This window comes from Dipodomys merriami, unplaced genomic scaffold (genome assembly GCF_024711535.1).
Source record: "Dipodomys merriami isolate MVZ:Mamm:240054 unplaced genomic scaffold, mDipMer1.0.p SCAF_4, whole genome shotgun sequence".
NCBI lineage: Eukaryota > Metazoa > Chordata > Mammalia > Rodentia > Heteromyidae > Dipodomys > Dipodomys merriami.
In genome coordinates, this window is record NW_027205603.1 from 10,979,813 (window position 1) to 11,268,170 (window position 288,358).

The following is a 288,358-nucleotide window of genomic DNA, read 5'->3' on the forward strand; positions in this document are numbered from 1 at the left end:
CATGAATGCGCAGGTACAATTTCACCCATGTTTGAAGTTATACATGGAACACATTTCTATCAGTGGAATTGCTGGGCCAAAGAATAGGTTCCACATACCGTCCTTTGCAGTAGAGGTACATGGTGTGTGCCATGTGGTCTTGTATATATAAAGCCTCTGCCTTATATCCAAGGCTTAGGAAGCCACTCTGAAAGTGCTCTGCTGCTCAAACCTCTTAATCTAGGATTTATTTTTTTTTTTTTTGTCAAGACAGTCCTTTCTTATTAGCCATCTCACCCCTGCTTTGGCACACAATCCTTCTGATCGTGAGCTAGATGACATCACTTCCTTTTTGACTATGCAACATCTGGAGGGATCAACCAGAAAGGCAAAAGCAGGGGGATATGTTAGTTTATTGCCAGTCATTGGCTTTATGATTTGGGAGCTCAGCCCAATTCCAAGTCCACAGAACAGGCTCAACCACACTTGCACAGGGTGAAGCTACTGCCCACTGGGGAGACTTCTTCTAGGAAACTTCAATTTTGCTCGGAAGGCCTTTCGACTGATTGGATTTGGCCTACCAGATTTCTGACAGTAATCTTTCCTAGTTAAATTGACTAGGCACTTAGAAGACAACTGCAACGTACCTTCAGAGCTACACCTAGACTAGTATTTGGTTGAATAATTTCATCTGGTTTCTGGAGAGGTCAGAAGCTCACTAGTTGCTATCCAAGCTAGAAACAAGGAAAACAAACTAGAAATATCCAAATCAGATGAGATGCAGATGCAAGGTAGTTCAGTGTGAATCTATGAGTGTTCAATGAGGGAGGGAGCCTGGGAAGGAGGGGACGTGGGAACAAGCGGCATTGGGAGGACTTGAAAGTAGAGATGGCATGGTGAACACAGTTGGGGCTTACCTTCAACTGTGAAAGAGAAATAGTTAAAGCATGAGGCTGCGATTTCAGTGGGAGAATGTGAAGGGCTTTGTAAACTATGAAGCACAAGTCAGGCATTGGTAGCTCACCTATAATCTTAGCTACTCAGGAGGCTGAGATCTGAGGATCACGATTTGAAGCCAGCATGGGTAGGAAAGTCCATGAGACTCTTAACTCCAATTAACTACCAGAAAACCAGAAGTGGTGCTGTGGCTCCAGTGGTAGAGTGTTAACTTTGAGCAAAAAAGTTTAGGGACAGCTCCTGAGTCTGGAGCTCAAGCCCCAGGGATGGCACACACACACAAATAAAAATGTGAAACACAATCCACATGTGTGAGTAAATGAAAAGACTTTGGTCAATTGTATGACACAAGTGATAGTTTAAAAAAAAACAAAACCAAAACATTGGGCCACACCCCATTAGGAATAACCCAAAGACTGAATTAAGTCGGGAACATGTACATATCTTCTATACATCCAAAAATGTGTTTTTGACTTTAAGTATCACTATTCCACAATACTGTGAAATATGTGGAATTTATGTAATCACCTAATCTCAATTTTATTTTATTTATTTTTATTTTTATTTTTTTTTGGGTCCGGTCGTGGGCCTGAACTCTGGGCCTGGGCGCTGTCCCCAGCTCTTCAGCTCAAGGCTAGCGCTCTACCACTTGAGCCACAGTGCCACTTCTGGCTTTTTTCTTTTTGCTTATGTGGTGCTGAGGCAAGCGCTCTACCACTGAGCCACCTTCCCAGCCCCCTAATCTCAATTTTAAAAAAAAGAAAAAAAGAAAAGTGAGAGAAGGGATGGGTTAGGAGTGATGGGTGACAATGTTATCAGACACTTTGTACTCATATAGAGTTTTATAGAATGGGAACCTCTTTGTACAACTTCTTAAAGATAATAAAAATTTTAAAAAATGAATGGCTTCACAGGTGAACAGCTAGTGTTGGGTTGAAGCCTTCTTTTTGACAATGGGAAGATACTTCTTCATTCACTGAAATAACCTTTTCTATTTACGGTGTGGCTATCTATTTATTAATAGAAACTTGGAAAGCCTGCCGATTTTTTTTCTAAATCAACTCTACAATCTGGAACTTAAAAAAAATGGAATGGGAAAAGAATGGGTCTGTGCTCAGAAAACTCTCGTCTTCTGTTTGGTCAAACCCTAGTTTTAAAATGTAGAAGTACAGCCAAAGCAGGAAGAAACTGCCTTCTGGAAATATTTTTTGGGAAAACAAAACCAAACAAAACCTCAGACCATCTGGGTCTGAAAGGCATGAATGGACTGGATAGCCATTGACTCCCAAATTACTAGGAGGCTCCAAAGGGGAAATGCTAGGTAAACACAGTCCATACAAATTCTTATGCTTTCAGAACAATCATCTTGGCAAAATTAAGTCAAAATGGTTTACATTAGTTATTACAAAAGCCTTAACCAGAACTCCATGAGGCCAAAAGTTTTTCAAAGTGTGTGAGGGTATAATTCAGTGGTAAAGCACTTGCTTGGCAAGCATGCACAAGACCTCAGGACAAAAGAAAAAAGAAAAAAAGAGAGAATAAAAGCACGTATAGAGATATTAAAGTGTTTTTTTTTCACGCAAACCAATGAGATGTCACATATGCTGAAGAGCTCAACCATCTGTTTTTGTAGGACTTTAACAAAGGGACCGAATGACAAATTTATTACCCTTTAAATGGTTTCCGTGGATAGACAACTCTGTCCAGAACTGCTATGTTAATTTACGATAACCCTAGCAAATTTCCTAAAACACAAATTCCAAAGGAGATATAACTTCCATACACACACAAAAAAATCATGGAGTTGCAAGGGACAGCTTTCATGAAAGAATGAGAGGAGGCTCGTCTCCAGATGGAAGGTCCACATTCTCTGTGGATGACAGATGTGACAATGTGGGGACAGCACAGCGGTACAGTGTATGACCAGAAAATCATGGAACTTGACAGGAAGATGAGACAAACACTCAATATAGAGTTTTATTATTGCTACTCTGAATATTCTGAAGACAAGGAATCTAATTAGAATGGACACACAGGCTAGAATCAGTATGAGGGTTAGGAGAGGCAAAGAAAGCTGATCTGGTCTCCAGGTTTCCAAACTTCAAGGATTCTTTTCTTTTTCTCTCTTGAACGCTTCAAACCTCCAAAATCTCTCTGCCTGATTTAAAAACCAGAGGCCTTCAAAACTAGTGGCTCATCAAAGTCAATTGCATAATGACCCAATCCTAAAACATGCCAAACTTTTATTATAAAATTCTGCTGCCAAGTTTTGATATAATGTTCCTTTATAGCACATCACAGATAAGTAAAAATATGAAGGAGTTGTAGGCAAAGCTGTTTTGCAGAAACTACTTGGTAATATTAAAAGGAGCTCTACTTTAGTGGTCAGCAAACGTCCTATGAAGGGCTAGGTAGTCATAGACATAAAAGTCTCTATTAACTGCCCGTGTAGCCTGAAAGTAGCCATAGAAAGCACTAAATGAATGTGTGTGATGTATGTTCCAACAAAACTTTATTCACAAATGAAAATGCAGTGGCTCATGCCTATAATCCCAGCTGCTCAGGAAGCTGAGATCTGAGGATCGTGATTCAAATCCAGCCCTGGCTAGAAAAGTCCATGAGACTCTTTTCTCCAATTTACCACCTGAAAACTGGAAGTGGCATTGTGGCTCAAAGTGCTAGCCATGAGTGAAAAAGCTCAGGGACAGTACCAGGCCCTGAGTTCAAGCCCCATGACCACCACCACCACCAACGACAACGTGTTTAAAATTAGTGACCAATGAGAAAGATTAGCCATTGAAGACAATGGCTAGTTATTTGTGAGAAGCACTTAGAAAGTATATTTTAAGAATAGATTTCCAAATTTCACATTCAGAGATTACCACTCACTAGGTTTATGAATATCTTTATTTTCCTCAGGGAGACTCCTTGATTAAACAATAACAATCACAACAAAACTGGGATGTTGTTAGAAAAAGATAGGTAAATGAAATAACTCTCATTAGGGTGACAGGGAGGTTCTGGAATCCAGGATTCCAGATGTATTTTACTTCTGTGGAGACTTCTGATCAGACATTGCCTGTTCATTTTTTTTGTTTTTGTTTTTGTTTGTTTTTATGGGTCCGGTCGTGGGGCCTGAATCTGGGCCTGGGCTCTGTCTCTCAGCTCTTCAGCTCAAGGCTAGCACTCTACCACTTGAGCCACTGCACCACTCCTGGCTTTTTTCTTTTTGCTTATGTGGTGCTGAGGAATCGAACCCAGGGCCTCAGGCATGCAAGGCAAGCACTCTACCACTGAGCCACCTTCTCAGCCCAAGACACTGCCTTTCAGACACAGAACAGCAGAAACTTTGTTACTGATCCTTTCAGTCCACAGTAAGTTTTCCAACATATTGTACAAAACCTTCCTCATTTTACCTTTAAAAGCCTTGTCCTTCTTTGCTTACTTGAATGAAGCCATGAATTTGCCACATAGAAATCTTGTGCATAATTTGTAAATCTTTGAGAGCCAGTCTTGGTAGTTATTTTGTCTAACAGTTTCCTTATCTGTAACAACTCTTTCAGTAACAAATGTGGGATTTTACAAAACATAATCTGTTGCAGCACATTCTGGGAAACTATGATCTTTTGTCCCCTCTCTTGTAGAAAGTATTCAAGAGTGAGAGGAAATTACAGATTATGGATGTTTAACTGCCCTTTGGCAGGATTTTCATAGAACTAAAAAAATAGAACTAGGATAAACTTCTGAAAGGCATTCTGTTTTGATAAAAATGCACCTACTGTATTCTTTAGTTTCCTTTTATGAAAGAATTTTCAATAATTACTCTAGGTTAAGTCATGAACTCTAATTTCCCCAATATATGTCAATGGTCAGGCCACTTTACTATGTGTGTTTCTTCAATATGCTGATACTGTAAAGATACAAGTTCAGGAAAAAGAAAAGGGAACCAAAAGGAAGACTGGCCAGAGGATGAACAAAGTTTTATAGGTGTGTTAGTCAGCTTTCCATTCCCTAAGGCTATTAAAAGGGTTCAGAGGTTTCAATCTAAGGTCATTTGGTCCTGTTGCTAGTACACCATGGTGTAAGCGTATGTCAGAGGATGGTTGCTCACTTTATGGTGGCCAGGATGTTAAAAAAAAAAAGACAGGAAAGGGCTAGCAATACCTCTTAAACAACATGTGCCCAATGATCTAACTCCCTCCCATTAGGACCTGCCTCCTAAAAGGTTCTATGACTTTGAATAGTAACACCGATTGAAGAACATGCTGTCAGCCTTGGATGGGTGTTCAAACCATAACAGCAGGTGATTCCTGAGCAAAGGAATTTAAAAAGCATAGCAGTTTCTGCTCTTCATAGAGAACAAATTTTACGGTTTTAACAGAGTAATCTCCACATTTTATGCATGAGTCTGAATAAAATGCTATTTAAGAAAACAGGAATAAATGAAGACATGGGGGCCAATTACTTTGAGAGCTCAAAGGGTATATACATGTGCAATCATTGCTATGATCACTGATTTCATGCCAGTTAAACATTTCTAGAAAGGCTGTGTGAAGTGGGGCTGGTAGGCTCAAGAGCCCACTGATATTAAGAGTTTCAGAGTTTAATTCCACGCTTGACCTCTGGGCCCCTTTATAGACACAAACACACCAGCCACATTAGCACTTTATTTCATATTGCTTCTTATTTCTTGACACTTTTTTTTTTTTTTTTGTCAGTTGTGGAGCCTGAACTCTGGGCCTGGGCCCTGTCCTTCAGCTCTTCAGTTCAAGGCTAGTGCTCTACCACTTGAGCTATAGCACCACTTCCGGCTTTTTCTGCTTATGTGGTGCTGAGGAATGGAACCCAGGGCCTCATGCATGCAAGGCAAACACTCTCCCACTGAGCCACCTTCCCAGCCCCTGCCATTCCTTTTTTTAATCTTTATTCTCAAGACAAAGTCTTGTTATGTTGCCCATGATTGTACTACCTCAGCTTCCCAAATGCTGAGACAATAGGTAAACACTATTGCACTCAGACACTTAAACTCTTAACCATTGGTTTCCAAAGTGCTACATTAAAAGGTTAACTTTATACCAATCTTTGTTTTATTTTGAATTAAAATAAATTGATTTTCCTGGGATGAGGAAAAATTTCAATCCTAGGAATTAAATAACCCAAATGAAAGGAAAATGCATCCACATTCAAATTATCCACAAAGAATACAGGATTAAAGTTTCCTGCTGACCAGTCAGTTCTGTAATGAGCCATCTATATCTGGAAATCCCAAAAGCATGTAGAAAGAAATCATGGAACTTCTAGTGAAAATGTCTCCATGCTTTACCAGTGAAGTAAGTCTTTTTATTTTTTTATTTTTAGAAGTCAATCAAACACTAATACATTTTCCAACGTGCTACATGGCTAGGAGATAGAACGTAAACAATGCAGGTGACCTTGCCAAAGGCCTACTGGTAGCTTTCAGGAGGTTTGCAGCTCTGAGTAACTACAAAGGGGACGAAGGTGATCTGATGTTAGGCAGAAAGCTGTAACTCCACAGATGCTGGTGATGCATTATACTACACTGATCAGAGGTTCTGGCAGGTGTTTGCAGTGTGTGTATGCGTGTAAACGCATGTGTTATCTCCTTTGTGGCTCAGTACAACTGAGAACATTTTTCTGTGTTGACCTAAGGTTCCTCGTATACCCAATTGTATACTCCCAACTTGCAATGTGTATTTGTTATTTCCTAACAGATGAATCATATTAGAATACACATTTTCAACTATGCACTGGTGGCTTATGCCTGTAATCCTAGTTACTCAGGAGGCTGAGATCTGAGGATCATGGTTCAATGCTAGCCCAGGTAGGAAAATCTGTGAGACTCTTATCTCTAATGAACCACCAGAAAATGAAAGTGGAGCTGTGGTTCAAAGTAATAGAATGCTAGCCTTGAACAGAAAAGCTCAAGGACAGTGCCCAGACTCTGAGTTCAGGCCCCATGATTTACCAAAAAAAAAAAAAAGAATACATTTTCAACAAACAGCAGAACTGTTTGCTCCCTGAGTACCTGTGATGGTAAATGCCTTCAAGCAATCCTTTCTTTATCACTGGGACCCTGGCACTGAACTAAGGTTGATCACTACATGATTTTTCTTCCTTGCTATCTGTCCATCTTTCACTGAACCCACTGTGGCATAGAAGTCTCAGTGATTTTGATAGTTTGTAGAGAGAGGACAAGGCTGTAGAAACTGAAAAGAGGCCATGTGACTTTTTTCCCCCTTTTTATGGACTGGCTAAAGATACTCTCAATGGTAGTGACATTTTGTCTGTAGCAGAAAGAGATGCAATGGAGACAGAGGAGCAAAGATCGGTCTTGAGAGTCCTCAAAGTGCTTTATTTTGTAAAGCCTGGCTCATGGCTGGAGTGTATTGTTAGCACTAGGAGATACAAGACAAACTTCCTTATCCTGTCCAAACAGCTTCTCACCCGAAATGAACAACAGAGATGGTTACAGACAAAAATAATGCATTTTGTCAAATTCTAAAAGCAAACACAGATTGGCCACAAAGGAAACAAGTTACTCCATTTTGGTATATGTACCTTATCTTTAATTCAGGGCTTCACATTTGTATGTCTTGGGTCAAAAGAACCACAGCAGAACTTCAGAACAACAAAACAGATGTAGGCCAGAATTAACTATTGGTAGGGATGGTGATCAAATCATAGCACTGATGAACTTAAAATACATAAAATACAGAGGGGTATGACTATGTTACAGGGGAGTTATCTTCCTGGGAGAATGAATTCCCAGTCAGTAGAGAATGGTTGCATGGCATTACTGCTGGCTTCAAAGGCTGCCTGCATATGCTGGGTACAATGAAACTTGCAGAACCCAGAAGTAAAGATGACTGGAAAAGGCAGCCTACAGGAAGACTCGTTGAGTTTTAAGTCATTATTACAGAGTGAATTATTTTTCCCCGTGTTTTTGGAATTGCCTACAAAAATCTTCTTACATTTTAAACAAGGAGTTTTAAAGGCACAGCTTTAACACAGCGTGTAAGTTGAGTACCTACTCTAAGCAAGTCTAATAACCTTATAACTTGATGCCTTCTAGAAAAATGAAGGAAAGTTGGCAGATACATGATCAATGTGGGCAATGTTTAACTTGATTAAACACAATCAGCACAGTTTAGGGCAATGAATTTACAAAACCAGAGTTGGGTTAAATTTGTTTAAAAAATGAGGTTGATAAATGTTCATTTGAAAGAATGGAAGAATCCTTTCTCTTTCTTTCTTTCTTTCTTTCTTTCTTTCTTTCTTTCTTTCTTTCTTTCTTTCTTTCTTTCTTTCTTTCTTTCTTTCTTTCATTCTAAGACCATCTACCATGTACTTTGAACAAAACATTCACTCATGAAACATTACTGAAGGACACATCTGTAAATGTGACAATCATTTTCACCAGCACTGTAAAATGTCTTTACATGTAAACTTCAAAAATCACATGCTGTTTATTAAATTTTTAGATTCAAAAATATCCCTGTTTTCCTAATAATGTAAACAGTTAAACTGAGGGTTTCAGTTAAAGAGATCATAATTGGTAACAAAATACCATCCTTTAAACAATGGCCAAACAGAAACCTTTTGCAACTCAGATTTGCATTCAGTGACAGGAGAAATTGAATATTAATTCTGTTCATCTTCCTACAGGGAGATGTAGCTACTATTGCCCCAAACTATGCACCTTCCAGGTAAGCTTTGTTTTTATTTTGTAGCATGAATACCTACAACATACTGGTGTAACAATGAAGAGTCTCCAGGCAAGAAAGAAAAGCAAGCAGTTTTCCTAGACATCTTTATAGAGGTGGAAATGTGGACAGAGTCCTGTGGTGGAAAAGAGGGTGGTTGTTCTGGGGGTACTGGGGGTCCCAACACTCCAGGGACAGAACCCATGGCCATGAAGATGCCAGCCAGCATTCTTCCACCCAGGGATGGGGGCTCTGGTGGCAATTATTAAGGAGAGAGAGAGAGAAAAAGAGAGAGAGAGAGAGAGAGAGAGAGAGAGAGAGTGTATGCATGTTTTGTAGAAGTATTACCTTTGCATTAAAGTGTTTGCTTTTGTTTTCGTTTTAATCAGCATCATTATTATCCTCATCATTATCCTCATCATTATTATTATGAATACTGTCTCCCATCTTTCAATTCAAAGATAAACTGATCCACAGTTTATTGCATGATGCCAACAGGTGCTCTGATGTGCATTTCCCTTCCCCTCCCCCCATTGTGTCCATCCATCCATCCATTCATCCATCCATCCATCCATCCACCCACCCACCTACCCACAGCTGGAATCGGAGGGTTTTTCTTGTAACATTCTGATTCAAGCCGATTGGTTTTGATTAATTATTTAAAAAATGTGCACAAGAGCATGTGCGTGTATGCACACGCGCGCCCACACAGAGTGGAAGTAGCTAGAATGAGGCTGGGGAATATCAGGTAGCTGTTAAAGCGAGTAGCCCCCCAAATCGGTCATCTTAGCCTGAAGATGTAAACAGAGGAGGTCTGCTTCCTGCAAGATGAGTGCTTCATTGAGTTTGGTTTTCTTTTGTCCTACACCAAAACCGGTCCTTCCCATGCTCATATCCGTCCAAGGCTGCGCAGGAGGTTACGTCAAGATGTGGCCAATAAAGTCCAAAAAGCGCTTTGAATACTGCTCTGGGTTCACGGTAGAGATCTCTGCACCAGCCTGGGCAATGTCAAAGGAAAGGAATGCTGATATAATATTAATGGTTTTCCCAAAATTACTACTTAGTATCAATTGTAGTAAAAAATAAAGATTTCCTTTTTTTCTTTCTTTCTTTAAGTGGTGGGGACAGAACCCAGGGCCTTGAGCATGCTAGGCAAGTCATCTACCACTGAGCCATACCCTAGCTAGGAAGCTAGTAATTAATATTCACTCCTATGCAGCCTCTGCTCTCAAAATACATCAAAGTTCTTATGAATCTATGTCTGAACATCAGGCCAAGACTGGCCACAGCACAATAAATTCCCATCACTTATCTAGGGCAGTCGCATCTTAAAAAACAAAAACAAAAACAAAACCCAACAAATCACTTAGGACATTCCCAACACACAGTGGCATCTGTGTGGTTTATATCCAGAGGTGCACAAGTCAAGAAGGCAGGCTTTGAACATGAGAAAAATATAAGCATCTGGAGAAAAGGGGAGCCTTTATGACACAAACATTGCCTTGTGTTTCAAGACTGTCTTATTTAAGACAGAGGGAAACGTTCAATCCTCCAAACCAGGACGGCAGAAGTGATCCTGGGATCCTGGGATCTGCCCAGGTTTGCCCTGACCTTATAGCCAGTGAAATCTATGTTCCTGGCTGCATCTCCTGCAAGACCTGCTCAGACAAGGAAGCTGGGCCCTTGGCAGAAGTCCAGTGAGAGATCTTCTATTGTTAGATACCCAGCACTGGCCAACACACACAAGGCAGAGCCTGGCCAGTTTCCTGAGCTGCCTGCAAAGGGCAGGAGCAGAGGTCAACTAAATCACCAGGACTATTTTTAGACAGTCAAGTTCATGGGCAAACTTGTAACTTCCTGGCCTGGACTGTTTGGGTTTTCACTGAAGAGGCAAGTCTTGAAAACAGAACATGGCTGTCAACAGTAGTAGGCCAGTTCAATACTTCTCTGCTAAAAGTAACATCTGGGTTTTGTAAACTGCCCATGATTTTAGGCCATGTAGTAGGTAAGTAAGTGATAGAAGTAAATTGGTAACTAAGAGGACTGATGGGGCCACAGTGTACTTCGATTTCATAAGATGCATACTATGGAACACTTATAAAACATCTACCCAGTGGCTGGCTCCAACAGACAAGGCGTCAGGACCGCTTATTTGGTGTTTCATTTAGGTATACAGAGAGAAAGTGCAGGTTCTGTCCAGTTTTGGCTTTGCAGTGTATGTGTGTTTTCAGCCAGAGCTGTGCATCAGAGAATGGCCAGAGGCACCTCTGGAGCCCCTCCCTCAGCTTCTGAACTAGACTGAGACTCAAGAGCTACTCAGAAGGCTCGGACGGGAGGGAGCACTGTCCACCTCTCTCCCTGTGCTCTCTGGGCTTGGGACGGGGGAGGCTTTGGTTTGGGTTCCGTTATGGCAGGACCATTGTTGAGGATGGGATTGAAATATTTCTTTGGCAAATGGAATTTGGTTTTAAGCTACTTCCAGTTCTGGGATGACAGCCTTTAGTTGCGTGCTGATTCTGGCACGTCTGAACTGACTCCATGAGACAACGGGAGACACCTCCCAGGCCTGTGTGAACAAACAGCCTGACTGATCTGTACTCTTTAGGACCCAGAAGGTCAGATGGGTTCCTACAATACATGCATAAAATAGACACACCACCATATATGAAGTTCAGCCAGACAGGTGGGGATTCTAGTCAAGGACCCAGACCTGAGCACAGTGCTGGCCCAGGCTGGAACCCCATTTCTATCACTGCCTAGTAATGGACTTTGGCAAGTCACTCCTGATTGAGGCTGTCTTCCTCAGTTTCTCCAGTTGACAAAAGGGGGCACACTAGTGTTTTACTCTGGCTTGTCATGGGGATGAAGGAAGTTAATATGCCTAGAATAGTGATTCTGAACAAGCACCACAGAAATAAGGAACTAATATCATGAAACGCTGATCTTATTATAAACAAAGGATTTCTCTATTAGGAAAAACCCCACTCACTATGAGAAAAGCAGAATTCTGCATGTGAGAATGGACTAGAACAGAACAGAACAGAATTCTGAGAATGCTCCTTCAGTGTGAAACCTTGCAGCACCAAATTGTCTCCAGCACTTCAATCTGTGTTTCTCAACAGAGGAATCTATAGAATATTCTAGAATGCAGGTGGCTATTAATATCCCTGTGTGGAAATCCCAGTCTAGGTGATTCACACCCGGGTCCAGGAGAGGGGGTAAGAGTGGGGACAGGGGATTGGCTGAGAAGCCCCTAACCTCTGCAGAAAAAAAAAAAAAAGCATTATGGGAGGACTCAGAATAGCTTGGCAGAAAGGAGCATAATAGAGAGCTATACTCACGCCATGTTTAACAGTTTTTGCAGCATGGGCAGCTTTCTTTTTTGCATCATAATGAGTAAGAATATCAATAATGGCCATGAAATACACCTCTTTCCTGGGTGAGTCTGTAAAGCGAAGAGAGCACAATCACTTTCGGAAAAGCATGAGGTACCCAGGGAGTGAGGACTGAGGTTCGGGTGAAGGAGAGTCAGCCGCGTCAGGAGTGAGAGAGCTCAAAAAGAAGCTCAACTCCTGCCCAGCCTGCTTGGCTCCTTGTACCCAGTGCTCATCAGTTTAAAAAGTTAAAACCAACCAACCAACCAAAGGAACATCCTAACAGTGTAGGCGATTGTCAGCGAAGGTCCAAATGAGAACAAGTGTTTTATATTGGGGGGTTGGTCCTGGGGCTTGAACTCAGGACCTCATACAGTTGCTTGACTTTTTGACTCAAGGCTGCTACTCTGCCACTCAAGGCAACTCTCCACTTCTGGCTTTCTGCTGGTTCATTGGAGATGAACAGTGTTTCTGAGTTGTCTGCTCAGGCTGGTTTTAAACCTAGATCCTCACTCAGCTTCCTGAGAAGCTAGGATTACAGGCATGAACTACCAATACCAGGTAGGAACAAATGTTTCTGTTTGCCAACTCTTTAATGACAGCTTTCTGGTGTATACAAAAAAAATGGGCTTTATAAAAATAAAAATGCTTTATAAAGCCAGCACAACCATTATGCTATTGATCCTTTCCTACCATAAGATGCACACTTCACAGCTCTGTTGTCTCATTGCATATGAAATTAGAACTACATAAAGGCTTTTGTCATCTTCATTACCTACTTTCTACATATTCTCAAAACTGTTTTTCAATTATGGATGGTAAGAAATGGATATCCCATGATATCTAATTTTCTAAGTTGCAAAAAGCAATGTTGGTGAGTAAAAGAGAGCAAAACTCAACTCAGGCCCACTTGGTTGGTGTGTCATTGGAGATTAAAAAAAATTAATGAACCACATGTTTTTTTTTTTTTAGAAAACAAGAGGCTATTTTTATTATACCACTATTTTTTTTTCCTTCATGGATACATAGCTAAGATAGAAGTAATATTTCTTTAGATGCCCAATCACTTAGACTTCCAAGATTATGCTGGGTCCTACTCTAGAAAAGAGGGTCATAGACCTCTTTCCAGGGGAGGATTGTAGAGGACAGATGGGGGCAGATCAGATTCTCACTCACATGCAAGTGTGGCTGTTGGCCACGGTATGGCTGCTCCACTGGACAGCCCCCTGAGGGTCACAGTGCATAATGCAGAAATGATTTGTGATACTACTGACTTAGAAAACAGATAAAGGCTGAGTGCCAGTGGCTTACTCCTAGAAGCCTAGTTATTCTGGAGGCTGAAATCTGAGGATCATGGTGTGAATCCAGTCTGTACAGAAAAGTCTGTGAGACTCTCATCTCCAATCACAAAAACTCAGGTGTAGTTCAAGTAGTACATTGCCAGTCTTGAGTGAAAAAGCTAAGGGACAGTGCCCAGGCCCTGAGTTCAAGCCCCAGTACCAGCTAGCAAGAAAAAAAAAAAAAAGAAAAGAAAAAAAAGAGAGAAAGAAAATAGTTTAAAATAAGACTTAAAGTATTATTTTGTTTTGTTTTGTTTTCTTTTTTTTGCCAGTTCTGGGGCTTGAACTCAGGGCCTGGGCACTGTCCCTGAGCTTCTTTTGCTCAAGGCTAGCACTCTACCACTTGAGCCACAGTGCCATTTCTAGCCTCTTCTGTTTATGAGTTACTAAGGAATCGAACCCAGGGCTTCATGCATGCTAGGCAAGCACTCTACCACTCAGCCACCTTCCCAGCCCATCATTTCTTTTATATGTTATCTATAAACATAGGTAAGTGATTATATGCATACATACACACATACAAACACATACAAACATAGGTAGATAGGTAGTAGAAGACTGTGTGACAGTTTCATTTCATCACTTAACATCACAGAATTCAATAGCAGAGATTTCCATTCCTTCTTCACACTCCAGTCCCCAAATCAATGCACCTGTACACTGCAGGACTGGTCCCGCAGAGAAGCATTCTTGTAATTGGGGTTGTAATGACCGAGAGATCACACTGCAAAGATCAAACCACTCACACATATGCAAAAGAATTGCTAGTCACGAAGCTTACTCTCATGGCATTTAATTCCATAGACATCAATACTTGGATCGAACTCGCCGGGAGCCAAGGGTGGTGAGCTGTTGAGAGTGTTTCCAGGACTGTCTGGTGGGGTCCCGATGGGGTGTGTGCCATCGCTTTCCCCCTCCTCCTCGCCTTCGTTGTCCTCACACTCCACCTCTTCTTGCTCCGCTCTTTCCACATCATGAATTCCCACCAGAAGACTGTAATCCATGAGCTTTAACTGGGCAAGAAACTGGGGGTTTAGAGGTGGGGGAGAGGCATCAAGTCAGTCATTTGTACCTTTGTTACCATCCAGATTTAAAGAACATGAACTCAAAGCCCAATGCCAGTGGCTCACACCTGTAATCCTAGCTGGTCCAGAGCCTGAGATCTACGGATTGTGTTCAAAACCAGTTGGGACAGAAAAGCCTGGGAGACTCTTACTCCACTAACACACCAAAAATCTGGATGTGGAGCTGTGGCTCAAGGGGTTGAGGGCTAGCCTTGAGCAAAACAGCCAGGGACAGCACCCAGGCATTAAGTTCAAGCCCCAGGCCTGGCACACACACACACAAAAGACTATAAACTTAGTTAACATGCATGGGAGACAACCGTGGAGGGGGAGGTACAAGGGTGTCATGGAGGTCCCCATTAAGATCCTCTTCCATGATGCTCCCAAAATCCCAGGCAGTTACTTCTTCCACTAAAACCCAGCCTCACACTTCCAGCTGGTTCTGAGCTCAGATTATTTGCCCTGAAATGCAAAGCTGGAGGTGGAGGCTTGCACTAATCACTGAGGCTGGGTTACACTGGAGAGCAGAGAGCATGCCCAGCATGAACAAGCCCAGGAGGGAGGGAAGGGCAAGTTTCTCCCAACAATGAAGCCAGCGATTGGGAAATAGCAGGGGCCTCCCAAGTAGCTCCGGCAGAGCCCCAGAGTAGTTTGGAAAGCACTTTGAAATTCTGTACACTGGCCAGGAAGGGTTCTTGTGCTCCATCACAAATAAGTAAAAGCCCAAATGTTTCAGCCATTTGCTTCAGTGGGCAATGAAGCCCCTCTGTCCTTAGCTCCCTTCCCTCTGAGGGAAGGGAGGAGAGGACAGAAGATGAAGGTACTTTGCTACCTTCGAAGAGCCACACACCAAAGTTCCTCTCGTTCTGTGCCGGTCCAGCCACAGCTGGAATGTAAAGCCCTGTGAGTCTGGCTACCTAGGCCTGCCAAGTTCTTGGTTTCCTTCTTTCCTTCTTTCCTTGTTTTCTTCCTTCCTTCTTTCCTCCCTCCCCCTTCTCCTTTCCTTTCCTTTCTTTCTTTTAAATTTTAATGTGATGTTCTGACTCCTGAAGTGTAGAGTGTAAAGAGTTCACACCGCGCACCTGCTGGCTACAGCTGGCTCCTCCCATGGCACCATCCTGTACCCAACTAGGGTTTGGGGTTGGAAAGGGTGCCCTGCCCTGCCTCTCACAGCATGTGGCTGCACTGTCCTTGGTTCGTTGGCGCAGAGCAGTAGATGAGGCCTCTGAACTAGCCTCCAAACACAAAGAGTAAATATAGAAAATTATGGGTCTTGATGTTCTGGTGGAAAATGAACTGAAATCAGTTTGCAAAGACCTGCAGGGCCATTTTGTCTTTGTTCTGAGCCCTGTGGGAAGCAGCTCTGTCTCTGTGAGTTGAGTGAAGAGCCAAGATTCCTTATAGGAAAGCAAAAGGCCTGCTTGCCAGCACCAACCTCTTCCTATTGACCATCCCCTGACCCAATGGCCTGCCTGCCTGTCTTCCTTCCTTCCTTCTTTCCTTCCTTCCTTCCTTCCTTCCTTCCTTCCTTCCTTCCTTCCTTCCTTTCTTTCTTTCTTTCTTTCTTTCTTCTTCTTTTCTTTCTCTCTCTTCCCCCCTCCCTCTCTCAATTTTGGTGCCAGTACTGGGCTTGAACTCAGGGTCTGGATGTTATCCCTCAGCTTTTATGCTCAAGCACTCTGTCAAGTGAGCCACAACTCCAGTTGCAGCTTTTTGGTGGTTAACTGGAGATAAAATTTCACAGAAGCTGAGTGCTGGTGGCTCATGCCTGCAATCCTAGCTACTCAGGAGGCTGAGATCTGAGGATCATGGTTCAAAGCCAGCCCAAGCAGGAAAGTCCGTGAGACTCTTATCTCCAAGAAACCACTCAGAAATCTAGAAGTGGTGCTGTGTGGCTCAAGTGGTAGAGCTCTAGCCTTGAGCTGAAGAGCTGAGGGACAGCATTCAGGCCCAGAGTTCAAGCTCAACGACCAACCAAAAAAAAAAAAAAAAAGAAAAGTTTCAAAATTTCCTGCCTGGCCTGGCTTTGAACTGTAACCTTCAAATCTCAGCTTCCTGAGCAGCTAGGATCACAGGCATGAGTCACCAGCTCTTTGCTTTAGGTTAGGCTTCAGATAGGGTCTGGCTTTAGACCTTGATTTTTTTTTGGGGGGGGGTCCGGTCATGGGGCCTGAACTCTGGGCCTGGGCGCTGTCCCTCAGCTCTTCAGCTCAAGGCTAGCACTCTACCACTTGAGCCACAGCGTCACTTCTGGCTTTTTTCTTTTTGCTTATGTGGTGCTGAGGAATAGAACCCAGGGCCTCGAGCATGCAAGACATGCGCTCTACCACTGAGCCACCTTCCCAGCCCCTAGACCTTGATATTCTTACTCACACTTCCTATGTAGGTGAGATTATAATGTGAACTCTCATATCTGGCTTCTTCATTGAGATGGGAATCACACTAGAGTTTCTTTTTTTCTTTTTTCTTTTTTTTTTTTTTTACCTTGATCCATCCTCCTAATCTGTGTTTCTGAATAGCTGTGTGAAAGCCCAATTTTTAGGCTTTGAAAGGGGCAGAACAGAGAAACCTTACACAAGTTTGATATTCAGATACTGTAGTAAGGTAGGAAAAATGGGCTTATTTAAAAGCAGAGGCAATACCAGTGCTGGATTCATGTTTAATCCATGTGGTTGAAGAAGCAGCTGCTCTTCCCTGTCCCTTCCTTCTTCTAGTGATGGCAAGAATGGACTTTCTACTGTCTCTACCGTCCCCAGGCTCCCTTCTTAGTGCCAGACTGCCATCCTTCCGGGGTGTCCTGACAGCATTAGGTTTCAGGGACATCTGGCTAGGAATATGTGTGGACAGCCATCCTCACGAATCCCCACACCATGGCTGATTGGGTGAGCAATGTATAAAGTGCTTGAATCTTTTACCAACACAGGACCTGTCTGTAACCATGGTCAGTGACCTGCTCTGCTTTCCCTGGGGCCCAGGATATGGATAAGAACTGAATGCTATGGACTCTGGGGACAGCTGACCAGTCTCAAGGCCAGGCTCTGGGCACTCACTGAGATGGTAGACAGGCTTGGGAAGGTGGGGACAAGTCCACAGACTCCAAGTGAGGGAGTGGGTTCAGGAGTCACGCTACTGCTGGAGGTTTTGTTAAAGCAGCTTTCTCCAAAGCTCATGCTGGAAGAGAAAGAGTTAAAGTCCACGGTTCCTGAAACCTGTCCATGTCGATAAGGGATGCTGCTCCCCCTCAGAATACCCGGGGCCTCCTATCTTGGAAGCATATTTGGAAATCATAACCAAGAGCATCTAGTTATATTCGCTGGCCCTCAGGAAGTGTGACTGGCAAAGTGCACACTGTGAGCCATTTCTGCCCTATTTGTGGGTCCAAGGCTCCGGAGAGACTGAACTCAGCCTCTGGGCTCCTGGAGAGGCAGGTCAGTCAGGGTCTTTTTTGTCTCGTTCACTGCCCCTGCTCCACCTAGTATGTACCTGGCTTTGAGCCCTGCACTTAGGGCCTCTGACCACCTTCATCCTGAAGGCCTCTCCAGGGGCTGAGGCAGTGCTGGGTGACCAGATGACAAATGTATGCCTCAGAGTGCTGGGCTAGGGGACAGAAAGGGAGGATGGAGACTTCACCTCGCTGCCTCAGCTTTGCTGTGTGGCAGGGAAAAGTCCCCTTCTCCTCATCCCTGCTCTCTCTGGACACTTGCGAGGTCCCTGAGAGATGGAAAAGAACTAGGGGCACCCTGAACTTCCCCTTCTAGCCTCCTGGAAAGGGAAGGTGTGTTCAAGATGCAAATCTGGTTTAGCCCCATTTACCAGAGTAGAAACAATACTCCCCCACGGGGACCTTGGCTCTACTGTCCCCTCTCCTATCCTCTCTGATCTCATCTGAACACAGGTGCTTCCGTCGGGACCTTCCTTTGGGGTATCCTTCCCCTCCATACCTGGGGCTCAGCTCATTTTGTAGGGGTATCTGAGTTAGTCCTCTCGTCAACCAAGAGCTCTGGCTGTTCTTTCTCCCTTGTATTTCTGACCCCTGGCAGGTGCTGGGCTCCCCACAAGCCAATAAATGAGTGAATGTAATTTCTGCTTCTTTTCTATCCATCCACTTCCCCCACTACACTACCAACATCAAACAAAAACAAACAGCAAAGCAGTAACAAAATCCCTTTGCAGCAGCAAGTGGCAACAGCGTCGTGAAGTACAATGAGATTGATCACAGCACAGCTGGCTTGTCTGCAGTGCACTTTCTACTTAGACCTTCACGTGGTTGACCTCCAAGTAAAATTCTGACCTTCACATGGCTAACCTCCAAATATACTTTGACCTTCACATGGCTTACCAAATACATTTTCAACTTTCCCATGGCTGGCTTTTAAATAACACCGTTAAGCTGCACAGGGCTGACCTTCAAAAACATGTTTCACCTTCACATGGCTGACCTCCAAATACACTTTGAGTGTGCCTTTGGTATAAGAGTCAGGGGCTTGCCTGTGACTAACCTGACAGGACAAGCAAGGATGGTGACAGGGCTGGCTGGACTCATTAAGCCATGTGTGTCTGGGCAGAGTTGTCCTTCCTGAGGGTGGTCTCCTATGTCAGGATGCCCTGAGCAGCCTCCCCTAGTCTCCAACCTGTGGTCAGACCCTGATTTGGCTTCTCTTCCAGTAAGGAAGAAATAAAGGGAAATGAGTTCCTATATGATGTCCCTGAAGCCCTGGGTGAATTAAACACATTGCTTCAGGGAAACGCGTGCCATCTCACCGAGTCTTATGTTTTCAAGTCTACAGGACTGGGCAGAAATAGAAGAAAACCTAGCATGGGGCCTATAACTCAGATGTGGGGTCAGTTTCTGGTGAATATTGGCAACTCGAGATATAACCACCTTTATGTTTTATTGCTCATCCATTATTTATTTTTTAAGTACAGAAGAATTCAAAGTATGAAGACTTAAATTTTAGGCTCCCCTGGTTTTCTTTTTTTTTTTTTTTTTTTTTTTGGGTCCGGTCGTGGGCCTGAACTCTGGGCCTGGGTGCTGTCTTTCAGCTCTTCAGCTCAAGGCTAGAGCTCTACCACTTGAGCCACAACGCCACTTCCGTTTTTTTTTTCTTTTTGCTTATGTGGTGCTGGGGAATCGAACCCAGGGCCTCATGCATGCAAGGCAAGCGCTCTACCACTGAGCCACCTTCCCAGCCTCCCCTGGTTTTCTTTGTTTTTAAGGTCTTCATAATTGTCTGTGCCAGGCTGAGGATCTATCTCTTTTATACTTACAGTATCTCATCTAATTGGATCCATCAATAATTAATTCATCATTAGGCCAATTATGTTTTGTTTCCCCCTTTTGTTCTTTTTGGTGCCAGAGCGTCAAGTGGATTAAATGTACTTTCTACCATTGAGCTATACACCCAGCCTGTGCCAAATCTCTGAGCCAGTGTCTTCCTCACTATCTTTATGAACCCTGTCACCACCTCCTCTACCAAATGGTGTGGCCAAGATGCAGTGAATCAACTATTTTCACAACAGATTTCAATGATGTCAACTTGTTAACTTTCTTAACACACTTGTTCTACTAGAACTGCTACCCCCAACACATCTGGTTGTTAAACCAGAATTCCCATCAGCCCTGTGTAGTGTTTGACCACTTGTTTAAACTTACTGCCTTCCTCCTTTGGAGCTTGCTTTCAGAGAGCAAAGTAGCTACTGCGTTATCATTAACATCTTTAACTTGTATAATTTTATGCCAATGTTATGTTTTATGTCAGTGTAGTTAGGAGTATGTCCTCAAGTCCTGGTCTGAATATAGTATTCTCTTCTTCTTCCTCCTTCTCCTCCTTTTCCTCCTCTTCTTCTTCTCCTCTCTCAGAAAGGGTTTATATGTTTATTTTGTGCAAAGCTCTCTGGACAATTCTTTTCTTGAGAAAAAAAATCATTTATTGAGCCATAATAAACTCAAATACTCTATTAAGCCTTATGAAAATAACTACCCCCCCAAAGCCACCGCGAACAACAACAACAAAACCAAAACTGAAAAAAAAACCAACATAGTGCAACTTTAACCGTTAGACCAGTCAGCTAAATTAGAAAGCCTGGAGCTCATGGAAAAATAAAACTCGATTAAATTCTAGTCTCACTGTCAGGATCAGATGTCAAGCTATTTCACCACAATTACCTGCTTAAAAATTTAATGATGCTCCTCTCCTGCATGAATTTTGAAACTAAAGACACTGTTATCAGCCATTGAGAAAAATTTTTAATGAAAGAACACTTTATGCCCGGCCTGCCTCTCAACAAAACAGCCGAGTGTGAGAGCCATGTACGGGGATTAAACTATCCAATCCTTTAATCAACAACATTATTAGAGACAACAAAAGGCTTAAGTTTGAACTGCTTGAATTACATTCTTTCTGGAGGCTACATGTAATTTGTGATACAAAGTCAAAAAGAAGAAAAGCGAAAAAAGATTTTTTTTTTTGGGGCAGGGGCAAGTCATAGATAACTGGAAGGGTTATTTACTATAATTGCTAAACCAATATTACTTCTCAAGACCAAAGATTTGTTGATTAATCAGCAAAAACTCAAAGGAGAATATTTTTCTTCTGGCACAGTGCTTAATTATCAATTGGGATCAAATTTGACCCCAATGTAAATAGGAAATACTTAACTAATATACATTTAAATAATCACCCTGACAACTGAGAAAAAATGCTTATTAATAAGAGACCGAAGAGTAGATGTTACATGGTAAAAAGAAATACTTGTATTTAGTTTTGTTTTAAAACTAGAAATTTGTATTCCCTCCCCCCAAATACAATACTAATGTTTAAATCCAAGCATATACATCATGGCAATTAAAATGATGTAGAAAAGTTTATTAAATAATTGAACAATAACTAGGAATAATCAGGGTGCTGGTAGCTTATGCCTGTAATCACAGCTACTCAATGAGCTGAGATCTGAGGATCCTAATTCAAAGCCAGCCTGGATAGGAAAGACTTTGAGACTCTTAATCTTCAATCAAACACCAAAAAGCTGGAAGTGGAGCTGTAGCTCAAGTTATAGAGTACAAACCTTGAGGGAAAAAAAAAAAAAACAACAACTCAGAGATTGCACCCAGACCCTGAGTTCAAGCCCCAGGATAGGCACCAAAAAGAAAAAAAAAAAAAAAAAAAGGAATGAACTCGGTAAGCTCTAGTGTTTTGCAATGAAAAGAGCTGGTAGATGATTAAAAAGTAAATTAAAACACTACTTGTCCCTTGGTGAAGAATCAAATGCATGGCATTCATTCCTTGGCTCTAGTCATTTTAATTGATTTTGTTTAATGACATGGACAAGAAAATCTTTCCACAAAGTTCCCTCTAAGGGGCAGACCTAACTGTGTGGGAACAGGATTTCAAAGTAAAAAAAGAAAAAGCACATACCTATAAACAAAAGTTGCGGGCAAGAGAACCCTAGTTCAGTGATTGCCTGAATTAGAATTCTTTTTGCATTTTAACTCTATAACATCCATATCTGAGTTTAGTTCTCAAAGAATTAAATAAGGAAGCCCAATAGGAGAGCTGCAGTGCCTTTACACTAAGCAAAATGACAGGAAGAGGAGGATTAAAAACAATTCCTAAAACAAAACAGTACTTAAAGAGGAATCTCGTTCATGATACACTAAGCCCTTTAGAACACTGGGTCTTATTTCAAATTAACCTCTCCATAACTCTGTGCCACAGTGCTCCATGCTAAGTCCTGTGGTGGAGCAAGCCTGGCTCTCTGACCCCAGGACCCTGTTTATGATGACTGGTAGGAATATTAAAACATGAGCTTATTAGCTTATTATCCCTGAGTGGTATGCTGGTCCTCTCACACTCTGCATAGATGCTGTGTGCAGGCAGGGGACCCCAAGGATGTCCCCACCCAGCAGATGACAACTGGTGTTTCTGATCCTTATCATCCGGGACTCTGGTATACTACATTTTAAAACCGATATAAGGTAATGTCTATCTGTTTGTATGTGAGCTGGAATGTGTGTGTGTGTGTGTGTGTGTGTGTGTGTGTGTGTGTGTGTGTGTGTGTGTGTGTGTGTGTGTGTGTATGGTTTGCTGTGATGGCAGATTTAAATAGATGGATTAAACAGCTCCTAAAAGTGAACAGAGGTGACCTTGATGCCATGGAGCTGTCCTTCTTGTTGATTTTTCTTACCTCAACATCCTTTTTCAGTTTTTCCAGGAACACTTTTTTGTTGCTGTCATCAATGTAAATCTTTTGGCCTTCGTTAATGAAATCATTATCTTTTAAAGTTGGCAGTTCTTTGGCCTAAAGCAAATGAAAAAAAAAAGATTGAGAAAGAAACTTGAATAAGATCTAAAAATCATGTACATACCCAACCCTGGAAATGGAGGTTTGCCCTGTCCAGAGGTTTGACCCAAGGCAATAAAGTGTGAGATGCCCAGACACCGCCAGGGGGCATCGGTGAGCTACAGTCACTGGAAGCATACCCACTGGGAATGGGGGTTAAACATGCTCCATATTAAAAGGCTCCCTGTGACACAGTTCAGGTATTTCCCACGAGGGAACCCAATTTCATCCTTACATGAAGCCCTCCAAGTACAGAAGTTGTATTCTTGGTACTTTATTGAGAACCTTCAATTTTCTTACTGGTTCAACCCAAACTCTACCATTCCCTCCACTTCTGGGTGGGCCTTGCTGGGCTCTGGTTACAAATAATATGTGCTCTCATGGCATAATCACATCTTCATTCTGAGTCAGGGGGAACTGCAGCCAGAGGCTAACCATCTGCCCTTCTAAACCCTTCTGTTCTTCACGCCACCAGGGAAATTCTGTTCTTGCCTGGACAATGGCAAACCCCCCCCCATTTCTTCTCAACACAGTGCTATTGGAATCATGTTTCCTTTTACTCTTTGTAAATAAACAAGAAGTTGAGCTAACAAGGAGAACCACACTCCTACCAACTGATAATGAGCAACTTAAAATGTAGATTATGGAAAAAATACAAAATTAAGACCCAACCACCTTGTGCTGCAGTAAATTGGCATCTGGTTTTACAACAGTGTTTATTTGCTGAAACAAGGACACAGGATGACCCATTGCAACAATGATCCCCATAGGACAGTATATTGGAAACAAACTTTACAACTTTGGGAGGGGGTGGGGTGGAATGGGGTGGGGTGGGGAGGAGTGTAGAAGGTGGGGGAGGGAATGGGTAGTGGGACAACAAGGGAAGGGGTAACAATGATCAACAAGTAATGTTCTCATTGCCTTACTCATGTAATTGTAACCCCTCTGTACAGCATCTCTACAATAAAAATTAAATTAAAAAAATCAGTGTTTATTATTCAGTTTTACTTTGAACAACCTGCATTCTGGGAGAGCTCAAAAAACAAAACAAAACATGACAATCGAACCTCCATCTTCAATTCCATCCAGTCAACCTTAACTTATTTTGTTCTCTTGAAAGGAATGCAATGTAATATACTGCCTTTCTTTGGGTAATATGATAATGAAGCCAGAATGGTCCAAGAAAACAATCTATTCTTTCTGGCTCCACATTGCTCCCTGCTTAAGGTAAACTCATGGATATATCTATTGAACCATCTTTTAGATGCTTGAACTAAACATGTTCCTCCCTCTCATTTTTATAAAGCATACACATATAGGTAAACATAGTCATTGATTTATGTACACATACAGATGTGTATACTTATGCAGTTCTAAGTTGGTCCTTTTGGGTTGCTTTGACTTTGAAACGAAAGTTTTATCTGTTTTGCAATTTTGACTTAGAGTTCCTATGAAAACAATTATACTTATAAAAGAGGTGTAGTAAATCTTAGAAATTCACTTCAATAAAATCAAGACTCTAGGGGGAGATGGATCTTTTTAAAAATGTTTGAGTAATAGTCATGAAGAAATAAAAATGCGGTATCATTCTTCCTAAAAAAAATTGAGAGTGGACTGTCTAAATCTGTCATTAATAATTTAAAAATAATGTAATAAATATAAACCATAAAAACCCAGAATGTCTTTCTTCAGAAGGCAGCCGTTCATGTTTCATGGTTGTGTCATGCACGTAGGACTTTCTGAAGGTACTAAGAAGATGAGCATTACCCCAAATATGACATTAGGGGCAGCTGAAAGTGAAGGGTGGTAGCCAGACCTACACCCCAAAACAAAGGAGCCACAGATAAGACTGAGATGGTCCAGGCAGACATTTTGGATATTTCTATATAACTGTTTTGGAACTGGGTGGGTAAGGATTAAAGAGTTGCCTCAGGCTGAGTGTGGAGGTACTAGCCTTGTAATCTCAGCTACTCGACAGAAGGAGATTGGGAGGATTGAAGTTTGTAGCCAGCCGGTTACTGACACTCCATTTCAATCAACAAGCCAGGATGGTTGTTCGTGCCTATGGGCCAAGCTACGTGTGAAGGATAACTAAGAGAATCACAATCTGAGGTCAGCACCAGGCAAAAACGTGCGACCAAAGTAAAAAAAAAAAAAAAGGCTGGGAGTATGGCTCAAGGAGTAGAGTGCTTGTGTAGCAAACAGAAGGCCCTGAGTTTAACCCTCAACACCACCACCACCAAATCAACAAATATAAATTCATTTTGTACATGGAAGAAAAGATGAGAGAGAAATTTTTTGTTGTTATTTTGGGTGAATTTGAGAAACATGAAGACGGAGATGACAGACCACAGACACATTAATAGTGTTTGCAATGAAGGTCACGTTAATGAAGATGAAGATCATTTCAGGTTCGCCCCAGCAGAATCATCTCACATGACAGGAAAAGTCTAATCCGCCTCATAAAACTCTGAACACCCCGTACTGTGTTGTAAGCCTACTTGCAAGTTTCATAGGCACTAGGGATGTATTTAGATTGGATCAAGTTCAGAAAAGGGAAAGCGGATTGGTTAAAAGACTTAAGGGCTTATTGAAAAGCTCAAGAGGCAAAGATAGGTCCTTCCCAGGGCAGCTGTGGGAGAGCAATCTGACAGATACCCACCTCCCACATGTTTGCCCTAAGACTGGGCTTACAGCCTCAGAGCTGGGGGCCATGAATCTCCAGTTCCAGCCCCACATCTACCTCTTACTTGCCAGGGACCTGGGACCAGTTCTAGATCTCTCTTGGATGTCTCCTAAGTGAACTGGGGAAAATACCCACCACCACCGTAGCGGCTGTAGTTCAAGTACTTATAATGTTAAGTACCGCATGAGTCATTTGTACCCATCATTCCCTTAACTCTTCGAAACAATGCTAACCATCACCCTTTCCCACATCTCATAGCACATGGAATGAAAATAATTCAGCCTAACTACAGCCCCACAGACTGACAACTGAGGAGCCAGACTCTTAGTCCTTCTGTCAAAGGGAGATGTATGCTGATAATTCAACCACCACTACTACCACCATCACCACCGTTAATTCATTCCATTCAACACTACCACAATCACCATCACCTCACAGTTATAAATACAACCATCACTATAACTACCACCATTTCCACCACCATTATCACCACCACTATCACCACCACCACCACCATTAGCTGGACACCACCACAATAATCACAGTCACCATTAGTTACTACCACCATCATCATTATCACTAGCATCACCATCAATAAATACCACAAGCTCGATCAGCATTATTGCTGATGTAAGGATTCCATTGGATTCAAGACTGGTATGGCATCTTGAGAAACTTGACTGCATTCGAAATATTTTCTTAAAAAAACTATTCATTCCCCTCACCCCCCAAGAACTAGATGATCAAGATTAAGTTACATGACACAGATTCATACCCAGGAAAACCTTACTACTTCTAAGTTAATGGCTTTAAACTGTCAATGTAAAACTGCCCACAAAGACCAGGCATGGTGGCTCAAGCCTGTAATCCTAATTACATGGGAGACAGAGACTCAGGACTGAGATTGAAGATTTATGGCCAGGCTGGCCATAAAAGTTCCAGGGAATCGATCTCACTCAATGACTGGGTATGGTGACACACACCTGTCACCCACAGCGATGCAAGGAAACACAAGTAGGAGGATCACAGCTCACGGTTGGCCTGGGTAGAAAGCAAGACCCGACCTTCAAAATAACCAGTGCACAGAGGTTTGCGGCATGGCTCATTGGTAGAGTGCCTGTCTAGCAAGTGGGAGGCCTGAGTTCAATTTTTAGTATTGCCAAAAAGGAATTATCAGCCCACAAAGGTGAGAGTAACACAAAACTAACTGCGGGCAGTGACACCTTAATGAAGCAATGGCTTTTACTCTTTTTTAAAGTCTGGACTGTTTGCTCACAGAAAAGTTAACACCCTTATTAAGAATAAAATATGGGGGCTGGGAAGGTGGCTCAGTGGTAGAGTGCTTGCGTTGCATGCATGAGATCTTGGGTTCGATTCCTCAGTACCACATAAGCAGTAAAAGCCAGAAGTGGCACTGTGGCTCAAGTGGTAGAGTGCTAGCCTTGAGCTGAAGAGCTGAGGGACAGCACCCAGGCTCAGAGTTCAGGCCCCACAACCGACAAAAAAAAAAAAAAAAAAAAAAAAGATGAAAATATGGTTGTATAATAAAAATAGGACATGTAAACTTCTTGGAGTAATAAAGTATGTAAAATTTGGTATTTATTAAATACATGGAATCAAATTTAATCACACACACACACACACACACACACACACACACACACACACACACACACACACACACACACACACACACACACACACACACACACACACACACACACACGGCCGAAATAGAAATTTGTTGACTTTTGTCTTATCTTAATTTTCTTAGTTTTTCTCAGTGAGTACATTATAGTAGTGGGTAATTTAGTGTTATTTTGCTGACCTAAAGCAAAAATCTGTGAACTGGAATCTTAGAAAAAATAACTGAGACATAGGAGGAGTCATGAATTCAGTCTCAGTGAGCAGAAAACTCCCTAACTTTTAACTTACTATGAGCTGTAAGGGAAAACTAATTTTGTTATAAGAGAGAGAGAGAGAGAGAGAGAGAGAGAGAGAGAGAGAGAGAGAGAGAGAGAGAGAGAGAGAGAGAGAGAGAGAGAGAGAGAGAGAGAGAGAGAGAGAGAGAGTGTGTGTGTGTGTGTGTATGCATGCTGATACTAGGGCTTAAATTCAGGACCTACGCACTGTCCCTTAGTTTTGCTCAAAGCTGATGTTCTACCACTTGAGTCACAGCTCTATTTTCAGATTTTGGGTGCTTAATTGGAGAGAAGAGTCTTAATAGCATTTCCTGCCTAGACTAGCTTTGAACTGTGTGGTCCTAGGTCTCAGCCTCCTGAATAGTTAGGCTTACAGGTGTGAGCCATTGGTGCCTAGTTGTAAATATTTCTGACAAGTTTTTGGCTTCAGTTAAAGAAGACAAAATTCCTTAAAAAATTACAAACTGTCTCTAAGTAAGTATATATTCTTCAGTGCAAGAAACATGCAATATATAACAATATTATTCCTGGTCAGAAAGGTCTGAAAGACAAACAGCTTGAAGAAACAGCACATGGATAATCCTTTAACTGTATGAAAGCCCCTGCTTATGCAGTTACTGGTAATTCCCCATGGATCAATAAAAGTTATACATGTTCCCCAAGGACAGATTTGGTCAGCAGTTTAAGATGTACAAATATTCAAAGCAGTGACAAAGGCTAGTGTTCTCATTTTTAGATGTGACCACAGGTCTCCATGGACAGCTCAGTAGACAAAGACCCATGGGATGGTGATGTACCAGAGAGAAATTTCAGAATTGCCTGGAAGCAGACACGAGGCTGCTTGCTGCTCAGAAAAGCTGCAAGGAAAGAAGATAAAAAGCCAGAATTCACCAATTTCTGTTTAAATGTTAAAATAGTTATTGCTTTGCCCTTTTGTACTTAGAATTTTCTAGCTACTATACATTTTTTGCAATCTCTACCAATAAACAATAAACAAATATGGTTAGTGAAATGGTCTGAATGCATTTCTTTTAAATAGGAGTGTGATTATATGCTTATTTCTGTGATTAGCTATAAAAACAGCTATCATTTGTATGAAATTTAGGGTGTAAGGCTACTTTAGTAATAAAACCTGAAATCATACAGATATCTGGCAAGATTTAAAAATTGAATTATCTTTTAGACCACAAAAAAATTAAAAATCATTTAACAAAGCTTAAATCTGTATCTACAGTCAGAAACCTTTACTTTAAATACACAGAACTCAAACCAAAAATGGCACTGAATTTTACTATCATTCTATACACCCAAAGGGACAACTGTGTTCTTCTAAATGACCATTAACTCTGGGAAAGCAAAACAAAAACAAAAACAAAACAAAACAAAAAACTTCTCTTTCCACATGGAGAGCCCACATGGGTGGAATTCAGAGCCAACTTCTGTTTTTGCAAGGAAGCCTCACTGGGAAGATGAAATGAACCCGGTCACACTTGAGTGTTTAATACAAACAGGATTTTGGCACCAGAAGGTTTCAATGCCAAGGATAATACATATCAGAGCACTCTGTGATTAAAGGACTTACATGGCAGAACTAAATGAATTTTTCTTCGATGTGCTCATTTGGCAACCCCCCCTTTTTTTTTTTTAATAAATCTAATTGTAATCCTTGATGTCAAAGACTGCTGTCCAGCATCCCTTTGATGGGCTCTTTCTGTGACACAACAAGTTGACACACTTGAAAAATAAAGACTATTGTCTTATGGCAGGGACTACCCGGGTCCCCATTTTGTTTGTTAATCCAAGTTCACCTAAATAAAAGGACTTGGTGAGACAGGATAAAATTCCTCTCAGTATGCCTGCCAAAAGAACTTCATAAAAGTCATAGTGGATAAAATTGGAAATATATACGTTAGAAGTATTTCTGGGAGGGAGAGAATTTTAGGTCATCCTTATATATGTGTGTTATCAATTTGGGTGTAATAAGAGACGCTAGGGATTTATAATAGAATCGGTTCTGCTTTCCCAAAGCAGCTAAGCCACAAATTCGATACATGGAAAGGCAAATTAGTGAACGTGGATAAAGTTGACAAAGAAGTAGCAAGGATAACAGGTGTCTGTTGGCAAAAGAACATAGAATATACGCGATGACCGTCCCAGTTCTTGGCTTGGGAAATGACCCATTACCAACTTCTAACTTCCACAATAAAAGCCATGAGAATGCAGGCATTTGGGGCCAGCACTGGATCCAAAAGTTGCATCATTTTAATTTCAAATCTGGCAGAAAGAAAATATTCTACTGAACCTACTACTGACATAGAGCCACAACACACTGGATAAGCTCTCAGTTTTCCATTTAGAGTTGTTAAGGGTGCTGAGGGCCAGCTGTTAGTTGTTTTCTCTAAAATTCCTTAGCCAGTATGTAAAAAAAAAAAGAATTTTAGTTTTTTCCCCTAATAGTCATACCTTTATGAGTATAACTCTAAGTGGCTATGTCAAAAAGAACAGTTTGGCCTTCTTCCACAAGCTGTGATGGTCATAGTTTGAGCGTCTGCCAGGCCTACAAAATTGCCCCTTCAAAATTGGTTTGTTCCAACCCAATCAGAAGATTCTGCTGCCTGGATGTCTATCTACAGTAATCATCAAAATGGAAAAAGCTGAAAATTCAAGAAGTTTGCTGAGTCCTGTTGTTTTTGGTTTAAGACTTAACAAACATGATTATTTTACAAGAATTATCTGCCTGCATAAAGTTGGCTTAAATTCAGGCCATATTCTAAGCTTTAAATGTCTTCTCTTGATCCTATTTTTTTTCCTAGAATTATATGAGCTCTTAGTTTAAAAAAAAAAAAAACACAAATTCCCACATGTCTAGTAGCTCTCTTCCCAGCCTCCGGCCACCTCCCAGGTATGCTTGTGAAAGTCTGAGTTCATTCCAGTGAAATAAAAATTAAGGAGATTGAGTTTCTGCATGACTCTGAGGCAGTAAGTTGAAGAAGCTTGAGGACTTTAAGGCTCTCATCTGAGGGAGAATTTGGAAAATAATCACAAGAATCATTGCATGAGATCTTCTCTTTTTCTCTCATGCCAGGCTTACCAGCCAGGAAAAAAATTTCAAAGGGATTAAAGCAAAAAGACAAAATAAAACAAACCCTCCCACTTCTGGGCTTTGTAGCAGAGTGCTTGTGTGCTTATACAGCATGCACGAGACTGGGTTTGATCCCCAGTACCGCCAAAAGCAGAACCATAAACAAAAAGATCACTTCCCAGAATACCTTAGTGGTTTACATATAGCGTTCCTTCCACTTGCTTAGACACTGCTGCCAGAATGGCTCAGGATGCTTTTCTATCAGTAGCAGCACCCCTACCCCACCCTTACCTATCCACAGAACAGATAAAATTTTAATGATTGTCCAGTCCAGGACTTCTCTAAGTGAGGTCAACTTCTGAAAAGAATTTCTGGAGTCCAGGCATGATCGGAACAAGATTCTCACAAACACTAAGGTGTAAGAACCAAGGAAACAAACAAGTCCATTAGCCTTACAAATGATTGAACTCCAGCCCCTTTACTTCCAATAATGGCATTCCCCTTTCTTCTGATTCCTTGACTCCAGTACCTACCTGCCTCCCCCTCCCCCCGCCCCCCCCCCCACGCCCCCAACCTCCGCTCCTTTCATAAAACATCTCTGGTCTATAAAGCAGGAGTTACTGTTGCTGCCTTTAAGAACTGGGGCTGAAGTTGGGGATGTGGATCAGTGATATAGTTTTTTCAGCGATAACAGCCCTCCCTCTCTCTCTCTCTCTCATTTTGGCATTGGGGCTTGAACTTAGGGCCCATGGCTTCTTGCTCCTAGTCTGATACTTTCTCACTTGAATCACATCTCCACTTCTGGCTCTTTGCTGGTTAATTGGAAAGAAGAATCTTGTGTGCTTTTCTCTCCAGTGGCTTTGAACTGCACTTCTTAGATCCTAACCTCCAGATAGCTACGATTATAGGTATGAACCACCACCACCTGGCTTGGAAGGCCCTTTCTAAGGAAGGGCTGGAGATTTTAGGAAAACATGGATGTGTTTTTGCAATCCAAAGGACCACCTAGAGGTGGTCATTCATTAGAATTCACGACAATTTAAAGATCATGAAATAAATGCAGAAAACTGCTTTAGGAAAGCATTAAAAAAAAAAAAAGATACAAAGGTGATATTAGTGATGGATTTTCTCGAACCTTCAGTAATAGGTAAAATGTCTGCAGACAAGCCAGCCTCTTAATTGCCAGTACAATTCACAATGCCTAAGAATCTACAAGACAGCTTTTTGTAGCCCATCGTCAAAGTGTCAATGGTGATTATTGCCAATATAGTTACACAAATGCCAATTGCAGGGCAGCTGTTTTCTTTCATGGGTCCTAGAGAGAACTCATGGCTGTATTCCTTATTTCCTTATTGTGACCCTACGACTCCATTATACAGACTTTCTTTTACCTAATAAAATCAGACATGCGTTTGGAGAAGAACTGTGCAGAATGATGTACAAAATGCATATTTGTGTAAATCCCCAGGACACACACACTCTTTCTCTCTCTCTTTTTTTTAGAGTCAGGTCAAATCCCCCAGAGATCAAGTGAGTGCAGTTATGTTTTCTTTTACTTGCCCTGATTCCCTGCTGAGTAGCTTGCTAGCTGGCGGCATGCTAAGACTGTCATTTGTAAAAAGCAGTCCGCTCAGCTATAATTACTAATTTGATGTCACACTGGAATTGCTGTGCAGCTGTGAAAAGATCGACCACCAGGGAGATTCGCATTTCTCTGTCTCATTTAGAGAAGCCGAAACTGCTGGAGCCATGAATGGAAGATGCCCTTCCATTAAAAAAGCAAAGAATTAAGGAATAAAACAAGTCATAGCAGCTGTCAGCATTTGACAATGGTTTAAAAAAAAAAAAAAGGAAAGCACTCTTCTGCTCTTTTTTTTAAAAAAAAATTTCAAGACATCTGTACATGCATGTTCTGATACTTGTTGCCATGAAAGCGATTCCATTATTGTTAGGATATTATGCTAATGCAAATCATGCTAATTATGTGTCAAGAATGAAATCTGGGGGATGGGACCTGTCTGCACCTATATCACTAAATATTTGAAATGACAGTTTCAAAACTTGTCATCAACAAGTTAAATGTATGGAGAATTAAATAATGGCTCCAATGAAAGAAAATCAAAGAAGAGAAAGCATGGAGGTGAATAGTTAAGCCGTGTCAGTGGCAATTCTTCCTGAAATGTGTCTTACACTGTGATTGAAATGGAAATACTTTTCTTGCACATCACTTGCCGTATTTCTAAAAGGCTAAAATGGAGGAGGATGATTATCTTTAGTGTTCTCCAAGCATTTCAAAGTAGAGGTAGCAGTCATCCTTCTGATAGCATTTATAGCTTTCTTTGTGGAGACAAAGAATGCTCTGCTCTTTTGGAAGAGTCAAAACTGGTCATGAAAAAGTTGGCAGGAAAAGGAAAGCAAAGAAACCTGGTAGCTTAAAACTCAATGTGTTTCAAGAGCTCTGCTTCATGAATCCAATTTATTTAATCTATTCCAGTTTATAAGTGTTTACAGATGATACACAAGCTCTCCTGCAGGAGAGAGCAGATATTACATCCTCTCTTCATTGATAATTAGTTTTTTTTATTACTTATACATTTCATACCTGATAGTTATTTTCTCCCCCTTCACAGGGGTGGCTTTTAGCTCTTCTAAAAGATGAGCTTTCAAAATCTCCAAGTCCTCAGGTAAGAACCAAGCCCTGGGCCCTCCCTTAGGGTAACAGTGATGACAATTTTAATGTTTTCACAGTGTAATACACAGAGGCAAAGACTGTGTGTACGAAATGTGCCAAAACATACCCTTGAAATGTAGAAAATGCTCAGACAGCTCAAATGGAAGAAATACAAATGGGTCATTTTGCCCACATGATATGAAACGAAATAGTTTAAGTGCTTTTTAAAAACTCAACACAGCATTTCTGTGACTGTAGTAAATGTTCCCTCATTTTCATGATTAATGAATTAAATGATTAAAAAAAAACTTGTTCTTGTTTTTGAGACAAGATTGTGCTAAGGCCTAGAACCTAGCCTCAAATTCAGGATCTTCCTGTCTCCACCTCCTGAGTGCTGAACTTGCAGGAATGTACTACCATCCAAGCCTCAATATGAACTTTTTATATGTCCTTAAAAGAAAGTAGAAAGGGAGTAGGAAAGAAAAGGAGGACGTGGTGGGGAGAAAGAGCACCAAGCATCTGGAAGGCAGTACAGCACAGTGGTTAGAAATGAAGCCTCTGGTGCTGGAGCACCTGGCTTTGACCTTTAGCCCCATCATTTCCTAACTCTGGGACTGTAGACAAGTTACTGATCCATCTGTGAAAGAACTCCATCTACACAAAGGAAGTAACCATTGCCTCCATATCCTCTGATGGTTTTAAGTGCTATGTGTCCACAGTCACAGACAATTGAAGAGTGTCTGGCATATAGTTTGTGCTCAACAAATATCAGTTATTATTACCTAGCTTGATAGTTCCCAGCACATTCACACTAACGATACATAAAACCCAGGTCAAGGTAAGGTTTTCTCCTCTGCCACCTGCTCTGTGAGGTTTCTGGGAAAACTGCAGCTGAATTTTTGATGTGGGAAGGCAGTCCTGTTAGATGTGGGAGAAAGCAGCTTCACAGACTTCAGGAGAGTGTCTGTTTAAACAAATTCTATATTTGTATCTTACAGAAACCTATACCAAGGTAGAGCATGTACAAGAGCTGAATGTGTTTGGCAAGGACGGCAGTAGAACTATTAAGGGAGGGAGGGGTTAAGAGGGTTTGTTCTAGAAAGCACGTGATGCTATGGATGGATCACCCATAGGATGAACTGTGCCTACTGCTTCAAAAGACACATCGCAGCTACAGCTTGTCAATGTATTTGTGAGTAGCACTCTTATACATCCTTGTTAGATCATTCAGGCTCTGACAGCCACCATGCCAATAGTCACAACTGTCACTGGAGTGTGGATTAAACCTGAAGAAATCCAAACCAAGTGAGGAAAAGGATGTTGCTGGCAGTAGTCCAATGAGAAACAAAGAAAAAAACAGCAATCATGTGGAGTAGGTGCATCTATCTCCCTACTGGGTCTCACTCTGGGACTGTGGAGGAGCGCACATGAGGCTCTTTAAAGGTATTTTCTCTTGGGAAGAAAAGTTTACTGGAAATGGGCAGTCATTGTCACTGCTTCTCAGGGCTAATGCTGGAATGTCAGGTGGCTTACACAGAGGCTGAAGTGTAAAAATATACATTCGCTAATACACGGTCAAAAAAAAAGTAACTGTTTTGTTAAGTGGCCCGAAGCTGAAAGACGAAACACACACACACACACACACACACACACACACACACACACACACACACACACACACACACACACACACACACACACACACACACACACACACACACACACACACACACACACACACACACACACGGTCAGAGAAAGACTTGTGGTTTCTTTTTTCTCGTCTTTCTTTACCCACTCCCATATGGCTTCGGTCCTCCTTGTCCTCAGGGACCAGGTTCCCAGGGATTTCCCTGTTGTTAACTCCACAGGACAATAGTCCTCAGCCTACTTGGCCTTGAGACAGTACTGGCTCCTGGTGTCTAGCATTGGTATGCTCTACAGACAGTGTTGGTCTTGTTCCCCAGGTGTTTCCTACAATGCTTGGCAAAATGCTCCCTTTCTGTGGATGTCCCAAGAAATACTGGAGCAAAGAGTCCAGATTGTCATGCTCAGCACTTAGCTCTGGCTAACCTGCTGCAGGACACTGTCTGACCTCTCCTCCCACAGTGACGCTCTTCCGGCCTGTGCTGCTGGACATGCTTCTCCGCTCTCTCCCTGGGTCACATCATACACTGCTCTGCCCGCTGATCATCATTCTAGAAGGTGTGTGTGTGTGTGTTGGGGGGTGATGTCTAAACATATTTTTTCCAGAACCCTCTGTGTTCAACAACTGATGTCTCCAGGACGCTTCTGTCACCACACTGGTGTGGTCACACCTGCAACCCAAACTACTTTTTCCATTGTTTCCTATGTTGCTGAGTGCAATGAACCCCTAGCCAACCGCCCAAGAGATGTAGCTGTCATTCAGAACCTTCCATCTACACGACCTGGCTCTAGTGACTTCCTGCTTCCCATCTCTGAGTTCTGTCCATTCTCCTCCTCAAGTCTCTTTGTATCTATTCACATTCTCGAGCCATGTCAGCAATCTGAGGCAGGAAACTGAAAGAGCATTCCTTGGCTCAAAAATGCACTTCTCACTGGGGCCAGTGATAGGGCAAGGAAAAGTCACCGTACTGTGCCAGCCTAGAGTTCAATGAGGGCATTCCAGGGTGCTTACCTTTTCTTTGTCACTAGCTTCTCTAGCCACTGTCGAGCCCTGAAATGCAAAGAAATCGTAATTAAAAAAAAATACACACAAATGCCATTGTTTATCATATGTCTGGTTGAGCAGACTGCACTCACTTGTCCTGTCTTTGGCCAATTTCTAGCCATCTGCTAGAAATCAGAAAACTTGGCACCACTTGAGTAATAAGCTTACTAATCCTGAATCAAAATTACATCAGTTGCCAGAAACGGGGGAAAGCGAGTCATAGCTGGCTGTGGGGATCAAATGTCCCTTTCTTCATGTCATCTCTCCAGATGTGAGCCTGCCCCGGTCCTTAGACTGTGCCTTCTCTCTATCCCTGTCTCTCTCCTCCCTGTGAGACGTAGTGAGGGGCAGTTTCTCCTCTGATACTCTAGGCAAGTCCCCTGTGAGCACTCTCTGACCCCCTTTACTTCGGAGACTCCTTCAAAGACACGCACGGACCTGCACCTCTTTTGTGCCAAGCCCTATGCTGAGCACAGGGAAAACACAGCCCTTGATCTCAGCAGGGAGCCATCTACTGCAGAGGTTTTCAAAACCAACCTCATTCTGGGTTGTGCAAGACGGAATCTACCTCCAATGCTGAAAGGGGAGGTAGAGGAGACTCGTTTCAAGCAGAGAAAATTTCCTTTGTGGGGAGGATTTTATTTTACTTTTATCAAATGATCTATAAGTAGCTGTACAAAGGGGTTCCAATCCCACGTGTCAGTTTATGAGTATAATGCATCTCGATCAACACCTCTATCGCTCTCCATCTCTCCCAAGCCCATTCTTCCCCTCAAGTTACCTGGCTCCATTTTCACATACATACATTGAATATTATGATTATATTTGCCTTACTCTTCCTCTCTCCATTTGTCTGTCTTTCCCTCAACCATCTCCCCCCTCCTACACCTTGATAACACACCTTCTTGATATTTATTTTGTTAAACTTTAAGTTAGTTATTCAGAAGAGTTACATCATTGGAATCCTCCCCTGCATCTCCCATACTTTAGTTAATATATTTGTGCCTCTATGCAATGAGCCTGTATATGGGTTTTGTTTTATTTTTGTCAGTTGTGGTACTTGAACTCAGGGCCTGGGCTTTTCATTCAAGTTTAGCATTCTACCACTTTGGGCCACAGCACCACTTCTGGTTTTCTAGCGGTTCACTGGAGACAAGGGTTTCACAGACTTTCCTGTCTGTGATTCCCAGATCTCAGCCTCCTGAGCAGCTAGGATTACAGGTGTGAGCCACCAGAGCTTGGCTCTGTATGTTTTCATACATGTTCATAATTTAGATCTAACTTTTTGTGGAAGATTTTAATTCAAAAGAAACAGTGGAAAACAAATTGGTCCAGAAGATTCTGAAATATGTTAAAATAACAGTCATTGTTTATTCTTTATGTTCCAGCACAAAGTCATATCCCCAGCAGATGCTTGGTATGTACCAAAGTGCTTGGAAAAGGATCACAGCCCAGTTCCTAGTCCCCCTGCCCCAGCAGAAGGAGGAGGTCTAAGCTACGCTGAAGCCAGTGAAGGTAGGTATTTGTTAACCTGGCCACCTCTCAAAGACACAACTACTTAAATCAACCAATCATTAAGGCACTTAAGATTTGACTTGGAAATGAAAATGGAAGTAGATCCTAGCATAGCCAATCGCAGAGAGCCACGTTTTCACACCATTGCCAGTATTCACTAAGCAGCTATGGTGTTGGTAAAGATCCATGTGGCTCAACATGCACAGATAGCAAAACATCAGCCTCAAGAATCTTCTCATATTAGAGAAACGGACAAGAGAAGGGTAGAATCCCACAGTTCTCCCCAACCCTTGTGCTTGGGGGGATGGTGAGGGGTATGTGGGGGTCCTGGTGGCCCAGTGAACATGCTCAGAATTTCCTGGGAACAAGCCCGAGGAGCCCAAAGCTGACCTGCCAAATGAAGATAGCAGCCACTCCAAGGCAATGGGCCACTTTGCTCCCTTCTGGGATTCCTGAATGTTGACCATGAATGCCTTTCTTTATGCAGTGATTACTAACAATATCCCCAAAGTTAGGAGGGGAAAAAAAGGGTGATGGGACCCATTTGATAAATTTGATCACTGTGCTGCTGTGTATACTCAACCAAATTGTTGGGTTTTGTGTGTTTTCCTTTCTTCAATAAAAGCCACCCTATCACTGGTTCTCAGGAACGTTTCAAATCAATGTAAATGTGGATCACTTGCCTAGAGTAAAAAAAAAAGAGACTTACCCAAGTTTACGTTAATGTAAAATGAAAAAATTACAATAAACATAGAAAAGTAAGATTACTTAAAGCTAGGAGTTGGAGCCACGAAATGAGGCCAAGTGTATGTCTCAACGAAAGCTTTGGCAAGAACATAGTCAATTATTATTATTTAAACCTACAAGCTAAAAAGGGAGATGAAATTATAAAATGCAAGGCAAATTAAAACAATAACTTCTAATCTGCAAGTATAGTTTACATCTAAACAGTTTTTTGGGGGGTGGTGTTGGTACTAGGGCTTAGAATCAGTGCCATCTGCTCTGGCTTAGCTGGTGCTTTACCATTTGAGTCACATCTCCACTTACGGTCTTTGATAACTGCAGATAAAGAGTTTCTTGGATTGGTCTACCTGGGCTGGCTTTGAACCATGATCCTCAGATCTCAGCCTCCTGAGTAGCTACAGGGGTGAGCCACTAGCATCTGGCTAGATATGTTTATCAGACACCCACTAGTAGGATAAAAATGCTTGCCTTTTAGTAAAGAGGATCCCATATGCCTTATGCTAGATGGGACCTGAGTTGCTTTCATTGAATCCTTCCAGCAATCCTACAAACTCAGGTAAAATGATCCCTGTTTTAACAGATGAGGAAACGGAGACTCACAAAGCGTTAGCAGAATCACACAGCTAACAAGTTCACAAAAGCAGCACATGTCACTCTGGCTCTCTGCTGTGGGACAGTCAGAGCAGATGGTGCCAAAGTACTCCACGGTGTGTGCTGAGAACCGCCACAGAGAGTTCAGGAAAGAGCCGTTGAGTAGGGCTGGGATTTCCTCAGGGACAATTCCAGAACAGGTTGGCTTGATCTATGTTATGGAGGCAGGGAGGTCAAGGCCTGGAGATCAGCCCAGATCACATCATCCCTGAGACCAGCATTTCTCTGAACTTGATTCAGAATCCTGAGGGCTCTTCCAGAGCTCTGCAGTCAACACTACTTTTATAATAGGACTCCTCCTTTGTCATCTCACTGTGTTGCTATTAACAGCCATATTGTAAAAATAATTATGGTAAACCTGCTGGAAGTTCAGCTCTAATTGAGTAGTATTTGTCACTAAAAACAATAACATAAAGTAACTTCCCTAACATGATTTGAGCATATCTTTGAGGAAGCGATTAGAGTTAATTTAATTAAATTTTGACCTTGGAGCATGCATCTTCAGTATTCTGTACAGAAAGTATACATGAAACATTTCTGCTTGATTTTTATAAAGAAAGAATTTTTTTCTTAAGAACCACTTCTGCAGCTGCCATGGTGGTTATTCTATTCAGGAGGCTAAGGAAGAGGACTGAGCGTTTGAGGTCTGTCTGGCTACATAAAGAGACCCTGTCTCAAATAATAATTATGAAGAAGATGATGGTGGCCACCAAAAAGAAAAAGAAGAAGCCAGGTACCAATAGATCCTGTTATTATATGGGAGGCTGAGAACAGGAGGATTGAGGTTCAAAGCCAACCTGAGCAAAACATTTACAAGACCCCCACCTCAACTAACAGCTGAGCGTGATGGCATGCACCTCTATTCTAAGCTATGTGGAAGGCTGAGATTGTTCTAGGAGGACCAAAGAGTTCCAGGCCAGCCAGAGCATAAAAATCCACAGGGCTCCATCCCAACAGAAAGAAGCTGGGCAGGGCTGGGAAGGTGGCTCAGTGGTAGAGTGCTTGCCTTGCAAGCATGAGGCCCTGGGTTCGATTCCTCAGCACCACATAAGCAAAAAGAAAAAAGCCGGAAGTGGTGCTGTGGCTCAAGTGGTAGAGCGCTAGCCTTGAGCTGAAGAGCTGAGGCTCAGAGTTCAGGCCCCAGGACCAACAAAAGATGACATGCACCTGTCATCTTAGTTATGCATTAAAACTTTAAAAAGGCAACCCACAGTCCAGGTACAAGCCCAGGCAGGAAACAAGACCTTATCTCAAAAAAATAATCAGAAATGGAGGTGTGGCTCAGTGGTAAAGCACCTACCTAATAATTATGCATAAGGTCCTGAGTTCAAACAGCACTGCCAAAAAGAGAACAAAGCGACAGTTGCAGTTATGAGCCAAAATAGCCATCTTTTTCACGGACCAACTTTTTTACTTGAAAGAACAACAGACAACTTATAGTTGTTCAGATCTGAGAAATTGGCAAATACTTCTTCAAGAATGAGCACAGCCACGTGCTTGAGAGCTCTGTGTACTGTCATTTCACAAAAGAACTGATAGGATTTGTTGCCAGTGAATGATAAAAAGCTTTTAAGTACAAGCAGAATTGGGAGCTTGTCAGTTTCCCAATCCATAAGAGACTTTCCTGATGAGACTGGTGGTGATACTAATGTGATGTTTTGATACTACATAATGCAATGTGCCAATATCTGGAAGAGTTACAAACCTAAGGAAAGCACTATGCCCCTAATGAGAAGCAGAAGAGTGGAAAATCACACCCTCAGACCAGTGCATCAACAGAGCAACAGACCAATAAAAACACTAAAAGGTAGCTGGGTGCTGGTGGTTCAGACCTGTAATCCTACCTACTCAGGAGACTAGATTCTGAGGATCATAGTTCAAAGCTAGCCTGGGCAGGAAAGATCACGAGACTCTTATTTCCAATTAACCACCAAAAAGCTGGAAGTGGAGTTGTGGCCAAGGTGGTAGAGTACTAGCCTTGAGCAAAAAAGCTCAAAGATACCTCCCAGGCTCTGAGTTCAAGCCCCCAAGACTGACATAAAAACAAAACAAAAACTACCCCCCCCTCCACTAAAATACTGATATAGATTCCACAATGTAACCAACTGAAGTCTGAGAATTACCAATGGTCACATTTTAGTGTAGTCTCAAAGGTAGATATGTACAACAATCTGAAAAAACTATTCAAACACCTTTCTCCCTTTCCAACTACCTCATCTGTGTGAGGTCAGATTTTCAATCAAATGACATCATGACTGACAGCAGAATCAGAACTTTCAACCCTCTCATGTTCATTCAGCCATTACAGAGAGTTGCAAAAATGTAAAACAGTGTCATTTGTCTCACTAATTTTTTTGCTTTTGACAGTTACTTTTATATAAAAATATGTTGACACATTATGGTTTTTCTAGGCAGATAGTTTACAAGTCCCCTACACAATGGTTTTTTTATTATCTTAAATAAAATAAATATTAATTTCTAATATTGTAAATATCCATAAATGTGAGGGAAAGCTTTTTAGGGTGCTCTTTTCATTTCTTCTCCCTCTCCCTCTTTCCTTTCTTTTTCATGTGATAATCCTGGGTCTTGAACTCAAGATCTAGGTGCTATTCCTAAGTATTTTTGCTCAAGGCTAGCACTCTGATCACTTGAGCCACAGCTCCATTTCAACTTTTTGTTGGCTAAATGGACATAAGAGTCTCACAAACTTTCCTGTCCAGGCTGACTTCAAAGTACAATGCTCAGATCTCAGCCTCCTGAGTAGCTAGGATTATAGGTATGAGCCCCTGGCACCAGGTAAGATCCTGTTTTTACGAGGGTGAAAGAATTCTGTGAATAAAAAAAAAACTACACAATGATCTGCCATAGACCAGAGGTGCATCTATTTTTTCAGGGGTCAGAGAATATTTTAAGTATACTAGTTTTTGTGCTCCATAAAAAAGTCTCTAAGGTTTCTACTCAACTTGGCCATTTAGTTCAAAAGCAGCACTGGACAATGTAGAAAGAATGACCATATCAGTATTCCAATAGCACTGTAGGTCTTCAATGGATTTGCTTTGGAGGCAGATCATATTGTTTGCAACTCTCTAACTTGGACATTCTGCTCTTGAGTCAGAGATGCTGGAATTCAGAATATGCTGGTTTTCTTTCAGAACTGTCTGAGGTGGATTTTGCACTCCAAAGTCTTTGACATGGATGGTTTCAGGGTCTCATGTACTTACTCCTCTTCTGCTCCTCATCATCTTCTTCAAGTCAGGTCTGCTCTAATGTCATCTCAGATAAATATTGCTTGATACCTAAACTATATTTCCCCCTCCCCCTTGTATTTCCATCTATAGGATATATCATTTCCCTGACTTACTAGAGGACTTATTTATTACCCTATTTACTGTCTGTCTTTACCCAGTGGAATGTCAGCCCCTGTGCAAGTACAGGTTTAGTCAGTCTATTTTGTTCATTACAGTCACCAGCACCCACAACAGAGATGGGTAAAAAACAGACACGCTATCTCTGATGTATAAAGGTGTCTTGATAAATCCAGCATTAATTGTTTAACCAGAAGAGGTATGCACTAGCTTCCTGGTACTTTTAAGCTCTGGGACCCACTATTTGAAGCATTTCATACGATCAATTACATCATTTATGTGGATGAGTAAGCTTGAGTCACTTGGTGAAAATTAATAAAACTGATCTCACCTTTAAGTCATATTTCCTATATACAGATAAACGGTGGCTGAACACATTTCTTGTAACAATCACATAAATTTCAACTCCATCGACATTAAGCCGGTACATTCCCAAGAACTGGGGAAGAAGTGTGATCCCATGACATTCCACTATATACTGCATAGAAGAGAAAGAGAAAAAGCATCAATCAAAAGGCATTCCTTTACATGAAAAACAAACTCCTTCCCACTTGTTTACTATATTCAGCAAAAAACTTCCAGGTATTGGGAGGTTATTTACAGAAAATAACCATATTTGGACTGTTAACCTATCAGATCTGCGTCCACTGTGGATAGATTAGAAAATTCAATTCTAATTAAGTAATCACTTAATCACGATCAAAAAAAAAAAAAAAAAAGAACCTTGGGGAAGGGAGGGAGGGAGGGGATGGTAGGGGGAAAACAATGGAGGGGGTAACAATGTTCAAGAGGAAGTGGAAGTGTACTCATTACCTCACTCATGTAACTGTAACCCTCTGTATAGTATCTCTACAATAAAAAAAATTAAAAAAAAAAAATAAAAATAAAAAAAAAAAAAAAAAAAAAAGAAAATTCAATTCTATCGCCAGAGCTGTTATCTAACATTTCAAACTTATCTGTAAAAGTAAAAAATACGTTGGCTTCCATTCAGTTCACTGGACAAATGCCAAGGCTGACATCATTGGCAAAGTCAGTTGCAAAAACACAACATGATCCCAAGTCTTTAATAACCATACTCCACAGTGCCACAAGAGGGAGCTACTTCTCCTTGAAAATTGATCTTTATAAGACAAGGGTTCCCAAACAGGGGTCTTTAAAATGGGAGACTAGAAGACTCCATGACCATGTTACGTATGTGAAATCTCCAGAAGAATGATCTCAATAAATGTCGTAATACTGTATTTACAAGAAATGCCAACAATAATACTTACCAAGTGGCAATGGTTGCATTTTGGGTCATTTTGACCCTTAAAAAATTACATGGCTTGATTTTTTTCCCTTTAAATTATGAACATTTAATAAAAATAACCAGAATGTCCAATTAACCTCTATAGTGATGTCACTATAATAATTAGTTAGGTTGGGCAATATTTAATTATTTTGAATTAGAAAGCCTTTCTTCTTGTCTGTCTTGTTTGAGCCATGAGCACTTTCATTTGTTGGTTAATTCATTTACTTTTAGCATCAATTAGTGTGCAAAAGCAATTCATTTTAGCCTGTCCATTCATGGAAACAGTACATCGTCATGGCCCCTTCTATCCTTCTCCCTCCTCTTCTTCCCCAACCAGTCTCATCAAGTGTCCCTATTCTGTTTTGACCCATGTACCTAGGTTATTTTGACCATATTCACTTTCCTTCTGTGTATCCATTGCCTGCCCTTTCCAACTACCTGCCCCCCACGCCCCAGTTCAGACATTTCTTAATGCTCTTCTTGTGAACTGTCCAAAGAGATTTCACCATGGCACCTCACATCTGCAAATGCCATGTTTTAATTAGTTGTGATCTATATATGCATATGATCCTAAATGTTGCTTACATATATGTTTATATTTTAGGTCTTATATCCACATATGGGAGAGAACATGAAACATGTCCATTTGAACTTGGCTTACTTTGCATAATACGATGTTTTCCAGGCCCATCCCTGGAGAATGACTTAAGAGTGTCATAGTTCCATTCTTTTCTATGGCTGAATAATATTTTTATTATGTGTGTGTGTGTGTGTGTGTGTGTGTGTGTATTCACATATATGTCACATTCTTGATCCACTCATTGGTTGTATGGAATCTTGGTTATTTTCATAGCTTAAAGCCTTTAGGTTTTTTTGTTTTAACCATTACAGAAAAGACCAACAGAATCAATGTCTGAATTTGATTTTAAGAGTTTGGACACATTTGTACATACATATACACATACATACATATATTTGATTGTGTATGTTAGTACTGAGGCTTGAAATCAGGGCCTGGACATTGTTCCTTACCTTTTTCTCTTAAGGCTGATGCACTACCACTTGAGTCACAGCTCCATTTGTTGTTGTTGTTTTTGTTTTTTGTTTTCTTTTTGCTGGTAATTGGAGCTAAAAGTCTCATAGACTTTCCTATCTGAGCTGGCTTTGTGTGATCCTCAGATCTCAGCCTCCTGGGTAGGTAGGATTATAGGCATGAGACACTGGCACCTATCATTAACAATATTTGAGCTACATTATTTTAATTTCCTCTATTTTCTCAGCTTGTTATATAAAATCGGATGAGTGGAACACTTTCTAATTTTCAAAGTGTAATACACTGACGAGTTTTGCTAGCACAAAATAGCTGGCTGTTGTCCTTGATGGAAGAGAAAATGTCTCTCCCATGAGCTAAGGAATAAATAAATTTGATGTTTCCCCCTGAGGGGAAAGGTGGCCCAGTGGGTCCTAACACAGGCTCCTGGCATCAGTATTATGTCAGTAAGGTAGAGCGGGGCGGGGGCGGGGGGGAAGGAGGGGAAGTGTATGAACCATGACAATATATGCAAGTGTCCTGGGCTGCCATTTACCTGCTATGGAATTTTGGGCAAGGTACAAATCACTCTAAAATCTTTCTAAAAACTCAAGCATCATAATCCCCACCTCAAAGGTGGCTCTGATGATAAAGAAGAGTAAATCAAAATCTTCCATGCAGCGAGTACCATGTTCCCAGCCACACTTCCTCCACCTACACAGCATGAGAATTTCCATTCAAAACTCTGTTGCGACATTGTAATGGTACACCTGTGCCTGTTTTATGCTCCAAACCAGCCCAGAGCCCCATCTTGGGGCCTGCACTGAGGGAGGGTCTCGGAGTGGTAGGTACGTGTTTCTATATGTATGGAAAATATCTGAGGCCCACAGACAGGCTGTTCAACTCCTCTGTGTGATGTTTGACTCAAAGTATTCTCATTTCTAGGAGCTCCTGCCTGTAGAAAATATCTGGTCACAATTTCTACAGAGCCGCACATAGCCTGGCTAACTATCGATACTGACCATGATTATGTTGACAAATGTCTCAGAGTACTGCACAGGAAATCAGACAAGTGCTTTTCTCTTTTTTTTCTTTTTCTCTTTCTTCTCTCTCTTCTCCTCTCCCCTCCTTCCTTCCTTCCTTCCTTTTTCTTTTTTCTTTTGGGGGGGGGAGTCAGGAAAATATCTATAATGTAGAACTACAGATGTCCCACCTTTAAGATTAGATAAATCATTTTAAAAAATGCTAGGTGCCAATGGCTCACAGCTGTAATCCTGGTTATTCAAGAGGCTGAGTTCTGACCATCAAGGTTTGAAGCCAGCTCAGGCTAGAAAGTTTGTGAGACTCTTATCTCCAAATTAACCATCAACAAGCTGGAATTGGAGCTGTAGCTCAAGTGGTAGAGTGCTAGCGTTGTGTGAAGAAGCTAAGGGAGAATGCCCAGGCCCTTCGTCAAGCTCCAGCACAGACATAAAAAACAAAACAACAAAACAAAACAACAAAACCAAACCAAAAATAAAAACCAAAACCAAAATTGATCTCCATTGATTCCATCAGAACATTTCCACATGCACTTATTTTTGAAGGTTTGACTCACCTTATGGGTTCTTTACTGAACATTAGAGAAATATACATTAAATCACCTTCAGATTCCTGAATATATAAATCTATACAATACTACAAATCACATCAAAGCATAATTATCAGATTATTTTAGTACTGCCAAGTCACAGTTGGCATCAAAGGTTTAGAAAGCATTCAGGAGTCACGATTTTTAACAGAAGAGAAACTTCTACCCATTGGCTAGGTTTCTGGTTTGGGGCACTGGGAAAAGGACACAGCATTCCTTTTTTGGCAGAGAACACTGCATTGGGTTGGTGAGTATCACGATTTGGGAGCATTGCGTTTTATTAGCAGGAGATACTACACTATGCACATACTGAAGCAAAGAGGAAGGTAGATTCTTCCCTGGCTGGCCCACCCAGATAATGTTGTACACCAATTCTCAACATCAAGATTGTAAATTGGTGGCGATCACTTTAACTGGGTTCTTGGCAAGGCCTAGTCTCATTACGCTGCTGGGAACCCTTTGGGCTGTCTCTGTTCACTAGTTGCACAATCTTGGGTGAGTTATTCAAGACTTTTGTGTTTTTCTGCATTTTGAAAAGTAGAGGAATAACAATACTGAATGCACAGAGCTTCTGTGATGGTTAGATTAATTGTAAGATTCTTAGAGCGTGAACATAAAAAGTATGCTAGAAGTGTTAGATTCATTTAAGAAATGCTTTTTGGGCATCTTATTATATGCCTAGCACTATGAACAATGTCAACAAACCAACTTGGAAATTTCCCAATTCCCCTAAGTGGATATAAACTTGCAAAACTGTCAACAATTATTTTATTTTATTTGAATTAATTAGTGTGTGTGTGTGTGTGTGTGTGTGTGTGTGTGTGTATGTGCGCGCATACACGCGCGCTAGTACTGAAGCTTAAACACAGAGCCTATGTGCTGTTCTTTAGCTTTTATGCTCAAGGCTGGTACTCTACCACTTCAGCCATAGTTCCACTTACAACCTTTGGATGATTAACTGGAGATAAAAGTCTTAACTTTTCTGGCCTGAGCTGGCTTCCAACCTTGATCCTTAGATCTCAGCCTCCTGAGTAGCTAGAATTATAGTTGTGAACCACTGGTACCTGGTTAATTTTTGCACTTAGAACAAGTGTGTGTGTGTGTGTGTGTGTGTGTGTGTGTGTGTGTGTGTGTGTGTGTGTGTGTGTGTGCGCCAGTCCTGGGGCTTGAACTCAGGACTTGGGCTGAGTTCAAGCTGTCCCTGAGCTTTTTGGCTCAAGGCTAGCATTTTAATCACTGGAGCCACAGTTCCACTTCCGGCTTTTTGGTGGTGATCCTCAGATCTCGGCCTCCTGAGTAAGCTAGGTTTACAGGTGTGAGCTCTGGTGCCTGGCCTTCCTTCCTTCCTTCCTTCCTTCCTTCCTTCCTTCCTTCCTTCCTTCCTTCCTTCCTTCCTTCCTTCTTTCCTTCCTTCTTCCTTCCTTCCTTCCTTCCTTCCTTCCTTCCTTTTCTGTTAAGCACAGTTCACTCTTGTTTTTCACAGCTGGGCTCCACAGGTCACCTTCCTGGATTATTTATCATGTAGTCACTTCTGGTTTTTTTTCTGAGTGCTTTCAGAAACGTACATGTACTGATAACATCTGATCTGTACCTAGTGTTTCCAACACTAATAGTTGTTACTGTTTTCTGTCTTCTTTTCAAAAAAACAAAAATCTATACACAAATGACACCACAGCAACAATGAAGGCAATTTTTTCTCTCTTCCTTTGTTTCTCTTTTTCTGGAATAACTACAGGCTTGTTAGAACCATGATGCACTGATAAGGTGACATCCTGGAAACAGACTTTGAAAAATATATAAAATATAACATCCACAGGCTCTGGGTTCCCTTTGCTCTAAGGCAGTCACCAAGAATAACAAGCATTATGAATCCCCCATTTGTTGTTCTTCTCATGCAAAATGAAATGCCATTAAGAGATTCACAGCTGACTGGAGGGTTAGGCAGTCAGGTTCTAAGTGAGGCACAGAACAGATAAATATTTATATCTCCGCGTGGTAGTGTGAACCTGGGCCTGGCTTTCGGAAATTGCTGTGATTATCATGTTTCACTCATAGTTGGTTTTTTTTTTTATAGCCTTGAAGTGACAATTTAATATAGCATCAAATTAATGCTTCCATGTAAGTCTTGTTTTATTTAATGTTTTTGAAAGGTTAAATTATCTGTAATCTGTATTTTGCCTTGGGCTATGTTTTGAGATCACCTCAGTAACAGACAAAGAAGTGGGGGAGGAGGAAAGGAGGTCAGGATCTTTCAGAAAGAAATCAAGTCAGCCTAAAAGGATGGATTTTTCTTTTCTTTTTTCCCTCCCTCCCTCCCTCCCTCCCTCCCTCCCTCCCTCCCTCCCTCCCTCCCTCCCTCCTTTCCTTCCTTCCTTCCTTCTTTTTCCTCCCTTCCTTCTTTCTTTCTTTCCCTTCCCTCCCTCCCTCCTTTCCTTCCTTTTTTTTTTTTTTTAAATTCAGTTGTGGGGCTTGAACTGAGGTCCTGGTCACTTTCCCTGAACTAGCACTCTACCAATTGAGCCACAGCTCCACTTCCAGTTTTTTAGGCAGTTAATTGAAAACAAAAGTCTCACAGGGACTTTTCTGCTAGGGCTAACTTTGAATTGCGATCCTCAGATCTCAGCCTCCTGAGTAGCTAGGATTACAGGCATGAGCCACCTGCACCCGCATTGGATTACTTTTCTTTCTCTCTTTTTTTTTTTTTTTGTCGGTCATGGGGCCTGAACTCTGGGCCTGGGCGCTGTTCCTCAGCTCTTCAGCTCAAGGCTAGCGACTACCATTTGAGCTACAGCACCACTTCTGGCTTTTTTTCTGCTTATGTGGTGCTGAGGAATTGAACCCAGGGCCTCATACATGCAAGGCAAGTATTCTACCACTGAGCCACCTTCCCAGCTGCTTTTCTTTTAACCAAATAAATAATCATTTTTTCCTTTCCTGTTGTGGTTACGTTTTAGGATACTGGTCTATGAGTGTCAGTTAATAAAACACTTTTTTTTTTTGTATGTGTGCTGACACTGGGGCTTGAACTCAGGGGTTGAGAGCGATCCTCTAACTTTCTCTGTGCAAGGTTGGCCCTCTATCTTTTGAGCTACAGCTCCACTGCTAGCTCTTTTGTGGTTAATTGGAGATAAAGAGTCTCAGAGATTTTCCTGCCCAGGCTGGTTTTGAACTATAATCCATAGATCTTAGCCTCCTGAATATCTAGGATTACAGATGTGAGCTAACAGTGTCCAGCTTTATAATTTACTTGGATCTAAAATAGCTCTGAAGTAAAAGCAACAACAATAACTAAGAACAACTTAGTTATGACTACATTTATGCAAACAAAAGTGCTTTTTCTTAGTTTCAGAAAATCAGGGTTAAAAGGAACAAACATCCTTCTGTAGTATTTACAGGAATTTCTACACTGAGATAACGTATATACATGCAAAGATGGATGTTCTTATTTCCATTTGTTTCACACTACAGTAAAGATCTGCAAATAACATTGAAAGCAAAATAACTTGGGTTGGGGGCAGATAGCTTGCTTAGCACATATAAGGTTCTGGGTTCAATTCTTAGCACCAAACAAAGAAGACAAACAAGAACCAACCCCCCTCCCTGCCGCCCCCCCCCACCCGCAAACCAACTCTGTATAACACCCATGAAGTACTCTACCTAAATATTGAAGGGCTCTTATTAGAAGCAGAGTGGCCACACTGGCACCTGCATTGGTATGCTAGGTCCAAATTCTTGCTCTTAACCCGCAAAACACTTAGGGCAATGACTTCTCTGGGTACAAAATGTTTCCAAAAGAAAATACTATCTAAAGGATGGAGATCTGTGTTTAAGGGAACATCTAAAAGAGTCCATCTTTTGTGCCAAGTGATGCTTAGTTATCTGTGCTAGCATAACCCACATTTAAAGAGTAGACCTTGAAATCTCTGGGCCAAATGGATCACACAATGTAACAGGAAAAATGATTAAGTCTATTAGGTGTCCAATCGAAGGGCAGTACTTTCTTTAAGGTAAATTTGGAACAACTGCCCTAATCTACTTTTTACCTTGCGGGCCTGTGATATCAGCACTCACAGCCCTGTTACCAGGTGGGCCTGCAAATGGATTGTTTGTCTTTCTTTTGCTGTTCTTCAATAATGAACTGTTTTGCTCTCTACCTTGTTGTGTCCTCACATTCTTTTTTTGGCAACAACATCACAAACTCAGTACCCAAGGGCTGGGTGGGGCCTCCTTCCTTTTCCTCCCTGGAGTCTCACTTGTTCCATTAAGTTTATCAGAAAATTAATCCCAGGAAGAATTTAGTCAAACAGCAAGAACCCTCTCCAGAGGTGAGGCTCCTGGTAGTTTTAGCCCTGCAGAATATAGCTGTAACAGGGAATGCATTTCATTAAAACAAAACAACAATGACAAAGGAAAAGGAAAGAGGGCTGTGGGTTGACGAGGCTGTCGGAAAGCCTATCTACAGAGAAGCATCACGGGAGACCAGCTTTTCTATGGATATGCAATTTCAATAAGGCTTACTACTCGTCCAGAGTTGGGCAATTCAGAAGCACAGCTAATGGGAAGGTAAATATACAATAGCAGCAACAACAAAACAAAACAAAAAGAAACAGAAGAATTGACCATTAGCTGAGAGGAGAGAGAAACTTGTGAGACTAGACACAAATCCTAACGGGAATGTAAATCTCTGTTAAGTAAAAATAAAGACATTCTAGTTACCCCTAACCATGAGCCTCTGAGCATCTCAGAATAGAATGGGAGGTATTAGATGGGTCTGTGTGCATGGAATTATGTGAGGACGTAAAGGCTGAGTTCTCCACCTGTAAAATTTCAGCTCAGCCTGTCTGGAAGTGGTGCATGTACAGGGTCAGGTGGCCAGGGTGTATCTGCCCTTCCCCTTACCTGCACAAAGATATTCACTGAATGTAAGATAAAACAGATGAAAAAGAAAATGTAAAAGATGGGAAAAGGGCACAAATTGGAATCGGAAATGAGCCTAAAACTTCCTAATTAATCTTAGCAGCATTTATTTTTGTCAGAGGCTAGGACTTGAACTCAGTATCTGATGCTTTTGCTCCATGGCAGGCATCTACCACCTAAGCCATACCTCTAACCTCCTTAGCAACATTTTATAAGCATACTTGTTACTCTGAGCTTCCTGGCAGCCAAAGTCGAAAGGGCCACCTGAGTAAATTGCATAACTCTTTTGCCTGAAGGTACATTGAATTTATTGTTAAGGAAAACCAAAACTGGTTTGATACAATATTGGACAGGGTTTTCTCTAAGGAATTCCACCCCCCCCAAATAAGACTTGGGAGACCCCATAAACAGCAATTTCAACAAGCTGTGGAACACACAAGAACATTGAGTGCTGTAATCCTAGCTCCTTTGGATCAGGAGGCTGAAATCTGAGGATCACTATTCAAAGCCAACCTGGAGAGTCTATGAGATTCTTATCTTCTCAACCAGCAAAAAGCTGGAAGTGGAGCTGTGGCTCAAATGGGAGAGTGCCAACCTTGAGTAAAAAAGCTAAGAAAGAGGGCCTAGGCCCTGAGTTCAAGCCTCAGTAACTGCCCCCTACACACACACAGTGGATAAACGAACTGCATATCCATTTTATTCGAATGGCATCACAGCCACTTCTCAGAATAGTATGTTATCAGCCGGGAGAAAACTCTTTTCTTTGGATATTCCAAGACAATCAAGAGGAAATTACAAATATATACACACGGGTACGACATTAAATTCTGGAGAGGGAAGCCAGAAAATGCCAGAGGAGAAGGTAAGGTGTTAAGAGATATAATCTGTGACTCAGTTCACTAAGGTGGGCCCTTCATGTCTTTACACTGGCAGGTATTATCTGGACACTTTTAAGATTCCCTTTATAATAGACAATAGAGTAAGCATGGTAGAACAAATTTCCAAAGCGATAGCTGCTATAAAAGATTTATTAGATTTTCAATGAACTTCAAGGCTGACTAATGCTTTTAGAAAACAAATTAGAGGCAGTACCAAGTTTCTGGAAGCAGAATGCAGCACAAAGGTATTTTTATTTTTTGAATAGACTCCGCTATAAGCAAAATGCAAATGATCACATTTGCAAAGATCGTTAGAATAGCAACTGCCAAGCAATAATGTACAATAGTAGAGCCTACAGCCTGACCAAATGTAATGCTTTTAAACAATCATCTCAGAACATACAAGTGCACATGAGAGCTGCCTTCAAAGCAGACATTCTGAGAGGCTGATACTTAATGAATGCGAGTGTTTAAACTCTGAGACTCTTTCTCTTAATGCAATCAGAGCTCACAGTACTTTGAATGCTGTCTGTCTTTCTTTACCTTTGATGAAAATTTGGAGCTAGTGAGATTACAAGCAAAGTATGACTTTGTAATGGTTTCAGTGTGAATAATGTCCTAAAATTCACTGCTGATATCCTCATCTTTGGGAGGTGATAAGGTCATGGTCTGGGAGGGGGGTGGTGTCCTTAGGATGGAAATAGTGCCTTTATTGTAGTAGGTGGCAGAGAGCTCTTGTGTTTTCTCCTTTGCCCAGAGTGAGCACACAGGAGAAAGTGAATGTCTATTCGCAAGCCAGGAAGAAGGCCCTCACGGGAACTCAACCCTGTATTCGCACCTTGATTATGCTGACCTGAAACTTCCAGTGTCCAGAGTTGTTAGGAGCAAATTCCTGCTGTTTAAGCTATCTGGTCTAGACTGGATACTGTGTGCGCATGGTACATGCACATGTGTATGGGTGAGCATGTTCCAAATACCAATATTGAGGATAGTATTGATTCAGTATCAGTGCCCTCAATGTAATGGTTGGAACAATAGTCACACTCATACTCTAAGACTGTAATTTCTCCAGATGACTTATTGCTGTTAGCTACTGTTATATGGTAGACCTTGTTATTATTACTTTGATTTGTGTGTGTGTGTGTGTGTGTGTGTGTGTGTGTGTGTGTGTGTGTATGTGCACATGCACATGTGCATGCATATGTGCCAGTACTTGGTCTGGGCACTTTCTCTTAGCTATTTGAGCACAACTCTACTTCTGGCTTTTTGCTGGTTAAATGGAGCTAATAGTCTCACAGACTTTTTGCCCAGGCTGGTTTTGAACTGTAATCTCGATCTCAGCCTCCTGAGTAGCTAGGGTTTTAGGTTCGAGCCACCAGTGCCCAGTTGGTAGACATTGTTTTAATGGTAACAATACCACCTCTACCACCACCCGTATCACATAATAAGTACCTAGTGTGTGTCAGACACTATGCTGAGAACTTGACATATATTTTCTCATTTATTTTTCAGGAGGACATAGTTAGGTGTTAACTATGATGCTATATTATATGTGTTATGTTAACTAGGGGTGGGGAACTTCCTTATCATTTGGTACAAGACAGGATAGACACATACGCGCTTCATGGACTCCTCTTGGTCATCTACCTGTTCTGATGATTTTGCATGGCTTAAGAATGACGTTATACATTTCCAGATGACTCTTGGCAGAAAAAAAAAAGGCTCCCACCCCTGAAGAAACTAAAATTTAAAAGTCTAGACATCACACGGTTAGTGACAGGGTTGGGATTTGAACCCAGGACTGTCTGCTTCTGAACCTTCTATGTTTACGGTTCCACACTGAGTGAGGCCTCTTCCAGATCAGTCTGGGACTTGAGAACTTGTGCTCAGCTTGCAGATCTGTTATTCCACAAGAGGGAGAACACTGCCCTCAAGGGTTAGCTAACTGTCCCCACAGGAATTTACAAAGGGATCATCCTTGGGGATGAAGACCCATATACCTTCTCAAATCAGCTAATCTTCTCCATTGTAGAATGAGGGTTGAGGATGGGCCTCTCTGGGCCAGGTCAAGAAGGACCAGTAAGAGCAGGATATTTAATGCATAAATGGATAAAGACCTAGGAATTCAACACTTGACTCAGGACATGAGCAGAATCTTCTTAAACAGTGATTTTTAACATCAGGGTGGTAACTCACTGAAACTATCACACACAGAAAGTATTCCAAGTAAGACTATTATGTAAGTAACCAATGACCTTCATAGCATCAGCGTTCTTAAATTTTAAGGGCCAGTAATCTTGTTGCAGTAATTTTCAGATAGCAGGCCAGAGGAGATCTTAATGTCAAATAGGTTGTGAACATTTCTTAACTCTACATTGAGACCTTTGGTCTACTATTAGACATGATTGTTCTGAGATTCAAATAAAGAGAAAGAAAAGTTACCTGGTGATATTTCTTTAGGATGTTGTGCATTTCGGCCACATCCTCACTGGTAATGGTCTTGATGATGTATCTTTTGTCGTAGGATGTGTGAAATCGAGCGCCACTGCGGGCCTGGGAGTCGTTGGGAAGGGGTGCACTTCTGGTCAAGGAATTCTTCCCGGAGGAAGCAGAGGGAAGTAAGGAAGAGAGCTGGTTAGAGGTATGACTTCTGATTCCCAGATAATTTGTTGTTATAGTGCAATTATTTGTGTTTAGCAAAAGTTGCAAAGTGGCTGACAGTGTCTTATGATTTCTCATAACTCAAATTGCAAAGCTTTCAAATGAAATGAAAACAGCTTGGCCAAGTATATGATTCTAGTGTCCTTAAAGTAGATGAGTATCCAGAATGATAATCACACTTGATTTACCTTTTTAATTCTTCATAGGGTTGGGGAAAGGCTCAAAGCTGTGTGTTTATTTTGTTTTGGTGTTACTGATGGTTGAACTCAGGGCCACATGCTGTGGGACAAGTGCTCTTCCACTTGAGCCATACATACCTTCTCTTTTTCCTTAAAAAAAAATGGTTTTGGTTTAGTTTGTTTTTCAGATGGGGTTTTTTTACTTTGCCAGGCTGTCCTTGCACCAAGATCACCCTATCTCTGTCTTCTGAGTAACTGGGATTACAGGCCTATACCTCGCATACCTAGTCAAGAGCTGACATTTTCTTCTGAATAAAATTAAGTTCAAGACACAAAAGGAAATGGAACAGCAACTGAATCGTCCCTCAGATGACAGGGAAGGCACGTGCAGTTTACACAGAGTAATTCTCATTCTGATAGGAGCTATCCAATAGTTACCATGACTACCACCAGCCACTGCGTAGATAAAGAGATGGGGATGAGGGAGCTTTAGTAACTGGACAAAGGTCATACAGCTAGTAAAGGAAAAGCTAAAATCCCAACTCAGGGTACCTGGCTTAGAACCCAAATTCTCAACAAAGTCAACTAGCAAACTACTTAACTAACATATAGGTGCTGCCCATGGAAGATACAGGAACCTGGGAAAGAATATTCTACAACTGTTCCTCAGAAGATTCTGGCTTGGACCATCTTCTACCCTTCTTCAGCCATTTTTGAGCACTATCAATCCTCTAGAAGGCAGACAGGAAGAGGGGCTCTCATGGAATCCATTCAATTCTAGGGTCTGATGCTCACTGGGAAGCTTTAGTTAGGGATGTCTACTTTTTCTTTTGCCTCTTACTTATGAGTCATTAGGAAATCTCACCTGCCTATCCCAGGCTTGACCCCTACCCGCCCCCTTCCACCTCGCCCCGGGTCATGAGACTCTTGGGAAGAGCAAACCTCAGGCAAATGAGGGAAGTCTGGCTTTTATTGCTGTTAACTGTGCTTTTGAGCAATGACCTCATCATCTGCCCAGGCCCACAGGCCTGTGCGTACAGAATTCAAAGGTGAAAATGCTTCTCCCTTCAGCTTCTTCTATAAGGGGCATTCAAAGGCCTAGTGGATCAAACAGGGTCTAGTTTCGGGAACATCAAGGCTTTTGGAGAGGCAGGTACCTCATGGATTTTCCATGAAAGGGTCCCTTTCTGCCTGGCATTTTGCAATCTTCTTATCCTTTCCTTCCTTTTAAAATGAAATCCAGCAGGTCAGAGCCATCCCAGGTAGAGTTGACTTGCAGGGATGTAGAAGCTCATGGAAGCCCTGGGCTTGAAAGGGCATGGCCTACAAGCTCATCCTCGTTTCTCAAGGTAGACCTGGCATTACTGCAGCAGAAAGATCCATCCCAAGACAGTGCATTTCAGATCCAACGCAAGCTGGCACACCTGCCAAGAGCAGGGCCCAGACGGTCAATTAACTGAATCTGCTTTCCTTTGCTTATTAAAAAAAAAAAATCAGTGTAACTCCCAATGACTTTAACCAGCAGGACTTGGCAGTGTTAAATTATTCCTAAGCAAACTGAAATTCATTAGATTGGGAATGATGAAAAAGATTTTCAGGATGAAAATAGCTATACTGCAAAAGCTCAAGTTTCATTTATATCACTTTTTTTCCTTAATTTTTTTCCTTTTCCTTTACACCACATCCTACTTGGAGGAAAATCAAAACCAATGTTTCCTTTTGTGGATAAAGGCTAGCAAAAAGAAAAAAGAAGGAGAAGGAAGAGGAAGTGGAGGAGGAGGAGGAGGAAGAGGAAGAAGAAGAGGAGGAGGAAGAAGAAGAAGAGAAGGAGGAGGAGAAGGAGGAGAAGAAGAAAGAGAAGGAGAAGAAGCGAGGGGGAATAAGAGAAGGAGGAGAAGAAAAGGAAGAGGAGGAGGAATAATAATAATAATAGTTTACTAGTTCTGCTAGACAAGTAGAAAATCAAAAGAGTTAATGGCTTACATCAATTGTTTGTTCCCTGGAATGATTCTAGAGTCTGGCAAAATCCAGCTCATGTTATTTTATTCCCAAAATCCCTGTGGGGAAGGAAAAGCCTGATGTACTTTCCCATATGAAGGTATGAAACTGCTTAACAATGGAATCAAACCATACATATAAGGTTCCTGCCTCAGGCAAATGAAAAGAGCAACTTGCAAAATCAGGACCAAACTTTGGCAATTATGGAACATCATAACCATAGGTCTTTTTTTTTTTTTTTGAAGCATTTAAAATAAGGTTAAGTCATTTGGATATTTTAGACTCAGGGTAATGCAATGTCAGGACACTGGTCTAGGATCTAGAATATGCTTTCCTGTCTATTCCATCTGCCATTCATCAGCCTCACATACGTCTTTGAACCCCAATTTCTGGTCTCAAGTGAGGAAGAGCTGAATTAGGAGTTCCACTTGAAACCTTTTATAATAGGAAACCCACAGTGACTCCGAGACATGGCTCACTGATCTAGAGATCACTGGTCTATACAGGCCTTTGAAAGTGACTCGTACTTATTTCCCAAGAAGAGTCTGCTCAGAAGACAGTATGCCAACATCTCAGCAGCAGCAAATGATGCTTCAGGACTTCTGGGATGAGATTTAAGAGATGACAAGAGCACATGGAGCCCCATGAAAATGACATGTCATGCCAGCTGCATTCAGGACAACTTTATTTACAGAGAGGAAAACAGAGACCTAGAGAACAGAAAGGAGTTGCTCACCTTTCTTGAGAATGTATCTAGTTGGGACAATAGACGTGGTAGACTTAAGCTCTAGAGCGCGACAGGCACTTCCATGGAATAGTTAATATGGATTTCTCCATGGTGACAAACACCTTCTAATACCAATTTAGAGTGTGAGTCAGCTGGCACAAAAAAAATCGAGCTTGTCTGTATGTTTTCAATTTTGCCAAGGAAAGTGCGCAGAAAACACCATCAGAAACAGCTACAGTGCTAATGCAGCCCAGAGCCCTTTATTAACCAGCTTGCAAAAGCTGTCTAGGCTCATACTAAGAGTGTCCATTGCTTGACTACAACTGAAGGGACAGGGGAAGGGGCTGTCTCTCTCCAAGCAAGAAGAACAAGATGGGTGTTTGTGGATCCATCGAGGCTTGAGGACCGGCAGGCTTGGAGTCTGACAATTCACGCAGTGTAAAGAAAGGGCTGAAAGATACCTAGCACTTCACATTTTCTACAAGTCCTGCAAACTGTAGTGAACCACATCAACCCCTGAATTCAAGTCCCAAGACCGGCAAAGAAAATAAAAGGGAACTTAAAACATCTGAAGTTTCAAGTTGAAAAGTTGCAGCCAGTGGTTTTCCTTCTCACTTTGGTGTCTGCTTACTGCCTGGCCCCTTCCGCCCAGGCCAGTGGGGAGGGGTAAGGGGATAGATAGAAGTTGATGCCAAAAAATAACAATCTTGCAGCAATGGGTTAAGGTTTGGGGGTTCTGAAGTCCCCTACTAGCTCCTCTCTTCCTATTGCCCTTTCTCTGTCATCTGATGATCTACAGAAGAAACAGCTGGACTGAATGGTCTCTAATTCCCCTACTTGCTCTTATTAATCAGTATTAACACTGCTGTCAGTTCAAACACTTAACAGACAGCAACTTACTTCTAGTTCATAGGGGAGAATACTAATGATAGTTGTAAACAAACCGCAAGAAAGACCTACTCATTGGCTACTCCTTTTCCTCTACACACTTGATCATTTTGTATTATAAGCCATATACTTTCTTAAATTCACTTAATTCTCAATGGAAATAGGGTTATTATAACCTGCCTCAAGAAACTGGCAGTCAAAAATAGGTGTTGGGAAGAGTCTTTTATTGAATCTCAGCTTTGCTGAGATAAGGCATACATATTATATCACTCATCCATTTAAAGCACTCAACACAATAGCACTTGTGTTGTGTCATAAAGTCACACAACAATCCCCTGCCAAAATTTCCATCACTCTAAAGAGAAGCTCCACACTCCTTGTGGTCATTCCTACTCCTTTCTTCAACCCACGGAGATTAATTTGCTTCTTGCCTTTCTAGATTTGTCTATTCTGGACATTTCATATAATCAGAAAATACACAAAGGCATTTGTGACTGACCTGAACATTCTCCTTACATGGCCCCTAAACACACTGAGCAGCCCACAGAGAGGTCTGTAGGCTGCAGACCCAGGCTGATTCTGGGAGAATGGAGGTGGCACTCAATTCAGTGCTTAGATGTGATTGCAGTGGACATGTCATGGTCACATCCCAGGTGGTTGCTGGGCACTGGGCAATGGGCTGCTGGGCAGCTGGCTGGGGAGACTAAGCTAAAATGAGCTATTAAAAGTTCCAGTTCTGATTTTCATTTCCTTTATGGTAGGATGGTGAACATTTCCTCCTGTGTTTCTTTGCCATTCTTACCTCTTCAGAACTTCTGAAAAGTCTCTCCTTAGCTTCCTTGCCCATTTAGTGATTGGTTTATTAGGTTTGGGGGGGGGTTAGTTTCTTGAGTTTCTTGCATATTTTGGATATTAAGTCTTTGTCTCAAGTTCTGGTTTTATGCTGAGTGCAGGAGGTTAAGATCTGAGGATCAGGACAAAGCCAGCCTGGGCAGGAAAAGTTCATGAGATTCATATCCAATTAACCAGCAAAAACCCAAAAGTGGAGCTGTAGCTCAAGTGGTAGAGAGATAGCCTTAAGTAGAAAAGCTAAGGGACAGTACCTAGGCCTTGAGTTCAAGCCTCAGGATGGGACTGGACCGGAACACAACACTCACCACACACACACACACACACACACACACACACACACACACACACACACACACACACACACACACACACACACACACACACACACAGTTCTGGTTCTAGGTGATGTGCTGATAAGAATATAAAACACTTGAGTCCATTTTTGCCTGACTATCTTACAATGTGGTGAGCCTATTTTACATAGTCAGATACATTTCTGATTTTATGGTATTTCATATCCTGTCTCTAACTTTCCACAGCTCTGTTTCAAGCTCTGGTACCATGTGGGACCTCAACAGGAAATAAAGCAAGATAAACAACAGCCAAGGTTCCCTCTTCAGTGTTCTTCTTCCATTTATAACTAGACATTTATTGTCTTTTCCCTTAAGAAAAGGATTAGTGGTGCTGCCCCCCCCCCAATCGTCTGCATTGAAGATGTTTATTTCCACAGTGGGGGTCCAGGATTAGTGGAGCCTCCAGAAGCGTGGAGGAAACATAAAGGTCAATTTAATTAGCTCCTATCTACCACCCGTCTTTTATACCGCTCATAAAAAGGTCCTGATTTAGCCACTGTTACTTTCCTCCATACTTCTCCTTCAAAGTAAGACATTAAGCATTTATTTATACATCTAATTTTCTGGAATGAATCACATAATTGCAGAAAATTTTGTTGCTTTTAAAATTTTCATTCTAGTTTGTACTTCTTGCTAAAATCACACACGAAAAGTTTTCATTGTTCATCAAAGGAAAGCCCACTTAGAATTAATGTGGCCAGGCTCAAAGGTAGAAAAGCTGCCATGTTACCAGGAGAGCATGACCATGTCCACAGCGTATATAAGAACCTCAGACTCCAAGTCTTGAAGACAACAGACTCAGAGATCTGATAGCTTTATCTTGAGAGGGTTGTAGGGAACAGGATGGTTTTTCCTCCTCATTTTATCGATGAGGAAACTGAACTTCATCAGGGCTGCGAGAATGGCTTATAGCCATTCCATCAGTCACAGAAAATATGAGATCAGGTCAGGCCTCCCAGATCCCAGGAAATGTTCTTTGCCTAACTCTAGCGATTGGTTTCACAGACTTGAAACCTGGAAGCAAATCTCTGTCCTGCTGACAACTCAGAATTACGATTACATGCCTCAAGTCACTTGGCCCAGGAGACATAAGCGACAGTCCAGAGAAGACATGCTTTCTGGGCTAATATGCAACTTATCTGAGCGGCCACATATGGTCCTCTGACCTCGTCAGGGAGTTAAAGACCAACGTGCTAACTTGAACATCATCATCAAGGATTTATTAAAGGCATACGGTGTTCAAAGCCCAATGTTAAGCTCTTGGGGAATTTCAAAGAAAGTCTGAGCTATGATCCCGGGTACAGAATAGCTTTCATTATAGAAGGACGCAAGACACAGTGCAATTTAATGCTTATCAATAATGAAACAACTTACCAGAAAAGTAGGACATAGAAAAGAAAGGTAACAAGCAACAAAGAGAGAGAAAGAGACCAGCAGAGCTGTAGGAACTCCACAGAGCACCTTTTAAATGTTACTGGCTCTACTTGACTATGGAGATGAAAATACCAGAGACCGGTCCTCAAGGCTCACAAAAAGCAAAGATTAGTATTGAGCTTTCTAGAAACACCCAGTGGCAAGGACAGCTGACTGACAGCTTTTGGTAACACATTGTGAGTGAGATACAACCCCAAGCAGGTTCAGGGCAGGAAATACAGGCAGGCAGGAAGCTTGGGCTCAAAGTGGGCGCAGGTTGTGGTGAGGAATAGCCATTTTCTCAGCTTATGAAGAGGAGAAGAAGCACTAGAAAAATCTGCTGCTGAAGGGCTGTGAAGGGCATCCAAGTCTCACATGAGGCTGGTTGTCTGAGAAAGAACTCCTTCAGCCCAGGAGAGTCTGGACAGGATGGATCCTTCTTGGACTGAGGGTAAAGAAGAGGCAGGGTAGCTAATTTGAGAAGACAAGCTGTGAAAGAGTCAAATGAAGCCTGGTGCGGATGGCTTATTTCTGTAATCCTAGCTACTCAAGAGGCTGAGATCTGAGGATCACGGTTCCAAGCTATCCCAGACTTTGGGACTCTTAGCTCATTTCTTTGAGCTGTGGCTCAGAGTGGTAGAGCATTAGCCTTGAGTAAAAGAAACCCAGGGATGGCGCCCAGGCCCAGAGTTCAAGTCCCAGGACTAGCAGGCAGAAAGAAAGAAAGAAAGAAAGAAAGAAAGAAAGAAAAAAAGAAAGAAAGAAAGAAAGAAAGAAAGAAAGAAAGAAAGAAAGAAAGAAAGAAAGAAAGAAAGAAAGGAATGAAGGAAGGAAGGAAGGAAGGAAGGAAGGAAGGAAGGAAGGAAGAAAGGAAGGAAGAAAGGAAGAAAGAAAGAAAGAAAGAAAGGAGGAAAGAAAGAAAGAAAGGAAGGAAGGAAGGAAGAAAGAAAGGAAGGAAGAAAGGAAGGAAAAAAGAGATTCAAATTAAGAAACATAAGCAATTATAAGGGACTGAAGTACTTAGACAGTGCTAGGAGCAAATACACATAAGACAATGACACTATCTGGTGATGACTCTCAGGAGCTGAGATCACAGAGGATTCCCTACAACCAAGTTGGTGCCCATCCCTTCCAGAGCCAGGCCTCTGCTCCTGATCCTATCCAGAGATTTCCCTAGGCTGCCCAGGTGGGCATGGACATCTCACAGTCACCTAGGGGGCCAGAGCTCAAATGCATCCCCCCCCCCCCACTTCACTCCATCACTCAGCGGCTCTGGCCCAGAACCTCTTTGGATCCTATCTTTTGCTCCAGTGGGTCTTCAGCCCCCCAACGGGTCATTTATCTCCTCAAACCCTTGTGAAGCTGCTCCCTGCTTTAGAGTGTCAGTGATGAGTGTCCCGGCTCAAGCTTCCTCTCACTAGGACATCTAGCTTCCTCATTTCCATATCTCCCTTTTATATACTCTATGTAGAACCCTACCATTATCTTCAGAAAACAGACTTTCATGACACTGCTCCCCTCCATAAAATTCCAGGGCTGTCGGCTGCAGGAGGGATTTGAAATCTTCAGCTCTGTTTCCAGGTTCTCTATTTGTCCCTCGCTATGGGTAACCCTTATACATCTTCTACATGTCAGCCACCATGGTAGATCTCCTGTCTTGCCCTCTCCCTCCCTCCCCTACAAGTTGTTTAAAGATCTGCTTAGGTGCTAACTACCGGGAGATCTATATCTGAAAAATCCCTTCTAGCCAGCTGCCAGTGGCTCCTGCCTGCAATCCTAGCTATTCAGGAGGCTGAAACCTGGGATAAACCTAGCCTGGGCATGGATTTGTCTAAATCCATGAAACTCTTATCTCCAATTAACTAGCAAAAAGATGGAAACAGAGTTGTGGCTCAAGTGGTAGAGTGCTAGCTTTGAGCAAAACACCCATGCTTTGAGTACTATCAAGGTACTAAGCACAAATAAATATTTTTTCATTCTATAGCTTTGATATTTCAGCTATACTGACAGAATTGTCTTTCCCCCAACTTAGTGTACTCCGTACGTCTTAAGACTTTAGGATTCGAAACTTGAAAGGGAAACATCAAAAGTTTAAAATGTTAGCCTTTAAAATGAATCATTTTAAAATTAGACTTGTCTGTTGTTCCACATACAAAGAAGAAAGGCATCAAATGTGAATAATGAGAGATTCTAATTCAGGAGGCGCAGTAGGGGAAAGTAAACCTGATATTATCCAACACAATGAACACGAGGGTTTAGTTTCAAATTATGTAGTGTGTTTAGGTTTCACAGCATTGGCTTCATCCTGTGCAACTTTTTGGTTTCTGATGCACAATTCTGTCTAGGAGCTTAGAAGCAAACTAAAACCTCCATCTGACTTCCTAAGTCTGTTAAAAGGGCCCCTAACATCTCACAAGACTGGAAATAGAGGTGCAAGCTTCTCTTTAGCATTGTCCTTTTCTACCACATTCTCTAGCATGTATAAGTGTTTATTAAAACAGAGCTTGATATGTAGGCAAATAAAGACACACTGAGTTGATAATCTTGAGTGAATTCATGACTGAAAGGACCAAGACTTTAGGTGGCACTCATACAAACAGAAGTTCAGAAGAAGCAGTGGTGAAGGCTGCTAAGGCAACATTCTTTTTAAGGGCATCCAAGAAGAAAGAGGGGCCAGGGGAGTGAAGGGTCAAAACCAATCAGAAGAGCATGCTCCAGTCTGATATGATTACAAGCCAATCATACAATTGAAAAACAAAAGCAAGGCGCCAGCTCACACCTGTAATCCTAGCTACTCAGGAGGCTGAGATCTGAGGATTGTGGTTCAAAGCCAGGCCAGGCAGGAAAGTTCATGAGACTCTTATCTCCAATTAACTACCAGAAAAGCAGAAGTGGCCATTGTGGCGCTGTGGCTCAAGTGGTAGATAGAGCGCTTGCCTTGAGCTAAAGAGCTCAGGGACAGCACTCAGGCCCAGAGTTCAAGCCTCACGACCGACAAAAAGCAGACAAAAAACAAAACACTCATAACATATTGGAGCAAGTTCTAAGTCTTCTAAATCTGGAATTAGTAGGTAGATACACACACATGCATACACTCAGGTTTATAGATTTAGGTTAAATGGTGTTGTGGTTTGAATAGGAAATGTCCCCAGATGGTGGCGCTATTGAGAGGCGAGTGGACCATGAGGACTTTGAATCCACTGAGTTGAGTAATAAATCTGATCACATTACTGTGAGGTGGGTGGACATTAAAGTGGATCCTGGTCGAAGGAAGAAGGTCACTAGGGATGGGTCTTTGAAGGGGGCGTCACATGTGAGACCTTGTTTTCAGTTGAAACTCTAGGATCCTGCCCCTGCTGAGAAATTATTATTATTGTTGTTGTTGTTATTATTTTCTTGCTATGGATGGAACCCAGGGGTCTTCTCTCATACATGCTAGGCAAACATCTCCTTACTGAGCCATCCTTCTCAGGCTGTTGAAAAGTTGTTTGTTTGTTTTTAAAAGCAAGCATAGACCCTGGGAAAGGAATGGAGGGCTGGGAGGGAAGCAAAGCATGTCTCAGGTTTACTGAAGTGATTCTGAACACCCACTTTTTCTTTTTTCTTTTTAAATAGAAATACAGTTGCCAAAGAGAAAGCAGCAATTTAAAATGCCAAAAACCCAGGCAGAATGAGAAAAGGAACGGTATTCAGATGATTAATTATACTCACGTCGACACTCCAGGGCACTACTCTCTCAAGCTCAGAGTCCAACAGACTTGCCAATTACTCATGAATCACACACACCCCTCCCCCACCTCGTCTACCCTCAACATTGTGCTTAGCAATTTGCACTTCGATATCAACTTAGATGGTTTTGTTTTTAGGGGGAAGGTGGTGTTTAAGTCTTTCAGCAACCAATTCGGTCATTTTAGGGAAGTATAAAAACCACTTTTCTCTGCTATGGGGCAGAGTTCAGAATGTGATGGGATCATCAATGAACTCTTTAAACTGATGAGAAAAAATTAGGGAGCCTTAGAAGATAGAATAGTAGAGCCATAAAGTCAGTTTCTGCCAGACATTGGTGACTCATGCCTGTAATCCTAGCTACTCAGGAGGCTGAAATCTAAAGATCTCTGTTTGAAACCAACACGGGAAGAAAAGCTCCTGAGACTCTTATTTCCATGTAGCCAGTAAGAAGCCAGAAGTGCAGGTGTGGCTCAAGTGGTAGGGAGCCAGCAAGCCAAATTTAAGCAAACAAGCCAAATGAGAGCTCAAGGTCCTGAGTTTAAGCCCCAGTACCAGTGTATGTGTGTGCACCCAAACACACACACACACACACACACACACACACACACTCACACACACACATACCAGCTCTATGAAATGCCAATAGCTATTTTATTAAAATAAAAAAAACATAAAACAAAACAAAAACGATGACTACGGAGGAGGAACATACTTGTGCTTTGTCCCAGAACCAGGCAGGAGAAGATTTCCTTAAGATGTGAAAGTAATCTGCTAGCATTTTCTTTTAAAGTACCCACTTGTTTTTCATATCCCTTGCTCAAATCGAGTACAGGCCTTAAAGGTATTATCCCTTTAACTTCCATACAAATCCTTTTTACTATTCCAATTATTCTTTAAAAGTTACTTTTCCAGTAGTGAATGTCAAGCCCATAATTATGATCTAAGTTCTTTCTTAACTAAGTCCCGCAGTGAATGTTGGCAGATGAAGAATGGAGTGCCCATATCCTACCTGGATCACTCACTAGCGATCAGCCTTCCCTGAGTGCTCAGGACGCTCAGTTCAGAACCCCACAACCCTGGTCCACAGCTAGGATGACATTGCCTGGATACCAAGGCCTAGCAATAGCTCATGTGAGAAATTCTTGGAAACTTCTAACATGGGAGTGAGTACAAATACTGACCTTTAGGAACGCGTACTAACCAAGTGTGCTTTGCCTTGGGGGGGCTGATTATTATTATTTTTAATAAGAAAACATAAGCTGTGCCAATTTGTAAAGTTAACCAAGGTGGCACTGTAGTACTGAATGCAAGATGAATTAGGATTGTAGATTTAGGGCCAATGAGACAAAGTATTTGCTGGATTTGAAAAAGTTTAAAATAAGTCAATCACTACCACGATTTCTGCTTTTAAAAAATATCCTAGGTGTTTATGAATATAGAAACTCAGATTACCATGGTCAGACTCTTTCTTAGGAAAATGCTCGTGGATTGGCAGATATTTTAAAAGTTAAAACATATTTTATGGTAAAAATGGACACTAGGCAAGTATGAGGAAAAGAGTGCTCTGTTTATAGAGGACAGTGTCCCCAGGATTGTGCCTAGCACTGGTGAGCTCTTGGTGACAACAAGGCCATGGTCACTCTACAATCTAGCATTGTGGTACACAAAATGTGGCCTTTGACAAAAATGCTGGGGCAAGCAACCAGCTTGCCAACTTGTAAAGCAGTAAATCAGCAAGATAATGTTTTCTGAGATTCCAAAAGAGCCTTTGCAACAGTAGAAAAGGTGACTCCAAACACACACATATACATACCAGTGACACGCGTACCACCAGAAATGAGAGCGTTCAAGAAACCTTCAAAGCTTGTCTCCTTCCAGAGGGGCCCAGTTTCTTCCCTAGCGACTAGTACACCAAAGTCCTACTTCAGTCTCCACACTGGAGCCACAGCTCCTCTTCCAGCTTTTGGTGATTAATTGGAGATAAGACTTTCATGGGATTTGTCTGTCCTGGCTGGCTTTGAACCTTGATCTCGGATCTCAACCTTCTGAGTAACTAGGATTACAGGTGTGAGTCACTGGTGCCTGGCCTTAAGGGAACTCTTGATTTCACAAAACCTTGGAAAACTTCCTACATGAAATGGACTTGCAATGACCCAAAAACATATTTTAAAGAGAACAAAAGTACAATGAAACCAATTTCCTCTTTGAAGCAAGATATAAAGGTAACTCACCTGGAAATCTTGATCATCAATTCCAAATCGCTCCCGAAGATTCCGGAAAACCATCGGGCAATATTCCTTAAACTTGAAGTGGCTGGGCATGTTTTCTCTGCAACAGTCACATTGGAATAAAGCTCAGGCAGAGCAAGAGCTCAGCAGACTCTGCTCTGCCCCCATTGAGCCCTAGCTGGAGCAGGAAGGGCCTGGTATTCATTGTTCACTGCAGGCTTCAATCACAACCCAGTAACATCCAGAAGGCAGAAGGGGACAGATCAATAATATAATATAGTCTCCCTTGTTACAGGCACACTAGAACTGGGCAGCCCTTTAATACTGGCCACACATGTAGGCATTTCCCCAGTGAGGAGATGGGAGGGGAAGGGGTCAGATGGAGGAAAACAGGAAGGAAAAGTGAAGAAGCTGGAGACGGGCTGATGATGAGGGAAAGGGCAGCAGAGCAAGCCCAGCAGTGGGCCTGTGTTCTTCTGTCAGTGTGCAGCGGAGCTGAGAAAACAGGGTGGTACACTCATGTCCCCAGTGACTGGTTTTGTATAAATGCCGCATTCTAAATTCACGCTGAGAAAAGGCCTGTGAAGAATCAGCCTCTACACAGTGGGGATGTAGTTCAGAGGTAGAGTCCTTGTTTGGCATGTACGATGAGGCCATGCGTTCACTCTCTGGCAGAGAGAGACCGTGAGAGAGCTGGGAGGCAGAGTAAGAGAGACAGAGGCGGAGAGAGAGGGAGAGAGACCAAGACAGGGACATAGAGACACATGCCTAGACACAAAGGAGCAGAAACAGGGAGAAAGAGAACAAGCTTCATCCTTGATCTTTACATGGCAAGGACATCTTAGAGGCTCATCATCCCACTCACACAGAACTGGCCCCTCCTTTGTGTTCCCACGGAACCACAGATATAAATTATGCACATGTCTACACCCCTCTGTCATCATGATTCACACCTGAATTACAGTAATTTGTGTGCCTGTGTGTTAGTTTCTAACAACAGCCTGACTGTGAGTTCCAGCTCTCTCAATGGACTACCTCCTATCTAACAGGTGCCCCATCATGACATCTAAAATGACATTCAAGGAATAGTCTTCATGTCCAATGTGGCATCCAATTATGTTTTAGAAAAATGTACCTTAATTCTTTATTGTTCTACAACATAGTCATTTCGGTTCCTAAAGTCATTTCAAAGCTCGGTATAAGAGAGCAGAGGTATATAACTGCTCAAAAATTCAAGCAATGTACAGTTTCAAGAGTTTGAATTGTTCTGAGAACATCTCTGCTAATGTATAAGATATTCATAGAGAACAATATGCCATATGGCAAAAGGATATTACCCCAGAGGGCCTGCTGTTACTTCTCTGAATATGACAGATGGTTATGTTTATCACAGGATTAACTTCATCAGCAAAACTTTACTCCCACCCATTGAAAAATTATGTGATTACAGAAATTCACAACAGTACTTTCAACAGCCACCACAGTCCTCTGAAAAGTTGGACTTGTACTTACTTGTTAAAAAGGTGATTGTCCACCTTTATCTTTGAATAGGCTTTGAAGTCATCTGGCATCAACATGACAGGGATTTGAACATGGCTCAGTTCATTGATCTAGGAAGATAGAAAATAAATAGCACCAGTTATTACCACTTGACTTGAATGTGTGCTTGCCAAAAAAAAACCTGGTGGACACAGAAACTTCCTTGCCTGCTGATTCCCTTCCCTCCTTCCCAATATCTATTGTAAGCCCTCTCTGTTTTCCTCACTCCCTCATCAGACTTTAACCATGGTTTCCTAGCTCTCACCTCACCCCTTCTGTTTGATGGCCTCTGGATGGCAGTGGCAAGGGTAGATCATAGGAGGAGGCCAGTCCTCAGGGCCACTTGTCTCAGTTCCTCCTGCTTCTTACCTTTACACATCCCCTCCAGACCTTCAACCTGGCATCTTAGATGATTACATCTCCAGACAATATCTGTCTATAAAGAAAATTGAGTCAGGTACAAGGGTTCACACCTTTAATTCTAGCTGCTTGGGAAGATCAAGGTTTGAGGCCAGCCAGGACAGAAAAAAACTGTGAGAACCCCATCTCAACCAATAAAAGCTGGGCATGTGGTACTTGTGCCATCCTAGCTATAGAGCAAGTATAAATAGGAGATCCAGGTCCAGGCTAGCAGAACCAAGTTTAAAAATAAATACTAGAGTGGGGCATGAATTTGCCAACAGAGGAATCTTTCCTGAGGGAAAGAGAATGGGTTATGAACAAAACCTGAGCTAGGTGAGGTATACCCCAACACTTGGGAGGTGAAGACAGGAAGATATATAGAGTTCAAGGCCAGCCTGAGCTGCACAGTAGGACCCTGTCTCAAAACAAAACAGAAAAAAATTTCCCAATACAAAAAAGGCAAAGATGGTATTCCAGAGGACAAAAGGTGGAGTCCAGTTCCATTTACTTGCTGGTGAGCAGCAGGTAGGCTTCTGACATATGAGTTTGAAAACCTGTCTGGGTTAGTTGTTTTTGCATTTTGGGTCCCAAGCTATATTGCTTGCTTGTTGCTAGCAATGAAAATCACTTCAAAGGTTTATACCTCCAGCAGAATGAAAGACATTCTGAAATACACTCGATTCCAAAAAACAAGAACAAGACCAGCAAAAAATAATTTCCCAAACAAAAACGAGTTCCTCGAAAGAGCCCAGTTTTCAACACATTGCTATGTTCACAGTAAGCAAAGGAAATCTCCAGGACACTTTCCTTCCCTGCTGATTCAAATCCACAGTGATTAAATCATGCTAGGGTGATTCTTAAGCAAGTCTGAAGACAAATGCCAATTTCAACATTTTCTTGGGTCAAAGCTGGAAGTAGAGGAGAGAGATTTAAAGGGAACACGAAGAGAGAAATGGGATTGGTCTTTCCAGAGAAAAAGAATCCACTTGTAGTTTAGTGATAGTTATGGGGAACAGCAAACCTATAGAACTCACAAGAGCTGGGAATCTTCAGAAGTTAAGTATTTTGCTGTCAAAGTGTGATATGAAGATAAAGGAGCAAAGGAGTTCCAGGATCATTCCTTGGAAAGAGAAAATTAGTACTAAAAACAATCCAATAAACTTTGTTTATTGGCTTGGCATTCTACCCAGACCAATCATTCCAGATGGCCCACCCCCAAACTGATTTATTACCAGTGTTTGTTTGTTTTGTGGTGCCAAGGGTAGACCTCAGGCATATATTAGTCAAGAGTTCTGCCAGGTTTTTTTTGCTGTTGTTGTTGTTTTTGGTGTGTGTGTGTGTGTGTGTGTGTGTGTGTGTGTTGTTGTTGTTGTTGGTGGTGTGTGTGTGTGTGTGTGTGTGTGTGTGTGTGTGTGTGTGTGTGTGTGTCCTAGGGCTTGACCTTGAGGCCTGGGTGCTGTCCCTGAGTCCCTGAGCTTTTTTGCTCAAGACTAGTGCTCTACAACTTGAGCCCCAGCTTTACTTCTGGATTTTTTTAGTAGTGAATTGGAGATAAGAGTCTCAAAGAGTTTTCTATCCAGGCTGGCTTTGAACAGTGATCCTCAGATTGCAGCCTTCTGAATAGTTAGGATTAACAGGCATGAGATACTGGCTCCTGGGTTTTTGTTTTGTTTTGTTTTTTAGACGAAAGCATTTACTTTCTGATTGTCTTGTAGATACTTAAATTGGGTGCATGTATCTATTTATGTAGGTTATATAATATTCATGAAAGGACACAAAAAGATTTGTATTAACCATTGATACTATGAAGGAATGAATAATATACCTCTATGCCTTTGGAATAAGTATATATTATAAAATCCAAATTGTTTTTAATTTATGAAGATAAGAATGGTTTCACAGTTTATTAAACTTTTATTAGGTTAGCAAAATAAATGGAAATCACTAGTTATATTATTCAGGGCACATTTATAGTTCTTTCAGGTTGCAAATATTTAATGATCTTTTACAAGGAAAGGGCAATATGACTTTACACTTGTAAAGCAGTTAATGGTTGTCAAACTAAAACGTTTTAATCCTGTTTGTGCTGACAGGCATATTTATGATCATACTTTTGTACGTGTATTACAAATACTTCCATGCAGAGGAACCACAAGCTAGATCTCCTTGGATCACAACTACCTTTTGGCCTAGCTGCTGACCATACTGCTGACAATAAAGCAGCCTTGTGGTCAACATCAACAGAAACAAAAGTCTAGAGTTCAAGCACCAGTACTAGAGCTTATACACACACATACAGACAAGAAAACAAAACAAAAGAACAACAACAAAAAAACCACAACTCCATTCTGGAAAAGATGTCTTTCCTGATAGCCAATAGGATTAGATACTACCATTCCCCTCATTCTTAAGATAAGGAAATCAAAAGTAGGTAAGATATGAGCAACTCAATGGTACCTGGAATCCAGCCTAAGCTTTATTCCTTAGTCAAGGCAGCTCGTTAGAGTTATCTCAGATTAAAAAATTCAGGGAGTCTGACAGGCTGAGCCTCAGATTCCTTCAAATGCCTGCTTTCCCAGAGGGTTACGGTTCCCAGCAAGTTCATAAAACGATCTGAAATTTATGTCCTCATTTTGCTAAAAATTCCTAAAGGATTTCTTTTTGTAGGTAGTGACTGAATAGCATAAACACATGCTTAATGGGATATGCACTGTGGCCTACAGTTACAGGAGCTGTCATTTCAATGGTACAATTCAAACCTGGGAAGGCCTGTGTCATGATAGTTAACATTCCTTAGCATGTTTTGTCACTTCCATAAAGGGGAAATAAATATTCCTCAATGCTATTTAGATCTGTATCAATCAAAAAGATTAACCTTAAAAATCCAACATCAAGTTCCAAAGCAATTATTTATTAGAGATTCTTCCTTTATTCAAGTTATGATTAACATAAAGGAGAGCAAGTTTTTGAGAGCACTTCCTTTAAAAATACTACACAGACCACAAGACACTCAAATGTATCTTATATACAAGTTATGTCCAACACTGTAAAACATAGATTTGTTTTTATTGGGGGTTAGATCTGTTAATTAAAGTGAATATCACTCCTTTAGATGTAAGACTGAAGCAGGATTGTGGGATCAAAGCTAGCCCGAGTTAAATATTGAGACCCTGTCTCAAAATAAATTCGTAAACTTATCAACTTACAAGGCTTTTCAGGTCAAGGAAAAGAATATGTTCATAAAAACGGAGGCATTATTAAGGACAGTTAATTCAGATGCATTGACTCTACATGGCAAGTTCTCAGATTAATACATAATTAGCAATTGATTTTCATTCAATCAAGAATGCATAAAAAAGCTCCCATCCAAAAATATTTTTAAAATCCTCATACCAAAAAAAAAACAAACCCTCCTCACATATAGGAGACACTGACATACTTAATCCAATTATAGTAAAGACAGTTCCCCACAAATTATGAGAAAGTATGAGCAGGGAGAGTCTGGTGTGGGCAGCTGGAGGTTACACCGCTGGGTATAGACTATCAGAGGGCAGGGCAGGGCTGTTTCTGGGCAGTGAGTCTACCTGAGATTGGGACAAGAAGGGAGGTGGAAACAAAGGAGGAAGGATGATCTTCTAAGCCCATCCTCCCATCTAAAACACACTTTGAAGCTGCATGCATGGGATAGCACATGCATGAAACAGAGATGAAAAGTCTGATCAGGACACAGAGCTTGCAGTTTGAGGCCAGGCAGGCAAACGTTTAGCAAAAGCCTGTCTCAATAAACAAGCTGGGTAGTTGTGTCATATGCATGAGAGGCATGCATGAAAGGAAGATGCTCCAGGCCAATCTTGGTAAATATAAGAAACCTTACAGGGAAAGGAACAAAGCAAAAAGTTAGAGGTGTATAGTTTGGCAGTAGAGTACCTATCTAGCCTGAGTTTAAATCCTAGAACCACCAAAAAGTTACACATACACAAACAGGCCAAAATACTGAAGTGGGCTTACTTTATCTCCCAAACTACATTCCTGCTGATGACAAATGACAGCAAATTTTGAAATATAACTCAATAGTAAAAATAACTGATCATCAGAACAGAAGAAACACCAAGGATTCAAGATGAGCAAGGACACAGTGGGAAAGAGAAAAATGCAATGAAGAACTTGACATTATTATGTGATTTAAATATTAATGAATTTCTTAGGGAAATCAAATAATAAATGTGCCATACCAGATACCCTATACTTTGCCAGATTTTTTTTCCCATTGCTTCTGGAATCTTCATGTAAAAAAAAAAACAAAAAACAAAAACAAAACACACATGCCCAAAACAAATTCACCATTTCTGTTAAAATTCTTTTCCTCCTTCCAAAATTTCTCCGTATCAGTATTTGAAAATATTGCAGATACTCTCCACTGGCCTCAATTATAAACAAACAAACAAACAAACTCCTCTGTAGCTCTTCAGATGCTAAGAGTATACAAGGATTCATCTATCCACATCATTTACTTGAAGCATTTTCTGCCCTGGCATTCACTGACTTTCAGAAGTGAATGAGCAGAAAATGAGAATTAGGAGTATTAGAAGGTTATAGACAAGAATCGTCACTGAGTCTGAGAATGAATCACAGCAGACTTCTGACTTGTTCTGAGCAGCTCCTGCCCCAGCTCCACCCCCACCCCCAGGAAAATCAGGTATATGTGATGGGAACTTTCACTCACACTCCTCTAAGTTAAATTATACAAAATGACTTCAGTATGACTTACAAACACTATCAAAATTGCATACCTCCACTTCACTCTTCCCCAGAGCCTCCTAGGGGGTTGGCAGGGGTGGGTGAGGAAAGCAGAGGAGCCAAGAACCATGAGAACTTTTTGCGTTATCCTAAGAAATAGCTGCAAAGTAGTCAGGCTTCCTAGCTGACATAGAATTCCCCTAGTGCAATACCTATGACTTACTCCTTAACTCAGATTTAAAAAAAATTCTGTGGCCATTTTGTAAAATAGAGACACCACCATTATTATGTGTTGGGTATGTAGGGGCAATAATTATGACAAACCTTAGTATCATAGAGCATCATAAAGCAGGCTTTCCCTTGTTTGATCCCAGGAGTTCATGACTATGTTGGATAAAATAAGATAGGAAAGAGAAGGGGAAGGAGAGAAGGAAAAGGAAAGGAAAAACTCCAAAATTGTCTCTGCCTTTTTTTTTTTTGCCGGTCATGGGGCTTAAACTTGGGGCCTAGGCACTGTCCCTGAACCTCTTTGTGCTCAAGGTTAGCACTCAACCACTTTGAGCCAGAGTGCCATTTCCACCTTTTGCTGAATAGTTTATTGGAGATAAGAGTCTCATAGACTTTTCTGCCTGGGCTGGATTTGAACCACGACCTCAACCTCCTGAGTAGCTAGAATTATAGGCATGAGCCACCAGCACCTAGCTTAAGTCTTAGCTTTTTCTATTAGCATTCTTAATAAGTTTTAGGGGTAGTACCAAAGTGGCAATTTTTTTCAACTGATTTTTACTGTTTGGTGCCTTATTTGTACTGTGTGTGTGTGGGGGGGGGTGAGGGGAGTGTGCTCGCGCACATGCGCATGGGTACTAGGGTTTGAACTCAGGGCCTAGGCACTGTCCCTTAGGTTTTGTTTTGTTCAGCATTGGCACTCTACTACTTAAGCCACAGTTCCATTTCTAACTTTTTGCTAGTTAATTGGAGATGAGAGTCTCGTAGACTTTTTTGCTCCAGCTAAAAATCTCAATTCTTAGATCTCAGGCTCTGGAGTAGTTAGGATTACAGGCATGAGCCACCAGCTCTCATTTGGAATGTCTAATTCCATATAAGGGAAAAAAATCCCTCTACTAATTTAAACATCATTTGGAAATAACTTGTATAATCTTGTAATGAATATAGGTTGAATACTAAAAAGGATGCTTAAAAAAAAAAGGTCCATATATGACTCAGACCTGTGCCTGCACTTGGGTAGTGTGGCTTATTATAACTTACTGCAAATTGAAGGGCAATTTGAAAGTTCTGAGGTTTCAGAGGGACAGGCAGAGCAAATTAGAGTCAATTACAGAGGTAGGAAAAACAGGCAGTTGAAAATGTTTGTGAAATGTATTTTTATTTCTCTTAGGGCAAGAGGTCAAGTTTCCACAGCTGTTCCATTAATATTCAGTTTCTAAAACTATTTTGGAACAGTTAGTAGCTTTGGCAGATAACACAGAATAAAAGATCTGAGTATATTTTAATTAAAATCTTCTTCTGAAATGTGAGCTACCTTCCAATAGCTAAGATATAAACACTTTATTTTGACAAGGTGAATTTGAAACAATTCTGATGGCAAAGCTGAGTAGAAATATGAACGACACAAAGGCCTCCCCTCCCACTACCTGCAGACTCAAAAAGCTAACTTAATACTTAAGGGGGATTTTTTTCCTGTTGAACAAGAGTCATTAAGTCAATCTTCTGATTAATGGATACTTGACTAAAATTAAAATGTCATCAGCGATATTTAAACTCTGGTTTAGAATCTAACTTTAATTTACAACATAGACACAAATTCTCCTACCAGGAAAAGAGATGTCTGCAGGTTACATCAGAAACTTGTGATGAACAGATGCGGGTGTGGCTGACAGACAGGCCTAATACAAACTTCATAGAAGAGAACAGAGTCATGCCAGGTGCCGGTGGCTCATACCTGTATTCCGGCTACTCAGGTGGCTAAAATCTGAGGATTGTGGTTCAGAGCCAGCCCAGTTAGGAAAGTCTAGGAGTCTCTTATCTCCAATTGACCACCAAAAAGCCAGAAGTGGAGCGGTGGTTCAAGTGTTAAAGTCCCCAGCCTTGAGCATAAAACCTAAGTAACAGCTCCCAGTCCCTGAGTTCAAGCCGCAAATGGAGTCATGTTAAAATTTTACCTCCCTTAAATCACAGAATCTGACATGAAACTACTCAAGCAAGACTCAAAACTCACTGCGGTAAGATTGGCTTTAAGAACAAAATCAGTTAGATGATAGTGGCTCCTGCTTGTAATCAGATTAGAGCTCCTCAGGAGGCTGAAATCTGGGCAGCCTGGGCAGACAAGTCCTTGAGACTCTTATTTCCAATTAATCAGTAAAAAGCCAGAAGTAGAGATGTGACTCACGTGGTAGAGTGCTAACCTTGAGGGAAAAAACCAAACAAGAGGTTAGGAATGTAGTTTAGGGGTAGAGTGTTTGCCTAGCATATATAAGGCCCTGGGTTCCATTCCTTGGTACTCCATAAACAATAAATAAAATTCATTTTAAAAAAAAGCGCCAAGTAACATTGTGAGGCCTGGAGCCCAAGCCACACACACCTCCCCCAAATCCAAGAAAGACTTGGCCAGTGAAAACAAGTGCTTACAATGTGGCCCGATCCTTGATGTCCTTGGAGATCTATGACTAAGAGCTGGCCCTGTCACTTGTCCAGGACTCTGGCTGGATCTCACTTGATACTTTTAGAAATGAGTTTGGGAAGAGATCTCAAATAAGGTGCTTTTTGTCCAGGATAGTGATTTAAAACATGAATGAGTTAATTACCAGTCCTTTCAGGCTTGAGAAAATTTGCGACAAATTTGGATTTCTAGCTTCATTTAAACTCAAGAGGGTGCTGATCTGGCATTGGTGGGGCACCACTCCTCTGCCTCAGACTGGCTTCAGAGATGCACAGGTGGGCACAGTTCCCATCACTTTCTAGACTCCAGTCTGACTTGGCTCATTTCAGGGCTGCAGCCAGCCCAGATTCTGGTGCCTGGCTTGGCGAGGCAGTCCTACAAGCATAAATGAGTCACGACATGACATCTCAGAATTCGCCTAATTCCTTGAAGACTCAGATGACCTCTTTAAAAGGCTCCTTGATATGGGTTTGGCTATGCTGGGCCAAAGGTAAGAGAGAAGCCACAGCTCACACATTCTGATTAAGACATGCATGCCTCTGGTACTTCTTTGAAATAAATACAAAGACATGAGAGGGATGTGAGATAATATGCCTGCATCTGCTCATAACCATGAAGACTTGAAGAGCAAATCTGACTTGAGAAGGGCTTCTGATGGACATATCCAGAAAAGATAGAGGCAAGAGCTACATGGAGATGTCACTTAAATTCTTGTGCCTAGTGGATCTCCAGGCCAGCTTATCTCCATCTTCTTGCCCAGATAGAGAAGTCAAACAACCTCTTAAGGTCTGAAAGTTTGGATTCTGCCACTTGTGACTAAAGACAACACTAAAACAAGTAGTGGATGTCAAGTGAACAGGAATTCCATTCACTGAATGCTAGTAATGATACAGCCACATGAAGAAACCGGATCTTGAAAGTTTCAAGTCAGGAGGCTAACTAATCAGGAGGCCAAGAGCTGAGGATTGAGGTTCTAAGCCACTTGAACAGGAAAGTCTGTGAGAATCTTACATCCAAGTAACCAGACGTGGAGACTCCTATTTCCACGGGCTGAAGTGGAGCTGTGGCTCAAGTTATAGAGTACTAGCCTTGAATGAAAAAGCTAGAGGACAGAACTTATAGGCTATGTGTTTGGGCTCCAGCACAAGCATGCATGTACACACACACACACACACACACACACACACACACACACACACACACACACAATACACACACACAAACACACACGTTGCAAAGGGACATATTTTACTTTATAATGCCAAAATATTTTCCCATATCCTGAATATATATCCTATAATGATAAACCCATTGATCAGTCACTGGACAATAGGGTATGGACAGCTGTTATGGTCAGACCCTCTCTCTCCTACCTCCCTGGTACTGGGGTCCAGTGGCTGTGCAGAAATGGGGTGGTTTGGCATATGACACTACAGCAATGTCTGCTGAAAAAGTGTCTGCTATAAAAGTAAGCCATGAGAGATGGCTTTTAGAAAACCAAATCCCTCACATATCACTAATAAAGCCTGCCAGATGATGGAGGCGAATATAGGCACACCCAGTTTTTTTGTTTGTTACTTCACCCAACTTCATAGCTATATAAAGATTCCAGAAGGAAATCATGGAATTTTTCTCTTTTGTTAGATCTGGGCTTCTGTTTTCCTTTCTGTGTGTTCATGGAAAGGCAGAAGGTGGGCCAGTCAGACTGCCCAAGCCCTGATCCAAGAGAACAATATGAAGAAGGCTAGCATTTTGTGGGTTTTGTAGTTTCCAAGATTCCTGCTTTAGGTGATGAATTGCCTGTGTCTTTTTATCTCTTTCTCTTCCAGAAACTCTCTTAAATGACTATGGAGGAAGTGTGGGATGGGACGAAGTAGAAAAACACACCAAAAATTCTTCCCCCAGACTATGATGAGGGCAGAAAATAACAACAGAAGTAACTTCTATCCTAGCCTCCAGAGGCCCCTTGGGTGGTCATAGAGGTTGAGTCCAGGTTGGGGACAGCAGGTGCATTGCCTGTTGCTAAACCACCCTATCCCTTCCCAGGACACAGGAAGGGGTGGAGGGATGGGGAGGTTGATTCCTTGAGACTCAGTCCCTAGAGGCTTCAGGCTCCATTGGGCAGGCACAGAGCAGGCTGGGCTGAACACTGCAGAGCCCAGAAGTGTACTGGTTTTGAGCCTCCATCTTCTGCTCTGCTGTGTAGCAGTCACACCTGTGGTGCCAGCTACTGCCTCAGGGATCCAGGGGGACTCAGGTCTGGAGAAAAAGCCCCAGGGAAAACTCTACCCATAGGCAACAACACAAAAGTTGTCTGTTCCCCAGACACCCACCAGCCAACATGTACCCTCTTCTAGGTTTACTCAGACCTTGCCAGCTTCTAGTGTCTCAGTCTGAAATCTGAACAGATAAGCAGCAAGCCATCAGACACCTAAAAAATCTCAGACATCTGTAATACTTTCTGTGAGATCTAACATGGTGAGAGGTTCAATCACGACATTTATGATTTAACCAAATACTATCATAATAAGGTGACCACCATCATCTTAATTCAAAGATCTATATTCTTTAAACCAAAAAGAAAGATGAGAGGAGAAAAGAAGAGGTTCCGGAGAGCTCTAGTATTGTCTGTCATGCAGAAAGCCATAGATAACGCTGACAATTGAAAAATCCATAAATATTAGCAGAATAGGTATATCCCCAAGAACTACAGAGGAAAATACCAGAGCAAAACAGGATGTGCATCTTTGTGACTTAATATGAAAAATTCTCCAAGTTACTGTAAAATGAAACAAAGCAAAATGTAGATGTTTTTAATTTGCTCTCCTTTCTTGGGTTCTGAGGATAGAACCCAGGGCCTTATACGTACATGCTCTATTATGTGTCTATACATATCATATATAATAATATATTATATACAATGTACATGTATGCATATATCATATAATACAAAACATATATATACATATTTGCAAATCTTATATATTAAATAACAGTCATTCAAAATTCTTGCATTTGTCTATGAATCTTACTAAGGAGAACAGCGTAAGTGAAAAAGGAGATTTGGGGATCTGGGATGGAAGTGAAGCTCTTCTGTAACTGGCTACTTCTGTACTATCTTAATTCTTTATCATAAGTTATTTCTCTCTCTCTCTCTCTCTCTCTCTCTCTCTCTCTCTCTCTCTCTCTCTCTCTCTGTGTATGTGTGTGTCTGTTCAGGTACTGGGGTTTGAACTCAAAGCTGGTACTTTACCCCTTCAGCCATAGCTCCATTTCTTTTCTGGTTAATTGGGAATAAGAGTTTGCAGACTTTTCCTGCTCAGGCTGGCTTTGAACCTTAGTCAGATCTCAGTTTCTTACATAGCTGCAATTAGGTATGAGTTACCAGTGTCCAGCTAAGTTATTTTCACAATAATGAATGACCAGAAAGTCAAAGTATCTTTGTAACATCTTATGTAGAGATATAACATAACTCTAAAGAAAAGGTTTTCAAATAGGGTTGCATGCTTCCTGGGAAAAGATAGTAGGATTTCCCTGTCTCTTTCTGTTGTTCTAATAAGAATAACTTTTGTTACTGATCACAAGGTTGACATGTGCCTCATGGCTCCCTGTGTGCAACAGTTGATCATGAGCTGTGCAAGGTGTTACCTAGGGGGTGGGAGGTGAGGGGGGAGGATGGCAAGAATTCACACCTCGGTGGAATGGGCCCATGTCCTATGAGCCGTTCAATGGACTGCAAACGACAGGTTTCTGTGTGCTCGGTTAAGTGGATGCACAGATCATACCATCTGGTTTTAACTAAGCTAAATTAACCTTCGCAAAACAAACAAGTGCTTAAAAAGGATGCCTGCAAAAAACCCGCAGACTGAAGTATATATTAAAAACACAAGCAGCAGTTAATAAAGGCCTGCCCAGAGCTAACGCCCAGTGGAGCAGAGCAGAGCGCTGAGTGAGGTCTCTCCACCAGTTACATGAGGAGAAAGGGCTGCTGATTTTACTCGCTTACAAATAAGGAAACAATAAGGAAAACTTTATTTAAAATATGGGTATCCATACACTTTTGTTCATGATAAACTTTGCCTGAGTATACAGCGCCTTGTGGTTTTAGCAGAGAAAGGCATGTGGCTATTAAAACACGGTAGTCATTTAGAAACAGCTCTCAGAGCTTGAAAACAAACACTAAGTATTACTAAAGTATTACTAAAGTATAAAGAGTATTACTAAACTACCCAGATTCAGTGCTTCATAAACTTTCATTAATTTCATGATTAATGTAGGGAAGTTAATCTGGGCATGGGTGTCTCAAATGTGTAATCGTAGGCATTCAGGAGACTGAGATCTGAGGATCATGGTTCCAAGCCAGCCCTGGGCAGGAAAGTCTGTGAAACCCTTATCTCCACAATTAACCACCAAAAAGCCAGATGTGGAAGTGTGACTCAAAAGAAAAAAATCCTTACATGGTTCCCTTAGTAACAAAAATCAACAACTATACATTGCTGGAAAAAAATGCTTCTTATTTCTACCAAGGCAAAAATAACTAAAGATTTGTGAAAACTTACATGGTATCCAATTCAAATGAATATCTTTGTCAGCGAATACTGACAGATACACAGAAAACATGGTTAATATTTCTGGACTCGAAAATAGGATAAATCTCACAGCTTGAGAGGTTTGTTTTATAGCTATATCAAAGTAAACAATTCTAACACTTCTCTACGCTGGCTTTGATAAATTATTTGCTACATTTTAAGAATGACTATATGTAGTTGAGAAGAAAGCAGAGAACATGCCCTTTTGAAAGTTGTCTAATGTAAGAGATCAGTTATACACGTTTTCTTTAGAAATGGGTGAACCTTTCCAGGGGTCAGAGATAACTCTCAACAGCAGCTACCTAGCAGCAAAAAATATAAACATACCTTGAGCTTCCTTTCAGAGTAAAGGTGAGACTCCTCCCACTACAGAAAAAAAAATGAATTGCTTCCAAGAGAAACCAAATATTTGAAAAAAGAGTTTTAAAAAAAAGCCCCCAGAGGTTTGTGATCTTGTTGCCCAAAACAATTCCAATACCATTTATGTGACCTCTGAAGAACTTAATAGAATGTTCTAATTGGTTAGATATATGGGCAGGTTTTTGTTCATTTGTAAAGCAATTTTAAACACTACATAAAAAATGCAAAAATATCCCAACCAGATATTTAAAAATTTTTGTTATTATAAAGAGGGGTTATTATACAGAGGGGTTACAGTTAGGCAAGTCAGGTAATAAGTACATTTCTTTGTGGACAATGTCACCTCTTCCCTCATTCTTCCCCATTCTTTCCCTCCTGTCCCCACCCACAAGTTGTATAGTTCATTTTCAACATAGTGTCTAGAGAGAATCACTACTGCATTTTATTTACCCTTTGTCACTCCATTTCCTTACCCTTCAAAAGACAGATAAATGAGAAAAAAACAACAACAAAAGACAACAAAAACAACAACAAAGAAAACCACCTCTTGTTTCCATTTCCTGGAGTTCATTTCAATATATAGTATTTTATAGGATTGGAGGCACACTTCCACGTCCAGCTTTTTGGTGGTTACTTAGAGATAAGAATTATAGACTTTCCTGCCATGGCTGGCCTTGAACTGCAATCCTCAGATCTTGGCCTCCTGAGAAGCTAGGATTATAGGTGTGAGCCACTAGTGTCTATCAATGTCACCATTTTAGACATGGCATAACAACTTTCCCATAGGCCTGGATTTTCCCCTCATAACAATGAACACATTAAAAAAATGAGAAACTCTGCAGAAGAGGGAAAATGACCTTTCTCAGATCATGAGAAGAAAAAGCAGTTAATGACAGGCACAGATGTATCACATCTGTAATTGAGCTACTCAGAAGGCTGAGATCTGGAGGATCAAAGTTTGAAACCAGGCAGAGTAGAAAAATCTCCTGTCAAAAAGCAAGACGTGAAGCTATGGCTCAAGTGGTAGAATGTTAGCCATGGGCAATCATGTAGAGCCAGCTCAAGACCCCAAGTTCACAGTACCAGCACACACAAAAGAAGAAAGGGAGGGTTTGACTTTGTTTTCATGAGCCCCAGGCTTATATCAACCTCACATCCACAGGGAACTCTACAGACTCTCAAGCCCGTGTGTCCTGAAGTGGGTCCAACACCGGCAGAGGTAAGATCACAATCACCTCGGTGACTTGGTCATTGCTATGGCATTTTACCAGGGAGCAGGGCTCCAGCTGAGTTTGGTGGGCATCTTGGGCAGTGCTTTCAAAGAGCTTGCAAAGATTTGGGAAGTTTGGGATAACATTGATATCACAAGGCTGGAACACAGCTCAGTAGAGAGCATTGGCTTAGCAGGTATGAGATCTGGGATTCAATCCCCAGGACCAAACAAAAAATGAAGTCAAAGCACTGTACAAGATCAACAGCACTCCCTCTCCCCACCCCCCACCTCTACCCCCACCCCTCCCTCCAGATCCAATCATATGTTGGGCCCTTTAATTTCTAAAACATGCTCCTTCAAAAATTTCAGAGGTCACAGTTTTCTGGCTGATGTGCTGAGTTTGTCATGTCTCCCTGGTGAAGTCAGCTCTTTAGCCTAAAGGACTATTTCAAGCATCTGTAGAAGCATTAAAAAGGGAGGGAAGATGTAAGTAAGCCAAGAAACAACACATGTTTTGCTCCAAAAAAAGGAGTAATTGTTTAGCAAACAATATTCTGAAGCTATTGTATTCGGAACAAGAGGATAGTGTTTTTAAGGCATACCAGATTACATTTCTTACATAATTTTCTTTTCTCACTGAAAATGTTCCTGAAAGTTGAGGATAAGCCACCCTTTCAACAAGAAGTTATAAAATGTTTTTGTAGTTGAGGTTTTTAGCACACCTACACTTACATAATAATCTAACTGAAGAAAATCACATTTTCATAGAGATATAAATTTATTTTATGGGTTTTATTTGTTTGCTTTTTTTTTTGTACTGTTCTTGGGGCTTGAACTCAGGGCTTGAGATCTGTCCCTGAGCTATTTCACTACACTTTTTTTTGATAGTTAATTAAAGATCAGAATATCAGACTTTTTGGCCCCTGTTGGCTTCAGACTACACTCCTCAGATCTCAGCCTCCTGAATAGCTAGGATTACAGGCATGGGCTACTGGTATCCAACTTTATTTTATGTTTTGATGCAAAGTACAGGTGTGTGATTCAAAAACATAATCAGTAGCTTTACAAAATTCTTTCTTAGATAGATGAATACCCACAAGTAAAGGTACTTTAAGTGCCTTACAAATGACAAAAATAACAAGCAAAAAACCCTGTCAGAGTTTCACGATTCATTAATTTTCAAAAACATGTCATGGCAATTAACATATATTTCCTATCCACAAATTCTCCTATTCACAAGCTGTCAAAAACACACAAATACTGTTTTCATTTATTATTCTGGGAAAAAGAGCACTTGCCATGGTGTAAGTTTTGCATAAATACTTCTCTCTCCACCTCCTCTCACACCATTCTATGCATTCTATCAACTATAAAAATAGATGAGAAAAACAAACCAGAGAATTCCATGACAAAGAATCCTAACTCTTAATTAGATTGAAGGACACTAATTCCTCATTCTCCATATGCTATAACATGAATTCATCCAGAATGAATCCAATCAGGTCCCCTAGATTGCAAACTTGGAAACTTCTGAAAGTTTGAACAGGAAATTGTACTCACAGCTCTTACAAAATAGCCAGTGTTTTCTTTTATAACCAGAGCTCAACCATCATTTCTTACCTTTTCAGAATCATTTTCACAAGATACAAGGTCAGACTGAGATCATTCCTTAAACAGCCCATTGTTGCCCTAAGTGAATTAGGAGATAAATGATACAGATTTTAACTAGTCATATGTCTTCTTACTATGTTGGCGTACTATATTTCTTACTAAAAAGTCATTAGGTTTTCTCATGATCATCTGTCTCTTTTCCATCCATTCTAGGTACCCCAGAGTCATGTAAAGCCTTTCCCTGCTCACCCAGTATGCAGCATCTAGTTCAAGCCCCATGACGGACAAAAAAAAAAAAAAAAAGAGTCATCAGGAAAGCTACTTGCTGTGGCTTTGTATCCCAGCCACTTGCTGGGATACTGGACAAACTATTCATTTGAATAACTTCTCTAACTCTAACATGGGAGTCATCCTATGTCCAAGAACTCCCTACGTGCAGTCGGAACAAACTCTCTTTACATTGCTGTTGTTTTCTTCCCCCACTGGTGGTACTGAGGAATTAATTTAGGGCTTTGCATTTGCTAAGTAGGTGCTCTACTACTTGACCCATGCCTTCAATCCCCTTATGTATTTGTCATTTCTGAGGTAGGGTCACACTTTATGCCTAGGCTGGCTTGGGCAGCCATCCTCCTACTGTGTCCATCCTTGGATTGAGGAGTCTCTGAAACATTTCTGCCCAAACTGGCATCAAACCACACCTACAATTTTCCTACCTCTGCCTATGAGAACAAGGATGATAAGTTTGAGCCACTGCACCAAGCTAACTTATTCTTTTCACTCTTGCCATCTCACTATGCAAAAGCTTTGCCTGTGTGAATTTAAAGTAAGAATTCCTATGATTCGGTGACTGCTATTATTTCAGGGCTTTAATGGGTCCCGGGTAAAGATTATATAAGAAGGATGTAAGACTAGAAGCAGTATTCATTGTAATAACAGGGTAAGACAAACATTCTTCATAATAAGAGAAAAGTTAAGTCTATGGATATCTTCTCTACAAGGTTATAAGCACCTTAAAGATGGAGATTAGATCTATTTATCTTTGTATACTCCTGCCCCTCCCAGGGACAAACCACAAAGAAGTTGTGAAACAAAATTTTAACTAGTTCCTCAACTTATAAGCTATAAAAGTGATTTTATTATTACAACTAGAAAATACCAATGTTGATCTTCATACTGATTCTCTCAGAAAACCAAAAGCTTCCTAGCCTTGGTGGCTCATGTCTGTAATGATACCTAGTCAGGAGGCTGAGAGCTGGAAGATCATGCTTTAAAGCTGCCCTGGACAGAAAAGTCTTTGGGACTCTATCCCCAATTAACCAGCAAAAAAGAGGATTAAAGGCATGGCTAAAGTGGTATAGGGCTAGCCTCATAAGCATGAGGCCCCGAGTTTAAACTCTAATGGAAGTAGAGGGGAAGAAAGAAAATCAAAACAAAAGCAACCATGCCAATGATTAAATTCTATTTACCAAGGAAACAAAATTTGGTCTCACTAACTGCAAAGACTTAAAAGTGAAATAGTCACCAACATGAATTCTACTAGCAGAGTAATTGCTAAGGAATTTTGTACATTTGCACAGTAATTTTTTTAAAAAAAGAATTTATTATTTAAATCATCTTTATAATATTATCATCCTTTGTCATCAGCCACAGGCCCAGAAAAACGGCTATACTTTAGGGAATAAGTCACATTTAAGAGCCATTAACATTAGTGTGCCTCTTCCCCTTCAGTGCCAGCCCCAAACCTTTTAAGTTTGGGGTCAGGGGAGGGTGGTCAGCAGCAATCATCAATCAATGGGCTCGACTTAGTGGTATAGTTTGATTGGCCACTGACCTGACCACTCTACAGCATGGCCACTTGGGTCCTATGGAGATGGCCTCAGTTCCCAAGCTCATCCCCTCAAAGTTCCACTTCCTGTCCTGTTGAGAGGAGGGTGCGCGGCTCCTGGTTGGAGCCATCAAGCTCCGATCCCAACAGTGTGTGGAGACAGACAAGGTGTGCTGCGGGGGCAGGAAGCCCCCGGGACAGCTGTTGCGGTTTGGAAACCCCTGCCTCCTGTAGGGCCAGCCCTAATGTTTTGCTGACATCCTCTAAGTGCAGCCCCTGCACAAAGTGGGTCTCAGAGCTAATGCTGTGATGAGACAAAATAATGAGAATAGTTTTACCTACCATAATGAAATATCACATAATGTCTGCATTTCATCGTTTATTTGGTTCATCCTTAGAAAACTGAATGTTACCATTTTTCTTTTGGAACGTGTATGCTAACAATTCTGTGAATTTTGTATACAAGTACTGTTTCATGAGTTATATAAGATATTATAAAAATAGAAAAACAAAAACCACAAAATATGGTACACTATAGGAACTCTCCACACCAACCAACAGAAGAACATCAAGCAACTTCCTGTTGAATTCCCGTACAGCCTGCTGACAGCCAATCTGATAGAACAGATATTTTTCAGACTTGGGTTACTACTGCTTGAGAATGCACTCCACTTTAATACACATGCACCTTTAAATTCACCACTTCCAAAAAGACACTACTGAATTCTTTTTGTTGTTGTTGATGGTGGTCATGAGGCTTGAACTCTCGGCCTGGGTGTTGTCCCTCAGCTCTTAAGCTCAAGGCTAGCACCCTACCACTTGAGCCACGGCACCACTTTGGTTTTATCTTATCTCTTATTGGAGATAAGAATCTCATGGATTTTCCTGCCTGAGCTGTCTTTGAACCATGGTCCTCAGATCTCAGCCTCCTGAGTAGCTAAGATTACAGGCATGAGCTACTGGCAACCAGCACTACTGAATTCTTAACAATGAAAGAGACAGTGGCTATTTTTGACATGTTCTCTTTAATATTCAATAAAAGATATATTAAATACATGTGGCTAAATGCTTACAAACTTGAACATTCTTAAAAAACACAGATACATCAAGAGCACCCTAGACCTTTGGTGCCAGGTGCTAGTATTAGATGTCTTTTATTTCAGGAATGTTATCTACCAACAGAGTTAATTAGGAAACAGCTGATATAATTTTTGTTTCCAACAAAACAAAATTCTGCATCATATTCCAACAACAAATGATGACTTGTAAATAGCATAAAAATAACACTTGGAAGTAATTCAAAACACAAATAATAACATCCTCACAGTAGAATTTCAGGTGTTTGGTTAACCACTTTCACTGAAGAGACAGAAAAACTTTAGGAAATGTCATTTTTCAAAACCTGTTGGTTAGTTATATCAATCTCCCTAGTTTTATTCTTTTTGAACACTCTAGGGAGTGTCAATTCTATTTAGAAACAGCCAAAGACAACAGGGCCAGTAGTGACTTATAATAACATGTTCAATTCTAAGGAGAAGAGGAGTTTTTTTCTAAAAGTTTTCATTCAAAAGGACTAAACAACCTATATTTAACCTTCAGTAGACAGTGAAGAAGGGAAGAAGTCTTAGATATTCTTCACAAAGGTCTGACCCCCTCAGTTGGCTGGACTATTTGAATGATGCTCTGTTTGGTCAGCAGGCTGCATCTGATTACTATATATGCCCACAAACAGGCACCATCACTGATGCCACGCTTTTTCCTCTACCCAATTTCTAATTTTAACTTGGACTTACCCTGGCCTGATGAGCCAAGGAGGTTTCATTATGTGGTTTACATTCTCTCCTCTAACCCTAGGGCAAAGGAAGCCAAAATTGAGTCTTGCCATGGTTATTACATGTGGGGATGTAATCAACATTACTTCAAATGCTCTACCTCGTAGCTCTTCAAAACATATTTAAGAAGCTTCTTCGATATTAAGACACTCCATTAATAAATGACTTATGACTGCAATGACTACAGTCATATTTTATGTATAAATATATGTGCATATATACATATAAATACATGTGTATTTATATATAAATATATGTATAAATATATGTATATACTATATAAATATATGTTCATAACTATATGTATAAATATATTATGTGTATATAAATTTATGTATTCATATAATTTATTATATATAAAATTATTTATATTTTAGTATGACTGCAGAAGGCAGTCATACAATGCAATATCCATATGTGAGAGTGGAATTAGGAAAATGGAGGGGATGGGTGGGGTTGGGAGAGGTGGGGAAGAATGATGGAAGATCATGATGCATTGACTCATAAATTGACGTGTTTTATGGAACCCCCTTATACAACTACTTAAAGATAATAAAAATGAATGAATGAATGAATGAATGAAGTAAATGACCGAACAGAAAAGATCCTTATAACATGCGATGGAGATTTGGCAGTGAAAACTGCTTGTTCTTGTGGATGTGAAGCCACCATGTCAGCAGTTTCTGGAACTGTTCTGTTTGCTTTGTTAGCAACGATCCTACTGTTCTGTTTTTGCAATTAGCAAATATATGATTATCAGTAAAACACTAGAATGAGCCACAGAGAGTACAAAAAAAGAAAGCCTGAAAACCACCACAAAAAAGTCATGCCTTATAAATCCTGATTTCTGGAACCCCAACACCCCTGGAAAGCTCGGAATAGTTATGCTAATTTGAGGTAGAGCTCATCATCTATCATTAATGGGGTCTGAGTCTTTTCACCTGCCACTGCCATCCATCCTAATTAAGCCAGCAGACTCAGGCAAGACTGGACACATCGATTCTCTAAGTTTTCTTACAAGAATAAGTGCTATTGGTTAGCAGTGTGGAAATGGAGGCTGAAAGAGATGGTCAGGAACTAAAATGGCAGTTCCTCACAGATCAGGAAAGCAGCACAGTAAGACAAGAGTGCACTAACACACCAGATGTTCACTTTACTCTGTACTGAGGCTCAACAGAAAGTTCCTTTGCTTTAGCAGTAATCATATATATATATATATACACACACACACACACACACACACACATATATATTCTTCTTTCTTTCTTTCTTTTTGTACTAATACTGGGCTTGAACTCAGAGCCCGGGTGATGTCCCTTTTCATTCAAGACTAGTACTCTACCATTTGAACCACAGGTCCACTTGTGCCTTTTTGGTGATTTAGAGATAAGAATCTCATAGATTTTCCTTCCCAGGCTGGCACTGAACCCCATTCTTCAGGTCTCAGCGTCCAGAGTAGCTAGAATTACAGGCATGAGCCACTGGTACTCAGCCTCTGAATATGTCTTTTAAAACAGGTTTAAAAAATAATAATGATAATAGTGAGCTGTAGCTGTTATGGGCCTAATTTATCATTTGTGTATGTCCCCTCCCCTGCACCATACTCAATCATGGTTGAAGCCCTATATTTGGAGATGGAACTTTTAGGAGATAATTAAGGTTAAATTAAATCATAAAGGAGAGGCCCTTATCCCATGGGCTTAGTGTCCTTCTAATAGGAGACACCAGAAAACCTATCTTCCTGCCCCATTTACACCTTCACACCTGTATAAGGACCAGCCCTGTGAAAGGCTGTGTGAGCACATAGACAGAAGGTAGGTATCTGAAAGTGAGGAAGGGAACCTATGCCAGGAACCCAACCCTCCTAGAGCCTGGATATTGGGCTCTTTAGACCCCAATGTGGCAAGAGAATAAATATGTCTTTAAGCCATCCTGTCTACAGTATTGTTATGTCAGCTCAAGCTGCCTAGTTCAGTAACCTATAGAATAACAATCTGAGTTCACATTGACTTTTAAAAAGCAACAAGCACCAGCTGATGCTGGGCATTGGTAGCGTGCGCTGTAGTCCCACATACTTGACAGGTAGAGAGCCAAAGGATTATAATCTGAGGACAGCCTTCGTAAAAAACTGGAGAGACACTCCCCTTCCTCAACAATCAATAACTGCATGTGGTATAGTCCTTCTGTCACCCCAACCTTAGAGAAGTATAAAGTCAGTCCAGGCAAGCCCAGCATGTATGTGAGACCCTATCACAAAAGTAAAACAAAAGAGCTGGGCAGGGGAGGGCTGTAGTGCAAGAGATAGGGCACCTACCTAGCAAGTACAAGGCCCTGAGTTCCAACAACAACAAGGGTCAATAAGGAAAAGGAAGGAAGTTCTTTTTTTTACAGGAGAATCCCAACTAATAAACGTAGAAGGAATGATGAAAATAAGTCAGCAGTTTTCAAATACTGTAGTAATAATTGTTTCAGGTTAAGAATCTGCAGTGGAGTGGGGGAAAAATGGAAAGAAGGAATGATGTGTCAATACAATCATATGTTCCACGTACAAATATGAAAACGGAACTAGGATATCCTATAGGACAAGTTGAGGAAAGACTGATGGAAGAGGTAACACTGATCAAGATGCATTAGACACATAGATGGACATGTTAAATTGAAACTCCCTTGTACAACTATTTGAAGATATCAACACATTAATTAAAAAATAATCAACAACAGATAGTAAAATTAGGAGGCAAAAGTATGAGGAGAAACAGGATGTCTACACAATCTCCACATATCTCTCTATAATATACTTCAGAACAAATGGGAAAATACTGAACTTTATACACTGACATCACCAATAAACAAGCCCTGCTCGTTATGGAAGAACTACATGAAAGGCTATCGGTATATTTCATGTTATTTGTGCAACCTTTTTATATGTCTGAAACCATTTCCAAATAGAAATCAAACACTAATATTTGAACAAAGTTTTTAATATAGGACACACATGATTGTTTCTAATCATTGGCACCATGCGTACTAAAGTTAGCAACTTGGCCTTAGATCAATTTGCAGTTTTCACATCATATATCTTACATACAAATAATGGTCATGTTCTAGATCCTATTGGAATAAGTAATATCTTCCTGTTCCACAAGCAGGAAGGCGGTAACTCAGGTATAAAAAACACATTCCTAGCATGTGGCCTAGTCTGACCTCAGTGTTGAGCAAATAAAGAAAATTAAATCTTAGGATTTATTTTGAAATAAAAATAGGCAGGGTTAATTGTGTGTGTAAGCATGTGCACACCCTACTACTAAGGCTTGAACTCAAGGCCTGGGCTCTTTTAACTTTTTATTTTGCGGGGGGCGGGTGGGGGGGAGGGAGGTCCAGTCATGGGGCCTCAACTCTGGGCCTGGGCACTGTCCTTCAGCTCTTCAGCTCAAGGCTAGCGCTCCACCACTTGAGCCACAGCGCCACTTCCAGCTTTTTTCTTTTTGCTTATGTGGTGCTGAGGAATTGAACCCAGGGCTTTATGCATGCAAGGCAAGCACTCTACCACTGAGCCACTTCCCAGCCCCTCTTTTAACATTTTTGTTTTTTGCTCAAGGCTGACACTTTACAACTTGAGCTACACCTCCACTTCCTCTCTCTCTGTGTGTGTGTGTGTGTGTGTGTGTGTGTGTGTGTGTGTGTGTGTGTGGTTAATTGGAGATAGGAGTTTCATGGACTTTCCTGCTTAGGTTGGCTTTGAACCATTATCCTTAGATCTCTGCCTTCTGAATAGCTGGTTCAAAATACTCCTGACTCTGCACATGATCAAGTTTTATGAATAATTCCCAATCAGGAGAATATACAATGTAATATATATATATATATATATATGTATATATATACACATACAATGTAAAATATACATTTTACATTGGGAAAGTAGTTAAGCTTTATGCTTTTTGTACTCTTTAGTTTTTTATTTGTGTAGCACCTTTTTACCCATCATTTAAAAGAATCAACAATAACAACATATCACAAGTTCTACATTAATTAGGGCTGAAAATTTATCAGGTGTCTTGTTAATTGCTTTACAGTCTGTGAAAAAAAATGGCTCAACTAATATACATTTCCACACACACACACAGATAAGAAAACCAAGCCAAGAGTGGAAAGCCTATGGCTCAAGGGCATGAAGACCTCTGTACTCCTCAGGAAAAAGCAGATCCAGATCTGGTTCCAGCCACTCCCAAATCTGTGCTCTCAGCCCAGGCTCCCAACAACTTCTTACCTGTATACATATAAATAAATGAAAAGGAAATAAATTTTTAAAAAAGAGAGCTGGGCATTGGTGGCTCACACCTATAATCCTAGCTATTCAGAAGGCTGAGATCTAAGGATCATGGTTTGAAACCAGCCTGGGCAGAAAAGTCCCCCTGAGACTCATCTCCAAAACCAGTAATGTAGCTGTAACTCAAAGTGATAGAGTGCTAGCCCTGAGCAAAAGAAAAAAAAAAAAGCTCAGAGAGCTCCCAGACCCTGAGATCAAGCCCCATGACTTGAAGAAACCTGCTCAACTATTTAAAGTAGCCAGAGGAAAACTGCTTACAAGATAGATGATAGCACAAAACCTCCACATGAAATATAATTGCCCACTCCCCTCACCCCTATTGGGAACTGAATGTAGAGCCTCAGGAATGCTAGGAAAAAGCCCTATCACTAAAGTCACATTCCTAGTCCTTTCTGGTTTTTATTCTGTTTTTGAGACAGGGAGGGGTTGGAGACTTGGTGGATGCTGAGTCCTCAACTGGACTGTCATCTAAGATGACACATTCAACAGCTGTCCTGGATGTGCTATAACAACTCTCCCCACAACTAGGAACTCCAAGAGCAGGGCAAGAAATACACTTTAGTGTTTTATTGTTTTTTCAGATCTGTGCTTCTGTACAGTCACAATTGGGTACAAGCAAATGAGCGACAGAAGCATGCGAGGCCCTGTGTCGACAAGCTAGAAGATGTCTTCAACGCCCTGCCAGATGTGGTCTCTAGAACATGGTGTTTCCAGTTCATGTGTCTGGGTTGCTGTGTGGACCCAGTGACTCTACAACGAGGCTGTCATACGTGAACACCTTTACCTGTCACTGTCCTATGTGTACCCATCTGCTACTTTGGAGTAGACACTTAATAGATCCTGCTGATTCTGATGCAAACAGAATGTTAACCAGTGACCCTCCCTGGAGAAGTGCAGCTGCCAGTCCAAAGACCAGATGTGGTACTACTGAGACCAGTGCACCAGGAGTATCTCTGAAACATCTGGCCACAAACAACAGTACCACAGGTCTCAGCCAAACCCAGTATCAAGAAGCAAAATGGCAGAATGTTCTAGAATTCTATTTCTCTTCATACCACCAGCAAAACTAAAACTAACAGGCGTCACACCTTTTGCTTTCCGGTGTTATAATGCTTTACTCTGGCATGTCCCCTTTCTTTCCTGCTTCTTGCTTATCTTTCAAGTTCATTTCCTTCGAGGCTGCAGATTTTGGGGGCGCCTTTTGATGCTTGCTGACAAGGCTGCTGGAATATTAGAGCTTGGTATCCTTTTTTTGTTGTTGTTGTTTACATCTTTGCAGCTAAGTTAACACCATGTTCTGCATACCTCACTGCTAACTTGTTTGGCATTTACTTGCTTGTTTGTTATAATTAAATAGCATCTTTTGAAAGTCCAAATTTGGAAAGTCAATTAAGGGCTGATTATTCACATTATAAAAGGAGATGACTTTAAAAAAGGATTAACTGAGGGTTCCTTTCCAAAGTTCAATCACCTCTCCCTCTCTGCCTCCCTCCCTCCCTCCCTTTCTCTCTCTCTCTCTCTCTCCAAAAAATGCATTTTTAGGGGACTTTGATTTCTAATCTATGGAGAAACCATCTAAAACGGAACATACCCAAAATCACCTAAAGCAAAAATCATCTCAAATTTTACTGAATATCTATGGTCATTTACTACACTGGAAAATGTCTTCCTTAACTGTTAACTGTTATTTCCAAGAATAACCTCAAACACTTGGTAGTTTGTGTCCCCAGACCAGAATAAAGGGGTTGCAACGAAGTGCCAGAAACAGATGACTGTGTGAAGGTCAAGACAGAGCATAGGAGATGTGTGTGTGTGTGTGTGTGTGTGTGTGTGTGTGTGTGTGTGTGTGTGTGAGAGAGAGAGAGAGAGAGAGAGAGAGAGAGAGAAAGAGAGAGAGAGAGAGAGATACATGCGATGTGATGCGATGCGATGCGATGCGATGCGATACCAGGGCTTGAACTCAGGGCCTTGGACTCTTGCATAGCTTTTATGCTCAAGGCTGGTACTCTACCATTTGAGCCACACTTCTAGCTCTAATGTACAGAGCTTTTTTGTTTTTTGCCTTTTTAAGGACATTGAAAGTACTCTATACGACATTACACGGGTGGTACCAGTCATCAAACATTAGTCAAAAACCCACAAGAGTATGTAACAGAGAGAACCTCAGTTTAAATAATGGGTTCAGATTGGTGAAGGAAGGTGTCTCAAGCCAGGGAGGCTGAGTGTGTATGTTCAGAAGAAGTATATGAAAACGATTTATTTCCCACAAGTTCTTGGTGAATTTAAAACTTTTCTAAATAATGTTCATCTAAACCTAGGTATCAGTGGCTCAGGTCTGTAATTCCAGGTACTCGGGAAGATAAAATCTGACTCAAGGTTTAAATCCAGCCCATTCAGTAAAGTTTGCGAGACTCCTATCTTCAAGTAATCACCAAAAAGCCAGCAGTGGAGCCGTGACTCAAGTGCTAGAGTACCAACCTTGAGCAAAAATAATAAGGAGCAGTACCTAAGCCCTGAGTTCAAGCCCCAGTACTGGTGTATGTGTGTCTGTGTGTGTGTATATGTGTGTGTGTGCACGTACCCACACATACTCAATCCTCAAGTATACTAATAAGAAAGGATTAGGTATATGAAGTGCTGTAATAGTATTGAGAGGGAGTAGATGTGTTCAATGAGTTTGTCTGAGAAGGGGATGCTGGAGGGAGATAGGGAAGGAGGGAAGGGACAGAGGAAAGGAGGGTTTGGATAGAAGAGACAGTTAAGGGCTTCAAGGAGCTGAACAGATGAGGTCTGATTAAGCCAGGCTGGTTTCTGTGCAAAGTCAAAGAAGGTTTGGGGCCGGAGGAATGCATGAGGTTATAAGATGGGACTTTTAAGAACAACTCCACAATGGCAATCAGAGGAAGGATGGAGACTGCAGCTAAGTATTACAGTAGAGGCCTGAGCATCAGGTAGCCAGACACAGGATGGAGGGCAGGGGAGACAGGAGAGGGAAGAGGAAAGGAAGGAAAGGGCTAAGAATGCTTAGAACATCCTGAACCTTGATACAATCACAGTGAAGCCTTTGCCTAAAGTAGGAAATACAAAAAGTGTGTAGAGGTGTGCAGGGAACAGAAAATACAGGGAGGGTAAGAAGGTGCATTATTTTAGGGAATGGATGGATGCACGCAGAAATGTCTAACGTGAAGTTACAAATGTGATTCAGCACCTCAAAGTATTTGGAAGTCATCAGCAAACCAATTTTAATTTAGCTTTAGGAAGACGTGTGACTATAGGAACTCACAAACACACACACAAAAAAACACAAAAACAAATGGCTGGAGAATACTACAAAGGAGAAGGATTCACAGAGAAATAAGAACCGGAAGAACATTCTCTCTAGGAACAGGCACATCTCTCTCATGTTACAAATCATGTGTTATGTATTCTCCCTGTTCCCCAGACAAAAGTCACACTGTTTCTCTCTAGAAGTCTAGGAGTCAGAACAGGGCATATGGACCTGCACATTAAGCTTGAAGTACATATTTCCAGAACCTGTAGTTCAGTTGGCTGTACCTTCATATTCTGCAAGCATCATACCCTTCACCAGTACCCTCATGCTCAGTTGTCTTTCTTGTGACGTTTGCTGTGGTCACTGGGACATCATACAAGTGACCAGGTACAAACTTTACAAGTGCTTGATTCCTGGATCTGTCACCTCGTTCCTTTGCAAGGTTGCTTCTCCAACCACCTAGGTGACAGAACATCAGATGCGTGAGTGGGGCCAGGCTGGGCCATCTAGCCCCAGTATGCCTCAGGTGACCACAGCCACTTGAGTGGGACCAGAGAACTGTCACTAACAGAATGGTAGTTGGAGGCCATTAAAGTTTAGGATGCTTCCTTCCTTCTTTCTTTTCTTCCTTCCTTCTTTCCTCCCTCCCTTCTTTCTTTCTTCCTTCCTTTTCTTTCTTTCTTTCTTTTCTTTCCTTCCTTCCTTCTTTCTTTCCTTTCTTTTTCTCCCTTCCTCCCTCCATCTCTCACTCCCTCCCTTCCTTCCTTCGTTCCTTCTTTCCTACTTCTCTCTTGCCTCCTTCCCTCCCTCCTCCTTCCTTCCTTTCTTTCTTCCTTTGTCTATTTTTCTTTTCTTTCCTTTTTGTGTTGATACTGGGACTTGAACTCAGGGGCTAGGCACTGTTCCTTAGACTTTTTACTCAAGGCGGGTGCTGTAGCACTAGAGCAACAGTTCTACTTCTGTCTTCTTTTTTTTTTTCTGGTTAATTGGCAATAAGAGTCTGAAAAACATTCCTACCTACACTCACTTTGAACCATGATCCTCATATTTTAGCCTCCTGAGTAGCTATGATTATTACAGGTATGAACCACCTGCATCCTGCTTCAGATGCATTCTTATATAACAACCAATACTTGCAACAAAGCATTGTATAGGTAAGGTATAAAGTATTAATCTGTAGTGAGGCAAGAAAGAGTAAATGTGGAAGAAGTTCTAGGTTGGAAACAAACAAGTATTTCTGAAACCCAACAGAAGATTGAAAATAGCCCTATGATTTCAAACCTGGGTTGGTCCCTCTGGCTCTAAGCAGATTTATATCCTCACCTGTTAATCCTATCCAAAATCATTAAGAGATATGGATTCAAGATTTTAAGAGCAGAAGGAACCCAGAGATGACCAAAAGAAGAAATTAAAATTAAAAAAAATCGGACTCATTCCTAAAGTACCATGATAAATTACTTTCCATGTCAAGGCCTGAATCTAGACCTGTTAAGCATTTAGCATAGAGTGCTTTGGACGAGGAAATGATGTGCATCACTTAGGCTGTATGAACAATATTCATAGATTGGCTATTGTCAAGAAAGCCAGCCTTTCTCATGCTCTAGTGTGCATTAAACATTTATTTGGTCTTTTTGCAATGGGGCTTGACAGCTGGATGGAATCATCCAGGTAGGAAAGTATGGAGTTCACTGACTGACCAGGTTACAGAAGCCTCACTATGAAGAAAAACCAGAAGTCTGCCTCCTGACCACTAAGTTAGCTCAGACACCAAGAGTACACTGCCATAAAATTCTACAAGTCATACTTACCCAATACCTGATAGGCATCAACTTGTGGGATGCACTGAACTTAGACACTAAAGGATGACCTGTGTCCTTTGAAACTGACACTTCCTGATTTACACAATGAATCAGAATGAGTAATTTGAAAGCAAAGGTGAAAGACAGTTCTGCAGTGGCTCTCATAAGTGAATACCATCTCTGAAAATCTGCCTCTGGGAGATCCTGCCTTTGCAATCTGATCAGCTATTCCCATCACCCCTCTTCCGAAGCATCCCTTGCGATCTCTGACTACAGTGGAATTCGTACTAATGATTCCCAGGAGGGCTCCAGGAGGGCTGTGTTTTGGGGTAATAACTTGCATTTTGAAGCAGTTTTTCATCTTCCTGGTTGACTATAGTTGCTTAGAATGAATATAATTAAAAAGCATTTGATTTTGATTTTAAAAAATCCCATGTAATATAAAATTAGAGTTAGGGACATTAAATGCACATCATATTAAATGAACTCCACTTGTCTGTGCCTTTTCTTTGAACAGTTTCTTCATTATTAAAGTTCTATCTACGTATGGTTATATTCTCTGGTTAATCTGACCTAAGCTTATAAGCTCTCTTAGTAATTCTTGGTCTTTTCTCTCCATAAAATCAGTTTTCCTGTTTTCCTGTCTTCAATGACTCTTAAAGTATGTCTTAAAGTATTCCTGAAGTTTTCTTTATTTATTTGGTGCTTGTACTGGAACTTAACCTCAGGGTCTGGGCACCGTCCTTTAGCTTTTTCACTCAAGAATGCCACTCTACCACTTAAGCCACAACTCTATTTCTGGCCTTTTGGTGTTTCATTGGAGAAAAAAGCCTCATGGACTTTCCTGCCCAGGCTGGCTTTGAGCTGCAATCCTCAGATCTCAGCCTTTTGAGATGCCAGTATTACAGGCTTCCTACTTTCCCTACTGATCATTTGATCAATGATCTTATTGAACATTTTTCAAAATAAACATTTCAAATGGAAATTATCTCTTACTGTTCCCCTACTTAGCTAGGAGCAATTCTTTTTTAAAAAATTTTTATTATCTTTAAGTGGTTGTACAAAGAAGCTCCCATTCTACAAAACAGTATATGAATACAAAGTGTCTGACAACATTGTCACCCATCTAGGTGCAATTCTTTTAAAGGCAGGAAAGAAAACACTTTTAATTGCTAGTCTGTTAAAAGCAATCCCTCCAGTGCTTCATTGGCTTTTGTTTTACAAGAAGTATGTCCAACCTTGAAGTTCAAGGAAGATACCTTAGAATGTTTATTATAGTTATTCAGAAAGACTCAACATTTTACACTCATGTTAGACTCTTTCTAGTAACTAGCACTTTTTTTCTAGTAACTAATTTTTTCATTCTTGTAGATCTCCAGCGTTTGTTTAAAAAAATATTATTTTTGTTAATACTACCCTGAGAGTATGTTTGGCTAAGAAGGCCACTGGGGTGTAGCTGGAAGACATCACTCTGGAGGCCACAGCCAAAAGCACTAGCAAATACCTTCACATTTGGTTATACTGAAAACAATTACTCATGGCCAGATTACTGTGGTCACGCAGTATGAGGTAAAACAAAGAATCTTCAATATAGAGACTTTTCTAAATAAAAATAGCAGAGAAAAGCTTGAAGTGCACTACTAGGTGATACAAGACAAAGACTAGAAGTAATCCAAGAAATGCAAGGATACCAAAAGGCATTCAGATACTAGTCAGCCTTTATATGCAGAATTTTAGAAAAGCAAAACAATGTGCAGAGCATAACTAGCTGAGATTGCTGAAACTATATTTACTTTATACTTCAGAGAAGTCAAAGGCAATTTAAAAAGCAATCATTTTAATTAATTTAAGGACACAAAAATGTCTTTTCTCCTTTTTCTTCATTCAAGACTTAGGATTGAGTTTCTTTCTTTCTTTCTTTTTTTCTTTCTTTCTTTCTTTTTTTCTTTTTCTTTTGAAAGGTGTGTGTGTATGCCCAGGTACTTTTTTTTCATGTCTGAACTGATTAGTAAATGAACAGGAAAAAAAAGGGAATACACCAATAATGCAAATTGGTTAAAAACACACACAGAGCATTCACTATTTACAGAATATCCAATTCTAAAATTTCCTTAAAATTAGAACACAGTTTTTCACAATACAAAGTCTCTGGATTTCCCAATCAAAGCCCTCAAATAAAGTAACATTAGCAGTACAAAGACAATTAAGAGAAATAAATTACAGTGTTCTATTGCCCAGTAAGATGACCAGGGTAAATAATAATATATATTTCAAAATAGCAGAAAGAGGATTTTAAATGTTCTCAACACAAAAATAAATATTTGAGATCATGCAAATTAGCCTATTTGATCATTCCACAATGTATACATCTTTTGAACTATAACACTGCATCACATAAACACATGCAATCAATTAGAAATAAAATCAAAACTTAAAGAAAATCCCCAAAGACTATTTGTTATCACTAATAAAAAGTAACCAGAGCTTAAAACATTATTGATTCTCCTCCAATTAGCATAAAAATATTTCTTAATGAACACCAACAAAACTAAAATGTCACATTTAATTTATAGAAAGAGGCACAATTAATGTAATGCCTTCATCTGTACAAACTCACAGACCCTGCTTCAGAATAGATGAAGGAAATTACTTTGCTGAATTTCATGCAATATCCAGCCATATTTCAATCTTCAAACTTAATTACAACTGGCAGTTTTTCTGAGAAGAATCAAATTTCAATCAAATTGGTATGTTGTGTTCTTTTTTGTTTTGTTTTGTTTTTTCCTTTTTCAAGAAAAAGAAAAAGGAGAATGTCCCAAGGAAAGGATTAACAGAGCTTTGATTAGAATTGAAGGTCGAGCTGAATGTGTTTCAAATTATCATTTTTATTAAAACAGAGTCCTTTACAAGAATCTCACTGTATTATTATAATTATTTCATGTGTGTGTGTGTGTGTGTGTGTGTGTGTGTGTGTGTGTGTGTATGAGTGCCAGGAATGTATGTGTGCTAGTCCTGGGTATTGAACTCAGGGCCTGGGCACTATCCCTGAACTCTTTTGCTCACAACTAGTGCTCTACTTCTTGAGCCATAGCTCCATTTCTGGCTTTTTGGTGGTTAATTAGAGACAAAAGTCTGTTCATAGACTTTTCTGCCCAGACTGGCCTTGAACTGAGATCCTCAGACCTCAGCCTCCAAAGTAGGATTATAGGCATGAGTCACCAGAACCAGAATTGACTGGATTTTGTTTTCAAATTAATTCTACAATATTGAACAAAAGTGTTTGTTTGGCTTAACAGGGACTCACAAATCATGGAAGAATGAGGATGGCATTTCATCCTGGGAAATTTCCTCCTTCAATATCTCCCTGGGTAGCACCAGGTATTTCAGTATCCAAGAGTCCTTGGTAACAAATCAAGTGCTCGTTCTACAGCAGAGTAGAGGCTAATGCAAAAGGAGACACCTCTGGCATAGGGTTAGCTTGTTCACAGATGACCTTGATCAGGTCTTGTTCATGGGAACAAGGCAAAGAAAGAGTCTAAGGAATGGGAGAATGGGCTGTCAGGGCGGCAGAGGGAGCAGGAAAACAGTCTAGCCAAGACTCACTGCCCCACAAAGAAGCTGAGGAGGGGATTATGTTGATGTGTACTAAGGCAGTGCACCCAGTGACCCGTGCAGGGCCTTGGAGATTGCCTGCCTTCTTCATGGAGTTGTGCTGAAAGAGACAATGATGGCCACATCCTAATAATATCCAAGCTTCTCACTAGATCCAATTTATTTACCTGCTCGTTGGTCTGGGAAAATGGATTCTACTCAGTGATTGACACTAAGTTGCTTAAACAGGACTCCGTTTTGTATTCCCTAATGCAAAGTGGAAATCAAGTACAGCGGCAATAGAGCAGGAGCAGTGGCCATTAAATAAAGGGAATGAGCTTTAATATTCTTTATAAACACATAGCAAGGATGTAGAGCTGAATAAGATCTAGGGAATACTTTTCAAGCCAAAAAGTAATCAACAGAATTAAGAGCCCTGAGAAAGATTTGAAGAAAACAATTGTATTCCTGTACCATTTGGACAAAAAAAAAATTAATCTTGTAAACACATAATCAAGCCTCATCAACAAGGCAGATGACAAGATATGTTTGTACAGCAGCAGTGTTTTAAAATTTATCAGCATCGGGGCTGGGAAGGTGGCTCAGTGGTAGAGCACTTGCCTTGCATGCCTGAGGCCCTGGGTTCGATTCCTCAGCACCACATATGCAAAAAGAAAAAAGCCGGAAGTGGCGCTGTGGCTCAAGTGGTAGAGCACTTGCCTTGAGCTGAAGAGCTGAGGGACAGTGCCCAGGCCCAAAGTTCAGGCCCCACAACCGGACCCCCCCCAAAAAAAAAATTATCAGCATCGATCTTTTTATTTTTATTTATTTTTTTGTCAGTTGTAGGGTAGGAACTCTGGGCCTAGGCGCTGTCCCTCAGCTCTTCAGCTCAAGGCTAGTGCTCTACCACTTGAGCCACAGCGCCACTTCCAGCTTTTTCTGCTTATGTGGTGCTGAAGAATTGGAACCAGGGCCTCATGCATGCAAGGCAAGCACTCTACCACTGAGCCACCTTTCCAGCCTCTTTTTATTTTTTAATTTAGTGCCAGATGTGGGTCCTTGAACTCAGGGCCTGGGCACTGTCCCTGAGCTCTTTTTACTCAAGGTTAGTGCTCTACCACTTTGAACCACAGCTTGACTTCTAGTTTTCTGGTGGTTTTTTTTTTTTTTTTTTTTTTTTTGAGTTAAGAGTCTCACAGACTTCTGCCCAGCTTGGCTTTGAACTGTGATCCTCAGATGGCAGCCACCAGAGAAGCTACAATTACAGTTGTGAGCCACCAGTACCTAGGCTCTGTTATTTTATTTTATTTTTTTAATTTTTTATTGTAAAGATACTATACAGAGGGTTATAGTTACATGAGCAAGGTAATGAGTACACTTCCTATTGGGCTCTGTTATTTTATGGCAGGTAAAATCACTTATCACAGCTCTAGTACATCCTTTTTTATTTTGTTCCTAGTTACCTACTCTTCATCTAATCAGTGGTGATGATTTTCGGTACACAGATTTTTTTCTTGCAAACAGCCTTGAGTTCTGGGAGATACAAAATCAAGACCGCTCTCATCTCTGCAGAGAACAATTGTTTGGATTACACTTTTATCAGAGAGGAAAAGCTTGAGTACTGACAGGCATTTCTAGGTGGTGAGGACCCTTTGTTCTAGGCAATGGTGGGGAGCCAAGTTGACATCCCTAGAATGGCCAGTACAGGGTAGGCTCTATTCACACTCACCTAAAGGGCATGACAGCTGGAAATGATAATAAGTTGTAACCACCCTTTGGTGCCTAGCTAGATCATTTTTATTTTTACATTTTTGATTTTTATTTCTTTGCTGGTCCTGAGGCTTGAACTCTGGGCCTGGGAGGTGTCCCTGAGCTCCTTTTGCTCAAGGCTAGCAGTCTACCACTTGAGCCTTGGCTCCACTTCTGCTAGATCAGTTTTAGATACCTAAGTGCTATTTTCTTCCGTCACTGCCTTTGAAAATTAAAAATGCAAACTTTGTTACAGAAAAGCATCAGTAGGAAAAATAAACCAGGATACCAAAGTTGGCAAGGCTGGCAGCCTCACTGAACCCCGGGGCAATTCCTCTCAGAAAAATAAACCAGAATGTGCTGTTAACATACACTACAAAGCTTTCTCAAAGAAGGGTCCTGAACTGCCTTCTACAAGCAGCTTTATTGTTCTCTGGTATAAGCAGGATAGGAAATACTAGGCATCATAACTATTACTATTGTTATTCTTATAGGCTCTAAGAGACAGAGAAACAGAAAAAGATAGAGACAAATAGATTGAGGAGAAAGAGATTGCGAGACACACAGAGAGACAGAAACAGAGAAATTGAGACAGGGAGAGTCCATTTTGAGAAGAATCAAATTTTGTCTTTCCTGATCATTTGTCATTTAAATGTGTGTGTGTGTGTGTGTGTGTGTGTGCGCGCGCGCGCGCGCACGCGGTTCCTGCTCAGTCTTATACTAAACGCATCATTGTTTTGTGAAAGGCTTTAGGGATAGAGAGGGAAGCAGGGACACGGTAACAATTTAGAAGGAACTTGAAGAGATAGGAGGTAGAGATAAACAAGCTCCCAGGGATGAACTTTGAGAGTCATATAATCAAGCCAATATGGAAGTCAGTAACACAGAAGAAACAAAAGCATGGTTAGCCAAGTGTGGTGTCACACACCTATAATCCTAGCTACTCAGGAGGCTGAGATCTGAGGAGCCTGGTTCAAAGCCAGACTGTGCAGGAAAGTCCATGGGACTCTTATCTCCAATTAACCACCAAAAAGTCAGAAGTGGAGCTGTAGCTCAAGTGGTAGAGTGTTAGTCTTGAGCAAAATAACTCAGGGACAGGGTCCGGGCCCTGAGTTCAAGACCCCAAACCAGCCAAAACTACAAAAAAATTGTTAGCCACAGACAACACGATGTTGGTCTGATGGTTGGCCTGGACATTTCTTCCCACATCTGACTATCTCATCTACTTTCCAAACATCAAGGAAAAAAAATACTACTCTTAATCTCAGGGGACAGGAAGGACAGTGGTGACTTTCTGCATATCAGGTTCATTAGGAGAGTTCCCAAATTAAGCCATAGTAAATGACCCAAGAATACTGACAAGGTTGTGTAAAAGATGTTCTCTGAGCTTTGACCTAGCAAAATCTCCAGTGAGATCTGCAGATTTCAGTGTTAGCCTTGAAAACAGCAGATGGAAAGAAACAAACCATATATGAAAAGAAATAGCAAGGATACTCTGAGTAAAGTAGGTCAGAGATACAAATAAAATACCAAGGAGAACAGTTCAGCCCTATGCTTACATGATGGACCACCCTTATCTAAAAGTCTTCCTTAATGCTTCCCTAGATCTACATGTCCCATCTGATTTCCTTCCTCTTCCAAGTCTTCCTGGAAAATTCTAGCCCTCACTGATTTTCTTATCTGGCTCTTATGAAAACACAAAGTTCGGTGTATTTCCATGTTATTTTCACTATCCTTTTCTGAAAAGGTTCTGAAATAACTGAAAATGTAGAGGAGACAGCACCAAGTCATCTATCTGCAAGTACAGTCACACTTTTGTTTTTGTTTTGCCAGTATGGGGCTTGAACTCAGGGCCTGGACTTTGTTTGTCTTACATGCACTCTACCACTTAAGGTATACCTCAAACTTGGCATTTTGCTGGTTAGTTGGAGATGGAGACTATAGCTTTCTCTATGGGGGCCAGCTTCAAATCATGTCGCTCAGGATCTCAGCTTCCTAAGTAGCTAGGATTACAGACATGAGACACCAGTGCCTGGCTCAACATTTTGTTACCACCCTATCAGCTGACATTAAACAGCCCCTCAGGTTATTAGCACATGAAGGAAGAGAAAAGGTTGTGCAGAAACATTTCTTCCACAGGATAGCTTCTTTCATTATTCTTCTTGTTCAAATTTCCATGAATGTCTTTGAAAGCATGTAACTACTTTCTCCAGAGGAACAGTTTGCCTTTTCCAAGTAATGTCCATCAGACTGAAAACTCTTCCTTAATATCCACTAGTTTGCTATGATTTCACACATATCTCTGATGATTACATTGGAGAACCACATACATGACTCTTTATTTATTTACTTTTCCTATGCAGTTTCTCTCCAGGAAGAACAGAAAACAGATTAACCACAATCAAACATAAAAAGCTTCCCTTGCTTTTGTGGTTTGAAACAGGCACATTTCCTTCACATGCTTCAAGGGAACAAACATAATTGAATGTAACTATTTAAAACATAACTCCAAGCTTAATGAGCAAAAAGCAGCTCTGCCAGACCACAATGTCTTTTGAGTGATCAATTTGGCCAATAAAGGCTGTAGACGACATGCATTCCCCACACACACAGGAAGGAAGCCACTTCACCAGGCAGGGTTTGCCATGATCATAGAGCACAGACAGACCTCTAGCTTGGGGCTACTAAGTCGATTCTATACACCACTATCTTACAAAATTTCAGGAGTGCATCCTCCTATTTCTCACCAAATATCATTTTTATTGGTCAAAAGGCATTACTAAAAAAGCGCACTATAATTGCAATGCTGTAATACTTTCATTCATAATTTTTTTCTTTTGGCTTAGCAATCTGTTATTCAATTCATCAGAATATAATTTCTCCAAATTATTTTGCTGTTATATGATATGTGTGTTTAATGATTCTCTGGAAAGTCTTGCCAAATTTTAAAAGTTTCTTCCTGCATGCACTTAAAAGTTGTCGGGCAACTTATAAATAATTTAACATTTTCCACCATTCCTCTATTAGATGAGTCTGTAATGTACCTAAGATTCTTTCTTCTACTATACTTTTTCCATTTAAAAAAAAAAGTTTCTTAAGTCTGGAACCAGTGACTCATGCCTGTAATCCTGCCTACTCAGGAGGCTGAGATGGGAGGATTACAGTTCAAAACCAGCCCAGGCAGAGAAGGTCATGAGACTCTTATCTCCAGAAAAAGAAAAAGAAAAAAAAAAGCTAGAAATGGAGCAATGATTCAAGTGTTAGTGTTAGAGTACCTGACTTGTGTGAAAAAGTTAAGGGACAATATCTTGGCCTTGAGAACAAGCCTCAGTATCTCCCCCCCCCCAACACATATACACAAAAGTTTATTGTTCCAGGTTCACTTATTTAAGCTATGAACTTGCTGCTACTGAATGACTCATCTTTCACACGAAAAGCAGTGTGATTGGAGTCACTTGAATTTCAGAAAACACTGCAGGCCAAAACACATGCTGAATTGTCATTTCTTCCTGGTGGAAATTTCATGGTGCATCAGACACAGCACTGTAAAGAAGCATGCTATTTGTCCTCCAAGAGTTAGTTATTAGAATGACCAGAGAGATGACCTGCACACACAGGAAGCAAGAGGTCTGAAGGAATGTATGGGGCTAACTGTGAACCTGAGCGTATCAATCCAGCCTCCTCCTGAACTGTGATGCTTACATTAGGGCAGGGAGCATCAAACCAAACCCTGCGATTGTCCAAACTAGAGTGGCTGGGATAGTTTAAAGACACTATTGCCTGCTGTCACTCCTGAACACAAAAGATGACGTCTGATAAAAATTAAGAAACATCTGTGTGTCTGTGCGTGCGTGCGTGCGTGCGTGTGTGTGTGTGTGCGTGTGTGTGTGTGTGTGCGTGTGCGTGTGTGTGTGTGTGTGTGTGTGTGTGTGTGTGTGTACTGGAGCTTGAACTCAGGGCTGGGGTACTGCGTCTTAGCTTTTTCTCTCAAGGATGGTGTTCTTCTGCGTGTGCCTAAGCTCCACTTCCAGCTTTTTGTTTGTTTTTCTTCTAATTAATTGGAGATAAGAGTCTTACAAATTTTCCTGCCTGGGCTGGCTTTGAACTTCACTTTTCAGATCTCTGCCTGTTGTGTAGTTAGGACTACAGGTATGAGCCACCAAGCACCCTGTAGAAACATCTTTCTGGTGACACAAATCTGCACTTGAATGGCCTACCCTGAACTCTGTGGCCTCTCACTCAGATCACTGCCACGGCTCTTTCCTCCTAAGAACCACATGTTTTCTCTGCCTGGAATTCTTGGGCCCACCCTATATCTGCTTTCCCTGTCAAATCCAGCCCAATTCTCACACCTCCACCCAAAGGCCTCTTTCTCAGTGGCTTTCCCAATATTCCTCCTTCTTCCAGTTAGCACAAGGCTCCCTCTTTATTTATTCATAGGCCTGGTTTATCTGTCCTTTGCAGCCTTGCACCACAGCCACTGTTGTTCCACACAAAACCACAGGTCCTTGAGATTCACTCATGGAAAGTATTTCAGAATGTTTCACAAAAAAGAAGACAGGCTCACAAGGTAAGGATTAAAAAAAAAGTTTTAGTTAAGAATTTATTTTAGTAAAATAGAGTTAAAGGAGGGGAAAATGGAGAAGAAAGAGAAACATTTCCTGTTTCCTATGCAAGAAATGTGAGTTAAAGACCCAAAATGGCGGCTCCTATCCAGAGCTGGGCAAATACCAGTGGTCTAACAACTCTTAGGCCATTTAGACAATGATTTCAGGACTTCCCTTTGCCAGAAATGCCTTTCATTCTTTGTCTCTACCCATCCATGAAGTGGACCAGATTTCTATCATTTCAAAGGATAAGACAGATTTAGATGACCCCCCTCCTGTATTTAAAAGGAGAAGTCAGATATAGATAGCCCCACTAAGGCCTCCAAATCTTGTAATTTAACATTAAAATAGAAGTTTGGCAGGAGTGCTTGTCTGCTTTTCAGTTTACTTCCTGCTTACAACTTCTGAGTCGGGTCCTTTTAGTATCCATTAAAAAAATAATATAATTTCTCTGTCTCTTCATGTTTTTATCTTGCCTCTCCTATGCTCAGCTTATTGGTTGAGATGGGGACTTGATTGAAATGGCCAACCAGGTTGGCTTTTAACCGTGATGCAACCACTCTTTACCTTTAAATCGCTGAGATTACAGGCAGGAGCCATCATGACTGACTCTGGATTCTGTTTTCTATAACTGTGTTATGGAAATGGTGTTCAATACCTATTCAGTCATGTAACCATTAATTAATACTCCTGAGTTTATAAACTATACACTGACATTTCATATTATCTTTTTTTTTCTGTTGCAGATTTAATCCAGGGATTGAACTCAAGGCCTTTGCTTGACAGATAAGTGTTCAGTTGAGCTACTTCCCAAGCCTTTTGCCTTTTAGTTTCTTCTACAGATAGTATTTAGCAACTGACTTTGCCCTGGCAGGCCTGGGACTATGATCTTCCTATATTCATATTCTGAGTAACAGAGATTACAGGTATGCAACCACACATAACCATGCACTTTAATAGCTATCTTTTAAAAGTTTGTGTCTTTAAGTAGTTGTACAAAGTGGTTCCTATTCAATGTGTTGCTTTATGAGTACAATACAACTTGATCACGATGTCATCCCTTCAATCATTCTCCCCCATCTCTCCCAAACCTACCTATCCCTCAAGTGGCAATTGTCTTAAGAGTAAGCACTGAGCTGTTCTTTTACCTCTGCAAAGCAAAGCCTATAATGGGCTTCAACAGGTTCTAGTCAATCTAAAAAATAATTCAAATTGCAAAGTTAAAAAAAATCATCAAAACCAGGCGCTGGTGGCTCATGCCTGTATTCCTAGCTACCCAGGAGGCTGAGATCTCAGGATTGAGTTTCAAAGCCAGCCCAGGAAGGAATGTCCCGAGACTCTTATCTCCAATAAACCACCAGAAAACTGGAAGTGGTGCCATGGCTCAAGAAGTAGAGTGCTTGCCTTGAGCTGAAGAGTGCAGGGACAGCACCCAGGCCCAGAGTTCAAATGCCACAACCACCACCAACAACAACAAAAACAGTCATCAAGCATATTATTTCACTTGCTTTTAAAATAGTCAAATGTGCAACTGAACCATGAGGAAGTCTATTACTACAAGTGTTAAATCCATAGCTCAGGCTGAAGCTACAGGGAGCAGCATAGATAAAGTGGGAAATGATTCGCCCAATTAATACTACTTAAAAAAATCCCAATTGAAAATGCTGTTTCTTCTTCTTCTTCAATACAGCTTTAAAACTCTTTTCAGAAAGGGCTGTCTTTTCCTCCAGGGATGAATCATGCTGTAAATTAAGGTCTAGGCCATTCCAAGGACACAATTCTGAGGAGGAGAATCACTTTTCAGAGCAGATAAGGCAGAATATATAGGAAAGGAGGAAAAGTCCTCCCAGAGCCTCAGATATGGGGGATGTGGGAGATAAGGAAGTAAAGGAGCAGAACAAGTTCCATCTCAGGGCGAAGTCATTTCCTTCCCATTCTCCCAGCCTTTCTTCTACCTAGTCACCCAGACCCAAGGCCCTAGGCCTTAGCGATGAACACATTTCCTCTGAAACATCTAAGTCTTTTCCTCTCCCCTACATAGGCTAGTCAACTCTTAGAAACAACTGGCACTCTACACACCTTCTTTGTCTTCTGTTTCAAGGTTCAATTGAGCAATTACACCCTAGGAATGCTGCAGAGCAAGAAAAGGAAGAGTAAAGTTGCCTTTGTTCTTTCCAGAGAGCTTGGTAAGTTAAGAATTATGCCATGCTCAGGTGGCTCATCCTAGCTACTCAGAAGGATGAGATCTGAGGATTGTGATTCAAAGCTAGCCTGGCAGCAAAGTCTTCTCTTATCTCCAATTAACCACCAGAAAGCCAGAGGAGTGCTGTACTCAAAGTGGTAGAGTGCTAGCCTTGAGCAAAAAACCTCAGGGATAGCACCCAAGCTCTAAGTTCAAACTCCATGACAAAAAAAAAAAAAAGAAGAAGAAAAAAAAAAAGGAATTGTGCCAGGCTCAGATGGCTCACACCTGTAATCTTAGCTACTCAGGAGGCTGAGATCTGAGACTCATATTCCAAGGCAGCCTGGGTAGAGCAGTCTATGAGACGCTTATCTCTAATTAACCAGCCAAAAAAACTCAGAAGCAGAGCTCTGGCTCAAGTGGTAGAGTGCCAGACTTGAGCAGAAGAAGGCTGAGGGACAGGGCCCCGTCCCTGAATTCAACCCTCAGTACTAACCCCTCAAAAAAAAAGATCACTGTAAGGCAATGGTGTCCTAGGACAGTGCCTTGAGATTATCATTTTCATTTTTGTTTGTGATACAGTCTTGAATGTTGCCTAGGTTGGTCGTTAGTTTGTACTGTTTTAGCCTCCTGAGTGCTAGAATTATAGGTGTAGGCCACTGTCCCTGGATCATCTAGACTCTGACAGTTACTAAAGACTTTGGAAAAGATCTGAAAAATTGGCAACCTGCAGTTCAGTATTCACATCAAGAAGAAAGTTACCAGGCATTTTTGTAAGTAGTTTGTTTTGTTTTGGGGAGTAGAGTGTCTCTCCTTGTGATGTAAACCGCAGATGTAATCATAAGGAGGAAGGAAAGCCCCACAGCAAGGGTTCTGGGAATGGTAAATGATTCTGCTGGGTACAGATGTCTAAGGCCATTAATACTTTCAATTTAATTTGTGAAAAACAGATGTTTTAGTAAATTTTTCAGGAAAAATTAATCTCATAATTAGTTCCAGAAATGCTATGCAATGTTCCTTAAGGATGAATGGTTTTATTTCCTCAGGGTTGGTGAGTTACTTGGGACTTACTTAACTTCTCCTAGGAGAAAAACCCACATGTTAATATGTGTGTGTGTGTGTGTGTGTGTGTGTGTGTGTGTGTGTGTATGTATATATGTATATAACACAGTCTCGCTTACCAAGAATTAACTGTGTGAGGAGGAAAAAAAAGTGCCAAAATAGATACTGAGAGCCAACAAATGATCCACATCAAAAAGTATATTTAAAAAAAAACCCTGGTAAACTAGAGAATCCTACTAGGAATGACGTCTGTGAAAGACATTCTGAAATGCCTTCAAAATTAAAAAGATGGTAGAAGGAACAGCAGTTACCTAGTCCCTTGTCTTTGACAACAGGTAAGGGATGACACAGGGTAGCTGTGCACCGATTCCCAGTGAACCATGTTCTTCCTGCTTCCTGGCTCTGGCCAGCATTCTCATTGGTGTGAGCTAACTCAGGCTTTACACACAGGCCAGCAAACCGGATCTGGCATGGGCAGTTCTGGATTCGGGGATTCTGGGTTCCCTCATCCTACTTGAAAACAAGGATGATAATATCATCTGCTTATGTTGCAAGGTAGCAAGTGAGATCCTGAGAGAATGCTCAGGATTGTGAATTGTGAAAGGCAATGACCTCAAAACTCAAATGAGAGAAAATCCACATGGAAAGGTGTGGCAAAAGTGAACTTGAGGCTCTGCCAGACAAAACTGCAGGGGACAGAAAAGAGTGAAGAGAGGAGCTGGTACCTCAATGGAGGGAGCAAAGTTGGGTGCTGTTTGGGAGGGAAGAGGGGGATATACACAGAGAAGCTGAAAGGAGGTACCTGGTAGAAAGCAGCGGTGACCCAACACAAACTTGTTTTCCTTTTTTGGAGGTTGGAAGTGCTAGGGATGAACCCATTACCTCTGCATTGTAGGCAAGCACTCTGTCCCTGAGCTACACGCCTAGCCCAACTTCTGAAGACTTTTAAAGGCAGGTAAGTTCTTAAGCTCCCTGTATATGCAGACATGGACAGAAGCTGGGTTGGAGTCCATTGTTTATGACAGACCTGTACAATTTCTGTTTTTTTTCTGTCCCTATAGAAGTTCAATGGTCATGTTTCCAGTATTGTCTCCTCCTCTTCCTACTTTTCCTCCTTCTCCTTCTCCTCCTTCTTCCTCCTCCTCCTCCTCCCCTTCTTTCTCCAGTTCTTCCTCCTTTTCCTCCTACTCTTTGTTCTCTTTCTCTACCTCCTCATGTGTGTGTCAGTACTAGGGCTTGGATTCAGGGCCTTTCACTCTTGCTTGGCATTTTCTCTCAAGGCTGGCACTCTACCACTTGAGCCATACCTCTACTTCCTCTAATGCTGTCTCTTGATTTTACCACTTCATAGCTGTGCACTGTTTTATTGTGAAAATACAAGTAATGGTAAGAAACAGAGACAAGCACATCTTCTTTGATGTATTTCCTTCTGGACTTTCATGTTTTAAGCAGTCTGCAGATAACTGGGCTCATAAGCAAATTCTATAGCCTTGTTTATTATTTCATTTAAAATTTTCTAAGACTTTTCATTAGAAGGTGCTCAATAACTATTTATTGAAATGTAAACATGACAAGATGGATAAGAAAATATCCCACCATATATCTGTACCAAAACACACTTATTTATATATTCTTATTGGACTACTCCCCAGCCTTCCAGAAGGTTCCACTTCACACACAAACAAAAAGTCAAGAGTTATATCTCTCTACTCTTGTACTGGCCTTAAGGGCTGGGTCAGTTACGCCATGTTAGATGCAACGCTGGCGGGGGGGAGGGGGGTGATTGGCACTGAAGGGTCACAAAGGGTCTGGAGTATACATCCCAAAGGCCATGTTCACATCCATTGGCTCAAATGCTTTCATGCTTCAATGACTTCAGCCCTCACGTTCCCTTAACTCCTCTAGCACTTGAAGGAAATAATAAATACAAATGTTGAGTACTGTTTTTGTTTTTTCTCTGAGATTAATCCTGCCTTGCTGTTTGGGACCCAGGCTATCTCTCTCTGCTCAGCATCTACTCGGTTGAGTCATGATTTCTTTCTCATGTTGTTACCTGGACTATGAGTTCCTCTCTGAGTCACAGCCCCGTTTCAGAAGTGGAACTTGAATTGTGCCCAGGAAATCAGCACTTTTTGTTGGCCGGGCGTATGCTTCCAGAACAGACACAAAAGCCAATCTGTGCCAGTCAGGCCTGAAAGGTTTATTCACACTGTTGGGGAAAGAGACACTGCGCTGCTAGATTCAATGATGGCAAAGCTAAGGCTGGACTGTGAAGGTTCTCATGCTACCACAATGCTGAGGGTACACACAAAGAGAAAAATCAGCAGCAGGCAAAGGCAAACTGTGTGAGTCTCTAGATGCAACTACTCCTGGATTTCTAAACACACAAATGGTTAAGCTCCCTTCCTGACAAAGCCACTTTATTTTTTACCACTTTCAAAACTGAGGTCAAATGATAGGCTTAATTAGATTTTAAACTCCCCAAACCTGATTGTTTCCTAGCTGCCAAGGGTACCAAGAATAGAGTTCAGCATTTAACATGCACCTCATGTCCAGGGCCATGTATTATTTTGCTCTATATCCCTCCAAATATTTAATACTATGACACATCAAACAGCTGTCTGTTATTTGCAGAGACCAGGCTTTTAGCTGGAATAAAACAACCTCCTAAGCATCAGCTAAACCACAGCCCACTGGTGGAGACCATTTGGTTGGCAACACAGCACTTCCTGCCCTCAGTAACAGGAAGCTTTTACCTCCATACATCTTCAGAGAATAGCCGGGAACCATCCCAATTCACTGAGGGCAATGGATGGCTTTTAGGAACAAATCATCAGTGTTTCCAGACTTCAAGGGACTCATAGCTGTCTCTGTAAACCTTTAACTTTGGTGGCTCTGTGAACAATTCCAAATTAGGGATCTTTCAAAGCATGCCCTTTAATCCTCCCAGTCTAAAATCAAGAGCTGGATGCCGGTAGCTCATGCCTATAATCCTAGCTACTCAGGAGATTGAGAGATGAGGATCAAGCCAGACTACACGGGAAAGTCAGTGAGATTCTTATCTCCAATTAACCACCAAGATGTCAGAAGTAGACCTATGGCTCAAGTGGCAGAACACCAGCCTTGAGTGGAAAAGCTAAAGGACAGCACCCAGGTCCTAAGTTCAAGCCTCAGTGTTGGTACAAAAATATCATAAAAGCCAGGAAAAAGATAAATTGTTTCACCCATAAAAGCATTGCTAAATCCTAATTTTGGTTATACACTGGTAAGCACCAGTGTTGTTAATCTTTAATATAAATATTTTCTAAAAGAAAATGCCTAGTCAGACACGATGGTATGTCCCTGTGGTTCTAGTTACTGGGAGGCTGAGGTAGGAAGAACACTTGAGTCAAAAGAGTTTTAAGACTAGCCTGTGCAATACAACAAGATCAATTTCTAAACAAGCAAGCAAACAAACAAGAGACAGAGAGAGAGAGACAGAGAGAGAGAGAGAGAGAGAGAGAGAGAGAGAGAGAGAGAGAGAGAGAGAGAAGGAAGGAAAGAAAAGAAAGAAAGAAAGAAAAAGAGAAAAGAGGGTAAGAAAAGGAAGACTATTCTCTACTAACGAAAAACAAGGACCTGATGACCAACTTGAATTTGGAGAAAAGTGTTCTCTTATTGCATTCAAGACTCTTGGAAAGGCAGTAAAGGCAGTACAGCTGGCAGGCTCACTTGGAAATCAAAAGCCCATCTTCCCAGGCAGGAGTGAGAGACCATAAATGGGAAGAGTGTTACTAAGTCTATCAATATTTTAAATGTACCCATTCGTGCTGCATTTCAGACTCAGTAATATGCTTTTGTATGGATAGGTAAATTACTACTATTGCAAAATATCATTTCTCAGATAGAATGGAACCTACCTATTTTGAGGAGGGGGGTTTACAACCTTTACTAAGGCTACTACTACAGAAATGTGGCACCAGAAATACAGACAGGAAAGGCAACATGTACTTTTTTCCCCTAAGCAATCAGCTATGAATAAAATGCGCAAGTACTTTTACTCACCCTACAGGAAAATTATTTTCTAAAAAACTTTCTTTGTTGGTCTTCTCAGAATTACATGTTTGAAGGTTCACTCTAGTTTGAATATGTGGCAGCAAAATTTCCTGCCACAACAGAAATCACTTGGGAAAAAATATTGCTAATTAGAAAATATAGCAGCTATCCCAAAGCATCTAAAAGTATTGAATGTGACAAAAATTAAGATAGAAGAGGCAGGATTGAAACAGATCACAAAAAAACAGGATCATCTGTAATATTTGAACCTCATGTCTTGGTGGAGAATGTATCATAGTATATTAAACTTTTTTGTACTTACAGTAATCTGAAACTTAAAAAAAAAGTATGTTAGACTGATTTTAAAAATCCAAAGGAAAATAGATTTAAATTACCAAAAGGCCAAAAATACAAGGAGATGGTATATTAAAAAATTAATGAAATTCCACATCTTTTCTTTTCTTAAAACTTCAGGATATGATAAGCTGTTTAACCAGAGCTCACCAAATCTCCTGGGATTATACAAAGGCTGAGATTATTCCCGGGGGAATAAGGTGAATCCCTTCTTTTGAACAAATGCTAAGTAGTTATCCTAAACCCAGTAATACCCTAAGCATTTTATGTAACATTATCCCTTAAAGTTTGAACAATCCAGAAGATATGGATCTTCATCTCCATTTTAAAGAAGACTAAATTGAATTCAGCAAAGTTAAATAAATTACCCAAGGTTAAAAAGGTCATATTTAATCTCAGGTCTATTGGAGCTTTGCACATTCTCTTACAAAGCATTTCAAAGCATTCATAAGAGCAAGTATATAGGTTTCTCTACAAGCTTCCTGGATCTGCCCGCCAATCTGGTCTAAGAAATCTAGAGACTGCCCTGAGCCCCACTGTCCAATATGGAAAGGGCAGAATGGATGAATCCTTTCTTCTTCTTGCTAGAACAGTTGAATTCTATGGAGAAAAAAAAAAAAATCTAGCTTCCTCTAGTCTCCAGTGATTTTTCTCTTTATCTAAGCACATACCACCTCATATACTCATCTGTCCTTTTAGCCACAGGATGATTCACGCATACCAAGGACTGACTAGAGAACAGACTTATTTAACAGATATGAAGAACTGATGTATTAGAGATATCTTCTTAGAGGAGATTTAGTGGGTTGTTCTGATTGTAACAGAGAATGTGCAATGCTCCAATATACCTGGGATTAAATATGACCTTTTTAACTTTGGATAATTTATTTAACTTTGCTGAATTCAATTTAGTCTTCTTTAAAATGGAGATGAAGATCCATATCTTCTGGATTGTTCAAACTTTAAGGGATAATGTTACATAAAATGCTTAGGGTATTACTGGGTTTAGGATAACTACTTAGCATTTGTTCAAAAGAAGGGATTCACCTTATTCCCATGGGAATAATCTCAGCCTTTGTTGAATATATTTAGTTTAGCTTGAATTTTACATCTTGTGAAGCTTCTCTGGCTAGCCCATACGTCTTCCTTTCAATGGCTAAACTCTCAGTCACTTCTGGCTGAGACACAGACACTATGTCTGTAAACTCCTTAATAACTGTTTCTTGGACATCCTGCCTGGCTAGATATGAGTTTCTGGGAAAAAAGCACATCTCAGGCAGCCCCAAACCTCTAGCATCGACCTCGTGCTGCAATGCTTGGTACATAATCAGTGTTCCAATAAGTGTTTGCTAGGTCCTGAAATTTCTTTTCTTCCTCTTCCTCTTCCTCTTCCTCTTCCTTCTCCTCCTCCTCCTCCTCCTCCTCCTTCTCCTCCTCTTTTTTGGTCGGTCATGGGTTTTGAACTCTGGGTTCTTCAGCTCAAGGCTAAGACTCTACCACTTGAGCCACAGTGCCACTTCCAAGAACTTGTGTGTGTGTGTGTGTGTGTGTGTGTGTGTGTGTGTGTGTGTCTTCAGCTAAAGGCTAAGACTCTACCACTTGAGCCACAGTGCTTCCAAGAACTTGTGTGTGTGTGTGTGTGTGTGTGTGTGTGTGTGTGTCTTCAGCTCAAGGCTAAGACTCTACCACTTGAGCCACAGTGCCACTTCCAAGAACTTGTGTGTGTGTGTGTGTGTGTGTGTGTGTGTGTGTGTGTGTGTGTTGTGGGACCTGAACTCTGGGCCTGGGCGCTGTCCCTGAGCACTTCTGCTCAAAGCGAACACTCTACCACTAGAGCCACAGCATCACTTCCTCTTTTCTTTCTCCCTTCCTTCCTCTTCCTTCTCTTCCTTGCTTCCCCCTCCCCTCTCTCCTCCCTATCTTCCTCTTGGCAGGCAGAGTATTAGAAGACGGAAAGATCCTGGTGATCTAAGTTTCTTATAACTTTCAGAATCCCCTTAAGTACCAAGTAGTGGCCTAATCTATTTTGTGGTCCTGAAATGTAAGGCAATTATAAACTGATTCAATCTTGCTAATAATTTCCAAGATCCTTACTTTAATTGTAGCATTTCATTGCATTTTTCTTTAATTATGTGTATACTCCTCACCTACTGACATCAATAAATACTTCAATACAGTATAGTTTTGTAACTCAAGAAAAGATATTTAAAAAAAAAATGTGAGCATGACACTCCAGTGGTTGATGTCCTGAATTACACATTTACACACGTGGGTATCTGTCATGATATAATTGTCCAATCTCATAGAATATACAACATTGAGGGTGACCTTAATGCAAACTATAAATTCTGGGTGACAACTAAGTGCTCATTAACTGCAAGAAACATACTCCTGTGGTATGGGATGTTGGTGATGGAGGCTGTATGTGTGTGGTGTAGGGTCAGGATGTATGTGGAAACTATTCCTCTGATCAGTTTTGTTATGACCTTAAAATGCTACAAACTGAAAACGTGCAAATGAATTCTGCTATGATCTTTATTTATTTATTTTTTTTTGTCGGTCGTGGGGCTTAAACTCTGGGCCTGGGCGCTGTCCCTCAGCTCTTCAGCTCAAGGCGAACGCTCTACCACTTGAGCTACAGCACCACTTCCTTTGCTATGATCTTTAAAATCACACTGTTTACAAAACAAATGTGCCATGGAACGTTTTCTGTTAACCTGCCTTGTCAGAATGGCTATTATATTTTTTTCTTTTTTTTATTGTGAAAATACTGTACAGAGGGGTTACAATTACATGGGCAAGATAATGAGTACATTTCTTATCAAGCATTGTAGAATGGCTATTATATTTAAACCACTTTCTTACAGATACAAACCACAATATAATGAACCATGATCACCTGCAAATGCCTAAAAATCAATCACATGGAATTCTCCCATGAAGATACATATTTAGCCTCTAAATCCATCTTGTTTTAAATTTAGGCACTATTTTAGGCAACATTTACCCATCCAAATGCTTTTTTTCTGTAGGAGAACAAAAACAGGAAGTGGCCAACTGCTCTGAAATCAAGGCATGGAACCAAAAGGAAGAATCAATCAAGAAGGCTTCAAAAGAGGGGGCCCATGTTAAACCCAGTTTGAAGGAGAAAGGGGAGCAGACTAGGGGAGGGATGGTTCCTAATGATGGACGGAAAATAAAATAGGGATGAGGAAGTAGGAGGACTCGTGTGTGTGTGTGTGTGTGTGTGTGTGTGTGTGTGTGAGAAAAGCTCCAGAACTGGTAATGACAATCTGTGTGTGTGTGTGTGTGTGTGTGTGTGTGTGAAAAGCTCCAGAAGTAGGAGGACTCGTGTGTGTGTGTGTGTGTGTGTGTGTGTGTGAGAAAAGCTCCAGAACTGGTAATGACAATCTGTGTGTGTGTGTGTGTGTGTGTGTGTGTGTGTGTGTGTGTGTGTGTGTGTGTGTGTGTGAAAAGCTCCAGAACTGGTCATGACAATCCTTCCTCCCTGGTCATGAGATGACTGTGGGACAACAGCCACAGGCTCACAGACCACCCTCTCATACCACACTTGTTCCCTCTACCAATGCTCCCTTGCAGGCAAAGACCCCGCTGTTTAGATCCCACTAGCTCTCCACATTCAGCAGCACTTTCTTCATACTTCATTCCAACAGTGTGAAGTAAGCAGGTATATATTTTCAAGTTAAACTACTATAAAGTCTTGAGGACAACAGACTTACAGTTGCTTTATATTTTCCTGATTTATGACATGGTATATAGGGTGTACCCAACAAAATGAATTCTATTACTGTGTGAATTCTTTAATTTCTACATGAGAACACATTATATTATTTGTAATGACCTAGAACTCAATTGTATAACTATTTATTTAATGCAGCATATATAAAACTTTTCTCTCCTTTCACTCTTTAAAAATAGTTTGGTTAAAAAGTCTGTAAATACATTTTGTGTGTGTGTGTGCCCCTCATGGGGTTTGAACTCAGTGTCTAGACAATGTCCCTCAGCTTTTCTGCTCAAGGCTAGCACTCAACCATTTGAGCCACAGCTCCACTTTCAGCTTTTTGGTGGTTATTTGGAAATAAAAGTCCCATAGACTTTTCTGCCCAGGCTGGCTCCATCTCCTGGGTAGCAAGGATTAGAGGTGTGAGACATCAGTGCCTGGCTGCAAATACATTTGAAAAAATAAGAAGAAATTCTTAATTAGATAAGTCATGATAAATTCCCAGAAAAAAAGAAATCAGTGGGGGCTGGGAAGTTGGCTCAGTGGTAGAGCGCTTGCCTTGCATGCCTGAGGCCCTGGGTTCAATTCCTCAGCATCACATAAGCAAAAAGAAAAAACCCAGAAGTGGCGCTGTGGCTCAAGTGGTAGAGCGCTAGCCTTGAGCTGAAGAGCTGAGGGACAGTGCCCAGGTCCAGAGTTCAGGCCCCACGACCGGACCCAAAAAAGAATCTCTGGAACCATATATGTATGTACAGACATGTTTTTATCTGTACCTATGTATGAAATACATATTTCGCTTCTGTTCAGATATTTTCAACTAGGTGTAACTATTATTTTAATTTATATGAATTCCAATATAGTTTATTGGTTATATTTCTTTGTACTTTTTCCTATTCTTACATTCTTCCCATTGTCTACAAAAATGATTTTTTTCTTGTGATTATATGCACAGTAGTATCTATTCTGCAAAATTTTCTCCATTTTCATGTTATTTGTCTTCAGTATTGATTAAGTTTCACTTTTATGATTAAATTTATGTCTTTCTTCTCTATATTTTCAGTATGATATTTTTATACTTATAAACAAAAAGTTTTACAATTCTGAAGTATCTTATTTTTGAAACTAATAAATAATATTTTAGAGTTAACACAAAATAAATATTTACTTTATAAATTTTAAACAAATTTCTACTGTTTAGCCACAATTATTTTCCAGGTCTTAAAAGACTCCATTTGTAAACTCAGAACTGTATTTGTGTGTGCTTAGCGTCCTTCATTAATACTTTCAGGTTTACATCAGAATGCTACTATTGCAAACTTGAAAGTTAAACATAATTATTCCTTTGTCCTCTATGAAGTTTTATTTTCCTCTCACATTTCATAAATATAGGGTTTTTGAGAAAAGGTCAAATAAAGAAAAATGAGGGGGAAAACCATAAAATCATTCTTTTTTTAAATTTAATTTTATTTTATTTGTGAACATACTGTACAGAGGGGTTACAATTACATGGGCAGGTTAATGCGTACATTTCTTACCAAGCATTGCAGCCTCCTCCTTTGTTTACCCTTCACATCCCTTCCCAGCCTCCCCCCTCCCCCGCAATCCCAATCCTTCTCCTTCCCCCTCCTTCACTCCCCCCCCTCACCGACGTTGTAAAGCTCGTTTTGGACATGACAACTTGTACTTCTCATTGTTGCAACAGGTCCACCTGTATCCTTAAACAACTGGTTTTTCCCCATCTCCTCCACAAGTTATACTGACATCAAATATAGTGAAAGCAGGGGTTATACTGTGGGGGAGGGACATACAAAGCAACAAAGAGATAATCTTATAAATGTGTTAGAAACACATGCATGAAAGACATAAAATCATTCTTACAATCCTATACCTAAAATAGTCATCATTAATATTCTGATCACCAGTGTGTGTGTGTGTGTGTGTGTGTGTGTGTGTGTGTGTGTGTGTGTGTGTGTGTGTGTAGTTACACCTCTATTTAATACATTCATATATGAACACAAACTTTTACATAAACAGCTGGCTCTAAGATATCTGTCTTTATCACTTACTTCACAGCCAATGCTGGCAGCTTGGTTGGTATAAGTGAAGATAAAAACAACATAAAGAGTGGATGTTTTTAAAATATGAAATCCAATGGCATATACTTCTCTGAGCCTTCTTTTTCCTATACTACATTATACAACCCCTCCTATTTACCTACACTGACAAACTTAATTATTATAGTATACAAATGTACCATATTTATTCATTCACTTCATGCCTGAAGGTTATTTACTTTATATACAATTAAGTGTATCCTTCTTAGTAACTAGTGTTTCTATTACTCTTAGATGGATGATTTGCATAGAACTGTGGGATCAAAGGGCTATATTTTAAAACTTCATAGCTATTTGCAGATGGCTTTCCAGAAAGATTACCTAAACGTACAGCCATCCTCTCCAATGTTTAAGAGAGGTTTCTAATAAATTTGATCAAGTAAACCATTAGTCAAATATCTTGAGGAAAAAAAAAAACAGTAACCCACTAAACACATTTTATTTATTTTCCCTAGATTCCAATGACCAGGTTTTATGCTATAGTCATGAATTACTTTCCCTGTTTCCTACTCACAATTTACATATTTACTAATTTACATAGGGAAGTGCAGGAAAGAATATATTACTCAAAATTTTCACCAAGAATTTCAACATAAATATCCGAGAAATGTTGAAAGCCATAATAATGGCTTTAAAATAGAACTTCCTAATTACCAACCATGTTTTTCATGCAGCCCATCTAAACACAAGGAAGCGGTAGTTGTTGCTTCATCTGAAAGTCAGAAGTGAAACCTTGGACTTTCAAAGCCTCTTTTCCCTACTTAATAAAGAAAAGACAACTTTAAAAAAAAAAAAGGCAGGAAGACATTCCCACTGCTTTGGGAACTGATCAATCCAAAAAGATATAATCAAATACTTGAGGAAAAGCAGTGGGCTACTCAGAAGGCAACTGCAGACAGGCAGGGCACACAGCCATTTGGTAACGTCTTGCAGCTGGCTTGTCTTCAAACGCTGTCTTCAGTGAGCACAAAGCAACTGCGGTTGTTCTCAAATTCTGCAAATGCACACTATTCCGGGCACCTACCTTCCTCCTCTCTCCTCCCCAAGAGAAACAGAGCTCTTCAAATAGTCACTTGCACTTGATAAGCTCTACCTCCTTTGTTCCATTATTGTTATATGGACCTCAGTATTAGTGCATATTATTCCTGTGGTATATCCCAGCATAGCTCAGAATAGCCAACATTTGAGTCTCTGTATGAAACTCAATCCTTGCTTGAGGGAAATACATAAAAGAAGAGTAAAAGGGCTGGGATGCAGCTCAGTGGCAGAGAACCTGCCCATCAGGTACCAGGCTCTTGGTACCATCCCCAGCACCTCATGAATGCAGGGAAAGAACAGGTGAATCTATTCACTACTTGCTCTACATACTTCCTTATGAAGTAAATATTCATGTTTCTAACCCACTGGCTGTAACTCCACAACAATAACAATGTATTCACAGGCACAGAAATCCTTCATAAGGTCCACAATAGTATCTTCCACAATCATATAAAGTACATTAATTTACTGGGGAAACGTGGGCACTAATGGTTCTATGTGATACTTAAAATAACAGCAAGATCTTGATTTAGTAGAAAGGAAATGAAAATAACTAGTTTCAATTACATTCCATTAGCTAGCCTTAAGTTAATTTCTTGTGTGGGAAAAGAAAGAAGCCAGCAAGTTTTAGTGTGTGTATTCAAAACTAGCACACTATTCTTGAAATATGACACAATTATTTCCAGAGACAACCAAACTATAATTATGGCAGCAGACACTTGAAGATTCTACCTTATGCCTCCTGGCCTTAAATGTATTGCTTTTATCCAAAAGATAGGAGTGGGAAGGTCACGTCTTTGAGGTTTTACTTGTTCTTCAAGAAACTGAAGATCATTTATAAAACCAGTAGTCAAAAAACACTTCGTTGATATCTAACAAATGAAATAATATTTCTGTCACAATCCATGGGACACACACTTTTCACACCTAACCTAACCGAAATTATGAAACAAAATCTTTTAGAAAGTGAATCTTTTGTCTTTATTTCATTTTAACTAGAAAATTGGTCTTCCAAAGAAATTTGTTCAGAGACTAAAACCTGCACATATATATATGCATATATATATATATATATATATATGCATATATATATATATGAGAAAAACTTTGAACAGCAGCTTAAAGCTGCTCCAAAAACTGCTCAGAAGTAGGTCATACTTTCAGAACTGATAATGATTATCCCTGGAAAAACCTGAGGTTTTCTGTGGACTTCTATGTAATATTTTTAAATTGGCCTTTAAAAATCTCAGCACCAAAAAATGTAAATACCTAGAAAAGTTTCTAAATAGGCTTTTTATCCCAGACTCTCACCAACTAAGAAAACATTGGGTTGACTTCAAAGCAAAACTAAGACCTTTCTGGGGTAATTAGCAAAGAGTTATGCTGGATGAACTAGATACTTCTGGACTACATTTCAACAGGGATCAAGTAATAGTAATTGGCTTACAAAAAGGTAGCTCCAACACCCAGACGGGTTGTGTTTCAAAAGTGAATATCTTCATTATTTGGAATTCAGGATGCATTCTCCTGAAATTTCAAATTAACTTAATTTCAAAATAACTTTCTTGAAGTTACTTTCTAAATTTGTCCACCAAATACTTTATGGCCTATAAAATGAAATACTATGTATGTGTATCAATATGAAAAATATTAAGACATAATTTCCTTTACAATAAATATTTTATCAAAAACATTGAACGTTAAACAAAACAAAACACTAAAAGAAATTACATAAGAAAAATTTACTACTCTTGAAGCCTGGTGATTGAAGGAAAACATAGTTTGGGCTGACACTGTTAAACATAGAATAATTTAATAGTAAATGTTGAGGATACAACTTTATTAACTCTATTATTTGTTTTATGTTTCACTTTGAATAGGACACTTCTGGTTTTATCTGCTAGCAGATAATTACATTCCATAATTATGCAGAGAATTAATTTAAATTTGTTGAAGAACGACCATGTGAGCCTGTCTATGAAGCTTCAAGAGCCCCAGAGACTAAGAACACTGCACTTAAGTCTCACTTTACTTCGGAACTTATGATTCTGAAATTCTTTGGTAGGCAAGTGTCCCAAGTACTAACCGAGTAGTTTTCAACTATTGTCAGAGGTAATTAGAGTAAAAACGGAAATAGGAAAGGCTTAAGACCAAAAAAGGCAAGCTATGGATGTATGTGTAAATGGAAGGAGGAACAAAAAGCAACAATTGATGTCTGATTAAAGCCAACCTCTGAAATGAAGAGCAGTAAAAAGCGTCATTCCCTCTAACCTACTGGGCATGAAATGAAGACAGCAAGGGTAACAGACCAAAGATGACAACTGCGGCATTTATACCCAGTACAGAGGAAGCTCACATTCACAGACAGCAGGTGATTTCCAATTTGCCAAGTACTTTGAGGCAGTATAAGTTTGGAGGACCCAGCATGTTCACTTAAAAAAAAATTACCAAATAATCTATACTTGCAAGAAGTATTGATGACTAGCTGAATTCTAATCTGCACGTTTAGAGAAATGCAGTGAAAATCAATAAATGAAGTTGACATACTGACCACCAAAGGAAAAGCAGCCTAACAACTAAAAGCAGAGTACTTTATCTCCATATTACGTGTATGTGTTATTTTATTTTGGGCAGAATTGGGGTTTGAACACAAGGTCTCCAGCATGCTAGCTAAGTGCTCTACTACTGAGCCATTTCTTCAGCCTTCAGTGCTATGTTTAATGGAGTCTCAGTAAGTATCAAGATATAGAGTATCCAATATCAAAATATTATCCAGATTACAATGACTTACTATGTTATTTAATGGAATAATAAGAATACAAATTTGCAGGTGCTGGTGGCTCATGCTTTAATTCTAGCTACTACAGAGGCTGAGAAGTGAGGATAGAGAGTCAAAGCCAGTTTTGGCAGGAAAGTCTGTGAGACTATCTCCAATTAGCTAGCAAAACTCCAGAAGTGGAGGTTTGGTTCAAATGATAAACTGCCATCCTCAAGCAAAAAAGCTGAAGGATAACACCTACAACCTTGAGTTCAAGCCTTAGTATCAGGAGGGAAAAGTAACTTTAAAAATCATGTTGCTAACTAAAAAGTACACTTGTATATACATTGTTCCATATTCCACCTAGTTGATTTAAACATCAGTATCCTTTCTTCCTTGGGATATTCTTGACAAAGCCTATGAGCTCATCTGTCCACTTTCCCACTGAGTAATAATTTATTGTACATACTCTTTATCAGAATCTATTCCAGGAGCTAAATTGTACAATTCATAATGGCTATAATAAAAGTTTTTCATCCATATTTTCATCCATATTTTTGGCATTTGCCATAATGAGAACATACTGCATGTAATTAAAAAAATTTTTTTTTATCAGTCTGGGGCTTGAACTCTGGGCCTGAGCGATGTCCCTCAGCTCTTCAGCTCAAGGCTAGCACTCTACCACTTGAGCTACAGCCTCACTTCTTGCATATAATTTTTTTTTTTTTTTTGTCGGTCGTGGGGCTTGAACTCTGGGCTCTTCAGCTCAAGGCGAGCGCTCTACCACTTGAGCTACAGCGCCACTTCCGGTTTTCTGGTGGTTTATTGGAGATAGGAGTCTCACGGTCTCTCCTGCCTGGGCTGGCTTTGAACTGCGATCCTCAGATCTCAGCCTCCTGAGTAGCTAGGATTACAGGCGTGAGCCACCAGCGCCCGGCTTCTTGCATATAATTTTATAGCTGAATTATTTTTTTTTAAAAACTCACTTTTATATTTCTCCAATGTTTTATGTCTACAAGTTAGCCCACTGTACATCATAGGAATCTTTAAAAGACAAAACTACTGTTTAAATAAAATTTGATCATTATTAATCCTAAAACTCTTGGTTAAGTTTTCCATGAAAAATTATGGCTAAGAGCTGGGTGCCCACACCCACAATCCTAGCTACTCAGGAGGCTGAGATCTGAAGATCTCAAAGCCAGTCTAGGCAGAAAAGTCCATGAGACTCTTATTTCCAGTTAATCAGCAAAAAGTCAGAAGTGGAGCTGTGGCTCAAGTGCTAAAGCTAGCCTTGAGCAAAACCACTCAGGGACAGTTCCCTGGCCCTGAGTTCAAATTCCAGGACTGGAACATAGACACACACACAGACACAGACACACACACTCACACACACACAGAAATTATGGCTAAGGACAGTACAATAGTAAGTTTTAATGAAAAAACAAAGCAGAAAATGAATGAGGTCCATCCATCGACTGCAATTACAGCTAGTATTGCCATGAATACAGTTCCTGAATGATACCAGCATTGACCTATTGTCCCTTGAGATATTCCCTAAGGGCTGTTTCAAAATGCCTCTCTCCTTCCTGCACACCCTAAGTGAGGGCCAGCAGTCATTTCTTAACGTGGATCTGTTGAAAACACACTCACACACTTATTTTTATATATGGATACATTCATATAGAGATAATAAGATAGAAAACTTAATCTAACATAACACTAAAACTACTAATAAAACTACTGAATGCTCTTGGCAATGAACAATTATAGAAGGAAATATGAATGGATAGAACATAAAGAAAGGCAGAAGAAAGAGTTAATGAACTTTAACTACTGGTCTCTTCAGGATGGAGGCAGCATACCAATGAATATTTAATAAGAGTTAGTATTTGATAATTGTTCATCTGGTTGATCATCATTCTGACGTGTACCTAGACCATCCCACTGAATCTTATAACCACACTGTGGGTGAATATCTGGACGGGGACCTGACCATAGACAGTAGCAATAGTAAAATGGCCTGGGTCCTCCATGGAGTCTGTATATATTACAGCTTGCTGGGTGTTACTGAAAGAACTCAGGTATGCCAGGGCATACAACAGAGGGGATGCTGATTGCAAATAAATCTACAGGGTCAGAGCATGCCTTCTTGGAAAAAGGCTACTGAAAAAAGATACTTCTTGATTTTTAATTGCCTGAATTAATTTCTGAATTTAGTTGGATTACACACACACACACACACACACACACACACACACACACACACACACACACACACACACAGTCTAGGACTTGCCTCTGAGAATATTTTTTTTCCCAATTAAGTGTAGTGAAACTGTTATTCTCTCAGGAAGTAGGACCACTAAAAAACATTTTTTTTAAAGTTTGAGTTAGCACTGGAAGGAATAAATGATCAAATAACTAGTGACATAACGTTTGTTAATGTGTGATTGTTTCTTTGGGTAGCTGATGTTTCCATGTAAGTCAAAATTATTGAAGAAATATGCAGCTATATTATTACCTCTACTCACTCTCTAAAAACCACGTAGGTCATATCTCACCCTAAAGCAAACGTTTCAAAAAGATCTCTGTAATTCTTATTGTAATAAAGACCAATCAACAGTATGAGGCTATTGTTAAAAGATAAAAGAGCTCATCACTTAACACATTTAATGCTGCTAGGTCATGAATAATGTACTAGACCAGCACTCTGGAACCAGAGCTCCCCTGCTACTCAGCATCTGAGGAAGGGGGTGAGGGGAGGATGATGAGACTAAAACCCAGCAGGACTCCAACACACACACTGCTCTCTACAGTGGACTATTTACTTCTCCACATCTAAACGCAGAGAACTACCAAATGTATGAACAGATTCCTTATACATATCGACTCAACTGGAAAGTGATGTACATTTCAGTTTCTTGTAGATGTAGGGTGTTTTGGTTGTTTTTTTTTTAACAAATGTCAATTTTTGAAAACACACAGCATGTCTGTGAAAAGGTACCTGAAGAAATGTGAGGTGGGTATAACCCAGTCAAACCTGTGGGACCTCTACTCATTAAGGGAGGGAATGGGGAAGGGCTAGGAGAAATAATGATCAATGTTTTAGGTCTAGAGATAGATGCAGAAATAAACTCCATCCAGAGGGGGCAGGAAGACGCAAAGAGATTTAGACAAGTTAGAATGGTAAAGGGACCAACATGTACAGAAAAGAGAAACCTAAACGTCTGAGAGCTCAAACCTTAGTCACACATCAGCCTTGATTTAAGATGCCCTTCTCCAAAATGCTGCCAAAATGAGATAGTTTATCCTCAGCCTTCAACTTCTCAAAAAGGTGCATTATTCATCAGATGCAGCAGGATGAAAGCGTTTGAGAAAAGCAGTGAATTCCTTAGAAGCCTTTTGGTGTTACTAACAACTGCTTCCACCCAGGACCCAACTGAAGCATTCGCATCTGGATACCATTTGCCTTGCTGGGGGGTTATCTCTGGCCCCTTGAAATGACCTGCTAATCTCCTGCTCCCTCCCCCTCCTAGTCCACATTTCAGTCTTTCTACCACAGATGGCTTCCATTCCTTCCCATAGATCACAAAGGGCACATACACATCTCCATCCATGATGCATCATCATCTCTGGCATTGCAGTCCCCCAACTACACTGATTCCTTACCAATAGGCACTGCATTTCACTTGTTCCCCCCCCCCCCCCCCCGCTGCTCTGGAACAGTGCTTTATAATATTGCTTACTTTTATTTCTCTAAATTAAAGGTTTGAAGAAATGGTCAAGAACAAGGCTTCTGTAAATATTTACTACAGGGAAGATGGGGGAAAAAAACAACAGCAACCAAAGGTAAGAAGAGAAGTGGAGGATAGGGAAGACTCATTGCAGAAAGGAATTGATAAGCTATGATGAAGAGGGCAACTAGATCAACATGTAAGTGAGAAACAAAAGGAGAGAGTTGGGGGCTGGGAAGGTAGCTCAGTGGTAGAGTGCTTGCCTTGCATGCATGAGGCCCTGGGTTCGATTCCTTAGCACCACATAAGCAGAAAAAGCTGGAAGTGGTGCTGTGGCTCAAGTGGTAGGGCACTGGCCTTGAGCTGAAGAGCTGAGGGACAGTGCCCAGGCCCAGAGTTCAGGTCCCTCGACCAGCAATAAAAAAAAAAAAAAGGAGAGAAGGGAGAAGAGAGGGAAAGAGGAAGAGAAAGGCAGGAGAGCAAAGCAACAAGGCCTAGAAGGTAAACACGTTAAATTACTAACAAATTATTAGTCAATGATACTATGTTTAGGGAAGGTAAGAATAAATTTAGGATTGTGACTGATCTTAATTCTAATTACTATATGGAACCAAATTCATGATGCAGTATAACCTAATTAGCCTAATTCCTACCTAGGAATGGGTTTTATGTGGCCTTTTGAAGAAAAGTTCATTTTTCTGGTCCTATCTCTTGTCCAGGGGATCTTGTTTGAAAGCCCAGAGCACATGGACTTCAAGTAGCATGTGACGACTAGCAAGAAATTATAACAGGTGAGAAATGTATTCTACCACAGTATATAAATGTGTATCAAATACAATTCCCAAATAATCTTTTTGAGAAGGGGAAAAAAATCCTACTGCTCATGGTAATAGGCACTATTATGTAATAAGGACACAGAAGGCCCTGTTCCCAACCCAGCCAATAACAAGCTAGACCCATAAGCAGGATGATTGACAGTCCTTGTAATTTTATACCAGGGAGAACAATAACAGAGACTATTTTTACTCATACCAGTATTTAACCCTCTTTCCTTAGTAATTATTAGATGGCACTAATTTCTATGGGTTAATTATATATTCCCACAAACAGAATAGGTTATTCTTTAGTTTTGTTTTATTGAATTCATGGAACCATCCTGGCAGAATATAACAGCCGAATGAAAAGTTATCTCACTGACTGAAATAATTTCTCTTCAGAAATCTGCGGTACAGGAACACCTCTTCACCCCACCCTCTTAGTGGTACACAGGACCTTTGCCTTCACTGCTGCTATTTCCTGTTTCTAATTTGGTGTCATAGCTATTGCATGTATGCTCAAAACCAACCAGCTAACTATGGAGATACAGACCTATACTTTCCTTAATATCTGAGGCACAAGAGCAAACAATACACACTGTCTTGAATGCAGTGGGTACTTGGAAAGCATTAACTAGTCTTCATAAGCTCTTCCAATAATCCTTCTCATTTTATGTCTTTCATTTTTATCACACACACTTCCATTCCTAAATAGCATGCCACAGAGATCACAGAGAGGAAAAAAGACTTGAGAAACTAAAAGCATCTAGCTGTTTTCACTAATTCAAGTTCATTCCTTCAGCTGTCCAGGCACATATTCAGCAAGTGTTTACTGTGCAAGTGTTTTATGCCAATCATCACAATAGGTTTATTATTGACTTCAGATGACAATAGAGGCAGACATATTTTCTGAAAATGAGTTTTAATAATTATGATTTCATTACACCATGAAAATATATTCAGACTATTGCCCAATTTTACTAAGAAATTTCCTACTATACTTTTTATGACTAGCTAGAAAGATAGCTAAAGTAGACATGAAAGAGAACTTACTTAATTGCTTTAAAAGAATGTAGCTCAGAACAGTCACTGTTGGCATATAATAGCCTTCTGGCCCCTCATTTTTATAATTAACATTATTATCTATAAAAACATTAATTTGGTACACTGAGTATCGGAAACATCTGTGCTAATACAAGCACAGAGACAGTGGTGAGCAAATGAAGTTTTCTTATGATAGTTGCTGATACAATGAACTTGTACCTGAGGCCTTGGCTTTAACTCTTCACTGTGGAGGAAAAAACAAACCCAAGAAATAAGAAATGTCAAGCCAAGCATCAGTGGCTGATGCCTGTAATCCTAGCTACTCAGGAGGCTGAGATCTGAGGATCATGGTTCAAAGCCAGCCTAGGAAGGAAAGTCTGTCAGTCTCTTATCTCCAAATAATTACTAAAAAGCTAAAAGTGTAGCTGTGGCTCAAGTGGTAGAGCCTTGAGCAAAAAAGGTAAAGGACAGTGCCCAGGCCCTCATATCAAACCTCACTACCAGCACAAAGAAGCAAAGAAAGGGAAGAAAGAAAGGGAGGGAGGGAGGAAAGGAGGGAGGGAAAGAAAAAGACAAGGAGAGAGAGGGAGAGAAGAAAGAAAGAACTAAAGAAAAGGAAACGTCGACAAATAAGCCATTAGCAGTAGTGTCCAGGTTCAATGTTAGACATTTGTTATCATCTGAATCTACACTACACAAAGTAACTGCACACTCACTACAGAAAGTACAGAGGAGACAGGAACAATGTCAGAAGTATCAAAGTCTTCCTAGCTCTTGGTTGTCTTTTGACAGCATTTCTTTGTCACTTCCTGACTGGAAGAAGGAAATGAATTTACAGTTGATAAAAATGAGTATTGTACATTATATCTGAAACATCTGGGGATGCTAATGAGTGTTTCCAACCATTATCAACAGGGAAATGGCAAAACTATTGCTACCTTGTGGCCTCTACTCCATTACCAGGCTTTATGCAGTCCATCTTGTCTTTTCATCTTGAGCTAAGGTTCCAAGTAAAGCATTTTGTTCCCAAATGTTTTGGTTGAACACTCAAAAACTATGTTTTTATTGAAAACATGGGCTTAAAACCTATAGTCAGCCTGGTGTGGTGGTACACACTTGTAGGTCCAGGAGGTCTACAGCAGTCCCTCAGGAGGCTGAGGCTGGAGGATCACTTGAACCCAGGAGTTCAAGGCCAGTGTGGACAACTTAATGAGACCTTCTTTCAAAAAAAAAAAAAATATATATATATATGGGGCTGGGAAGGTGGCTCAGTGGTAGAGTGCTTGCCTTGCATGCACAAGGCTCTGGGTTCGATTCCTCAGCACCACATAAGCAGAAAAAGCCGGAAGTGGTGCTGTGGCTCAAGTGGTAGAGTGCTAGCCTTGAGCTGAAGAGCTGAGGGACAGTGCCCAGGCCCAGAGTTCAAGCCCCATAGCCCCCACACACACACACAAAAATGTACTTTTGTTAAGTAGTAGTAGTAATAATGACAAAAGTCACAACTGCGTGTAAGTCAATCAAAATGTACTTCCTTCTTTGAAGAATTAGCATCAACAGAACTTGAAAGTTATGATTCATTTACTAAACAGCAGTTCTCCTACGCCTTCACATACCAGTCAGTTCTCCACAAGAATCTTTCATTCAGCCTTCAAACTGATCACCTGTCGCTTTCTACCTCTCTACTTAAACAACATGGCATTTGATACACACATTGCCAGAAGATGAGAGATGGTCTGTGGTCACAGGTGAATCATCTCTTCATGTATGTCAGCTCACTTTGTTCCCAATATAGAGGGAAAAGGGCAAGAGAACAACCAGAGGAATGTTTGGCCTCTGGGATGAGATGATAAGAGTGACATTTCTTTGACAGTTGTCCACAGCCCAGCTGTTCAGAGGCCCCTTTTACTAAAGGGGCATCTCATAGCATTTCAGTCAGTCAGTCAGTCAGTCACTAAGGCCCATCTCATAGCATCTCAGTCAGTCAGTCAGTCACCAAGGCCCTGAAGTAGCCATCTGGCTAAAGTCTAAGTAGCAACTTGAAGGTTTATTTAAAAGGTTAAGTGTGCTCTAGTGAGCAGTCCATATGATAGGATATGAAGAAATCTAAAAATACCAAACACTCACCTGCTACTCTGCTTCTCCTATATGAAAAACAGATCCTTTGTTCTATTTTATAGGATAATAGCTGAATGACTGTAAGTCTGTAACTTTCCTGAAACTATTACAAGGAAATGACTACTTGGGAAACTGAGGCAGAACAATCACCTGAACTCATGGGTTTGAAACTGGCCTGGGCAACAAATGAAACTCTCATTTAGAAATATATAAACAAACAAACAAATAATAAATAAATAGGCAGAGAGAGAGGCAGACAGATAGCAGATAGATATAGTAGATATGCAATTTGAATTGTTGGGACTTGTTTATTTGGCAATACTGGGGATTGACTTCAGGGTCTTGCACTTGCTTGCAACCCTAAATTTTTAGTTGTTGTTGTTGTTGTTGTTTTCCCTGTTGGAACAGTCTCTTAACTGTTCCACTAAAGTGCCAATGTTCCCTTTCATTAAACTTTTCTCGCTCATCAACTATTATCTTTTTGACCTGCTTTGTCATTGCTTATTTTCATTGGCAGGGGACAATGAAAAGTCCTCACACTTTCCTCTGCTGAGTAGAAAATGTGCGCACCCTGACAGGAGATTATTCTTTTCTGATCAATTTATTTCTAATAAACTGTGGCCGCCTATATTACTAACAGTATCTACAAAACTTAAAAGGGGTGTGGGGGGATGCTGGCAACAACTTATACTTCCCAATTTGGCTAACAGCAAATGCTACTGGAAGTGGAGATGGCAAAAACAGGAAGTTGAGATAAGCAGAGCAAGTACTTCAAGACCTGCGAATTCTCCAGACACGAACTTGACTCTTAAAGAGTGTGTAGCAAGAGGGACAAGTCTAAGCTGCCATGAGCAATGGTTCACATGGCACATTAACCCTTGGCAGGAACACTGGATATTTTCACCAGGCATCTGAAGACACACAGATGGTCCAATAATCCTTACATGTTCATCACTGGTGTCTGAAAATTCTGGCATCACACACAACTGAGAAAATGTACGTGTGATCACCTACCTGCCACATCACCTTCGGTCCTTTTTGCATGACACTGATCTTTTGGATCTCCTTGCTTTTTGCCTGATAATGACTATCTCTGATACAAAATAAACAACCAAAAAACCAACAAATAGCTTCTTAGACATTACAGTCTGGGACACAGACAAATGAAGGGAGTTAATACTGAAACAAGTCAATCAATTTATTCTAATCACTCATCCCAGGTCGCTAACAAGGAGAGCTAAGAAATGACAGACTTTACTTTCTGACTTCAAGTTAGTACCTCAAAGAATCAAGGCTTTTAAGGTCTTAATACTATTTATTATTTTTACATTTTACTTTTAGTTCATCTCCTAGATCTTGATACCAAAGACAGATAGAACACATAAGGGATTTAAAAAAAAATTCTTGGGTCTGCATCCCATGGTGTAAGATCCAAGTTTGAGTAACACAATAGGAAAGGTGCAGGGACCCTGAGCCCACCAATCCCACCCTTGCTGTGTTGACTCAGCCAAATCACTAACTCACTGGGAGTCATTTTCTCACTCATCAGGTATGAACAGTAACACACCTCTCTGAGTTGTTTAAGGTCAGGATGAGAAAGTGAAATCATCTTACAAACCATTAAAGCAAACTTCACCTCTTTGCTCAGTTGCTCTCTCCCTCAAGCATCAACAGCTCCCTGCTCAGTTCTGCAGCATTTGATGAAGAAGTCACAATTTCATCTTTCAAGACTGAAGGATCGCTGTTTTATTTGACAGCAATGGGGAAAGCTCCCAGGGCCAGGGACATGCAGGGTAAACAAGTACTCTACCACTGAGCCACCTCCTTGGCCCTTCTCAAGGATTCCTTCTGACTGTAACCTTCTTCTAATTTCTGCTCATGGTTTCATAGTTTGGTGTTGATGTTCTTCTGATTGTTCCTCTCTACCTTTCCCAGCACTCTTGTAGTTTTCCTACCAAATAGTGAATATGCACTCACTCTCTCTCTTTCTCTCTCTCTCTGTCTCTCTGTCTCTCTCTCTGTCTCTCTCTGTCTCTGTCTCTGTCTCTGTCTCTCTCTCTGTCTCTCTCTCTCTCTCTCTCTCTCTCTCTCTCTCAATCTTAAGATCCTACAAGAAAAACAGTGAGCATTTCCTCATTGTCAAGGCTTTGTATAAGTGGTACATCAGTCAAATAGAATCTGCCTGAATGACCCTTATCTAACAAGAAGCTTGGAGTCTGACGTTTTGTATATATAATATATAATGTAGAGTCTCTCCTTCCAAATGCCTTACTTCACATTTTCTGTACGCATCTAGCATGTTATTAACTTCAATTTCATAGTTTCAGTCTGAGGCCAATCATCTTTCAGTCTATTTTCCACATTGGTTTTCTGTTTCACTAGCTATAAATACTTAATATCAAAACATAAATTTAAGCAATCTCAAAGTTATCACTGACTGGGTCTTTTATTCAACACCAGTTTCATTATCTGCAGTATGGATGGTATAGTTAATCAAGAGTCAGTACCTGCTGCCTGAATCCTCTGGTTTTTCTCTTATACCCAGTCTCTCTCTTTTGCCAAGGAAAATTATTTATAAAATGTTTAAGCTAATCTGCCCATCCCCCCAAAACTCCCATCTACTATATTTTACCATTATTTTCCAACCTATACCTGTTCCATTGCTTGCTCTCCCCATTCCCACCCCTTGCACATGTGCACACACCTAACTTAAACAATTGTTTTGTTGAGAATATTTTAAACAATTGCTTTGTTAAGAATATTTCAAACTACTAAAGCTGGAGGCATGGCTCCATACCTAGCAAGTACAGGCTCTGAGTTCAAACTCTAGCATTGCCAAACAAGAAGTGGGGGGGGGGAGGGAAGGAGGAATATTTCTAACCTTAAATTAATATATATATATATATATGTGTGTGTGTGTGTGTGTGTGTGTGTTAGTAAAGCATGATATATGTCTATCAGAGACTGGGAACTCCTTCTTAATATGCTGTTTCAGCTCCAGCAATTGTTAGTAAAGGAAACCCTGGTATCTAGGATAACAAGACTCCTCAGGCGTCTTGCCTATAAGCAGAGTCACCCTCTAACAACTGTGCAAATGTCTCAGGCATATGGTGAAGGGATTGTCTGCAAAGTACTCTTGAGGTCTTTGAAAACTTGTGGGAAAATGCCAGTCCCTCACTGCCGTTCATGTGTGCTGGTATGTGCTCACAACACTGGTCACGCCATCGTATCTACAGCTGTCCGCTCTGGCATGCCAGGCACAGTTGTCTGACCTCTGCATTGTTGGCAATTACAGCAAGCATTCAGCCTTGTAGGAAAACTATGGGTCAGTAAGGAATATGTTTACCCTTGTAAAACAGATGCAATTGTTTAAAAAAAAAAAAAGGCCTCATTACCAGTGGCAATCATTTTATTTCAACTTTTGCACAGCTGTCATGCATATTTTTTTCCTCAGGAATTCTGATGTGTACATTTTCAGACTTTGATTCTGAAAGTGTTCAGCTTTCAGAATGTTTAAAGTTGTGCATGGAAATGACAAGTTATAATTAATAGTATAATATATGCATATAATTTTAAAGAGTTTAACAAGGTCTTCAAGTTTTTAACATTTTTAGCTAATGAAATCTTCAAATCTCATTTGTTTAGCCAATGGTTTTATAATAATAATAATAAGTGTGTGTGTGTTTGTGTGCACGTGCATATGTGTGTGTCAGGACTGGGCTTGAACTCAGCTACATATTATCCCTTAGCCTTTTCACTCAAGACTAGCACTCTACCACTTGAATCACAGCTCCACTTGTGGCTTTTTTTAGTGGTTGAGGTAAGAATCTTGTGGATTTTTCCTGCCTGGGCTGGCTTCAAAGTGTGGTCCTCAGATCTCAACTTCTTGAGTAGCTGGGATTACAGATGTGAGCTACTGGTGCCAGGCTCAACCAATGTTTTTTACATCTAGAATTGGGTCAAGTACCTCCTGCAGATTAGGCAGTGTGGGTTAGGACCTAAGAATAAAAGACCTGGAGCTGGGAATATGGGCTAGTGGTAGAGTGCTTGCCTAGCATGCAGAAAGCCCTGGGTTTGATTCCTCAGTACCACATAAACTGAAAAAGCTGGAAGTGGCACTGTGGCTCAAGTGGTAGAGTACTAAGTTTTAAAAAAAAGAAACTCAGGGTCAGTGGCCAGGCCCTGAGTTCAAGCCCTAGGACTGGCAAAAAAAAAAAAAAAAAGAATCAAAGACTCTTATTTGTTTGAATCACAGTATCAATGGTAATACATTTCAGAAGAAAGTTCAATAATTTAAAAGAAAATTTTACCTTGTGAAATTTTGGTATGACAGACTCAAAACCCTAGGATTAAAAAAAAAAAAAGAAAATCTACCTAATCCTGCCATTCACCTAGTACTGAAGTTCCTCATTAATGGGCAGGACCATGACAGTAATAAATGGCATTAATGCCAAACCCAGTCACACACAACGGTGGCCATGGAATTCTCAGTTATCTCCTGTGTGGGTGGTATAGGTTAACCATCCCTAATTTGAAAATCCCAAATTCAGAATGCTCTAAAATCGGAACTTTTTCAGCACTAACAGGACATCACAATTTGAAAATTCCACACTTGGTCTCATGTAACAGGTGTCACATTAAAAATACCATATAAAATTGTTTTCAGGTTGTATTGTGAATCTGAAGCATATGTGAATTCCATGCATAGACATGGGTCCCATCTTCATATGTCATGTATCTGCAAATATTCCAAAATCTGAAAAAAAAAAGCCAATTCCCAATGCTTCTGGTCCCATGTATTTCAAGTAAGGGATACTCAACATGTAGTTTGATACCAATAGTATCATTTTCTAATCACTTTTATATAGGAATGTAAGTAGATTCAATACCTTCATAATCTTTTTCCTTTCACCTAATATTAAATTCATTCATTCTTTTGTTTGTTGTTGGGGGTTTTTTGTGCCTAGATATGGGGTTTTGAACTCAGGATTTTGTGCTATTGTTTAGTTTTTTTCTCAAGGCTGTGCCATGCCTCTACTTCTAGCTTTTTACTAGTTAGTGGAAGATAAGAGTCATTTGTTTGCTTGGGTTGGCTTCAAACCACAATCTACAGATCTCAGCCTCCTGAGTAGCTAGGATTATAGGCATGAGCAACTCATACCCCGCCTGATAGTCATTCTTCAGTGAGGACATCAAGCATCAAGCATGTGGCACAAACCCAACTCTGCCCATGCAAGTCACTCTGCCTGTGAATGTTTAAACAACTCATCTATCACTGCGGAAAACAACTTGGAAATGTGCTGACCCAGCACATACTTGGATAACTTTGGGAACAGGAAACTCATTATTCCCAAAGGCTGTTCATTGACTATGTCCTAACATAACTTGAACTCTTACAAAGTTTTTCTTATCTACTGATGGAAATCAAATCTCCAAAGAGATTGCATCTTAATTAAACTCCACCAATGAGTTGAGGAGTGGACTTGAAGTCCCTGGATTGCTTTCAGAGTTCTGAAAAGTGGTATCAGTATTTTTTTTTAAGTGGGGAGGGTATTTTCTAGTCCAGATAATTCTAGATTGAGGAGGCATTTGAAGGAAGCAAGGCCTAGTTTGTGCCTTTATCTGTGAATATAGTAGAGTAGGATGAAAAAATAGGTTAGCATTTCAGCATCTGAGGTTTCTCACAGTGCAGTTCAACCAGTCCCTTTGGAGTTTACATGTCTTGAGACCACAGAATGACTCTTAGGGCTTCTCTGGCAAGAGGGATCCCCTCCATCCAAAGAAGGTGGACATCTCCTCTTTATCCTGCAGCACTTAGCCTAGCACGCACACCCACAACACACAACCCACACGCACACTCATGACTTATACCAAGACGGGTGAAGAAGTCATCTTTGTGTTACCACATAAGGTCTTAGAAACTACAAACAAAATGTGACATTCTGATATGCTGAAGATGTGGCACTCTTTGTGACAGGAGAACTCACTGGCAACTGAAGTAAGATAGTACAAGTCAGATCTTTTTTTAAAAGGTAGAAGAAAAACCTACTTCAGACTCAACAAAACTAAAACTTCAGAAGCGATTCCTGCGATTGTGACATTTCCCACAGCCCTGGATGGACTCAGAGGTCACTGCCCTGTGTGAAATATACCAGACACAGGGGACAAGCATGCATGATCTTACTTACACACAGAAACTCAGACAATCAACCTGTGAGGACTGGGAGTACAGCTGAGTGGGACAGTGTATGCAAAGTTCCAGGGTTTAGACCCAGCAGAAAGCAAGAACGCAAGAGATAAAACAGGACTGGAGGGGACAAAAGGGAAGGGAAAGAGAAGGGAGAAGGGAGAAGGGAGGGGAGGGAAGGGAAGAGTGTGGGTGTGAAGGAGATGGACTGATACAGATGAGATATGTGGAGTGAACAAGTCTAGAAGAGCTATGTAAACATTTTATTAATTTCATGGTACTTAGCATTTTTAGTAAATTTCAACTGCCCTCTTTCTCTCTCTCTCTCTCTCTCTCTCTCTCTCTCTCTCTCTCTCTCTCTCTCTCTCTCTCTCTCTCTCACACACACACACACACACACACACACACACACACGAGACATGGAAGGAAGAAGAGGAGGGCGCCAAGGAGGGAGTAGTAGTGGCAGCACCCTCATATTACAAACAAGAACACCAATTTGTCTTGATAAAGCTGTAAGAAACACCAAGGTTCAAACACTTCTGTGTTGTACACTTGGTTCCTAGGGAGTAACTGTCATATGACCCATGACTCCATTTTGCTCTGGTAAGTTTGAGGATAGTGGCCAGATTTGGATGACCAGAGCTGTTCTCCTGGCCCTTTCCCATCAGTGTGGTCAGCGCTGGCTGGGCCCTCTTCTTCCGTCATAGCTATCTCCTATTTTATGAGCACCTACCTGCAACATCTTCCAGGATCATACAGAGCCTGGAGGCCACTGACTTTCAGTTCTCACATCTGTATGTCAGAGCCCCAGAATGATTGATTGATTGCACTGGTTCTGGAGCCTGAACTAAGAGCCTGAGGGTGGTTCCTGAGCTTCTTTTGCTCAAGGAGAGTGTTCTACCACTAGAGCCATACCTCCACTTCCAGCATTAGTGCCTGTGGCCTTCCCCTAGAGAGATGAAAAAGACCCACAAGCCAGATCCTTGTGAGACACAGTCTTCAGTGCCAACATAGCAAAGTACCTACAGTATATAGAGATCGCCTTTCAGTCAACAATTCAGAAGACATGTCCTTTTACCACTGAAGAATTACCTCCATTTGTCACCGAGCCAGACAAGGAAACTTGTTCTTGAAGGAATCATTTATTAAAGCTTGATTTTTGTAGAAAGACATACTGGACACCTGGTCTGTGTCACTGATACCCAGGGTCATGTTTTGTCCTTGGGTTTCACAGACCTCAATAATAAATGGTTCTGCAACAGCAATAACGTGGTCTTCTTTTCTTTTACTAGGTTCATTCATTCTGTTGTTTAATCCCCCTCATACCAGGGAATGAAAATGCATCAGCTTGCTCACAGCTTGGTTATGAAAGCTAGGAAACTGAGACCTACATTTCCATTATTCCAGTAAAACTATATTTCCAGTTCAAATGTCTGGTTCCTTCACAAGGACTGTGCAAAGGTTATAGTAAACAGATACTTCCTCTCTATCTTTAGAAGTTTTTACTATACATTTATTTTGCTCAAAACCTCCCCCCCCCATTTAAACATATGTGCATATTGTTGAAAGTCTTGAAGGCTTTTGGAGAGTGGATATATTATAAGGATTTCACCTTCATCACTAAGAAGAGTAATTCTACATGGCATCTTGAGCCACTTAGAAGACTACTTCTCAGGAAATGAGAATCTATGAGTATGCTTCAAGTCATAGCTAGACAAAGCATGTACCTCTGGAAAGCAAAAAGAGAACTCTATAGATGATTTCAAAGCCATATGTCAGGGACTCAACACAACAGAGCCCAGAGATTTGGGAAGGAAATTCATCTCCAGGAAGTCACATATCAACAGAGTTTCTGGTCAGCTACAGACATTCCACAGAAGAACTTATCCACACAAAGAATCTGACATGCAGTAAGGGAACATAATTCTAGTCCTAGCTCAACTTCCCAGCACTGTTTATTTCTGTCTCAGCTTTCTCATGTATAAAACCAGTGGGTTACAAGGGGGAAATCCCAAGTACCATGTGCTTACATCGTTTTACAACTTCTGAAATGAAATCCAAGAAATGAAGAGAACCTGATGAAAACAGAGGTAAATCTGGTTCCCTGAAAATCTCTGAAAAGGTGTTTGGGGAAGAAGAATAAACAGGACAATCTACTGGGAAGAAATATCAGAACATCTAGAACACCTGTTTGTAGTTAAGGGTACCTTAAAGGTAGGATATGTAGTTTCTATCAACATAGGCAAGACCCACTTATGTTTATTTTTGATGGTGCTGTGTCACTTACCTAGCTCATGACAATCAGCGGACCACTCTGCCAGAGGTGGTCATATGAGGTGGGGAGGGACCACAAGAATATTTTGTCCTTTACGTGTTTTGTCTTAGTTCCCTCAAAGCAAAACACACAGAAACCTTGAAGAATTATTAACACAGTTTCCTTCTATGTAAACGTAACTTGTTCTAAATTTCTTGAACTACTCTATAATCAAAAGTTGTTGTTGCTAACAAACTTACCTGGAAGATTTTTAATGAGCTTATGTAATCAAGTGCAAGAAAATAACCGCTCTGTGGATAGGAATATATACTATGGCAAAAACATTTGATGTGCTTTTGTGCTTACATTTTTCTAACCTATTTTTAAGCTTTTCAATGAATGCCAAAAAATGTTTGTCAGTGGTCTCTGTCCTTATTAATATAAACTGCTAACATTTTGTGAGAACTTAATGATATCAAGGACAAGAGAAATGTGCCAAATTTCAACCAAAATTTATGCACAAGTCACTGGTGAATGATTTGAAAATCAGATTCACAAGTTACTAAGAATGGTCCAGAACAGGCTTCACCCATTTGGATCAGTCTATGTTTGTGAGGCAGTTTTTCTTAGAAACTATAGCTCTGTGTGTGCGCGCGCGCACGCACGCATACTCATGTCCATGCCAGTTCTGGGGCTTGAACTCAGGGCCTCAGTGCTGTCTCTGAGCTTTTTTGCTCAAGGCTCACACTCTACCACTTGAACCACACCTCCACTTCTGGCTTTTTTGGTAGTTAATCGGAGTCTCGCAAACTTTCTTGTCCAGGCTAGCTTTAAACCACAATCCTCAGATCTCAGCCTCCTGAGTAGCTAGGATTATAAACATGAGCCATTCATGCCCAGGTTAGGACTAGGAATGTAGCACTATGGTACAGCACTTACAAATCAGGCGAGGAGGCACTGCAGTAGAGACCCAGAAATACAAACAGCCAAGGAGATGGAATATAAGACCAGACCACAAGATTGTTTTATTGCATAAGATTCACCAACATTTTTAAAAAACAATGATACAAATTCATTCACAATGCCTCCAATTGGTTAAAAAAAAAAAAACAATAACCAACCCATTATGTTTTAATGATCTCAATAAATTGTTTTAAGCAGATGAAAATTTTTAGTGGTTGATATTTATCTTTAGTGCATCTTTTAAAGACATCTGTGAGGAATAAAACAAACAAAATAAGGCAGTAGTATATGCAAAAAAACTTACAAATAAAAATTCACACAGTCAGCATATGTTCACATTTTCTTTCAGGGATGAAATTCACAATTAAAAAGTCTGATATCTGTTAGGTAAATTTATTTGCCTCTTATCATTGCACCAGTTTAATCTTTATTTTTCCCAAACTCAGAAATAGTGAAAACTTTTGGAAAAAATCATTTGTTACTTAATTGCTTCTTCTAATACAATCAATGTTACCTTTTTATTTTGGAGGAGCAGTACCAGGGCTTGAACTCAGACCCTTGAACTCTCATTTAGCCTCTTTTGCTCATGGCTGGCACTGTACCATTTGAGCTATAAATTTTAGTCAAAGAATTCTAAGAGATAGCTACTTAGAAAAGGGGAAAAGATTCTTGATATAAAGTATATACATATATTTTACAAACTGAAATGAAAGCTCAATTTTAAGAAGATTTCTTTCTCACTACCCTAATTATATTACTTTCTCTAATTACAAAAGTGCTGCATACTCAACAATTTTTATTGTTTATTTTAATTTTTTTGGGGGGGGTGCTGGTCCTGGAACTTGAATTCAGGGACTGGGTACTGTCCCTGACCTTATTTACTCAAGATTAGCACTCTACCACTTGAGCCAAAAGTCCACTTTTGGCTTTTTTGGTGGCTAATTGGAGATAAGAATCTCATGAACTTTCTTGCCCTGACTGGCTTTGAACGGTGATCCTCAGATCTCAGCCGCTTGAGCTACTAGGATTACAGGCATGAGCCACTGGTGCCTGGACACATTGTTTTTTAACTAATCAACCTATATATTTTAATAGTTAATGAACAGTTATCTATAATTCCTTTTCTTACCAAGGCATGTGGTATTTTAAACACACACTAGTTATGTTGACTCAAAAATCATCACTATGTAAAAGAACATTGACCTCCATTAATATGTATAAGAACAACAGGGTGTTTCAGTATACAAATATTCGTGTTATTTATAAGATTTTATTATTTTTGTTTTGGTTACTGAAGGAAAAATAGGTTAGGAGAACCTCTTCTCAACAATTCTCAGTAGCTTTTTACCTTCACTCATCACTTACGACTACTGCATAGGTACTCAGAATTGTTTTTTCTTATAAACAGCCAAATTTAAAGTGAATTTTTAAGTGGTCTTTTGGTTTGGAGGTTCAGAAATGGGAATAAATTTATTTTAAAGTAGTGTTTAGGTCATTCTGATTAAGGGGAAAACAATTCCACTCAAAATACTGCTCTATACTGAAGATCCTTACAACTCAAGCAGAGACTTTTAACACAAAGAAGTAAGGGTTCTTGTTTGAATTTTCTCAAAATAGAAAGAACATCAAAGATTTGCACCCATAATTTAAAATTTTTTTACTTTAAAACAAATGAAAAATTATTCATAGTTCCTTCATACTGAAAAGTCATCTATTCTCCCAAACTTATGAAGCATAGTATGTTTTTGTGCTGCTATATTTTAAATAATAAAAACAAGAAATAATTTTTCTATTTGGTTATCAGCCAAGTTAAATATTTAGTATCATCCTAATTTTCTACTTAATTCAAGCTTTAAAAGTAAGAATCACTTCAGGTGCAGTTTTACTAGGAATGATTATCCAAGGGCTAAGTTTAAAGCCTATATTAGCTAATAAAGTAGCCAGTAATTTAAATTTCCTGAAACTGGCAAATATAGTCACCAATGTCACAATAAAACACATCCCCCAGACAGTGGAGCTAACAATTGCTCTGGGTGGCTTGGATTCCTTTCTTTCTAGAAGAGCTCTGTTTTCTGTTCCTCTCATTTTTTTTCCTCTTTTTCAATGTTCTCAGGAGGGACATCTTAAGATAAAAAGAAAGGATTATTACTTACTTTCTATATCACAAAAGACTAAATTATCAAAAGCATATATTCTCTTCTCCTTTCCAACTACCTTTTATACGGAAGGGGGCCTATGCCCTCAGGTACCTGGTAAGACACCCCTCCCCTACCTGGCTGTGATAAGCTTCACAGAGGTGACTGACATAATTACACCAGACAGACAATTCAGAACAACAGGGTGGACACACACAGAACCAGGGCAAACAACAAGACCACAGAAAAGTGATAGCATCCAACCTTCAAAAATCCAAACACAAGCTGGGCACCGGTGGCTCATGCCTCAGGAAGCTACGAGGATCCTGGTTTGAAGCCAGCTAGGGCAGGAAAGTCTGTGAGACTATTATTACCAATAAACTACCAAAAAGCCAGAAGTGGAAGTGTGGCTCAAGCGCTAAAGCAGTAGCTTTGAGCAGGGACAGTGCCCAGGCCCTGAGTTCAAGCCCCAGGATGGTCACAAAAAACAAACAAGACAAAACAAGCACATATGATCCAATCAGGGACCCGAGGGTTACAAATTCCATCTTCCAAAGAGTTTGGTTTGAATCATCCATAGATCAAGTCTAACATTAGGTAGTCAGTGTGAAATACAACTACAATCTCCTTACTAGCAGTGCATACTTGTATTTTTGAAAGCTTTTGACTGTCATCAAATTCTTTAGGTACACAGTCACACAGGCTATGGCTAGGTGTAAACAGTGGGATCCCATCTAATTCTGGGGTGCAGATACCCTCTGCCTGACAAGTCACCAAATCCCAGCTGACCATACCCGCATTGTCCTGTTCCATCTCTACATAACTGGCAGACCCTGATATCTAGAAAAGTGTATGGTTAGTTGTTTTGCTTTTATCTAAGCAACTGAACAACCGAAATGTGCTTGATGTTTCAAAGAAGCTGAATGAAGCAGCGGGCCAGGTAGATGCCACTACCCATGAAAGATTTACTCTGCAGCAGATGGCCTATTAGAAATGGAACTCCCTCAGACCTCCACTCATACATGTACCATTTGCAGTATTCGCAAACCCCTCATGAATGCATTTTGTCATTACTTTGACAAAACACCTTACAGAGTCAACTTAGAAGGAGGAAGTGTTGCTGGGCACCGGTGGCTCATGCCTGTAATCCTAGCTACTCAAGAGGCTGAGATCTGAGGATCATGGTTTGAAGCCAGCTGGGGTGGGAAAGTCTGTGAGACATTTATCTCCAATTAACCACCAGGAAACCAGAAGTGGTGCTGTGGCTTAAAGTGGTGGAGTGCTAGCCTTGAGTAAAAAGGAACTCAGGGACAGCATCCAAGATCATATTTCAAGCCCCAGGACCAGCAAAAAAAAAAAAAAAAGGAAGTATTTCAAGTCCATGGGTAGGTACTTGGCCTTCTTAATTTGGGGTTTTGGTGGCACATCATAGCAGGAATAGCTGGTAAAGAAGTCTCATTGATAAAGGAGATATTAGAAACTTGACCCCAATAACTGGGTCCCAATATCTTCTAGGCTATTCCCCACCCTCCCCCCGCCCCCCATGACCTAACTAATTTCCTTCCACTAGACTTCATCTCCTAAAGGTTCCAGCCCCTCCGACTAACACCACAGACTGGGGACCAAGGCCTTGGGGGACATTTTAAAGCTCAAACTACAGCAGAAAGCATACATAAAGAAGGTATCATTTCCCTCCATTCCAATATTTTGCTGTTTAAATTAGAAATGCTCAAAGTAGAAGATTAGGTGAAAAAGTGATCGCCACATTACTGGGACTACAAACTGGTGTAACCTTTTCTGAAAGGAATTTGGCAGTGTATAGCAAGAGTCTTAAAATATTCATACTCTGTGACCAACTAATTCCCCAAAAGAGGAATCTGTTCTTAGGAAATCATCCAAACCAAGAAAAAGTTTTATACAGGGGGATGTTGACATCAGCATTATTTATGGTAGCAAAAAGTAAGACTCGATGTTTGGACTATTAGAACTTCATTAGAATACTAGGCACTCATTCAAAGTTAAAAAATTGTCCTGATGACTGGTGCTAGTGGCTCACATTTAGAATCTTAGCTACTCAGGAGGGGACAATTATGAGAATGGCAGTTTGAGGGCAGCTGAAGCATAAATGAAGACCCCATCTCAATCCACAGCTGAGTACAGTGGTACACACCTGGTATTCTAGTTATTTGGTAACCATAAATAGGTGGATAGCTCCCCAGGGCAACCCAGGCATATATGTGAGAGACTGCTTGAAAAAATGATACACACCCAAAAAAAGGCAAAAAAAAAAAAAAAATGTGGTAAGGGAGTGGCTCAAGTGGTAGAATTTCCTAGTATTACCAAAAAGAGAAAAGAAAACAAAAAACAAAAAACAACTTACCATTGAGAAGAATGCATTAAAAGATGAGGACATATACAGACAGTATTATTCGGATAAGATTTGTTTTTTTAAAGAAGACATTGTTGAATCAGGTGCTAGTGGCTCACGCCTGTAATCCTAGCTACTCAGTAGGCTGAGATCTGAGGATCATAGTTCAAAGTCAGCCCAAGTAGAAACGTCTGTGAGACTCTTATTTCCAATTAGCCACCAAAAAACCTTAAGTGGAGCTGTGTCTCAAAGCAGTAGAGCACTAGCCTGAGCAAGAGCCCAGGTCCTGAGTTCAAGTCCTACTATCAACAAAAAAGAAAAATATATTGTTCAAATAGACAGCAAAACATGAATATCTGTTGTTTCTGGTAGAATAGTTATGGAATTTTTTCCTCTATATTTATGTTTTTCAAATTTTTTAGAAAATAGCCTATAGATCTATACTTATTAAATTCTACTGAAGCCATAGATACTTACAGTTCATTTAAATATATAAGAAAGTAGGTTTTAAGACATACAATATGCCAGGTGTTAGTGGTGCACACCTGCTCAGGAGGCTGAGATCTGAGGATCCTGGTTCAAAGCCAGCCCATGCAGGAATATCCATGAGACTCTTCTTTCCAGTTAACCAGCAAGAAGATGAAGTAGAGCTGTGGCTCAAGTGGTAGAGTGCCAGTCTTGATGGAAAAAAAACGAGAGATAACACCTAGGCCCAGAGTTCAAGCCCCAATACACACACACACACACACACACACACACACACACACACACACACACACACACACACACACACACACACACACACACACACACACACACCAGAAAAAAAGTCCAAGTGGTAGAGTGCCAGTCTTGATGGAAAAAAAACGAGAGAGAACACCTAGGTCCAGAGTTCAAGCCCCAATACACACACACACACACACACACACACACACACACACACACACACACACACACACCAGAAAAAAAAGTCCATAATAAAACACATTCACTACAAACTCTTTACTGAATCAAATATCCATGGACATGTTTTAAATTTCTAAGATTTAAAATTGATGCTAAAATTGCAAGGGAAAACACAAAAAGACTATAAGCTTCTCGAGACTAATGTATTTTTTTCCTTTCAAAATGTCACTTCAATTTTCTATTGTCCTACTACTTTGGCTCAAGAAATCCTCATCAACAACAACGAAACTATCTCACAGGTTTCTCATAATCGTTGCTGAACAGGCCTTCCTATGCCAAACCATTTGAACTTCTCGCCTGGCTGGAAGCAGGATCTAATTTATAAATGGGTTGTGTTCCAGACTTGCACTTGGAGGTTGGCAGGAAATGTACTTCTTTCTGCAGGAAACGTATTCCAGGTCTGAGGGCTGCAGCAAAGCCTAAGGACTTGGTTCTAGAAGGGTAGGGCCAGAGAAAAGTTTTTTCTTATGATCCTGAGCACGGAAGCAAGCCAGGGTCAAATTGAAGAGAATGCAGCTGTTGCCTAGCACAGTTTAATTCTGAAGCCCAGGTCAGGCCACACCTGTGAAAGACCTGAACACACCTTGAGAACTGAGAACCTAGGGGAGCAGTGAGTCAGCCAGAAGAAGCACAGTACTACAGAAATTCTCAGGGTCCCATTCAGAAGACAATTTGGGGCTAGAGGCATAACTCAGTAGCAGAGCATTTGCTAGCATATGTGGGGTCCTCAGGTCAACACCCAGCACTGAAAAAATAAAAAATAAAAATAAATCAATTTACTGGTTTTTCCAACAGTGTCTCCAAACTTTTTCTTAGGAACTGGAATACTCACTCAACAAAGCTGTGCCTGGCTATTCCTAAACAAATGTCAACACTGGTCATTTGATGGGGAGGATTCATCCTAGAAATATGAGTGTTCAAAATAAACCTTACACACAAAGTTGTTGTTTCAACCCAACAGACATATGGAATCCAAAAAAAAAAAGCTTTAAGTTCTTCAGTTAAAAAAAAAAAGTTTTGGAAATGGTGCTGTGGCTCAAGTGGTAGAGCACTAGCCTTGAGCTGAAGAGCTGAGAGACAGTGCCCAGGCCCAGAGTTCAAGCCCCACAACCAACAACAACAACAAAAAAAAGGTTTTAGGCAAACCACTGAAACCTGACAACTCTATGGCCCAAAGCTTATTATTTTTACAGGGGCTGGGAAGGTGGCTCAATGGTAGAGTGTTTGCCTTGCATGCATGAGGCCCTGGGTTTGATTCCTCAGCACCACATAAGCACAAAGAAATAAGCCGGAAGTGGCGCTGTGGCTCAAGTGGTAGAGCGCTAGCCTTGAGCTGAAGAGCCGAGGGACAGCGCCCAGGCCCAGAGTTCAGGCCCCATGACCGGATCCAAAAAAAAAAAAAAATCTTTATACAACCATAAAGAGACACATATGAATTTCCAAAATCATTTGATTTCTAGTAACCATAAAGTAGGCTATAAAAATTCAGAGGTTAATAGAAATTGGAAGGAATGTGAAGAATAACTGAGAGGCCAGGCACCAGTGACTCATACCTATAATCCTAGCTACTCAGAAGGCTGAGATCTGAGGATCATAATTCAACACCAGGCCAGACAGGAAAGTCTGTAAGACTTTTATCTCAAAATGAATCACCAAAAAGCCATAAGTAGAGCTGCAGCTCAAGTGGTACAGCACTAGCCTTGAGAAAAGAAGAAAAGAAAATGTTTAGGAACAGCACTCATGCCCTGAGTTAAAACTCCATGGCAAGGGGCTGCACTAGCCACACACACACACACACACACACACACACACACACACACACACACACACACACACACACACACACACACACACACACACACACACACACACACACACACACACACTAATTGAGCTTCTATGTAATACAGATGGGACAAAATGTCCAAAGACTAGCAAGAACCCTGGAACACACACACACACACACACACACACACACACACACACACACACACACACACACACACACACACACACACACACACACACACTAATTGAGCTTCTATGTAATACAGATGGGACAAAATGTCCAAAGACTAGCAAGAACCCTGGAATTAGTACTTCCGAAACTCAGCACAGGGCCCTGATGAAGGGGACAAACATGGATGAATGAACAAGGTCTGGTTTTCAGTCTAATTAGCTGCCTCGAGCTATTAGCATACTTTGCATCCGGATGATGTTGCTTGAAGGTGTGAAGCAATGAAGTGCTCAAAGAAAACTAAGTGTGTGAATTGATTCCTGCATCACATAATCTGTTTACCCACCTTGTTTAAACTTGTATAGAATAGGCAGAATATAGAGACAGGTAAAATAACAGAAAAGGACTGAGTACTTTCTAAAACAGAGTCAAATCTGCAAGGGAACTTTATAAATCCACTACCCTTGCTTCTTTCCTGCCCAAATAAACACTTCCTGAAACATATCTTAAGAAGCCAATACCTGGGTATCTAAATGAGAAATGTGGGATGCACAACCAGAGAGGAACAGAAGGACACAAAGAAGCAGGGCAGCTGTGGGCACACTGAGCAGCCCTGTGCACATCCCCAGTGAGCCTCCTCTGTACAGTAAGTTTCTGTCTTGGCTAGTGCAGGCCCTTACCAGGGGCGTACATGGCAATTGTGATTCTATGACCCATGCCTTCGTGTAGGTAGAGGGAATGGTATGGAGATCATCTCTTGGGTTGACTTGTATAAAACATCTCTCAACGTCCAGTTTGCAAAAAAAGGCATGGAAAAGCCCAAACTGCCTGGAACAAGTCAGTACCAACACAGCAGTGCAAACCTTCCACATAGGAATACCCCAGACTGCGTAGAAAGGCACCCAGTCTTTTTGCTCAGTTCCCTCGGTGGCCCCTCAGCATTCTGCTACTGTTTGAGGAAGCTGAATCTTCTCTGCTCTGCTCATGAGGCAAAGTTCCTGTATGCATGCTCTGTAAACAGGAGCTCTCTTTTTGGCATGGGCTGGTGGTTACCCCACACCTCTTATCACCCACTTGCAGCCAGTTTTCTCTGTGCACTGCACAGCCCGCTCAGCAAAATGTTCTAAATGTTGTGTTCAATCATAACAAAAATAACCTTACACACTGATGAAATGTTAATGTGGTATGCTCATGGTGGTACTGCTTTCGGTGTAGGGGTAGTGCCAGTTGCTGTAGAACTTACCAGTCTAGATGAGAGAACATACATGTCAACAACTCAGTCTTAGACAGTGGTGTGGGAGAAAAATAAAAAGAGTATTTGATAGTGGAGGATTAGGTGGTCAGAGAGGCCATTTGAGAAGGCAGCTGAGAGAAAATAAATGCAGAGGCTCTGGGCTTTGCTTTGACCTTGTGCTGTTTAAGGACCAGAAAGAGAGAGTAGTGTGGTCACTCCCGCATGGCTGGGAAGTACAGGCGATGAAGAGAGCATCAATGAAGGCAGAGGAACGGAGCCAGAACAGCCAGACCTTAAGTCATAGAACAGAGTCCAAATTTTACCTTAAATGCATTAGAGGCTTTGGAAAGCCCAACTGAAGAAGCAAGAGGACCTTGTGCCTTTGCTATAGTGAATTTGGATTGGAAGAGGACAACTGTGACTACAGAGAGGCGCATCGGTATTGTACCTTGGTAGTCAAGAGAAGAAGACTGAAGCAGGGTGTAGATGAAGTCTCAGACACAGCTGTGAGCAGGGAGTGGTAAGGAACAGAATCTATGTAAGGGCCTAGGTTGCTGGCTTGAGCTTTGGGTAGACAGATGATGATGATGATGACGATGATGATGATGATGATGATGATGATGATGATGATGATGATGATGATGATGATGACGACGACGACGACGACGACGGACAGTCGATTTACAAAGAGGAGGACGTCACAGGCTGAAGACATGAGACACAGGAGGTGGGGTAAAATAAGGAAAGGAAATCCAGAGTCCAGCTTGGGCCATCTGAGGTACCCATGAAAGATTCACGTGGACTATTGGGTAAGGATCTAAACAGGAGGCCCCAAGGTGTAGTTATAACTAAAGATGTAAATCTCTCAGTCATCACCACAAAATGTGATCAAAAGCCCTGACACTCAATAAGACAAGGTAAGTAAAATATACGTGGCTCAAGAAGCCTTTGACAGCTGGATGCTGGTAGCTCATGCGTATAATCCTAGCTACTCAGGAGGCTGAGCTCTGAGGATCATAGTTCAAAGCCAGACCAGGTAGGAAAGTCTGTGAGACTCTTATCTCTAACTAGCAGCCCCACAAACACACACCAAAAAAAAAAAAAAAAAAAAAAAAAAAAGAAGGAAAGAAAGAAAAAAGAAAAAGCCAGAAGTAAAGTTGTGACTCAAGGGGCTGAGTACTAGCTTTAAGCTAAAAAGTTCAAAAACAGTGCCCAGCCCATGAATTCAAGGCCCAGGACTGACACACACACACACACACACACACACACACACACACACACACACACACACACACACACACACACACACACACACACACACACACACACACACACACACACACACACACACACACACACACACACACACACACACACACACACACACACACACACAGAGCCACTGATGGCAGTCCAACATTTAGAGTCTGAAGAAAGGTAAGACCAGAGAGGGAGGAGGAAATCCAAAAGAAGGAGCCCCCAGGATTTGAGAACCCGGGTGTCCTGGGAGATGCTGGAAAAGCAGTCTCCTGAGCGAGCTGGGGTAGCAAGATTAGAGTGAGTTCAGGGGAAGAGGACAGGTGAAGGAGGAGAGGGCTGCAGCAGCCCTCTTAGTCATGGCTCTCCAACTCGGGCTATGACAGGACAGAGAAAGTGAGTAGATATTACCATGAGAGGTGTGGGGTAGTCTGTGAATCCAGTGCACAGTTTTCCAGATGGTAGGTCCCACAGCAGTGAGCTCTGCCCACTGGGAGGTGCCAGGGTGACAAGTGACCACAGAGCACTCCCTATGAGAACTGGAAACTGAAGGCTTATTAATTCAAATCCAAGTCACCACGTGTGGCCAGCACCTACCAAAGTAGACAGATGGTGAGGCCCAAGTCTTGGCATGTTTATAGACTCAGGCATTCAGTCATCTACAAGTTGGCAAATTATAGGGTGGCAGCTAAGAGCTTGATGGTTTCTGTAGGCTCAATGCTTTCTAACTGAGGACAACAGTTGGGGGAAGGAAGATGAGGGGACAAGATACAAGGTAGCGGGGAGAAGGGAAAAGAGAAGAAATGATTTTAGAGAGTAAAAAAAACTAAGGAACAGTAAAAAATGCCAGGGTGGAATGCCATTAGAGGTTTACGGTACATTATAAAGTGATCTTTGTCAAAAATGGTTGGGTTTTCACTAGCAAACATCAACTCCTCAGTCCTTCAGACCTGACCCCAAGCTATGTTTCCAATCATCAACAACCGTGCCCCACCATTTACCTCTGTGGTTTTTCGGTCTTGGTGAGAAAACATATTATACTCAAGTGTCTGAATTTCCTAAGGAAGACAACGGCAAGGGTAAACCCAAGCCGCTCTGGATGGAGGGACCAATTTCCTGCCACAGCCCAGCCCCTCCCACTACTCTCTGGGACACAGCCAAGGAACTCAGGGAGCTTGAAAGCCTAGATGACGAACTAGTCTGTGGGTTCTGATCCAGGACTGGAGGTGTCTGCATTCCTCACAACTTCCTAGGTGATGATAGATGTCACGGTTCAGTCAATGACCCTGTGTGTAACAAGGTCCTAGGCCACAGCCAAAGCAGACGCCTCAATTCCCTCTGCTGGCTTTTGCCAATCATGGGCCTATAGGCCCCGTAAGTGTTCCCCATCTTCTGCAGCTCAGAGATTCAACTTCATCTCCAAGGTCAACGTCACGGTCTTCTCCAAGTCTCCCAAGCAGAAGTGGTCATGAACTAGCCTTGTTACCACCTTGGTCTCCATTTCCTATCACTTTATCCCCTCTCTCACACATGCTTCCTTGCAGTTTCCTGAACAGATCAAGCAAGTGCCAGCCTCAGGGCCTTTATACCAGCTGATGCTACTGACCAAACTGCTTTTCCTCATGCCTAAGCTCTTCACTTTCTTCATGACTTTGCACAAAGTCTTCTTAATGAAGCTTCCAACATGTCCAGTTAGTAGATAATAGTTAATTACCCTCCATTAGCATTCTTGGTACTCTAGTTACTTAGGCAAATATCTATCATATGTGTTTTATTGCCAGTATGAGCAACTGGAGGGCTGGATTTACTGTATATCAAAGTTGCGGCAGCTGCAAGTTTAAAGTGAAATATCAATTCAATATCTGATAACTTGCTTTTTAAATGTGAGTTCGATTTTAGCCACCACAAACAACCTATTTATTAGTGGTGGGGGAGTGGTACAGGTTCAAGAAAGAATGTAACAAAACAGATACAGAAAGCAAGTAAGGACAAAAGAATAGTTCTAAAATGACAAATCACAAAACTCAAAAGAGACACAAAAATGCAAAGTACAATGCTGGCTTTATGCAAAAAATCAAAATAACAATTTAACACACAATCAAATTATCTGCTATGTCCAAAATAAAACAACAAAGCCAAGTATGCTGGTACACACCTGTAATCCTAGTACTCAGGAGGCTCAGGCAGAACAATCATGAGTTCAAAGACAGCCTGAGCTACAGAAGCAAGAATCCATAACAATAATAATAATAATAGTAATACCAACAACAACACAAACAACAATGAAACCCAAAACAAACCAAAAAGACAGTTAACATTTGTAAAGTATGTACTTTGTGCCAACATCTATTTAAGAATTTTCAAGAAAAGCAAGTGTAATCAGCCTCCAAAATACTTATGATGACTCCACTTAAATTTTTCAACCTTAGAATTTATAAGAACTTGCTTGTCTATTCATTGTTTTCACTTTCAGTACAGTATTTGTATATGACAATCAAATATGACAGTCAAATCTTTAATACAAAATACACTTTGTCACAGATGTTTTTGCCCAAATGTAGGCTAACATTAAGTGTTCTAAAACACATTTAAGTGCTCACTTCGGCAGCACATATACTAAAATTGGAACGATACAGAGAAGATTAACACGGCCCCTGAGCAAGGATGACATGCAAATTCGTGAAGTGTTCCATATTTTTGCAACTCCATTCATAATAGCCCCACAAAAAATAAAATACCTAGGAATGAACTGAACCAAAGAAGTGAAGGACCTCTATGATGAAAACTTTAAAAACCTGAAAAAGGAAATCACAACAGAACTCAGAAAGTGGAAAAACCTCCCATGCTCCTCAACATCTTAAAAATGGCAATACTTCCCAAGGCTATCTACAAATTCAATGCGATACCTATCAATATTCCAACCTCATTCTTCAAGGAAATAGAAGAGGCAATCCAAAAATTCATATGGAACAATAAAAGACACCGAATAGCAAAAACGATCCTTAACAGAAAGAACAGTGCTGGAGGAATATCAATACCAAATTTCAAACTCTACTACAAAGCCATAGTAATCAAAACAGCTTGGTACTGGCACAAGAACAGACCTCAGGACCAATGGAATAGAATTGAAAACCCAGAAATGAACCCACAGACCTACAGCCATCTAAATCTTCGATAAGGAAGCTAAAAAAAATAGAATGGAAGAAAGATAGCCTCTTCAGTAAATGGTGCTGGCAAAATTGGTTAAACAACTGTAGAAAACTAAAGCTAGATCCTTATATATCACCCTGCACCAGAATCAGCTCCAAATGGATCAAAGACCTTGGAGTCAAAGCAGACACCCTGAAACATTACAGGAAGGAATAGGAGAAACCCTAGGTCTCTTTGGCACAGACCTAAATTTCTTAATAGAGACCCAGAAACACAACAAATCAAAGAAAGGTTGGACAAATGGGATTGCATGAAATTGCAGAGCTGCTGCATGGCAAAGGACATAGCTAGAAAGATCAATAGAAAGCCCATGGATTGGGAGAAGATCTTCACTAGCCATACAACGGACAAGGGTCTCATATCTAAAATATACCTGGAACTCAAAAAATTAAATCCCCCAACAACAAATCCTCAAAGAAACAACTGCCCAATAAGTAAGCGGACTAAAGACTTAAAGAGAAACTTCTCTGAAGAGGAAAGAAGGATGGTCAATAGACACATGAAGAAATGCTCAACCTCTCTAGACATAAAAGAAATGCAAATCAAAACAACATTGAGATTCCACCTCACCCCAGTTAGAATGGCTATAATTAAGAACTCTAACAGATTCTGGAGGGGATGTGGACAGAAGGGAACCCTACTGCATTGTTGGTGGGAGTGTAAACTTGTTCAACCACTTTGAAAAGTAGTATGGAGGTTCCTCAGAAGACTCCATATAGAGCTCCCCTATGACCCAGCAATCCCACTTTTGGGCATTTACCCAAATGATCACAAACAAGACCACAGTAAAGCTACCAGCATGACTATGTTTATTGCAGCATTATTTACCATAGCTAAGATATGGAACCAGCCCAGATGCCATCAGTAGATGAATGGATCAAGAAAATGTGGTATATATACACAATGGAATTCTATGCCTCCATCAGAAAGATGACATTGCCCCATTTGTTAGGAAATGGAAAGACTTGGAAAAAATTATATTAAGTGAAGCCAGGCCCAAAGAAACATAGGTCCCATGGTTTCCCTTATTTGCAATTACTAGTATATGTCTGAGACAAGCAAAAATGGTCAGTTAAGTTGATGTTAGGTGAAATGAGCCCCAAGATAAGGACTTAAATGTTTTTTCTTTCTTGCTATTTTTTCTAACATATTTATAAGATGATTTCTTTGTTGCTTTGTATGTCCCTCTCCCACGGTATAACCCCTGTTTTCACTGTATTTGATGTTGGTATAATTTGTGGAGGGGAAGGGAAAAAACAAATTGTTTAAATAGGGATACAGGTGGACCCATTGCAACAATGAGATGTACAAAGACATTATGTCAAAAAAGGAACTTTACAACTTTGGTGCTGGGGGGTGGAGGGGAGATGGGAAGGAATGGGAAGGGGAAACAAAGGAGGAGGCAACAATGCTTATTAAGAAATGTACTCATTACCTTGCTCATGTAATTTTAACCCCTCTGTACAGTATCTTCACAATAAAAAAAAAAAATACATTTAAGGTAAGCTGACCTAAGCTGTGGCTATGTGTATTAGATGAACTTAGGATATTTTTAATTTATTGTGGGTTTATCAGAACATAACCTTATTGTAAGTTGAGGCACATCTGTCCTGATGCATTTAATCCACATAACAAATCTTTCTAGTTGGTACTATTTTTATATCCTTTTATAAATAAGTAGCCAAAAGGCTAAACAACCTGTTCAAGTCATATGGTCAGTCAGTAAACAATGGCTCTGGAGCTCAGGTCTTACAAACTACTAAAGTGAAAAGCTATGATAACCAGATCAGAATCTACAGGCTTATCTTTACATAAGAATGAGGGTTAATGAGTTTTTTTTTTTATGATTAATCTTGATTGTCAGGTTGGTTGGACTGAGTCACCCTGGAAGCTACAAATGAGGGCCCAAAACTAATCAATAGCTTAATCTACTGATGGATCCACATTGTGAACAGACTATTGGGAGGTGGTGGAACCGGGGAAGGTGAGTGTACTAGGAAAAAGTGGGCCACCTTGTTCCTTGTTCTTAAGTGTATACTTGGTCTCGGCCCCTTCCCATTCCTCCTCTCTTCTTCCTGTCCACCAAGAGATGAACCAGCTTCTGCCAGGCGCTTCATCACCACAGCATGCTGTTTTTCCCTAAATGCAAAGCAACAGATCCAGTCAACCTTAGACTGAAACCTCAGAAACCCTGAGCCTAAATAAACCTTTCCTCCTTTCAAACTGTTTCTCTAAAGTGTTGGTCCCAGCAACAAAACAAGAATCTAACATAGCAAGGTACTACTTTGAAACTCTCAGTACTCTGAGGAGATTTTGCATTTAGCCTCAGCCTACATGTTTTTTTTGTAAAGGAAAAATTGTGTTTCAGGTTTTTGTTTTCCCCTGTATTAATAGCTAATAATCCATTCCTCCAATAAAGTAGGCAAAAAAATAGGAAATAAAAGCCCTGAAAGAAACTATCAAGGCCCAGACAGCATGACTCATGGGTAGAGTGTGTATCTGAATATACAATATTGTAAGCTCTGTAAGCCCAGCCGTTTTATACCTCCCACCACCCCCATTTAATTCTTATGCAGGGTCTTAACTGGGTTCTACAACTGCCCCTCCCCCAATGGTCCAGGGATATAATCCAAGGCACCTATGAATTTGATGAGATATATCCTCTATATTTTTTATTCATTAGTTTGAAAGCATTATTCTGAGAATGGATTCCTAGGCTTCATGTGACCTCCATAAGGCTCTCTGGTACAAGTAAAAGAAAAGAAACATGAATAAAAGTAGATAGACCCCCCCTCCCCTTAACTGGGAGGTCTAGGAAAAGAGGAAAATAAACCTAGTTAGAATAAGTTGAGAGGAGAAAAGATAAAGAAGAGATGGAATCAAGAAAAATATTTAGATCCTCCTAAATGACATCTTTCACTTTCTTCTCAAAGTTTCTATAAAGAGAACCTGCTTCTACTTCACGCATTCACTTCTTAAATCTTTTAACTTTTATGCATACATCTGAATTAACTGCTCTCAAAAAAAAAAAGTGGCCGGGCGCTGGTGGCTCACGCCTGTAATCCTAGCTACTCAGGAGGCTGAGATCTGAGGATCACGGTTCAAAGCCAGCCCGGGCAGGAGAGACCGTGAGACTCCTATCTCCAATAAAACCACCAGAAAACCGGAAGTGGCGCTGTAGCTCAAGTGGTAGAGCGCTCGCCTTGAGCTGAAGAACTAAGGGACAACGCCCAGGCCCAGAGTTCAAGCCCCACGACCGACAAAAAAAAAAAAAAAAAAAAAAAAAGTGTACCCATCAACGTCAAGTTCTTGCTTCCTCTGGCTTCCTGTTTCTTCTTCCTCCACCTTCTCAAAGCCAAAAGCCTTGCCCCCGCCCCCCGCCCCCACCAACTCCTCCCTCAAAGACCTACATTACAAACTCCATTCTCTGTTCCAATCCCAACCTGGTTCCTGGGCTCCAATCCCACCTTTACAGCATCCCATAGCATAAAGCAACTGGATGGTCCCCTCACCATCCACCTGCAAGTCAACACTTCTTAAATCAAAATAACAATTACAGTCCTCTGCAACACACAATTCCTTCTCCTACCTTTAATAATCATAATATGAAGTCACCATGCATCATCCAAGGACTACTAACATAAAGTCAAGGGACAAATTCTGAACATTTCTCCTCAAAGCTGTCCTTTCTGCTGGCCTGCCTCTCAAAGTGCAGCCCGTGACTAGTGGCTCGTCAGTGCCTAAGAAAAAGGTGAAATGCAGTGCTGAATCAGGTTTGCAATTTAATAGTCCATTAGTACCCATGTGGTATTAACTCATGACTATAACCCTGGCATCTGTAACCCTAGCTACTCTGGAAGCAGAGATCTGAGATCACAGTTTGAAGTCAGCTTAGGCAAGAAAATCTATGAGATTTTTCTCCAATTAGTCACACACACACAAAAAAAAGAAGTGGATCTGTGGCTCAAGTGGTAGATCACCAGCCTTGAGAAAAAAAGCTAAGGAGCCCAGACTCTGAATTCAAGCCTCAGGACTGGTGCATATGCCCACCCATGTGTGTGTATGTGTGTGTGTCTGACACACACACACACACACACACAGAGTCCCCTAGTAATTTATATACATATTAAGTTTGAACAAACACTGGTTTAGTGCTTATTAATATGCTCCTGGGCTAACTGCATTTGAACTTTAACATATTTAGGCATCATTTACTGAAGCCTTATTAGATGCCAATTACAGTACTAGGCTTTAAATACACTATCTCATTTGACCCTCAAAATAACTCTGGCAGGTAATCATCATTATCTCCATTTTAAGTATAAACTGAGACTCCAGTGCCTAAATCACCTGCTCAAAGAACCCATAAATACTGAAGGCAGCATTTGAACCTAATCTGTCTGACCACAAACCATCCTGCCAGACTATACCAATCCTGTCTATTTCAAATTTGGTTTTACAAGTATATGCTGGCAGAATTAATTACTCTGGTCGATTGCATTTTCTATCAACTTAACACGGATTTTGCTGGTTTATGACAATTCGTGTGAACAATCTTTCTAAAGGCACAGCAGATCATCCTGCCTTGGGCTGCCTTCTGAATACTAAAGTTCATACTCAGATGTTTGATAAATGGAAAAGAAAATATATTCTGTTCTCAGGGTATAATCCCACGTTTTAAGGAGCCTTGTTATTAAGGAAGTATCTCTTCATAATAAACATTTTGTATGTTTGCTTGGCATGCATCTTTACTCTAAAAAGTAAAAGAAAAACACTTAGTATGAGGAGACATGATCATGACTACTAGCCAAGAATTTCATTTAATATCTAGCTACTTATTTTAATTACTTCATTGTGATACTCATATATAATTTCATATAATTCACATATATATAATTGTATATCATTCACATTTTTCATTTTCATTGTTTTCCTTCTTGTATCTTCTTTCAGGGCCTAAATATTTCAGGGCTTCAGTATAATATACTGAATCTAAAAGAAATCCATTTTCTCAATTCAATATTTAGCTATTTCAAATAGCTATCCTTGCTGAGAATACAATACAAGCTTCAGATGCTGTGCTCACAAAAATGCTCACTGGTCAATCCAAACTGTTGTCAGGCAGGCCCTCACAGATCTCCGTAGTCAGGACCCACAGACACTATAAAAGATAAACATCTGCTGTGCCAGCGGCTCATACTCATAATCCTAGCTGGTGAGGAGGCTGAGAATTGAGGATCACCATTCTGAAGCCAGTCCAGGCAGAAAAGTCCCTGTGAGACTCTTATCTCCAATTAACCACTCAAAAACCTTAAAGTGGCAGAGCACTAGCCTTGAGCAAAAGAGCTGAGGGACAGCGCCCAGGCCCTGAGTTCAAGCCCCATGACCAAACATCACCAGTTCTATTATTGGGCAGATAACTGACACTGCCAGCCCAGGCCCTTGCTTTTCTTTGGGGGCCTCTGTCCCCAGGGATCTGCCATGTTACCAACAAAGCCTTCAAGTGACCAAAGTCAGACCATTCATAAACCTTCTATGGCATTTTTATAACTGAGTTGGAGACAGAAAGTCTTTCAGGGGAAGAGAAATGGCAAAATGTGAAGTTCAGAAATCATTAAGTGCCCTGCCCTGTGCAGAAAACCAGTCAGCTACAAAGAAAAACAAAGTAAAAATGAACGAGGAGTCCCTATGGTTTGGTTACCTATCTTCCCTTCCATTCTTAAGTCCTCCTAACAGACACTTTTTTTTTTTTTTGGCTGAAGCCTATTTGAATTTTATAGCTTGAAGCTAAAAAGTCTAGCATTAATCACTTGGCTATTTCTAAGTACTATCTGCTTTTATGTTTCTTTGCTTGTTTGTGCCAATCTTGGGGCTTGAACTCAGGGCTTGGGCCCTGCCTCTGAACTTTTGTGCTCATGGCTAGTGCTCTACCATTTGAGCCACAGCTCTACTTCTGGCTTTTTTGGTGGTTAATTGGAGGTAAGAGACTGACAGACTTTCCTTCCTTCCCAGGCTGACTCAGTTCTCAGCCTTCTGATTAGCTAGGATTACTGGCACGAGCTCCTAGCACCGGTCTTAAATACTGTTTACTTTAGCCGGGCACCGGTGGCTCACGCCTGTAATCCTAGCTCTCAGGAGGCTGAGATTTGAGGATCTCAGTTCAAAGCCAGCCCGGGCAGGAAAGTCCGTGAAACTCTTATCTCCAATAAACCACTAGAAAACCAGAAGTGGTGCTGTAGCTCAAGTGGCAGAGCGCTCGACTTGAGCTGAAGAGCTGAGGGACAGCACCCAGACCCAGAGTTCAAGCCCCATGACCAAAAATAAAAATAAAAAATACTGTTTACTTTAAACAAGATGTATGCCCCTTATAATTTCTCTATACAGAAAATGAAATGTCTTCCTTTGGACATTTAAACAGAGTTTTAAATGCTAATTTCCAACCAGCTCACACTTCACAGTGTACAAGGATCTAATAGAATAAGTATTTAAAACAAGTCCTGGCTCATATCATTCAATATGTTCCCTACACTATTAAGATATCATTTTAAGAAGCTAACTGCCTGATCATTTTTAGTTTAATTCCAAACATAACAAGATAAAACTGCCTTCTTAAGTCATCTCCTCCTTTATGTGTTCAATTATATTCCCTGCTTAAAATACTTAAAATAAAAATTGGCGCGGATCCATTCACTGATGGGTATTTTAAGTTAGAAAGCAGTGAGATATCAAATCAACCACACAAAGGCAGGCTTATTCTCCACTTTGAACATTGCCGGAATCCAGACTTTCATTACCACTAACAATGGACTTGAACATTTTCACCTTAATTGCAAGTTTTTACATCTCAATCAAATATACTTTGACTTAATAGACTACAATGCAGTTCAGCTACAATCAATCTGGCAAACTCTAGATTTCCTTCTCTTCTTGTCAAGGCTTTGAAAATTCACTGAATATTGCTGTACTTGGGAGGTTATAATAGCAATGAAACATATATTATACCCCACTGCTTATTTTTATGGCTTTAATATAATGCCAGCATCCAGTAAACTGGAAAAACAATTGAATCCTGAAGTTTAAAGAAAAAACTCAAAACCTGGAAATCATCCAGTTCAACAACCTCACTTCACACATATAAACATGGGTGCAAAACCTGGCTTCATATGCCAAAGTGAGTAGCTAGCATTAAAGAAAGAATTAGAGAACAGACCCCTCGAGCTTTTTAACCATAGCATGGAAAAGATGCCCATGTGCTCACAGAGTCTTTCCCCATTAATCCTGATGACAATAGTAGGGAATAGATTGATTTGAATTACCTTCTCTGCTCTGCTCCCCCAAATGTCTCCATTCATATGCTTACTCATTCTTAATACTGCAGACATATTTATTCTCACATTATACTATAAAGTGTGGCATACAGAAGGTCACAATAGAACATCTGCTTGTTACCAGATGTTGCCTCCTAAAATAAAGCCAAGTAGAAATACGTGGTATCCATGTGCTTGGATTCCATCTTCATATATACCTCTACCTTCCTTCAATAACAATAATCATAATAATAGATTCAAATTTTACACATCTTGAAAATGAAGTCGGTGAAATAGAACTTTCTTGATCAAACCAGAGCCTGGAAATAAAGATACCTGGACAAAAATATGAGAGCAGTTTAGCAATCTTCTTTCCCACAGTGACTGGCACTGTATGTGTCCCATCTGCTGAGCAAACAACACATTTACCTTATACACCATGGAAATTTCACACCTCTAGCTGCTGCTACTTAGAACTGTTAACTTTTCTTACTAGGGAAAGAAAGTAACACTAAATGTACGTTTTTTTAATAAGCCTTAAGTAGTTTCAAATATTTTCAATTACAAAGAAACTCAAAAACACAAATGTAGCAGCCCATTACTGATGGACTCATGCCTGTAATCCTAGAAAATCAGGAGGCTGACATCCAGAGGATCTAAGTTCAAAGCCAGCATGGTGAAATAAAGACAATCTCTGATTAACCAGCAGAAAATAAGACTGGAAACTCAAGTGGCAGAGCACCAGCCATGAGCAAGAAAGTAAACCCTGAATTAAGGACTGGGCAAAAAAATGGGGGAAAAAAAAGAAAGAAAAGTAGCAACTCAAATATACGGTAGCAACATAAACTGCTACAGCAAAGCACAGTTCAATTATAAGAACTCACACTAATTTTCTGAAAGCAAGGTTGTTGTGTTTTTTTTCTTTTCCAGCAACATGTTGTTGACATTACTTTCTTAAACTCCAAGACCCAAACACTCACGACCTAAACAGAACACCAAAGGAGATGTTGATAAAAGATTCACGAATATGGACAACGCAGGAGTCCTGCTTTTATTATAAGATCTTTTTCTAGTACTAGTACTTTTTCTAGTACTTGCAACTAGCAACTTAAACAACACAAGCACACAACAAAATTAGATATTTTAATTAGACTGATTATGTAAGGAAAAAAATTCATTTCATTCTAGGGTAGAGTACAATCACTTGAGCTAATTTAATTGTGCTCATTCCTAATAGCTAAACAAAGTGTCAGGAAGGTAAAACGAACTCCGGACATTAAACTGACAGAAAACAATCGTTTCTCAGCTCTTATTTTTAAAGTCACTCTATGCAAACCCTGCTATCCATCGTTTCACCCTTTTCCCAACTCTAAGAGTTGAGGGGGGAGGGGGTGGCAACATGGTTTTCAAACAAATTTCCAAAGTGTAGAAAATGATACACTCCCCCACGGCCCCCCCCCAAAAAAAAATTAGAAGCAAGGAACGCAGGCTTACAGTCTTTGTCCGATGTGAACCCACTGCAGTGGGTAAGGTCAACCTTCCCTAAGCTCATTGAAACTTTCCTGGCTCAGCCAACAGCTCGGCTCAGGTTTCTCTACCCTATCTAAATGAGATGAACGCTGCAGGAGTTTGCTGTACCGGCAAGAGCTATTTCAGCCCCTCGCACCGCAGTCCGCATAGCCCGCAGCGGGCGCATCCTCCATCACTCCTGGCGGTGCGTGGAGCTAACCTTTCCAAAGCACCCTCCCCTGCCTAGCCTTCCAAACAACCCCCAGAACCGATGCAACCAACTCCGGACCACATTCCCGCCGGGACCCCCTCCAGCCCGTGCCCGCCCCCAGCCGCCCAACTGCAGTGGACGACTTGGGCCCGGCTCCCCAAGGAAGGAGGGGGAGGAGGAGGTGTGGAGAGGAAGACTCCCCGCCAAGCGCTCTTCAGCCCCGCACCGCAGCTGGGCGATGCGGGGAGAGGTGCAGACAAGATACTCAACACCACTGCCATATTTACATTGGCTTCTTTGGGCCCCAAACCCCTTCTATATCCGACACTATTGCCTTTAAAGGAAGGAAGAAATGGGGAGGGGGGGGAACCTTAGCGCTAAAGCTGCGGGCTGTCCAGTAGCCTTACCTCTGTCCTCCCAGCCTGGGACAGGTACCCCTACCCTGGGGCTGAGGACTCGGGGAAGTCCACCTTTCCCCCACCCCCACAGAGGTGAGGCGATCGTCTAGAGGCGACCCCCAAACAGCCCCTCGCTAGGAGGACTGACAGCTGAGGACGGCGCCGCGCCCCACACACAAACTTCCCACTTCCCCGAGCGGGCACCGCGGACGGGTGGAGGACGCCACGGGCCCCGATCTCAGTGCTCAGATGCAAAGGGAACCCCCTCATCCGCACCCGGCTCTCCGTTACAAAGGGGGTGCAAGTGGCCCCGGGTGGCCCGGAGGGGTGAGGGGCGCACATCGTCGGGCTTGAAGGGTACCGCGGCGGGCGGGCAACCGCGGAGGGCCCGGGACCCGCCGAGCCAGCCCTTTTGGCTCCCCGCGCCGCAACAGCTGCAGCCAGAGGAGGGGAGCAAAGAAGACCAAGAGGAAGGAGAGGAAGATGAAGAGGGGGTGGAGGAGGAGGAAGGGGACCGTGCGCCGCAGCCGAGCCCTTACCGAGTGGTTGACCCCCCACATCAGGACGCTGAGCAGCGGGTCGCTGGCCCGAAACAGCTTCACTTTCTGCGCTACGAAGTGCTTCTTCTTGGTCTTGGTCTTGCTCGCTAGGACAGACCCCAGGTTCCCAGGGGTCGCCATGGCCGCCGCCTCCGTGCCCTCCACCGCCGCGCGCCCGAGGCCCGGGACCCGCCCTCCCTACACACCGGCCGGGGGAAGCAGCCGCATCCCCTCCCCGGCAGCAGCCTGGGCGCACCGTGCCCCGCTCCGCTCCGCCCGCCGCCGCTGCCGCCGCCCGCGCGCTCGGCCCCGCTGCGCTCGCTCCGCCCGATCCGTCGGGCTGGGGCTGGAGGCTGCGCTCGGCTCGCGCTCGGCTCGCGCCCGGCCCGGCTCTCCGCGTTCCAGCCCCGCGGCTCCTCGCTCAGCCCGCGGCTGGACCAGGCGCGCCGCCAGCGGCTTCCGCGTTGGGGCGCCGGCGTCATGACGCAGGGGGCGGACGGGAAGCAGCGGCGGCGCCACCGGGCGGGGCGCGGGACCGTTAGGCTGCGCCCTCGGGCTCGGGTCCCCGCGTCTCCCCCGCCCCGGGCCGCTCCTGGCGCACCGCCCAGCTCCGAGCGGCCTCTCCCTGCCAGGCAAGGCGGGCCACGGGGTGGGCGCGCCGGACTGGGGGCGCGATCGCTCCGGAGGCGGCGAGCATCGCTTTCCGCTGGCCGGAGAGAGGAAAGGATGGAGAGAGTGGAGAGGTCAAAAGAGGGGAGCCCCCAGATGCATGGGAAAAGACCAGGGGAACCCCACTTACAAATGCCAAGAGCCAGGAGATCTGGGCTTTCCTGACACCGAGGGCAAAGACCTTGGTGCATGGTCATCTGTCTCCACCCTCCCACCCCCACCCCCAAAGTGTCCCTAAAACGAACTTCTTGGATCTCCTTGTGCCTTCAGCTATCAGGCCTTTTGGATGCTGGGTTACACCTTCCCCTTCTGGCCTTCATTCAGAAAAGACTACACACACATACACATACACACACACACACACACACACACACACACACACACACACACACACACACACATACACACACACACTGGGCTTCATTCAGAAAAGACCACACACACACACACACACACACACACACACACACACACACACACACACACACACACACACACACACACACTGGGCTGTCATTCCCAGCTCACCCGTGGATTCCTCACTGAGAGAACCTGGGTTTGTCCAGGTGGGTCGTGCCACAACTTATACCTTCTTGGAATCCATCCTAGTGTCCATGCTGTCCCTTTTCTGTTCCCGCACGCACTCCTCACCTGGTAACACGGAAAATCTATCAATGTGCAATTAAATTTAGCTTTGTGCCTTCTGGCAATGCCAGGTCCACCTCAGAAAGTGAACGTTCCAAATATCTCCCGCAACCTACTTGGTTCTATCAGGGAATTGCAAAGGATGACATTGGCTCTTATGGAGGGAGGCATTCCATCATACCTTCACTTACTCCTCTTCCTCCTTTAAACACATGGCTTATCTCAATGTCCGTTTGCTCTTTCCAGCTTGCTTCATGCTATGGAATAAATAAGAAGCCAGGAGCCTGTAGCTCATGCCTGTAATCCTAGCTACTCAGGAGGCTGAGACCCGAGAATAGCAGTTCAAAGCCAGCCCCAACAGAAAAGTTGTGAGACTCTTATCTCCGATGAACCACCTGAAAACTCGAAGTGGCCCAGTGGCTCAAATTAGTAGTCTTGAGCAAAAGAACTCAGGCACAGCACCCAGGCCCCATGACTGAGAAATGTTAGCAATTAGAATAAGAAGAAGGCCTAAATTTGTAGTGAAAAGAAAACATGAGCTTGACCTAGAGCTCTCCTGTTGAGTTGATCAAATCATTTAGCTTGAGCCTCAGCTTCTTTGGGTTCATAGGCATAATAATTTATAGTCCCTGAAAAGTACTTTAGGAATTACTCTAGACTTGTTAGAATCAAAGTTAACAGTAATGACCACATGAGATAGCCAGTTGGTAGTAGCCCATGCCTGTAATCCTAATTATTCAGGAGGCTGAGATCATGGGGGTTCAAATTAGAAGCCACCTAGGACAGAAAGTCTCTATCTCCAATTAACCAGCAAAAAGCTGGACTGGCAGCATGTCTCCAGTGGTATAGTGCCAGTCTTGAGCAAGCAAGCTGAAAGGAAACATGAGACAGTGGGTTCAAGCCCTAGTACCAGGAGAGGGATGTGTGTGTGTGTGTGTGTGTGTGTGTGTGTGTGTGTGTGTGTGTGTGACAGAGAGAGAGAGAGAGAGAGAGAGAGAGAGAGAGAGAGAGAGAGAGAGAGAGAAACATGAGAATGTCAGGTTCTTACGACTAACCCATAAACTTTCCACTGACCTCAGAGAACTGCCTGGCTTGTCTACATTATTTGTCCATAGGCACCTTTTAATAAAAATGTCAACATCTTTTGCATCCCGCTCAGATTATACATGGCAATCATATCACTGTTAAACCAGAAGTCTGTTTATTTAACCAATTTTCATTGATCTAGGCTTGAAAGGCTAACATTATCATTGATTATCCCTATTCATCACTACATCACACAAAACCCTTACCCTATCCTGCCCTTTGCCCAAAATTATCTTCCCTCTTGCTTTCCTGATCATCCTAAATGAAATAAATCCATCCACTTCAGTATTTCTGTAGCACTTTTTTTACTCCGTAATAGCTTTATGCCACTTAATTGTATATTAATAATGCATGACAATGAACTTGCTGCAAATGCTAGGGGAAAAAATCTGAATTCTGTGATGATAAAGTGTTGAAGGAGCTCACAGGAAAAGGGCATTGTTGGGTCTCACCCAAGAGAGAGGCAAACTAAAGATGAAAACAGAAGCCAATGTTATCCTCATGAGAAGCAGATGGGCACAGTAATGAAGATGGAAATAGAAGTGATAACTGTAGATGCTCAGGAGGAGACTCAGCTTTTAAAAGATTTAGTGTGTGTGAGTGTGTGTGTGTGTGTGTGTGTGTGTGTGTGTGTGTGTGTTGGTTCAGGAGCTTGAACTCAGGGCCAGGGTGCTGTCACTGAGCTTTGTTACTCAAAGCTAGCACTCTACCACTTGAGCCATAGCTCCACTTCTAGTTTCTTTGATGCTTAATTGGATATAAAAGTCTCATAGACTTTTCTGCCCAGACTGGCTTTGAACCATAATCTTCAGATTGCAGGTGTAATCTACTGGCACCCAAGTTAAAAGACAATTTTAGGAGGTAACTTATTTTGAGTGATGTTTAGCATAGTAGCACAGACATAACATTAAATTATTTTGCAGGTAACATTTCATGCTATGCTTGAGCTCTGTAAAAGGTGTGTGAAATGTAATAGTTTTCAAATCAGAAAAATCACCTTAGAAAGTACCTTAGACAGACAACTGAGTTTTAGAGAAATATCAGGGATTTCCTGACTTGGGAGACAAGTGTGTGTCTCATAAATGTTAAGCAAGTGCTCTAGCACTGAGCTATATACCTCTGGCTCATGAAACTCTAGGGGCAAGGTCAAGGCTGTACCCTCTCTTTTTTTAGTCACACCATGTACTCCCTTTCCCAGAGTTCTCTGAGCAAACTTTTAGTGAATGAATGTAAAACTAATTTTCTTCTCCCTCAATATACCTTACAAGTAAAATTTTCATAATCAGGAAGTGTTTATGAAATGTTCCACTGATAAATATATAATTGGGAAATTTGAGTTAGACATCATGTTTAAAGTGTGGCTCTAAATACAACTTGAATTCAGCAATGAGTATTACTACTTACTAGTACAACTAGTACTACAGGCAATTAACAAGTACTAATTCCATCACTGTTTTCTTTTTAGGAAAGACACCATCATGAAACTATGGGTGTGTCCTACTTGTTTGAGGGCTTAACATCTAATTCAAGTTGTGTACATTGTCGGTGATTAGGGGAGCTAGAGCATCAGCATTCACCAAATTTCTTGAAGAGATCCATGACTAGAGAAGGAAAAGCAAGGTGGTAGCGCTTTCTTGAAGTTATGCTCAAGAGAAAGCTGCTCCCCCTTGTCTCTGCCTTCCAAATAGCCACCCACCTTTGCACTAGAACTGTTGAGTTCTTCACCCAGATTCTCAGTGCAGCCACAGCTGTTAGCAATTCTCCTGGGGCCACGTTTACCAGAAGAAAGAAGGAAAGTTTAGCTGGGCACCAGTGGCTCACATCTGTAAAATCCTTGCTACTCAGTCTAGGCAGGAAAATTCATGAGACTTTTACCTCCAATGAACCAGCAAAACATTGCAAAGTGGAGTTGTGGCTCAAGAGGTAGAGCCCAAGAAAGCCTAGAAGCCAAGCAAGGATGTGAGTCCCTGAGTCCAAGCCCCAGGGCCAGCACATAAACAAATAATCTCCCAGCAACACCACCACAACAAATTATACCCTGAATTACACTGAAATAGGATAGATGCTCTAATTTTTTTTAATGTACGACCTACCCTTTCCATCAACCAATACTTTTTCCATTGAGTAATTCCAATCAGGTTTCTTCACTGATAGAGGAAATTAGCAGCTTCCCTGTGTGAGCATTAATGTTTGGGAGGCTTTGTGTTTTCATTGCTTTGTGTAGAAATCAGAGCAAGATGTGGGATGAGTTCATTCAAGTCTGGTGGTGACATCCAGAGCCTTGCCATTCACAATTATCATTATTTTTTGAGCCCCATGATTAAATTACATATACTGTCCAACTTAGCTAAAAGACAATGAGTGGGATCCAAATGTAATAAGTGGCCTTCAAAGTTGCAGTTGTGACCCATGAGTCACTCTTGAGGAGTCTCTGATGTGAGGCTGCAGAGCTTACTCTTTCTCAGAGTCCCCAGGGTCTTGCTGTGCTATCCATACCCCTCCTGGGCTTGCTGGGGTTTGGCATCAGCTGGTTGGGGTTTTCCACTCCAATTTAAAAATTGATGGTGATTCTTCTGGCTTCTATAACTGGTGGGGACTTCCTGGACAGAATCAGCAGTTCCAGGAATCTACCAGTTTAGTTTGTGCCAAATTGATTGGCATGATGTGAAAAGATTGTACTCAGAGAAAATGCAGTCAAGAGGGGCTGGTGTGAGGGCAAATCATGTTCTCCATGCAGAGTAGAAGACTGTAGCTCTTCCTCTGGAAGAGAGATATAGCTGTGTAGAGGACAAGAGTCAATCTCTAGTGCATTGTTGTTGTTTTTTTATCATGTGTACCTTTATAAATGGAAACAGAACTTTCCAACTTTAGGATCTTAGGTGAAGCCCAGTAGACTAGAGGAATACAATGGAAGAATACAGTGGAAGAATACAATGCATCCAACAAAAATGAGGGTGGAGTGTACATGGCTCAAAAAGAAAGGCCCTGAATTTCAATTTCCAGGATCAGAGAGAGAGTGGGAGAGAGATAGAGACAGAGACACAGAAAGAGACAGTGACAGAGACACAGAGATACAGAGAGACAGAGACACAGGGTGGGGGGGACAAAGAAACAGAAACAGAAAGAGAAAGAAAGAGACTGAAACAGAGAGATAGAGACAGAAAAGAAGAAGAAATATGGGAGCATAATCATTAATCATTATTAATAATCAATATTAATCTAAGTGAAAAATAGGTGTTAGTTATATGTGTTTAGCATGGTTTTGACATCTATGTATACATATACATGTAAAAACACTGAAAGAAAATAAATACCAATGTTTACTGCATTATTGGGAGTACAGTTGGATTATAGGTTTTCCCCATGTATTTCTGCATTTTCCAGATTTCATAACAGGAATGTGTCATTTCTTATGATAATTTTTCATTGGCCATCTTTCCTGACTAAATTAAGTCACATAATAATATCATTGAATTATAAACCCATTTTCTGTAGTGCAGGCTTCCCAGTTTCTTTTTTGCTATTTATTATAGTTATTGTAAGGTTGAGGCAATGCTGAATGTAATCTGTAGTGAACAGGTCACTTTCCTATATGCAGGAGAGAGGAGAATCTTCGCTGAGCTTTCCAAGAGTCCTTAATGAAAAGGAAGTTCATGACTACAATGCAAGTAGAGAATCAGCATTGTTTTCTTGGTACCAAAAAGGGTTTGAAATTGGAATAAAATGTTTTTCTCCAAAAGAGATCTGCAAGATTAACAAAGATCATAAACACTTAATAGGCTAACTACAAAGAATAGTATGTTAAATGTTTTAAATTTAGGTTAAGGTTTCTAAAATATTACCCATACAAGTAATTTGTGGGTAAGCTTTTCTTACTGTACATGTGTGTATAGTGATTGATAAAAGAAATTCAAAAAAGTTTATCAAAAATTAAACATTGACCATAACTAAAAATTCTATCGGCAAAATAATGAAAAGTTTCTTTGAATTCAAGGCTTGGCTTTGCTAGGCAAAATAATGATCTTTGCTAATGTATTTGAAAGCAAAAGTGCTGTATTTAAATATGTTTCAACTAATGAAGTATAGCTCCCAAATATTAAAACACCAAGCAACTTATGGTCGTTTTTTAAAATGCCCTGAAAATAAAGGAGGTGCTATAGTTTAAATGTGCCTCCCAAATTTCCTTTGTTAAAAACTTAGCCCCCAAGTTACATGTGAATAGCACTTGATATATCAAGCCTTTGGGGACCTCTGCTCTCATGAGCAGATCAATCTGTTAATGGAATAGAAAGTGGTCATGGAGAGTCTTTGTAATGAAAGTGGCCTTTCAGCAGGGCACTGGTGGCTCATGCCTGTAATCTTAGCCACTCAGGAGACTGAGATCTGAGAATCAAGGTTCAAAACTAGCCCTGGCAGGAAAATGTATGAGACTCTTATTTCTAATTAACCACCAAAAGTCTGGAAATGAAGTTATGGATCAAATGGTAGAGCACTAGCCTTGAGAAAAAAAACAGGGACAGTGCCCAAACCCTGATTTCAAGCCCAAGGACCAGCACCCCCCCCCAAAAAAAAATTGTTTAGTAGCTTTTCTGTAGACTGTCTCATGTGAAACCCTCCATCATGTTTGGTTGTAGCTTATTCTTCATTAGATGCTGAGCAAATGTATGCACCATGATCCTGGACTTCACACCATGAGTCAAATAGATGTCTTTTCTTTATAAGTGATTTGTATTATTTTGTTACAGTACCAAGAAACAGACTAAGACAGGAGGTGCTATTCTCTGTTGGCCAATAATGTCCATACAAATTTGTACACCTTCATACCAGAATCCAGCAGAGAATGAGAAGACCAGAGAACTAGATTTTAGTCTGAGCCTTTTGTCCTGACAAAGGGAAAAGTCCATGATGTCTAAGAAGCAGGAACAAGGAGATCCTAGCTTTGTGGAAACTGCCGGGAACCTACTGGGAACAGAATGGAATGCCTTCAGCATGCCCATCAATTCGCTCAAGTTCATCATGACTGTGGCAGGAATTAAGCCTGGATATTGTTAAGCTGGTTGGTACTTCCCGCTCTCATAATACACTGACCTTTCAGCAAAATGTATTTGTGCTTTTCATAATTATATAGACAATATGCTAGGTACTGTGCATGTGTTCTCCTGGAGTTTATGCTCTGAGAAAACAATTATTCTATACAATCATGGAACTAAATTGTGATAAAGATTCTGGAAATAGTGGAAGAAAATAGGATGTTCAGGATCAACCACTCAAGGAAGACTTATGTGAAGACTGATAGAAAAGGAGTCAGCATGTAAAGAGTAAGTGAAGACTAGCTGGACAGAGGGACCATCCATCATGAGCACTCCTGCCAGGACCGGATGGATGCATTTATTGGCCAAGGCAGGCAAGGGTCAGGGTGCTGACAGCATAGCAAGGAATCTGAATTTTATTCCAAGTGCAACAGGAGCTCTTGGGAAGCTGAAGATTTATTTATAAAATGATCTCAGTGGCTTCTGTGTGAAGGAAAAGTTGAAGAGGCCTAAAAGTCAAAGTAGGGAGACAAGGAAAAAAAAGTATGAAATCGGGGAAAGCATAATGGCAACTTAGAGAAAAGCCTTGGCACAAAAGAGAAGGCAAATTTGATTACAGGGTTTTGGTCATTTGTGTGTGCGTGCACACCAGTACTAGAGCTTAAACTTGGGGCCAAGCATGGTTCCTTAGCTTTTTCTCACAAGGTAGGCTCTCTAGCACTTAAACTCAGCTCCATTTCTGGCTTTTTCGTGACTATATGAACCTAAGAGCCTCATGGACTTTCTTGCCCAGAATAGCCTTGAACCCCGATCCTCAGATCTCAGTCTTCTGAGTAAGTAGGCATGCACCACTAACACTGGTTTGGTCATGATTTAATATGGTTAGGGGTAGCAAAAATGCAATCATGTTAGTCCTTCTTCAAGCTTTTAGCCTGCCTGGCAGCAAGGGCCAGCCCGATATCCAAGCTTACTGCTCATGATGAAAAGTCTTCTGATGTGAAATCTCACCTAGAGTCTGCTTTAATGGAGACATTGTAAATTCTGAAAGACATTACACCTCAAACACTGATGCTACACTAAAGAGTATCTGGAGAAATAATTGATTGTGTAAATTTGGAATACATCCAAGAAAGGTACCTTGAGATCAACATAAGGAAAATAATCTCAATTTTATGTTCCTGAATACAACTCAGACATGGGCTGGTCTTTATGGTTCTGGCTACCTTTGAGGACCAGAAGGAAGATAGAAAGCAATAGTGTAGAGACCAAGGCCTTTGTTTTACAGTAGTACCAGTGGCCTAAGTTTGTTAGCCTCATGCAGTTCCTGGTGACTATCAACTCAGAAAGAAGAATTGAAGTAGGTAAGAGGAAACAGGAGAGCCAGAGAGACTCTGACTGCTACCCAGGCTGTTTCTACTTCCTCCTATTGCTCTCAGTTCCTGAAATGCATTGTTGTAGCCTTCTGCAGAAGCAGAAGCAGAAACTTCCCCTAGAACCTTCTGCTGGAGAGTGCACTGTCATGACACCCAAGCCTATCTGAGTTCCTCCCTAATCTGGATATCTTACTAGCTTTGTCTTTGGACAGAGAATACAACTCTGTGGGAACTTCCCTTTCATCTTCTAAAATGATCTCAAAATTCTCATTGTCTTAGATTTGGGTATCCAGTGTGAAATGCTGGCCACTTTATTTATTTATTTATTTTTATTTTTATTTGTTGGTTGGGGGGCTTGAAGTCAATATCTGGGCACTGTTCCTGAGCTTTTATGCACAAGGCTAGCACTCTACCCACTTTGAGTCACAGCTCCACTTCTAGCTTTTAGGTGGTTAATTGGAGAGAAGAGTCTGGTGGACTTTCCTGCTGGGACTGGCTTTGAACCACAATCCTCAGATCTCAGCCTCCTAGTTAGCATTACAGGTGTGAGCCACCAGTGCCCGACTCTTTATTTATTCATTTATTTATTTAGTGGGGCTTGAAGTCAGGACCTGGCCCCTGTGCTGAACAGAAATGCTGGCTACTTTAAATTAATAATCTGATATCCCTCTGTCAGACTTGCCCTGGTCACTTTCTCAAGTCTTAAAAAAAATATCAGGAGAAGTAGAGCTGGACTTTATAGGTTTTATAGACTCCAAACAACCTTCTACCTTTTAATTCCCTAACATATTTTTAGTATCAGCTGATGTTCAAGTGCTGTACTAAAAGGAAGCTATAGATGAAATCATTGTTACATAAAATTCTAGGTCTGAATTTTAAAGATATGGGACTGTTGATTATTCATAATATTCATGTCCTTGGTGTTTTCATCTCAAATACAGCATGGTTCTTCCCTGGAGAGTTACTAGATGTCAAAACTAGCTTTCAATGGAAGAATCTAGTGTATTTTTTTCTTTATTCATGGAGGTCTTTTTCTGTTTTAGCTTTTAAAATCAAATTTTAAGTAGGTCATCAGTCAGTTTTGGTATTTTAAAACTTGGTAAAATGGAACTCAGGGACTAGCTGAAGACAGACATGGGTTTATTCTTGTTTTTGCATCATTTATTCAGCACAGGTATATGGCAATCCTAGAAGATTCTGAACACAATGATGGTAAAGACATATTTCCTGCTTTCGAAGGGCTCATTGTTTGATGGAAAGATAATTTCAAGAACAGCCATTTTAATGCTATATGGTGTTAAAAAAAATACTGCAAGACTGGCGGGGGGTGTTGCTCATGGGGCATACACATGAAGAGAGGAAGGAAGAGCCACTTTATCATCTGTCGGGAGGGGAGGCCAGAGAAAGTGGAGCAGTCAGAACCAAATAAGGAGATCCTGAAATGACTGTGCTTGAGGGGGAAAAATATATTCATGCAGCTTAACAGCATCTGTTTATTTCATTGTATTTACACAAAATTAAAACACATGCCTCTGAAAAGTGCCAACGGTACAGAAGTACATAGACTAATAAGGGAAAGTTCCTCTCCCTCTGCTCCACCCCTACTTCCCAAGCTCTTGCCTCTCCTCTGTCCCCTCCACTCCCCTGCCCTTGGCTTAGACTCTGAATGGGTCTTCCAAGGTTGTTTCTATGCATATATATGTATGGGCATGACTATGCATTTGCTTTTTGCATCCATCCTATACATACTGTTCCATGAGTAATACTTCCTTTCTATTTAACCCTGCGCCTTGGAGACCTTTCCATATTGGAGTAACAAGTTCTAATCTCATGGTCACAAATGTCATGGGTATAAAACATGTAATTTCGTTCATCCACCCTATACTTTATTAAATACTTAGCTCAGCTGCCAGCTGAAGAGTAGAAGATTTGATTGAGGTTCTTCTAGACTAAACACAATTCCCGTGTTTTCCTTAACCTCCGTTAATGGAGTTCTCAGGGAAAGTCAATCCTCTCTTTCTGTTAGGAGTGATAGAAAATGTAGATATTAACTTTGGTATGTTGACCACTGATGGACTGTTGGCCTGTCCATCTCTGTGGTCTACTGAGATGACCTCTGTCCCAACATGGTCTCTTCTCCTCGAGACTAATACTAGAAACTGCTCAGCCCAACTCTAGTTCCCCTTGAAGCCTCCCTTCCCCCTCAGCCATCTTGTCTCCCAGAGAGGACCATGCATTTAACAATAAGGAACAGAGAAGAAAGAAGTTTAGACAGCATGGCAGGGACAGCCTCTCTGAGGAGGAGAGATTGGAATAATGGCTTGTGGCCATTCAAGAAAGTCCCTATGGGAAGAGAAGTCCAAGCTGCCTATAAGAATGAAGAAAGCTTTGAAGGTCATACAGAGAATGAAAAGCTATGGATGCATGCATCCAACTATTATTTCAGGACTGTGAGTGTGGCTCAAGTGGTTGAGTGCTTGCCTAGGAAGCACAAGGCCCTGAATTCAAACACCTGTGCCACTAAAACAAAAGAAAAACCCACATATTACTCCACTGCATCAGCATCTATAGGATGACATCATTTCTTAACTGCCTCATGGTATATCAGGGACAGCCAAATCTGGTTTACTACCAGGTTTTGTAAAGCAAGATTCATGAGAACTGGCCACACTCATTCAGTTATTATGCTTTCAGAGCATTGCAGCATTGCACATAGTTGTGATATAGACCACATGACCTATGAAGCCTACAATAATAACAGATCGAGTCACCACACGTAAATGCCTGTCGCTCCTGTTCTCCAGGTGTGATTTATGAAAGTTGTCCTCTGATGGCCAACAGATTGGGTCAGTATTTCTTTCAGTAGCAAAGTTTAGACATATTGTTTTTGAGGTGCTGGGGATGGAACCTAAGGGCTCATGCATACTAATGGAAAGCACTTCCCCATTCAGATATATCCCCCAGCCCTAGACATTTGCTTTAAACTATTTTTTCCTAAATATTAGTATAAATTGTACAAAGGTGTTTCATCGTAGTACTTAAAACATGCATATAATATACTTGGATTAAATTCACCCCCTCTATGTTAACCACCTTTCGCCATTTTTTTTTTAAAGTTTTTGGTGGTTTTCATTGTGCTACATATATATGGTTTTTACCATATTTACCCTCCCTGTTATCCTCTTCTTTTCCCCTTCTCCTACCCATTGGTTGCCCCTTTATTAATCTGCCTTTTATAACTATCTTATAGGTCCAAAGTTCACATGTGAGCAGAAACAGGCAACATTTGTCTTATTTTGAACTTGGCTTATCTAGTTTAATATGATAGTCTCGGGGAGGGTAAAAACTGGGAGAAAATGAGGGAAGAGGTGACACTGTTCAAAAAGAAATGCACTCAGTACCTGAATTCTGAACTATAACCTCTCTGTACATTTTTTTTAAATGATAGTCTCCAGTTCCATTCTTTTTTGTTTTTTGTTTTTGTTTTTGCAAGTGATAAAATGTCATTCTTCTTTAGGGCTGAATAATATTTGATTGTATATATGTACCACAGTTTCTTTATATAATCATTGATTGTTGGCACCTAGCACAGTTCTCTTTATTTTATGTTGATTTACTTTCTTTTTGGTATGTGCCCAAGAATGGCATAGCAGGACCATATGGTAATTCTATTTTTAGTTTTTTGAGGAACCTCCATGCTGATTTCCATAGTGCCTGAACTACTTTACATTTCCACCAGCTGTGTAAAAGACTTGTATATCTTCTCCAGCATTTGTTCTTTGTTCTCTTGATGTTGGCCATTTTGTCTGGAGTGAGATGGAATCCCACTCTTTGATTTGCATTTCCTTTGTGGCTAGGGTTTTAGTGAATTGGGAATGTTACTGGCTTAGTGGGTTGAAGTCAGGCCTAGCTGAATATATATGCAGGCTGCATGATTACTCCCAAGATCAATATTTTCAGCTCTCCATCTGCTTGTGTGTGTGTGTGTGTGTGTGTGTATGTGTGTGTGTGTGTGTGGTACATCCCAGACATGTGAAGACAAGATGGCCACTGAGAGGCCCTAGCTTACCAACTACTGTGGTATATAGATAGAGATGTAAGATCGGCTGTCTTGGTTTGGGATCAGGTACATCATCTTGTCATTATCGTTGTATCTAGAAAAATGAGATGCTGTGATTGGCCAGGTTGGAGCTATTGTAATGGACAGCTCTACCATGTCATTTCTAAATGAGATAGAAAGGGTTGGATACCCTAGAACACATGCAGATGTCTTCTGAGCAGAGGACAAAGCATTCACACCTGCTTCTAGGTTTTTTTTTTTTTTTTTTTTGTCGGTCATGGGGCTTGAACTCCAGGCCTGGGCGCTGTCCCTCAGCTCTTCAGCTCAAGGCGAGCGCTCTACCACTTGAACTACAGCGCCACTTCCGGTTTTCTGGTGGTTTATTGGAGATAGGAGTCTCATGGTCTCTCCTGCCCAGGCTGGCTTTGAGCCGCGATCCTCAGATCTCAGCCTCCTGAGTAGCTAGGATTACAGGCGTGAGCCACCAGCGCCCGGCTCTAGGTTTTTTACTATTAAAAAAAAATAAAGTTTCAAAGTACTGTTTTAATACGTCTTTTTATTCAGATACACTAGATTTCTCTAAGATAAGCACCTAGAAGTGAAATAATTTGGTTATGAAATATGTGCTTTGACAGTGCATGAAAATGTTTATTTTTGCAGGCCCTTGCTAACTCTTGTTAGGAGTCTTTTGAAATATTGCCAAATCTAATAAACAAAACCTTTTTTGTTTTGTTTTGTTTTTTGTTTTGTTTTGTTTTTGTCAGTTATAGGGCTTCAACTTGAGGCCTGGGTGCTGTCTTTGAACTCTTTTGCTCAAGGCTAGTACTCTACCACTTTGAGCCACAGTGCCACTTCTGATTTTCTAGTGGTTAATTGGAGCTAAGAGTCTCAGAGACTTTCTTGCCCAGGCTAGCCTTGAACAACAGACAATTCTCAGATCTCAGACTCCTGGAAGCTCCTGGTGTGTGTGTGTGTGTGTGTGTGTGTGTGTGTGTGTGTGTGTGTGTGTGTGTGTGTGTGTGTGTGTGTGTGTGTGTGTGTGTGTGTGTGTGTGTGTGTGTGTGTGTGTGTGTGTGTGTGTGTGTACGCACGCACGCACTTGCTCGTACTAGTACTGGGGCTTCAACTCAGGGCTTCCCACTCCCATTTGAGCCACACTACTACTTAGAAATATTTTGCTGGTTAATTGGAGAAAAGAGTCTCACAGACTTGCCCCATGGCTTTGGACTGTGATCCTCATATTTTACTCTCTTGAGTAGCTAGGATTATAGTCATGAGCCAATAAATAGTTAGCCATTCTTGAAAAAGGGCTGACACCCCCACTCTCCCCCCCCCCACTGCAACACTCTCAGCAGCTGGGAAACAAAATCCTTAGAACCAGGGCAGAGCCCAGTATGCTACTATATTCATTAACTGATAAATGCTTGTTCACTGTCTTTCTGTTTTGTTATTGCTTTGTAGTAGAGCTTTATTCTGGGTGCTAATGCTTATTATGGTTTCTGTGTTGCAAATATTGTATTACAATCAGTAGCTGGCTTTTATGTGGATGGATTATTTACTCTGAAGACCTGTTATATTTCTAAATAGTCTCCATCTTTCCTCCCTGAGCTTATAAGATAATTTTGTATTTTCTTTGAACAATTTTATGCTTTAAAAATTGTTTAGCTCTTTAATTCCTCAAGTTAATCTTTTGTTTATGGTATGAAGTAATGTCCCACAACGTATATTTAATAGGCTACTCTCTACAGACAGGTGTGAAAGCATGTTCTTGTAAGAATTTAAATTTTCATTTGAAAGAGAATGTTTTCTAAGTCTACTTAGTTTTTCTTTAATGCTGTTTATTAATCTTTGTATCTTTTTATCTTGTTATCTAGTTAGTCAAATCTTCTATTTTTTCAATTCTTTTGTTATTGGCTATCAACATTTTCTCTTTTTTATGAACTTGATAATTAATTTTTCATTGGGATTGAATTAAAAATTAATTGAGACAGGCATCAGCACATCCTATATGTAATTTTAGCTCCTCAGAAGACAGAGGTTTGAGAATCCAGGTCCAAAGCCAGCCCTGACAGACAAATCGGAGTGACTCTATTTCTAATTAACTAGCCAAAAGCCAGAAGTGCAGCTGTGGGTCAAGTGGTAGAGCACCAGCCATGAGAGAAAAAACTGAGAGTACCTGAGTTTCAAGTCCTGATCCCAGCAAGAAAAAGACTAAGTTGAGCTAAACTTACAATCTGAATATTTTCTATCTAAGAACATGATATAATTGTCTATTTTTAAGTATTTTCTTCAACAAGTCTTTATTTTATCCTTCGTGTACATCTTACACATTTCTTGTTAGGTTTAATTCCAACTATTTTACTCCTCTACCCTATTTGTCAAGGGAATCTCCCCCACCTCCGACCCCACAGTGTTATATTACACAGTTAACCATCTGCTAGGTTTGATTGCTTGCATTTAATTGTGTCTATACTCATAAGTGAGATTGGTTTATAACAACATTCTATCAATGTATGGTTTGGTAACAAGAAAATTGGAGTTTTTATCTGGTTGGTATCAGGTGATTTTGAAATATTGAATAGCCTTCTACATCCTGACACAATCCTCCTTTGGTTGTGGTGGATGATTCTTATACATTGTTGGAATTTACTCTCTAATGGTTATTATTATTATTGATACTAGATTTCAACTCAGAGCTTCAAGCTCATTAGGCCAGATTCTACCATTGAGTCATACCCTACCCCTTTGTGTGTGTGTGTGTGTGTGTGTGTGTGTGTGTGCCAGTAGTGGTGCTTCAACTGAGGTCCTCACTGTCTTGCTTGGGTTCTTCATTCAAGGATGGTGCTCTACCATTTGAACCATACTTCCACTTCCCTCCAATGCCCTTTTGCTTTTGTTTTTCAGGTAAGGTTTCACATTTATGCCTTGGACTGACCTGCACTGTAATCCTCCTATTCATGCTTTTTTGCATAGCTGTAAAGACAGTTATGTTTCATGATACCAAGCATTTTATTGATTGAGGTGGAGTCTCCCTAATTGTTTTTCCCCTGGGGTTGGTCTTGAACGTTGACTCTGATTCTTGAGTAGCTGGAATTACAAGCCTAAGACCCTGCGCAGCCATCTTGATGTGACTTTGGTATTAGGGTAATTCTGGTCTCATAGAATGAGTTCAGAAGTTATGTCCTTTGTTCCTCTTATCTAGAGATAGTAGAAAATTAGTATCATTTCTTAAGTGTTGAATTAAAGTCACCAAGGAAATTGTCTGAACCAAATGCTTTTCTTTATAAATGTTGCTTATTGTTGACTCAAGACTTTAATAGATAAAGTATTTGAATTTATTTATCTGATGACTTTTCTATTTTGTCCAATCTTCATATAGTGACTGTAACTTTCTTTTGCTTAATTTTAGCACAGAATATTTTTCTCTTTGCTTTCTTTTTAACCTGTGTATATCTTTATATTTAGAAGATGACATATAATTGGGTCTCACTTTGCTCTTTGACTTTTACTTTTTTACTTTGTATTTTATTCATTTTTCCTCTTTATTGAGGTAAACTGGGCAAATACATATTATTTTTTAAATAATTAGCATATATTTAAGTGTATGTTATGTTTTGATAAATGTAAACATTGTGAAATAATTACTGTAATCAAGCTAATTAGTCATTAACATAGCAACCTATTATTGCTTTGCATGTGGTGGAAACATTAGGATTGACTCTCTGCAAATTTTAAGCATCCAATACAGTATTAAAAATAATTATCTTTAAGTAATTGTACCCAGGGAGGTTCAATTCAACAAATCAGTTTCTAAGTACAATGCATCTTGATCAATGTCACCCTTTCCAACGTTCTCTCCCATCTCTCCCCAAACCATCCATACTCTCAAATTACATGGTGCCATTTTCACATTGAATATAATGACTGTACTTGTTCACCCTTCTTCTCCCCATTCATCTGCTTGCTTTCTCTTAACACTGTTGATAAAACATATTTTAGAGCTGGGTACTGGTGGCTCATGCCTGTAATACTAGCTACTTAACAGGTCGAGATCTGAGAATCACACAGTTCGAAGCCAATGTGGGCAGGAAAGTTTGTGAGACTCTTATCTCCAATTAAACTTCAAAAAGCTAGAAATGGAGCTGTGGCTCAAGTAGTGGAGCCTTGAGCAGAAAAACTCATGGACAGCACCCAGGCCCTGAGTTCAAGCAACAGGACTGGTACAAAAAGCAAATCAAAAACAAAACATTTTTCAATTTTGTTAAACTATTCTTTAGTTGTTCTGAGGAGTTACGGTGTTGGAATCCTTCCTTACAAATACCATACATTAGTCAAGTTGTATATGAATGTTTATGACCCTGTGCTCTGTGTATGTTTTCATGTCTGTTTATAGTTTGGATCTAACTTCCACATATGAGGAAAAAACATGGCCCATTTACTTCACTTAACATATTCCCCCCCCCCCACGTCTATCCATTTCCCTGCAAATGACTTAATATTATTATTACTTCTTATAGATTATTAAAATTCTACTGTATAATACAGTCTTGTTTGCTATTTTCACATGCTATAATTCAGCCTCCAGAACTGAAGCATTCCGCATCAATGAAGCTTTGTACCCTTTGACAAAATGACCCCCTTTTCCTACCCTTCCACTTTAGCCCCTGAAACTGTCCTTTTATTCTCTGCTTTTGTGACTGACACTTTTACATTTCAAATATAGGTGAGATCATTAAGTATTTGTGTTTCTGTGCATGACCTTTTCACTTTGTATAATATCCTTCTGACTCATTTGACTCATCCACACTGTCCTGTCTTTTTTAAAAGACTGAATAATATTCCTGTGTGTGTGTACATATCATATTTTCATTATCCATTTGTTCATTATTGGATATTTAAAAATGCAGGCACTGGCACTTCTTTAAGATGCTAATTTCCTTTCCTTTGGGCCTCTATAATTACTGGATTAAATGTGGTTTTTATGTGTAATTTTTTGAGGAACTTCTGTTTTTCATAATGGCTGTACCAATTTTCAATCCATTCATAATGTACAAGATTCCTTTACTGCTCCCACAGTTTCTACATTGCTTATCTTTCATAACAGCTATTGCTGTTAGTATATAGAAAGGCAACTGAGTTTTGTATTTTGACGTTGTTTTATTCTGTAACTTTGCTGAATTCATTTATTCATTCTAATAAGTGTTTTGGTGCAAGTTTTAGAGTTTCCTCTAAGTAAGATCAAATCATAAACAATGATGCTTCCTTTTCTCTGATTTTTATTTCCTTTATTTCTGACTACATCATCCAGTGCTATGCTAATTAGGTAATAGCAAGTGTGGCCTTTCTGTCTTATTCTTTTTGTGTGTGGAGGTTGTGGAGCTTGAACTTGGAGCTCAGGTGCTGTCTCTGAGCTCTTTTGCTCAGTGCTAGTGCTCTACCACTTTGAGCCACAGCACCACTTGCAGTTTTTGAGTGGTTAACTGAAGATAAGAGTCTCACAGGGACTTCTTTGCCCATGCTGGCTTTGAACCACAATCCTCAGATCTCAGCCTCCTGAGTAGCTCGGATTACAGATGTGAGCCACTGGTGCCCAGCTTTTGTCTTATTCTTGATCTTAGCAGAAAAGCTCTTAACTTTTCATAACTGAATATGGGATCCCTATATATGGTCTTTATAGTGGCGGGGTATGTTGCTTCTATGCCTAATTTGCTGAGAGTTCCTTTTCGATTGTGAAAGAATATTGTTTTTTTTTCCAACATTTTTTTTATTTTTTTATTTGTGAACATACTGTACAGAGGGGTTACAATTACATGGGCAGGATAATGCGTACATTTCTTACCAAGCATTGCAGCCTCCTCCTTTTGTTTACCCTTCACGTCCCTTCCCAGCCTCCCCCCTCCCCCCCAATCCCAATCCTTCTCCTTCCCCCCCATTCCCCCCACCCCCCGCACCGACGTTGTAAAGCTCGTTTTGGACATGACAACTTGTACTTCTCATTGTTGCAACAGGTCCACCTGTATCCTTAAACAACTGGTTTTTCCCCATCTCCTCCTCAAGTTATACTGACATCAAATTTTCCAACACTTTTTATGTATTTGTTAAGATGATTGTATATTTTTTGACTGTCATATGTTTTTATGTTTTTTCTTCCCTCCCATTACTGTGGTTTATTATATTTATTTGTTTGTACATTCTAACCATGATCATGTATAACTTAATCACTGTACATGATCCTGCTAATGTGTTCTGGAATTTGATCCGCAAGTATTTTGTTGAGGGTTTTGCATTTATGCACATCTGTGATGGATGCTTCTTTATTCTACTATGAACACTCTGGGTTTAGAAGCACTTATCACACAGTGCCATAATTTATCCTGTAGTTTCTCTGGTTGTTAGGTCCTTGTCTGACTTTTGCATGAGAGTCTCATCAAATGCATTTGGAAGTATTCTCTTCTCTTCAATTTGTTGGGGAGTGTTTGAGAAAGACAGAGTTTAATCTTCCTTTACATATTTGATGGAATTCACCAGTGAAGCCTCTTTTTGCAGGAAGGTTTTTTTTGTTTTGTTTTGTTTTTTGTTTTTTAATTGCTGATTCCTCTGGTTTAAATGTGGCTTGTTCTCTCTGAAACTCAGGCTGGACTTTGACTTCTATTTCAGCAGTGTTGAGAGGTGGCATCTTTAGGTGGTGATTAGTCATCAATGACTTTCTCAAAGTACCAGGTTCATTCTCACTGGACTGGATTCCTTACAGATGAGTTTGCTTCATCTTTGCTTCTCATGACTTCTGCTATGTTGTGAAGCATGAAAGCTCTGACCAGATAGAGCTAGTTGCCTGGCCTTCACCCTCCCAACCATTGCAACCCTAAGCTAAAATGGCTTATAAATACCCTCATTTTCTTAATAAGTTAGAAAGAGGGGAGATGGTTCAAGTGGCAGAGCATTTGTGTAGCAAGCACAAAGACTCAAGCCTCCTCCCAGTCCTGATTTGATTAATGCACTACATATATATATATATATATATATATATATATATATATATATATATATATATACACCACAATATATTCCACGAAGATGCACAAATTTTAAAAATAATTTTTAAAGGAAAAGAAACTCAAGAAGATCTAAAGTCATGGGATTTAAATTTTCACTTATTTATGACAATATTTGTTTAAGGATATAAAAACATTGTTATTAAGATACAAGAATTTAGCTGGGTGCCAGTGGCTCATGCCTATAATCCTAGGTACTCAGGAGGCTGAAATCTGAGGATTGTGGTTCAAAGCCAGCCTGGGCAGGAAAGTCTGTGAGACTCATCTCCAATTAACTACCAGAAAACTGGAAGTGGCCCTGTGGCTCAAGGGGTAGCTTTTCAGCCTGGAGCTGAAAAGCTGAGGGACCAGAGTTCAAGCTCCCTGACCAAGTCCCTCCTCCTCCCAAAAAAACACAAGAATTTGATTGGTGCTGTTGTCCACTTTTGATTTAATTAAAACATTTAATTTTAAAACATCAGCTTGAGATGCTAAAAGAAGACTCCTTCTTAAGGCTGGAATGTGGCTCAAATGGTAGATGCCTGCCTTGAGTTCAAACCCCAGTGTCACCAAAAGAAATACACAAAAAAGAAAGAAAAGCAGAATGACAGAAAGAAAGAAAAAAGAAAGAAAGAAAGAAAGAAAGAAAGAGAAGGAAAGAAAGAAAGAAAGAAGGAAGGAAGGAAGGAAAGAAAGAAAGAAAGAGAAAGGAAGGAAGGAAGGAAGGAAGGAAGACAGAAGGAAGGAAGGAAAGAAGGAAGGAAGGAAGACTCCTTTTTAAAAAGAAAATTCTTATAGCTTTGAAATTGTAAGCAAGGCTTGGTGATACATGCATCTCATCTTCTCCAGAGGCAAAGGCAAAAGAACCAGCGTAGGTAACATAGCAAGATACTATTTTTAACAAGTTTTTTTTTTTTTTTTTTTTTTTTGGGTCCGGTCGTGGGGCCTGAACTCTGGGCCTGGGAGCTGTCCCTCAGCTCTTCAGCTCAAGGCTAGCACTCTACCACTTGAGCCACAGCGCCACTTCCGGCTTTTTTCTTTTTGCTTATGTGGTGCTGAGGAATCGAACCCAGGGCCTCAGGCATGCAAGGCAAGCGCTCTACCACTGAGCCACCTTCCCAGCCCCATATTTTTAACAAGTTTTAAGTTACAGAAGAAAAAATACTTATGATTACAATATTAAGGCATTTCAAATACTAATAAGGCATAAGAAAGAAATGTATACCCCACTTTACAATTCACATGGTTTTCCTGTCCTTCTATAAACAGCTAATAGTAGTTTTAATTTCCTTTCTGTACCATACTGGCAGGGAGTTCAAAATTAGGAAAAGGGCATCAAAAATAAAGCTATTACTATCTAAAGTAAAATAAGATAAAATAAATGGGATTCCCATTGAACAATTTTCTACTAAAAATCCACTGTGTGCCTTGTTTTTCTTATATTAAAGTCAAAGTCTTTTTTGAGGCAGGGTTTTCCCTATGTAGTCCAATCTGCCCACAAGTGCACAATGCTTCTGCCTCAGCTTCCTGACTACTGGAAGTTACTGCAAGTCAATGGAAGAGATTAAGTGTGGTAGTACTTATCTATCATTTTAACCATGGCAGAAAGTGCAAAATAGGATCACAGTACAGACAAGAAGTGAGACCTGAGAGAGAGAGAAATAGAAAGAGAGAGAGAGGGACAGACAGGGAGGCACAGACAGAGAGACAGACAGAGAGAGGAGAGGAAAATGAGGAAGAGGAGCAAGAGAAAAACAAGAAGGAAAGAGACAACTTTATACTTTAGAATTCTTTGAGTCCTGAAGTTGTTCTTCTAGAGAATTTTCAACTTGGACCTCTTTACAAGGATTGTGATTTTGGCTCCCCAACCTGAGTGAGTGTCTACTTCACTTCCATTTACATGTGCTCAAGAGATTCTTTCCCCTCTATTCACCCAGAACAGATGTTAAAGCAGGCTAATTGCCTTTTTCAGTGTGTACCTTTTCTAGTTTAGCCTCTGCGAATGTCATCATTAGTGGAAGTTCCTGGCTTTTGTGGGCAGAGTCCATCTGACCATTTGCTCTACTTGGCATTCAGATTCTGGGCCATCCAGTATGGGTCACTGCCTTTGGGTTAAATACTGGCTTACATGTATGTGACTCATGCTTTCTAGTGTTCCTCAGCCTTTGGTTGTTTTCTTTTACATTGAGGAAAATAGAAATATATTTAGAAATAATTCTATATAGGAGATCAAAGATAGGAAGTAGTATCTTTAAATTATAAAAGCTCTAATTTCAGGAGAATATTCTTGAATAAATTAAAGTTTTTAAAAATCCATATCTAATCATGCTATAATTAGCTGTCTAATGTCAGTGACAAAGAAATAGATATTCAAAACAGGGGACTCAGTTGCTACAAAAGAATGATAATTAGACTATTAGTCTAATCATCAATAGTTAGTCTGTATCTCTCACTTGCCAGACAACAATGGAGTAGCAACTGTCAACCTAGGATTACATTCCTAAACTAAAGCCTACCACCACACTCCCAAAAGATTGGCCCAGTTAAAAAGTTAGACACTACAAAGTAGTGGTTATGGCAAGGGCAAGTCAAAGCTCTCAGCCAGTGATGATGAGGAGTAAGTTGGATCGGCAATATCTGGTGTGGGTGAAGATGTGGAGGACCCAGCAGTCCCACTTCCTAGGAAATGCACTCATGTATATCCACCAAAGTATCTACTAAGGTGCACACAGAAGAATAGCTATAATGGCAAAACAAAAACAAACAAACAAAAAAAAACAACCAGAAGCAACCTATGCTTATGGGTAGGAGAATGGGTCAGAGGGTTGAATACTTCACAGGTGCTTGATTATATGCATTTAAATGGTGATAGCTCAGCTATTTTAATCTGAATTAAAAACTATTGCAAGACCATATGTGTTTATGCCAATTTTTATGTTGCAAGCAATCAGATATGCCAACCCAAACACCACACTTTGGCATAGGGCTACTTGCATTTATTACGTGTCTCAGTTGCAGGAGGAGTTGAACAAGTATTAATCACCAGGATTTCTAGTCATTAACAATGACTCTGAGCTCAGTCTTGGCAAAAATCTGCACACTAGCTATAGGAAGGAGTGCTTAGCATCTATTAATTTCCTCCTATATTTTCCCTTCCAGTTTGCCTCCCATAAGAACTCAGTTTGGTCTTTGATCTTTTCAGTTCTTTTCCATTATCACTTCTCTTTAATTCACTTTGAAATGATGCCACATGAACCTCAAATTCTTACCAGCCCTTTGAGTTGCTTATCATTGACTTTCTTCCATGTCTGCATGTTATACGTGTTATATATACACAATGAGGTATTATGCAGCCATAAAGAAGAATGAAATTGTGATGTTTGAATAAAAATGAATAGAGCTAGAGATCATCATGTTAAGCAAAAGAAGCCAGATTCAAATATCACAGGTATTTTCTCATATGTGCAAGCTATAGCTTTAAAAAAAAGATACAAATGTGAAAGGGAGGCCGTTTGGAAGGGAGAAGCCAGTAAAGGAGAGGAAGGTAAAAGAGAGGGTGATGGGAAAGGTGTAAATACAAAATATATACATACATTAAATTAGATGAAATCCATGAAAAGTCATTTTAAAAAGTGGGAAGGGAAGACAAAACAATAGAAGTAATAAAGATGATTAATTTGATCAAAACACATATGTAAGGAAATACCACAACAAAACCCTTTTGTACTATCAATGTATACTATTAAAAATAATTGCCAGGCTCCAGTGGCTCACCATTGTAATCCTAGCTACTCAGGAGGCTGAAATCTGAGGATCATTGAGCCAGCTTATGAGACTCTTGTCTCCAATTAATCACTAGAAAACCAGAAGTGGTACTGTGATTCAAAGTGTAGAGTGCTAGCCTTGAGCAAAGAAGCTCAAGGACAGTGCTCAGGCCCTAAGTTCAAGCCCCAAGCCTAACAAAAAAAATAATTTTTTCTTTTATTAATCTGTCCTTGGTTAGTTTAATTTTCTGAACTCCACATAACAAACCTAAGTAAATGTAAATCTAAATGTAAATCTTAAAGTATGCATTAAAAAATATATTGTTCATGGGAAGAAAGTGCTATTGTATCATTCTTTTCTTTACAACCAAAGGAAATCTAAACAAATATGCAAAAGAAATTAGCCTTTAGAAAATCTCAGTGGTAGGTATATGCTGTCACATTATTCTCTGTGTTTTATGTTGGAAATAATACATAAAAATTAAGCTCAGTAAGAATATTCAATAAATTTCTCCATATGTTCTGTACAGACTTTGTTCAGATACAGTTCTTTTATTAGATTTATTAATCATGCAAGTTTAATTCTTTGTTTTTGCTTATTTTTAAATTACTCACCTCTAAGTTTTTTTGTTCAAATTTCATTTTATATTAAAAGTTTGTAATTTATGGAGTTAGAAATTACACCACTAGTTCATAACTTCCATATATTTCTGATAAAAATGTTTGTTCTTATCCATCTTTATTTTTAAAACTCTTACTTTTTCAATTTTTTCTATTCATACTATTAATTTTTATTTCTTGAAACTATTATTTTGCCTTTTCTTTGTGTGTGTGTTCCAACACTGGGGCTTGGAATCAGGTCTTCTTGCTTGGCTTTTTTTGCTCACATTTGGTGCTCTACCCCTGGAGCCATGTCACTAGTTCTGGGGTTTTTTTTTTTTTTTTGCTGGTCAATTGGACAAAGTCTCTTGGTTTTGTCTGCCCTGGCTGGCTTTTCTAATGTGATCCTAAGGTCTCAGCCTTCTGAGTAGCTTTTGTTAAAACTCTTGGAAACAGCAACAGTGGATTTGTTTTCAGCTTGCCATTCAAATGTACTTTTGTTTTATTCATTACTTATGTATGGCTGCATATAACCTCAGTGACTTATAATAACCACAATTTTATTGTTTAATATTTCAGTGGGCCAACACTTTAGTTAGGCTGGCTCAACGATGTTTTCTTACTTTAGTCCTACCTGGGACCATTCATGCAGGTACAGTCATCTGGCAGCTCACCTGGGCTCTGTGTCCTAGTCTGTGTCTGGCTTCTGGGTGCTGGCTCTGAACTGGGCCTCTTTCCATATGACCTCTTTTGATCATGTGGTCCCATCACCTATAGCAGTATTCCAAGAGCATGATGGGAGGATCTTCATGGGATCCCGAGCCTACACTTGAGCAGGACCACAGCATCATGTGGGCTGCAACATTCTGTTGGCCAAAGCAAACCATGAACCAATCAGGAAGTGAGGGGAGAGAAGAAAACTTCCCTCTCAATGGTAGGAGTGCAGAATATGATGGTAAAGGGTTGTACATACAGGGATGTAGGGAATATTTCACAATCAGCAAGACAATCATAATGTTGGCTTGATCCAGTGTGTGCTTTGTTCTATTTGTTGTTATTATTCAAGTAGCTTAGAAATTATCTCTATCCTTCAACATATGTGGTGATTTAAGTTTTTGTAATAATAGTCAATGTATATATGTGAAAATAAAACTGGGTAAGTTGAGGAGATAAGTGGCGTTGGGAGAGATAGGGAAGAACATGGCAGGGGTGACATTGATCAGGATGTCTTGTACTCATAAACTGTCATATCAAATTGGAACCTCTTGGTATAACTACTTAAAGGTAACTAAGAAATAAAAAGTTTAGCTGTGCAATGGTGACTCAAATCTGTAATCAAGCTACTCAGAAGACTGAGATCTGAGAATAGAAGTTTGAAGCCAGCCTGGGCAGGAGGGTCTGTAAGACTCCTATCTCCAATTAACCACCAGAAAGTCAGAAGTGGGGCTGTGGCTTAAGTGGCAGTACTCTAGCCTTGAGCAAAGAAAGCTCAGGGTCAGCACTAAGACCCTAAGTTCAAGCCCTTGGATTTTCTCTCTCTCTCTCTCTCTCTCTCTCTCTCTCTCTCTCTCTCTCTCTCACCCACTCACCCACCCACCCACCCACACTCCCCCCCCACACATAAATTAAATTAACTTAATAAGGAACTTAAATTGTTTATTTTTTTACTTCACACAGTACATTAAAAAATAACAATTAAAAACTCTTGTTTCCATATCTTGGATTTCATTTCAATTAACATCATTTTATATGGTCATATGTATGGAGCTATTGTGATCCTCTGTTAGGACTATTCTGGACACATATGAATTATTACAAATGAGGGAAACCATGAGCCTATGTTTCTAAATTGTTTTGTGTGTGTGTGTGTGTGTGTGTGTGTGTGTGTGTGTGTGTGTGTGTGTGTGTGTGTGTGTGTGTGTGTGTGTGGAAAACATTGATATAGTTGATCTAGATAGCTTTGGAGGTTACTGTGTGTGTGTGTGTGTGTGTGTGTGTGTGTGTGTGTGTGTGGAAAACATTGATATAGTTGATCTAGATAGCTTTGGAGGTTACTCTATCCACCCATATCTGTGCTTTATCTGTATCCACTGGTCTTTTTGGAAAAGTTGATCTAGTAGGATCCCATCTATGGGCTTTCTTGCTCTCTGACTTACTACTCTTCAGATAAGTGGGAGTTTTCTCAAGAGAGAGGGAAGGAAGACAGGAAGTTGGAGTGTGGATTTGCCCCCATTCATTCCCTTTGTAACTGATTATTCAGCTTCTCCATAGATGGGACTTCCAGAGTGGTTATGGGAAGGGACAGTAGCATGTTAGGTGAAGGATATGGATGGCCTGCCACATGGTGTGGGGTTTCCCTGCTCCTCTGACTTTAACCATGGATTGTGAATACTACTTTTCTCTTAAGCCAAGTGCACACATTCTCTGCTCTAATCTGAGTTTAAAGATAATGTTGCCTGTTGTTTAAATAAATAAATAAATGCAAGAGGACAAGGGAGGAGGTTAGTTATGAGGACTATTGTTAAAGCAATTCCTCACTAGAGCAAGTCATCACCCTCGTAGTCAACTCAAGACTTCATGCATTTGGGTTTTGTGTTTATTTCCTCTGAACTTGAGCCATACAGGGGTGGGGAACATTTTTTTTCTGCCACAGGCCATTTAGATATTTATAACATCATTATAGACCATCCAAAATTATCAATACAGGCAGGCTAGCCAAGCTTACTAAAAGCATACAAGAAATGTATGTGCTTGCCCTAATCATATACTAAATTATTTTGAAGTCTTACATGCCTGGGATCTGGAAGTTGTTCATCTCTGTGCAAATTCTCACTTTGAAAGGTTTCAGCCTTGAACAGCAGCATTGTATTATACTCCTGTAGGGAAAGAAATCGACCCAGCCTCAAAGCTTATATTCACCCAGTGCTGTTTGCCTACACTCAGACATTTTATTGCTAAGTTGAACATTTTTGGAAATTATACAGGCTTAAACATTTTGTTATGAAAGTGGATATTTTCCACAATTCAGAGAATGTAATATCATGCAAACTGCTCGTCCAGATAAGTGATGAGTTTGGATAAGAATTAAATGATTGTTCAACTTAGTTGCAAGAGGTAGTCAGGAATTTTGCATTTATTATGTATGGGCTTCTGTAATAAATAGAGGGTGTATAAAATCCAGCCAAATAGAAGATGTGATTGTGGCAGATAGATACCCAATGTTTAAATTCTTGATAATTTACATCTTTCATTGACCTGATAATATTAATTCTATTTAAACAAATGAAAACCAGTGACATTTAGATTTCCACAGGTTTCTGGCAGAGGTGGAGAAAATATCCAGGTTGCCCTAGAAATCATTTGCATTTGACAGATATGATACTTGGCCCTTAAATGATGTCTTAAAAATCAAATGGCCCTTTGTGCTAAAAAGGTTTCCTATCTCTGTCCTTGAAGATAAATAGCACATGCTAAGGCTTCTTTATTTATTACAATAGAGTTGTGTCCCAATAAGCTCCTTGTAAGTGGAAGCAAAACCAACCATACACTGTTAAGTACTTTTTTTTTTCTCTTACAGTCATTTAGCTTCTGCTACTGCTACCTAGAATGGAGAGAGACACATATATACCACTGACCCAGGAAAACATCAGAATTCAAAATGGATTGCAAGTCTGGCTTCTACTAAATGCATATGGTTTCCCCACCATTTTAGAGTAAAACAAAAATCCTAAGTCTAACCATTGTAGTCTGGGGCCATCTGTGTAGAGCTTCTAGAATACTCAAAATAACAGTCAAGAAAATTCTCTACTGATTTTAGAGCAATAAAACCTAAAATGTATCATTCTAAATGTAGTAACATTTCCTTTCTCAAGTAAGGAAGTATCCCTCTGAAGGCTTCACAACTCAGCTAGGCTAGAGCTGGATTGTTAGGACTTTTAGTGATAGTGGCAATCAGCTATCACAACCCATACTAGCTTGTAAGAATGGACTAGAATAAGGTATTTCAGGTATCTAAAGCCGTTACAGAGTAGCAATTACTGCACAGCTGCTAATTAGCTATGCAGATTTTTTGTGTGTCCAAACTCTATTATTTTAACAATGTAACCTTTGAGAAAGTTGTGAGACTTGTCTATGCTTCTGTTCCATGTATTAGATAAGAAAGATAATATTCTTTTATTTCCAATTTTACATTATTTACCAGATAGAAATAATATCTGTAGAGTTTTTTTTTTTCTGCTTAGCTCTATCAGTTAGCTTTTGCTGTGTAACAAATTACCCCATAACTTTGTAGCTTCTTAAAGCAATTAAGTCTATGGATTGGCAGGTTGACCTGAGTTCATCTGAGTAGTTCCTCTGTCTTGACTGGGTTCATTCCAGCTGCTCTGTGGCCAGCTTTCAGTTATACTGGGAACTCGTTCATACTGGTAGGTTCTACTGGGCTATTTCATCTTTGTGATGTACCATCACCCAGCCTCTCATTTTCCAGTAGACTGTTGCAGTGTTTCCCACCTGGTGATGGAAATTTCCAGTAGCTGTAGTAAGAGAGAAGGTTGCTAATGTTCAGATGACTTTCAAATTTCTATTTGTGTAATGCTTGCTATTGTCTTATTGGCCAAACCAAGTCACATAACTAAGCTTAGAGGAAGAGTGAAGACATAAACTTGACCTCCCATGGGAGAAGCTTCAAGGCTATATCCCAAGGCTGTGGATCCAGGGAGGTGGTGAATTTATGGCTATTTTTAAAGTCCATTGTTTAAAAGATAGACATTTCATTGGCTAGAGTATTATTTATCATAACATAGCAGTAAATCTCATTTGTGTCAACATCTGGTTGAACACAGATATTGAATTATTTTATAATAAGACCTATGAAATCCAAATACTTCTCCAATACCTCTCTTACTAATGTGCCTACTTAAAACAAATGAGCAACATAACCTCAAAACAACATGCAAAAAGTGTTAGTACTATGCAAGTTCTTTGTTTAAAAAGCTATTCTTTTTTTTATTTTTAATTTTATTTTTTATTATTTTTTTTATATTTTATTTTATTTGTGAACATACTGTACAGAGGGGTTACAATTACATGGGCAGGATAATGTGTACATTTCTTACCAAGCATTGCAGCCTCCTCCTTTTGTTTACCCTTCACGTCCCTTCCCAGCCCCCCCTCCCCCCCAATCCCAATCCTTCTCCTTCCCCCCCATTCCCCCCCCCCCCCGCACCTACGTTGTAAAGCTCGTTTTGGACATGACAACTTGTACTTCTCACTGTTGCAACAGGTCCATCTGTATCCTTAAATAACTGGTTTAAAAAGCTATTCTTGCTGAATGTATTAGCTCATTTCTTTAACTATTCAGGAGGCAGAGATTGAGAGGTTAATGCCTTGAGGTCAAAAATTTTATGAGACCCTATCTGCACATTAGTGTTGTGCTGTGTACCTGTCATTCTGACTATGGTAGGAAGGTAAACAGGTCAGGCAAAAAGAGAAGCTGGAGGCATGGCTCAATTTGTAGAGTGCCTGCCTATGATAAAGTTCCCTATTAGATTAAAATAATTCACAGGTTATTTATTTTGTGTTGGTTCTGGAACTTTAACTCAGAGCCTTGAAGTACACTTGTTTGCTCAGGGCTGGTACCAAGCCACTTGAACTCACTTCCACTTCTAACCTTTTGCTAGCTGGAGATAAGAGTCTTTGGATTTGCCTGTCTGGGTTGGCTCCCAAACTTGGTCTTCAGATGTCAGCCTTCTGAGTGGTTAGGATATAGGCCAAAGCCACAGTACCTGGCTATAATGTTCAATTTATTAACTTTCACTTACATACTACTAAATACACACATGTATGTAGAAAACAAGGTCCAAGAAACTTAATTTCCAATGTTCATCAAGCCTTTAATCCTTTGTAATTTTAGACACATTATTTAACCTTTTCAAAGTTCAGTTTCTTTGTACAATAGATGATCTTCAGAAAGATCTCTATATTGTATTTTAGAATTAAAATGATAGATTCTCTTTACAAAAACATATCTAATGCAAAAAAACAAACAAACCAGGTAGCCTTAAGAGCAGAAATCCAAAAGTCCCAATTACTTGAAAAAGTACTGATGGGAAATTATTACAAAAATTGTTTATATAGCTAACTGGCTGTAGGTAGATGTCAGTCTATTTCTCTTTCAAGGTATAGCCTGTATTGACATAGTTAAATTCTTTTTTTTGGGGGGGGGTCTGGTCGTAGGGCCTGAATTCTGGGCCTGGGCACTGTCCCTCAGCTCTTCAGCTCAAGGCTAGCACTCTACCACTTGAGCAACAGCTCCACTTCCGGCTATTTTTTCTTTTTGCTTATGTGGTGCTGAGGAATCGAACTCAGGACCTCAGACATGTAAGGCAAGCACTCTACCACTGAGCCACCTTCCCAGCCCAGCATAGTTAAATTCTATCTAAAAACATAATAAAATAAGGGCTGGGCCTGGTAGCATACTCCTAAAATTTCAGCTACATTGGGGGGTGGGGGTAGGAAACTTCTGGTCAGAGGCTGGCATACATAATGTAAGATTCTATCTAAAAAAACAAAGAACAAAAAACAACTAAAAGGACTGGGTGTGACTAGGTGGTAGAGCATTGTCTAGCAAGCTCAAGTCATGAATTATATCCCCAATACCACCAAAAATGCTAGATACCACATATGCATATATATAATATCGCATGTAATAAAATAGGGCAGAAAAACTTTAATAAAATAATCTTTTAAAAGACTTTTAAAAACTAACTGCCAAGCACTCATGCTTATGATTAGCTTACCATCACAAGTGATGATATCTATACCTTTGGCACATTCTGTACTTCTTGCTTCATTTTCCTTCCCTTTTGATGGTTTGAATGTACTCTAATTCTCTGATAAAACAGAACCCAGAGAAGATGTGAGCGTTTGAATTGATCAGCCAAATTGTCAACACTTAGTTAACAAATGAGTGATTTTGTGCCAGCCTTTGTAGTAGAATTCTCCTTGGTGGTAGGGACCTACAATATTCTATTTGCTGTATTAGGAAAAATAGCTGTTCTTAGAGATATATTGACACAATGTTTTATTAAAGGTGGCTGGAATGTGAGAATAAACTTTACTTAAGCTCTACTGATTCTTTTGTTAAGCTGCTGGGGATAGGACGCAATACATTGCATATCCTGGGCCAGTACTCACTTGCAAAAGATGCTTGGAAATGAGGCTTTTGGGGGGGGTCTTATCTTTCTACCCTCTCAGCTGCCCTGCCGCCACTTCCTTCTTTATGAAACCCTTTCCCCCTTTAACTTCTGTGAGTGCTGTTCTTACTTCTGCTTTCATTTCTCTGAGCATCCCCTACTGCTCTGAACCTCACACGTTCCCTTCTTAAACAACATTGTTCTCTGATTCCATCTTCAGTCATCTCTTTTTCTCTTTCCTCATCTCATCTACTTCTATGGCTGAAATTACTCCCACCACCTCTGCTGGTAATGCCCCAAGCCAGGCTTCAAATCTCAAGTGCTGTCCCACACTCAAGTTCTTTAGGTACAATACCTGAAATTCAACAAATCTATGATGCAACCTATAACCATTATTCTGATAACTTGCTGCTGTGGCTGGTGCTGGTAGAAAGGGTGATGGCGTATGTAGGTAGACATGGATGCCTTGGTCCCTGTCCCTGACCAGGCCTGTACTGATCACTGTTTTGAGTTCTGAGTCACTTTCTAGCCCCTGGTTACCACTTTAACAAAACAAAAGAGGATTTGGGATTGAACCCAGGCCTTCCTGACCTGCCAGGCAAGTGCTCCACCTCTAAGACATACTCCAAGCCACAAAGGTCACTTCTTTAAAAATTAGGTCACTTCTTAAAAAGGTCTCCTCTTAGGAGACCGAGTATCTTATAAAAATAACACAATGGGAACCAGACACTGCTAGCGCAGACAGGTAATCCTAGCTACTCTCAGGAACCTAAGCCCTGAGTTCAAGCTTCAATACTGGTACATGAGCACATACATGCGAGCATGCCCCCCCACACACATTTGTGCACACTAAACACAAATAACACACTGGGGAATGAAATTATTTACCAAACAAATATTTATGGAAGAGCTACCCTGTGACAGAGGCTGGGAATACCACAGTGAACACAAAGGGATATTGTCTTTTTCTTGACCTCTAAGTCTTAGGGCAAGAGTGGGGAGATACAGACTTTTAAGTAAATAATCACACAAAGGTGTGAGATATTCTGATTATTACAATTGCTTAGAAGAAGTGGTTTAAGGAGGTAACTACTGTTGTGTGATTTGATCTCCTCAGGGCCCTGAGCTTGTGAAAGGCTTCCCTGTGGAAACTTATCTAGAGGCAAAAATCTAAAAGATAATGTAGTAGATTGCACAAATTGTCCTAACTGTCTCTGCCTTCTGGGAGGAGGGGGAGGGGTGTCAACTTGGCAACTCCTCCCATCAGGAGAATCCGTGTCTTGCGGAATAGATGACTTAGTTAAGCCTATAGATTGTGGAAGGAATAATGTGGAATCAGTGATGAATTTAGTCTTAATAGGCTTTTGTATATGTTCATTCTCTCCCAGAAACTTGACACTACCATGTCAACCAGCTGGGCTAGGCAGCTGGATGATAAGAGACACCTTAACTAATAGCCACATAAATGCCAGATGTAAGTGAGGCCATCTAGCACCAGCCAGGCCACAGCTGCCCTGCTAAGGGAGCAGCCCATGCAAGATCAGCCAAGCCTGGCCCACAGCAACTGAACCAATTGGCTGACGTGTAAACTTTAATCACAGAGTTCTGCCACGTTGACTGCCCGCAAAAGCTCACTGGTGTAGAGGAAAAGGGGTCAACCAGGCATGCGCAGGTCTTTGAGGGAACGTAGGAACATAATGGGTAGATTCCTAAATCTGAAAAACATACAGATGGGTCATAAGTGCTCGGGGAAATGATGAGAAAATAGAGACAGGAACACACAGAGTCTGTGAGAACATGTTAATGACTTAAGTCTTTTTTTAAAAGTGTTTGTGGTGCTGGAAATAAAACCCAAGATTTTTGTGCATGCTAGGTGAGTACTCTGTCTACCCCCAGGCCAGGCTTGAGTCTTTGTTTTTCAGAGCTGTGGGAGACCACACAAGAATCTCAGGCAGGAAGAAGGCAAAGTCTCACAAAAATCAAAGCCACGTCAAGTGAATCAATCAATCAATTAGATTCAGAGAGACAATGAATGAGTATTTTCTCTCCTATACATAAGTTAAAGATAAATTATAAGTATATATGAAAACAGCCAGGGGCTGGTGTCTTGTGCCTGCAATTCTAGCAAGTCAAGAGGCTGAGATCTGATGGTCCTGGTTTGAAGCTAGCCCCAGGTAAAGTCCTTGAGATGCTTGTCTCCCATTAACCAGCTAAGAGCCGGAAGTAGAGGTGTGGATTAATGAGCAGAAAAAGCTCAGAGATGGTGCCCAGGCCTTGAGTTCAAGCCCCAGTACCAGGGGAAAAAAAAAAATCAAAGAAAAGGGGGAGGGGGGTAATGGGAGGGAAGGGATGGGAAGGGAAACAAAGGAGGAGGCAACAATGCTTGATAAGAAATGTACTCATTACCTTGCTCATGTAATTGTAACCCCTCTGTATGGTATTTTCACAATTAAAAAAACTTATTAATAAAAAAATTTAAAAATCAAAGAAAAGCAAACAAACAACTCACGATATATGAAAAAGTATACAGGGCCATCTGCAGATATATATGACTGAACTGTCCAAAGTATGTTAATACTATACCAATGATGGAAGAGAGCCACTATATGAGTCACTAACTAGCAAAATGAATAGAAGAAACTGGGGCATATGGGGGGTAGGGGAGGTGAGGGCGGATGAAGGAGAGAGAAATAGTGGGCAAATACAGCCATAATATTCAGTGTACATTTGTGAACATGGAATCAGACAACTTGAGGGGATGTGTGGGGTTTGGAGAGATGGAGGAGAGCATGGAAGCGGTGATATTGATCAAGATACATGATACTCATAAGTTGAGTGTTGAAACCCCTTTGTACAACTACTTAAAGATACTAAAATAAACAAATAACTAGAAAAGGCATGTGGGTTTTTGGGGGGTGATTGTAAAATACATCAAAGCCATCATTTTTGTGCCTTTTCTCTGCAGTAATACAGAAATAAAACCCAGAAACCATCTATTCCTCAGCTTATGTCTCCAATCCAATGTGTAATAGACCCTTACTGTCGTTCCTTTCTTAAGTACCTCTTCCTCATCTATTCCTAAGTCTGTTTCTAAAGCCCTCTCACTGGCCTTTTTGCCTCAGTTTTATTTGTCCATGACATATCCCTCAGAGAGCTGCCAACGTGCTTTTCTTAAAATGCCAGTATGACCATGGTACTGCCTTAAAGTGGTCTCTGGATTGAAATGGAGCTCCAGATGATAGCTTTCAAACCCCTTCTGACTGAAAACAACCAACTTTTCCAGCTTCCTGTCTTGCTGTCCAGCCAAAATATGCACACCAAAATATGCACAGTGTTGTACCCACTCTAGCCTTAGAGAACTGCTTTTAACTCTTTGACTTCACTGTGATGCTTTCAAGCAGGTTTTTAGGCAGGAAAGCATACAAAACGGCCTGCACTGGCTTTACTGATTGGCTGGCTCAGGGCAGTAAGTGATTGGTTTGTACAAGAATAAAAAGCACTAGAAGAATCGTGTTCAACAATAGCAACTGTAGTTGTATTGATGCAATGATAGGAGAGGGAACTAAGTTTTAGTAACTGACACTCTGGGCTCAGCTTCCCCTTGAGCCTGGCACATACATTTGGTGTTTGCTGTTTTTAGTGGCTCATGCCATTTACATAGCAAATTCAGGATCTATTTCATAATTGCCCTATCTCATGTTATTTATATATATACATATACATCTAAATGTGTATATATACATATACATAGCTATCTAGTTAGCTAGCTATCTAGGTATATCTTTTGGATAAAGAGTCCATAAACAAGCAGACGTGATATTTGAGTCCACAAATGAGCAGAAATGTAACATTTGGCTCTGTGTGTGTGTGTGTGTGTGTGTGTGTGTGTGTGTGTGTGTGTGTGTGTGTATGTGTGTGTGTATGCCAGTCTTAGGGTTTGAACTCAGGACCTGGGTGCTATCCCTGAGCTTTTTTGCTCAAGACTAGTGCTCTACCACTTGAGCCACAGCTCCACTTCCAGCTTTTTGGTGGTTAATTGGAGATAAGATTCTCACAAATTTTCCTGGCTGGACTGGCTTCAACCCATGATCTTCAGATCTCAGCCTGTTGAGTAGCTAGGATTGTAGCATCGGCTACCAGCACCTGGTAATATCTGGCTTTTTGAACTTGCTGTGTTTTACTTAAATGATGACCTCCAGTTCCATTCATTTCCATGTAAATTATATACAAATAAAAATGGAAAAAAATCCATCCCATGGATCTATTAATATAGCTAGTCAAATCAATATTATTCTCATTCTTCTTATGAAATAAGGAAAATTTTACACAAATAGCCATTATCTATTTTTTTCTTGCAATTGTTCTTCTCCTTTGAGAGTAAGGATTTTTTGGTCTTATTTTGAAAATTAAAAGAAGTAATTTTGGCATTATTCATCTGTTCTGTTTCAAATGGTTTAAAAATAATCATTACTCAGATGGTGACCCACAAAATACTGCTTTTAGGCTAAGAAGACCAGGAAAAATGTCTTCAGTCTCACTTTGGAGATCTTTAGGGAAAAAAAATCTGTAACATTTAGTACATAATAAAATTTTGGAAGGAAAGAATAATTCCAAACCTGGAAGATACTTACCAGCAATTTGCTCATTTCTGGTCTATCTGCCTGAAGACTAACTTGATAGAATTTCCAGTATTTCAATAGTTTTCAGAAACTTCAATCATGTTTAAGAAAACACAGGGCTGTGTAAGGCCCAGTATTGTATTACCAAATCATGTATTTAATTCCATTCCATATACATTTACCTTGAAAATTGGGCAATCTTTTTTTTTTTTTTTTTGCAAATAGGTGAATATTGTTTAATGGCATTTGTAGTACAGAAAGGATTCCCCCCTCCCCTCAGTGCTGGTGTTTGAGCTCATCCTGGGCTTTGCACTTATATGGCAGGTGGCTTACCATTTGTGCCATAACCTTTCTGCTATGGTTATTTTTGAGATAGGCTCCCACTTTTGCCTGCTATCCTATTTATACTTTCAGCTATAGCAGGATGACAGGTGTACACTACCACACCTAGCTTTTTCTCTTGAGATGGGAGCGTCTAGTGATTTTTTTGCCCTAGGCTAGCCTTGAGCTACAATTGCCCCAAACTCTACTCACACATAGCTAGGATTACAGGCCTGAACCATCATGCCAGCTTGAAAAAAGCATTTTAAGTTTTAAAATACCCTCACAAATCCATCATCATTAGATCCAAAATATGTGCTTGACAATGTTCATTCAAATTCCTTGGCTCTCTTCCTGATGCTTAACCTTGAGATGTTCCCTCCTATCAGCATTGACTTCTTTAGGCTAGCCACCTGTTGTAATTCAAATCCAGTCTGATTTTCTGTCCAAGACTTAAATCCACACAAGCCGGTCACATTGTGACGTACATAATGGCTGCACTTTATTGCAAATGTGGCTTGGAATATTTTCTGGGTGTGGATGACACAGATCAACAGCTGTTCCCCCATTCCCAATAGTATCTCAGGATACTTTTTTGAATAAGCATGGAGACAGAGTACATTGGTGATGCTCCATAATAATTCTGTCTCTATTATTTTTAAGGTTTCATTTCAAAACTTCAACCATTTCAATATGTGTGTTCAGACATTCCTCATCTTACAGTGATTTGTCCCATCATTTTTCAATTTTGAGACTGTGTGTGTGATTTACATTGAGGAGACAGCACAGGGTGGATTTGGGGTTTTGCTCTTCTGGGCTATTGATATGCATATGAAGCTCTCCTGAGAAGCTGTACAATTGCAGCAAACTGCCTTTTCCCCATCAGCCTCACCATCATGACAGAAACCACTGTCCTGTCGCTGGAGTTGTTGTGATCCACGTTTCATTGAATTATATGAAACAGTCTACGCTCTGTTATAAGATAGGTTGTATGCTACATAATTTCACTCAACCATGGGCAACTGTAAATGTTTTAAGCATATTTAAAGCAGGTTAGACTAGCTAGGCACCAGCGGTTCAGGCCTGTAACCCTAGCTACTCAGGAGGCTGAGATCTGAGGACTGCAGTTCAAAGCCAACCCAGGCAAGAAAGTCCATGAAATTCTTTTTATATTTTTTATTTTTTTTTATTGTGAAAATACTGTACAGAGGGGTTACAATTACATGGGCAAGATAATGAGTACATTTCTTATCAAGCATTGTAGCCTACTCCTTTGTTTCCCCTTCCCATCCTCCCCATCCCCCCTATCTTCCCCCCCTTCCCCCCCCCCCCGCACCAAAGTTGTAAAGTTCGTTTTCGATATAATGACTTGTACTTCTCATTGTTGCAATGGGTCCACCTGTATCCCTATTTAAACGATTTGTTTTTCCCCTTCCCCTCCACAAATTATACCGACATCAAATACAGTGAAAGCAGGGGTTATACTGTGGGGGAGGGACATATAAAGCAACAAAGAAATAATCTTATAAATAAATGTGTTAGAAACAATCTCATGAAAGAAAAAAAACATTTGAATACATATCTTAGGGTTCATTTCCCTAACATCACCTTATCTGACCTTTTCTGCTTGACTCAGACATATACTAGATATTGCAAATAAGGGAAAAACCATGGGACCTATGTTTCTTTAGGTCTGGCTTACTTCACTTAATATAATTTTTTTCCAAGCCTTTCCATTTTCTAACAAATGGGGCAATGTCATTCTTTCTGATGGAGGCATAGAATTCCATTGTGTATATATACCACATTTTCTTGAACCATTCATCTACTGAGGGGCATCTGAGTTGGTTCCATATATTAGCTGTAGTAAATAATGCTGCAATAAACATAGTCATGCTGGTAGCTTTAGTGTGGTCTTGTTTGTAAGCATTTGGGTAAATGCCCAAAAGTGGGATTGCTGGGTCATAGGGGAGCTCTATGTGGAGTTTTTTGAGGAACCTCCATACTGCTTTCCAAAGTCGTTGAACAAGTTTACACTCCCCCCAACAATGCAGTAAGGTTCCCTTCTGTCCACATCCCCTCCAGCATCTGTTGTTATTAGAGTTCTTGATTTTTGCTGTTCTAACTAGGGTGAGGTGGTATCTCAATGTTGTTTTGATTTGTATTTCTTTTATGGCTAGGGATGTTGAGCATTTCTTCATGTGTCTATTGGCCATCCTTCTTTCCTCTTCAGAGAAGTTTCTCTTTAAGTCTTTAGCCCACTTGTTTATTGGGCAGTTGTTTCTTTGAGGATTTGTTTTTGGGGGATTTAATTTTTTGAGTTCAAGGTATATTTTAGATATGAGACCCTTGTCCATTGTATGGCTAGTGAAGATTTTCTCTCAATCTGTGGTCTTTCTATTGATCTTGCTAGCTACGTCCTTTGCTGGGCAGAATCTCTGCAATTTCATGCAATCCCATTTGTCCAACCTTTCTTTGATTTGTTGTGTTTCTGGGTCTCTATTAAGAAAATTTAGGCCTGTGCCAAGGAGACCTAGGGTTTCTCTTAATCCATCCTGTAATGTTTTCAGAGTGTCTGCTTTGACTCCGAGGTCTTTGATGTATTTGGAGTTGATTCTGGTGCAGGGTGATATATAAGGATCTAGCTTTAGTTTTCTACAGTTGTTTAACCAATTTTTCCAGCACCATTTACTTAAGAGGCTATCTTTCTTCCATTCTATTTTTTTTATCTTCCTTATCGAAGATTAGATGGCTATAGGTCTGTAGGTTCATTTCTGGGTTTTCAATTCTATTCCATTGGTCCTGAGGTCTGTTCTTGTGCCAGTACCAAGCTGTTTTGATTCCTATGGCTTTATAGTAGAGTTTGAAATTTGGTATTGATATTCCTCCAGCACTATTCTTTCTGTTGAGGATCGTTTTTTGCTATTCGGTGTCTTTTATTGTTCCATATGAATTTTTGGATTGCCTCTTCTATTTCCTTGAAGAATGAGGATGGAATTTTGATAGGTGTAGCATTGAATTTGTAGATAGCCTTGGGAAGTATTGCCATTTTAACGATGTTGATCTTTCCAATCCAGGAGCATGGGAGTTTTTTCCACTTTCTAAGTTCTGTTTTGATTTCCTTTTTCAAGTTTTTAAAGTTTTCATCATAGAGATCCTTCACTTCTTTGGTTAAGTTAATTCCTTGGTATTTTATTTTTGTGGGGCTATTACAAATGGAGTTGCTTTCCTAATTTCCGCCACACTTTTCTCATTGTTGGCATACAGAAAAGCCATTGATTTTGGGGGGTTAATTTTATACCCTGATACTTTGCCAAAGTTTTGAATCAGCTTGAGTAATTTGGGAGTGGAGTTTATGGGATTCTTTAAATACAAGATCATGTCATCTGCAAAGAGGGAGAGTTTTACTTCTTCTTTCCCTATTTGGATCCCCTTTATATTTGCATCTTGTCTTATTGCTGTAGCTAGGCATTCTAATACTAGATTGAAGAGAAGTAGAGAGAGTGGACACCCTTGTCTTGTTCCTGAGTTAAGAGGAAATGGCTTTAGTTTTTCACCATTAAGTATAATGATGGCTGTAGGTTTGTCATATACAGCCTTTATTGTATTGAGGAATGTTCCATAGATTCCTAATTTTTCCAGAACCTTCATCATAAAGGGGTGTTGGATCTTGTCAAATGCTTTTTCTGCATCTATTGAGATAACCATGTGGTTCTTATCCTTGCTCCTGTTGATGTGATGAATTATATTAATTGATTTGGGTATAATGAACCATCTTTGCATCCTTGAAATGAATCCTGTTTGATCATGGTGTATGGTTTTTTGGATGAATTGTTGAAGTCGATTGGCCAAAATTTTGGTTGAGAAGTTTTGCATCAATGCTCATCAAAGAAATGGGTCTATAGTTCTCTTTCTTTGATGAGTCCCTGCCTGGTTTTGGGATGAGGGTTATGATGGCTTCATAGAATGTGTTCGGTAGTGAACTTTCTCTTTCAATTTCAATGAAATTCTTATCTTCAATTAACCACTCAAAAGCTAGAAGTGAACTGTGGCTCAAGTGGTAAAGTGCCAACTTTGAGTGAAAAGGCCAAGTAAAAGGGCAAAGCACCCAGTATAGGCAAACCAACCAACCAACCAACCAACCAACCAGTCAATTAACAGTGACCCTCAGTGACAGTTGTGATGTTCTCTGTAACTTAGAGGTCTTAAATGCATTTTTTTTTTTGCTTGCAATATTTTCCATTTACGAGGGCTTTATTTTTTTCCCCAGATGCAATTCTTTTACAAATTAAGGGGTATCTTCCCTCTACCCCTCACTTTCTTGATTCTTTTCAAATCTCCAACCTGCACTTTTATTTACAGCACTATGATCTGAATGTGTTCCCTTCACCATTCAAGAGTGGAAACTTAACGGCCAAAATGAGGCGATGGGGGTTCCCATCCTAGTCGTGGATTGAGGCCCTTGTAAGCATGGCTTCCTGCAGCACGTTGGGATGGTTGAGGGTCAAGAGCAGGAGCCTCAAGCGAGTCTCAAGGGCTTCTCCCGCAGCGTTTGTCAGGCTCGCTGTCCTGCCTTCTGCCCTGTGAGCACGAAGGGCCCTGGTCCCTAGTGCAGACACAGCAACCTTTAAGGCCCTTGCTATAGTCTGGCCTTGGAATGGTAGCCAAAGGCGCACGTGTTAAAGGCGTGGTCTCTAGCTTTGGAAACTAAGAAAAGGGGTCGAGTAAGACTTTGGGTCACCGGATATGAGTCTTCAAAGGGGACTGGGGCATCAGCTAAGTTTCATGCCCGTGGGGTGGGCAGGTTTGCTCTGCTCTGAGCGTCTACCAAGACGCTGCCTTACCACAGGGCCATGAACGCAAACTTCCAAAACCTTGGGCCTCATTAATTCACTTTTTGGTGTTCCTATGTTAGTGATTATATGAGACAATTGTTATAATAATGGAAAGGAGACTAAAACCATTTTAGAAGCAGCAAGTAGCTCTGACCTCACAATCCAGTCTGCTATCTTGGACTTACTAGCCTTTAGAACAGTGTAGAAATGGTTTATGTGCTTCATCAAAATTCTTGTCTCAGGTATTTTGTTATAGCAGTACAAAATGAGCTAAGACACCCAAGGAAACACTACTGTAAAATATTTTCAGCTCTGGTGTCAGTGACCCTCATTTTCAAAAATACTAGTGGTGCGCTTTCATCACTTACCGATCTTCAGCCAATATGGCAATTATTTAAAATATAATTCATTATTCTCATGGTCCCTGCTATTCAGCAAAATGGTGACATACATGGTTTAATAAACCAAAGTTGTGGGATTTGAGCCTCAGTCTTCTGCTTATTGGCTTTGTGCCTCTAGCCATTTGTGCTAATTTGTAAAATGAGAGATAATAGTAGCTCATGAGTCTTAGTATTCTTTTTATTCATCCTGAGAATCAAGTGAGAAAAGGCTTTAGAACAGTTCCAGGCACACAGAAAGCACCACTAAAATGTTGGCTTTGTGTATAGGATTGTATTTCAAACATAAACATGAAATAACCAAAGCTTAGTCAACCTCTTCTAATGGTTGAGGCTCTTTTGTAGTTGAAAGGTAAGATTGGTTTGATGTTCTCTACCACTTATTTTTAACACATTTCAAATCATGAGTAAGATCTATGCATAAGTTGCATTCTTTAACTTGCATAATTCTCTAATATATATAATACATTATTAACCATGACTAGTTAAAGGCAATGAAATGTTAGATTATTTTGTGCTACTACGGATAGGGAGTAGCTGGGGCAGGGTGAAAAGTTTAGAATATATAACTTGCTTAAAAAATAAAAATTGGTCCAGGCTGTCCTTGACCCTTGGGCCTACTGATAACAGCCTCCCATATAGCTAAGGTTATAGATACAAACTACTTTGGAATAATGGCTTTGGAATAATTTTATTTTCAAAGAAAGATGGGAAAAATTATGAATGTACTGATTCTATTTTAAGGTCTTTGGCTAAATTATATGTACAGTGAACTTATTTTTTCTTGAAATGTCTTGATTTTGCTACTAATAAAGATGATAAAAAAAATTGGTGAGAATGACTTGTTTTTCCAATAATTTCCAAAAATTAAAAGTTAGCTGGAATCAAATAAATAGCTGAAGAAGAGTAAGACATCTGTGAATCAGATAGTACCAGCAGGAATGAATCAACAAGTTTATGCTCTTGTTTGGCAGGACATCCACTGGGCAGAGCTGATGCAACTGAAGTCACAACAAAGGAACTAGGGTTTTTCCCTCACTTGCGTTTTCTATCTTGATAATTCAGAATGAATGATGCAAATTGTCCCAGGAAATGCAGAAACTTGACTCATTTTTCACACAATAGTTTTTCCCCATGTATCTTTTTAAACTCTTTTTGCTTCTGATAATCATTTATTTCTTCCATTTGGGAGGGTGCAGTGTCTCATGCTTTGCTCACTAAAGCTTCCAATTGAAAGGATCAATGAAAGGATCCATCACAGGATCTGTCACACCCATGCCAGGGGACCATGCAGAGGCAGCAGAAAGATTATGAGAAGGTTTATTAGAGGAGCAATATTTCTCCTGTAGAGAGAGCACATGGAGGTCTCCGCTGTAGGAAACAGCAGAGTCTGGTGGAGAGAGGGAGGGGCCAGCTGTAAGGTGTGAACTCCAGGGCCCGGAGGAGTGCAGGTCTGGGTGGGGCTAAGGACCAAAGGTGGGCATAACGCTTACACCAATTCTGTGTGTGTGTGTGTGTGTGTGTGTGTGTGTGTGAACATATTATTTAAGAAGAAGGACATAAAAGCAATATTTAAACAGAAGTAATATTACAAAAAAAATTAGATCTCTTAGGGAATCATCAAAAATTTTAAAGGATGTATAGTAATTAGAATTATTCAATAAGCTTTGAAACTGTTGTTTTCTTTCTTTCTTTTTTTTGACATGCCTCAACATGAAAAATGCCAGATGATAGGAAAATCATGATAAGAAACAAGACGAAATCTGTGTCCCCAAGAGGGTCAGTCTGGTAGAGACACAGGCATGACCAAAGCTTAGGTGTATCACCAGAGGCTCAATTGACACAGGACAAGACAAGCCAAGGACCAGTTATATTTGTGTGTGAGTGTGTGTGTGTGTGTGTGTGTGTGTGTGTGTGTGAGAGAGAGAGAGAGAGAGAGAGAGAGAGAGAGAGAGAGAGAGAGAGAGCGCGTAAGCGCACATGCATCCGGCCTAGGGCTTGAACTCAGGGCCTAGGTACTATCCCTGAGCTATTATGCTCAAGGCTAGTGTTCTACCAAGGGAGCCAGAGTCCAGTTAATTGGAGATATGAATCTCATGGACTTTCCTGCCTGGACTAGCTTTGAATGGTGATCCTCAGATCTCAGCCTCCTGAGTAGTTAGGATTGCAGGAGTGAGCCACCAGCACTTGGCTATGTATTATTTCTAATGATAAAAATAAGACTTCTTTTAGCACGAACCAATTAGGGTCTAAACATATTGTGGACGTATTTTTTTTTTAAGCAACAGCTATCATTTTAATAATGCAGGCATTCTAGCAAAGCCAAGAAAAATTCTCAAGGATGAAGAGCAAGGCTGGTGTGGCTCTGCTTCCCTATTCAATTTCATGATGAAGCTACAATAATTTTCTCAGAGTGGTAATGGTTCATTACTACCTAGAAAGCTCAACTAAATAGAATAAGATTGCATGAAAAGTCCAGGGAACACTAAGAACTTTCTACCAAGAGTGAATGAAAGGATAATTTTTTAAGCATCAATGCATTATAAAAATTGGTTAGCTATTTGGGGGAAGGGGGTGGGGAAAGATTGTCAGCTGCAGACTAGATGCAAAATTGATTCCAGGTGGCTTAAGGAGCCAAATATGAAAAGAAAATTACAAAGAAGAATGTTGGAAGACCTTTCCAAGTATGTCACTAAAGGTGACAGTTTTACAGGATAAATTTGAGCAACGAAAGTAAAAATGAAACATGCATCAAAATGTATTATGAGAAAAATTAAAGAATAAAAAATATAGGAGGGCAGGAGATATAGCTCAATGGTAGAGACCTTACCTAGCTAACAAATTCAAGGCCCTGAGTTCAATCCCTAGCACCACAAATAAATAAATAAGTAAAAATATGGGGAAAATTTACCATGTGCATTTCATAAAATGACCTCTTCAAAGTAATCATGCAAATATAGCGAAAAACTACATACATATATACATTAAAATAGTATAAATATTTCTAAAAGCTATAAAAAAACACAAGGTATTTAATGATTAATCATGTAGCAAAGATTATGGAATTTTTAATTTTTTTCCTGTTTGCTTATGCTTTTTAAGTATTCTTCAAGAATACATACTAAGACAATAAAATAATAGAGGAAATAATACTCTAATAACATCACCTGGAATATTATCTGAAGGGAATTTTAGCAAGACTTACTAGAAACCTTCTTCATTTAATCTGAATGATGCACAACTTATTCTAAGGAAATGGTCAAGGGTTTGTAGATAGATCAAAACAGAGGGAAAGACAGACAATCCACCTTGTAGGAGAACTAACTAATGGGATGCAAGTTCAGTGGAATGTTAGAAAGTCATTAAAAATGTTATCTTGATGACTTGGAAAGAATTAAGATTTAAAAAAAACTCATGAAATAAGTTTACAAAACACTTTTATAAAATTTATAGCTGAGCGTGTATCTCTATGTTGCATTTTTATTTATTTATTTTTTACTTTTTGTGCCTGTCATGGGGCTTGAACTCTGGATCTGGGAGCTGTTCCTGAGCTTCCTTTTGCTCAAGGTGAGCGCTCTACCACTTGAGCCACAGCACCACTTCTGGCTTTTTGTTGTTGTTGGTGGTGGTCATGGGGCCTGAAATCTGGGCCTGGGCGCTGTCCCTCAGCTCTTCAGCTCAAGGTGAGCGCTCTGCCATTTGAGCCCCAGCACCACTTCCAGCTTTTTCTACTTATGTGGTGCTGAAGAATCGAACCCAGGGCCTCATGCATTCAAGGCAAGCACTCTACCACCAAATCACAACACCACTTCTGGCTTTTTTATTTGAATAATTTATTGGAAATAAGAGTTTCATGGAGTTTCCTGTCCAGGCTCGCTTCAAACCACCATCTTGAGATCTCAGCCTCCTGAATAGCTAGAATTAAAGGTGTGAGTCACCCATTCCTGGCACATTTTTAAAAGGAAAGAAAGTTGTAACCTAAAATATGAGTAATTGTTACCTCTGAATAATAAGGTTCACAGATGTTTTCTGTTGTTGTTTACAATAGGGTTTGAACTTAGGGTTGGCTGGCTGTCTACCACTTGAGCCATACCTTTGGCTCATTGATGATGGAGTGTCTTAGACTTCTGCTTGGGCTGGATTTGAACCTCATTTCTCTGGATGTCAGTTTCCTGAGTAGCTAGGATTACAAGCATGAGCCACTGGTGCCTGTCTCACATACTCTTTTAAAATAATCAAAGCAGCATTTTTAAAAAGGCAGTCATTTTAACCAACTTTCTATCCAGTGAGTTCATTATTAATTCTTTTTAATGTATAAATACAAGAAAATATTTCTGTCACATCATAGCGTGGTAAACATGAGAGCTGGCAGCCCCTCTGAACAGTGGTCCCAGGCCTTAAAATCAGGTTATCATGAGCTAGTTCATCATGTAAATTCTCTTTGATGAACTCTGAAATAGATGTGCCTTCTACAAAATTTACTGATAAGGGAGTATGATGATAGCAAGATAGGATCATCATTGCTTAATGTCTATTTAACTTTTGTAATGAGTGCAATCATATTTGTGTAGAACTGTACAGTTTAGACAACTCTTTTATATACATTATCTTTTGCTTTTTTGCTCAAGGCTAGTGCTCTACCACTTTTAGCCACTGCTTTACTTCTGGTTTTTGAGTGATTAACTGGAGTTAAGAGTCTCACAGGGACTTTTCTGACCAGGCTGGCTTCAAATGGTAAACCTCAGATCTCAGCCTCCTGAGAAGCTAAGATTATAGGCATGACCACTGGCACCCAGCCATTACCTTATTTTAATGTCAAAGCCCTGAAAGATGAGTGAGTTATTTTCAACATATGAGAAAGATGAAGTTTCAAAATATAAAATGAACTTGTTTTTTAGCTGGGTCCATTTTATGTTTTTATAACAGAATGCCAATCACTGGGTGATTTATCTAAGACAAATTTCATATAGTTTTATATATTATTAAGGGTTGGCACCTTTAAGAGATGATTAGGTCATGAGGACCTCAGATATCTCAGTATCAATGGTTGGTATGTGGTAAGGCCTCTCTTGCTATAAAATAACATGGCAGAAAGTATCCCATGGGAAAGGGGAGAAAAATACTTTTAGAATGCAGTCACTCCAGTGATAACTAACCCATTTCTGTGAGTGTGACATGAATCCATCCATGAAGCTCTCATGACTTAATCATCTCTTAAAGGTCCCACCCCTTCATATTATCATGATAGCATTGAAGTTTCAACATGTATTTGGGGGGGATTGTAACCTAGCAGTCCTGCATTAAGTAACTGAAGCTACTGGAGCTTTTTCTGGCCTTACACATTGGTCTTCCAACAGGACTCAAAATCAAGAGGGAACAGATTTCATACTCCTTGCCATACCATTTTGCTTACAGTTTAAAATGTCAACTTATTAAGTAAAAATTCCAACTCCGTACTACGTTTTACCCATTGCTTTTCAGAATATTACTTCTCTGAAGATCCTAATGAAAGCACCCCAGCGATTACATCTCCTGACACCTCATCCAAAAGAACACTTTTAGGCACAAAACCATGAAGTCATCTCCAATTAGAGAGGGTAGACAAGGGTAGACTGGATTCCTTCTACCCTTGTAGCAGTAGGTTTCAGTAGGACCCCAGCCACCTTACTGCCTTACTGCTACACTCCAGGCATCACATGTAAATGACACACAGCAGCCAAGGAGAAGAAAAGACAAAGGCTCAGAAATTGGTCCTTGGTTGCATAGCTAAGAAATGGCAAAAGCAAAATTCATCTCTGACTGTGGACTTTCTCCACAACTCAACTCTTCTTCCATGAATCAATCTGTGGTTGAATTTTGCAGATCAAACCCATCTCCTGTGCTACTGGTGAGTTTCTGAGCATGTGTTCATGTTTCTGAGCATGTGTTCATGTTTCTGAGCATGTGTTCATGTGTCTCCACTGGAGAGAATGAACTGGCTTAATTCCAGGGAAAGGTCGAACCATTAGAGAACTATATCTTCCTGGCAAAAGGAAGCATTGGAACATTTTCTACTTTCCTTTGTCCTTGTGTCTATATATTTCCTCTACTATTAATTTCTAAAAATCTCCTTAATATGACATCCATCATTGAGAATAAGACCCTATTTGCCCTGCCCCAACAAATAGAGCAACAGGAAAAATCTACATAGTCTTTTGAATTTGTGGTGAGGTCTTCACCACTCAAAAAGCTTGACCTTTTGCTCATTCAGTAGAGAAGGACCCTTTAAAAGTTCAGATGCAAATGACTCTAGATATTTGCAAGGATATGTTAGACATTTTGGTTATTGTTGCTATGGTCTTTTATGGAATAACCTTTATTAAATTACACAATGAATTAGGTCTGACATCAGGACATGAGAAATAGGAATTGTATCTGTTTCTTTTTTTGATGGTTAAAAAGTTTTAAAGGTTGTGGTGTTAATAGCACCATAGGCCACATGATAAAAGCTATGACTTTTCCTTTCAACACATATTTGCTGTTTTTTGTCATTGTAGCCATGATCTTACCAATTAAAGTGAGTGCATACCTTGAATGATAAAGTATATAGATTTAGAACCAAATTCAACTCTGTATGTATATGTGTGTAGATATATGTGGCTCTATAAATATATTGAGAGATATTGAGAGATATTTATATAAATATATAGAGAGATATATAGTTCTATATATTTATATAAAGACACACATATAAATACATATATACACATATTTATATATATACATGTATCTATATGTTTAGATTTGCATATTATACATTGGCATATTATATATGTGTTTATATATAGATTCATATATCTACAAATGTATATTTATATATAGATACATATATACAATATTTGTATATATCTGTCTTTAGTTTTGCATATAATCAAATGTATATACATAATCATTTCCATGTTGAATGATGTTTAGAAAATTACAAATCTTTATTTTATTACTTCCCAAACACCATTAATGAAGCTAAAGGGCTGTAATACAATTTCAGTGTGGGTCTCTCCCAAGTCACATAGCCATAAATCTATCACTAAGCAGGGAGTAAGAATCTTTTTCACTGTTTTTCTTCCTCATTGTTCAAGGTTTCCCAGAGGAACAGAAAATGTTAAAGAGCAAAATAGCTCAAAAAAAGATGGGTTCCATTTCTGATTCAATTTTTTAAGCACTAACTTGATATGTGAGTTATTTGCCATAACTTTAGTGGTGGAATTTTAGAAATCTTACCAACATAAACAGTTCCTGACTTATAAATAACAGACAATTACAAATGTTTATTCCTTATCTCAGTTGCTGAGTCTCAGCTATTCCCAAGGAAGCTCTCATGCTGGCGTGGAGGACGCCTGGAAGGAACATTTAGAGTTTTTCTGACTCTGGGTTCAGAAAAGGAGGAAAAGAAGAAACTGCAAAACACGGGTACAGGGATCTGACTTCCACAGACTGATCTGTGTGTACAAATTGTCTTGTAAACTAAAAGCTTGTTTGTTTTTCAATTTCACTTTGCTTTCCCCAATTTCTCACTAGTTCAAATGTGCTGGTATACTTTCTGTCTGTCTCTGTTTCTCTCCCTCTCCCCTGCCTCCATCTCTCTCCAAATGTGATTAAAAAGCTTGTCTGTAACCCTAGCTACTCAGGAGGCTGAGATCTGAGGATCACAGTTCAAAGCCAGCTTGGGTAGGAAAGTACTCTTACCTCCAATAAACTACCAAAAGGTAGAGCTGTGGCTCAAGAGATAGAGCATTAGCCTTGATCAAAAGAAGAAAAGAAGCTCAATGCCCAGGCCCTGAGTTCCAACCCCAGGACTGGCACACACACACACACACACACACAAATACAAATGACTTTTTAAGAAGTGCAAGAATTATTAGTCATTAAGTATAAATTGGCCCAATAAGGTTTCTTTTCTTAAAGCACCTAAAAGAAGAGTGTATATGTATATATTTTTTGTGCTGGGGATTGAACCCAGAGCCTCCCTCATCTAAGCTCATGTTGTACCACTGAGCTGTATGGATTATGGAGCAATTTTCAGTTGTGAAACAATTCAAAGGTTTAGTCTGCTGAGCCTGCAAAGCAGCAGACATGTTTTGGTAGGGGACAGAGAGAATAGGAGAAAAGTATGGCCATAGCACACAAGACTCCACAGCTGGGCCTGAATTGCAGAGAGCCTGGGTGGTGTCAGGAAGCATCTTGCCTAGTTCAGTCATTGTCTTATAGTCATGTCACAGGCTTTGAATTTTAGTTTAGAAAAGAATAAAGTTTAGCTATTCAAACTTCCAATTTTTCTCCCTGTGCAGACTAAACTACTGATCCTCTTACTTCATACCAGGAGTCACACTTTAATTCATGAAATACTTTCCTTTTTCCTGTTTCTGTTGTTGTCATGGACAATTTTCTTCACATTATCTTCAGGATATTACAGATCTTCAGATTTTTTTTTAGAAGAATTAGAAGAGACCCAGTGGGTCACTTTTGCTGTGATTCATGTTCCAAAAGAAGTTCTTGAATTTTCAGGGTAAATTTATAAAAGATCCCACATGAGTAATCTGCACCGGGTCTGTAACCTTAATGAATAAACACTCTATACAAAATATGTAAAATAAGTAATAACAATGTGATGGTCAGAGTAAGTGAATTTGTCTCCCATGTCACCATCTTGAAGTGATCTTGTGTGTGTGTGTGTGTGTGTGTGTGTGTGTGTGTGTGTGTGTGTGTGTGTGTGTGTGTGTGTATGTGTGTGTGTGTCTGTGTGTGTCTGTGTGTGTCTGTGTGTGTCTGTGCTGGTCCCGGGGCTTGAACTCAAGGCCTACTTGCTGTTTCTGAGTTTTCTTACTTAAGGCTATCACAGCTCCACTTCTGGCATTTTGGGTGCTTCATTGGAGTTGAGAATCTCATGGACTTTCCTAACTGGACTGGCTTTGAACTTTGATACTTAGATCTCAGCCTCCTGAGTAGCTAGGATTACAGGTGTGAGCTACGAGAGTCATGCTCTGAAGTATTGTGTTTTTGTGACAATTTGTGTAGAGATTTTCTACCCTCCATGTGTATCCTTTCTACTAAACTAGTTAAAGTGCTCTACCTCATTCACAGTTACGCTATGCTCTGTTGCTTCGCTTTCCTCCTACGCTTCTCTCACAGCTTCTGAAAGAGGTTTTGTGGTAGGTGGTGAGGTTCCTATTCCTCTTGCAATTTCCTTCTGCTTTGGAAGAAAGCTGATGAGTGCATGAAGGTTCCAGTTCTGTCTGACTGTGGACCCTGAGGCATATTGAAAACTAATTTACATGAAATAATTAGGACATACGTGCATCAGAAGGTTGAAAATTAAGAATTAAAGTTGTATTACTCTAAGTTCTATACCCCCAGAACAACACTGAAGGGTGGGATGTCAATGGTTTTATATAAATGTGTATCTTCTTTCTAATTTTGATTGACATTCCCAGGTAATCCTTGATTTTCTTGGAGGTGTCAAAAGTTATGTCATTACAGTGATCAAACAGGCAATTTCTATTCATAGATTACACAGAGGCATCTTAAAATGCTTTTATTTGGGCTGGGAAGTTGGCTCAGTGGTGGAGCGCTTGCCTTGCATGCATAAGGCCCTGGGTTCGATTCCTCAGCACCACATAAGCAAAAAGAAAAAAGCTGGAAGTGGCACTGTGGCTCAAGTGGTAGAGCTCTAGCCTTGAGCTGAAGAGCTGAAGGACAGCGCCCAGGCCCTGAGTTCAGGCCCCACAGCTGGAGCCCCCCCACAAAAGCTTTTATTTAAGCCAGGCATCAGTGGCTCGTTCCTGTAACCCTAGCTACTTGGGAGGCTGTGACAGAGGATTGCAGTTCCAGGCCAGTTTGGACACTAAAAGTTCTTGAGACTCCTTCTGAACTCATAGGCTAATATAGTAGCAAGTGTCTATCATCCCAGCTTTGTGTGGAGCAAGTATTCAAGATCCTGAGTTTAAGTCCCAATATCAACAAAAGCCCTTTATTTATGTATATACATTTATTTATATTTGAGAGTTTATATATTGAGAGTTGAATGTTGCAAAGTAGTTGTAATAATCAAATAAACCCTTAACTGGAGGTCCTTCAGTCCTTAGAAAGGTTCTGTGAATCTTCAGCTAAAACCTGTCCTTAACATCTCAGAAGATCCCATAAGCCAAAGGTAAAGAACCATGAATTCAGATGATCGATTCTCATTTAAACCATCTCACTGAGGGCCCCTCCCCCATGCCCACTTTTTTTTTTTTTTTGTCTCTGTCCAATTTGGATGCATTTCCTCATTGATTTCCTTTAATTTATGGCTTAAAAGACTTCAATTGACAGGATCTCTTTACATTAAGTTCTTTATATGCTGCTATTGACTTGGGACCCTAATTGGGTAAAAAGCAGGCTGTGGAGAGAATAAAACTATGTTAGAGCAAGACCACTTCTGATGTGGAAGAAGTATAAACGTTAGCATGGACAGGTTGGCATTCAGCTGAGCCAAGAGTAACTGAACATGTCATTCATAATTCCTTCAAGTCTCAGGCTTCTGATCTGCATATTTGGAGTTTCCTGATCTGTATCTTCCTGGAATTACAATGTACATGACCTGAGATTAAATATGGAAAGATCCACTTTGCCACAGCTCATGTCACCAAACATCCAGTAAGAAAACTTTTCTTGTGTGTGGAACAGATGATTAACTGGACTTGGTGTGATTGGCTGAAGCTACAAAGATATTTGTAAGATTTTATTTTGAATGATTTATATTTATATTGAATGATTAATGAATATTAAATATTGGATATTTAAATATCGGATAATATTTAATATGCAAATAGGGTTGATCTTCTATTTTTGTGCTCAGAACTTGCAAACCAGCAAAGTATTTGTTCTGCATCTCTGCCTTCTTTCTTCCTCCATCCTGTCTCTTCCGTTGCACTCCTGCTAGCAGCTCACTTTCTATCGTCCAAAGGAAAGGTCATCTCACAGTGATCTCACTATTTCCAAGGATCTAAGAGGAAAGAAAGCTATCAAAGAAAAGAACCCATATAATACATTTAAAGCATGACAATAAATTACACAACTTCATCTCAAATCTTGCTTTGGGGAAAGGTTGACATGAAGCGTTTGAAGAAACATGAAACAGATCCTAAAGACAGATGATTTTTCACAGTGAGAAGCAATTTTTCCCCCAAGCTTCAAAGCAAGGGTTCCTTTTGTCATCTGCTTGATAGGATATTTTTGACAGGATTTAACTCATTAAATTCTTTCACAGCCCTTTAGAAGGGTCTGGATACATGGCTGTGCTAGTGGAAATGATGAATGTTAGCTCTTAATTGAAGTTTTAAGATATCCATGGGGCATAAGGAGTATTATAAATACATTTGCACTTTTGTAAAAGTTTAAAAAAATAAGTACATTCTGTAGTACCACAATTATACTCAATAAGCAGCAATAAGGTGGTCTGAGAGGAGAAATAAGGGAAAAATATACTTTCTGGGTCATGGTTTTGAATGTCTCTGCAACAGAGTCATTAGACTCTTCAAAAATTCTCTAATTTAAATCCAGGCACCAATGGTTCATGCCTGCAATTCAAGCTACTCAGGAAGCTGAGTTCTGAGGATTGTGGTTTGAAGCCAGCCTGGGAAGGAAAGTTTATGAGGCTCTTATTTCCAATTATCTTCAAAAAGCCAGAAGTGGAGTTGTGGTTCAAGTGGTAGAGTGTTAGCCTTGAGCAAAAGAAGCTCAGGGACAGTGCCCACACTGTGAGTTCAAACCCCAATCCCCAACACAAAAACAAAGAGAGAAACCCTAATTTAGACATCATTCTATGTTAATTCATTAAAGAGCTGTGCACATTCTATTTATAAAAAGACTGATTCCTGTGGAAGTTATTAACAAGTATTTATATCTTGTTATTTCTGGTTATAAAAAGTACTGCTGAATTTTTAAGCATTATTGATAATCTATAGAACAATGTAAGGGTAACAGAATTTATTAAAAATTTAATTGCTGAGCAACTTTTATAACCACTTTGTCAAATGACCATTTTCTATTCTAACTGTATCTCAATATTTCTGAAAAGCCTTCTTTAAGTTTTATTGCTATCAATTGAATCACATGATTACAATACAGAAATTTGTTCCTTTTAAGATTTCATAGATACTCATTTGATAAAATGTGAAATCTATAACCAAATTATCATTTAAAAATTCTAAATTTGTGAAAAAGGAGAGAGAAATAGAAGGGAAGGAACCAATATTGATTGAATACCTTTTTAGGGTGGAAGATATCATATAACTCACGGAAAAGATGAAGATTAGCTATTCTCACCTCATTTGACAGGAAAGCAAATTACTCAAAGTGATCCACACAGGTACATAATGAGGAAAACATGGGATATTTAAAGACAATATATGAATATGACATATAATTATATATCATGGAAAATTCAAGTCACTCAAAAATAGCACATCTACCTCTATAACCCAGATTAATCAGTTACGATCAAGACAAATACTAATGGTTCATGCTTGTAATCCTTACTACCTAGGAAGTTGAGTTTTAGAGGATCACTGTTTGAAGCCAGTCTAGGAAGAAAAGTCCAGGAGATCAACCCTTCGTCTATTAAGCAGTGAAAAAACAGTCTGGAGGTATGGTTCTACTAGTAAAGTACCAAACTAGTAAGTGCAAGCCCTGAGTTCAAAACCACCCCTCCCCCAAAAAAATTAGAGACTAATATGTTCATTTAAGTTCTCACCTTCTCTTTTATACTTTTTGAAATTTTCTGAACTATATTAAAGCAAATGCCAGATATGTCATTTAATTTCAACTTATGTTAGTATCTTATGAATTAATTCTATGGTTATTAGTTAATTATCATGTGACTGAGAATTCCTCTAATTGCCATAGAAATACTTTATTTTTTTTTCATTTTGTTTTAGTCCTGTTATGATTAAACAAGAGGGCTAACTCAGTCTTCACAGAGCAATAGAGGAGAGATGAGGTCTTCAATTTCAGTTGTGTTACATGATGCAATGTCTTTCTATGCATGAATTCCATAGTTCAGCAATTAAAAGAAAACAATGGACAAGATCCATAAAAGGTCCTTTTTAAAAAAATTTTTTGGTGCCTTCCTTGGGGTTTGAATACAGGACCTGGACACTGTCCCTGAGCTATTTTGCTCAAAGCTAGTGCTCTACCATTTAAGCCATTGCTCTACTTCCAGCTTTTTGGTCATTAATTTAAGTAAGAGTCTTACAGAACTTCCTGCTTGGGCAGGCTTTGAACCATGATCCACAGGTGTCACCCTCCTGAGTAGCTAGGATTACAAGCATGAGTCATTAATGCCTGGCTATAAAAGATTCTTTTTACTCTACTCTGAAAAGAAAGACATCATGACATCTACCAATACCACCATTTCATTTCTCAGAAGTATATTTTAATCCTTCAAAACAGAAAAAGAAAAAAGTCATCTCATAATAGTAGGCTATTTTCCTCCTGGAAAGGATATTTAGTAAAACTGGAAGCATTTTTAAAAATAGATTTGACAAATGAGAAATACTTCCAAAATTAGTAATATCAGCTGCTACAGGGATAGGGCAAACCCCAACATTATTTGATATATCTATGATCAAAATAGGCAGCACAATGCAGAAAGAAGGTAAAGCAGAGGAGTCTGGAGTCACAGACTTAACCAATGCTGCACCCTTGGCCATCAGCCTTCAGCCTTCTCCTTCATAAAAGAATAGGTATATAAGGTTCTTATCCAGAGGGATATAGTATTCTTCCTTCCCTTCCTTCCTTCCTTCCTTTCTTGTCTGAGTCTAGGACTCAGTACCTGACACTTTCACTCACTGGCTAACACTCTACCAAGTAAGTCAGCCTCGGACCCCTAGATGTAGTATTCTTTTTTTTTTTTTTTTTTTGGTCAGTCTTGTGGCCTGAACTCTGGGCCTGGGCACTGTCCCTCAGCTCTTCAGCTCAAGTCTATCGCCCTACTACTTGAGCCACAGCGCCACTTCCGGCTTTTTTTTCTGCTTATGTGGTGCTGAGGAATCGAACCCAGGGCCTCATGCATGCGAGGCAAGCGCTTTACTACTGAGCCAACTTCCTAGCCCACTAGATGTAGTATTCTTAACACATTACTTGGTCTGGAATATGTACTTAACAAATTCTGGCTAGATATTAACTTGCAAATTTTATGGCCAGCAGTACCTTGAGAGAATAAAGAGACTCAGGAAGTTGATTCTGATGTATCCTGGCATCTTGGCAGGTTGGTGAGGAAGTTTTGTTCCTAACTCCTTCAGTCTGGTAGGGTTTTCTCTCTGCATATTAATGGGTCAGACAGTCAGAGCTAATGGTTTGTCTAGGGGGATACCATGGACACAAGTGCCATGTGAGCAGATAAGGTTATTTCTTATTTGAAAAAGCTTTGGTGACTATGAGGTTTTTCTCAGTATGTCTCACAGGTTGGCATGCTAGTTGTAGTTTCTTTCTTTCTTTCTTTCTTTCTTTCTTTCTTTCTTTCTTTCTTTCTTTCTTTCTTTCTTTCTTTAAATGTTATTATAATAATAACAGGGTACATTGGGTAATGTAATTCAGGAAATGTATACATTTCTCTTTGGACAATGTCACCCTATTCCCTTGCTTTCTCCCAGTTTCTCTTTCTTGTCCCCACCCACAAGTTGCATAGTTCATTTTCCACATAGTGCCCAGTGAGTACTATTGCTGCATTTGTTTATCCTTTGTCTCATCATTTCTGTGCCTCCCTTCCTTCCTAAAGACATATAAATGAATGAACAAACAAGCAAAAAGAAAATGCTAGTTGTATTTTCTGACCTTTTCCATTGTATCTTCCTATTGTATTTTATTTTATTTTTTTGTCGGTCGTGGGGCTTGAACTCTGGGTCAGGGTGCTGTCCCTCAGCCCTTCAGCTCAAGGCTAGCGCTCTACCACTTGAGCCACAGCACCACTTCCAGCTTTTTCTGCTTATGTAGTGCCTCATGCATGCAAGGCAAGCACTCTACCACGGAGCCACCTTCCCAGCCCCTTCCTATTTTATTTTAAAGACTATATTGCCAGTAAAAATAAATTCAGTTTTATAGATCAATAAACCAAAATGTAGGCTAGTTAAGCACTTTAACATAATAACAGCAAATATCAAGACTGAACTCTTCTTGTCACCGGATAGAGGTGAGGATTAGTGACACTCCCCTTTAACTGTAAGAATTCTTCACTTAGTGTTCTTGACTTCAATCGCAGAATAAGAATTTCTGGACAAGTCACAATGGTAAAAAAAAAAAAAAAAAAAAAACTTGGCAGAGCTTTATTAGGTAAACAAGCAAGGAAACGGACAGACAAAAATGTAAACAAACAGAAGGGCAGGGGCACACTCTAGCAGAGTATGGGTGCTCTCATAGGGACACAAAGACACAGACACAGACAAGGAGACACCCAGAGAGATACCCAGCTCCTTGGGCTGTTGGGTATTTATAGGGTAAAGGCAGGGGGTCTGGCTTTAAGTTATGCAAAGCTAGGTGCTTTGTCTTTGTTTTAACTACCCCTGGTGTTCCAGGTAAGAATGTATCCTGCCATAAAACAGATCCTTATCCTTGATACAGGGAGACACTCTGCTATCTGCATTTTGGGGCATCCTGTCAGGCAGTTGTGAATTCTTGAGTGAGAAATGCATCCCTTAGGAAAGAATGCATTCAGTTGCCTTTGTTTGAAGCAAAGATAGCATTTCTAAGTTTCTAGATACCATATTTCTGAGTTGCCTACACCAGGACTCAGTTTCCATGAGCTTTCCTGCTTCATTCTGAGTTGTGTTATGTTTATTTTAATTCCTGTGACCCTCAGAAGAAATTCTGGGAGGTTGGTGTGAGTTTAGTGTGATTTCACTCTTATTTTAAGGACAAGAAACTAAAGAACTGTAAGGTTAGGAAACCCACCTGGAATCACAGAGATGGTAGTTAGGGGGGATGCCAGGTCTATCTGGCTTCAGAATTTTTTTTGTTTGGTGCCAGTAAGGGTACTTGAACTCAGGGCCTGGGCACTCTCCCTTAGCTCATGGCTGGCACTCTACTACTTGACCTACATCTCCGGTTCCAGCTTTTTGCTGGTTTATTGACAATAAGCCTTTCAGATTTGCCTTCCCAGGCTGGCTTTAAAAAGTGGATCCTCAGATCTCAGCCTCTTGAGTGAATAAATCATAAGCACGAACAACTGGCATCTGGCTAGAGTGTGTGGTTCTTAATCTTCCTGAATGTGGGTTTGCACGTGGCTGGGTTTTCCTTTCTCTTTATGGAGGTACCTTTTCCATGATTATGGCAGTATTTCTTTATTTGCATCTCTCTCACTCCTATTTATTAATTAATTTTGTTTTGTTTTTTGAGACTGCAAGGCTCAAGTGATCCTCTGGCCTTCCAATTAGCTGGGACTAAAGGCAGGGACCATTATTCCTGGGTCACCTCTAACTTTCAGAGAAAATAAGCCACCCGCCCTTTTTTTTTTTTTGTCGGTCGTGGGGCTTGAACTCTGGGTCTGGGCGCTGTCCCTCAGCTCTTCAGCTCAAGGTGAGCGCTCTACCACTTGAGCCACTTCCAATATCTGCTCTTTTTCCATGTTAAACCATCTACCCCCCTCTGTCTCTGTCTCTGTCTCTGTCTCTGTCTCTGTCTCTGTCTCTGTCTCTCTCTCTGTCTCTGTCTCTGTCTCTCTCTCTTTCTCTGTTATTTCCTCCTTCCCAAAGTGTCACCACAGTGGCAGTAGTAAACAGAAGATTCTTAAAAGGAAACTTTTTACATTCAAAGAGCAGTTTATCTCCTGGAATCAGAGGACAGGAAGGGGAGGTAGCAGCCCTCATATAACACCTGTGAACTGCCAACATCAGATCTCCCCCTCCCTTCCTTCACTCCCCAGACCCAGGAATGCAACACAGAGGCAATCTCCGCCACACCCCACCCCCACCCCCTGCACCTCGCTGTGCCCCTTTGTTGTTCCACAAAGATCTACTTGTTTGATCTTTCCATCTCCTCATTGTTTCCATCTAAACTGAGAGACAGGGGGTGAGGGCAGAAGAGAATTTGCAATCAAGTCCTCCGAAGGGCAGGAGAAGAAAATGCCAATTTTATCTAGTTGACCTGGGCAGGTTCATCAAATACACATTTCCTCCCTGTCTGCTAACTTCACACTTTCTCTGCTTGTGTGTGTGTGTGTGTGTGTGTGTGTGTGTGTGTGTGTGTGTGTGTGTGTGCGCGCTTTCTTCTGATTGATTGTGTGGATGTCAATTGCTTGTATGAACAGAGGGAAAGTTCTGTCTATTCAGGAATTCATTTCAGCTAGCGGGTCTCTGGTGGCTTACACTTATAAACCTAGCTATTCAGGAGGCTGAGATCTGAGATTCATGGTTAAAAGCCAGGCCAGGCAGGAATGGTCTTGAGACTCCTATCTCTTATTAAACACCTAAAACTAGAAGTGGAGTTGTAGCTCAAAGTGGTAGAGTCTTGAACAAAAAAGTTCAGGAACAGCGCCCAAGCCTTGAGTTCAAGCCCCAGGACTACCACCACCACCACCAACAACAAAAAGCTGTAATTAGGACTTAGTCATACACATGAAACCCAGAAAAAAATATTCCTACACCCTCTTATTTTGTGTGTGTGGGTTACTTAGGAACTTAGAGGGATGAGGAATAGACATGCCGGAGAGACATTATGGAAATGTTCATCTGAACAAAAAGTAGTTTTGAGACTAGAATTTCAATCAATTTTCCTATTCTGTGAGAAAAAATAACTTATTTTACTGGCTTTAAACAATATCATGTCTTGCAGATTTTTTCTGCCATCCTGGGGCTTGAATTCAGGGTCTAGACACTGTTCCTGAGTTTTTGCTCAAGGCTAGTGCTCTACCACTTAAACCACAGCTTCACTTCCAGCTTTTTAGTGGTTAACTGGAGATAAGAGTCTCACAGACTTTCCTGCCCTGGCTAGCTTCGAATCAGGATCCTCAGATTTCAGCCTCTTGAGCTAGATTACAGGTATGAGCTACTGGCACTTGGCTCAGATTAAACTTTGATGGTGACATGGTCATTTTTCTTTGAATTTCAAACAGTGACACCAGCTATGCACATACCCTAAGTTTTACCAATTTTTTTTTGTTACTTGAAGTATATATGTGTTTTCTTCATGCTATGGTGCCTGGAGAAAGACCTAAATTAGCTTCTCTAAGGAAGCTGGTTTACTGAGAGAAGGGGGAAACCATCAAAGGATCACCTTCTCCAAAAGCATGTGTGTCCTAAGAAGAGAAAGCCCAGAGACAGGGGATCAGTATGGCCAAGATATCAGGTGGAGGGAGCCTGTGCTACTTCGCTTGGAAGAGGGAGAGCAGAGACAGGCCTTTTGTAAGCATCCTGCAAGTCTCTGGAAGCCAGGGAAAGCTTCTGTTCTCCATCCATGTGTAGGAGCTATACACCCCTACTCTTGTTTAACTGGACTCCCTTGATCTTTTAGGGAGGAAAGGCTGGAAGGGAACAAACCTGGAGAAGGTCAAGGAAGCTCCACAGCAGAAATCCAAGGCCAGGGATTTAATCAAAGATGCTGGAATCTGGTTCTGAGGATTGGGGATCAAGGAAAACAATGAAAGCATCAGGAACAGGAATAGTCTTACAACTCTGGAGAAAGAGCTGGCCAGTTTGCCAACACTGCCTGCTTTGGCCAGGTCTGATTTTACATTCACGCATGTAAAAGTCCTTTGTGCATTTAAGGTACTTCCAAAATCTGCTCTCAGGCAACAGCTTCTGAGAGATGACAAGGAATTGGTGGCAGTTCTATGGGGAAGAGAATTACCTCCTTTAATCATACTAAATGGTCAGCCATGTGCACATAAGACACACACACACATACATACACACACAGAATATATCCATTTGAAGTTAAGTACCATGAAACAAATGAACATCACTGTGTACTAGACATTCCTGCTCTCACAGTTAGGGCCTTTTGATGCACAAGTATTGTATTTGTGTGTGTCTGTGTGTGTGTGTGCCGGCACGCACATGATCGCCTGCATGTGCACACACACTGCTCAGGGATCATACTTGCACTTGGCTTTTTTTTTTTTTCTTTTTTGCTCAAGGCTGGTACTTTACCACTGGAGCCAGAGTCTTCTACTTCCAGCCTTTTGCTGGTTAACTGGAGATAAGAGGCTCATGAATTTGTCTGCTTGGACTGGCTTTGAATTGCAATCCTCAGATCTCAGCCTTCTGAGCAGCTAGGATTACGGGTGTGAGTCATTGCAAGTGGTACACAGGGATCTTCCTGACACAAGCATGTCAGTTATATCATGCTTGTTAGGAGTGGAAGTCTAAGACATTTTACAAAAGAGAATTTTGGTTCTAAACTCCTAGTTTCCCTTCTGATTCAGTTTAGTGGAGAGACAGTATATGCCCACTTAGCAGTCTCCAGACACCATCTTGCTTTTAGTTCAATTGTTCAACTAGATTAATCAAATAAAGACATGATGTATGTCTCAGTTTCTTCTATACAACTATTTAAGTGAACTGGCTAAACTTGCTCAATAGATAAGTTTATAAAAATAAAGCTGAAAATCCCCATGTCACTTGCGTGATGTATTTTAAATGCAAATGTCTTCCAGACCAAAATTACTAGTGTCTCTAGGGCAATGATATAAATAACCTGCACTTACTTCCCAACTTTTAAAAGAGAAAGCAAGAGTAATGAGTTTTTAATAGTTTCATAAATACTGTGTCTGAAAATAGTTGATGAATATTTGGGGCTTCTATGTGAAATGCTTGTATGTTGTTTCAGTTGAGTATAATCTTTTGTTATAAAGAATATAATCCATGCTAAGATGAAAGAGAAGTGTATTATCTGCACGAATGTAACTTGAAGTATTAGAGAATATTTTGGTACAGGAGCTTAAACTCAAGACCTTGTGCTCTTGCTTGGTTTTTTTTTTTTTTTTTTTTTGCTCAAGGTTAGCATTCTACCACCTGAGCCACATCTGCTATCTTTGAATCATAATCCTCAGCTTCCTAAATAGTAAGGATTGATTATAGGCATTAGCCAATAGCACCCGGTCGAGAAAATTCTTCTGTATTCTTTTCAGTTGTTGTTTGTTTGTTTTTGCCAGTCATGGGGCTTGAACTCAGGGCCTAGGTACTATCCCTGAGATTCTTTTGCTCAAGGCTAGCACTCTAGCACTTAAGCCACAGTGCCATTCAGGCTTTTTCTCTGTACATGGTACTGAGGAATTGAACCCAGGGCTTCATGCATGCTAAGCAAGCACTCTACTACTAAGCCATATTCCCAGCCTGAGAAAATTCTTCTGAGCTGTAAAAATGCCTGCTCTCAGTATATTTACATGAAGGTAAATGAGAACCAAGAAAAAAGCAAAAGGCCTTAGACTGTGTTCCTTACAAGATGTCTCAAATGATCATTTTGGTTGTACGCTGCTCTTTGCCACATCTGAGGAGGATGATATTCTTTTTACTTCCTTTTCTTATATTCCAATTTTGTCCTCTGAAGTCAGGCCAAATGTGTGCCCAAAGAAAAAGCTGACATTTGCAGCCCAGGCAATTGTGCTCTGTGTTAAAAGAGTGTTTCCCTCCCTCCCTCCCTCCCTCCCTCCCTCCCTCCCTCCCTCCCTCCCTCCCTCCCTCCTTCCTTCCTTCCTGCCTTCCTTCCATCCTTCCTTCCTTCTTTCCTTCCTTTCCCTTTTCCTTTAGGCAGTATTGGGGTTTGAACTTAGGGCTAGGCTGGTACTTTTACAACTGTACTATATCTCCAGTCCTTAAATACTTCTTTTTGTTGGCCAGCGGTACTGGAATTAAGTTCGCTATTTCTGTGTGAGGCTAAGGAAGAGGTAATAACACATTTTCATAGTTCAATTCTCTCCTTTGAAGTTAATATTAGTGTGGGGTGAGGTGCTTTGTGGCTATTGAAATGTGTCTATCACATTAAGACATTTAATTTCAGCTCCTATGAAAATCTATCTTTTCCCCCCTCTTTGTTATTTATTGTTCTCAATTCTGATTCTAGGCAGCTGCTGTCTTGCTAAAATAAGTAGAACCAACGTTTAAATAATTTTAGGTTGTATTTATAGTACACTGGATGATTTAAGTTCGCCCACAATGTTACTAGGACTTCTAAATTTTTAGTCTAACTTAATATTTCCTGAAAGGTCTGCCAAAAGCCACAGGAGGCAGGACAATTTTAAGTGGAGGGGGGCAGGAGTGGAGTTAGGGAAGACTTTCCCTGCTTTCTATTCAAGATTGGAGCATTTGGAGCCTATAATTCTAGCTAGTCAGGAGGCTGAGATCTGAGGATTGAGATTTAAAGCCAGTCTGGCAGTAAAATCCATAGACTCTTATCTCCAATAAGCAACCAAAAAGTCAAAAGTGGAACTGTGGCTCAAGAGGTAGAATACTACCCTTGAGCAAAAAAGCTGAGACACAAAGTCCAGCCCTAGTACTGGCACACTCAAATACATCACACACACACACATACAGACAGACAGACATACACACACACACACACACACACACACACACACACACACACACACACACACCGCCGCCACACACACACAGAGCAAAAAGAAAAACCAACAAAAAGTCAAAACTCACACCACTACTCTATGGTTATGTATTATTCCTTAACATGTTGTTTTAGTAAGGAAGATACTTTTACTTATTAAGAGCAGAGTATCTGCTGGCCTTTGTTGGCTCATGCCTGTTATCCTAGCTACTCAGGAGGCTGAGGATCACAGTTTGAAGCCAGCCCTGGACAGAAAAGTCTGTAAGACTCTTATCTCCAATAAACTACTCAGAAAAAACCAGAAGTGGTGCTGTGTCTCAAGTGGTAGAGTGCTACCCTTGAGCACAAAGAGGCTCAGGGACAGTACCCTGGTCCTGAGTTCAAGCCCCAGGACTGGCAAAAAAGAAAAAAAAAGCAGAATATCTGTAACATCATATTAAACCATGTATCTGACCATCTTTACTCATTCTGCTGACTTAAGTTGCTAGAACCTTTGGGATGTGGTAGCAGCGTGGGGTTAAAGTTTTGTCCCCTTTTTCTATGCAGGGAGCAGAGAATAAGAAGTATGGTCCAGGGCCGAAGAAAACGAGGTTGAGCTTTGTTTCCCACTTCAGCATTAGGCATACACATATATATCATGACTTCCAGAATGCCCAGTGACAGCTCCCTTAATAAATGAACATGAGGGATTTTTTTTTTTTAAATCTTAGGCAAGGCTTTGCAAATCTACCTCAGAAGAAAAAGTCAAATAACTCCTATTTTTTGACCTGATGCTTTGGAAAAAGGGACAAAGATGTTTGTTTCAAGAAGCTACCAATTTCCTGCCCCCCCCCCTTATTTTTTTTTAAGGAAAGGAGATTAAACAACTTTCTTTTTTGAGAAAAAGAGATTAAAAAACCATTGAAAAAAAGGAAAAGAGATAATTTTAAAAGGAAACAGCAGGAAGCCGTGGCTCAAGTCTATAATCCTAGCTACTTGGGTAGTGGAGATTAGCAGTAGCCTGGGCAAAATTAGAGGTAGCATGGGCAAAAAAAAAAAAAAGAAAAGAAAAGTAAAGCAAAAGGAAAAGGTTCAGGAGATTCCTTCTCAACCAATGGCTGGGCGTAGTGGCACAGGCCTGTCCTCTCTCAGGAAGCATAATAACTGGGCTGATGTCATAGGCTTGTCCTTGTAACATGCAGAGAAGCACCACTAGCAGGATGGCAGGTTAGGATGGCTGGTTCCATCTCAAACCATAACTAGCACCAACAAGGGCTTGGGGAGTGGTTCAAATGGTGGATCCCTTGCCTCACAAATGTGAGATCCTGACTTCAAGTTCCAGGACCACCAAAATCAGGCAAACAGTTTGGAAGGTTCTCCAATATCTCCTGACTCATGTCCTCATTTTTTTTTTTTTAGCATCCCTCTCTTAATTCTAGTTTGTCACTAAGCATATAAGAAACACCAAGTACCAGCAGGAGGGCCCCAAACTTCATTTGTCTTTTCTGCCCTTGTTGGCAGTGGGGTGGGTTTGAGGGTATGGAGGGAAGATGACATGCTCTGACACCCTCTGCAGTTCTAGGGATGTGTCTTCATCCATGGGCAGCGAGGTCAGACGAGGCTGAGCCAGGCTGGACTGAGGGGAGAAGTTAAGCCTTTGTTTGGTGGAATGACCAAGTATGCTTGTGGACCTCTGTTTCACAGCCTAGCTGCTATCATACCTCTTCCTTTGATCCTGTCCTGTATGTTTTGTTTTTCTTTTCTGCAGTGCAGGGGAGTGAACAAAGAGGAGCTTCTCCCATGCTAGACAAGCATTCTACCACCAACCCCAACCTCTGCCCTCCTCACACCCTTTACTGGTCAAGCTGATTCCTTGCTTTGGGCTTTGCCAAGATGGCACTGGGGCTTCTTGGATCCTGCGCCTCATCTCCCCATCCCCACCCCAAGCTAGGCTTTTGTCTGAAGGCTCTCTTTCAGTCTTGCCTAATCTTCCCCTTCCCGCCATCTTTTTCTCTTTTCTGTTAAAAGTTCCTAATTTCTAGCTTGCCCCTACTGAAATTTGTGGTTTTCTTTTTTATTCTCAGGAGGTCTTCAATTTCTCCCAAAGTGGCAATCTTCATTTCTCTTTTGCTTCTGCTGCAGAAATCAACTCACCATGTCCCCTTCCCTCCAGAGTTCTATTTGGAGAGCTCTTGAGTTAGGATTTCTAGAGTCACACAGGAAAAAGAAGTAGGGGCTTTGTTGATTAAAACAGACAAACTCTTCCCCTAAAGATGTCAACAAACAGTCACATTCACCAAATCATGAAGAACCAACACCCTCTTTGTTTGTTTGTTTGTTTTAAAATATCAAATACCATTCCAAGAATCTTATCAAGTGCCGGAAGAACTCAGACGTAAAAGCACTCCATTAAGCGGTCACAGCGAAGACTTCATAAAGGAAAAAAATCTTGCAACCAAATACATGGCAATATATCCTCTAATGGAGATGATCTTGTGGTCTTTCATTTAACAATCTGAATTATCTCATATTAATGTTCTTTTTTTTTTTTTTTTTTTTGTCAGTCATGGGGCTTGAACTCTGGGCCTGGGCGCTATCCCTCAGCTCTTCAGCTCAAGGCTAGTGCTCTACCACATGAGCCACAGTGCCACTGCTAGTTTTCTGAGTGGTTTATTGGCGATAAGAATCTCACAGACTTTTGTGCCTGTGCTGGCTTTGAACCGTGATCCTCAGATCTCAGCCTCCTGAGTAGCTAGAATTACAGACTTGAGTCACCAGTGCCCTGCTATATTAATGTTTTTTTTTTTTTCAGGAAAACTTATCTACATATAGAATAATCATGTAGCATCTCATTAAAGGGCAATCTTTGGAATAAGACTAAATTGAGGTTTAAATTTTGCTCTAGCTTCTTTATTTACTTCATAAATTTGAACAACCTACATAGTCTTTCCAAGAGTTTTCTTTAGGATATCTTCATCCTAAACAAGTACCATTCTACTCACTAGTAACTCAAGCCTGTAATCCTTGATCTAATTCAGAAGGCTGAGATCTGAGGATCCTGGTTCAAGGCTTTGAGACCTTTATCTCCAATTAACCTTCAAAATGTCAGAAGTGAAGTTGTGAACAAAAAATTTAAGGGGCACATGCACGCACACACACACACACACACACACACTCTGAGTACTAATTCAGGTGACGATTAAAGAAGAAACTACATGCAAAACATGTAGTAGAGTGGCAGTCACACAGAATGAACTAAAAACAAAAATCCTCCTATTTGCTATGTGCTGATGATATACTCATCACGGGCCAGGCATGAGGACACAGCAGACAAAACCTTTGTTCTTGGGGGCTGGGAAGGTGGCTCAGTGGTAGAGCTCTTGCCTTGCATGCCTGAGGCCCTGGGTTCGATTCCTCAGTACCACATAAGCAAAAAGAAAAAAGCTGGAAGTGGCACTGTGGCTCAAGTGGTAGAGTCCTAGTCTTGAGCTGAAGAGCTGAGGGACAGTGCCAAGGCCCACAGTTCAGGCTCCACGACCAGACCCAAAAATAAAAATTAAAAAATAAAACCTTTGTTCTTATAGTGGTTATAGATGAAAAATTAGCCCAGCAAAGCATAGTTTACTGAGAACATCTTCCTCTGGCTTCTGTGTATGTGTGTGTGTGTGCGTGCGTGCATGTGCTAGTGCTAGGGCTTGATCTAAGGGGCTGGGTGATGTTTCTGAGCTTATTTTTCTCAAGGATACTAGCACTCTACCACTTGAGGCTCAGTTCCACTTCTGGCTTTCTTGGTGGTTAAGTGGAGAAAAGAGTCTCATGGACTTTTCTGCCCAGGCTGGATTTGAACTGTGATCCTCAGAACCCAGTCTCCTGAGTAGCTAGGATTATAGGTGTGAGCCACTTGGCACCCAGATTTCCTCTTGACTCTTACAAAGAAGACAGTCTATGCAGCACAAATCAAAACAAAATGAAAGATGAGTAGTTATCTAGTAAGGTAATTGAAGGAAAGGTCAACTCCCTTATACTTGCTGACAAGTGCCCAGGAGTTATGTTCCTTTTTCTCTGCCCCATAACTAACCAGCCTATTATTTTTGAGTTCAGTTTCTTTTTTTCTTCAAAGGGTTTTCTGGTTCATCTTACCATCTATTTGGCCTGATTTACCCAAGTATCTTCTAATCTGGTTTACTCAATTTCTCTTATAAAAATTATCCAACATCTGTTTTATAGTACTTGCTTAGTACAGAAAATTGAAAGAGAAGTGGTGAGTGTGTGTGTGTGTGTGTGTGTGCATGTGTGTGTGTGTGTGTGTGTGTGCGTGTGTGTGTGTGTGTGTGTGTGTGTGTGTGTGTGTGTGTGTGTGTGTGTGTGTGTGATAGTGGTCTACCTAGGAAAACACAAAGAAGTATTGATTGTTTGGATGTTGTGCTCTGGTGAAAGTCTATGCTCGAAGAAAGACTTGGGAATGGGATAGGTCTCCCTGGGGAACACACACACACACACACACACACACACACACACACACACACACACACACACGGAAAAGAAAAGAATGTTTAAAATAGAACTGGGGGGAGGGAAGGAAGGGATGGAGCAGTATAAAGACTTAAGAGTAGGCAGAAGAAGAACCTAGGAGAACTGAAGGAGCAGCCTACCATGCAGAAAGAGAAACAGAAATCAGAGGAGTCAAGATCAGGGGGAAATAATTTCCAGAAAAGAGAGAAGTCCAATAACTTTGATGTCATGGTAGCCATCATGAATGTTGCTTCATTGTTGTGATGAGGGCAGAAGCGAGGTCCTTCCTAAAAGGTACAGAAATGAGTGGAGATGACAAAATGGAGAAGACTAGGGTGCACATCCCTTCTTTTGGAAGAAGGGCAAGAGATCAAAACAGAAATCAAATACAGCAGATGTCAGGTGATCAGTGGTGGTGTACGCTTACAGGAAGTGGCCCTTCCTTACAGAAAGCACTGAACATGCGCAAACCACAGGGGGTCGTCTAGAGCCAGATCAGTAGGCTTTGAAAGCTGATTCTGCCCCTTGCTCTAGATGTTGGACAAGGGCCTTTAACCTTCAGCACCCCAATTCTTTCATTTGTAAAATGAGGATAGCTTTTCTTCCCTATGCAGTTTTAAAGATTATAGTTTATGTGCCTACTGTACAGTAAATGTTTGACACGTGCGGGAAACATGTTGTATAACTTGATTCATTATGTTAGATGAGCAGAGACAAAGAAACATTTGTACAGGGGGTCCTGGAACCTGGATCATAAGGTATAAACATTTTGGGGCATTAGAGAGAAAAGATAAAAAAAGGTATGGGTGAAAAAAAAGTGAACACAAATTATACAGAGAAGAAAATGTGAAAGAAGAGGTGTTTGTTCAAAAAACACTGCAGGAGTTTCAACAGATCCAAGACTGAGATATAAACTAGGTACAAGTCTATGTTTCATCTCTTTTTTTGCTTCTTGAAAAAATATCATCCATAGGTCTTGACTACAGAAAAAAAATGTTATCTTTTGTGAGGGGAAACCATGTGGTGAATTTATTATTTGATTCCAAGCCATTTTGTTGGGTTTCATTAGCATCTCTGGTTTTGTTCATGGCTCTTTATATCTGGCATGCCTCTGTGGCATCCTGTAGTATTGCTTTTATTGAATTGTGCTTCAGTATGACTTTAACTAGATTGTGCTATTTGCCTATGTCAGCAGAGGTGTAAGAAACAGCCCAACACAATTCATCATCACATTTGCTATTTCATCAGGCACTATTTGAAATGGGCTTCATTATACACTATAGTGTTTTGTGTATGAAGGTCCCTTATGAGATTGCTACTTCCCAGTCTTAATATAAGAGAACAATGGCACACTTCACTTGACCAAATGGCTCCATTTTATAACATCAGTACCATATTATTGTTAGGTCCTTGCAGAGACTGCTGGAAGGCTTAGAGTGAATTCATAGCTCAATCAAGCAACTACTGTACATTAAATATACCAGGCTAGTACTGGCCTTATTTACATTCACATTTCCTATTCTCTTTCATACCCGCTCCTTATTTATGTTCTTTTGATACATAGCATGCATCATTCAAAACCACCTTGATTTCTTTTTGATGTAGAATAAATAGAACAGGAACATGAGATTGGGAATGGAAAGGTTTCCTTTCAAATCTGTGTTTCATGACTTCCTGACTGAAGAGCCTCGGTGAATGCTGGAATATACATCTGGAATGTCTCTGAAAGGGCTGTTGGGTGAAGGCTTGGTCCTTAGCCTTTGGCACAAATGGGATGTAGTCAAATCTTCAGGAGGAGGAGCCTAGCAGAAGAGCCTTGAAAGGGATATTGAGTCTTCTTCTTCCTCTTCCTCTTCTTCTTCTTCCTCTTCCTCTTCCTCTTCCTCTTCCTCTTCCTCTTCCTCTTCCTCTTCCTCTTCCTCTTCTTCTTCTTCTTCTTCTTCTTCTTCTTCTTCTTCTTCTTCTTCTTCTTCTTCTTCTTCTTCTTCTTCTTCTTCTTCTTCTTCTTCTTCTTCTTCTTCTTCCTCTCTCTCTCCCCCTCTCTCTCCCTCTCTCCCTCCTTCTCTCTTCCTCTCTCTCTCCCTCTCTCTCTCTTCCTCTCTCTCTCCCTCTCCCTCTCTCTCTCCCCCCTCCCCCCCTCTGTCTGCTTCTTGGCCACCACAAGGCGAGTAGTTTCTTCTGATATGAGCTCCCTAACAGGACATGTGGCCTTTCCACAGGGCAAGTAAAACCACTCTGGACAGAAGCCTCTGAAAGTGCAAGCCACAAAAACAACCAAACCAAATGGAAGCAAAACTCTGTCCTCCTTATATTGATTTTTCTCAGGTATTTCTCACAACAATGGAAAGTTAACTAACATAGTAAGTTATTTAAAGGCACCATGACTCAGTTTCCTCATCTGCAAAGTGAGTACCCATATCAACTTTTACTTCAGAATTTCATAAGGATTATGTCAAGTACCAAACACAAGTCCTGGAAGAGAGAGGGCATGCAACAAATTCATGTCTTTGTAATGAGCATTATTTTATGTTCCTATTTGCCAATGTGATATGAAAATACACATAATAGGGTGACAGTGGCTCATGATTATAGTCCTAGCTACTTGCGATACTAAAGAGTGGGAGGACTGTAGTTCTAAGCCAGCCTGGGATGGAAAGTCTGTGAGATTCCATTTAAGGGAAAGAAGCTGGGTATAGTGGTACATGCCTGTCATTCCAGCTATGATAGTAAAAAAAAAAAAAAAGTAGGTAGATTGTAGTCTACCATGCACCTTGGCAGGAAGTGTGATCCTATCTCAGAAATAACCAGCATAAAAAGTATTGGAGAGCTGGGTGCCAGGGGCTCACACCTGTAATCCTCGCTACTCAGGAGGCTGAGATCTGAGGAGCATGATTCAAAGCCGGCCCGGGCAGGAAAGTCCATGATATTCTTATCTCCAACAAACCACCAGAAAACCAGAAATAGCTCTGTGGCTCAAGTGGTAGAAATCTTGCCTTGAGCTGAAGAACTGAGGGACAATGCCTGGGCCCAGAGTTCAAGCCCCACAACCGACTAAAAAAAGTATTATAAGCATGACTCAGTGGTAGAAAACCTACCCAACAAATTCCAATATGGCAACAACAAAAAGTAAATTAAAAAATCACATACATTAAAAATCTTGGAAAATTAAAGTAATTGCTTGTCATAGTACTCGCTTGTTTACCTGGCACTTGAGAGACTGAGGCAGGGAGATCAGAAGTTTGAGGCCCGCCTGGCTGACCCTGTCTCAAAAATCTCAAAAAAAGAGTTCAGTTTCCCCCAAGTTTACTTGAAATTCACATGCTTTGATATTCATAATGACTAGGATTTGATTTCAGGAAATAGATTTTCAAATGTTAACAACTCAACTCAGGCAAAAGATTATACTTGAAAATTAGCATCAGTGATAGTTAAGCAGAAAGATAGAGCTTTTTCTATTTGTATCTCTCTTCCTGCACTATAAGCTGTATTCTCTCTTAACTCTGATGGGCCTATTTACATAGTAGTTCTAGAAATGTTAATGAAATGTAGATGATTTTATATTGCAATTTCAATGAAATATTGCACAGATAATTTCAGAAAAGAACTTTCCAGACAGCAAGAGATAGCTCTTAGCAACATGAACATCCAGAAACAGTGCCAGATGTACTTCTGCAGGGGCCTGGCCCTGGCCGAGTGCCCCATGCCATTTTTAAGGACATAGATTTAATTTCATGTGACAATCTGGTATCAAAGGTTTTCTCTGACCCCTTGTGTTTTCTTTTTCAAAATAATCCAGTAGATATGAAAATAGCATTTAACAGTAAAAGATGACCTTTGTCAGACTGTACTTGCAAGGCATTATGATGATTACAAAGGCAGCAAATGAACAAAAGAGATGAGGGAAATGCCACCAACACTTTTATGATACAAATACAGTTCCCACTTAACTAAGGAGAATACTATGTGAACAGTGAAATGTCACTCTATCTAGCTTATTGTTTTCTATACAGTTTCCATCTATTATTTTAAATTGTTAATATTAAGTAGTTGTACAAAGGCGTTACAATTCCATGTCAAGTTGTAAGCACAATGCTTCTTAGACAATGTTATCCCTTCCTTCCTTCTCCTCTATTTTCCCCTCTCCTCTTTTTATCAAAGAAATATAATAATAACTCTGCAGGCTATTAAAGTAATTTATGTATTGTTTTGTTCTTTAGCACAGAAAGACAGGGAACATTTTTTTGCATTACTAAAAGAGTTTAATATTATCTAACAAATCCTTTGAAATGTTCCTTTATTTAAAATCATTAAAGTTAGCAAATTTACTTCGAGATGACTCTAGCTACAAAACACTTAGTACCTATAACTAAATATTTAAAAATCTTTTGTAAGATAAGGATCACAAATTGCAATTTATGACACAAAAATCAACTTGAAAGTTTTATTTGTATTCCTAATGTATTCTTTTATTTGTATTACATAACTTATTTTAGCCATCATTATGACATCTCCCAAATAGAATAAATGGTAATCTGCCTTCAGAGCAATCAGTGAATCACCATTTAAATTTCATTTGTGGTTATAGGATTCCATATTGTGATTATAAATATGTTACAGACTTGAGGTCTAAAGGCATTGACTCCTTTCCTTTATTTAATATTCACAGAGAATCAGAAAAAGAAAAGCTCTGGGAGGTTACACTCAGGTCTCACATGATCGCCTCCACACTGGGCTACCTTGACAAGTTTACAAATGGGTTGCAATCTGCCATGAGTGATGTTGGGGACATTGATATTCTCCAGTTGGCTTGTAGTGATTTCCATGTTACCTTGCCCCCATGAACTCCTAGGAGATGAGAAATTCCCATACTATCAAAAATATGCTCACCAAACTTCTCAAATGGATTTGGAAAACATGGTTAAGGATGGCACACTGTCCAATCATTAATGTGCTGCTTTCAGTGTCTTTTTAAAAATCTTGACATGTTTTCATGTACTACTATTGTAACTTTGGACCAAAAGACCATAGATAAGATAGCAAGAATTAATGCTTTTTCTAAAGTCAGTAAGGGTGCTCCAGAGTTCTAATCACTTATTGCAAACTCTCAAAGGTTTTTGGTTTGTTTTGGCTTTGTATTTTGGAATGCTGCAGAAGAACCAAGGGTTTTGTATATGCTATGTGCTATGCAAGCCATCTACCACTAAGCTACATCTCCATTACTTAAACTCTCAGCTAATTCAGTGAAAAATTGTATTTTTCTTTGTTGTCATTTGCATTGCTTTGTTTTGTCTTTGTGCCAGTCCTGAGTCTTGATATCAGGACCTGGGTAATTTTTTTTTTTTTTTTTTGCTCAAGGCTAGGGCTCTACTACTTGAGCCAGACTCCACTTTTGGCTTTTTGGTTAATTGGAGATAAAAGTCTCACAGACTTCTCCTGCCTGGGTTGGCTCTGAACTGAAATTTTCAGATCTCAGCCTCCTGAGGAGCTAGGATAATAGGCATGAGCCTCAGATATCTGGCTTGAAGAATTCTGTTTTGATTTGGAAGATTGTGTTCCTGTGGCATTTGCCTAAATTGCAAATTTTCACATAGACTACTAATGCTCAGTACTTAATATCCATTAATTCAATGTAGTCCTTATAACATCCCTCAATGGAAAATGTTGCTGTCCCCAATTTATAGATTTAAAAAACAAATAAACAAACACAGAAGAAATTCAAAGAGATCTAGGATGAGTCTCAAGTTTTGGTTATTGTTAAGTGTGATTGAGCATTTTCAAATTTTACTATAAATTTTACGTACCACATGTGGTTTTATTTACTAATTTTTTAAAAAGACAATAGGTAATAATAGAGAGAAAAGTTCCTCCTCTGGGGTATGTAGCCTGTTTGTTTTCCTGGAGTTGTAATTACACGAAGATTTGGAGTTAAAGTACTATTTGCAAATTAAAATATTCTGACAGGTTATACAAGCAATGTGCCACTCACATCATACTTTAAAAGAAAATATGAAATTCCTAGGAACTGATAATGAAACCCCACTTTCTTGGGGGAATGACTTTGTTTTCTATGTCACCATAGTACTTGATGAAGAGTTGGACAGCAATGAAATGCTCACTTTAAATCCTCCTTTCTTGTACTCTCACCAAAGTATTTCTTTATACCTTTATAGTTGTCCCATAGGATATTCTGTTCTATTTGTGTGTGTGTGTGTGTGTGTGTGTGTGTGTGTGTGTGTGTGTGTGTGTGTGTGTGAATTTAGTATTGTTTCTCTTTACTTTTCCATTTGGGTAGTTTGTGTTGAGATATCCTCAAATTGACAGTCTTTGCTTAGCCGTGCTAGCCTACACATAAGCTCATCAAAAGCATTGTTCAGCGGAGCGCTGGTGGCTCATGCCTGTAATCCTAGCTACTAGGAAGCTGAGATCTGAGGACTGCAGTTCAAAGCCAGCCCAGGCAGGAAAGTCCGTGAGACTCTTATCTCCAGTTAGCCATCAGAAAACCAGAAGTGGTGCTGTGGCTCAAGTGGTAGAGCACTGGCCTTGAGCTGAAGAGCTGAGGGACAACTTGAAGGCCCAGAATTCAAGCCCTACAACTGACTAAAAAAAAAAAAGCATTGTTCATATCTCTTACAGTTTATCTTTACATTTCTTCTCAGGATTTCCATCTCTCCAGTCCAGTAATGTTGCACACTGTCTTTATTTATGAGAACTCTTGGCATGTTAATTATAGTTGTTTTAAAATTCCCTGCTAGTCTAGTTCTGATAGCTCTGCATCTCCAAACCATGTTGTCTTTTAGTATACTTACAATTCTTCTTGATAGATGGACATTCTGTACTGGGTTAAAAAAACAAAACAAAACAAAAAACCAAAAAACACCCAAACTTTCAAATTACAATGTTAAGGTGTGGGTTGGGGAAGCATTCCATAGCCCTATCCACAGGTCTTTAAGTGAGCATGTGTCTCTGGACTATGGACTTTGTAGAAGGGACAGCAATCCTGCAGGGACCTAGCCCTGGTTCTGTTCCTTCTCTTAGGCTAATCAGGCACTAATATAATCAAATAGGTTAGATCCTGGTTAAATTGTTTCTCCTGAGGTCAGATTTTGTTAACAACAATGGAATGTTTTGGCACATTTCAAAATTGTCCCTTTTCCTCTCCCTTTGCCAAAGCACAAAGGGGTTCCTCCCCTGTCTCCATATCCATTGTGGGAACCCAGGGGGTAAAATTCAACAATGTGGGGTTAAAATCCCTCTAAGTCTGGAACCCGTGGGGTTTTTAACTCTCAGACTAGTTCACACTTGGTCTCTGGCAATTCCTCAAATACAGACTAGGTTTTCCTCCCCTAGCACTGGTTCTTCTGTAGATGTTTGCTCTGATAAGTGATGATTCTCTGTATCCCCTTATCTTCTCTCCAGTTTGGGAAGTCACAATTTTCAGTGTGATCCACTTGTGTGATCATATCTCTTCTCCTGTGGGTTTGAGAAGAGTGGCTTGGTGCTGGACTTTGCCATTAAGACGTAGTGATGACTCCCTAGCTCCTGTGTTGGAATGAAAGCCAGGAGTCATGATGCTGACTTGGGTCATCCAGTCCTTGTGATGTCTCATTGCTCCTCGGTTTCACTATTGTGGTTTTCCTCACAGCTGATAAGCAAATTGTGGGGGAAATGCTTTTAGGCAAATACCCTGTTCCTCATCAGATTTCCATCTTGACTACTTATCTATTGGTAATTCTTGATTTTGCTATGGCAGTTCCCTTAGAATAACCATATTCCACCTATAGCACACTTGCCTGGTTTACCCTTTGGCACTTGGTATTCTACTTTAAGGAAAACCCATTCCTGTTTTCCATAGTTATTTATAATAGGTATGGACTCATGAAACCCAAACTGTTCAAAATGATATATAATTTAGCACCATACTTAATTTTAATGCTTGTTTGGCCAGAAAAAGCCCCTATACCTGGTTCTAGTGTTATTGTAATATGTGATAAGCCTTATTTTAATCACATTCTAAGTATCTGGCATAAGAAGATTATCTGAAGCTAGGCACCAGTGGTTCACACCTGTAATCTTAGCTATTCAGGAGGCTGAGATCTGAGGATTGTGTTTCAAAGCCAGCCTGGGCAGGAAAGTCTCTGAGACTTTTATCTCCGATAAACCACCAAAAAACCAGAAGTGGCACTGTGGCTCAAGTGGTAGAGTTACCTTGAGGCAAAGATCTGAGGGACAGTGCCAAGGCCCAGAGTTCAAGCCCCATAACTGAGAAGAAGTAGGAGGAGAAGGAGGAGGAAAAGGAGAAAAAGAAGCAGGAGGAGGAGGAGGAGAAGAAGAAGAAGAAGGAGGAGGAGGAGGAGGAGGAGGAGGAGAAGAGGAGGAGGAAGAAGAAGATCAGAACTTGTCTTGAATGCATTTTTGTGTCTCTGTCTTGTGTACAAATATTTCTGTGTGGAGTGTTGGTTCCTTTGAATAGAGAAGTATTTAGATGTAAAGTGTAGATTTTAGGTATGTTCTTTGCTACAGAGGAATTTTCACTTCTTTCACTTTTTAGTTAAAGGAGCTAGAAAATCAAAGGTCTGTACACATACACAAACATAAAACACATATGGATATATATATATATATATATGTATATATACTGATGAAGGCATATGCATGTTTTAGAAATCATGAATTCACAACAATAATTTATTTTTCTATTTATCCACACAAGTTTTTTTTCTTACCCTCTTTTGTTCCACATTTGTATATGTATATTTCCAGTTAGAATGCTGGGTCTCCAAAATAACACATCTACATATTTGCTCAATTGTTTGAAATTGCCTTGCCCTTACTAATATACAAAACAAGTCTTTGAAAAGGTTGAAGAATTGTTTGCAATTATCTCCCTCTTCAATTTCCCACTGGGAACTAAGGGTAAATAGTCAAAACTGTAAATTTAGGCAAATTCTGTATTCATACCTCAAAATCTGTCTGCATAGGATTCTTGTTCTATTTTTTTTTTTTGGGTCCGGTCGTGGGGCCTGAACTCTGGGCCTGGGTACTGTCCCTCAGCTCTTTAGCTCAAGGCTAGCACTCTACCACTTGAGCCACAGCGCCACTTCCGGCTTTTTTTCTTTTTGCTTATGTGGTGCTGAGGAATCGAACCCAGGGCCTCATGCATGCAAGGCAAGCACTCTACCACTGAGCCACCTTCCCAGCCCCTCTTGTTCTATTTTTTTTCTTTTTTCTTTTTTTTCTTTTTGGTCGGTCTTGGGGCTTGAACTCTGGGCTTGGGAGCTGTCCCTGCACTCTTCAGCTCAATGCGAGAGCTCTACTGCTTGAGCCACAGCGCCACTTCTGGTTTTCCAGTGTTTTCTTTTCTTTCTTTCTTTCTTTCTTTCTTTCTTTCTTTCTTTCTTTCTTTCTTTCTTTCTTTCTTTCTTTCTTTCTTTTTTTCTTTCTTTTTTTTTTGGAGATAAGAGTCTCATGGACTTTCCTGCCAGGCTGGCTTTGAACCACGATCCTCAGATCTCAGCCTCCGGAGTAGCTAGGATTACAAGCATGAGCCACCGGCGCCTGGCTCTGTTTTTTTTTTTCTTTTTAAAAAATTATTTTTAGGTAGTTGTACAAAGGAGCTGCTATTTAACAAAGCAGTTTATGAATACAATATATCTTGATTGATGCTACAGCTTTCTACATTTTCACCCTTCCTTCCCCTACCCATCCCTTCTCTCACTCTTTTTAATTTTGTAGTATATACACTGGGTTCATGACTGCATTTTCCCTTTCTTCTTTCTTCATACATCTACTCCCTTCCCCTTGACTTCTCCCCACCCTTTTCAAGTAACTGCTTCTTGGTGTTCTATTTTACTGAACTTTGATTTTGTTCTATTTGAAACCTCCCTTGACTCTCCTGTTTTTCGGCTAATCCATTTATATTGACTTGCATACCACTCAACATATTTACTTATGAGTTAGTAAGTTAGATATAGCTTCCACACAGAAAGGAAACCATGCATCCTTTGTCTCTGTAGGCCTGACTTAATCCATGTAACATATTTTTTCCAAGTCTTCCCATTTCATTACTATTTTCTTTTTCTGTAATAACAGAAGGGCATAGGGCAGAGGTGTCTCTTCTTCCCCAACCCATACTGTCACATTCTTCCCAGGTATTCTTCAACTGCGTGCTTTTCTGATTTACCTTTACTGTGATTATTTCTTGAAAATGTTAGCATATATTTGTGCTTTTCTTACTTCCCCTTCTACTTATATTAAAAGTAGAATGCTTTAATGAGCTTTTTTTAAAAAAAAAAAAAAAAGGAGAAGAAGCTAGCCAGGCAACTGGTAGCTTGTGCATGTAATCCTGGCTTCAGGAGGCTGAGATCCAAAGGACTGTCAGTCAGAAAAGTTTGTGAGACTTTCTCCAAAAACAAATAAACAAACGACAAAACAGCAAAGACTGTGTTGTAGTTGTGGCTCAAGCAGCTGAGCAGACATAAAGCCCTGAGTTTAAACTGTGGTACAAGAGGAAAAAGAGAAAGAAGGAGAGAAGGGAAAAAAAGAAAAGAAAAGAAAGAAAGCGAGAGAAAGAAAGAAAGAGAAAAGAAAAAAGAAAGAGAGAAAGAGAAAGAGGAAAGGATAGAAGAACAGACAAAAGGAAGGAAGAAAAATAAAGGAAAAGGAAAGTAAGAAAAGTAAGAGAGAAAGAAAGAAAATGGGTGGCATAATTGGGCATGAAATTTACCCATTTAAAACATTTATCTAGACATGTTTAATAAATTTACACACTTGGGCAAATTGTCCTCAAAAAAAACCAACTATTGAAATTCCATTGCCATTGTGGTGATACCTGGAGGCATTAAGAGTGGTTAAAGCAGCACCCGAAGGGCTGCATTAGCTGCTACAAGGCATAAAACAAGGCTCTTCCTAGTGTTAGATGTCCACTTGTTCTGCTGGCTGTCCATGGTATATGACACAGCAAAAGGCCGGTACAGGATATGGCCCCTCAATCTTGGACTTTAGTGTCCAAATCTGCAAGTTATGCAATTTTATTTCTTTATAAATTACCCAGTGCTGGATATTCTGTTATAGCAGCAGACAATAGACTAAGACAGTAAACATCACCATAATATGATAGAGTCTAGGCCACTTTTACAATCTAACAGCTTTCCTGTCCCTGATTCCAATTCCAGCCTCAGGCAGCCACTGACCTGTGCTCTGTCTGTGTAGTTTTTCCTTTCTAGATATGTCATATAAATAGGAGGCATTAATGTATCCTGCTCTTTCATTTAGTATAATGCTTTTGAGGTTTATTTATGTTGCTGGATGCAGAAGAAGGTCATTCCATTTTATCTTTGAATATATGAGTATACTACCATTTGTTTATCATTTTACCAGCCAATAGGCTTTTGGATTGTTTCCAGGTTTTTCATTATCCTGAATAACGCTGCTATGAACATTTGTGTGCAAATCTGATGTAGACATATGTTTTCATTTCTCTTCACCTAGAATTCACCTAGAAGTAGAATTGTTGGGTCATATGGTAAGCATATGTTTACTTTTTTAGGAACTTGCCAAATTGTTTTCCAAAGTGACTGTATCATTTTACATTCCCATGAGCAATGCATTTATATTTCTGTATTACTTGTGAGCAAGCATAGCCTTATAAAGTTGCTGCAGAGTCTTAGTTTTTATAAGCCAGGTATCTTACTTGATACCTTGCCCATTGCTTTACTTAAACATCCCTTCTCTTCACAAGTAGTTCAATGAAAAAATAAAATTTTATTCTGGATAAATGTGATTTTTTTTAGAAGACCTAGAAAATTATTTCACCTCCTTTTTTAAGTACTAGAAAGATGTAGATGGCATACACTGTTAATGGAAAGATTTAACTTCAGTCTTTCAAAGTAAAAGTCAAATGACATTCTTTAGAGAAATAGAAAAACCAATCTTAAAATTCACATAGAAGCACAAAAGACCCAGAATAACTGAAGTTATCTGGAGCAAAAAGAGCAAGGCTGGAGATACCTCACTACAAGACCTCAAGTTATGTTACAGGGCCATAATAACAAAAACAGCATGTATTACCACAAAGACAGATGTGAGGACCAATGAATAGAATAGAAGCACAAATAAATACATACAGCCACAGCCATTTGGCCTTTGACAAAGGAGTCTAAAACTTTTTTTGGAGAAAAGATAGCCTCTTCTACAAGTGATGCTGGGAAAACAGGTTATCTACATGCAAAAGGCTGAGACTAGACTTCTATCTCTCACCCTGTACAAGAAACAATTCAGGTTAGAACAAAAATTTTAATGTAAGATTTGAAACATTGAAAATACTAAAGGAAAACAGGGGAAACTCTTGAAGATACAGTCATAAAGCAAGTACTTTCTGAATGGGACTCCAATTGCCCAGGAAATTCAAACAAGAATTGACAAAGAGAACTGCATCAAATTAAATAGCTTCTGCACATCCAAAACAACAATTACCAGAATGAAGAAACAACTCACAGGATGGGAAGAAATTCTTTGCCAGCTATTTACCTGATAAAAGTTGAATATCTAGAATATATATAAAGAAAGCTCAAGAAATTGAACATCAAAAGAACAAATTCTCCAATTACTAAATGAGCAAATGCATTAAACAGATAGTTCTCCAAAGATACATGGTTAATAAACACATGAAGTACTATGTAACACCTTAGTTATAAAAGAAATGCAAATCAAAATTACACTTAGATTCCTTCTCACTCTAGTCAGAATGCCAATTATCAAAAAACAAACAACAAAAATGCTAGTGTGGATGGCAGTACATGTGTGTGTATGTGTGTATATGTAACTTTCATACACTGCTAGTGGCAATGTAAACTAGTAATATAACCAATATGGAACTCAGTGTAGAGATTCATGAAAAAGCTAAAAATAGCCCTACCTTATGACTTTGACTTTTACTCTTTCAGATATACATGCGCAAGAAGAAGTGTAAGCCACAAACATGCTTATTGCAACATTATTCCTAATAGCTAAGTGGTGTGGAATCAGCACAGGTGCTCAACAACTGTTAAATGTACAAAGAACTCCCCCCCACATTATATAAGAGTATATACACATACGATTAGCAATATAAAATATTGCTAATCGAAATGAACTCCAAGACAGGGAAACAAGAGGTCTTTTTAAAAAATGTAAGGTGTAAAGTTATTTCTTATTTCTTTCATTATTTTTTTCCTTTGGTTTATACCTTGTTGTCACTGTTTTTTGAATTTGGTACCCTGTGCCTTGTACATACATTTATCTGATTTGGGGAAGGGAAGAGGAATCACAAAATGGTGAGGCAAAGGACAAACGGTGAACCAATGCAACAGTGATACACACAATACACTATGTTGGAAATGAACTTTAAAACTTGAGGGGGAGGAGAATGGGGAGGGGAGGGAAAGTAGGAGAAAATGAGGGAGGGTAACACTGTTTGGCAAGCAATGTACTCATTACCTTACTTATGTAACTGCAACCCCTTTGTACATCACCTTTACAATTAAATTAAATTTAATAAAAAGAAAGTGCCTGACTAATGTATTATTTCTTGGGGGTCTGTATTCAAAGTAAATATTAAGCAGGAAAACTTTCTTTAATAAAAGATCCACTTAAAATCATTAAGGATGCATTATATGCTTCAGGGAAGTGAAGACATATTTGGGAAGTAAAATATCTCCTGGGCCTCTCATATAAGCAAGAAGTTGCTTTCTGTAGGCCCAGCCTTTGTTTTGTTTTGTTTTGGGTCGGGTCGTGGGGCCTGAACTCTGGGCCTGGGCGCTGTCCCTCAGCTCTTCAGCTCAAGACTAACGCTCTACCACTTGAGCCACAGCGCCACTTCCGGCTTTTTTCTTTTTTCTTATATGGTGCTGGGGAATCGAACCCAGGGCCTCAGGCATGCAAGGCAAGCGCTCTACCACTGAGCCACCTTCCCAGCCCCAGGCCCAGCCTTTGTAAAGTTAATGTGTTCATGAAGTTTAGTGGCTCCGAGTTTCAAATGTTTTATTTTCTTTAAGAAAGAGGAAAAGAATTCCTGAAAAGTTATACTCTATTAGGATAAATTGAATGAAACCAGGAAAACTGTCTATCATCTATCTGTCTGTGGCTTTCAAGAATTAAGTGCCCAAATATTAAGAAAGGAGAAAAATGGAAAGATAAGAAGAGCAATATTTAGGAGAAAAAGGAGAATATAGGTAACTGTCAAAATGTGCCTCATTACCCTGCAGTATCCATTTAAAATCAGGATTCTACGCAAATCCTTTATTTTTATATATCACCACCGCCAAATCATGCATACACACATATGCACATCACAGTGATTTTTTTTTCTTTTTTCTTTAATGGATCATGGAGCTTGAACTCAGGGCCTGGGTGCTGTCCCTGAGGTTTTACACTAAAGGCTAGTGTTCTACCACTTTGAGCCACAGCATCACTTTTGGTTTTCTGGTAATTAATTGGAGACAAGAGTCTCATGGACTTTCCTTCTTGGGCTGGCTTTGAATCACAATCCTCAGCCTCATGAGTAGCTAGGATTACAGGTGTGAACTACTGGTGCCCAGCATCACAATGATTTTTTTATTCAAATTTTTTTTATTGTGATTAAGTGGTTACAATAGTGATGCTCAGTTAAAGTCACAAGCACATTCTAACTTTCCTGGAGCAAATTGTCTATCACGGTCTATAACATTTATGAGTTCTATGAGCTTTGCGATACAGTTATTTCTTCCACATTGGGTGATATGTACATTTCTTTTGTTTTGCATAGCATCAGCTGTTCCCTCTTTCCCACTTGTTCCCTCCCTCCCATCGCTGCCATTGAGTTGCTTAGTTCATTTTGGTCAATGTCCAGTGCAGCTGATGAGTCCCACTATTATATGTTTTTCCCTGATTCCCTCTAGTTCTGTGTCATCTTCCTGGTTCCCCTCCGGTGTACACATATATACCATATATGTGATCAGCAGCATGGGGTTATTTAGTAGTGATTCGACCAAATGAGTGGAAGTCCTTTGTTTCTTAAGTCCTGCTAATTTTGTCATATCGCCTAACATTTTGGATTTAACATCCATTTATCAGGGAGACCATGTACCATTTGTCTCTTTGCTCTTGGCTCAACATGATTTCTTCTAGCTCCATCCATTTCCCTGCAAATGCCATTATTTTGTCATTTCTAATGGCTGCATAATATTCCATTGTGTATAGATACCACAGTTTTTGGATCCATTCATCTGTGGTGGGACTTCTGGGTTGTTTCCATATCCTGGCTATTGTGAACAGTGCTGCAATAAACATGGAGGTGCATGTGTCCTTGTATACTGGTTCCTGTTGTTCAGGGTAGATGCCTAGAAGTGGTATGACTGGGTCAGAAGGGAGGTCAATATTTAGCTTTCTGAGGACCCTCCAGACTGCTTTCCAAAGTGGTTGTATAAGTGTACATTCCCACCAGCAGTGTAATAGGGTTCCTCTTTCTCCACATCCCTTCTAGCATTTGTCGTTGACTGACTTGAGGGTATGGGCCATTCTGACTGGGGTAAGGTAGTATCTCAGGGTTGTCTTTATTTGCATTTACTTCACAACCAGGGATGGTGAACATTTCCTCATTTGTTTCTTTGCCATTTTTATCTCTTCATCTGAGACGTCTCTCTTTAGTTCCCTTGCCCATTTAGTAATTGGTTTGTTAGGTTTGGGAGGGATTAGTTTCTTGAGTTCCCTGTATATACTGGATTTTAGCCCCTTGTCTGCTATATTGCTGGTGAGTATTTTTTCCCAATTAGTTAGTTGTCTTTCTAGCTTGGTTGCGATAGCTTTAGCTGTGCAGAAGCTTTTTATTTTAAGGTAGTCCCATTTGTTGAGTCTCTCTCCAATTTGTTGTGACTCTGGGACTCTGTTCAGGGAGTTTTTGCCTGTGCCTATAAGTTTAAGTGTCTCTCCTACTCTGTCCTGCAGTAGTTTCAGAGATTCAGGTTTAATGTTAAGGTCTTTAATCCATTTTGAGTTGATGTTGGTGCATGGTGATAGGCTGGGGTCCACTTTTAGTTTTCTGCATGTGGCTGCCCAGTTTTCCCAGCACCAGTGGTTGAAGAAGCTGTGTTTCTTCCATTGTATGTCTTTGGCTCCTTTGTCAAATATCAGCTGACTGTAGGCATGTGGATTTATTTCTGGATCTTCTATTCTATTCCATTGGTCTTTGGTCTGTTTTTGTGCCAGTACCATGTTGTCTTTGTTATTATGGCTCAATAGTAGAGTTTGAAGTTCAGCATGGATATCCCTCCCATGTTGTCTTCATTTCCTAGAATTGTTTTGGCTATTCTAGGCCTTTTGTTGTTCCATATGAATTTTTGGACTGTTTTTTGTATTTCAGAGATGTACATCATTGGGATTTTTATAGGAATTGCATTGAATTTGTATATTAATTTTGGCAGCATTGCCATTTTCACTATATTAAGTCTGTCTATCCAAGAGCATGGGAGGTCTTTCTTCTGTAATTTCTTTAACTTTTTATAGTTTTCATTAAATAGTTCTTTTACATCTTCATCATAGTGATTTTTTAATCATTGTTTTCTTTTCTAAAAAAACTCACTGGAAGGAAGGTATTTGAGAAAGTACCAGGATTATGATGCTAATACTTCTGGCATGGCAAGCCATATGCTGATTTCAGGATTGATGCCAAGCTGTTACCAACAACCTGTATGCACCCTAGGCTGGCTTTGTGATTTGCTCTGACCAGGGGAAGCTAACAAATGTAGCAGATGGGAAAAACTATTAATGCCCCTAGGATATGAGTAATTCTCAGGAAATGTTAAATGTTGACTATGCCTTTAATCATTCCATTCCATTCCCCTTCACGGATAGAAAACTTTTTTTCTGAGAAATCTGGCAATAGTGGTTACCTGTCCCCTCTATCTGGTAGTCTATTGGTAAATGTATAAATGTTTGTGTTCTGGGAGATGAAAATGTGTTATTTCACTTAGCTTACTGCATTACTGATTTTGATGGTATAAATATCTTATATTTAGAAGTTACTATTGTATAGTATTTCCACTGAAAAGATACAATAAATGGAAATAACCACAAGAGCACAGCCAATAGTCAAAGATAGGAAATAACTTAAAAAGTGATGAATTCTCAGTATTTATATAATTCTCAGTATTAACATAATTTTTTAAATTGTATATGCCCACAATTTACTTCTTAATAATAGTGTGGTGTTTAACACCTAAGGTGCCAAATTCCAAAAAATCAGTCATTGGTTCTCATGGTTAGTATGAATTGGCTCCAGTGCAGTCTGTTCTTCTTCCAGCTGAACTATACTGATATGTCTATGAAGGAGGTCCCTGGAGGAACCCATCAGGGGCCAGAATGAGATAGGATAGGTTGGAGAGAGCTCACTCAGCCAAAATCATGATTATGTTTGCATTGCAGAATTTCCTACCACTTTTAGACTGTGTGTCCTTGCTTTTCTAGGAAATGCTTATATGGTGCGTAGCAATCAGCTTTGAGCAATATTCTTATTTCAAGCAACCTATTCTTTTCACTGTCAAACTCCTTCTTATTCTTATTCTATAATATATAACCACAATATAGATTGTTATTTGTGGTTTAAAATAGAATGTTATAGTCTCTTTTATTCATCTAAATGCAATGGGAATATGTATGTTCTCTGTCTGATTTTAAAAAACATGCATTTTACTTATGAGCAACTTGATTTTTTTGAGGTCCTATCAATTCCCTTTGAGAGAGAAAAAAAGCTTCTGTACTCATTCTAAATAAACATTTAGTTCAGCCTGAGAGAATATTACCCAATGATGAACTAATTGAAGAAATACAAAACAAAACAAAGAAAAGTTGCATGAGGCTGGACCAAGATAGTATCAAATATACTATCAAACAAACAAACAAACAAACAAAAAACCCTGAAAGCCATTTTTACCAAAAGTCAAGAGGGGAAAAAAAAGGTTGATATGTCATATTATCCAAAATTCTGCAGAACACTAAAGTCTGAACCACTTAATGACATTAAATCTAAAGTTCTATAGTCACTTGGCTTCCTTGATCTGTGTGCCATTCTTTAATGAAATAGCAAGAAATGATGGTTCAAGGGGCAAAATGATTGTCACATATATGCTTGAGCTAGGAAGAAGGCTCTTAGCTAGAGGACACTAGCTTTGTGAGGGTGGCAGAAAATATGAATACATTCACAGATGCTTCACGAACAGCCCCAGTGGTGCCTGTTGTTTAGACAGAGAAGCTATTTTTAAAGTTAACACAAATAGAAAGCTTTGATTCTGCAAGATCAGGAAACACCACTTCATTAGGATGAGACCTTTGTAGAATACGCTATGTAATCTCAGAATCATTTTAGAAACTAGAAGCATCCAGGAAGAAAACTGTCACATTGTTAATACCTTATAAAATAAGGCCTAAGGAAAATAGTAAGGGCTCTTGATTCATTCAATCAGCAGAAATAAAACTGACCACTTCCTAAGGAGGGAGAACAGGAGGATCATACTCTTTTTCAGATGTCCTAGATCCATGACTAGGACAAGATTTCTTGAGGCACGATTTCCTTGAGGAGGACATTTGACAGACACTCTTATTTTGCATGGAGAGCAATTGTAAGCACAAAAATATCTCTGAACATATACTGATATTTTGTGCTGGAGCCTAAAACTTCACTGCGTCTAACGTCTGACAGGTTTGGCAGCACAGGCCAAACTATTGCTCCCCAATCCCCACTTTTCCTCAACACCTCCTGTCCCCCACAGTCTTATGCAGGAAAACGATGTTAGAGAATGTGATTCTAATCTAGGGTTAACATAAGGCTCCTGGTTCCTTTCTCTAGAAATTTCCCAAGCCCTAGAATACTACTGGAAAAGGGGGTCCAGAATGCATTTTAGTGTGCATTGTGACACTCAGATGAGTAGAAGCAGTGAAGGGCACTCAATGAATGGCCAAGACAGACTTCTGTGACCCTTCAGATGTGTAACATGTGGCCTAATTTCCACGTATGAAATGGGTCCAGCCCTTCCACATTTCTCCTTCACACTCCTTGTGGGGATGAAGGTAGAGGCCCTTTTCTCCATGGGCCAAGTTGGAATTATGAGTAGGAGGAATAAATATATCTCCTCATAGCTAGCGTGGTTTTAATTTAGATCAAGGAGATTCAACTTAGATCTAAGGAAGACTTCTCAGTAAGAATTACTCACAATGAAAACAGTTATTGCTGAAGTGCTCAAGATGTGGCTGGAGAGTGGATGCCCTAATCAAAATCAGGTTTCCATATTGTTCATGCATGTGCTATAGAGAACAAAAAGGGAGAACAAAATCAGAAAATAGAAGAGCTGGAGTGTAGAAATCAGAAAAGCATAGCAAGATCATCCCTATGAATCCTGTGAGTCATAAGTGATTTGTTTTTCAGACCCAAAATTAATGAGAGCCTGGCTTGAAAGCTGTGCTTATTAAGGCATCGGAAATGTGTGGGAAAACTTTCTGCTTGTCATACTGGAGTAGTATTCTATTTGGTTTTAGGGCTTTACTGAAAGATAAAAGTGCCATTCTTCTTCAGCAGAATGCTCAGGTGTTGAACCAACCTCTCTGAAAAACCACTCAACTCAAAATAGATTATCCTCTCCCATATCGCCCCCGGGGCCTTAAGCCCCTGTTCTTGAGCTATCCATTTCCTCTTCTCAGATGAAAACTTTCTCAAATCTCACCTGTTAGAGGAAGTGGCTTTTCCTTTTGCCAAATGATCCAGATAATTTGTGGTTTAGGGTGATTGTTCTACCAATGTCCCAGGTGCCTAATCTTGTAGGGCACATCTTATTCCACGGAGCTTTATTCTAAGAAGATTCTTATGTGAATTACGATACAGCTGGTATCACTTGAGAGAGTGTGATGAGACTAATTGGGTGAACTGGAAACCAATTACTTTTGAGCAAAGTGGGAAGTAGCAAGGGAGAATGGAATGCAACAAGCTTGCTGGGATACACATCTGTTGTGCGTGACTCATTTGGGACCTCAGCTTGCCACTTGACCCCAATACAGAAGAAGCCATGACAAATTCCAAGAAATCTATAATTTAATGTTAACGTTAACTCACCATCTTCCAAAGAGAGTAAAAAAGTGGATATATAACCAAAGTGTCAACAAAATCTTAGAGAATGTAGTCTGTGACATGGTTCTAAAGAAATATTCTTTGTGTGGGCCCAGGGCTCAATAATGAAATCGTTATGCCTCATTTGGATCCCTATTGATTGGAAAGATAGAATGTGTTTCTGAGGAAATTTAGAAACAAAGGCAAGTCTTGATTTAGATTCTCAGGGAGTTCCAGAAGGTTCACACAACCTTTATCACTTAGCATCATGCACCTGAGGCATATACTTTGAAACCACAGGAAATAATGGACCTGGGAAATTGTGTTTTCTTTAAAAAAAAAAAAAAAACTTCAATAGCGTGAGCGACACACATTTTGTGATCCCATCTGCTAATGTGTATTTGTAGGACTTTTCCCTTCTTGGAACTACTCTGTTTTTTTTTTTTTCTCTCTCTTATGAAGCTGCATCATATGAGCCCATTCAGACACTCTGCCTAGGTATTCTATTAGCATTTACTGTAACCAGTACATAGAAAACACAAATGACTAAAGTCATTGCTTTTAAAGCCCTTTTCACAATTGAATTTCCTGTGGAGAGGCAATATCCCAGGAGCATAATAGATTTTTCCCCTTCTTCTATTTACCCAGATACTTTCACAGCAAACTAATCAGTTGCCATTCTAATCTATATTTCTGATTTGTTTACATGCATCATTCAGGCTGGCAATCTTTTGAATTTAAATGTGACTTAAAGCAAAATAAAAATAAACCCCAAGTAAATGACACAGAATTGCTAACAGTAGGAACCTTGTTTACATTCCACATTCTGCAAATATTTTGTTCAGCTGGCTAGGAAAACCACATGGTTGAGACAGACTGAGTGATGATTTGCTTTATTGCCTGGCTGGGGCCAGGATGGAAAAAAAAAAAAAAGAGGGTGGCATGTGATAGGGCTGTCTGTCACCTCAAACCCAGAGAAAGAACACATTTTCAGCACACATGTGATCTATGCTTTCACAGAAGAGCTCTGATAATCATAGCCAGAGCATCATGTGCTCCTGGCCTGAGGCCAGAACAAAACGCCAGGCTTCGAAGCCCTTGGATAATAACCAGCTCTTCCTTTCTGTAGCCACCAGTGGATGCTGCTTCTTTCCTGAGTCGGTCTCAGAGTCCATTTATTCTTCAAGTCCTTTGTTCCTTCCTACTTTCTGGAATCATCCTCTAAGACATTCACGCTTTTCCCCTCCCAGCTACACTGGAAGAAGGTCTAACAGGGGGGCATCTGCATGTTCCTTGGTTCTCTGAGGCTCCCAAATGCTTTTTTTTCCCCAGCTCAATACCAAGAGTTCAATAATACTCTCAAGCATAGCAGGGTACTCCTAGAGATACCGGAAACACAAAGAATATTCTTTAACATTGTCTCTGTCTTCTAGAGATGGGACATCCCAATGTACAGACTGGTGCCAAGATGCACTAGGCAGTTTGCTTAGTGTATGAGAAAAGAAGGGAGATGGATATATTTGAGGATAGAATTGAGAAGAATTGGGTTTTAACAAACTGATTTACTTATTTCTTTAGAATTGGGGTTTGACCTTGAGGCCTCAGACTTGCTAGGCAGGTGCTTTCCGGCTGAATCATACCTCCAGCCTTCCCCCCCCCCCCCCAGCTGGTTATTTTGAGATTAGGTGGTGTCACTGCTTGCTCAAGTCCATACTTAGACCACAATCCTCCTATTTTTTTTTTAACTTCTGGCCATAGCTGTGATGACAGGCCTGTGCCACTATGCCCAGTTTCTTCTGTTGAGATGGAATCTTGCAGATTTTTTTCCCCCCAAGATGTCCTGGACAATGATTCTTCCAATCTCAGCCTCCCACATAGCTGGGCTGACAGGTGCATTCCACAATACCTACCTAAATGTTGAAAAGCCAGGTTGGCTTCCGATGCCCAGCTGAATCAAAGCTTTATACGGTATCATGATGGTGTTCAACAGGTTTCACATTTGGAGCATTTTGGACTGGGAATTTCTGGATGAGGGATGTTCCTCCTGTACTTTATTATCTACTTGTTAGGGATAGATTGTCCACCCGAAGAGAGCCAAAGGAAAAGGTTTTAGAGACCTACAGATAACCATGAATCTCCCTATGTGTATGTGCTCTTTGCGGTCCCTGCTGGCAGGAGACTATGTAGTCACAGAAGGACTTCCTCTCTAGCCTCCAAACTGAGCGTCTAAAATGTAGAACATGTCCAGAAGCCACAGTGAGAACTGCAATTATTTGTGTTTCTTTAGTAGTTTTCCAATTCTCTGCCTTTCCAGCATGGCTCCTGCCATGCTAGAACCCTAACTAGCCTTTTCCTTCCCTGTCTATCCTGTGGCTCAGGTGCTCGTTGGCCAGCCTCCAATCTCTGCTGTCCAATGTTTGATTGCAGGTATTCACTGTCCTACTCTGCTATTTTCAGGCCACACATGAGTTCCACTGTCCACAGAGCCTACCACCAGCTCCTACTTTCCGCTAGTGCCAATCCATTCTAAGCTGCGTGCCTCCTGTATTCCATGATCTCCTTCCCTTCCAACCTTTCAGACTTGAGGAAGGGCCTCTCAATATCATCTTCAAAGAGAAGCAAATCAAACCCACAACGAGAAAAGGGAAACAAACGAAACCCTGAAAACATTCACCACTAGACATATAAATACCTTCCCTCCTTAATGAAAGGCTTTCAGCAGAGTTTAGTATTTCTTTAGTTCTTAATAAAAGGATATTTGAAATAAACATATACACATACAAGCTGAAATAAAACTTTAATTGAAAGCATAAAAAAGCGGACTAATATTGTAGTAAACTGAACCACATGTAAAATGACTAGCTTAAGAAGATGACTTAGAGAATCAAAGATTTTATTTTATTATTCTTTGTGTGTCAGTGCTGGGGCTTAAACTCAGGGCCTAAGAACTGTCTCTTAGCTTTTTCACTCAAGGCTGGTACTCTACCACTTGAGCCTGTGCATTTAGCTCCGCTTTAGTCTCTTTGGTGGTTATTTAGAGATAAGAGTCTCATGGACTTTGCTGTTTGGTCTGGATTTGAACCTCCATTTTTAGATCTTAGCCTCCTGAGGATTACAGGCATGAGCCACTGGCACCTGTTCTCAAGAGTGAATGATATTTTTTAACGACTTCACTGAGGTTGAATTCACTTAGGTTGGCCCGTTCTACACACAGAGCTTTTGAGTATTGGTCAAGATACACAGTTATGTTATCAAAACCACATACATTGACACTTTCATCATCCTCCCCATTTCCCTGTACCCCCTCTATAATGAAGCCCCTCACCTCAGCCCTGTTGCCCCAGAAAACAGCTGATCTATATTCTGTCATAATACTTTGCTTTCATCAAAATTTTACAAATAAAATCACACAGTATGTCTTTTCCTGTTTGGCTTCTTTTACTTAATATGGTGTTAAGTGAGCATCATGTTATTGGTTATTGCAATTAGAGTACTTATTTCACTGTCTTGCAGAGTCTCTTGTATAGATATACCACACTTTGCTTATCTATTGATAAATATCTGGGCTGTTTCCATTTGGTGGATTATTATAAACAATGCTACTGTAAGCAGCCACTTAAAAGTCTTTGTGTGTTTTTCTTTCCTAGCTAGAAATATGCTGATTTCTTTTGGGTAGAAATGAAAGTACTGGTATGTGAATATGTTTTTTCTTTTATGGTTTATGCTTTTTATCCTCCACTTAAGAATTATTTGCCTAAGTCAAAGCCACAATGCTATCTATCCTCCTGTGTTTCCTTCTGAAGTCAATGGTTTCAATAAAGTGACAGATACACCAAATAGAATATCAAGAGCTACCAACTTATAAACTATTGCTGTGAATGAACTAAATGGAACAAATAGCTCAGAAACAATAAATGAAAAGAAATAGAAAAGCAGTCATAAGTTTGAAGGACACTTAAGATGGAAATCTAAAACAAACCTAAGAACAAAAGCTTAATATGGGTGTTCAGAGGCAGCACAGAGAGAAATGAAGACAGAGAACAGTCGACACACATTTCAGAGAGAAAATGAAGTATGTATTGTAGCTAATTTAGGGAAAAAATAATATTTGGGGCCCAGCTGTTGAATCTAAGCCAACTTATCTCCTCATGCATCTTACACCTGCTTGCTCCTTAAATGATGGACTGGACCATCTTCCTGGCCTTCCCAGATCTCTGTCATGTTTCTCTATTGTTCTCCTACTCTACAGCCTAAGACATTTGGTTCCTGGAGCCTTGGCTCCATCATGCAGGTGATGGATTATCTCTTCCTTGGCATTTGAATGATCCAGCAGTCCATAGAGGACTCTAACCTGGGAAATCCAAGAAAAAACATGCGGAGTGTGGAATAATGAAAGTCCAAATTCAAAGGTTGCTGTGGATACAGTCATTACACAAAGCTTTACAGAATTGGAATAAATAAACCTATACATAAGGGCAGCTCTGAGATATGGATGGAGAAAGAAGAACAGTTTCAAGAGGTCCAAATGAAACAAGCCAAGATGAATCAGAATTTGTTTGATGAAGTAATGGAATAGGATTTTCCCATATAGGTGTGTGTGTGTGTGTGTGTGTGTGTGTGTGTGTGTGTGTGTGTGTGTGTGTGTGTGTGTGTGCGCACGCGCTCATATACTGCAACATACTGGCAACAATAAGAGAGAAATTTTTTCTGGCACTTCTAGAGTTTGAACTCCCGCTTCTTGGGTAGATACTTTACTACTTGAGCCACTCCTCTGGTCTCCAAGAGATTATTTTTAGATTAAATCAACCAGCTGCTGATAGCTCATGCCTGTAATCCTAGCTACTCAGGAGACTGACATCTGAGGTATGAGGATCATGGTTCAAAGCCAGTCCGGGTGCAAAAGTTCGTGAGACTCTTATTTAAAAAAAAAAAAATCTCAGGGACAGCACCCAGGCCTTGAGTTCAAGCCCCAGGACCAACACCAAAAAAGAAACCTTTTAAGTCATACCTTTAATTTTACTGTTTGCTATTGTCATTGTTTGTTAGTATATATTAATTGTCCAAAGAGGTTTCATTGTGCTATTTCCATATATGCATATAATGTATTTTTAAATAGTCACCCCTCAATTTAGAGTGCTCACTTAAATACAACAGGCACCATACTGTGGTACTCTATAGAAATAATAGTTTAACCAATAGATCAAAGTGAGGAATAACTTGAAGGAGCTTTGCTTCATTTAATTCTAATAATCTTTCTATAGTAACAACAAGAATGTTCACATTGTACCATTGTAATACAGTTAAAGCTCTCTGAGTTTGGAGACCAATGATAAAGAACTAGATATTTACATTTTGAGTAAACCTTTTGGATGAATGATGAATTTTGAATAGTTAGCCAAAACAGTCTCTGGTTCAGAGTGCAATTTTAGTTTGATGCTAAAAAAAAAAAAGGAAGCTAAACCTCCAGGCTCAGCTGGACACTCAGATAAACTTGTGGAGGGAAAATAGTGGTTTGCTAGTTCGTTGTAAGATATTTAAGCACATGATCTGGGGGTGGGTGATATTTCCTTTCCAAAAGTTTGTAGTAGCTTCCTTGTGATTGGGTGACAATCACATGCCTGCCTAAATGATCAGATTCTTATCATAAGAGCAGAGTCTGCAGAGATGTAGAGGTGATCCCAGAACTTATATCTCAGAGGGCATTTATTCTTCTTAGTTCAAAAATATCTTTTGCATACTTTTGCTTTTTAATCTTCCGTGTGAGTTTCAGAACAATATTGTAGTGCCACCTATAATTCTATATGTATGTGTGTGGTATATAACCTCATAGACAAGCATACAATGGAAGGACAAACATTTGAATAGTAGCATGGGATGGAGCTTTTAGAGACTGACTGGCTTCTGCCAGGTAACTTAAGCATTATCCCTGGGTTCTGTCCCCATCTTACCTGGCACTGATTCCAAGGTCCTTTCAGTTGGATCAGACTTTTTTTTGTTGTTATTTATTTGGTAGTAAAAGGGTTTGAACTGGGGACTTCAGAGTTGTTAGACAGGTACTTTAGCCATGCCTCCAGCCTTCTTACTGGGTTAGTTTTGAAATAGGGTCTCACTTTTTGCCTTGGTTAGACTGGACGTATATCCTGTCTTCACTGAGATGCCAGGCATAAATTACTGCACCTATATACATTTTTTCCTGGTGAAATGGGGGTTATTTAGAATACCTTCCCTTGGGACTGGCATGTATAATCCATTATTGTCAGTAAAAACGCAATTTAAAACAAAAAAAAGGAAATGATTCAATTATTGACTACTTTCAGCAAAAGGAAAAAAAATGTTTTTTCTTCTTTCCTTTTATCTGTACAGATATTTCCCTGGCTGCTTCTTTCATCTTATCAACGCCAATCTTAGCCTTTGGCCTTGCTTTGGAGAAACAAGTTCTTCAACACTGAGCATTCTATTTGTCAACATTGAAAAAAGTCTGAGAATTCAACGTAAGACCATTTGAGATATCTTTGTATAATGACTGGAAATGAGATTCTGTAAACACATGAGCTGGCAGAATAACAAACTAGGTCTTCAACAGTTTTAAATAAATAGCCGCCCACCACCATATTGGCAAAGTTATTAGAGCTGTATACTGAAAACTTGTAAGATATTTCTGAAATGGGAGTAGGCGTGGCTCTCATTCTGGAAACCTCTTAAAAAATCCAATGTTTGGGATTTTAGTAGGAATAGATAAACTGTTAATGGTAGTTTCCTTTTCATGGTGCCTTTTTATAAGCTAGGCACCATCCTGAGCACTTTCTTTCATTTGTTTAATGTTTTTATGAGAATCCCAGGAAGAAAGCATGATTACTACATTTCATTGGTCAGAAAAAAAATGAAACCAGAACAAGGTTAAATAATTTATTTGCCCACTGTCACAAAGCTAGAAAGATACAGGAGCAGAATTTTGTCCAGATCTGTGTGAATCTAAAGATTGTTCTTTGCCCAATCAGGCTAGATTGCTAATGTGTGATGGTCAGATTCATTTCTCATCTCATTGTGACTCACAGGTTTGAAATTTTACTCAGGGAGATTTATCATTTAGAGAACAAATTTCCTCTTTTCAGTTAGATAGATAGATAGAGAGAGAGAGAGAGAGAGAGAGAGACAGAGAGAGAGAGAGAGAGAGAGGGAGTGGAGGGAGGCAGGGAGGGAGGGAAGGAGAGACAGAGACAGAGAAACAGACAGAGAGACAGAGACATACAGAGAGAGACAGAGACATACAGAGAGAGACAGAGAGAGACAGAGAGAGAGAGAGAGAGAGAGAGAGAGAGAGAGAGAGAGAAGAGAAGGAGAGAAGGAGAGGAGAATGGGGGGGGGTGGAATCTAACTGCATAGCCCAGGTCAGCCTCAAACTCACAATCATCCTGCCTTACCCTCCCAAGGGCTGGGCTCACAGGTGAGTACCATCACACTTGCAATGTTTTAAATTGGGATTCATGATTCCTGCCTGTTCTCTTTGGGGACAGTAGCTTTTCCTACACAGGTTAGTCCTCAACAAGTTAAGAGATTCAACGTGTTCTCTAGAAATGGCATTTAAAGGTGCTCTCGTTGACTTCTTTTTCTTTCCCTTTTCCTTTTTTTCCACATCAGATGGGTAATGTGCCCATGGCATAAGATTTGGGGGAGGCACATGTCACACAAACCCATGAGAACCCCAATCATCGGGGTTTTTTTTGTTTTGTTTTCATGTATTTGCTTTTTAAAAGGCACAAACTACCCAGGCAAAGATGGAAACTTAAATAAACTAGGTAAATCCAAATTACTGCCAACCAACATCTGATTCCCTTCTCGGGTCATAGAGACAGGTGCTCCAGCAGTTCTACTCCAGGTCTTGTCTGTGTCTTTTGCCTCGTCTCCTTCTCCTCCTGAGCCAGCCTTGCTTCTCCCTCCACCCAACTTATCTGACCTTTTCTGCTTGACTCAAACATATACTAGATATTGCAAATAAGGGAAACCATGGGACCTATGTTTCTTTGGGCCTGGCTTACTTCACTTAATATAATTTTTCCAAGTCTTTCCATTTCCTAACAAATGGGGCAATGTCATTTTTTCTGATGGAGGCATAGAATTCCATTGTGTATATATACCACATTTTCTTGATCCATTCTTCTACTGAGGGGCATCTGGGTTGGTTCCATATCTTAGCTATAGTAAATAATGCTGCAATAAACATAGTCGTGCTGGTAGCTTTAGTGTGGTCTTGTTTGTAAACATTTGGGTAAATGCCCAAAAGTGGGATTGCTGGGTCATAGGGGAGCTCTATGTGGAGTCATTTGAGGAACCTCCATACTGCTTTCCAAAGTGGTTGAACAAGTTTACATTCCCACCAACAATGAAGTAAGGTTCCCTTCTGTCCACATCCCCTCCAGCATCTGTTGTTATTAGAGTTCTTGATTTTAGCCATTCTAACTGGAGTGAGGTGGTATCTCAATGTTGTTTTGATTTGCATTTCTTTTATGGCTAGGGAGGTTGAGCATTTCTTCATGTGTCTATTGGCCATCCTTCTTTCCTCTTCAGAGAAGTTTCTCTTTAAGTCTTTAGCCCACTTATTTATTGGGCAGTTGTTTCTTTGAGGATTTGTTGTTGGGGGATTTAATTTTTTGAGTTCCAGGTATATTTTAGATATGAGACCCTTGTCCATTGTATGGCTAGTGAAGATTTTCTCCCAATCCGTGGGCTTTCTATTGATCTTGCTAGCTACATCCTTTGCTGGGCAGAATCTCTGCAATTTCATGCAATCCCATTTGTCCAACCTTTCTTTGATTTGTTGTGTTTCCGGGACTCTATTAAGAAAATTTTGGCCTGTGCCAACAAGACCTAGGGTTTCTCCTATTCCTTCCTGTAATGTTTTCAGAGTGTCTGCTTTGACTCCGAGGTCTTTGATGTATTTGGAGTTGATTCTGGTGCAGGGTGATATATAAGGATCTAGCTTTAGTTTTCTACAAGTAGTTAACCAATTTTGATTTTTCTGAGTAGTTTATTGGAGAGGAGAGTCTCACAGACTTTCCTGCTTGGGCTGGCTTTGAACCACTCTCCTCAGTTCTGTCTCCTGAGTAGCTAGGATTACATTTTTAAATGTAAGCAATCTGGCCAACAAGTTGGGCATTTCTGTGAGGTTTTAATCACTCCAGCTACTCCAGGCACTAAAATCCTGCATGAAACATTTAATCATACTATTCCAAAGCCATACTGCTATTGATTGCAACCCCAGAAAGGGCTTCATTTAACCTAGGACATTGGGAGGCAACAAAATAATTCATCAAAGTGGACTCCAATCAGCCTAATGCCATGGAACATGCAAATCGTGTAACTAATTTTTCTTTTTCTGATTCTTAGCTTACCCAAGGGATCAGAACTGGTTTTCCATGCAGTTCATATGCAAAGGTCAGGGGAAGGGGAGCTTGGGTCTCTTTTACAAATAGTATCTGGTTCATTAAAAATGAACCAGGTAGTCTTCCAGTTTATTAATCTCATGTCATTTTTTTTTTTCTCTTCAGAGCTGAGGCTTGAACTCAGAGTCTTGCATTTGTTAGGTAAGTGTTCTTGCACTGAGCTAACCCCCCCAATTCTACCTTCTGTCATCTTGCTCTGGGTGATTCAGCTTCCTTGAACCCAGTTTACCCTGGACGGTGGCAGGAATGAGGTCAGAAGTGCGCATGTGGGTGGAGGATGTCCCAGAATTGCAACTCATATTCCTTGGGTGATCAATCACTTGTCTTTCCCTGAAAAGAAACCCAGAGGCTGCTCATGTCCATCCACTTAAAACTTTTAGACCAAGGTCTCAGATTCCGTAAAGGAGAATGAATAGTCTGCCTTCCTCAGTTCAGCCAGGCAAGAAGCGTGTGACCCAACCAGTTATTTGGGTAAGAAGACAATTGACGTACAAAAATTCCCTATAAAGATATATTAAAAGGAGAGGGAAAAAAATATCTTAACCCAAATTATACTGCCTGATTGGCATAATTGTCTCTAGTAGACACAACCCTAATCACTGAGTCTGAATATTGTTCCATGTACATAATGAAGGATCATAATTACCTAAAGTACTCATTATTTCTAAAATTATTTTATGCCACATTGTGAATAATCCCAGGAAGAAAAGTGTCATCTAAAAACAAGGTAAGAGAGCACAATTCTCTCAAACTCAATGAACACATTTTGAATACTTAGGATACATTCTGTGCTCTGCACATGCTTTGGCTTCTTTATTTTAAGAATAACTCAGTGAAAAATTGGTTGGGAGCCTTTTATTTCCCCATTCTAGTCAGCCCATACAAGGCCCTCAAAGTCCTTTGGTACATGATGGGACAGATCTGTATGCTTCTTGTCAGCTGCCCAAGGCCTGTCTGCCTGTGTTGATAATGTTATATGCCCTGTCAAGGGTATTTCAAATGGCCCTTGTGTGTGTGTGTGTGTGTGTGTGTGTGTGTGTGTGTGTGTGTGTTACAAATATACAAATGGCTCTTGGCAATAAAAGGTTTCCCTACCACAATTCTTAAAAAACAAAGAACCGGAGGTTGGTGTTTTCATTTTGGATGGTTTCAAAACCAGTGAAGATCAGCAATAGGAAAAAAAATGACAACCAAGTTTTAAACCCACCTCCCCTGCCTGCAGATGCTGATCGCCTGACCCAATGGCATGCATGCTTCAGGCATGTTCATTTGAGAGTTATGAACAGTTTCAAAATCAGGTACTTGAGTCAACAATAGGAAATGTTAAAGTTAGGATAGTTAACTGAGTGTGACTGTGTAAGTGTGTAAACCACTACTCAGGAAGATGAGGTAGGAGGATCATGAGCCTGGGCTACATAGAGACATTTTGTGTCAAATTTTGAAAAGATATGAAACCGGGCACAGGTGGCTCATACCTAAAATTCTAGCTATTCAAGAGGCTGAGGTCTGAGAGTCACAGTTCAAAGGCAGCTGTAGCAGGAAAGTCTGTGAAATGCTTTTTTTTTTTTTTTTTTGGCGGTTGTAGGGCTTGAACTCTAGGCTTGGGCACTGTCCCTGCGCTCTTCAGCTCAAGGGCAGCGCTCTACAGCTTGAGCCACAGCACCACTTCCGGTTTTCTAGTAGTTTATTGGAGATAAGAGTCTCTCACAGACTTTCCTGCCCAGGCTGGCGTTGAACTGTGATCCTCAGATCTCAGCCTCTTGAGTAGCTAGGATTACAGGCCTGAGCCACCGGCTCCCCGCTGTGAGATTCTTATCCACAATTAGTAGTAAAATCAGCTCTGGGACAGTGCCCAAGATTGGCTCACGTGTACATGCTTCTGCGCACACACACACACACACACACACACACACACACACACACACACACACACTTAAATAAGGGTCATTCATTTTGTGGATCTCTCTCTTTCTCTCCATTTATAAAATGTCAGCCATCAGAGACAGAAAATTCCAGAGCTCATTAAGACAGTAGATGGTAGATGTTTTAGATGTTTCACTTTGGAAAGAAAATAGGCCACTTAGTGGATAAACCTTGGCTTGCTCCTAGCTACCACTGTGAACTCAAACTAACCTTATGAACTCAGGGTCTTCTATTTGCTAGGCAGGTGCTTTAGCAGGTGAAGCAGCCCCCAAATCAAGATTTTACTTCTGTCCAGTTCCCTGTTGGCTGATTAGATTGATTTAATTTAGTTCAACTTATGAAATGTGATTGGGCAACTACGATGTGACAGATATTCTCTGAAGGAGCCCGCAGACAAGACATAATAAACAAATAACTAGGCAGGGACAAATTGTAATAAATTTCTCTAAATTCCAGCACTGTCAAGGTAAAACCAGAGAAATAACAGCATGGTTCTGTGAAGATTTATTGGCCATTCTTATTGTTGGTAAACTCTTGAACCAGGGAAAAAAATCACTCCAGTGAATAAAAACAGGTATTTGTCTCCAGGTACACCATTCTCTTTGATCTTTGTAATTACTCACACTATTTTGGGATTTTCTAAAATGAGTAAATATATACATATATAACAATATATTATAATATATGACATATAACATATTTATACATTATGTATAGGTAATATATGTATATATAACATATTAATATAATATATAACATGATATAATATAACATATATTACTGTAACAATATGAAAAATGTTAGGTAATTGGGAACCAACACAAAACAAAAACAGAACACAATTATCCCCCTTCACACAATCATCTGTCCTTCTCTTTCATCAGATCCAACTGTGATGACCACATTCTTTAAGTTAATGCAAGCAGAACAGGTGTAATAGCAGCTTAGAAACTTAATAGGACAAGAATGAGATAGCAAAACTCAAACTTGGTCATTATTTTCTTGTTTTTCAGTTGAGGATAAGACTCTGCCACCAAAGTCTACAGAATGGTGACTATCTCAGTAACTGAATTGAGGTGATATTTTGCAGTCAGTCAAGCTAGTTTGGGCCACTACAGTGGCTATGGCTATGGATAGACTTGAACTCTGTGAATGACTGGTAGATTCCCTTCCTCCCTTTCCCCCCAGAACATCTCAGTTTCCCATGTTCGAATGCAGAGCTGAAGGGAGAAAGAAGTCAAATCCCAGTTGCATTTCTCTGATGGAGGAATAGGAGGTAGGATGAATTCAGTGTGAAGTGGAGTTGTCGCTGCTACCAAGCTGTAGGGGGTCTTGGAATATGTGACTTAGTGTCTCGTGATTGAGGGATCTTGGTATTCTTGGATACATTGATAGGTGAATTATAAATGGCGAGTTGGGAGCAAGACTGAATAAACACATTTTAGCTCATGGATTTTATGTTCTCGAGGAAGAGGGCTTACTTGATTTGATTCTCATTTTCTGCCAAATGCCACCTCCATACCAAGCATGGTCAAAATAACCTATAATGACTTGTTGAATTGTGCATATGCTACCTGCTTTTGCAGTCCCCATGGGAAACCGTGAAGGATGTGTTTACACGGGTAGAGTTCCCTGCTTTGCCCTGTGGCTATTACTATTGGATAAATCTCCTGGGCTCTGTAGAAACAATTGCAAAGTGTTATAGTGTCTGATTGCTTAAAGGACAATTGCAATGATTGTTTCCAAAAGGCCCCTGCCTTTAGGGTGCAGATGAATTGTAATAGTCAAGGATGAAAGAGTCCTTTAGTGCCATGTTTTTGTGTCCCTGGAAAAATGACATGCTGAAAAAAGAATAAATACATTCTAATAGTTTCAGTGTTCCATGTGAGAACAGAAGCATTGTTGATTTTGTTTAAATAAAAAAGTTATTTCACAACCCACTGGCTAATGTTTTATCAATATTGTCATTTTATTACATTTTACATATGCACACAAGCATAAACACAATAGTACTTTATCACACCCACAAGAAATAGTTCAGGAGAAGAAATCAGATATAATTATATATACAATGGAATTCGATGCCTCCATCAGAAAGAATGACACCGCCCCATTTGTTAGGAAATGGAAAGATTTGGAAAACATTGTATTAAGTGAAATATGTCAGGCCCAAAGAAACACAGCTCCCGTGGTTTCCCTTATTTGCAATAACTAGTATATGTCTAGGACAAGCAGAGAAAGTAAAAAGCTATGTACATATGACCATATAAGATGATGCTAAGAGAAATGAAGCCCAAGACAGGGACACAAGAGATTTTATCTTTGTTGTTGTTGTTTTTAATGTACTTATAATGTACTGTGTGATTTTTTTGTTTCTTTTGTATGATCTTCCTCCATGGTATAACCCCTGTTTTCACTGTATTTGATTCAGGTGCCCTGCATCTTGCATATACATTTTTCTAATTTAGGGAGGGGAAGGGATTAGCAAAATGCTGAAATAAGAATACAGGTCAATCCATTGTAACAATGAGATGTACAAGACACTATGTTGAAAATGAACTTTACAGCTTGGTGTAAGGGGAGGGTAGAGATGGTAGAGGAAAAACAAAGGAGGGGGTAACAATGCTCATAGGAAATGGACTCATTACATTACTCATGTAAGTGTAACCACTCTGTACAGTATCTTTACAATGCAAAATATATATTTAAAAAATAAACCCCCAAACCAAAAAAATCAGATATAATATATAACATAAGTAGAATAGTTATAACAGTGTAATAATATATTATTACAAATGTAAGTAGTATACATAAATTATAAAAAATACAAATAATAATGTAAATTTTTAAAACTGAATATTTTTTCGTGCATGCCACAATCATATCTGAGTATTTTTCTTAATTTTTCATTAATGTAGGCTGATTCAGTGGTATGTCTGAAAGGATAGAACATATAAAAAAAGGCAAATGACAAAAGACAAAACTAGCTCATGCCTTTAATCCTAGCTACTCTGGAGACTGAGATCTCAGGATCATAGTTCAAAGCCAGCCCAGGCAGTAAAGTTCATGAGAATCTTATCTCCATTTAACCAGCAAAAAGCCTGGAATAGTAGTGTGGCTCAATTGGTAGAACATTAAGGTAAAAAAGCTAAAAGAGCTCAGATATGAGTTCAAGCCCCAGCACCAACATACACATACACATACCACAAGAAAAAGGAACAAGATGGGTAGCACGATAATTATCCTAATGAAACAAAATGAAATTCTCCAGATGTTGAGGCTGATGCATCATTAACCACATCTGGTTAAAAGAAAACAACAACAACAACAACAACAACAAAACCTTGATAGTGTTCTCTGACAGGACACAAGACAACATAGTCACATATTAGGTTATTTCTCTAAGTTTTGGGATTTCCTAAGGATGAATTTTCTACAAAGTTTATAAACTTCTTATATGGCATACAGAAGAGCACCTAAAGGTTGGGTCATAGAAAACCTATCCAGTTGGCCAGTAGAAAGAACTGATGGGAAACACTGGAGAGTAGAACAATCAGGCATCTGACAAAGCAGAAGCCCTATGTGCTGTCATTTTGGGCTACATATTTTAGGAAGAACATAATACATGTGTGTTTATGTCACTATTCCTTAACATCGAAGCCCACCAGTGACAGATATCTAGGTTCCTAAGCCTAGAATATGGCATAAAATGGAAGAGTCAACACTTTGGGCTCAGAGCCAAAACCTCCCATACTTCCATTCACAACCAGGATAAGGTATTGGTCCAAATTAGACCACTTGGAGGGGTTTTGAAAAAACACAGAGGATCCAATTACTTGGCTTGCCTGAAATCATCTGTGAGTCAATGAATTCATGAACCAAAGAAACAAGATACGTGCCAGTATTTCAGATACAAACCCAGATTTTTCATGTTGTTTTTCTAACCAGTTGTGGACCCTTTGCCACCCATCTGTGGAGTGGAAATAAAGAATAAAGGTTAAATGTCATATTTGGTAAGATTCATTATAACATTAAAAGTTTATTATAGAATATTAAAAATAGTTAAAAGAGTAAATGCATTTTTTTTATAGTTCAAGTAGGTTGGCATTACTGCCAGACACTTGTCAGTGTTGGGGATTCAAAAGATAAAGGAGAAACAATTTCATGATCCAAGAAAATAGGTGTTCCTTAGACAAATACAATTTGATAAATGCTACGCAAATAAAATGTTTCAAAAGTATGAGCAGGTGACGAATCAGTCATTGAGGCAACTCCTAAAAATATACCTGGAAATAACTCTCCCTGGAACGTTTCCTGGCAGGAAGTCTGCCTTTGTTTTTCTCAAAGTTCCCAAACTTGCCTAGGGCTTCATTTCTGTCAGCTGTCTATTTCTCAAGTACTCACTAGTATTTCTTAGGAGGTCATTTTCCTGAGGTTCTTTTCCGGGTCACCACTCCTAACAGAAGGCCTCAAATCAGAGTCCCCGACTATACAAATGGGACGCAAATCATTTGTAAGCCTTAGAAAGGTTTCTTTAATCAACAACTATGTGGCCCTAGATCTTTCTCTTTCTTCCTTTGAAAATCCTTTGTGTTCATATCTTGCTATTTTTGTTGATATAAACTTTTCCAGGTGGCTTGTATAAATGTGCACATCTAAGAAATTTTTTCTGACTCAACTATCTTTCCCACTTAATAAACACTACAGAAGAGTCAATCTCACTAATTGAATATATGCTAAAATGTGAATTTATACCATGTAAGTGAAAATACTTTCAAATGAGAAATATTATACAGATTCACTGCAATCTCTTAAAAAATTACCAGTGACATTCTTCCCAAAACTAGAAAAAAAAAACCTCTAAAATTTGTATCCAACCAGAAAGAATATTGACTAACCAAAGCAATGAAGAACAAAACAGAAGTTAACTCATTACCTGATGATCATATTATTTGCATTAAAAAAAGACATAAACTAATGGAAAGAATATAGAGAACCAACTGATATTCAATGCAGATGCTATGAACATGCACTGGAGAAACAATTGTCTTTTCAGTAAATAATGCTAGGAAGATAGACCATGCACATATAGCAGAATGAAGTTAGACTGCTGTCTGTCCTCATGCAAAACTCAAGGTGGGAGGAGGGAGGGCAGAGATGACTGCTATCAAGACATATTGTGCACATGAACTGGCATGTGGAATTGAAGCCCCTTCGTACAATTATTTAAAGATTTAAAACGTTTAAAAGTAAGGCCTGAAACAGCGAAGCACCTTGGAGAAAACATGAGAAATGCTTCATGATGTTGGACAGGGCAAGGAATTTATTTTTTGGACAAGACTTCAAAATACAGGAAGCAGGGCTGGGATGTAGCTCAGTGGCAAAAGCGCTTGCCTAGCAAGTGCAACGTCCTGGGTTCGATCCCCAGTACCAAAAAAGAAAAGACAAAAAAAATACAGTTAAAAAAAAACCCAAACAAAATACAGGAAGCAAAGGGAAAGTAGACAAATGAGATCTCATCTAACTAAAAAAGCTTCTGAACAGCAAAGAAAACAATCAACAGAGTCAAGAGACAACATACAGAATGATATACTATTTACAAACTGCATCTACCTACATCTGATGAGGTTAATTCTGGTTAATCACCAGAATTTTATTTACAATAAATTCAACTAGGTCAATAGCACACACCCATCCCTGAAATAATCGCCCCTCCCTTTTTTGGGGGGGCAGTATTGGGATTTGAACTTCTCTTCTCACACTTTCTAGGCAGATGCTCCTCCCATAGCTAAGTCACACTCCCAGTCTTGTTTAATGCTGGTAATTTTGCTTCCGTCCAGGTGTTATCTGTTTATGTTATACTTCCCATCATAACTAGAAACCAGGCACATCCCACAATGCCCAGCGTTCCGTTGACAAAGGGGTCTCACAAACTTTTATTCATTTTGTAATCCTTGAAATCTCAGCCTCCCACGTAACTGGAATTACAGGCTAAGGGGTAGGGATATGGCTCAAGTAGTATAGTACCTCCTTAGTAAGCATGAAGTCTTGAGTTCAAATTCCAGTATCATTTGAAAACAACAACAAAACAAAATAAAGCAAGGACAGAGGGTGTGGCTCGGCAGTAGAGTGCTTGCCAAGTGTGTACAAGGCTCTGGGTTTGACCACCAAACAAAAACAAACCACAATAAAAAGCCCAGCACTTATGATTCATCCTTGTAATTCTAGCTACTTGGGATGCTGACATTGGGAGGATCACAGTTCCAAAATAGTCTGAGCAGAAAAGTCCGTGTGACTCCATCTCCATGGAAGGGAAGCTGATTGAATGAATGCGATGAATGGTTGGGAGCCTAGCAACCATAAGAATCCTGAAATAGGTGAATTGCAGTCTGGGTACATGCTCAGGCAGGAAGCAAGCCCCTATCTTAAAAATAACCACTGAAAAACTCAGAGGTAGAGCACCAACCAACCTAGCAAGCATGACGTTATGAGGTTTGAACCTAGTACTGACCAAAAAAATGTATCAGGAAGCATAATAAAATGTAAACTCAGTCAGAGACTCAGTTTCAAATCACTAGGATATAATAACATTACCACATCATTAGACATCTATTGGTACCTAGTTCCTTCTGCTTTAAAGTTGTTTTTTTTTCTAAGACAATGAACCTGGTATAGTTTCTGATACCAAGGAACTTTATAAATATTTACTTAATGAATGAGTGAATGAATGACTCATAAAATTAGCCCACCTATTATTTATGCTTATAGAGATAAAGAAATGCATTAGCCACAAATAGTTTAAGGGATATCATCATTGTATAAATGTTATCAAGTTGTGGAGTGGGATGTGTCTGACTGATTTCCATTTTCCAACTTCTTGTTTACTTTGAATTTTGTTTCCAAGTAAGTCCCTCTTAGTGAGCATCTTAGCAGTAGATTTTGCACATCTAGACCCACAATGAAGAAAATCACATGGAATGAAAGGAAATAAACTCAAGAGACCAAGTAGTTATCAGGAGACCCATGAAGCATGACCTGTAAGGATGGCTACCTGCATCACAGATGCTACATAGGCCGGGTCTCCACACTTCAAAATTTCCAAGAGTTTGGTAGAGCTATCCTACAGCAATGCTTTATGGGGCCAAGTACAACTTTTCACTGGGGAGCCTGTTAAATATATGGATTTCCAAGGCTTCACTTTTGACCCACTGGGTCAGAGTTTCTGAAAGAAGGCCTAGAATCTGCATTTTAACATCTTTAGTATTCAGCTTGGTCCTGGATCCCACTTCAGGCCAGCAGCCCAGCTGGATCCAGTCTCTCAAGTTCTGTCTTGGCAAAGAGAGTGTTAGTGGCTTACAAGAGGGAAAAATATAGGAACGGGAAGTTCTCGTTCCATTCTAATCAAATTTTGATTGGTGAATGAAAGGAGAATCCATAGCCATATGGTACAAATGTGGTTGGGAGGATCTAACTGCAGTATTTACACGGGTGTTTGCCTGGACTACCTCCAAATCTCTATATTCCCCCCCACCCCCCAATATTTTCACTTATAATACAAAGAACATTTTACCAAGTCATTAATCATATCTTTAAAAATAAAATCTTAAATTAACGTTCCAATTCCCCATCATGTGGAGCAACTATAATTTAGGTAATCCGTCCTCTCTAGTTGGATTTGGGGGGGGTGGGGGGAACAGGATCTTTGTATGTCCTAGGCCGGCCAGTCTACAGTTAAGTTCTTTACTAACTCACAATTTTTTTCTCTAATAAAATAGGATGAAAATATTCTACTAACTGGACTTAGAATTCTATTTAGAGAGGAAACTGTCTTTGTTCAGAAAACAACCATGAAAAGACAATTCTTAAAAGCAGTCAAAGAACTTTATGAAAATGAATTGCAACTCTAGTCTTTGTTATATCAGTGTGCTTTTAAAACAATCTCTCCCACTGAACCCAACATAATGAATGGCACACCTCTGCTTTGTGGGAAGAATGGATTGGGCAGAGGATGAAGGGAAGAGTTTGAGTTAGGGGAGAAGCAAGAGGAGAGAAGAAAGGAGCCACTATTATGCATGCATGAGATCAAGTGTCCAGATGTGCCCTGAAGTGGCAGCGAGAACCCCAGTGCCCAAGAACTTGCAGAAGTATCAGAGGAGAGCACTGTGTTTGCCTAAGGACATAGGACTTAGGCCAATTTTATTTTAATTTTGAAAGGTCAAGATGATCTCAGCTGACATCAGTGAAATAAATAATACTGACAAATAGCACAAAGCTAGATTTTGTGTTTGATCCATCGAGAAGTCTTTGTTTTGTAATAGTGGAGATGTTGGCCTGTGTGTAGATGTCATCCTCAGTCACAAAAATTCTGTGCTTACTCATTAAAGAAAAGCCCTAGTTTGTTTTGTTTTGGTTTTGCTTTACATACAAGGACTCTGTACTTTGTTCCTTATACCTTGGAAAGAGTTGGAAGTCAGATGGTGTTGTGGGTCAGTCTCCCTGAGAAATAGGTAGAGATTTGCAGGTAGAAAGAGCACAAAGGAAAGGCATCTCTAGAGAGCTGAGTGATGCAGGCCTGGACTGAGAGCGAAGATGACTTGTGATGCAGCCGCAACAGCGGCCTCCACCAAACCTTCACGGCGCTCTGAGGTTGGCATGGGCCTGCTAGAATGCTTAAGTTGAAGTACAAGAGTTGGAGACAGCTAGATACTTCACTGTTTTGTTTTTTTTTGAAGCGCTGAAGATGGAACCCAGAGTTGGACAAATGCTAAGCGATCATTCTATCATTGAGTCCACACCTACATATTCGTAGCAGGTACTGGCCAGTTGTGGATGCAGGATGTCCTTGGAAAGGGGTCGTGCTTTTGGAGTGAGAAAACTCCTCCAATGGAGGGCAGTTTGGGGAAGAGGCCCAGCTGTGGGTAGCTAGCAGACAGAAATCTAGCAGCTGGGAGTAATGCCTCTGCTCTGAAGAAGGAGACTTGGTGGAGGCCACTGTGTTCCACTACCCACAGCTTCTTATTATATTTTTGCTAGCACTGCCTGTGGTTAAAAATACCAACTAGGTGCAGGTAGTTGACCTACATGGCAGGCTGAGCTAGGTCCAGTGTGAAGCAAGGGGACAAAACTTGTATTCAGCAACTTGATATATTAGGTCAGCACTAGGGCTTTTTTTGGATATTTTTCAGCCCATGACAATTGAAGTCTCTCAGTGTCTGTTTTTTGTGGTAAATATATAAATAATGGTGCAGAAAAATTTTCCTTAATTTGGTTTCATGCTTGATTTTCCAATGGTTACAAGTATATATTATTTATATCTGTGGATGTTTACTTTAGATTAAATATTTATGAGCTGGTATTTAATAGTATGTATTATTTACTCTCTAATTAGACAGAAGTAATCAATTTATGTGAATATCTATCTATCTATCTATCTATCTATCTATCTATCTATCTATCTATCTATATCCTCTTTGCTCCCCTGAAAGCCAGTCTGCCTTGTTAGTCGAGCAGCTTCTTCACTGAAGAGATGTGCAAAATAACATGACTTTAAAGCAGATGACAAAGGGTGTGGTGCCTGGACAGATGATTTTTTGTCTGTCCTTAGAATGCCCTTTTTTATTTCCATGTGAATCTCATCACACAAGGATTGAAGCAATTCATTAGCCATTTTGTCAGTAATTCCTTCTGACAAGCAAACCCACCTTCCTGTAGCAAAATATCAGATGAGCAATCGAGGGGACATGAATTCAATTCACTAATTAAATTAAATGCAACAACTTCTGGGGATCATATCTTCTCTCCTAAAGCAAATAGACATTTTAACATTAGTAATTAGACTACAGTCATTCATTCTATTATAAATAGCACCTGACTTAAGGGTAAATTCACAAAGCATCAAATATCAAGTGGAGATGTACAACAATGTCTGGACATTGCTATTATTAGATTTTCAGATGTATGTATGTATGTATGTATGTATGTATGTATGTATGTATGTATGTATGTATGTATGTATGTATGTTTGTATGTATTTGCCAGTCATGGTGCTTGAACTCAGGGCCTGGGTGCTGTCCCTGAGCCTCTTTATGCTTAAGGCTAGCACTCTACCACTTGAGCCCCAGCATCACTTCTGGATTTTTCTGAATAGTTTATTGGAGATAAGAGTCTCACGGACTTTCCTGCCCAGGTTGGCTTCGAACTGTGGTCGTGAGATCTCAGCCTCATGAGTAGCTAGGATTAAAGACATGAGCCACTGGCACCTGGCTTATTTACTTATTTTTTCTGGAGTTGCAAGACTTTGCTCATATCTTCCTAAATCTCAAAGAGGGAATATACTGTTGAATATGTCGTGCACACTGTCTTGGCCATGCTGGGTGTGTGAGGAGAATGTCTGTTGTCTCTTACTTAAGACATCCTCATGTGGAGGATAATAATAAAATCTGTTTCCTCAGCAGAAGAAGCATACTTGGGCATTGCAGTACAGTCAAAATGGTTCTTCTGTGGTGGGGATTAAAGTCTATCACAAGGGTCTCTGTCCTGGAACAATCTTTCCTATAGCTTCCTATGGAATTGGCAGTCTTTTCTATTTTGCTCAGCACTCATCTTTATGTTCAATGAAAACCGTGGAGAATGGTTAACTCTGCAAGCAGGTTTTGAATCCAGATCCTCCTCAACTTACAATGGAGTTACGTCCCAATAAACCAATTGTAAGGGATCAAACCAAGTTTCATACCCCAAACCTATCAAACATGGTAAGCTGAACCTAACTTGCCTTTCACATGCTCAGTACACACATCAGAGGAGAGTTGGGCAAAATCATCTAATACTTTATTGTGAGAAAATCTACGTCATGCGATTTATTGAATACTCACACAACACTGTATTGAGAGTGAGATGTGGGGTGATGGTGGAAAACTGTTTTCACACCATGCTCATGCTGAAAAATCCTAAGTTGAACCTCACACATCGGGCGCTTTCTGTATGTGGGACTGAACACTCGTGGCGTGGGGCCTTCTAGCTTCCAGTGCAGCAAGAGGAAGCCTATGAGAAGGAGGGGCCTATGACTGGAGAGATGGGGAGCTGGAAGGGGGTGAGTCACAGAAACCACTGGAGAATAGACCCCAAGGAAGGTGGTAGGGAGGGAAGGGAGAGAAGAAAGAATAGGGAATGTATGGTAAGTTGATAATCTTAAGACCAGGCCATTTTGCAAATGGATCACCCTCCTTTGTGTCAAAGCATATAAACAGAACAAGGCCATATGCACAGAACAAGGCATATTTCAGTTTGTAGATGCAGAGAGAAGCTTCTCCGGAGACAGGGACAGATGTATCCTCAAACTAGGAAACAACTCTAACTGTAAAGCCAAGTTTAGAATCAGAGAAACAGCACTGGGGACAGTCTGTACCAGAGCTGGGGCAGGGGGTAGTGGGGTTCTGACAGGAATAGGCGTTGCCCTGGACAATGCAGCTACTGTGACTGCCTAGCACCATCCTGGCTCTACTCCAGCCACCAGTGAGTCTGCGCATCCCAGTCTGGTAAGTAGGGAGAAAGTGAAGTTTGAATGCAAATCAGTGAGTCACACATACACACACAATTAAAACCAAATGGTTCAAACTGAAACACTCAAATAGTCTCCTAATTTCAAATCTCACAGTAAATGTAAAAAGATCACGTCAAGAAACTCAGAAACCAAATAGCTTTACACACAGAATATGGTTATGCATCCCTCAGCAATGGGGATGTGATCTTCAAAGTATGATCTTCTCATTGTGTTCATCCAGTACTTGAGTTGATCAAGTAATAAAGCGAGAAGTGCTATTGTTGGCTCACAGGTTTCTTCTCATGATCAGGTGGTGCCATTGCTTTTAAGGCTATGGTGAAGAAGTCTGTCTTGGTAGGAATGTGTGGCAGAGAAAAATTGCTCACCTCAGGGCCTAGAGAGCAAAAGGATGGGGAAAGATGGGTCAGGAGGGCCACAGTCTTCTTCAAGCACATCACCCCAATAACCTAAAGATCTGCCTTTAGACACCACCTCTTTGGGTTTGTTTGTCTTGGGGCCTGAACTCTGGACCTGGTGCTGTCCCTCTGTTCTTCAGCTCAAGGCTAGCACTCTACCACTTGAGCTACAGTGCCACTTTTTCTGTTTTTATGTGGTGCTGAGGAATCAAACCCAGGACCTCATGCATGCAAGGCAAGCATTCTACCACTCTTCCAAGTCCCAAGACACCACCTCTTAAAGGCTCCACAACAGCAGCACCCCTTTGGAGAACAAGCTTTTATCACATGAGCTTTTGGGGGACACTATAGTAACCACTGGGTGAGCATCACTTGTATAAACTTCTATAAGCTTCAATGCTATGATGTCACTAGATGATGATAATATTAGGTGATTCCTATTACATATGTCGTCCATCCTCAACTCAAACATTATGCAATACAGGACTATATTTACAAACACACATATACACTATTGATGCGCACATATAGATACACACATTGACTTACTTATCCAAGAGGAAGCTATGGAGTAACAAGAAAATTCTCTCATGTTACTTTCACAGAATTAATTCTTTTTTAATTCCATCCTTTCTTAGTCAAGAATGAAGTTGTGAATTAGGTGAGAAATCAATATTTATATTGACATACACAAAGAAATAATACTTGTCACTCATTCATTCATTTCTTCCTTTAACAAGCCTTTGTTGTTCTGCCCACTTTGCTCTTGGCACTGCATGGAACACTAGCCATACAGTGGCACTGCATGGAACACTAGCCATACAGAGGTAAGCCAAATTAAACATGATTTCTGTGCTCACATAGCAAGTACCTCAGCTAGGGGATCAGAAGAGAACTATGGGATTGGAGTGTGGGAGATGCAGAATTTAGGTTTCTATGCTTTTTGATACAGAGTGTGAAGATGACAAATGGAGCTGGACAAATGGGCAGGAACTGTTGTTGTCATGAGAAACCTACTTGTGAGTCTTGTGTGTAAGTTTCTCATTGCTAAACTGTCTAACAAGAGCACAAGGAGTGGAAAAGTAGAGGGCCTGGCACCAGGTGTTGAGAAGGGTTACCAATGGGAAGAAGGTTTCAAAGAGCAGAAGTATCCAGACAATGAAAGTCCCAGAGTCAATCATCTTTGTATTGTATAGTAGGCATGGTTTCCATGAAGACTGAAGAAGGGGCATGAAGTTGTGGGGGCAGGTGGAGTAAGAACACCTGTCGCCAAAGGAGGGGAAAAACTCCCATTATTTTGTGGGAAGAAGGAGAGAATGTGGCCACCCGAGACACGATGGGAAAGATCCCTCTGAGATTCATTCCATAAACTCAGAGTGAAATCAGCCTGCTCTGTATGCTGTGTGCCTTTCCTTGTGTGGGATCTACTGCTGTAGTTTAGGGTGCCCTTGGGTCTGTTGAGAGTGAAATTTTTGCCTGAAGAGCAAAGGAACTTTGAGTATTATACAACATCTAAACTCTGAGCTTGCTGGATGAGGAGGGAAGGGAAGGTAGGACAGGACAGGACACACTGACCTGAAGATGGGTTAGTCCCCAAGAAGTCATCAGGAGGAACAAAGGAAGCAACGGTGCTCAGAGGATGCTCCCAGAGGTGACTCTGAGTGTGTAAGGTGGAATGGAATCCAGCACAGGTGCACTGGGGTATGGCACAGGAGTATGGAAGGCACATCGCAGAGACAAGCCTGAGCGATCAGGAGCTACTTACTACCAGATAGATTGTCCTGCACATGGAGAGCTGGGCTTGGAGGCCAGAGGCTAGTTGATAGGGGAGAGTGGTTAGGAATTAGACAGAAGACAATGGCAAGGAGTGGGACAGCTGGCAACAACAGCAATGGGTGGAGGTGAGGAGCTATGGGTCCTCAGACAGGCATGTGGGAGGGAAAGGAGGGAGGAGATCCTGAGGCAGGAGCGGGTGGATCCTAAGGAAGGATAGAGGAAGTAAGTTCTGGAGAAGGAGAAGCTGGTACATGTCCATCATCCTAGCTACTCAGGAGGCTGAGACCTGAGGATCATGGTTCAAAGCCAGCCCAATCAGGAAAGTCCATGGGACTCTTATCTCCAATAAACTACCAGAAAGTGGAGCTGTGGCTCAAATGGAAGAGTATTATGGCCTTGAGCCATAAAGCTCCAGAACAGTGCCCAGGCACTGAGTTCAAGCCTCAGACTAGCACAAATTTGTTTTTTTTTTAAAAAAATTCTCACAAACAAAAATATCATAAACAAGATAATGGAAAAAATTAAATTGAATTTGTTGTGTGAATCTCATAGTGAATTGTCACTGTACATGTAGAATTGTCTAAATAGTAGCTGCAAGAGCTACTGTTTAATAATCATGACTATTATATAAATATTGTTTCTGTTAACAAGTGACCTTTCATGTGTTAGGAACTCTTATGCACTGTGCCCATAAGAATATATATAAAAGTGTCGTAAGACCTTTCCTCTTCAGAGCTTGACATTTTCTCTACAGAATTTATTTTATTTTATTTTTTAAATAATCATCTGCCAGGTGCCCGTGGCTCATGCCTGCAATCCTAGCTACTCTTGAGGCTGAGATCTGAGGATCGTGGCTCAAAGCCAACCTGAGCAGGAAAGTCCGGGAGACTCTTATCTCCAATAAACCACCAGAAAACCAGAAGTGGTGCTGTGGCTCAAGTGGTAGAAAGCTAGCCTTGAGCTGAAGAACTGAGGGACAGTGCCCAGGCCCAGAGTTCAAGGTCCATTACCAAAAAACTAAAAAAACAAAAAAAAATACATGTTATGTATGCTAGTGAAACACAGAGGAAAAGAAGAAGAAATAAAGAGATTATGAATGGTACAGCCTCCTGCAACAGCCCTTTCCTCATAGAAAGTTCTCTTTCAGAAGGACTGGGTTTGTTCAAACCCAGGGTCTACACCTGAGAAAGAAGGCCTGAGCCCATTTGTCAGGTTTAGGCGGGCATGTTTTAGTTGATCACAGAAATTTGGAAACTGAATGCCTATTGAATTAGCCACACCCGTGCAGCATAAAGAACATCAATGCTAAGGAAGAAATAGAAAATAAAATAAATGGAGATCCTTTCCAAATACTAAATACAATGACAATCACTTGCTGGCATTTTACTCTGCATCAAATATTATATGGAATGTTTTCTATATAGTATCTGATTTAATCCCATTGCTACCACCTTTCAAAGGGTATTACTATACTTCAGTTTAATGAAGAAACTTTTTGGACTTGGCTCAAAATTTCCAAATTAGAAACTACTGGGCCTTGCATTTCCACCCAGATCCACCTGATCACCAAGCCCTGGTTTACAGTCATCTCATGAAAAACCAGGCCTACTACACACCTTGGTCCATGAATCTCAAAGTAGCTGCCAGAACACTTGAAATTCCACCTGGCTCTAAACAGCTCCTTTTTTTTTTAATTTTAATTTTTATTTTTTGTGAACATACTGTACAGAGGGGTTACAATTACAATTACATGGGCAAGATAATGAGTACATTTCTTATCAAGCATTGCAGCCTCCCACCCAATCCCCCCCCACCAAAGTTGTAAAGTTCGTTTTCAACATGACAACTTGTACTTCTCATTGTTGCAACAGGTCCACCTGTATCCTTAAATGACTTTAAACAGCTCCTTGTATCTTTTCACAAGATATACTTTATAGAAGAATTATGTTCAAAGATACTTTGCAGAGCAATGGGTTCTGGGAGCAAAACAAAAATTGGAAACGACTGCAATGAATGGCCAAGATGGCAATTATATAGTAGCATCTTAAAGGCCCAGGGAAGTCTGACATCAGAGACACACAATCTAGCTCAATAATTCCTACAACTGATTTGCATACAGACCATGTTTGTTCCAAAATAAAAGCCTGTTCATAAGCCTGGACATTTATATTCTGTAGAAATACAACCTGGGAAATGGCACATCAGCACGTTTCCTGGGCTTTCTTTGGACTCTTGCTGTGGTATGCCAGCAGATATTTACATGCTCTTGGCCATCACATTGTCTGAAACAAGCTGCATTTCACTGTATCCCTTTGAACACAGGCTTGCTCTTTCTCATTCTCTGAAAAGGCAAATTTCTAGCTCCAAGCCCATCCAGACCCTATATCCTCCTGTGTCCAATGACTTCATGTTGACAAGGTCTCACTTGATCTAAGTTATAAGAAACACAGATGTCAAAATAAAGGGAAATAAATGAGAGAGAGAGACAGAGAGAGAGACAGAGAGAAAGACAGAGACAGAGACAGAGAGACAGAGAGACAGAGACAGAGAGACAGAGAGAGACACAGAGAGAGAGAGACGGAGAGAGAAAAGATAGGAACAAAGGAAAATAGAATGAAAAAGTAGAGAACAAGTGGTTCAGTTTTCCCATTGAAAAACTCAGTAACCATCTCCTAGTGGTGTATGATAATGTGTTTTAAAATGCACTTATTATAAAACCCTTTCAAAAGACTCTGCAGATTACATTTATGTGTATAGAACTGCAAACTCTAAGTGAGAAAATTCTCAATCTTTGGCAACAGGGGTGTTGTTATTCAATGAAGCATGTTCTATCATTCATTTTTGTGGTGCATTGATTTTTGGTACAGACAGTAATTGGTTTGTTTGTTCACCCAACAAATATGTATTGAGCACCTATTACATGTCAGGCTTTTGTCTATGTACGTAAACAAATGGATTTAAATATTGGGTATTAGAACAATGAAGTGCTAGCATAAATAATAGAATAATAGTGCTATTAAAAATAGAATAAAAATAACCATTAGGCATCATCTCTTTGAGGCAAAAATAGTACAAATCATCTTGATAACATGGGGAATCTGAGAGGGTGAATATAAACAAAGTCAGTTGTTGGGAAATTAAATAGTAAAATAGTATCTTCCAATATAGCCTAGGCTGGTCTTGAACTTGCAAATCTCCTGTCTCCACAGGGTTGAGATTACAGGTGTGTATCACCACACCCAGCTAGAGCTTTATTGGCCATTTCTGTTCTTCCTTTCTTTCTGCCATGCTATTTGCCTCCTTTGTTTTTTTTCTCTCTCTATTTTTCTTTATTAAGTTGATATTTGTAAATGTTTTGTGTTTCAAAACAGAGATTTACGCTGGTGGCTCACATTTGTAATCATAGCTACTCAGGAGGCTGAGATCTGAGGATCCCGGTTCAAAGCCAGCCGGGCAGGAAAGTCCATGAAACTCTTATTTCCATAAACCACCAGAAAACCAGAAGTAGCACTGTGGCTCAAGTGGTAGAGCGCTACCCTTGAGCTGAAGAGCTGAGGGACAGTGCCCAGGCCCAGAGTTCAGGCCCCACAACTGTCAAAACATAACAAAACAAAACAGAGATTTATATAATCTAGGAAAGCACAAATAATGCAAAAGTGATCTGTAGTTCTACATGCCTTTAAATTTTGATAAAAATCCCATCATATCTCTATGTGAATGAACCATGTATCAATGTTAAAGAAAAACATGCTCTGTATGTGCTACTCTCTAACTTCAATAGTTGGTGTGTGTGTGTGTGTGTGTGTGTGTGTGTGTGTGTGTGTGTGTGTGTGTGTGTGTGTGTGTGTGTGTGTGTGTGTGTGTGTGTGTGTGTGTATGTGTGTGGTACTGGGATTTGAACTCAGACCTTCACGCTTGCTAGGTAGGTGCTCTGTTCTTTCAGCCATACCTCCAACACTTTTTGCTTTACTTGTTTTTGAAACAGGGTCCCACTTTTATGCCCAGGCTCCCTTGGACTGTGATGCTTTTAAGTATGCTTCCCTTGTAACTGGGACGACTGATGCATGATTTCATGCTCCCTTATTATTGGTTTAAATTAGGTAATATATACTGCCTGGGCCACTCTCAAACCATGATGTTCCTGATCTCTACCTTCCTAATAGCTAAGATTACAGACATGAGCCACTGACTCAGAGAAAATAGTTTTAAAAACTACATCTCACAAGTACTCTATTACATGTTTTAAAGTAAAAATGATGTAAAAGATGTACACTTAAGGATCTCACTCCTCTTTTACACTTACCAACCCTATTCTTTTGCATAATAAAAGCGGGAGTTTCTCCTATAATCCTTCCAATATTATTTTTGTACCTAAGGCAAATACAAATTTATATCATTTTCACCATTTCCTTCTGACACAAGCACTGCATATTATATACCACTCTGTGCTTTGCTTTTTTTTTTCAGTTAATACAGAGAGATTTTTCCCATATCAGCACACAGGAGTCTTTTTCAGATTCTGATCCATTTGTTGAGTGGATGTAGCATAGTCTATTGAACTGATGTGATATCTATCATTATTTAGGCTCAGTCTTAAACATATAGTGACCACAGCTTTAAATAGAAAGCATCTAAAACAAAGCTGGAGAGTCATACTATACTTTTCCCCCCCAGCACAACTGGTTAAAAATTAATTGTAAAATTCTACAATGAATGTTCCTCTTAAAAATTTCGTCATCCCACAAGGATGCCCACTCTCTCCACTTCTCTTCAATCTAGTATTAGAATGCCTAGCTACAGCAATAAGACAAGATGCAGACATAAAGGGGATCCAAATAGGGAAAGAAGAAATAAAACTCTCCCTCTTTGCAGATGACATGATCTTGTATTTAAAGAATCCCATAGACTCCACTCCCAAATTACTCAAGCTGATTCAAAATTTTGGCAAAGTAGCAGGTTATAAAATTAACCCCCAAAAATCAATGGCTTTTCTATATGCCAACAATGAGAAAAGTGTGGCTGAAATTAGGAAAACAACTCCATTTGTAATAGCCCCACAAAAAATAAAATACCTAGGAATTAACTTAACCAAAGAAGTGAAGGATCTCTATGATGAAAAGTTTAAAATCTTGAAAAAGGAAATCAACACAGAACTTAAAAAATGGCAAAACCTCCCATGCTCCTGGATTGGCAAGATTAACATCGTGAAAATGGCAATACTTCCCAAGGCTATCTACAAATTCAACGCGATACCTATCAAAATTCCACCCTCATTCTTCAAGGAAATAGAAGAGGCAATCCAAAAATTCATATGGAACAATAAAAGACCCCGAATAGCAAAAACGCTCCTCAACGGAAAGAATACTGCTGGAGGAATATCAATACCAAATTTCAAACTCTACTATAAAGCCATAGTAATCAAAACAGCTTGGTATTGGCATAAGAACAGACCTCAGGACCAATGGAATAGAATTGAAAACCCAGAAATGAACCTACAGACCGATAGCCATCTAATCTTCGATAAGGAAGCTAAAACAATAGAATGGAAGAAAGACAGCCTCTTCAGTAAATGGTGCTGGCAAAATTGGTTAACTACATGTAGAAAACTAAAGCTAGATCCTTATATATCACCCTGCACCAGAATCAACTCCAAATGGATCAAAGACCTTGAAGTCAAAGCAGACACTCTGAAAACATTACAGGATGGAATAGGAGAAACCCTAGGTCTCCTTGGCTCAGGCCGAAATTTTCTGAATAGAGACCCGGAAGCACAACAAATCAAAGAAAGGTTGGACAAATGGGATTGCATAAGATTGCAGAGCTTCTGCAGGGCAAATGACATAGCTGGCAAGATCAATAGAAAGCCCACCGATTGGGAGAAGATCTTTACTAGCCATACAACGGACAAGGGTCTCATATCTAAAATATACTTGGAACTCAAAAAATTAAACCACCCAACAACAAATCCTCAAAGAAACAACTGCCCAATAAATAAGTGGGCGAAAGACTTAAAGAGAAGCTTCTCTGAAGAAGAAAGAAGGATGGCCAATAGACACATGAAGAAATGTTCAACATCCCTAGCCATAAAAGAAATGCAAATCAAAACAACATTGAGATATCACCTCACTCCAGTTAGAACAGCAAAAATCAAGAACTCTAACAACAACAGATGCTGGAGGGGATGTGGACAGAAAGGAACCTTACTTCATTGTTGGTGGGAATGTAAACTTGTCCAACCACTTTGGAAAGCAGTATGGAGGTTCCTCAAAAGACTTCACATAGATCTCCCCTATGATCCAGCAATCCCACTTTTGGGCATTTACCCAAATGTTTCCAAACAAGACCACACTAAAGCTACCAGCACAACTATGTTTATTGCAGCATTATTTACCATAGCTAAGATATAGAACCAACCCAGATGCCCCTCAGTAGATGAATGGATCAAGAAAATGTGGTATATATACACAATGGAATTCTATGCCTCCATCAGAAAGAATGACATTTCCCCATTTGTTAGGAAATGGAAAGGTTTGGAAAAAATTATATTAAGTGAAGTAAGCCAGGCCCAAAGAAGCATAGGTCCCATGGTTTCCCTTATTTGCAATATATAGTATAGGTATGAGTCAAGCGGAAAAGGTCAGATAATGTGATGTTAGGAAAATGAACCCTTAAATATGTATTTTAATGTTTTCGTTTCTTTCATGCATGTGTTTCTAATGCATTTATAAGATTATTTCTTTGTTGCTTTGTATGTCCCTCCCCCACAGTGTAACCCCCGCTTTCACTATATTTGATGTCAGTATAACATGTGGAGGAGATGGGGACAAACAAGGTGTTTAAGGATTCAGGTGGACCTGTTGCAACAATGAGAAGTACAAAATGTCATGTCAAAACCAGCTTTACAATGTCGGTGGGGGGGGGAGGGGGGTATAATTGGGTGGGGGGAGGGGGGAGGCGGGGAAGGGAGGTGAAGGGTAAACAAAGGAGGAGGCTGCAATGCTTGGTAAGAAATGTATGCATTATCCTGCCCATGTAATTGTAGCCCCTCTGTACAGTATGTTCTCAAATAAAATAAAATAAAATAAAATAAAATAATAAAAAAAAAATTTCGTCATCCCAGTCATACTACTTCTAGGCATCTACCCTGAACAACAGGAACCAATATACAAGGACACGTGCACCTCCATGTTTATTGCAGCACTGTTCACAATAGCTAGGATATGGAAACAACCCAGATGCCCCACCACAGATGAATGGATCCAAAAATTGTGGTATCGATACACAATGGAATATTATGCAGCCATTAGAAATGACAAAATAATGGCATTTGCAGGGAAATGGATGGAGCTAGAAGGAATCATGTTGAGCGAGGTAAGCCAAGAACGAAGAGACAAATGGTACATGGTCTCCCTGATAAGTGGATGCTAAATCTAAAATGTTAGGTGATATGACAAAACTAACAGGACTTAAGAAACAAAGAACTCCCACTCATCTGGTTGAACCACTACTATATCCCCACGCTGCCGATCACATATATGGTGTATAACATGTGAACACCATTATGTTACAGACTGTGATAGACAATTTGCTCCAGGAAAGTTAGAATGAACTTGTGACTTTAAATGAGCATCATTATTCCACAATACTGTGAAATTCCGGAAATTATGTAATCACTTAATCACAAGGAGGGAGGGAAGGAGAGGATGGTAGGGGCAAAACAATGGAGGGGGTAACAATGCTCAAGAGGAAGTGTACTCATTACCTCACTCATGTAACTGTAACCCTCTGTATAGTATCTTTACAATTAAAAAAAAAAAGCTATGGTAGATGCCTTCACACAGTACACTAGTGTTTTCAAACTATCATGCAGGAATAGTTACAAACAACAAAAAGTCAGTTTTATTTAAGAATGTACTTCAATGAAGATAAAAAATTATTAGTTTAAGTTTTATATCATGAGTATGTGCTTTTTAATAGTCTGTGTAATAAAGAGAAACATGTATACAAAAAAAATTTCGACAGAAATTTTCGACAAGACCTACAATTGGATCTGGGCAATGATGGTTCATGCCTATAATCCTAACTACTCAAGAGACTAAGATGTGAAGATCTTGGTTCAAAGACAGCCCAGGTAGAAAAGTTTGTGAGACTCTTATCTCCAGTTAACCACCAAAGAGCTGGAAGTGGAGGTCTGGCTCAATTGCTCTAGTCTTGAATGAAAAAGCCAGTGAGACTATGAGTGTTAAGAGTATTTTAGACTTTGCCAGAAATCCAAGCAGACATCCAGGTACAGAGAACAAAGAAAGGTTTATTGCTGGAAAAAGGATCGGCAAGACCCCTTCTCACAAGGGAGAAGTGAGAAGACCCCGCTATTGTCTGAAATGCCCTATATAACCTAGGAAGTCTAGGAAGGGTTAGAAGGGGCTAGGAGGCAGAGACCCTGGTGGGGAGTGAGGACCAAGGGCTTCATCATAGTAGATTAGGATTTATGGCTGCTGTCCAAATAGGAGATAAGGAGCCCTGCAGCTGCCCAGACCTGAAGGTCACTCTAAGGGGCTCTTGTTGCCTTATATGGTGGTAGTTGCCCCAGAGAAGTGTCATCCTGAGGTAAAGGGGGCTGGAGGCTGATTATTTATTGCCTTTACTAAATGGGCCTAGTATTGCCTAGGAAAAGAGCATGCTATGGGAAGAAAGCTCATGGGGCTAACATTGAAGCCTTGATTTCAAGCCCCAGTACCAATACACACACACACACACACACACACACACACACACACACACACACACACAAACACACACACACTGCAAATATTTGTATAGGGGTACTGTTTAAGATAGTTGTTTTGAGAGTGGTAAATAACAAGATGATTGAATGAATACATGTTTTAGTTGTGTACAAACCTTGTTTGTACCTTGTTCCACTCAATCCTTATAAAATCCATGTGTTAGACATTAGTAATCTCTTTTACAGATGAGGAACTAGAATTAGAGAGATGAATGCTATGCCCAACATCACATGTCTACTCATTTCAAGAGCCAGGAATTGATGCTGAATTTTACTCTGGGTTCTGTGTACTTTACCAGTGCAACGCTGTTTTCAGTTCAGTTGATTGCACATGGCCCTGTGATCATTTATTTGTTGACAATTCTTCTGAGACAAACCACCTTCCTTTAAATTAAAAAAGGAGAAAAATCTTTTCCACCATCCTTTAAATTAGGAAAAGAAAAATGATTTAAGGGTTTGCAAGCTAACCAGGGCCTAGGCAGTTATCTTTAATTTTTTTTTCTTCTGGAAAAAAAAACAGCCTTGAAAATAAGTGATGTATATTAGATTGGAAGTCTTAGCCTCTAAAATTTAATAGCAGGTCAACACATTTTTTCCCCCAGACAAACCACTGCCCTTTCCAGAGATAAAGGTAGAAAGATACATGGAGAAAATCATTCTGGTGAACATTCTCAGCTTCTTTCCCCAGAGAAACCAGATCTGGAGAGATTAATGTGTCACCAAATAAAAGAAAGTGAAAGAAAAATGGAGTAATTAAGCATTGCATCTCCAGTTTCATATAGCACCAGCATACCAGAACCCTTTCCCTCTGGACAGAAACACACTATCATTTACTGCTGGAGATTCTCACTTGTCACAAGGTACTTTATAGAATTATATTGGAAAAACACCAGTGAAATAGGCAGGCCCTGTAGGTCATATGCTGGAAAATTCCTAAATATAAGGTTGCTAATCTTTCGGTGGCATGTGCATTGTGCCAAATGCAGCTGTACTCAGATTTCCTTCTGCTCCTTTGCTGCCTTCTTCCTCTTGATCTTTCTTTTCTAAAAACTGCAAGAATTATTCATGGTTGAAGTTCTCCATGGTCCAATAACTCTGGTTAAGGAGGATGTGAATGAACTCTTTCATTATAAAATGAGATCGTTGATTATTTGCAATAATAAAGTTAAAAAGGGACTTTTAGGGAAATAAAATTTTTATCTCCTGTCCCAGCACTTGTCAACTTTTAGGTATTCCTATGCTTTCGGTCAGTAACTGCTTAAGCCTTCATTGATTCCTATGTGTATCTGACTGCCCATTCACCTTAAATAAGAATGGGAAGAAGCTGAGCCTCCTTGACCATGGACACAGAGTATCTCTACCTAACAGAAATGATCTATCTGCAACAATGACAAGGTCTTTTCCACAAATTTCTTCTTCTCAGAACAGAGCTGGGGACACATACATTTCATGAGATCAAAGAATAGCCTAAATGGATGTTGACACAGAATACATGTATAAATAAAAAGAGATTTATCACCTGATTATGGACACTGACAGACCTGTTACCCATGTGAGTAGAAGACCCATGAGAGCCCATGACGTAGCTCCAGCCCAAGTCTAGAAGAACCAGGAGAGTTGTGAAAGTGAACTCTACTATGAGAACTGGAAAGCTGAGGTCAGAGAAGAGCCAATGTTTCAGTTCAATTCTAAAGGCAAGAAAAAGACTAATACCCTAGCTCAAACAGTAAGTCAGGTGAAGTCCCCTCATACTTGGCCACTTCTGTTCTAGTCAGGTCTCTTACTGACCAGATGAAGCCCACACTCACTAGGGAGGGCAATTAGCTGCTCTGAGTTCACCAATTTAATGGTTACTCTCATCCAGAAATGACATGCCCTCAATGATAGGCTCTGAGTCATAGTTGACTAAATGTCTGGACACCCCATAGTCTAGTCAAATTGACACATAAAATTACCTAAGAGAAGCAGGGCACCAGTGCCTCACAGCTACTCAAGAGGCTGAGATGTGAGGATCACGGTTCAAAGACCAGCCCAGGCAGGAAAGTCTGTGAAACTCTTATCTCGAATAAAAACCACCAGAAAATCAGAAGTGGCACTGTAGCTCAAGTGGTAGAGTGCTAGCCTTGGGCTGAAGAGCTGAGGGACAGTATCCAGGCCCAGAGTTCAGGCCCCATGAACTACAAAGAAAAAAAA

At 40.2% G+C, this 288,358-nt stretch overlaps 1 protein-coding gene, 1 non-coding gene and 1 pseudogene across 2 annotated transcripts; 1 reads left to right on the forward strand and 2 right to left on the reverse strand.

Moving 5' to 3' along the window:
- Window positions 1-7,288: 7,288 nt before the first annotated feature.
- Window positions 7,289-164,943, reverse strand: Pip4k2a (phosphatidylinositol-5-phosphate 4-kinase type 2 alpha). Its single transcript, XM_069990504.1, has 10 exons — window positions 164,501-164,943; window positions 68,393-68,490; window positions 66,884-66,980; window positions 54,295-54,447; window positions 42,438-42,584; window positions 35,799-35,837; window positions 22,623-22,736; window positions 14,156-14,399; window positions 12,002-12,105; window positions 7,289-9,658 (listed from the first exon to the last, which is right to left on the reverse strand). Exons 1-10 carry the CDS (start codon window positions 164,639-164,641, stop codon window positions 9,578-9,580), a joined length of 1,218 nt encoding a protein of 405 aa, XP_069846605.1. The 5' UTR covers window positions 164,642-164,943; the 3' UTR covers window positions 7,289-9,577.
- On the forward strand, window positions 153,919-154,025 carry LOC138806416 (U6 spliceosomal RNA). The gene has a single exon (XR_011365860.1). It is a non-coding gene; the product is annotated as a U6 spliceosomal RNA (small nuclear RNA).
- Window positions 164,944-259,918: 94,975 nt separating the features above from the next.
- Window positions 259,919-259,997, reverse strand: LOC138806403 (small nucleolar RNA U13; annotated as a pseudogene).
- Between the last annotated feature and the right edge of the window lie 28,361 nt (window positions 259,998-288,358).

Excerpts from the sequence above, each read along its gene's own strand:
- Pip4k2a (XM_069990504.1), bottom strand. The coding sequence starts at position 164,641 with ATGGCGACCCCTGGGAACCTGGGGTCTGTCCTAGCGAGCAAGACCAAG. Across the intron at positions 68,491-164,500 it reads TGTGGGGGGTCAACCACTCG|ATCAATGAACTGAGCCATGT; the intron begins GTAAGGGCTCGG and ends CTATCTTCCTAG. Across the intron at positions 9,659-12,001 it reads CAAAAACTGTTAAACATGGC|GCTGGTGCAGAGATCTCTAC; the intron begins GTGAGTATAGCT and ends GACATTGCCCAG.